The 247,102-nt window shown below is 39.6% G+C and overlaps 4 protein-coding genes and 1 pseudogene across 8 annotated transcripts; 2 read left to right on the top strand and 3 right to left on the bottom strand.

Annotated features, from left to right (window-relative positions):
- The first annotated feature begins 12,387 nt into the window (after nucleotides 1-12,387).
- On the top strand, nucleotides 12,388-84,194 carry ALDH1L2 (aldehyde dehydrogenase 1 family member L2). Its single transcript, XM_045466164.1, has 23 exons — nucleotides 12,388-12,576; nucleotides 24,667-24,811; nucleotides 29,628-29,862; nucleotides 32,706-32,871; nucleotides 34,597-34,698; nucleotides 34,909-34,998; nucleotides 36,822-36,956; nucleotides 38,117-38,242; nucleotides 38,805-38,896; nucleotides 40,182-40,329; nucleotides 52,767-52,886; nucleotides 53,484-53,611; nucleotides 55,312-55,462; nucleotides 58,087-58,157; nucleotides 58,244-58,349; nucleotides 66,235-66,322; nucleotides 66,804-66,897; nucleotides 68,741-68,840; nucleotides 69,449-69,547; nucleotides 72,024-72,189; nucleotides 73,925-74,030; nucleotides 76,959-77,158; nucleotides 79,023-84,194. Exons 1-23 carry the CDS (start codon nucleotides 12,529-12,531, stop codon nucleotides 79,076-79,078), a joined length of 2,772 nt encoding a protein of 923 aa, XP_045322120.1. The 5' UTR covers nucleotides 12,388-12,528; the 3' UTR covers nucleotides 79,079-84,194.
- A 2,072-nt stretch (nucleotides 84,195-86,266) lies between these two features.
- Nucleotides 86,267-95,007, bottom strand: NOPCHAP1 (NOP protein chaperone 1). Its single transcript, XM_045466165.1, has 4 exons — nucleotides 94,833-95,007; nucleotides 92,921-93,007; nucleotides 90,557-90,693; nucleotides 86,267-88,344 (listed from the first exon to the last, which is right to left on the bottom strand). The coding sequence occupies exons 1-4, from the start codon at nucleotides 94,942-94,944 to the stop codon at nucleotides 88,126-88,128; spliced, it is 555 nt and encodes a 184-aa protein (XP_045322121.1). The 5' UTR covers nucleotides 94,945-95,007; the 3' UTR covers nucleotides 86,267-88,125.
- A 12,972-nt stretch (nucleotides 95,008-107,979) lies between these two features.
- LOC123590835 lies at nucleotides 107,980-109,081 on the bottom strand (annotated as a pseudogene).
- A 6,699-nt stretch (nucleotides 109,082-115,780) lies between these two features.
- SLC41A2 (solute carrier family 41 member 2) lies at nucleotides 115,781-241,237 on the top strand. Of its 5 annotated transcripts, none has more exons than XM_045467149.1 (13): nucleotides 121,715-121,783; nucleotides 124,936-124,997; nucleotides 127,304-127,478; nucleotides 142,564-143,289; nucleotides 162,732-162,839; nucleotides 174,473-174,544; nucleotides 176,727-176,871; nucleotides 180,740-180,886; nucleotides 190,413-190,560; nucleotides 195,742-195,821; nucleotides 199,507-199,638; nucleotides 201,411-201,559; nucleotides 202,477-202,527. In XM_045467149.1, exons 4-13 carry the CDS (start codon nucleotides 142,735-142,737, stop codon nucleotides 202,510-202,512), a joined length of 1,572 nt encoding a protein of 523 aa, XP_045323105.1. In that variant the 5' UTR covers nucleotides 121,715-121,783; nucleotides 124,936-124,997; nucleotides 127,304-127,478; nucleotides 142,564-142,734; the 3' UTR covers nucleotides 202,513-202,527. The 5 variants fall into 5 exon arrangements, with proteins under 5 accessions (XP_045323104.1, XP_045323105.1, XP_045323101.1 ...); XM_045467145.1 differs by lacking the exon at nucleotides 202,477-202,527 and adding an exon at nucleotides 237,764-241,237 and having other exon boundaries at nucleotides 121,720-121,783; XM_045467146.1 differs by lacking the exons at nucleotides 121,715-121,783; nucleotides 124,936-124,997; nucleotides 202,477-202,527 and adding exons at nucleotides 125,715-125,826; nucleotides 237,764-241,237.
- On the bottom strand, nucleotides 210,182-211,825 carry LOC123592161 (40S ribosomal protein S11-like). Its single transcript, XM_045467151.1, has one exon. The coding sequence runs from the start codon at nucleotides 210,683-210,685 to the stop codon at nucleotides 210,251-210,253; it is 435 nt and encodes a 144-aa protein (XP_045323107.1). The 5' UTR covers nucleotides 210,686-211,825; the 3' UTR covers nucleotides 210,182-210,250.
- Nucleotides 241,238-247,102: the final 5,865 nt, after the last annotated feature.

Here is a 247,102-nt window from a genome sequence, read left to right as displayed (position 1 = left end):
GTTGCTCCATCAGTCTAGCCTAAGAAGGGCAAAATTGACGCACTAGTGGCTTAACAGGAGGGCGTGGTCCTCGAGGACGTCGCTGTCCAGGTGCTTCTCACAAGAAGCACAAATTGCCAATGCCCTCCCTGTCCACCGCCACCCCCCCATCAGAGTTCTTGCCGCTCTCCTCTTCCAAGTCCTATGCTGATTGATCTTGAGAAGAAAAAACGGTGTGTGAGAGGAGTTACTTCGCGAACACCCCAGCGAGGCATTTTACTACTCTGCTTACCTTGCGCTAACCTATCCCGCGTCCCCTCTTCTTAAAAAGGCGGGGCGGGGGGGGGGGGGGGGGGGGAGGGGGTGGCGGCGGAGAAGAAGCACTATTTAAATGTGTTCCAAAATGCTGACTAACTGGGCTTTCCGCAAATAGAGATCTGTGTTACCCTGTAATTCCACAGGTATACAGATATTTACACAGCAGTGTTCATTGCTGCATGGTTTTTACTACATGCTAACAGGAAATGCCCATCAATAGAGGATAATTACATACAGTTTAATATATACATATTATGAAATACTAGATAGCTGTTTTTAAAACTGAAATACATTTTTTTTAACGTTTATTTATTTTTGAGACAGAGAGAGACAGAGCATGAACAGGGGAGGGGCAGAGAGAGAGGAAAACACAGAATCTGAAACAGGCTCCAGGCTCTGAGCGGTCAGCACAGAGCCCGACGGGGCTGGAACTCATGGACAGTGAGATCATAACCTGAGCCGAAGTCGGACGCTTAACCGACCAAGCCACCCAGGCGCCCCAAAACTGAATTACATTTATGGAGACATGAGAAACTGACAGAAGGCAGTTGCCGAATAATGTCGACTTGTGGTTACCTTTATACTTTTATGTAAACGCGTTTGTGCATGTGTGCATGTAAATGCATAGAAAGAGAACTCAAATGACGTTAAACAAGACAGAGGCCAACTGGAAAAGAGAATGTGTTGGTGATTTGAAAAGTGGATTTTCAAGCTTTGTTATTATCTCTTTATGTATTTTTTTTTAATTTTTAACAATGAAAGCTTAGTAAAGTCTTCTGTAATCTTAAAAAGGACCAAAAATAACTAAATTAATCAAAGCAGGTAAAAGGTATCTGGAAGAGCATTCCCTGAGACCGGTAGATCTGCAGTAGGTCAAGTATTTGAATGTCCACTCAGTACCAGGCACCATGCTATATACAGAGATTATTATGGAAAAAAAAAAAAAAAAAAAGACAAGAAAGGTGGAACCCACCCAGATGATGCTTGTAGTCTTAGTGGGCATTTTAGAAAAGAAAAGAAACAAACTTGAAAATAACAGTAACATCAGTGCCTATTGGCTGGCAATTTTTTTTTCCTTTAAAAAATGTTTATTTATTTATTTTGAGAGAGAGAAAGAGAGAGTGAGACAGCGGGTAGGGGCAGAGAGAGATGGAGAGTGAGAATTCTATGAAGGCTCTGCGCTGCTAACCCTGGGGTTGAACTCACCGGAAACTCAGCTGACTGAACCACCCAGATGCCCCCATCCTTTTTCCTTTTACTTTCTGCATGATCATGACTTCAACTTGCTATACTCTTCACATTTGTATTAATCACTGTAATTAATCTCCCCATAGCTGATTGTGATACATTGAAATTACAGGTCAGAACAATTTGAATATGCAAATTCACTAATCTATTAAAGTTAATAAATCAGAGGCAAGAGGCAGTGTCATGCTATAATGAACACAGTTTCTACAGCCAAATTGTGTAGGTCCAAATCTCTGTCACTTACTAGTCATGTGATTTGGGGTCAAGTAATTTAACCTCTGCCTCAATGTCCTCATTTTTAAAATGGGAATGATATGAACAGACACTTTTCCAAAGAGGACATCCAGATGGCTAACAGACACATGAAAAGATGCTCAACATCACTCATCATCAACGACATACAAACCAAAACCCCCCAAAATTAAAATACAGCTACCCTATGACCCAGCAATTGCACTACTAGGTATTTATCCAAAGGATACAAAAAAATGCTGCTTTGAAGGGGCACGTGTACCCCAATGTTTATAGCAGTGCTATTGACAATAGGCAAATTATGGAAAGAGTCCATATATCCATCGGCTGATGAATGAATAAAGATGTGCTATGTATCTACAATGGAATATTACTCAGTAATCAAACAGAATGAATTCTTGCCATTTGCAACAATGTGGATAGAACTAGAATGTATTTTTGCTAAGTGAAATAAGAGAAAGAAATATCATATTATTTCACTCTTATGTAGAATTTAAGAAACCAAACAGGTGAACATAGGGGAAGGAAAGCAAAAATAGGATAAAAACAGAGGGAGGCAAACCATAAGAGACTGTTAAATACAGAGAACAAACTGAGGGTTGTTGGAGGGGTGTGGGGCGGTGGGGGGGGGTTTGGCTAAATGCGTGATGGGCATTAAGGAGGGCACTTGTTGAGATGAGCACTGGATGTTATATGTAAGTGAGGAACCACTAAATTCTACTCCTGAAACCATTACTACACTGTATGTTAAATAGGATTTAACTTACTTGGATTTTTCTTTTTTACAAAAAAAAAAGTTCTCTCATTTATTTTGAGAAAGAGAGGGAGTGAAGGTCTCTCTTTTATTTTTTAAATAAAATTTTTAAAAATTTAAAAAATAAAATGGGAATGATAATAGTAAATACATCTTAGGATTGTTATCAGGACTAATTTAGTTTATACATGAAAGAAACATAGAACAATGCCAACTGCATACAGTAAACGTGTTTGCTATTTTGAATCATTATGACTTTATTTTTTTTTTAATTTTTTTTTCAACATTTATTTATTTTTGGGACAGAGAGAGACAGAGCATGAACGGGGGAGGGGCAGAGAGAGAGGGAGACACAGAATCGGAAACAGGCTCTAGGCTCTGAGCCATCAGCCCAGAGCCTGACGCGGGGCTTGAACTCACGGGCCGCGAGATCATGACCTGGCTGAAGTCGGACGCTTAACCGACTGCGCCACCCAGGCGCCCCATGACCTTATTTTTTAAAGAAATCTTACTGCCTCTCTTGATCTGACACATATTTAAACAAAATTCCAGGGCCTAGAATTGTATTAGTTAGATATGAAATATAAAGCACATTCCCTATAAACTGAAATGTACTGTTGAAAGTTATTTATTACAGCAGATGTCTTATATTTTTCAGGCCTCGTCTACAGAAGGCAAATAATCATCTTGAGGAATTAAATGTCCTTGTTTCTACTTTTCTTTGTTCTTAACAGTACTGCCTGAAAGGCAAGCTTGGAAACAGAAGGGAAAAATTTTTTATAGAGACAGCATGGTACTATTTTAAGAGCTTCAAAGAACTTTAGAACAGATGCCCACAGAAGGTGCTTGCAGGAGTTCCTGCCTTGAACACTTATACCCACAACTTAAGTACCAGTTTATTCCATACCAAAACACTTTTTACATATTATAGAGCTATGGTCTTGGTGAGCTTGTTTCCTAGTATACATTTAAAGCATGTTTCCAACAACAGAAAGTCGATGGTAATGATTCACTAGAGACATTTCACATAATAATGTGTCACAGAGACCTATGTGTACCTGTCAAAAAGATTCCTAGTGTGTTAATTCATATATTTCTTCCCAAAAGAATGATTCACCTGGACAATTATTGTAGACCTGTGACAGATCTTCTCTTTCCATCGTCCATACTGTTCTCCAAGTGAAGTTTCTCAAAACCTATCTGATCAGGTGATGTGCCACTTTAAATCCTTCAGTAGATTCCCATGGCCCTCGGTTCGAAATTATCACTTCATAGTATGGAACGCAAGACTTCTTCAAATCTGCCCTTTGATTATTCTCTAAATTTTCTGCCTCAACTGCTCCCTAATTTACACCCATTCTGCTCTGCTGAGATGCCAAACCATGTGCAGTTTCTCAAACAGGTCCTGCTACTTACAGTATATGTAAAGGACTCAAAATGCTTCTTGGCACATTGTAAATGCAAACTAAGTGCTGCGATTATCTTTACTACCACTCCTGATCCCTGCTTTACTCTTTTTTCCCCCTAATTGTTACAAATATCTTCCTCTTCTCATTGAAGGAATACTCAGCAAGGTAGGCCATATGCTAGGCCATAAAACAAGTCTCAACGCAATTAAATGGACTGAAATTTTATGGTTATATTCTCTGACTGCAATGGAATTATATTAGAAATCAATAACAAAAAAAAAAAAATCTCAACGTATCTGGAAAATCCCTAATGAGCACAAATCTCTAGGGCATTGTGCTGAATGAAGAAAATCTACAAAGTTGTGTAGTATGTGATTCCATTTATTTGACAGTCTTGAAAAGATAAAACTCCAGTGATTGAGAACAGAGCAGAGATTATCAGTGTTAAGGGGTGGTTGGTAGCCAAGACTACAAAGGAACAGGGCAGTTTTAGGGTGAGGAATGGAACTCTTCTGTATCCTGATTGCAATGTTACTTATATGAATCTTCACATAGGTTAAAACTCATAGAACTGTACAGCAAAAGTGAAATCAATTTTACTGTATGTTAATTTTAAAACATGTAGTGGTGGAATTAGCCATCATGTGCATTAGGCTTCAGGATTCAAATGATGTCAGGTCTTAGATTCTCACTATTTCTTTTCTGTCTCTTCCACAATGTTTGCTACCGTCTTTAGGTTCTGTACGGTAGCCTGTTTTGCTTGTTTGTTTTGTTTTTCAGATTCCATATATAAGCGAAATCATCTGGTATTTGTCTTTCTCTGTCTGACTTAGTTCACATAGCATAATACCCTCCAGGTCCATCCATGTTGTCACAAGTAGCAAGATCTTATTCTTTTTTATGGCCAAGTAATACTCCTCTGTATGTGTGTGTATACCACTTCTTTATCCATTAATCTATTAATAGATACTTGAATTGTTCCCATGTCTTATCTCTTATAAATAATGCTGCATAAGAGTGCATACAGGGACGCCTGGGTGGCGCAGTCAGTTAAGCATCCGACTTCAGCCAGGTCACGATCTCGCGGTCCGTGAGTTCGAGCCCCGCGTCGGGCTCTGGGCTGATGGCTCAGAGCCTGGAGCCTGTTTCCGATTCTGTGTCTCCCTCTCTCTCTGCCCCTCCCCTGTTCATGCTCAGTCTCTCTCTGTCCCAAAAATAAATAAACGTTGAAAAAAAAATTAAAAAAAAAAAAAGAGTGCATACATCTTTCTGAATGGTGTTTTTGTTTTCTTTGGGCAAATACCCAGTGGTATAATTACTAGATCATATGATATTTGTATCTTTAATTTCTTGAGGAATCTCCATATTGTTTTCCACAGTAGTTGCACCAATTTATATTCCCACCAACAGTGCACAAGGGTTTCCTTTTCTCCACTTGGTATGTCTTGTCTTTTCGATACCAGCCATTCTGACACATGTGAGGTGATATCTCATTGTGGTTTTGATTTGCACTCCCCTGCTGATGAATGCTGTTGAGCATCTTTTCATGTGTCTGTTGGCCATCCATATGTCATCTTTGGAGAAATGTCTGTTCATGTACTCTGCCCATTTTTTAATTGGATTATTTGGGGTTTCTTTTGGTGTTGAGTTGTATAAGCTCTTTGTATACTTTGGATACTAACCCTTTATCAGATATGTCATTTGCAAATATCTTCTCCCATTCAGTAGGTTGTCTTTTTGTTTTGTTGATTGTTTCCTTTGCTGTGCAGAAGCTCCTTATTTTGATGTATTTCAAATAGTTTATTTTTGTTCATTTCCCTTGCCTCTGAAGACATATCTAGAAACACGTTGCTGCAGTTGATATCAGAGACATTATTGCTGTGCTCTCTTTTAGGATTTTTATGGTTAAAAGTCTCATATTAAGGTCTTTAATCTACTTTGAGTTTATTTTTGTATATGGTATATGAAAGTCATCCAGTTTCATTCTTTTGCACCAGTTAATAAAAAGGCAGTCTTTTCATCCAGATGGCCAACTGACATATGAAAAAATGCTCAACATCACTCATCATCAGGGAAATACAAATCAAAACCACAATGAGATACAACCTCACACCTGTCAGAATGACTAACATTAACAACTCAGGCAACAACAGATGTTGGCAAGGATGTGGAGAAAGAGGATCTCTTTTGCATTGTTGGTGGCAATGCAAGCTGGTGCAGACACTCTGGAAAACAGTATGGAGGTTCCTCAAAAAATTAAAAATAGAACTACCCTACAACCCAGCAATTGCACTATTAGATGTTTAGCCAAGGGATACAGGTATGCTGTTTAGAAGGGACACATGCACCCCAGTGTTTATAGCAGCATTATCAACAAGAGCCAAAGTATGGAAAGAGCCCAAATGTCCATTGATGGATGAATGGATAAAGAAGATGTAGTGTGTACATATGTGTGTGTGTGTGTCCGTGTGTTATATGTGATATATATATATATATATATACACACACACACACACACACACACACACTGGAGTATTACTCAGCAATCAAAAAGAATGAAATCTTGCCATTTGCAGCTATGTGACGGAACTAGAGGGTATTATGCTAAGCCAAATTAGTCAGAGAAAGACAAATATCATATGACTTCACTCATATGAGGACTTTAAGACACAGAACAGATGAACACAAGGGAAGGGAAGCAAAAATAATATAAAAACAGGGAAGGGGACAAAATGTAAGAGACTCTTAAATATGGAGAACAAACAGAGGGTTACTGGAGGAGTTGTTGGAGGGGGGAAGAGCTAAATGGGTAAGGGGCATTAAGCAATCTACCCTGAAATCATTGTTGCACTATGCGCTAACTAACTTGGAAGTAAATTTAAAAAAAAAAAAAAAAAGGCAGTCTTTTTTCTACAATGGCTTTGTCATTGTATATTAATTGACCATACTGGTGTGGGTTTATTTCTGGGCTTTTAATCCTATTTTGTTAATCTGTGTGTCTGTTTTTGTGCCAGTACCATACTGTTTTGATTACTATAGCTTTGTAGTATATCTTGAAATCTGGGATTGTGACACCTCCAATTTTGCTCCTCTTTCTCAAGATTGCTTTGGTTATTTGGGTCTTCTGTCATTCCATACACATTTTAGGATTATTTGTTCTTATTCTGTGAAAAATACTACTGGTATTTTGATAGGGATTGCATTAAATCTGTAGATTGCTTTAGGTAGTGTGGACATTTTAACAATATTAATTCTTCCAATCCATTAATATTATATATCTTTCCATTTGTTTGTGTTGTTTTCAATTCCTTTCATCAATATCTTACAGTTTTTAGAGTATAGAGCTTTCACCTCCTTGGTGAAATTTATCCCTAGTTACTTTATTCTTTTTGGTGCAATTATAAATGGGATTGGTTTCATAATTTATCTTTCTGCAACTTTGTTATTGGTGTATTGAAATGCAACAGATTTCTGTATATTAATTTTGCATGCTGAAACTTTACTGAATTCATTTATCAGTTCTAATAGTTTTTTGATGGAGTCATTAGTGTTTTCTACATATAGTATCATGTCATCTGCAAATAGTGACAGTTTTACTTCTTCCTTACCAATTTGGATGACTTTTATTTCTTTTTCTTGTCTGATTACTACACCTAGGACTCCCAATAGTATGTTGAATGAAAGTGGATGAATAATGGTGAAAGTAGACATCCTTGTATTATCCCTGATCTTAGAGGAAAAGCTTAGAGTTTTTCACCATTGACTATAATGTTAGCTGTGGGTTTTTCATAATGACCTTTTTTGTATTGAGGTATATTCCCTCTAAACTCACTTTATTGAAAGTTTATCATGAATGGATGGTGTATTTTGTCAAATGCTTTTCCTGCATCTATTGAGATGATTGTATGGTTTTTATCCTTCCTCTTGTTAATGTGATATATCACATTGATTGACTTCCAAATATTGAACCACTCTTGCATCCCTCAAATAAATCCTACTTGATCATAATGAATGATTTCTCAAATGTGTTGTTGGATTTGTTTTGCCAACCTTTTGTTGAGGATTTTAGCATCTGTGGTCATCAGAGATATTGGTCTGTAGTTTTCTTTTTTTTGTAGTGTCTTTGTCTGGTTTTGGTATTGGGGTAATGCTGGCCTCATAGAACGAATTTGGAAGCTTTCCTTCCTCAAATTCTCTCAAGTTTTTGTTTGAGAGACATAAAAATGAGTTTATTTCATCTTCATTTTTGCTGTGTATAAGAGTCTAGATTAGTAGCACTTTTCTGTTTGTCAAACTCTAATTACCTCTGATGTAACCATGAGTTATCCAGGGAACTTTATCTTTTATTCTTACAGAAGAAAATATTAGACATCATTAATATTTCATAATATGTGTGTAGACATAAACTCTACACTTCCTAAAGTTGGGAATTAGAGAATACAACTATGGAACCCCTGCTCAGAAAAAGACACACTCCTTGCCCACCCTTCTCAGTACACATAGATCAGAATAAATAAAATAATTATCAGTATTTGGAAGTTTAAAGAAGCAAGAAGTCTTCTGATTGGAGCATTTAGTCCACTTACATTCAATGTTATCATTGAAAGATATGGGTTTAGAGTCATTGTGGTATCTGTAGGTTTCATGCTTGCAGTGATGTCTCTGGTACTTTGTGGTCCTTGCAACATTTCACTCACAGAGTCCCCCTTAGGATCTCTTGTAGGTTCGTTTAGTGGTAATGAATTCTTTCAGTTTTTGTTTGTTTGGAAAAACCTTTATCTCTCCTTCTATTCTGAATGACAGGCTTGCTGCATAAAGGACTCTTGACTGCGTATGTTTCCTGTTCATCACATTGAAGATTTCCTCATTCCTTTCTGGCCTGCCAAGTTTCAGTAGATAGGTCTGCTACTACCCTTATGCTTCTACCTTTGTATGCTAAGGCCCGTTTATCACTAGCTGCTTTCAGAATTCTCTCTTTATCCTTATATTTTGCCAGTTTCACTATGATATGTCGTGCAGAAGATTGATTCAAGTTATGTCTGAAGGGAGTTCTCTGTGCCTCTTGGATTTCAATGTCTGTTTCCTTCCCTAGATTGGGGAAGTTCTCAGCTATGATTTGTTCAAGTATACCTTCAGCCCCTTTCTCTCTCTTCTTCTTCCAGAATTCCTATGATACAGATATTGTGCCATTTGATTGCATCACTTAGTTCTCTAATTCTCCCTTCTTGATCCTGGATTTTTTTTATCTCTCTTTTTCTCAGCTTCCTCTTTTTCCATAATTTTATCTTCTAATTCACCTATTCTCCCCTCTGCCTCTTCAATCCACATTGTGGCTGCCTCCATTTTATCTTACACCTCACTTATAACATTTTTTAATTCATCATGACTATTCTGTAGCTTCTTGATCTCTGCAGTCTCTTTAATAAAAGGTGCTGGGAGAACTGGACAGCAACATGCAGAATAATGAAACTAGACCTTTCTTACACCATACACAAAAATAAACTCAAAATGGATGAAGGACCTGAATATGAAACAGGAAACCATAAAAACCCTAGAGGAGAAAGCAGGAAAAAGCCTCTTTGACCTCAGCCGCAGCAATTTCTTACTCTACAAATCTCCAAAGGCAAGGGAATTAAAAGCAAAAATGAACCATTGGGACCTCATCAAGATAAAAAGCTTCTGCACTGCAAAGGAAACAATCAACAAAACTAAAAGGCAACCAACAGAATGGGAAAAGATACTTGCAAATGACATATCAGATAAAGGGCTAGTATCTAAAATCTATAAAGAACTCACCTAACTCCACACCCGAAAAACAAATAATCCAGTGAAGAAATGGGCAAAAGACACGAATAGACGTTTTTCCAAAGACATCCAGATGGCCAACAGACACATGAAAAGATGCCCAATGTCACTCCTCATCAGGGAAATACAAATCAAAACCACACTGAGATACCACCTCAGGTCACTCAGAGTGGCTAAAATGAACAATTCAGGAGACTATAGGTGCTGGCAAGGATGTGGAGAAACGGGAACCCTCTTGCACTATTGGTGGGAATGCAAACTGGTGCAGCCACTCTGGAAAACAGTGTGGAGGTTCCTCAAAAAATTAAAAATAGAACTACCCTATGACCTAGGAATCTACCCAAAGGATATAGGAGTACTGATGCATAGGGATCCTTGTATCCCAATGTTTATAGCAGCACTTTCAACAATAGCCAAACTATGGAAAGAGCCTAAATGTCCATCAACTGATGAATGGATAATGAAGATGTGTGGGAATGCAAGCTGGTGCAGCCACTCTAGAAAATAGTATGGAGGTTCCTCAAAAAGTTAAAAATAGAACTACCCTACAATCCAGCAATTGCACTATTAGGCATATATGCATGGGATACAGGTGTGCTGTTTTGAAGGGACACATGCACCCCCATGTTTACAGCAGCACTATCAACAATAGCCAAAGTATGGAAAGAGCCCAAATGTCCACCAATGGATTAATGGATAAAGAAGATGTGGTATATATATACAATGGAGTATTACTTGGCAATCGAAAAGAATGAAATCTTGCCATTTGCAACTACGTGGATGGAACTGGAGGGCATTATGCTAAGTGAAATTAGTCAGCCAGAGAAAGACAAAAATCATATGACTTCACTCATATGAGGACTTTAAGAGACAAAACAGATGAACATAAGGGAAGGGAAACAAAAATAATATGAAAACAGGGAGGGGGACAAAACAGAGGAGACTCATAAATATGGATAACAAACTGAGGGTTACTGGAGTGGGTGGGGAAGGGGGTGTGGGCTTAATGGGTAGGGGCACTAAGGAATCTACTCCTGAAATCACTGTTGCACTATATGCTAACTAATTTGGATGTAAATTTTAAAAAATAAAAAATAAAAATTTTTAAGAAAGAAGATGTGGTTTATATATACAATGGAATACTCCTTGGCAATGAGAAAGAATGAAATCCTGCCATTTGAAGCAATGTGGATGGAACTGGAGGGTATTATGCTGAATGAAATAAGCCAGGCAGAGAAAGACAGATATCATATGTTTTCACTCATATGTGCATCTTGAGAAACTTAACAGAAGACCATGGGGGAGGGGAGGGGGGGGAAGTTATGGAGAGGGAGGGAGGCAAACCATAAGAGACTCTTAAGGACTGAGAACAAACTAAGGGTAGATGGGGGGATGGGGGAGAGGGGAAAGTGGGTGATGGGCAGGGAGGAGGGCACTTGTTGGGATGAGCACTGGGTGTTGTATGGAAACCAATTTGAAAATAAATATATTTAAAAAAGAAAAGAAAAGAAGCAAGAAGTCACAATGTGCAGTCAGGGAAGTGGGTTGAATTGGAAATGGGCAATTCCCAGAGCAAAACTCTAGATGTTTGCTGCCGTTCTCCAAGCTTTAAAGATGGTTTTTTTCTCTCCCTCCTTCTTAAACACATTCATTCATCCTCTCTTTTAACAAGTACTTTTTGAACTCTGCTTAGTGCTAGATATTGTAAATCTTGATAAATCAGACGTCGACTCAGCTTGCAAGGAGCTTCCAGTAGAGAAGATGACAGGCACACAAATAGCAGTGACAGACTGAGATGTCAGAAGAGATGCACAAACAAAAATCTTCCCCAGTTCAGAGGAGTTAAAGATTACTTCGGGGGAATAAGAGGGTTAAGGGAGGAAAGAATCAGGAAAAATGCCTCCCAGAGGCAGAATTTGAGCTGTGCCTTTAAGAAAAGAAGGAATTTGGTCGTGCTGAGATGGTGACAAGCGACAGGTGACAAGCTTTTCTGGGAAGCATTGTCCAGGAAAAAAAGAATCAGCAAGCACCAGAGTTAGGCTAAATTATGTATGCAAAGGAGCAGCAAGAAATAAAAATGCCAAATTGCAGATGGCCTTGAATGCCAGGCTAAGGTGTTCCGTTTGAGACAAATGCTTAGCTAAATGAGCATTCCTTCTAGGGAGACGAGGGAAAACGGTGTGTATCTATCTATATCTATCACCTGTTGGGGACCAGCTGTGTGCCAGGCCCTTTGCCAAGTGTTTTATACACAGTCTCTCATTAAATCCTCTCATCAGCTTACAAGACAGGTATCAGGATCCTATGTAGCTAGGTGTCCCCACACCTTATCTTTTCCTATGTTTGCCTTCTCAGGACTGTTGTGGGCCTGACTTGCGGTGTCAGGTTGACCATTAATAAGGCAAATCCCTGTGTACCTCGCAGGGTTTGAGTAACTGGAAGGCGATCTCCCAGCTGGTAAGTACCTGGGCCACAACTGGAAGCCATCCCTCCCTCTGGGTACCAGCGTGGCACCGGGATTGCGGCCCAGCGCCTCCCAGCGGCCGGCGCAGGCCCCGCCCAGTCGCAGGGGATTGGCCACCCGAGCCCGGCCAGCTGAGGAGGCGAGGCCGTGCCAGCCGAAGGGGCGGGCCATTGGGCTGGTCCCAGGACTGGCGGACCCGGCGAGCAGCTATTGAGGCCCTCGGGCGCTCGGAGGCTGCAGGCCGCGCGGCCAGGCTGAGCCCCAGCCGTCGCGCCGCCGCCCGGGCGCTCCCTTCCATCATGCTGTGGCGGGGCAGCCAGGCGCTCCGGCGCTTCTCCACCGGCCGGGTGAGTCTGGTCCCGGGCTAGCGTCCTGGCTCTCTCTCACCGGGGCTGCTTTCCAGACCCCCGGGAGGGGCGGGCGGGTCGGGAGGGTAGGGAGGGCCGGGCAGCGGGGCTGGGGGTGGGCAGCGATGTTCAGGCTTTGCTAAAAGCCAAGACAGCGTTTTAAAACTAGGAGACTGCCGAGAAGGATCCGGAGAGGGTCTTGAGTATGGCTTGCCAGGCGAGCCATTGTCTTCTCCGGGGAAGGGGCTGAGGATGCGGCTTTTGAACATCTACGGTCTGGCTGGGATTGACAGGGTGGGGACAGTCACTTGGCAAGGGGGACAGGGTCAGCTTCCTTTCCTTTTTTCATTTCAATGATGGCATCCCTGGTTATGAGATGGAGCTGAAGTACAGGACCGAAACCGTTTCTGGAGGACAGTAGTATTCAAGTCAGCCGCGTGGTCCTGGGCGGCCTGGGAGTGGGGAGCCCTGGCATTGAGGATCCATTCAGATTTGGGCCCTCGGAGCTGGTGGCTGCAGGCTCATTTTTCGCGAGTTACAGGCGGCAAGATTGCTATGATTACCAGACGCTGCAGAAGCAGCCACTCTGGAACATTATTAAACTGTAGTTAAGAAACGAGCCGTGGCCCAGCCCCGCGCCTTAGAATTGCATCAGCTCCTCCAGAAATGGAAAGAGAGCAGACACGTTGCATGTGACCCCTGGGAGAGATGCCTCCCTGCATTTAGGCAGACTCTAAACTGTTTAGGGAAGGAAAAAAAAGCATGTCATGTACATCATCTCTTCTATAGGAAGTGCATGCTTCCTGGTCTGTGAAAGAATTTGCTTTTCAATTCCTCTTCTTTGCCAAAGCCATATGTGCATGTATACAAATCCAGACGTAAGAAACTTGAAGGCGGAGAGAAGTCTTGAATAGCACCAAGAACCGGCAGAACGATGCATACATGGAAAATCTTTTGTCTCCCAGACGACCCCAAATAATGAGGATTCGTCGCTTTACCCCATCCAGTCCTAGTTATTGGGGAGTATTCGCCCTTTTAAAGAATAAGAAAAAAGAAACCTGCTCTTGGAGAGCCTTTGCTTGCTCTGAACTCCTCCTTAGCGTTCTCCCGCCACGTGGCACCTGGGGATGTGGATTGGATGGCACCGAGAGCAGGGGCTTGTGCCTGCCTATTTTATTGGCCTCCTCTGTCGACACCTTTCATTGAATTCCCTTTTTTGGAGTGCAGAAGGGAGTCTCAAAGAACGAAAAGATTGCAATAGTGGGGTTTACATAAGATTTCAGTAATAAAGTTGAACATCCCAGGTGGCAAATGACATGAACAGAAACATGCATGTGGGGAAGCACCAGGCACCGTCAGGGGTCTGGGGTCTGACTGTACATGTGAAAGAGCAGCGACATTCGTTTGGGAAGAAGACAGGTTCTTCCATGGCCAAAAGGAAGACATGGAACAAGTGAAGTGTTTGGGATATTTTACTCCATAGAAAATGGGGATCCATCCTTTGGACGGTATTCTAGTAAGAATTGTCCAAAATCAAGCATGGCTAGTGGGAGCGTAAAAAGGTGCAGCCACTTTGGAAAGCTGGCGATTTTTTATAAAGTTAAACATACACCTATAATATGGCCCAGCAATTGCACTCCTAGGTATTTACCCAAGAGAAGTGAAAACTCATGTTCACACAAATACCTATTTATGAATGTTTACAGAGGCTTTGTTCATTATCACCAAAAACTGGAAACAACTTAAATGTCCTTCATCTGGTGACAGAATAAACAGTGGATAAATCCATCCCTACATGGGAATCCTACTCAGAAAAAGAAAGAGGAAGGAACTCCTGGTGTGTACAAAAGCATGGATGAAACTCAGATGTGGGTGCTGAGTGTCAGAAGACGGACTCAGAGGGCTATGTATTATATGATTCTGCTTATGTGACATTCTGGAAAGAGTAGAACTATACAGTGATAGAAAAAAGATCAGTGGTTATTAGGGGCTGGACATGGAGGAAGCATGGACTATGAGAGACTGTCAGAGGACAAGAAGGAATATTTTGGCGGGGGGTGGGGGGTGATGGAACTATTCTTTTTTTTTTATTTTTATTTTTTAAATTTATTTTTGCGACAGAGAGAGACAGAGCATGAGCAGGGGAGGGGCAGAGAGAGAGGGAGACACAGAATCCGAAGCAGGCTCCAGGCTCTGAGCTGTCAGCACAGAGCCCGATGCGGGGCTCAAACCCATAGACTGTGAGATCATGACCTGAGCCGAAGTCGGACGCTTAACCGACTGAGCCACCCAGGCGGATGGAACTATTCTTTATCTTGATTATAGCAGTGATTAGGTGACTGTGTGTCTATCCAAACTCCCAGAACTATCCACTGAAAAGGGTGTATTTTACTGCGGGTAAAGCATACCTTCATCTTTAAAAGTGAAAAAAATCACACGGTTTTTTTTTTTGTTTGTTTGGTGTTAAAGCAGAATGAAAAAAAAAAAAAAAAGAATGACAAATTTCTTAGAACCTAGCAAAATCCAATGGGAAAACTAGTTTATAACACTTCCTGCTAGAGTCGATTTTTTCCATCCTCGGTCTTAAAGAAGTGGACTCAGAAATATTTAATGATTTTGGCTTAATGATGTGGCTGGATCTTTTTAACTACGGCCACTATCGATAGCAATAAACCCTTTGTCTATAGTTAGTGTCGTGCACTTCCATTATCTTGCCTGGTTCACTGCTCCTTAATTTCTCCCCATGGGGGGGGGGGGTATTATTTAGCCTTCATACTATTTGGCACTTTGTAATTTAGCTTCCTCTGCCAGTGTCTGGGATAAGTCTGGCTGGTGGTTCTGGGTTCATAGCCTGGTTCTGGAACTTGAGGTTACTCTATGATCCAATTTAAGAGGTTGGACCCCTCCCTACTTCTTGGAACCAAGTACTGGTTTATACCCTAATTCTAGCAACCTGGTCCTTGTTTCTGAATTACCTGACCCCCTGCTTTCATGTCAAGTTTGTTTTGAGGACCTTCAAATTCAACTTCAAACCATATTTGGTTGTGTACTGAGCACTTGTTCTAAATCCTGAGGATATAATTATTTAATAAATAATAATAATAATAATATAATATTAATAATAATAATAATAGGTAGCATTGACATAGCACTTAATATGCACCAGACACTGTTATAAATGCTTTACATTTATGCACACTTAATTTGCTTACTATCTCAGTGAGGTAGGTACTATTATTACCCATTTTACAGATAAAGAAACTAAAACTCAGAGAAGTTAAATAACCTTTTTAGAGTCTCACAGCCAAAAAGGATAAAATAATAAACAAGAAATAAACTATCCCTGCTTTCAAAGAGTCCATAGATTAGTGGAACAAATGATTAAACTTGTGGTTAAAGAATAATAATAGACAATATACCAAAAAGGAAATACAAATGGATAGTGCAATATTAAAAGGCACTCAACCAAACCAGTAATCAAGGGAATGCAAATTAGAACAAGATATAAGATTTCACTCATCACATTGGGAAAAATCATAGAAGTTGACAATATTGTGTGTTGACAGGAGTGAGAAAATAGTTCCTCAAATATTCTAGAAGCCAATTTGATGGTATCCATTAACATTTAAGGTTTAAAAATGATCCTACAATTTCATTTGTAGATATCTGAGAAAAGCACTCCTGCATGGGCACAGGAAGCATGTACCAGGATACCCATTGCCATAGTATTTGTAATAATGACAGACTGGAAGCCAAGCTGTTCCTCAATAGGGAAATGAACAAATAAACTGAGACATAGCTACGCTCTGAAATGCTGTGCACCAATTTTAAAGAATCAATTATATGTACTAACAAAGTTATGGGACATGACACGTAATATGACTCAATTTGTGTTATTTTTAAAACACAAAATAATATTTTATGTATACACTTCGATATATGTAAATGTCCAGAAAAGGTCTGTAGGATGCACAGCAAACCATGAAATGTTTTTTTCTGGGGTGGAGGGGGAGAGGGAACTGGGACTGGGAGACTCCAGTCTTATCTGTGATTGTTTCATTTAAAAAAAATTTTTTTTTACATTTATTTTTGAGAGACAGAGTGAGAGACAAAGCACAAGCAGGGGAGAGGCACAGAGAGGGAGACACAGAATCCAAAGCCTCCTCCAGGCTCCAAGCTGTCAGCACAGAGCCCGACGTGGGGCTTGAACTCATGAACCGTGAGATAGTGACCTCAGCTGAAGTTGGATGCTTAACCGACTGAGCCACCCAGGTGCCCCCCCAAATTTTTTAATGTGTATTTATTTTTGAGAGAGAGCAAGCACATGCGAGTAGGGGAGGAGCAGAGAGAGAGAGGGAGGGGGACAGAAAATCTGAAGTGGGATATGTGCTGGCAGCAGGGAGCCCAATGCAGGGCTCGAACTCAAGAACTGTGAGCTCTTGACCTGAGCCGAAGTCGAACGCTTAACCGACTGAGCCACCCAGGTGCCCCTGTGATTGTTGCATTTTTAACAAGGAGATTGTGTGTATATGTTATATATGTAATTAAAAATTAATTTTAAAAATTCTATGCAATGAGAATATTATAGATAAATGCAATGCACTGAAGTCCTCCCCTTCTAGCAGGGACTGGAGTCCATCCCTGGATCTAGTCCTTTGGACTCTTTCCCTACTTTTACCCAATCTTTGACATGTTCTTTGGTCACCAGCTGCACCCAATCTTTAGGTGCAAGGCATCCCCAGCTGGCCTCACATGCTAATAGATCCTGTGTTGACATCTCTGTTTTAAAAACCTCTTACCAGGGTACCTGGGTGCCTCACTCAATTGAGCATCCAACTCTTGATTTCAGCTCAGGTCATGATCTCATGGTTTGTCAGTTCGAGCCCCGAGCCAGGCTCTATGCTGACAGCGTGGAGCCTGCTTGGGATTCTCTCTCTGCCCCTCCCCTGCTTATACACACACTCTCTTTGTGTGCAACTAACAAAGTTATGGAACTTCCTCTCTCAAAATAAATAAACATTTAAAAATAAAACTCTTTTATCCTTTTTATGATAAAAAAAATGTTGGCCAAGGGGTGCCTAGGTGGCTTAGTCGGTTAAGCATCTGACTTCTGCTCAGGTCATGATCTGACAGTGAGTTTGAGCCCCGCGTCAGGCTCTGTGCTGACAGCTTGGAGCCTGGAGCCTGCTTCGGATTCTGTGTCTCCCTCTCTCTCTGCCCCTCCCCCACTCATGCTCTGTCTCTGTCTCTCAAAAGTGAATAAATGTTTAAAAAAATTAGAAAAAAAAATGGCCAGATATCCAAGAAAGTCCTCATTAATACGTACTTTATATGATTACACAATGGGGAAAAAATCAAGTTGCACAAGTTTGTCATTTATGGTGGTGTCTTGAATCTTGTTTGAATCTTACACAGATTTACATCTATGCAATGTAGAAGTTGTTGTTTCTGATGATTAGTATGAGGGTTTGTTACAATAAGTACCATGGGCTTTTACGCTATTCCAAGCTACCTCCTGTGAATGTATTGAAGGTGGCTTATTAAGTCAGCTTTTATTTTCACTGTGTATCTGCTCAACTCTCAAACTCAAGAGGGGTGCCCACCCGAAGTTAATTCATGCCTCGCCTGAATTTGTGTTAATAGAGAAATAATATAGCATCACTCTTGTGCTTAAAATCATTCATTCGGTGGATCTCACTGTCTTCACAATAAGGTCCAAATTATTTGCTGTAGACAAGGCTGTCCCTAATAGGTCTTCTGACTCTCCCTAGAGAGTCACTTGTCATCACTCCCCAACTTCCAGTATCGGACCCACTTTACCCACTCCTTCACTTCTTTGTAAATGCCACCGCCTCTGCCTGAAACTTCCCAAGGACCTCCGATAATCCCCGCCCTTCTCTTGGCCAACTCTTAGGATGAGCGCTCTAAGATTCAGTCAAGGAATTCTTGGAAAGTCTTCCCCTTTCCACACCCACACTGTGCTTTCCTGTCCAGCTCTATGATACTGATATGTCTTTACTGATTCCCTGCTAACTGGCAAACTCCTGAGGGCAGAGACCATCTATGATACTGATATGTCTTTACTGATTCCCTGCTAACTGGCAAACTCCTGAGGGCAGAGACCAGTCTTCTTTGTGCTTTTACTGTAGGGATTCCCCCCCCCCCCCAAAAACGCCCATGGAAGCTAAACAGGCGAGCAAATGAAGGATTTGAGCCTGAGGGATCAAAAGGCCATATCCAACCAGAGGAACGGGGGCAGCCGCTGCTCAGCTCTAGCTGACTGTTGCTACGTCGAAGTGTAGACCATGGTTGACAAACCTCCTGAGTTCTAAAAAGAAGTCAGAAATTCAGCCTGCTAATGTGAAAGCTCCTAAAAATCTTATCACAGTTCTTTTACAAATGCTCTGTGGGCCGAATAAAATACTCTTGTGGGACAACTGATTTGCAGTGCCTACCAGGCCCTGGGCCCGGAGCATGGTAAATGCTCAGAACATGTTCGTTGAGCACGTCTTGCACACTGTCAGGCATGATTTGGGGCACCGTGAGCCGCATGTTCCACAAGGTGCTAGGCATCTGGATGTCTCTGAAAAATTGACTTGGTCTTATTCTTCGGTAAAACTGTCAGTTCTCACAATTCCTGACGTGGAGAGCTTTGGCCTTGTTTTACACCCCACTCAAATGGTTCTGTAACGGTATCGTCTGCTTCGCAAAAGCGTTTCGGATCAGGGCTGACTTGTAGTGCTGTGCCATTAGGCTTTCTATAGAGGATTGTGTTTTGGTTTTTGGTTTTAATCCTTGGAGCATAATCAGAATTCTCATTAATTTGCTTCCTGAAGGAGTCCACCAGGATGTGGATAGCCTGGGAATGCAACATTGAATAGTTTAAATAGCAGAACTCTGGGGGTGCCTGGCTGGCTCGGTCAGTAGAGCGTGTGACTCTTGATCTCAGGGTTTTGAGTTCAAGCCCCATGTTGGGTGTAGAGATTACTTAAAAATAAAATCTTAAAAAAAAAAAAAAAAGAAGGCAAAAGTTCTGTTCCCTGCCCAAGGCTCTTCTAGGCAGAATGCCATCATTAGAGAAATCTAAGATAATGGCACTTACCGCCAAGATTTATAAATGCTGTGGGTGGTTTTATGCCTCCCTGTCTTTCTCACCAATATAACAGGCACTTATAAGTGCCTCAAAGAATGTTCTCTGGTCACCAGATCCAGCCTACAAATGAATGGTGCTTTCTCCCCTGTCAGGACCACCATGGTATTTCCTTAGAAAGTCTTATGGAACTATTTCCCACAATTAACCTGTCAAACTGTTACCATATTTTTCTTTTTAAAAAAAGGGGGTTGGGGAGGGAGGACAGGAGTGCCTGGGTGGCTCAGTTGGTTGAGCATCTGACTCTTGATTTCAGCTCAGGCCGTGATCCCAGGGTCACGGGATCAAAACCCAAGTCGGGCTCTGTGCTGAGTGTGGATACTGCTTAAGATTCTCCCTCTCTCTCTCTCTCTCTCCCTCCCTCCCTCCCTCTCTCCCTCTCCCCCTCTGCCCTTCATCCCTGCTCTCAGGCTCTCTCTCAAATAAAAAATAAAATAATATAAAATATTTTAAAATGGGGGGCAGACCTTCAATATAGGAAAACAATAGAAGCTTATCTGCTGAAGTGTGATAGATCTGAGTTTTGCCTTCTGCCCGTGGTTAGCCCCGTCTGCAGGCAGTTTACTTGACTTCCCTAAGCCCTGTGTGTTCTCATTTGTAAAATGGGTTACTGTGAGGTCTAAAGGCATAAGTAGTTGATAAAATGTTTTAAATTGATTAACAGAGCTCAACGTGGTGTTGGGCTCATGGTACATTTCCAGTAGGAAAGTTCCATCATCAACATTTTTTATTTACCTAAGTATTACTTGTGGCATAATAATAATAATAATAATTAACATTTGTTGAGCATCCACTATTGCCACACATTGCACTAATGCATTAGGTGATAAATTAGATGATAAACTAATGCATTAGATGATAAATCCTTTTAACAACCTTATGAAATAGGTACTATTATTTTTTTATTTTTAAAGAGTTTTTTAAGTTTTTTTTAATGTTTACTTATTTTTGACAGAAAGAGCGCGCGCGCATGAGTGGGGGAGGGGCAGAGAGAGGGAGACAAGATCTGAAGACAAAATCTGGATCATGACCTGAGCTGAGATCAAGGGTCGATGCTTAACTGACTGGGCCACCCAGGTGCCACTAGATACTATTATTATTCAGATTTTAATTGATGAGACCCAGTTCAAAATCCTATGGCCTGGGGCGCCTGGGTGGCGCAGTGGGTTAAGCGTCCGACTTCAGCCAGGTCACGATCTCGCGGTCCGTGAGTTCGAGCCCCGCGTCCGGCTCTGGGCTGATGGCTCAGAGCCTGGAGCCTGTTTCCGATTCTGTGTCTCCCTCTCTCTCTGCCCCTCCCCCGTTCATGCTCTGTCTCTCTCTGTCCCAAAAATAAATAAACGTTGAAAAAAAAAATTAAAAAAAAAAAAATCCTATGGCCTGTGTTATGGAAAAACAAAGGAAACTAATAACCAGAGTTAGAAGCTGAGAGCTGCCACTTAGTAGCTGTTTGACTCCAGGCTATATCTTAACTTCCAGGTGTTTTAATATCTTCATCTATAAAGTGGCTTAGGGATGCCTGTCTCCAGGAGTCGTCAGCGATCAAAATGAGGTAATATATATGAAATACCTGGCACTTACAAGGGTCTCGTTAAAATGTTGACTAAGGGGCGCCTGGGTGGTTCACTCAGGTCATGATCTCACAGGTTCATGAGTTTCAGCCCCACATCGGGCTCTGTGCAGACAGCTCGGAGCCTGGAGCCTGCTTCGGGTTGTGTGTCCCACCCCGCCCTCTGCTCCTCTCCTGCTCACGCTCTGTCTCTGTCTTTCTCTCAAAAATGAATAAATGTTTAAAAAAAAAAAAAAAGTTTGCTATTATTTCCACCCCTTCTTCCTGATCCAAGCTTCCCAGGGTAGAACCTTTTTGCGAAGCAGGTAGGCACAAGCTCTCCATACAGCACAGATTCTCTGACTTTAGTGTGCCTCTCAGTCGATGGGGAGCTTGTTAAAATGCAGCTTCCTAGTGCCCCGCGTCTGACTCAGGAGATCTGGAGTGGGGCCCAGGAACCCACACTTTTAGCACATCCTCCCCACTGATTCTAACACAGCCATCACAGCGTACGTCAGTCCTCAGATCACACTTGGAGAAATAAGAATACCCCAGTCTGGTGTTTGGGAATTATGCCAACTCATTATAAACGCACTTACCATCCTAAAATCCGAACATGTCTCGGTGTTGGAAACTCACTTTTGTAGCTTCAGCTTTAGCATGAAGCTCAGAAACTGTTTCAGTGAATGTAGCATTTCTAGAGATACTGACATTTCTTTAAATGCTGACTTTCTACGGGAGCGTGGAATCTGGAATTGAACTCCAAATACCCAGGTGACAGCTGAGCACAGCTTTACATTTGAACCATCTCAGCCTCTTAGCTCTTTTGTGTGCCAAGGGTAGCATTTTAGAAGGCTTAAACTATTTGGTGTTGGTAGCGGTGTGAGGCAAAGCCGGATTTTTAAGATATGCCATCATGTCTGTTCTAGTTCAAGCCACAGCATAAATGATAGGATTTGGAGATGGAATGCTTACAGAACATTTTGATTTTTCTGATAAGAGTAAATGAAATAATCACGTATTATCTGTAGGCAAACTATGCTGTTGTTGCAGAGTTAATCTGTTTGCTTGAAAATATTTGTTAGATGTTGAAGCTGTAGGCTCTTTGGGGATACAATCTTTGGCTGGCCCTGGAAAAGATTTTTTCAAGTAAAACCTTCATTGTTTTCATTATCAGCTCAATTACAGGGAACACGTGAACCCATATGCTTTTAAGTTCATGCCTAAAAAGGGATGCTGTCTATGCCCTCAGTAAATTGGGAAATAAGGGAAAATTGTTTCCTCATAATCAAATTTTCACAGTGAGGCTTGACTAATTTAGAATGACTTTCTAGTACATTAAAGAATCCCATTTAGAGTGAAGGGGAAAAATATCTAAATCCAAGTCCTGTGGAGCTGTGTTCTTTTTTTTTTTTTTTTTTTGTAACATTTATTTATTTTTGAGGGAGACAGAGACAGAGTGTGAATGGGGAAAGGGCAGAGAGAGAGGGAGACACAGAATGTGAAGTAGGCTCCAGGCTCTGAGCTGTCAGCACAGAGCCTGATGCAGGGCTTGAGCTCACAAGCAGTGAGATATGACCTGAGCTGAAGTTGAGCACTTAACCGACTGAGCCACTCAGGTGCCCCATTATTACCTTAGCTTTGCAAAAGATTCCATTTGGGGAGAATTTACAGGAGATATAATTGCTTAAAGAGAATTCTTTAAAACTACAACCCCTTAGCACTATTCTTGTCTAAATGGTGTCTGTACTTCTTGATAATCAATGTACTTTTGTACATCAGTGTTAATCTTCTAAAAGGAAGAGAAAAGAGATGAGTGGTGGGAGCTCATTTTTATTATTTTATTTTTAAGTGCATACATAGGCTTTGAAGTCAGACAGAGCTGGATTCAAGTCTCACCTCTCCTCCTTTTTGCCAACATGACCTTGAGGATATAATTGACATTTCTGAGCTGTGGTTTCTTCATTCATAAAATAGTGTAAAATGGGAGATAATCAAACATGATAGTTGCAATGATCAAATGAAATGAAATGATGTACAGGTCTTAATTCTTTACCTGAAACCTGAAGGACACGGGCACCTGGGTGGCTCAGTTGGTTGAGCGTCCTACTTTGGCTCAGGTCATGATTCACTGGTTCATGGGTTCAAGCCCTGGGTTCGGCATTGTGCTGACAACTCGGTACCTGGAGCCTGCTTCAGATTCTGTCTCTCTCTGTCTCTCCTCCACTCACATTCTCTTTCTGTCTCTCAAGATAAATAAATTAACATCAAAAAAATTTTTTTAAACCCGAGGAACAAAATATATTTAGAGATTCAGAATTACATTTTAGAAAGTCAATGTGGTACATAGATAGTACATTACATATAATTCACAGCAGGGTCTGGGACAGTATCTGTAACCAAACACATTGATTTTTCTGCAGCAAAACATACAAATGTTCATACAGTCCTTACGAATACTATAATTAAGATTATAAATAGCAGTATGTCAGCCCAGGTCAAATTTGAGACAAAATGAATGTGCACAAACTTACAAGAAAGCTGTAAGGACTAAAAAGAATATTCCACTGGAGCAATCCAGGTTTTGAGGCCTAAGGAATTTGGGCCACTTGCCAAAGATTTTGGAATTTTGGACTATATAAAGAAACATGGAACTGTATCTAGGATGTAGCAAAACCTCTAAGACATGATTGAAGCTTTTACCGCAACAATCCTTTGTGTCAGATACTGCATTGAGCCTCTTACGTGTTAATATTAAGTCATCTGCTTCAATCAAACTTGTGTGAGGTTGGTGTTATTATTCCCATTTTACAGGTGAGGAAAAAAGGCAACAGAAGTTCGTCGCTTGCTTAAGGACACCACGACTAAACAGGAGTGACACTTGATTTTGATTTCGGGTAGTCTAGCACTGGGGTCTGCCTGTGACCCCTGTGTCATACCACATGTTAGCTCTTGGCCTCTTCTGGAAGTTAAGAGATGAGTCCGGCTCTTCTTTCTATATTGCAGGGCCACAAAAGCCATTGTCCTATTGAAACAGATCTTGCTCAGAATTAAACTCCTTTTAACTATGAAACTTACCCTTACTTGTTAACATCCGGCTTCATTTCACCGAGGGGTTGGAATGGCTTGTAAAATATATGCGATCCCAATGATTATGATGAATAATCAGGGGGATTAGAGCAAAGGGGAAAAAAGGAATACGTCGGCGTCACATTATTTTCACTACTGTTTATGTGTAATGTAGCCTAGGTTCAGCGTGTGTCAATAAAAATTTTATTTTGTAGATCTGTGTTGTTTCCTCAAGTCATTTTGCATGATTGGAAAAAGAGTGTTGGTGACCCATATGTCTTCTAACCATGCCGACGTCTGTCATCATTGAATTGCTTCACAGGCCTATTTCAAAAACAAGCTGAAGCTGGCACTTATTGGTCAGAGCCTTTTCGGACAGGAAGTGTACAGTCACCTCCGCAAAGAGGGCCACCGAGTTGTGGGCGTGTTCACGGTTCCAGACAAGGATGGCAAAACTGACCCTCTGGGTGAGTGTATCTTGGAACAGCTGAATCAAGGACTCTGCACTGACCCAGCTGGCTCAGGCCCCAGCTCAGACCTCTTATGCCTTGTTGGCATTTCTAAAGCTCTATTTCTTTGCCACAGCTCCCAAAGACCCAGACTACCTGCCTCCCCCCTGGATTCTGCTTCACGCACTCTGCCTCTTGAAAGCCTTCTCAAGCTAAGTCTGTTTGCAGACTCAAAAATGCTCCCTTGTCTGTGGGCCCCAAGACAAAGATGCAGGCCCCCACTGTGTTAAGAATTTCTCCACTTACCTCCAAGGTCCCTCAGAGGAATTTTCAGGTTTATGTTTTTTTCTGAACTACACTTGTGACTTTCCAAAGGTATTATGAAGCATCTAGAATAATGTCTGATTCAGAGGTGCCGATGGAATTGAAGAGAGGACCGCATCCAATAATAGAAATTGATGTGGGGTCATAAAGAATATATTTATGTCAGAACAATTATAGCGTGGCTGCTTGGCTCTTAAGGTAAGGTAAAGAAGATAGCCATTCTCAAAGCAAACCTACAATGAGATTCTGATTTACAAGTATGCAGTTGACCCTGAACAACACAGGGGTTTGAGGTGCTGACCCCCTACCTAGTCAACACTCCACATATTACTTTTGACTCCCCCAAAACTTAACAAAAAATAGCCTACTGTTGACTAGAAGGAAGTCTTAACTGTTAACATAAGCAGTTTATTACCACATATTTTGTATGTTATATGTATCGTATACTGTAGTCTTATGATAAAGTAAGCTAGAGAAAAGAAAATGTTATTTAAAAACTCATAAGGAAGAGAAAATACATTGACGGTACTATATTTATTTAAAAAATTCACATATAAGTGGACCCACACGGTTCAAACCTGATTGTTCAAGAGTCAACTATAGTTATGTTGAGGACGGGTGCAAGACACGGAGATAGAAATGGTGTACAAATTGTACAGATAGGGCATAAGAATGAGCAACTAGCTATCCTGGCTTATAAATCAGATCTTCAGAAATCACTGGAACAATGCGACATATTGGCTGATAAACACTGATCAGTGATAACCCTAAAATTGTACCCTTTTTTCTTGGAAGAAATAGTTCTGGGGCTTATCCTATCTTGTTCTACTTTTAAAAATATTATATTTTAACATTTTTTTCAAGCGTCATGCTAAAAAAAAAAGTTGGGTCAAAGAGCACATATGCATATATGAATTTAATCACTTGATTTAGAAATTATCCTTGGGGGGGGCACCTGGGTGGCTCATTCAGTTGAGTGTCCATCTGACCCTTGGTTTCAGTTCAGGTCATGATCCCAGGGTCGTGGAATAGAGCCCTATGTTGGGCTCTATGCTGAGTGCGGAGCCTGCTTAAGATTCTCTCCCTCTGCCCCTCTCCCCCACCCCTGTGCGTGTGCACGCTCTCTCTCTCTTTCCCCAAAAGGAAAGAAAGAAAGAAAGAAAGAAAGAAAGAAAGAAAGAAAGAAAGAAAGAAATTATCCTTGTTTCAGAAAAAAGCTATCTATCCCAACCTGGGGAATTCTGAGGGAATCTGCCTCATGAATTTGGACCTGGTTCCAAAGACAGAAAGGGACAGATGCCTATTACTGGGACTATCTGTCCTATTATTAGCTATTTGCAGCAGCTTTGTGGCAGGGGGGGATATTTGGGAGGACTCATATTTGGGATATCAGATTGGCTGTTGAATCAGGGAAGCCCCAAATAATATTAGCTTAAGTAACATGGAAGTCCATTTCTCAAGTCTGAGTTGGCCATTGGAGCTGTTGTGGCAGCTCTATATTTATCACGACGCAGACTCTTGCTGTTTGTTGTTTTCTTATTGTCAACACTGGGCTTCCAACTCATGGTCCAAGATAGCTGCTTTTTAAAAAAAATTTTGTTTAATGTTTATTTATTTTTTTAGAGAGAAAGAGACAGAGTGTGAGCCGGGGAGGGGTAGAGAGAGAGAGGGAGACAAAGAATCTGAAGCAGGCTCCGGGCTCCGAGCCGTCAGCACAGAGCCCGATGCAGGGCTCGAATTCACAAGCTATGAGATCATTACCTGAGCCGAAGTCAGACACTTAACTGACTGAGCCACCCAGGCTCCCCCAAGATAGCTGCTTTAGCCCCAACTGTCCAGTCTGCATTCTAGCAAGCGGGAAGGGAAAGATGGGAAGCAGAAGGCAAGCCTTTATCCCGAAGTTGCACATATTATTCCCATTTGTATCCCACTCGCTAAAACGTAGTCACAGCCCAAATCTATTTGTAGGATAGACAGAGAAACATAGATTTTATTCAGGGTGGCTATGTGCTCAGCTAAAGTAGAAGAATCTTTGCTAGAGATTGAAGGGGGACAGCTAGCAGTCTCTGCCATGTACATGAACTTCAGAAGAATTATAAGCATGTGACTCTTAAAATTCCTTTAAAAGTATGGCCTGGGAAACTTACTTTCCCTAGTGTCTGGTCCCGGGGCCGGGACCTCCTTTCCATTCGTCGTGGCCATTTGGGCTGCTAGCAAAACATAGAAAAGAAAAACTACCAATTTGACTTGTAGAGTAGCCTGGGATGTAGTACAGCATATAGTTAACTGTATATGTGCTGGAGTCATGCAGTTAATCTGACTCTGCCACTTACTAGCTGCATGAGGTTGGGCAAGTTGTTAAAACCCACTAAGCTTAGTTCAACAGCACCCATCTTACATGGGTTAGATGACATAATGTATATAATGTGCTCATCCCTGTGCCTAGTTCATGAAAAGGGATCAAAATGACAGTGGCAAACTATTCTTGTTATCAGAATAGCCAACTAGAGCAGTGGAAAATAGCCCTGGGGCAGCCACAAATCACTATGGAAGGATCATAGCCTATCTCAATGTAGTAGATTTTTAAAATGAAGACTTCTAGGTGTGCCTGGGTGGCTCAGTTAGTTAAACATCCAACTCTTAATTTCAGCTCAGGTCATGATCCTATAGTCATGGGATTGAGCCTTGCATTGGGCTCTGTGCTGACGGCATGGAGCCTGCTTGGGATTCTTTCTTTCTCTGCCCCTCCCCCACTTGTGCTTGTGCACACACTCTCTCTCTCTCTCTTTCTCTCTCTCTCTCTCTGTATCTCAAACTAAATAAACTTAAAAAAAAAATGAAGACTTCTAAGTTTTTCATTTGATTTTTCTTTCCCAGTTTAACGTCGCACAGTTTCCTCCCAATTTCACATTTTTTTACCACCATTTATTCATTTTCTTATTATCTGAAAATGATTTATTTACCATTTTTTGAACATTTTATGAACATTATTATACTGGTCTCTCACATCCTTCCAAGTGTATTGATCAAGGCATCAGCGTGATGGCTAGATTTCTTCAGGACTCACTTAAGATTTGTAACTATGCTTTCTGGTGGAGGCATTATCCCCTCCAAAGTCAACGAAGGTTGATTAAATGGGGGAGAAAGGAAAAGGAGCCCAAAAATACAGATAAAAAGCCTTTCTTAAAGCTTTAAAAAATTGCCTAAAATGTAGTTGCTTTGTATTGTTGGTGGAAAATAAATATATATACTTAATATATGTAAGGTATGTAGTTAGTAAAAATGATATTTTATTATGGAAAAAAAATGAGCTGGTGCTACCGGCACTTTGGAGGGCCATTCCTTTTCCACACAGAGGTAGATGGAGCTGTTCTTTGGGGAAGAGAGAACATTTTCCACAGGAATGAGCCTCAAATCTTCTCCAGTATGGCAGAACCCTCACGAGGAGCATGTATTCTCCATTCTTGGCCTCTCTCCTCCACTAATTTATCTGACTGGTGAATTTGGGAGAAGGAACTAGATAATAGACAAGCCCAGCTCAGATCAAAAACGTCCTCTCTTCGTCTTTTGGGATCTGCCTGTTTGGTGGAGAAAATGTGTTCTCATTATAGTTTGCTCTGTAATAAAAATGACTTCCCTCCAGGAAACAGGCATGGGATGGGACTCATGGTTTTCCATCTGTGCCAGAGGCTGAGTACGTCTAATCTGAGTGGTGATATAGCAGCACTTGGCTCCAAATCTAAAAAACAAACAAACAAATATTCTTTAAGTGGCTATATCAGTAATAAAAGTATAATTTTTTATCTGTAAAAGAGAAAAGCTTTAGTTAAAATTTTAAAATGTTGGGGCACCTGAGTGGCTCAGTTGGTTAAGCATCTGACTCTTGATTTCAGCTCAGGTCATGACCTCACAGTTTTGTGAGTTCAAGCCCTGCATCCGACAATAAGTGTGGAGCTTGGTTGGGATTCTCTTTGTGTCCCTCCCACCTCTTGCATGCACCTGTTCTCTCTCTCTCAAAATAAATAAACTTAGAATTTTTTTAAATGTTATGTAGCCACAAACTTTTTTTTTAAGTTTTATTTATTTATTTTTGGGAAGTGGGGGCAGAGAGAGAGAAAGAGAGAGAGAATCCCAAGCAGACCCCGTATTATCAGCTCAGAGCCTGATGTGGGACTTGATCCCGTGAACCGTGAGATCATGACCTGAGCTGAAATCAAGGGTCTGATGCTTAACTGACTAAACCACCCAGGCACCCCTAGTCACAAACTTTTGAGTTTAAATATATTATGCCTCAAATATATAGGTAAAAAATCGCATTAGAAAAATGGATGGATCATGATAAAATTGTAACAGGTCAAATTCTGGTGACCATCTAAATTGTTCTTCAACATGTTTTATTTGTCAATGTTTCATGAAGCTGGAAAACTGCAATGTGTGAATCCACACATTGCACATATAAACTTATGGCCAAATTTTTTTTAATGAAAATCGTTTTCTCTTTCTTGCTCAGCTTTAGCTGCAGAGAAAGATGGGACCCCCGTGTTCAAGTTCCCCAGATGGAGAGTCAAGGGCAAGACCATAAAGGAGGTGGCAGAGGCCTACAAATCTGTGGGTGCTGAGCTAAACGTGCTTCCCTTCTGCACACAGTTTATCCCCATGGATGTAATTGACAGCCCAAAGTACGGCTCCATCATATATCACCCCTCCATCCTTCCCAGGCATAGAGGAGCCTCTGCTATCAACTGGTGAGCATTTTTTTAAATTACAGAGAAGATGGGCCTATTTCCATTGCCTATAATCTTCTATTTTTTTTACCTAGGGGATCAAGGAACTAGGTGTGCTTGAGGAGGTGTGAGGCCCTGATTGATTGCTACTATTGCATGAACTCCCCTGAGACATAGAGGTGCAGCATGGGCTAGATAGCATTTCCCAAGAATAGTCTATGGAGTACTGGCTTCATTAGGTTTAACTAAGTGACTGAGCAAACAAAGGTTCTATAGTCAGACAAGTTTGGTTTATGATGGATTTCTTGATCACAGGACTTCTTAGAACCTATTATATGTGTTGAGTGAGAGAGCATTATAATCTCTAGGAGGGAATCTGAGTATACAATGTTCCCAAACTTATTCGACCATAGAACTGTTTTTGCACAGAGAATCTCAAGTACATGTCAGGAAATGCTGAATTACCTGAAATTATCTTCTTTGTTATCTGTCTTCTGTTCAACTTTAAGCTCCTTGAGGGAAGTGGCTCTGATCTAACATTTTTATTGCTGTAGGTACACTTTTCTGCCTTCTCTCCTTTACCTGTGCATCTCCTTGATATCTCTCAGTGTCAAGTTATTAATTAGGCAGAAAACTACACTTAGTTTCAATGTGGTGAATAACACTTCATTGTATTTGCATGAATTGTTTTTTTTTTTTTTTTTTTGCTCTTTTAAATGGTACTGTGTGGTTATCTTTGCATTTAAACTTGTATTTTTTCTCATTTCACATTTCTTCTACATGCAGAATCACTGGGTCAAAGTATATGAATGTTTGCAAGTCTCTTGATAACATAATGCCAATTAATTCCTCAATATTTCTGAAAAGAGTGATTGATTGATTGATTCATTGACTTAGATCTTGCTCAATTGGTAGCTCTGAGATTTAAAATTATTTAGGTCATATTGCAAATGACATATCAGATAAAGGGTTGGTATCCAAAATCTACAAAGAACTTAACAAACTCAACACCCCAAAAATGAATAATCCAGTGAAGAAATGGGCAAAAGACATGAATAGACACTTCTCCAAAGAAGACATCCAGATGGCCAACTGACACATGAAAAAATGCTCAACATCACTCATCATCAGGGAAATACAAGTCAAAACCACAATGAGATACCACCTTACACCTGTCAGAATGGCTAACATTAACAACTCAGGCAACAACAGATGTTGGCGAGGATGCAGAGAAAGAGGATCTCTTTTGCATCGTTGGTGGGAATGCAAGCTGGTGTAGCCACTCTGGAAAACAGTATGGAGGTTCCTCAAAAAACTAAAAATAGAACTACCCTATGACCCAGCATTTGCACTACTAGGTATTTATCCAAGGGACACAGGTGTGCTGTTTCGAAGGGACACATGCACCCCCATGTTTATAGCAGCACTATGAACAATAGCCAAAGTATGGAAAGAGCCCAAATGCCCATCAATGGATGAATAGATAAAGAAGATGTGGTGTATATATATACAATGGAGTATTACTCAGCAATCAAAAAGAATGAAATCTTGCCATTTGCAACCATGTGGATGGAACTGGAGGGTATTATGCTAAATGAAATTAGTCAGTCAGAGAAAGACAAAAATCGTATGACTTCACTCATATGAGGACTTTAAGAGACAAAACAGATGGACATAAGGGAAGGGAAACAAAAATAATATGAAAACAGGGAGGGGGACAAAACAGAAGAGACTCATAAATATGGAGAACAAACTGAGGGTTGCTAGAGGGGTTGTGGGAGGGGGATGGGCTAAATGGGTAAGGGACATTAAGGAATCTACTGAAATCATTGTTTCACTATATACTAACTAATTTGGATGTAAATTTTAAAAAATAATAAATAAAGTTAAATCAAAATAAAAAAAAGAAATTATTCCACAAAAAAAAATTTAGGTCATAAACATGGATGATGTCGATATTAGCCTGTTCTGTGATATACTTTTATATGTATTTGTTCACATATTCAGCTTATTGGTTGTATTATATGCTCTTAAGGGCCAACATTTTCTTTTTCTTTTTTTGTTTTTTAAGTTTATTTATTTATTTTGGGAGAAAGAGAGTGTGTGCGTGAGTGTATACATGAGTGGGGGAGGGGCAGAGAGAGAGGTAGAGAGAATCCCAAGTAGGCTCTGTGCTACCAGTGCAGAGCCCCACATGGTGCTCAGTCCCATGAACTGTGAGATCATGACCTGAGCCAAAATCAAGAGTCAGATGCCCAACCAAGTGAGCCACCCAGAAGCCCCCAGGGCCAACATTTTCTCTTAGGCTAAGCTTCCTAGAGCATAAAATACAAAGAGTTGGATTAACCAACCATCTTTTACTATAATTTACATGGACAATCTAGAGCTAATTCTAGCTCTGACACTTATATCCAAATTATATCATCTCAATTAATAATCAGTTCTCCTTTACTGAGTATCTTCCGCTTTGTTTTCCTTTATCTTATTCTGCCTAATACAGGGTCAACTATGATGTAGGAATTGGACCCAGGTGGGCAAAATTGCTTGATGCCACAGTAGAAAGCTGGCAACTGGCAGTTAATGAGTGGTAGTAATGATGGGCTCCAGTGCCCTTTTGAATAGACTAGCAGTCATTAGTGTGTATTAACAAGAAAGACTATAGATATGGGAATGTACAAAATAGTGGTACCATTAAGTAGTGATTTTATGAATGCTGACATCTCCTGGCTTTGCTGTTAATTTCTCATGGTAGCTTCCCTCACTGTCTACTTTCCACTATAACTATCTTGTACTTTAATATCACTAACGCATCACTTTGTCATACATTATACCAACATTTTAAGTTGAAGCTCTTCTTTTCACAGGACTCTAATTATGGGAGATAAGAAAGCTGGGTTTTCTGTTTTCTGGGCTGATGATGGTTTAGACACAGGACCCATCCTTCTTCAGAAGTCATGTGATGTTGAACCCAATGATACAGTGGATTCACTTTATAATCGGTTTCTCTTTCCTGAAGGAATCAAAGCCATGGTTAGTATATTTATGCCATCGAGAAGAATTTAGTAAACCTTTAAGATTTTAGAAATATTTTTCTTTTTTTGAGAATTTTCCTATATTAATTGTTATACACAGTATAAAGCTGAAAAACAAAATTAGATTTTATATTTGCCAGTAGGATGGTATATTTAGGGTGGAAATCTGAATGTTAAAATTTCTTAGTTTGTGAAGCTATCCTGTTCTTCTGAGAGCACTGATAAAATGGATGAAGTAGCAATGAAATGGCTTCATTTATTTTGCCAAATACTTGAATCTCCAACCCTGTTTATAATGACTAATTGTATAGAAGTGTACAGACTCTTAAGAAATTTTGCTATGGAAGTTGGACTTCCTTCAAAAGTATTTGAAATCAGTCTATGTAACAGGGCGAAATTTGGCATTGCTTCATTTTTTCAGATGTGCTCTGGGTAAAAAGCTCAAAGCACATGCACCACAACATAAAAATATATTAGCTTGTAGAAATACTGAAAGATAATTTCAGTGTCATTTAATTTTTTCCGAGTTCGATATATATAGTAGAAGCAGCCACATAGAGATGGACATTAGGAAAAAGCAGCAGCTATGGATTTAGGAGGAAAGACAGAAGTGATTTGTTTGTATCATTTAATGATTAAGAGAGTAGGGCACTGGTGTCAGAAAGACACCAAAGTTCTCATTCTACTGCTTACCTGTTGTGACAGTAGGCAAGTCACTTAGCTTCGCCAGCCTTGGTTTCCTTATCTGTAAAGTGTAGATAACTGCCTGACTTACAGGCATGCTATGAAAATTAGGTAGCATTTGTGTAACGTGCCTGGCACACAGTAGGTGCTAAAAAATGATCATTACAATCAAAATAGTGTTGGGTGTGTTCAGTGGCATTTGCTCAAGCCCAGATCATGTATCCAATGATATTATAGCTACAAGTGGGCAAGTGAATGAGTTATGAACTGGCCCTGTTCTCGGGTCTCTCCATCCACATACTTTTGGGGGGTGGGTGTTGGTCAGCAGCTGTGTATGCTGAGAGCGAGGTCTGGGAACTGAAGCTCAGGTAGGCCTCCCCATGAAGGAGAGAGACTCTCAAGGCAAACGAGAATCTGGCACAGAAGAGAATTCAGGACACATCCCAAAGGCAATCAAACTCATGGGTAGATTTTAATTATTTTTAAATTTCAGGTGTCCTACACTAGAAAGTAAGTTGAATTTCTTAAATATAACAACGTACCACTTTCTAGAATCATCATGATAAATAGAAATCACTCACAGTGACTTATTTTACAATTATATTACTGAAATTCCCACTGGGTCATCAAGGGATGTTGAAATTTGTTGAAACAAGGGAGTCATTTTTAAGAGTACAGGCTTGATATTGGCAATAGGTAGACTTGGATGGAGATCTTGCTTCTGATGCCTATTGGCTACCTCTGCTCTTGAGCTAGTTGCTTCACTTGTCTAGGCCTCGTTTTTCTCATCTGTAAAACCAGAATAATAATATCTACCTGGCAGGATTGGTGTGATGTCTGCAAAGGATATTTTCTATGAAGTAGCTATCACATTGCCTGGCACATAGATGGACCTGAAGAAATGGTAGTTGTCTATTATTATAGTCTGACTCTCTGGACAGATTTCTATGTAGCAATTCTGTTTTGCAGAGCTTCAATTAAACAGATGATGCCATTGCTGACCATTGGGCTATAACCCAGATAATGTTTTTGGCTTTAGGTGGAAGCTGTTCAACTCATAGCCGATGGAAAAGCTCCTCGCATTCCCCAACCAGAAGAAGGAGCAACATATGAAGGCATCCAGAAAAAGGAAAATGCTGAGGTATTTATATCCACTCAATAATACACCCCAAAGTTCTTGGCCATTTACCTTTAAGTAGTTCCCAATGTACAATTTCCTGGCCAAAGGGTAGATCTCCAATCCAGCCTATTCTATGCTTACCCAACCCCACTTCCACCACTGATGGAGAGAGATGTTTCTATTGCTTTTGACACTCGTAGCATTAGGAGATTCAGCTTTGTGCTTTCCTAGATTTCTTGGGATCAGTCTGCCGAAGTTTTGCATAACTGGATCCGAGGTCATGATAAAGTCCCTGGAGCTTGGACAGAGATAAATGGACAGGTATGTGCCAGGGACCAATTTTGTGTGTGTGTGTGTGTGTTACCTTTGTAAAAGGTATTACACATAAGTCCTCTGGTTCTTTCCTTGGTCATGAAGAGGGTCTGTGATTCTAGGTGTATGTGACCAGCTGGATGAAAACACCCTCATCTTTACTCGTACTGAGCATTTGCTGTGAAGCAGATGCTAGGCACAGCCTCTGCTCTCAAGGAGCCTTCAGTTTTATAGAGAAAGCAGAGAAGTGAATAAGCACTCACAAGGCAATAAGACAAATGCTATCCTTGAGGCCCAGACTCAGGTGCAGTAGGAAAGGCTTCCTAGAAAAGCTGGTCCATTTGTTTGCCCTTCAAGAGGTCAGCAGGTAGAGAAGGAAACAAAGAAGCAAAGACCCAGAGATAGGAGAGTGTTACCCAGTCTAGGAGTCCCAAAGAGCCTCAGGTGTGAGAAGCAGGTGGGAGAGGTGGCGGGGGGTGGGGGGGCGGGGAGAAGCAGGGGAGGAGCAGGAAGGGCCTTATAATCCCTGGGAAATCTCAACCCAACTTGGCTCTCAGGTTTCAGCTCTCCTTGGGAGTTCCCTGACTTCACAGGCCCGTGCTGGCCAGGTTGGGGGACCATCCTCCTGATCCAACAACCCCCTACCTGCCTCTGACACAGCGTATTATATATTGTCAGGGTCTCTTTATTTATCAATCCCCCCACCCCTACTAGGCTTTGTACTCCATGGGGCAAGGACTTCATGTTATTGTCTTGATAATATCCTCACTTAAGCAGGATTCTTAGTATGTATTAGGTGCCAACAAAAATATGTGGGATCAGGAAGGACCAAGAGAGGGAGTTTAGTGCAGTAGTTAAGTGAGTGGCAACTGAAGCCAGAATGTTTCTGTTAAAATTCTGGCTCTGCCACTGTTTGCTGAGTAATCTCAGGCAGGTTACTTAAACAGTGGGGCTTTGGGTTCCTTATTGCAAATGGGACTAATAATAGCACCTGGGTGGCTCAGTTGGTTAAGCATCTGACTCTTGATTTTGGCTTGGGTCATGATCTCACGGTTCAGGGATCAAGCCCTGCATCGGGCTCCACTAACAGCATAGAATCTGCTTGGGGTTCTCTCTCTCCCTCCCCCCCCCACCCCGCCCCTCTCCTGCGCATGCACACACACACTCTCTCTCAAAATAAATACACTTAAAAAATAATAATAGTGTCTCTTTTATTGGCTACAGGTCATTGTGAAAATTAAGTGAGTTAATACATGTTAATTCATTTACATACTGAGTTCTGGGCATGTGTATTCAATAAATGTTAACTATTATAATCTTCAATAGATGATAGCTAATAGTCATAGAATTACAATCACAAATCAATTACCATCACGTTTTCTTAGTTACAGTCTGGATCCAGTCCTGTTTCCATGAACTGACCCACAAAGCACCCTGTACTTCCCATCAGTAATCGCACTGGACTGTAATCATCTGGTTGCTACCTGCACCTGCCCTCACTGACTCTCTGCCATCACCACCTCCCCTCCCCTTTGAAAATCGAAGTCTGCAAGACCTTTTTGTCTCGTTTACCTTCGTATCTATGTGAAGAAATGATAAATGTCATCTGGTTGTGAGGCATTCTTGAAACTCTTCAGTCGTACATTCATAAACTATCTCTTGCTCGGTGTCGTTTCCACAGATGCTTGATATAGTCTCCCACATTGGGGTGTTCCGATTTTATCAGAGATGATGATTCCAACTGGAGCTTTTTTGCAGGGAGTGCTGTTTGCACACACCCCTGTTTGTAGGTGTAACGCCCTCATTTCACATGGGTTTGATCTCTTTATTAGATGGTCACGTTTTATGGCTCGTCATTGCTGAAAAGCTCCGTGCCTTCTGGAGAACCACTGGAAATCAAAGGTGCCATGAAGCCTGGTCTTGTTACCAAAAATGGACTTGTTCTTTTTGGTAATGATGGAAAAGCAGTGAGTGTTCAATATGGTCACCTATAAAGTAACGTTTTTGGTTTCCTTCTATAACCCAAGCTACTAAGGAAATACCTTTTACAAGGTAATCCAGCTTTGCAGTGGGACATGGGAGGCTCGAGATACCCATGCCCTATTTCTGTCGGGGGATGAGCTGGCTCTGTGTGCCTAGTTGAGAACAAGTCTCCCTAGGATGAGCCTCAAGGACCTGTGCAGTCACCTTGGTGGCACAGTAGAAAGAGTTTGGAATTTAGTCAGGAAACAGGATGTGAATCCCTGCTCTGCCACTTACTGGTCTTGTGGAGGACGCTTCTCCCCTCTGAGTCTCTGTTTCCTCATCTATAAAACAGACAGTAGTCCCATCTGTCTGCCTTCCCACTGCTGGAGCCCAGGAGGCTAAATGCAATGGATGTGGCCCTCTTCAGATGCTCCTTGCCTTTGCCTTCCATGCAGGCAGCCACCCTCACTGCTGTGCTTGGAAGCATGGGCCCTTGGCCCCAGTGCACTCTTTGAAGAAAGCAAAGGGGAATTTGCAGCTTACAGATATATTCTGGTAGCTGGCAGGGTAGATCAGTTATTAAGATTGTAGGCTTCAGGGTCCAGCTGCTTCTCGGTTGTAACCCCAGCTGTGCGGCATTGGGCAAATCACTTACCCTCACTGAGTCTCCATTTCCTCATCAGTAAAATGGGGATAATAATGGCACCTGCTTCCATTGGGATTTATGAGACTAAAATGAGATACGTGCATCCATACATGAATACATAGCACTGTGCCTGCTACAGAGTAAGTGTTCAGATGATGGGAGGAGGAGGAAGTGGAGGAGGAGGGAGAGGAGGAGTGGGAGGAGGGGGGAGGAGGAAGAGGAGTTACAGTAGGTTTTAGTCTACATATATCCAAATGCCATTTTTTTGGGAGCTTATTACCCATTTTGAGATGTATCTACCCCTAGACTTAACTTTCTCCTTTCTGCTGCCTTTATTAAAATACCATTTCAGTCCTTTCACAAATAATGGTGAGAGCTTTCTATCCATATTTTTGTATTTGCCAAATAAGCTGCCCCTTGTATTTGTGTAATCTATGACACGTCTTCCCCTACCAACCTCACTTTTGAATTGTCCTAATCTTCAATCCTTCTGTTTGTCTTGTTGCTGCACTGTAGCTGATGGTGAGGAATTTGCAGTTTGAAGATGGAAGAATGATTCCAGCCTCTCAGTACTTTTCAGCGGGTGAGACCTCAGTGCTAGAACTTACAGCCGAAGAGGTGAAGGTGGCAGGGACCATCAAGGTGAACATGTGATGTCCTTAATGTTACCCTTACCTTGCAAAACTGAAGCATTTTTGCAACTGTACCATCAGTCTTCAGAGTAGTGAGGATGGAACTTTATTTCTCCTCTTTTTTGTATTAGCCATAGTAGGAATCAACTCCAAAATGTATATGCAAAGTTATTTCTCACTCACAAAATAATCCCAGGCAGTTCTAGGTTGGCAGGGGGATTAGAGGTGAAGCTGGAATGTGAGGATTAGGGGTGGAATCATTCAGGGACCCAGGCTATGCTATCTTCAAAGTCACCTACAGTCCAGGCAGCCAAAAAGGGCAAAAGCGCACAGAGAATTGTGTGAAGGAGGTTCTTCATGGGTCAAGACTGGGTGTCAAGTTCACCTCCGCTCATACTCATTGGCTAGAAGTCAGTCATACGGCTACATCTAACTTGAAGAGTTGCTAAAAAATATAGTCAGACCATGTATCCAAGATGAAAAAAAAAAGTAGGTTTGGTGAGGCACTGGTCAGTCTCTGCCACTGTGTTTTTCATGGCACGCCCTTCATAAAAATTATCCTTGCCGTCTAGGTCATCTGGGCTGGAATTTTAAGCAACGTCCCTGTTATTGAAGACTCGACAGACTTCTTTAAATCTGGAGCAAGCTCAATGGATGTTGTCAGGTAAAACTATCACCCTGTTGACTCACACCCCTCCACTGGGGATTTTGACTTTGACTTTGAAGATCCAATCCAATCCTTTGTTCTGGATGTTATCACTCTACCATTATTCTATTTCTCTTTTCTTCATCTTTTTTGGATTGTTTGTTTCCACGGCCAAACACATATCTTTGTTCCTTTCTCTGTCACTAGCCAGGAGTTGTTTTCATATCTCCTGTATACCTAGAAAATCAGTGCTTCTAATTGTTTGTTTCTTTTTAAAATTCGTCCTCACATTTGTTAGCTAATTTTCCTCCAATATGACACTGGAGTTGGGAAGCTCTAAATGAGAATTTTTTTTTTTGATGTTTATTTATTTTTGAGAGAGGAGAAACATAGTGCAAGCAGGGGAGGAGCAGAAGAAGAGGAAGACACAGAGGATCCAGGTTCTGAGCTGTCAGCACAGAGCCCAATGCGGGGCTTGAACCCATGAACCATATAAGATCATGACCTGAGCTAAAGTCGGACGCTTAACCGACTGAGCCACCCAGGTTCCCCTCAAAAATAATTTTGATTCTGCTTAGTACCAACACTAAACACGTAATAAAACAAATGTTTGCTCCATTCTTATATATGATCTACAGAAAATATTATACAATGTCTTTTGTTTCATAATCTTTATTTACATTAGGGACTTTTCTTTATTCCTTATTCCTTGAGCACCTTTGAAAGGATAGGAACTGATTTTATGTGCCCCTTAATTATCTTGCTTGCAAGTAAGTAAAATGTTTTTGCCTTGGTTTCTTTTATCATAGCCATGCACAAAGTTAAAGACAAAAGAATATCCACTGTCCTTCCAGACACCTTTTTAGGGGCACCTGGGTGGCTCAGTTGGTGAAGCCTCCAACTCTAGGTTTCAGCTCAGGTCATGATCTCGCGGCTTGTGAGATTGAGCCCTGCATTGGGCTCTGTGCTGATAACATGGAGTCTGCTCAAGATTCTCTCTCTCTCTCTCTCTCTCTCTCTCTCTCTCTGTCCCTCTCTGCCACTCCCCCTCTCATGCACACACATGTGCACGTGCATTTTCTGTCTCTCTCAAAATAAATAAACAGAAAAAATTTTTTAGAATGCAGCTTTTTGATTTTGTTCTCCCGGTCTTATCCATTTCTTCAATTATCATAGAAGATCTCATAGGTGGTAAATAGGCATGTGACATGTCTTATCTCAAAGCAACTTGACAAATGTAATGACACAGTGCCCCTAAACTCTTTTAAAAATGTAAGTAACGTGAACTGGTTCTTACCTGAAGGCTGGTTGAAGAGATCAGACAGAAGTGCGGTGGGCTTCAACTACAGAATGAAGATGTGTATCTGGCCACCAAGTTTGAAGACTTCATTCAGAAAGTTGTGAGGAAACTGAGAGGAGAAGAATCGGAAGAGGAGCTGGTGGTGGATTATGTAAGCTTTTCTGTGCTTCAGGAAATCTAAATCATTAGGACCCATACACTATAAAGGAATGTGGTTCCTTTTGTCCATTTGTTTTTACATTTATGACCTTTTATTTATTTATTTATTTATTTATTTATTTATTTATTTATTTATTTTTAATGTTTATTTATTTATTTTTTGAGAGAGAGACAGACAGAGTGTGAGTAGGGGAGGGGCAGAGAGAGAGACGGGGGGGAGGGGAGGACACAGAATCTGAAGCAGGCTCCAGGCTCTGAGCTGTCAGCACAGAGCCTGATGCGGGACTTGAACTCACAAACTGTGAGATCATGACCTGAGCCAAAGTCAGACACTTAACCGACTGAGCCACCCAGGCGCCCCACATTTAAAATACCTTTTAAAACAGGTATTTTAGTGACTTATAATTCAGACACCATTACATTCACCCTTTTAAAATGTACAGTTAAGGGACACCTGGGTGGCTTACTCAGTTAAGTGTCTGACTCTTGATCGTGATCTCCCATGATGATCTCGTGGTCATGGGATGGAGACCCATATCAAGCCCTGAGTCGGGCTCCAAATTGCACATGGAGGCTGCGTGGGATTCTCTCTCCCTCTGCCTCTGCCCCTCCCCCACTTGCGTGCCCTCCTTCTCTCTTAAAATAAATAAACACTTAAAGAAATTAAAATGTACAGTTCAGTAGTTGTTTTGCTTTTTAGAGAGAGAGAGAGAGGGTGCATGTGCAGGGGAGAGGGGCAGAGGGAGAGAGAAAGAATCTTCTCTCCCCAATATGAGGTTCAATCCCATAACTCTGGGATCATGACTTGAGCCAAAGTCAAGACCCCACTGCTCAACCCACTGAGCCACCCAGACACCCCCAGTTCAGTGGTTTTAAGTATATTCACAGAGTTGTGCAACCATCACCACTATCTGATTGTGGAACTTTTTTTTTATTATTATGCCCAAGTTTATTTATTTTTTTATTTTAGCATGCTACAAAATATCAATATGCACTGAATGAAAACACAGTACATATCTTAGTTCCAAAGAGTTTTCATCTATGTAAGGCTAGGCCTTTAGAGAAAACCACGTGTTAACTGAAATGGTTGTAGTGCCCCTATTCTCTACCAGTTCTCTTTTCTGAGTCTTTTTTTTTTTTAATTTAAATCCAAGTTAGTTAACATATAGTGTGACAACGATTTTAGGAATAGAAATTAGTGATTCATCACTTACATATAACACCCAGTGCTCATCCCAACAAGTGTCCTCCTTCATGCCCCACACCCATTTAGCCCATCCCCCATCCAACACTCCTCCAGCAACCCTCGGTTTGTTCTCTTTATTTAAGAGTCTCTTACGGTTCGTCTCTTACGTTTTATCTTATTTTTGCTTCCCTTCCCCTATGTTCATCTGTTTTGTTTCTTAAAGTCCACATATGAGTGATGTCATATGATATTTGTCTTTCTCTGACTGACTGATTTCACTTAGCATGATACACTCTAGTTCCATCCATGTTGTTGCAAACGGCAAGAGTTTATTCTTTTTGACCACCAAGTAATATTCCATTGTATATATATATGCCACATCTTCTTTATCCATTCATCCATTGATGGACAGCTGGGCTTTTTCCATTCTTTGGCTATTGTCAACACTACTGCTATAAACATTGAGGTGCATGTGCCCCTTCTAAACAGCACACCTGTGTCCCTTGGATAAATACCTAATAGTGCAATTGCTGCGTTGTAGGGTAGCTCAATTTTTAATTTTTTGAGAAACCACCATGCTGTTTTCCAGAGTGGCTGCACCAGTTTGCATTTCCACCAGCAGTGCAAAAGGATTCCTCTTTCTCTACATCCTCGCCAACATCTGTGTTTGCCTGAGTTGTTAATTTAATTTTAGCCATTCTGACAGGTGTGAGGTGGTATCTTTTTTTTTTTTTTTTAATTTTTTTTTTTTCAACGTTTATTTATTTTTGGGACAGAGAGAGACAGAGCATGAATGGGGGAGGGGCAGAGAGAGAGGGAGACACAGAATCAGAAACAGGCTCCAGGCTCTGAGCCATCAGCCCAGAGCCTGACGCGGGGCTCGAACTCCTGGACCACGAGATCGAGACCTGGCTGAAGTCAGACGCTTAACCGACTGCACCACCCAGGCGCCCCTAAGGTGGTATCTTATTGTGATTTTGATTTGTATTTCCCTGATGATGAGTGATGTTGAGCATTTTTTCATGTGTCTGTTAGTCATCTGGATGTCTTCTTTGGAGAAGTGTCTATTCATGTCTTTTGCCCATTTCTTCACTGGATTAGTTGTTTTTTGGGTGTTGAGTTTGATAAGCTCTTTATAGATTTTGGATACTAACCCTTTATCTGATATGTCATTTGCAAATATCTTCTCCCATTCCATCAGTTGCCTTTTAGTTTTGCTGATTGTTTCCTTCTCTGTGCAGAAGTTTTTTATTTTGATGAGGTCCCAATACTTCATTTTTGCTTTTGTTTCCCATGCTTCCAGAGACATGCCAAGAAGTTGGCTGCAGTCGAGGTCAAAGAGGTTGTTGCCTGTTTTCTCCTCTAGGATTTTGATGGCTTCCTGACTTATGTTTAGGTCTTTCATCTACTTTGAATTTATTTTTGTGTATGGTGTAAGTAATTGGTCCAGGTTCATTCTTCTGCATGTCGCTGTCCAATTTTCCCAGCACCACTTGCTGAAGAGACTGTCTTTTTTCCATTGGATATGATTTCCTGTTTTGTCAAAGATTAGTTGGCCATACGTTTGTGGGTCCATTTCTGGGTTCTCTATTCTGTTCCATTGATCTATGTGTTTGTTTTCGTGCCAGTACCATACTGTCTTGATGATTACAGCTTTGTAATACAGCTTGAAGTCCGGGATTGTGGTACCTCCAGCTTTGGTTTTCTTTTTCAGGATTGCTTTGGCTATTCAGGGTCTTTTCTGGTTCCATATTAGGATTGTTTGTTCTAGCTCTATGAAGAATGCTGGTGTTATTTTGATACGGATTGCATTGAATACATAGACTGCTTTGGGTAGTATCAACATTTTAACAATATTTGTTCTTCCAATCCATAAGCACGGAATGTTTTTCCATTTTTTTGTGTGTGTCTTCAGTTTCTTTCATAAACTTTCTATAGTTTTCAGTGTATAGATTTTCTACCTCTTTGGTTAGATTTATTCCTAGGTATTTTATAGTTTTTGGTGCAATTGTAAATGGGATCGATTCCTTGATTTCTCTTTCTGCTGTTTCATTATTATATAGAAATGCAACTTATTTCTGTACACTGATTTTATATCCTGTGACTTTGTTGAATTCATGAATCAGTTCTAGCCATTTTTTGGTGGAATATTTTGGGTTTTCCACATAGAATATCATGTTGTCTGCAAAGAGTGAAAGTTTGGCTGCCTCCTTGCATATTTGGATGCCTTTTATTTCTTTGTGTTGTCTGATTGCTAAGGCTAGGACTTCCAACACTATGTTGAATAACAGTGGCAAGAGGAGGCATCCTTGTCGTGTTCCTGACCTTAGGGGAAAGCTGTCAGTTTTTCCCCATTGAGGATGATCTTACCGGTGGGTCTTTTGCATATGGCTCTTATGATCTTGAGGTATGATCCTTCTATTCCTAATTTCTTGAGGGTTTTTATCAAGAAAGGATGCTGTATTTTGTCAAATGCTTTCTCTGCATCTATTGAGAAGATCATGTGGTTCTTATCCTTTCTTTTATTAATGTGATGTATCATATTGATTCATTTGTGGATATTGAACCAGCCCTGCATCCCAGGAATAAATCCCACTTGATCGTGGTGAATAATTCTTTTAATGTATTGTTGGATCTGGTTTGCTAGTATCTTCTTGAGAATTTTTGCATCTATGTTCATCAGGGAAATTGGTCTATAGTTCTCCTTTTTAGTGGGGTCTCTGGTTTTGGAATCAAGGTAATGCTGGCCTTGTAGAATGAGTTTGGCAGTTTTCCTTCCATTTCTATTTTTTGGAAAAACTTCAAAATAACAGGTGTTAACTCTTCTTTAAATGTTTGGTAGAATTCCCCTGGAAAGCCATCACCCTGGACTCTTGTTTGTTGGGAGATTTTTGATTACTGATTCAATTTCTTTAATGATTATGGGTCTGTTCAAAGTTTCTATTTCTTCCTGTTTCGGTTTAGTAGTTTGTATATTTCTAGAAATTTATCCATTTCTTCCAGATTGCCCAATTTGTTGGCATATAATTGCTCATATTCTTTTATTATTACTTGTATTTCTACGGTGTTAGTTGTGATCTCTCCTCTTTCATTCATGATTTTATTTATTTGGGTCCTTTCCTTTTTCTTTTTGATCAGTCTGGCTAGGGGGTTATCGATTTTGTTAATTCTTTCAAACTACCAGCTTCTAGTTTCATTCTATTGTTTTTTGTTTTTTTTTTTTTAATCTTGATACCATTGATTTCTGCTCTAATCTTATTTCCTATCTTCTGCTGGTTTTGGACTTTATTTGCTATTCTTTCTCCAGCTCTTTTAGGTGTAGGGTTAGGTTGTGTATTTGAGACCTTTCTTCCTTCTACAGGAAGGCCTGGATTGCTATATATTTCCTTCTTATGACCACCTTTGCTGCATCCCAGAGGTTTTGGGCTATTGTTTTCATTATCATTGGCTTTCATGTACTTTCTAATTTCCTCTTTAATTTCTTGGCTAACCCATTCATTCTTTAGGAGGATGTTCTTTAATCTCCAAGTATTCATGGTCTTTCCAATTTTTTTCTTGTAGTTGATTTCATGTTTCATAGCGTTGTGGTCTGATAATGTGCAAAGTATGATCTCTATATTTTTGTGCTTGTTAAGGGCTGATTTGTGTCCCAGTATCTATTCTGGAGAATAGTCCATGTGCCCTTGAGAAGAACGTGTATTCTGCTGCTTTAGGATGAAATGTGCTGAATATATGTTTTGTCCATCCAGACCAGTGTGTCATTCAAATCATTGTTTCCTTGGTGATTTTCTGCTTACATGATCTGTCCATTGCTGTAAGTGGGGTGTTGAAATCCTCTACTATTGTGGTACTATTATCAACGAGTTTCTTTATGTTTGTGATTGATTTATATATTTGGGTGTTTCATGTTGGGAGCATGAATGTTTACAATTGTTAGGTCTTCTTGGTGGATAGGCCCCTTAATTATGGTATATTACCCTTCTTCATGTCTTGTTACAGTTTTTATTTTAAAATCTAGTTTGTCTGATATACATATGGCTACTTCAGCTTTCTTTTGGTGACCATTAGCATGATAGATGGTTCTCCATCCCCTTTCTATCTGTAGGTGTCTTAGGTCTCAAATGGGTCTCTTGTAAGCAGCATATAGATGGGTCTTGTTTTCTTATCCATTCTGATACCCTATGTCTTTTGATTCGAGCTTTTAGTCCATTGACTAAAAGAGTCAGTACTGAAAGATAATTTAGTGCTATTGTGTTGCCTGTAGAGTTGGTGTTTCTGGTGATGTTCTCTGGTCCTTTCTCGTCTTTGTTGCTTTTGGTCTTTTTTTGTTTTGTTTCATCTTTTCTCCACTCAGAGTCCCCCTTAAAATTTTCTGCAGGCTGGTGTAGTGGTCATGAACTCCTTTAGTTTTTGTTTGTCTGGGAAACTCTTTATCTCTCCTTCTATTTTGAATGATACCCTTGCTGGATAAAGAATTCTTGGCTGCATATTTTTCCAATTCAGTATGTTGAATATATCTTGCCACTCCTTTCTGGCCTGCCAAGTTTTGTGGATAGGTCTGCTGTGAACCTGATCTTTCTTCCCTTATAGGTTAAGGACATTTTTCCCTTGCTGCTTTCATAAGTCTTTCTGTGTGTCTTGTGAATTCAACTATGATATGCCTTATTGATGGTCATTTTTGTTGAATCTAATGGGAGTTCTCTGTGTCTCTTGGATTTTGATGTCTGTATCCTTTCCCAGATTAAGAACATGTTCCACTTTAATTTGCTCACATAAACATTTTGCCCCTTTTTCTCTCTCTTCATCTTCTGGAACTTCTATGATTTGGATATTATTCCTTTTTAATAGGTCACTGAGTTCTCTAAGTCTTGTATCATGCTCTCTTGACTTTGTTTCCCTCTCTTTCTGCTTCATTATTCTCCATAATTTTGTCTTCTGTATTGCTGATTCACTGCTCTGCTTCATCCATCCTTGCCACTGTGGTATGCATTCAAGATTGCATCTTGGTTATAGCATTTTTAATTTTGTCCTAACTAGATTTTACTTCTTTTATCTCCGTCTAAAGGGATTCTATGCCTTTTTCAACCCCAGCTAGTATTCTTATTATGCAGTTCTAAATTCTAGTTCAGTTATCTTGCTTATGTCCGTGTTGATTAAACCTCTGCCATCATTTCTTCCTATTCTTTCTTTTGGGGAGAATTCTTTCATTTTGTCTTGTTAGAGGAAGAAAAAAAATAATAAAAATTAAAAACTAAAAAATTAAAAACAAAACAAAAAATCAAATAAAGGAAGCTAGATCCTAGTTGTGTTTTGGTCTGCTTATTGAAAGAAGCTTGATATACCAGAGAAAAAGGGGAAAGAAAAAAAAAAAAAGGTAAGAAAAAAAAATTTTTAATGTATATAATAAAATAGAATAAATGAAATAAGGAAAGTGAAATAGAAAAAAAAATTTACAATGAAATAAAAAACATTCTAAAATAATTTAAAATTTTTTAAATACTAAAAATAACTAAAAAATTTTTTTTAATTAAGTAAAAAGAAAATAAAAATCAATTTTCCTCTTTCTGCTGAGTTCTGTGGCTCAAGTTATGCATATTGTTGTGTTAATCCTCAGATCAGTTTCCTAGGTATGCAAAATGGTTTGGTGCTGATCTGGCTGTGTTTCAGGGACAAGACAAGCTGAGAGCTTCCATGCTGCTCTACCATCTTGAACCCCCTCCTCTGATTATGGAAAAATTTTATCACCCCAAAAAGAAACACTATATCCATTGACAATGATTCTCTGCTTTCTTTCCCCTACCCCTGGCTCCCAGATACCATTAATCTCCTTTATGTCTCCATGGATTTGCCTACTTTAGATATTTCATATAAGTGGAATCACACAATTTGTGGCCTGTTAAGCATCTGGCTTCTTTCACTGAACCCATGTGTTCAAGGTCCATCTATGTTGTAGTAGATGTTATCCACTTCATTCCTTTTTGTGGCTGGATAATATTGTTGTATAGATATACCACATTTTGTTTATCCATTCCTCAGTTAATGCACATTTTGTTTTCACTTTTTAGTATTATAAATAATGCTGCAATGAAAATTCATGTGTAAGTTTTTGTGTGAATGTATGTTTTCAGTTCTCTGGGGTATATATCTAGGAGTGCAATTGATGAGTCATGCGGTAACTCTATGTTTAATTTTTTGAGGAACATCCAAGCTGTTTTCCAAAGTGGCTATACTATTTCACAATCCCACTAGCAATGTAGAAAGGTTCTGATTTCTCCATATCCTCACCAACATTTGCTTTGTCTGTCTTTTCTATTTTAGCTGTGGGTAAGAAATACTATCTCATTGTGGCTTTGGTTTACATTTCCCTGATGACTAATGATGAGTCTCTTTTCATGTCTTTATTAGTCATTTGTATCTCTTCTTTGGGAAAAATGTCCATTCAGATTCTTTACCCATTTTTTAATTGGGATATATGTCTTTTTAATGTTGAGTTGTAAGGAGCTTTTGTATATTTTGGGTACTAGACCTTAATTAGATACATGATTTGTAAATATTTTCTTCTATTCTGTGGGCTTTCTTTTCACTTTTTTGGCAGTGTCCTTTGACATGCAAAAGTTTTTAATTTGATTAAGTTTAATTTATCTATTCTTTTTCCATTTTGCTTCTGCAGGCATACCTCATTTTATTGCCTTCTTTGCTTTACTGTGTGCTTCACAGGTATTATGTTTTTCACAAATTAAAGGTTTGTGGCAACTCTGCATCAAGCAAGTCTATTGTTACCATCTTTCCAACAGCATCTTCTCATTTCATGTCTCTGTGTCACATTCTGGGAATTCTCACAATATTTCAAACTTTTTCATTTGTTATGGTCTGTGATCATTGTTAATCTGTGATCAGTGATTATGACCCACTGAGAGCTCAGGTGGTGGTTACCAATGTTTTGCAATAAAGTATTTATTTATTTGTGTGTTTGAGGGAAAGAAAAAAACATCCAAAATTTATTTGCTAAAACGATTGACAGCATCAGCACGTTAAACTACAGGGGTTTCTCTGTAGATCATACATTCACAAGGCATTATTTGCTTAACAGTGAGAAAGCCTCCAGTGTGTTTTCTGTAATAATACCCACTTCACAGTGTAAACAGGTACTATTATTGTGTTCAGCTTACAATTCCAGGAGGAAAGGCACAATGTGGCAAAAAAAAAAAAAAAAAACCCACAAAAAACAAAAAACAAAAACAAAAAACCTCCAACTTTTTGGATCCTAAAGTCAGGTGCAGTAACACAGAAAAACTTTTGACAATGGTCCTAATTGACTTATCCACATAGAAGGATACATCTCCACTCAGAAATTAAGGTCTTTCTTTCTCCTTCCCTGTTAAACCATTAGAACGATGTTTCCTCATTTGCTTCATATCACATACACAAAAGGGGGGGTGGAGATTAAAACAAAGAATCACAAAAATATCTTAAACATCCAGTTGTTCCCACCATACATCAACTCAGGTTTAAGACAGAATGTTGGAACATAAAGTATTTTTTTTTAATTGAAGGATATTGATAAAGTATCTTTAATGAAATATACACATTGATATTTTAGACATAATGTAGTTGCACACTTAATAAACTTCAGTATAGCATAAACATAGCTTTTATATGCATTGGGAAACCAATATGTTCATCTAGCTTGCTTATTTCTTCATGTAGATTCAAGTTACTGTCAAGTGTCCCTTCATTGCAGCCTGAAAGGTATCTTTTAGTAAACTTTTTAAAGGGCAGTGTGCTAGCAATGAACTCTCTCAGTGTTTATTCATTTGGGAATGACTTAGTTCTCCTTTGTTTTTAAAGGGTGTTTTACTGTATATGGAATTTTTGGTTGATAGTCTTTTTCTTTCAGCACTTTAAATATGTCATCCTATTGCCATCTGGCCTCCATGGTTTCTGAGGATGAGTCATCTGTTCATTTTATCGAGGATCCATTTGACGTGATGGGATTCTTCTCTCTTGCTGCTTTCAAGATTCCCTCATTACCTTTGGCTTTTAACCATTGTATTATGATGTATCTAAAATGGATCTGTTTGAGTTTATCTTACCTGGAGTTTGTTGAGCTTTTTGGATGGGTGGTTTAATGTTTTTCATCAAATTTGGGACACTTTCATTCATTATTTCTTCACATATTCTTTCTGCCTCTTTTCCCCTTTCTTCTCCTTCTGGGACTCTCATTATGCATGCTTTGATACATTTGATGGTATCCCACAGGCCTTCTTTTTCCTTCCTGTTTTCAGACTGGGTAATCTCTATTGACATATTGTCTAGTTTGTTCATTCTTTGTTATGCTTTCTTGAATCTACTGTTGAGCCCCTATGATAACTTTTTAAAATTTCAGTTATTACACTTTTCAACTCCAGAATTTGTATTTAGTTCCTTTTTTATAATACTTTTTTTTTAAGTTTATTTATTTATTTTGAGAGACACACAGAGAGTGTGAGCAGGGGAGGGACAGAGAAAGAGGGAAAATATCAAGCAGGCTCTGTACTGTGAGCGCAGGGCCCATGTGGGGCTTGAACTCATGAAACTGTGAGATCATGACCTGAGCCAAAATCAAGAGTTGGCCACTTAACTGACTGAGCCACCCAGGCACCACTGGTTCTTTTTTTATAATTCTTCTCTCTTTCTTAATATTCTCTATTTGGTGAGACATTGTTCATTTACTTTTCTTTCATTTTTTTAGACATAGTTTCCTTTCCTTCCTTATTTGGAAATTTTTTTTTTAATTTTTTTTTTTCAACGTTTATTTATTTTTGGGACAGAGAGAGACAGAGCATGAACGGGGGAGGGGCAGAGACAGAGGGAGACACAGAATCGGAAACAGGCTCCAGGCTCTGAGCCATCAGCCCAGAGCCCGACGCGGGGCTCGAACTCACGGACCGCGAGATCGTGACCTGGCTGAAGTCGGACGCTTAACCGACTGCGCCACCCAGGTGCCCCTGGAAATATTTTTTTTATTTAAAAATTTTTAAATGTTTTTTTGAGAGAGAGAGAAAAAAAGAGAGACAGAGTGTGAGTGGGGGAGGGGCAGAGAGAGAGGGAGACAGAATCTGAAGCAGGCTCCAGGCTTTGAGCTGTCAGCACAGAGTCTGACATGGACCTTGACCTCACAAACCATGAGATCATGTCTTGAGCCAAAGTTGGATGCTTAACTAAGCCACCCAAGAACCTCTATTTGGATACATTTTTAAAAGCTTATTTAAAATCTTTGTCTATGGGGTGCCTGGGTGGCTCAGTAAGTTAAGCGTCCAGCTTTTGATCTCAGCTCAGGTCATGATCTCCCAGTTCATGAGATCGAGTCCTGCATCAGGCTCTGTGCTGATAGCGAAGAGCCTGCTTGGGATCTCTCTCTCTCTCTCTCTCTCTCTCTCTCTGCCCCTACCCTGTGAGTGTGGACACACTCTCTGTCTCTCTCAAAATAAATCAATAATCTTAGAAAAAAATCTTTGTCTAATGTCTAGGTTTCTTCAAGGAAGGTTTCTATTGACTGGTTATTTTCCAATGTATTGGCCACTCTTTATGCTTTCATGCTTCTTCATGTATCTTGGAATCTTTTGTTGAAAACTAGCCATTTTAAATAACAGAATGTGGCAACTCTGGAAATAAGACCCCCACCCTTCATAGGGAGTGTTATTGTTGCTTTTCTTTGTTTGGTGACTTTCTTGGACTAATCCCACAAAACCTATATTCTTTGTCGTTTGCCACCACTGAAGTCTCTACTTGGCTAGCTTAGTCATCAGCTAATGAGCGGATGTAGATTTCCTTACATTTCTTGAACGAATAAGGTCTCTCAGCCTTTATGGAAGGCCGAGGGCAGTTTGGGCAGAGCAAGCTCTCAAGCCAAATAAAGACAAACACGAAGAATAGAGCCAATTGGGGAGTTCTATGGGGATGAGGCCTGTGGGGAGCTTCTGGGGAGTCATTTCCCCTTCTGGTGGCTAATAGATTGCTGGTTTTCACAGTCACTATGGTTCTAAGGATGTAGGATTTCAAGTTACTGGAGAGCTCTTAAGGGAGAGATGGGATCCTAGGCATGCTTCTCATTCCATTTGTTTTTAATAAACTTCAGGGAAATTTGAAAGCAATTTAGTTATCTAGTTAAGAACATGAATCTTGGTGTTAGACCCACCTAAAGTTGAACCCACGTAGCATTGCTTACCAGCTGTGTGAGCTTTGGCACGTTGCTTAACTTCTCTAAGTCTCGGTTTCCTCATATGTTAAGTGGGGAAATAATAATATATACGTTATAGGATAGTTGGGGGAATCAAGTTAGATAATACATATTTATACATAATTAGCATATTTTCAGAATGATGAGTTAAGGAAAGTGAACTATGTGCAGAGACACATCAATTCAGATGAAGATTCCTTCATTATATCCTACATAAACACAATGGAAATATTTTATAGAAAAATTTCTTATCTGTGGGATAAGACAAGATACCCTCTTGATACTTTTTTGGTTTTTTTAAAGCATTATCAATTTCTCTATATGAAATTATTTTTTAAATTATTATATTTACTTTTTATGCCTTGATATATGCATTGATATAAAATTATATGCATTGATATAAAATTTTATTCTAGTAATGTTCTTTCTCATACATTTTCTCAGTTATTCCTCATAATAACTGTATGAAGCAGGGAGACTTGTTCCCTTTTTATTGTTGAAAGAATACATTCATAGTAGTTAATGGACTAACCTAAATTCACTTTCTAGGTAATGGTAGAGAACAATTTAGGTAATACATTTGTAAGAAAGAAAGTAAAAACGAGGAGGAACTTAAGGAAAGAAAACTTAAAATGGCACCCATGTAAAAGGCAATTTCAGGAACTCAAAGCAAAGCAATGACTGTGCTCCATAGATGTTGCCACTAGATGGTGATGTTTCCATGATCTGCAGGTCTTTTGCTTCTTTTTCATTTGTATGAAGAAGAAAATCTGAGATATTTATAAGGCCCAGCCAGGAGTACTTTGGTCATCAGAGATGCTAACCTCCTGGCTGAGTGGCCAATCTGAGCATCATGAGGCCCAAATCTAACATATGCTTGTCTCTTCTGGAGACTAGGAACTGGAATTCTATTGACCTAACTTCTCTCTGCTGCATTAGTGAATAAACTCCTTTATTGCTATTTGGTATCAAATGGATAAGCAGAGAAATCCACTGACTCTATTAACATAATTTTCTATCTTAGGTTTCAAAGGAGGTCAATGAAATGACAGTGAAAATGCCATATCAGTGTTTCATAAATGGACAGTTCACAGATGCTGATGATGGAAAGACCTATGATACTATCAACCCAACAGACGGATCCGTGAGTAATTGCTTAGTGTGTGCAGTGACCGCTGGTCATGAAATTTTAATAGTTGTAAACCTGGGAGTCTTAAGAAGTTACTTTATTCTATCACTTTGCCTCTGAGCACTTACTAGAAATAAATGTTCTCCATGTATTTCTTTCAACTATTCAGTTCTGATACTGGCTGCTGACCATAGTAATCTATTTTATGGAATAAATATTTATAATTGTTTTAGACAGATAGCTATACCTATCCGTATCAGAGGCATAGCTTCACATAATGCTCTATGCAGAAAAGAACTTTCACACTCGGCAAGCTCATGGCAAGAAATTCAGCTTCCCCAAGGCACTAGAAGAAGCAGATATATTCTTCCTAAATGTGTCTTTCAATCGTGTCATGTGATGTGAGAAGTCCCAAATTTCAGGCTTCCAATTTCCATGTTTAAATTTGTCTTTACTTTATTACTCAACATATTGATTTTCCATCATAAATTCTCTGGGTTTTATAAGTAATACTCTATTTTTTCTATTAATATAATATTAATTTCAAGAGAAGCATATTTATATATCTCTGTATAAATAACCTATAACCTAGTTTTCCTTATCTTGAAATAGATAATATGCAAAGTATCCTATGCTTCTTTGGTGGATGTTGATAAAGCAGTAGCAGCAGCAAAAGATGCCTTTGAAAACGGTGAATGGGGAAGAATGAATGCAAGAGAAAGAGGAAGGTTGATGTACAGGTGTGGGTTTTTTAATTTTCTTTTTAATGTTTATTTAGTTTTGAGACAGAGAGAGACAGAGCATGAACGGGGGAGGGGCAGAGAGAGAGGGAAACACAGAATCCGAAGCAGGCTCCAGGCTCCGGGCTGTCAGCACAGAACCCGAGGCGGGGCTTGAACTCACGGACTGTGAGATCGTGACCTGAGCTGAAGTCAGACGCTCAACCGACTGAGCCAGCCAGGAGCCCCAACAGGTGTGTTTTTTTAAAAACACAGATCTGCTGTCTCTGGGTATTGGTTAACATTGCCAAGTTTTTAAAAATTTCCCCAAGATAGTCTAGCATGCACCCATTATGTAATATGTCTTCTGTTATTTACATCCTGTAAAGTTACATAGATGTGAGTTCCTGATTTTTGTATTAGTGCTTGGAGCAGTCAGGGTTCCAGAGGAAAAAAAGTTTAATAAAAAACGATTTACAAAGATGTAGGCAAGGTCAAGGGATAATGAAGTACCCAGGTAGGGACAGCAACAGGGAAAGTTGTGACTATTCCAAGATCTAGGACAGAGGAAGGGGCTATTGCTGGAATGTGGCAAGATCTGTGGCTGTAGAAGACCACACTGCAGTGGTTTGTCGGGGAGGGACACAGCAGCTGCTGAACCATCTGTGGGGGAGCTGGGGAGTGCAATGCCCGATTGCTTTCTCTCCTGGGGGTGCTGTTCATTGGTCTCTCATTAGTCAAGCCCAGTAACGGAGCAGGGGAGCCAAGTGATGTGGTCTATAAATAAAGGTCATCGTCCCAGGTCACAGAACAGTGTGGAGAAGGGATACAGAACAGCAAATGGGGACTACGCAGCACTTTGTTGTTTTCAATGACAGATTTTAAATCTGCCTGACCCATAGGGAGTAGGAATGAGGAGGAAAAATAGTAAGGCCTAGAAAGAATTATAAATTGGTAACCGAGTATGTAGATTCAAGTATGTAATTAGATTCAAGCATAAATTCACTTTTCTGCTTCCCTAAGGCCAAATAGCTGACCTTGGTCAAAATATCTCTTACAGCAGGATCTGGAAGAAACATTGAGGGAAAGGGGATTTCGAGCCCAACTTTAGAATGGTCCAAAAGGAACAATGCAAAAACCACTGAAGGGTGGAGGAAAATGGTGGAGGGGAACACAGGATGAATTTTGACTATTTTATACTCATGAGACAATCCTGTACTTATCTTCCCATAGAAACTAGGCCCCTACCAGAAACCTGTTGTAGTGTCTGTAATTCACCCCAGGTATTTCTATCTTGTCTCTTCAGTTAGTGTTGGAAGCATTTCTATACCAACAAGAGATCCTCGCGTTCATGGATTCTCATGGGTTGTGCTCTCTAACATCTCCTTGCATATTCATGAACTAGCCACATTCCCACTGTCTTCTGTCATTGATCTCCTCTGATTATTGTGGCTCAGTCACTCTTCTGTTTTTTATACACTGATGAGGCAAATGGTACAGGCTTCCCACACCCTCTGCTTCTTTTTTTTGTAACTCCTGAAACAAATTATGTATGAAATGATTTGTTTAATGTCTTCCCTGCTGGACCGTATTCTCCATCAGGACAAAGACCTGGTCCATGTGTGTTCACCTCTGAATTCTCAGCCCTTAGGATGGTGCCTTATACATAATAGGAGCTCAATCCATATTTGTTGAGTGAATTCCTTTCACTGACCATACAGACTTGCAGACCTACTGGAAGAGAACCAGGAGGAGCTGGCAACCATTGAAGCCCTTGATTCAGGGGCTGTCTACACCCTGGCTCTGAAGACTCACATCGGAATGTCTGTGCAAACATTCAGATATTTTGCTGGCTGGTGTGACAAAATTCAGGTGAGCACAAATGTCATTTGACTCCACGGAGATCATTCCAAAAGGAAAAGGGCCGAGCATTTAGTAGTTTGTAAAGACAATGTTTTATGGGCACCTCTTAGATTTTCTTCTCTTATCCTTATAACAGTCATCTGTGGTGGGTCGATAGCTATTATCCCTTGTTGCAGGCAAGGAAACAGAGGCCTGAGGACAACAGATGACTTGCATACACTCACATCGTTAGTAAGTAAACCACAGAGCTAGGATTTGAACTCAAGATTTTCTGAACTAAAGTCTCATGATGTTTTTTGTACTTTACTATATCTCCTAAGGGCACTTGGTAGTCTTCTGGACATCTAGGGTGTCATGGAGAGATCGAGAACTCAAATGCCTACAGAAGCCAGAGAGCTAACATACATTGTCTAAGTAAGCTGGGTATAAGAAAAATAACTTTCTAAGACATGGGCACAATAAATATTTCATTTCCTTTTTTACTATAAGAAAGTAAATAGCACATGTGTGAGGAGAAGCAGGCTATTGCTCTTGACCTCAGCACCCGGGGTATGAAAGGTAAAGGTAAGGCTCATAACAAAGAGCCACATGCATACTGCTCATAGGCTCACGATAACCACTGCAGCACTGGCCAGGCAGCAAGAAGGAGGAAGTGGGCAAGGGAGAGAAATATAAGAGAGCTTTCAAAAGCATTCCCCACCTCCCTTGTGCTTATATCTCCCACTGGCCTTCTCTATCGGCTGAGAAGACTGGGAAACAGTATTTTATTTGGGCAAGTTGCTGTGACCATTATTAACATAGAGTCAGAGAGACCAGTCCAAGAGTCAGATTTGGCACTTACCAGCTGATGTTGTTAAAGTTATTTTCTCTCTCTAAGCCTTCCTTTCCTCATCTGTAATATGGTCACAATAATACATACCCTGCAAGTTATGTAGTGAGGCTTAGGAGCAAGTTTGCGGTAGACTAGGGTTTGTGCATAAACGTAGTTTTAGTCACAAAGTCATACAGATGTAAGTATTTAGTAGTGGTGGTTCACGCCCACACTTTAGCCTCAATTATGAAAACCAGAGAGCTTCAAAACCTGAAAATCAATTGGTTTCAGTGGTTCGAACTCATTTGTTGCCAAAAGCTGACCTGAACCAACATGAGTCTATTTATAATTTGTATTTATATCACTTAGAGGAAAGATTCATGTTTCACTAAATAAATATTTCAATACTCATGTATTTATTTGATTATGGGGGGCTACTTCAGACCCTACTGGGAGTCATAGATAATATGACATAAGGTATGTGCATTATGTTATATCTCTATAGTTCAAATAATTCTGAATCCCAAAACACACTGGCCCCAAGGATTTCAGATAAGAGATGGACACGTGTAATTAGTAATAGCAATACAATTGTGTGCAGCAGACAAATGAATAGCTTTAGTTGAAAACGACTGTTGTGAATTAGATGGGATTAAGTCTGGCTGCATGTAACGGATACTCAAGTATGAACTTCACTTTTGCCTCATTTTCAAGGAACACCCAGGCAAGTAGTCAGGGCTAGTATATGACATGTGGGCTCCTTCTCTCTCTCTACCAGAGCTACTAAGGTACCATGTGACCTGCACCCTCAAGACGGTCTCATGGTCTCACAATAACCATTGAGGTATCAGCCATTTCAGTGACACTCTGAGCAAGGAGAAGAAATGAGTGGGGGGTAGGGTAAAGGAGCCCGTGTCGGAGCTGAGTCAGCCTACTGTAAAGAACATTCCCCTTCCAATGCCTTGTGCTTACGTCTTCTATTGACCATCCCTGTCTGCCCTGGAAACTGGAAAACAGTATTTTATATGGGCACATGACTATCGCCATTATTTTATTTTATTTTTTAAAAACTTTTTAAAATGTTTATTTATTTTTGAGAAAAAGAGAGAGACAGAGTGTGAGCAGAGTAGGGGCGGGGGGGGGGGGGGAGCAGGGGAGACACATCCAAAGCAGGCTCCAGGCTCTGAGCTGTCAGCACAGAGCCTGACGCAGGGCTCGAACTTAACGAATTGCGAGATCATGACCTGAGCCGAAGTTAGACCCTTAACCGAGCCACCTAGGTGCCCCTCACCATTATTTTTTTAAAATAAAGTTTATTAATTTTTGAGAAAGAAAGAGAGGGCACAACTGGGGTAGGAGAAGAAAGAGAGAGAGAGAGAGAGAGAGAGAGAGAGAGAGAGAATCCCAAGCAGGCTCTGCACTGTCAGTGTGGAGCCCAATGCAGGCTTGAACTCACAAACCAAATCACCATTATTAATATAAGGACAGAGGGAAGAATGCCTATTGGTTACACAATTAATATTCTCTGCCATGCCAAGAAGTTGGGAATGGAGGTAACTAAATTAGAACTATGTTTTATAGATAGATAGATAGATAGATAGATAGATAGAATTATGTTTATTCTCCTGTGTCTTACTTCTTTCCAGAAAGAAATAGCAGTTTCTTTTTTTTTGGTGTGAATGTATTTCTTATATATCATATATTCTTACAAATTGGACACTGCCTTTTCATACCAGCTAAGAAAATGGATTCCTTGAGATTAGACTTACTCATTTCAATTAGTGAAATGAGGATCACCTTTTTTTTTTTTTTTACTCTTTAGGGTTCTACTATTCCAATCAACCAGGCCCGTCCAAATCGCAATCTGACCTTCACCAAGAAGGAGCCGCTTGGGTGAGACAAGGAGAGCGCCGTGGGTGACTTGGGTGAGTTGTGTTGGTTGGAGACAACTAAGGATGGTCGTCCTTCTACCTCTGCAGGGTCTGTGCCATTATCATCCCCTGGAATTACCCACTGATGATGCTGGCGTGGAAAAGCGCCGCGTGTCTGGCGGCGGGTAACACCCTAGTGCTCAAGCCAGCGCAGGTAAGATGCAAGGAGCCAGGGCACAACCTCCTACTCTCTACTTACTTGAAAACAGAGACACCCATTTATAAACATTATGTCTTTAGACAAAAATGAGATTGTGTATTATGACATCTTCAAAGGCATCATGGCTGGGCATCTTTTCCTATTAGTTAAATCTGCATTTTTGTTTGAAGTTTATTTATTTACTTTGAGAGAGACAGAGACAGCGTGAGTGGCGGAGGGACAGAGAGGGAGAGAGAGAGAATCCCAAGCAGGCTCTGCACTCTCAGTGCAGAGCCGGATGCAGGGCTCGAACCCACAAAACCGCGAGATCATGACCTGACCCAAAACCAAGAGTCGGACACTTAACCGACTGAGCCTCCCACACGCCCCAAATCTTCATGTTTAATGGCTGCCTAATGTAACGCATGGATATCCCACAATTTAAAATTTCCATGGCAAGGGAAGCAGGCATAGGCTTACTCTGTGCAATCCACTGAATTTCTACCAGCCACTCCAATTCTTGCCAAATGCCAAATGCCTAATGATTAGGGAATTATTTAGAGTAACTATAAGACATCCAAAGAAAAGTATTACATAGGCATTTGAATTTTAATTACTAAAAATATTATAAAGATATGGAAGATGAAGGAAAAGGAGGCAAAAGAATGTACATAATCGTGGCAACTGTAAGTATATGCACATTGAATAACAAATAATAAAAAATAATAATTCAAATGATAGAAGTTCTCAGAAAAAATCTTTTAATGCTAGAGTAGCTTTTCAGGGAAAAGAATATGGTAGTGAACTTAATACCTGGCTGAGCATGGCCTGTGTAAAAGTGACCAGTAGGAGACGTTCTGAGGGACACAAGTCACGGAGAAAACTTGGTCACTATTCTAGAAGGATTTACAGTTCATTACCTATTACCTCTCCTTTTATTTCTTCTTTTAGGACTTAAGAAATTACGGTTTCATTTGGCATTACTACTTAGTCATAGTGACCACAGTCATCCTGGTTTTGCTTGTTAGAAACAATTTCATTTCATTTTTATTTTTTTAAATTTTTTTTTAATGTTTATTTATTTTTGAGAGAGAGAGAGACAGCACAAGCAAGGGAGGGGCAGAGAGGGAGACACAGAATCTGAAGCAGGCTCCAGGCTCTGAGCTGTCAGCACAGAGCCCGATGCGGGGCTCGAACCCACAAACCGTGAGGTCATGACCTGAGCCGAAGTCAGATGCTCAACCAACTGAGCCACCCAGGTGCTCCTAATTTCATTTTTAAAAAATGTTTATTTATTGAGGCTCCTGGGTGGCTCAGTCCGTTAAGCCTCCGGCTCACATCATGATCTGGTGGTTTGTGGGTTCGAGCCCTGCATTGGGCTCTGTCAATCTGCTTCAGATTCTGTGTCTCCCCCTCTCTCTGCGCCTCCCCTGTTCACACTCTGTCTTTCTCTGTCTCTCTCTCTCAAAAATGGATAATAAGACATTAAAAATCTTTTTAATTAAAAATATTTTAAAATGTTTATTTTTTAATGTTTATTTATTTTTGAGATCCAAAGCAGGCTCTGTGCCAACAGCAGAGAGCCCAGTATGGGGCTTGAACTCACAAACTGTGAGATTATGACCCAAGCCAAAGTTAGATGCTGAACTGACTGAGCCACTCAGGCACCCATGTTTATTTATTTTTGAAAGAGAGAGAGAGCGAGGGACAGAGAGAGAGGAGAGAAAGAATCCCAAGCAGACTATTAGTGCAGTGTCTATGGCAGGGCTCTAACTCACAATCTTGTGAGATCATGACCTGAGCCAGAATCAAGAGTCAGATGCTTAACTGTCTGAGCCACCCAGGCACCCCAGTTTCATTTAAAAAAATAGGTATACATTTTAAAAAATTTCAAACTAGAAACATACAGAGGTAGGTAATGAAAAGTCTCCCTCCTATTCTTAATCCCCCAGCCAATTTACCTCCTTAGGGGCAACCAATGTCATTAATTGTTATTAGTTTCTTAGGTATTCCATTAGTTTCTTAGGTATTCCCTTAGGAAGGGAATATGGGAAATTGCTAATCAACAGGCACAAAGTTTCAGTTATGCAAGATGAATAAGTCCTAGAGATCTGCTGTGTATCATTTTGTCTACAGTGAACAATAGTGCATGATACACTTAAAATTTGTTAAGAGTGGAGGGGCACCTGAGTGGCTCAGTCGGTTGGGCGGCTGACTTTGGCTCAGGTCATGGTCTCGCAGCTCGTGAGTTCAAGCCCTGTGTCAGGCTCTGTGCTGACAGCTCTGAGGCTGGAGCCTGCTTCCAATTCTGTGTCTCCCTCTCTCTCTGCCCCTCCCCTGCTCGCTCTGTCTCAAAGCTAAATAAACATTAAAAAAAAATTTTTTTTTAATTGTTCAGAGGGTAGATGTTGTATTAAGTGTTCTGACCACAATGCAATACAATAGTAGCATTCTATACATATTTAGCAAAAGAAAAAATCTTCCTTTTTTTGGTACAATTTCCAATGTATAAATAAACCATCTCCCATAATATTCCATTGTATAGTTAAACTATATTTTATTTAACCAATCTGAGTTAATGGATATTTAGATTGTTCTGCCCTTTTGGTATTTTTTTTAATTTTTTTTTAAAGTTTTATTTATTTATTTTGAGAAAGAGACAGCATGAGCAGGGGAGGGGCCGAGAGAGAGAATCCCAAGCAGGTTCTGAGCCATCAGTGTGGAGCCCAAAGCAGGGCTTGATCTCACAAACCATGAGTGAGATCATGACCTGAGCTGAAATCAAGAGTCAGATCCTTAACAGACTGAGCCACTGAGGCGCCCCTGCTCTTTTGGTATTATAAAATGTGATACAGTTATTACCCTTGTAAACACGGCATTATACACGTGTGGAAGCATATTTAAAGGATATGTTTCTGAGAGCCGAATCACTCACAGATACATGTATTTGTGTGGTAGATATGGAAAATGCTTCCATGGAAACGGGACCAATTCCCCAGCTGCTATAGGAGTGCCATTTCCCCCTGCAGCACTACTCATTAAGGAGCAGGAAGCTAGTAGAGTGAAGAGGGACAGATAACCTAGCCTGGGAGCGCTTAATCCTGGCTGCACATAGAATCACCCGGAGTTCTCATTTTATTTATTTATTTTTTTTTTTTTTTTTAATTTTTTTTTTCAATGTTTATTTATTTTTGGGACAGAGAGAGACAGAGCATGAACGGGGGAGGGGCAGAGAGAGAGGGAGACACAGAATCGGAAACAGGCTCCAGGCTCTGGGCCATCAGCCCAGAGCCTGACGCGGGGCTCGAACTCCCGGACCGCGAGATCGTGACCTGGCTGAAGTCGGACGCTTAACCCACTGCGCCACCCAGGCGCCCCAGGAGTTCTCATTTTAAAATACTGATATCTGGGCCGCCTTGGCAGAGTTGCTGATTTAATTGGACTAGTTTGGAGCTGAGGAACTAGTATTGCTTGAAAGCTTCACATTTGTTTCTAAGATGCAGTCAGGGTTGAGAATCACTAAATGGTATCCTATGAGAGTGCTAAATAGTGAAGAATTCCAATGATTATATATAATGTTCAAAAATTATGAACATTCATTGAGGGTATACTAATTGCCAGGCATCTATAAGACAAAGATGCACAAAGTTTCTGTTCCCATGGAGATTACAGTCTGACTCCAACGCAACTTAAAACTTGTGACTGAGTTTACGGGTGCCTGAGTGGCTCAGTCGGTTAAGCGTCCAACTCCTCTGATTTCTGCTCAGGTCATGATCTCACGGTTTGTGGGATTGAGCCCCGCGCTGGGCTCCGTGCTCTCAGTGCAGAGGCTGCTTGGGATCCTCTCTCCCCCTGTCTCTCTGCCTCTCTCTCTCTCAAAAATAAATAATTTTTTTTTAAAAACTTAAAAAAAACCCTGACAGTTAAGTGATTGATGATAATTTTAATCTTGTAAATGAAAGACCCAAAGTTGTTGTTCTGTTATAGATATCTTTTTATTTTTATTTTTTAAGTTTATTTATTTATTCTGAGAGAAAGAGAGAGAGAGACAGGGAGGGGCAGAGAGAGAGAGAGAGAGAGAGAGAGAATCCCAAGCAGGTTCTACACTATCAGCTCAGAGCCTGGTGTGGGGCTCGAATTCATGAACTACAAGATCACCACCCAAGCTGAAGCCAGAGTCAGACACTTAACTGACTGAGCCACCCAAGTGCCCTGATATCTTTTTATTTTATTGTATAATATTACATAATGATAGTATGAAACCATTTCCAGTATTAAGGCCCCTGTGTGAATGTCAGGAGGACTGAATTAGAGGTCTCTCTTTTCCTTTAACCTGAGAGGAAGGTACAGATTCCTGTGGCCTGCTCTGGCCACAGGTCTGACAGATTCCAACCACTTTATTAATGTAATAAGAGCATTAGCAATGACCTACTCTTGCCCAGAACACTGCTAGATGCTTTCCTATACATCATTTAAACCGATAGTCCTGCTGGGAGAACTGAGCAGCCAAATGGAAGAAAGCCAATAGAAATGAAAAGGAAAGAGATAAAGATTAAACCATTTGTTTTATTTTATTTATTAATGATATAAAATCTCTTTGCTCTTACTTAAAAAGAAATACCATTAATCCAGGGTACTTAGTTTTTAAATGTCTTTCTAGTTGTGGTTTCATACAAAGTTATAATAATATACCCTTTGGGCTAGGACCATCTTTAACTGGAGTAGATGTAAATCTACTGTTTCAGATATCTTCTTGATGATTTCAAATGTTTAAGACCAATTTCTCATTGAGTTTAACTAGATGGCCATTTTTTAAACCTCACCAGGTTACTGCAGTGGATATGTTACTAGAAGGAAAGTGTTAGCCCTGCCTTTTGCTTGTTTGCTTGTTGCCTTGGTAGTATTATTATTTATTATGCAGTTTCTTTTTCAGCCACTTGTCCGTTTTATGAAGGCTGGGTTAGTTAAAGTAATAATATATAACAATATATAGTCTGTGAATCCATGTAACCAGGCCAATAAACTTCAACATGTGGCAATATTCTGAAAGCAAATGAGCAAGTGGGGAAATCACTGTCATTCCCTTGCCCTTGTGAACTCCTGATCTTTCCTAGGACAGACCTTTGTGACCCATGACCTTCTGGCCTTCATTCAGACTGAGCGAGAGTATCATGATCCCGCCATATAATAAATGTTAGTTATGTATGACTTACTGCATATCTTTGTCCATTAAATAGAAGCTCTACTATTCTCTTTTCACACCTCCATGGATCTTCTTGCACATTCCATTCATTGGGACTACACTAACAAAGACATAATCAGCACTGGTTTTTAAGTGTGGAAATTATGACTTTCATTTTGCTTCTGAGTTATGTACTGCTGTAATCGATGTTAAAAATGAGATTCTATTATGCCATCTTTGTGTAAAAAAGGAGGGAAAATAAGAAGATACGTATCTGTTCACTTGAACAAAAGAAACATAGGAAGGATACACGGTAGACAAATGAAGTTGATTAGCTACAGGCTATGAGGAGACCGGATGGAAGAGATAGAGGGAAGGGGAGCAGGGAATAACATTTCTCTGACTGTACCTTTTGTATATTCCTCACTTTTGGAACCATATTTCCCATACTCAACAATGACAACAAACAAACCACAAAAGAAAAGAAATATGATCAACCCAGATGGGGCAAAACCCCTAAAATTGAATACAAATAAAAACAAATGCACTAAGCCACATTTCAGAAGAGTAACATGATCCCGTTGAGGGAAGTGAGGAAACATTAATCCAAGTAATTTTTGAGAGACATTGGGACTATGTGCCCTGAGTCTAAAGGCAAAATCACTGTAAATAAGTATTGAACTCTAGTTAGTAGGCTTCTTTTTCATAGGGACATAGCTTAATAATTCTCAAATTGTCCTCTATACATTTAAGGATTGAGCAAATCAGTAAATGTTTTGTAACTATTGGAAGCCATGTTTCTCAGTGTTGGAGAAGAGAGTTACACACGCAAAAAGGGAAAAAGATTGAATGAACCCTGAATATCGGATGGAGGTATTCACAAATTCATATGTTTTATATATTTAGATAGCATGGTAAAGAAATGAATCTGGTATATATGGGGATAGATGATAGATAGGAAGATAGATACAGACACACAGATAGATAGACTTATGTGTGTATGGGCAAACATATAGCTATCCCCCAGCTCTGTCTCCTGAGAAGGCCTAGAAGCAACAACAGTGTCCAGATCTTGGTTTCTAAAATTCTGAATTTTTTTTACTCACAGCCCTTTTGACACCAAATGTGTGGGGTTTTTTCTTCCCCCCCATACCAACCTATTCTTTAACTCCCTAAACACCAGCTAGGTGCTCTACAATTTAAGCCAATTCTGACACTAATTACCTTGAGCTTTAGCACAGACCCCAGAGGTGAAGGGCTCGGTCAGTCTCACAAGACTGCCTCCATTTCAGATGCCAATGTGAGCCCTGGGCCTCCTGTACTTCCGACCAACTGGCTATAATTCAGAGGTTTCCATGACCTCCTCCTCGGGTGTGATTTGCTACAATAGCTGACAGAATTCAGGAAAACACTTTATTTACTATGACTCTATTATAAAGGATCAAAACCAACAGTCAGATGAAAAGGTACATAGGTTGAGGTCTGGAAGGATCATGAGCACAGGAGCTCAGGTTGTGGAGTTCAGGTGCACCACCCTCCCATCACATAGATGCGTTTGCCAACCCAGAAGCTCTCTTGGTGATTGAACTCAACATCCAACCCCACTTACCTTCCCAACGTCAGGGTGAAAGTTCCAATTGTTTAATCATGGCTTTAAATAGTCTTGAAATCTCTTCCTACAATATATTTATTAATTACAAAATATAAATGAGTAACTTACAGTGGTGAAACATAGCAGACCCCCTTTACCAAATCATCAAAGTTAACATTTCCAATATTGGGGCTATTTGATAGCATGTGTCTCCTGAGATGGTGCTCTGAGGACTCAGCATCAGTCCTGTGGTGGTCTTGCCAAAGTTCTTGCACTTGAACAAGTGCACAACCTGAATCGAATCATGAGGAAACAGCAGACAAATCGAGATGAAGGGGCGTTGTCCAAAAATAACTAGGCTGTGCTTATCAAAAATGTTAGGGAAATGAAATATAAAAGAAAACTCAGAAACTCTCCTGGATTAAAGGAGACTACAAACATGGAAAGGCCACGTATGATCTTGGATTTCCTTTTTCTACAATGCGCATTACTGGGACAATTGGTGAAAACAGAATAAGGTCTGTAAATAAGGTTTTCTAATGAGTTGTTAATTTTCTGATTTTGATCATTGTACTGTGGTTATGTAAAAGAACTCTTTGTTTTTAGGAAATGCACACAAAAGTATTTACAGGTGAAGGGCGCCTGGGTGGCTCAGTTGGTTGAGTGTCCGACTTTGGCTCAGGTCATGATCTCCAGGTCTGTGAGTTCAAGCCCTGCGTTGGGCTCTTTGCTGATGGCTTGGAGCCTGCTTCAGATTCTGTGTCTCCTTCTCTCTCTGTCCTTCCCTGATTTGTGCTCTGTCTCTCAAAAATAAATAAATGTAAAAAAAAATAAAAAATAAAAAGTATTTACAGGTGAAGCGGCACGTCTATGTCTTACTCTTACACAGTTCAGAGAAAAATAAAGAGAAAAAGAGGATAAAGCAAATGTAGTAAAATGTTAACATTTGAGAAACCTGGGTGATGGATATATAGGAATTCTTTGTACTGTTTTTGCAACTTTGCTGTAAGTCTGAAGTTATGTCAAAATAAAAGAAAAAATAAAACGACCAGAAAGGAAAAGCAGGATAGTAGTCTAAAGGACAAGACAGGGTCTGAAGAAGGTAATTGTGGTCTGCTTCTGCTCAGGTCACGCCCTTGACTGCTTTGAAGTTTGCTGAGCTCTCCGTGAAAGCAGGCTTTCCCAAGGGGGTAATCAACATCATCCCAGGCTCAGGTAAACCATCAAAGGACTCACTTGGCTGTAAGTAATGAACGGTACAGGAGTAGCTGAGTGACTATTTTCCCTCTAGAGTCTTGTCTTGTAACTACCATATATTAAAGCTAAATACAATTTACCAAATAATTAACTTAAGGATAAATATATTTACCATGTGCTAAAAATCTTAGAGTAGAAATATAATGGTGGGTGAGTAGGGTGGGAGGAGCAGAAATTGAACAACGTTGTAAAACTACCATAAGGTGGCCTGTTTCAATTTTTAAAAATTACCTTGGAAGATGAAAAACCAAGGCTTACCCGTCTTCTGGGGGGCTGATAATTGCATGGAGGACATTATTTAGACTTTTTCAATTTGTAATTAATATAGAAAATGTGAAACTAAGAAAGCTTAGAAATCTACTTCAATGAATTCAAAGTCACTCTCACCGTAAGAACTTGAATAATGTTTTAATTCATGTTTTCCTCCCTGATTCTACAGGTGGCATAGCTGGGCAACGCCTTTCTGAACATCCTGATATCCGTAAACTTGGTTTCACTGGGTCCACTGCTATTGGCAAACAGATCATGAAGAGGTATTGGTTTTAGCGTGTTGATTTACTGCAGATCCTAGTAAACCAGGTTTTTGTTTTTGCTTTTTTTGCTTTTTTTATATAGAATGTGTTTGGAGGGGGTAACCTGGGTGGCACAGTTGGTTAAGCATCTGACTCGATCTCAGCTCAGGTCATGATCTCACGGTTTGTGCGTTCAAGCCCCACATAGGGCTCTGCGCTGATGGTGCAGAGCCTGCTTGGGACTCCGTTTCTCCTTCTCTGCCCCCCTCCCACTTGTGTGCTCTCTCTCTCTCTCTTTTTCTCTCAAAAGTAAATAAATAAGCTTAAAAAAAAAAAAAAAGAATGTGTTTGCAAGGAGAAAATCCACATCAGATTTAGAAGAGAAATCTACTTATCACTGCAGGGTATTGAGATATTTTCATATAATAAAATACTCTCCAAAGCATAAAGCCCATAGTCCATAAAACTAGAGCCATATTGGAATTCTACACCCTACTGGTAGCTATGACAATCCAGAACAAAAAATTTTTGCATACTAAAGCTGTGGCCCAAATTGGTCTTAGAGCATAAGTAAGAAACTGAAGAGACATATAAATGGCAAATATGGATTATTTATAAAATGAATTCCTAAAATGCAGTAACGTTTGTTTTTTAAAAAAATTGCAGGCAATCTAAATGTCCAAAATAAGGCATGGTTAAGGTATGTCAGCGTAGGGATGCCTGGGTGGTTCAGTCGGTTAAGCATGGACTCTTGGTTTCAGCTCAGGTCATGATCCCTGAGTTGTGTTATCAAGCTCCGTGTTGGGCTCTAAGCTGAAGGTGGAGCCTGCTTGGGATTCTTTCTCTCCCCCTCTGCCCCCCTCTCCTCCACTTGCACACACTCTCTCTCTCTCTCTCTCTCTCAAAAAAAAAAAAAAGGATGTCAGTGTAATGGAGGTCCGCACAATCATGTTCATGGAGAATTTTTAATAATATTGAAAAATATTGTTAAAAGGTAAGTAGAAAGAAAAAAGGGAAACTAAGGCATAAAATTGTACATATGGGGTGATCACAACCATTTTAAATAAGGCAAAGGCTGTGGTTGGACACAGACCAAAAATAAGTATGTCAAAATGGTGAAAACATGGATATGAAGCCATGGAATGGAATTTTGTGATTTTTTTTTCTTCTTTCTGAGTTTTTGGGGTATTTTTAAATGTTTTAAATAACAATATTTTTGCAAATGGGGGAAATAAATAATGTACTTCTAAAAATTGATATTTTGTTTCTGTAATGCTTCAGGAATCTGGCTAGAGGTTAAATTCCTTGCCAGGGCTTTATGTAACCAAATTTCTTAAGAATCTAAATTTATCCATGAGGATCTGTAGTTATTGAATCACAGAATTATAAAAGCTTTTTATTATGGAAACTTTCTAATATTTACAAAGCACACAGAATCATGGAATGAACTCCCATGTGCTCATCACTGGGCTTCAACGGCTACCACCCTTCAACCATTTGTGTTTTGTCTTTGAATAAGTTTCTTAATATTTCTGAGGCTCAATTATATTTTCCATGCTAAGTGGTAACTTAGAGTTAGGGGGCGCCTGGGTGGCACAGTCGGTTAAGCGTCCGACTTCAGCCAGGTCACGATCTCGCGGTCCGTGAGTTCGAGCCCCGCGTCAGGCTCTGGGCTGATGGCTCGGAGCCTGGAGCCTGTTTCCGATTCTGTGTCTCCCTCTCTCTCTGTCCCTCCCCCGTTCATGCTCTGTCTCTCTCTGTCCCAAAAATAAATAAACGTTGAAAAAAAAAAAATTAAAAAAAAAAAAAAGAGTTAAAAAGGCCCATGCGAGAGAATGCTCATTTCCCATTTATTTTCCTCTAGCTGTGCTGTGAGCAACCTGAAGAAAGTTTCCCTTGAACTTGGTGGCAAATCCCCACTTATAATATTCAATGACTGTGAACTTGACAAGGCCGTGAGAATGGTAAGAGGGGGACAAATCTCCCTAAATAGGTGCCTACTTCTAAAACATGTCTCATATCCTTTTTTATCAGAAATCTCAAAATGAGATTGGGTTTTGTCTGGTCATCAGTAGAGGCCACTCTCTTAATGCTTAGATTTAGGACTATTTAAATCACTTAATTAAAAAAAATAGTACCTTTACACTTGTATCATTAAGCTGTATTTAAAACTTGGGGGATAAGAGAGTCTTTTCTAAGCATTCATGATTTATACAAACTGATGTCAAGATTTTAAAAGCAAACTCTGGTATACCAGTAGTACATTTAAATGTATCAAATAATATAGATTTTCTTACAACACAAAATTTGTTCTTAGTGGTGTATCCTTACTGTTACACACACTTTTTTTTTTAAGCGCTCCTGGACCAAAAGGGGGAAAGGAGAAACAAAATCCCTAAAATCGTGCTAGATCAAAACTGAGTATCTCTAGACAATTCCCATCATTAGCTAGGCCAAGGCATTGGCTCTGACTTTTGTTTTTTTGCTGTCTTCCAACAACATCGAATTCTCAATGTGTGTGATCTTATGACAATCTGAAGTACTGTTAATATTTTCTCTTCTGTTGCTGAAGGGCATGGGAGCAGTATTTTTCAACAAAGGAGAGAACTGTATTGCAGCCGGGCGCTTGTTTGTGGAAGAAGCCATCCACGATGAATTTGTGACAAGAGTGGTAAGACATCTTCCAATTTGCTTTATAGAAACTGCTTTTTACCTGAAAAGTACTTCTGGCGATATTGATGAATTTTTAGGTGGGATACTGGTACTGTGCCATATTTTAAATGACAGAGTCCTTACCTTTTAGAGCTACTTTCTGACGTATTTACAGAGGAAATTGCATGATGTGTAGACTTTGCTTCAAAGTAACCCAGGAGGATAGGGGTACCTGGCTGGCTCAGTCTGTTAAGCGTCTGACTTTGGCTCGGGTCATGATCTTGTGGTTCATGGGTTTGAGCCCCACGTCGGGCTCTGTGCTGACAGCTGGAGGCTGAAGCCTGCTTTGGATTCTGTGTCTCCCTCTCTCTCTGCCCCTCTCCCACTCCCACTCTCTCTCTCAAAAAGAAATAAACATTAAAAAAGAATTAAAAAAAAAAAAACCCAGGAGGGGAAGAGGTGAGTAAGGGAACAAATTGGCCAAGAGTTGGTAATTGTTGAAGCTGGATGATGGGTAAATGGGGTGTCATGTTATTGTCTACTTTTTTATATATTTGCAGTTTCTCATAGTAAAAAGGTATAGGTCTCTATAAAAAAAAAAAAAAACCTTAAAAGTTTTTATTATCTATACCTTGCTCTACATTTATAGTAAATTATATCCTTGAGACTAATGGGAAATATACTCCTAGATTTTTGTAAATTCCTAAGTTGACTAAAGAGATATACTACTGGATCCTTGCAAATCGTCAGTGCACTGTTAATCAGACAGCCAATCATTTCCTCCACTAAAATGTATAGATAAATACATACATGCATACATACATATATACATACACACCTCTTATAGATTGGTCATGATTTTATAAACATAAGACCAAAAGAAGCCATTTGTAGAACTATTAACACGAATTGTGTGGCTAAAATAAACTAAACTATAATACAGTATGCCATTATTATGGTAACAGTAATCATGAATTTGTTTGTATTTGAAAAACCAGCACCCAGCTTCTTTTTTTGTAGGGTCAATTCCCTCTCCCCATTCCCAAGAAGAAAAGACATTCTTTCTTCATGAGAATAGAAAACAAGAAGACCAGGAGTGCATGAGTGGTTCAGCCAGTCAAGCATCTGACTCTTGATTTCGGCTCAGGTCATGACCCGAGGGTCATGGAATCGAGCCCCATGTCAGGCTCTGCGCTGACATCATTGTGCCTGCTTGGGGTTCTCTCTCACTCTCTCCCTCTCTCTGTCCCTCCCCTGCTTGTGCTCTCTGTTTCTCTCACTCACAAAATAAATAAATAAACATAAAAATAGTTAAAAAAAAAAAAAAAAAGAAAAGAAAATAAGAAGACCTATGGAGGGCAGTGGCTACCCTCCTGAGCACCCCTGTAATTCAGTTTTGCGCCACGGTAAAATAAAAGTTACAGAACTTTGGCAATTAGTTGACATTTCAAATGCTGAGACCAGAAATGTCAAGAGTCTACCTTATCAGCCCATCAATAAACATGTTTTGTACACATGAATCTGTATTCATTCACTCATTCAGCAACTATTTCTTGAGCACTTACTGAGAGATTCTTGCCAGGCCTAAATTCAAATTCAGGGCCCTATTGGGTCATGGTAACTCTCATTCTTTCTTCTTACTGGAAATGGACTTAACATTAGAAAATGCAGGGGCCCCTGGGTGGCTCAGTTGGTAAAGCATCTGACTTTGGCTCAGGTTATGATCTCACAGTTCATGAGTACGAGCCCCACATGGGGCTCTCTGATGTCAGCATGGAGCCTGCTTTGTATCCTCTGCCCCCTTCTCTCTCTGCCCCTCCCCCACTCTCTCTCTCTTAAAAATAAATAAACATTAAAAATAAATAAATAAATAAGAAAATGCAAAAGTAGGTTAAGGTAAGTGAGGTGCATGGGAAACGATTACAAAGACATGCCTCTGATGAACATTGCACAACAAAGATAGCTTTTTATCAGAACATTCTAGCAATTCCTCTGCCATGGCTATACCATGAAAATGTCTCAAGGGCAGTCTGCCACATTTGGTGGGGAGAAAAAAAGATAGCAACGTGGCCATTGCTATGGCCAGAAATTCTTCTGTCCTGAAGAGTAAAAGTGTGCTGTGTTAACAAAAATTCCAGAACATCAGGTCTGCTATTCTAATGGATTAACACTCAGGATAATTTGAATATAACATACATACATAGCTTATAGTCTGTTAGAACTTAGTGGTTAACAGCTTGGGCTTTCAAGTCAGGAAAACTCTACTATATTTAGTGGTTGTGTGTCTTAAATCACTTACCCTGTCTAAGCCTCAGTTTCTTCATCTGTAAGATGGAAATAATGAATACCCACCTCCAGTGCTTCCGTGAAGACTAAAAGACAACACATCTTTTGACAGCTTAGTACAACAGCCACCGCACGGTAGAAGCTGAGCTGAGGGTATCCATTATTATTATTAACAGTCAATTGTGTTTTGTGAACTGGGTGACAAACAGGTGGAAGAAATTAAAAAGATGAAAATTGGTGATCCACTTGACAGATCTACCGATCACGGGCCCCAAAATCATAAGGCCCATCTGGAAAAGCTTCTGCAATACTGTGAAGCTGGAGTGAAAGAGGGGGCCACCTTGGTGTACGGGGGAAGACAAGTTCAAAGGCCAGGTAAGACCACCTCCGCAGGAGGCATACTGGGATTGTGCTCCAACACCTTACTCTGCAAATTGATCATTAGCAGGGGAAAAGGTAACATTTGTCTATGTTTCCTGTATGAACCAAAGGTCTTGGTACACTGAGTAGCTGATAAGGGAGACTTTTTTTTTTTTTTTAACAGAAGAGTGCCTGCTAATTAACATAGAAAAAAAATGATAGAAAAATCACCACTTTGTACCCCTAATTGAGTGAAATGGTTGATGAGGCAGTTATCATCAAGGGAGGCTAAAGTTATCAGGAGAGAGGTTGATGGGGGGAGCTGAGTACATACAAGGTCTCAGTTTCTCACCCAGGATGGCTTGCCAGTCTCAAGGAGAAAAATACAATTTTATGATGGAGAGGTCAAGCTGTCACCAGCTGGGAGCCCCTGGTCATTCTTAGCAACAGTGAAAGCAGAACATCCAGGTCTGATGTGTCTCCTATGGGATACAACAGGTACCACACAGCATCACCTCTGCAGTGTTCTTGCCGAAAATGTTTAACCTGAATCTAATTGTGAATTTAGGTCACACTTTCCATTTACGAGAAATAAAGGGGATCGAGGAACAATTAATTGCTTTTAAATTTTTTTTTAGCATCTATTTATTTTTGAGAGACAGAGACAGAGCATGTGTAGGGGAGGGGCAGAGAGAGAGATAGAATCTGAAGCAGGCTCCAGGCTCTGAGCTGTCAGCACAGAGCCCAACACAGGGCTCCAACCTACACACCATGAGATCATGACCTGAGCCAAAGTCGGCCACTTAACTGACTGAGCCACCCAAGCGCCTGGATCAAGGAACAAATTAAATATCATCCCAAGGAAACAAAGGCAAATCTAAATGCAACATATCCTGCAGGACAACTGACTCCATCTGTTTAACAAGTCAATGGCATGAAAAATAAGGGGTGAAAGGTTCTAGATGAAAGGACACTTAAGAGATCTAACAAGTGAATGCAATGTGTAGAACTTATTTGAAGCCTGAATCAAACAAATCAACTGTAAGAAAGATACTTTTGAGAAAAAAACATTTGAAATAGAAATCATGAAGAAGGAATTAGCACTAATTTTGTTAGATGTGATAATGTATTGTGGGAAGTTAAAAAAAATACTTAATTTTTTCGGGGCATCTGGGTGGCTCAGTTGGTTAAGCATTGACTTTGACTCAGGTCATGATCTCACGGTTTGTGAGTTAGAGCCCCGCGTTGGGCTCTGTGCTGTCAGCTCGGAACCTGGAGCCTGCTTCAGATTCTGTCTCTCTCTCTGCCCTTCCCCTGCTCGCACTCTCTCTCTCTCTCTCTCTCTCTCTCAAAAATAAATAAAACATTAAAAAAAAATTTTTTTTAATCCTTATTTTTTTACAGATTTGTACTGAAATTCTTGGAGGTGAAAGTTGTGATCTCTGGAATTTGCTTTCAATTATTCCAGCAAGGAAATGAAATGAATCAAAGATAACAAAATAGGAGAAAATATTTATTTTACAATTCACTATACTACTTTCTCTACTTTGACATATGTTTGAAATTTTTGCTAAGAAACAGATTAAAAAATAAGAATCTAGGAATGCTAATGCCAAGTAGGAAAATGAAAGTTGTCTTGGTTTTATTGACCCCGAAGGGAAGAAAAAAATTATAATGTAATTAAATGGGCAAACTGTTAATTAAAAATTAATTACCGTATAATTGATGATCTTTTCTATTTTTCAAATAGGCTTTTTTATGGAACCAACTGTGTTCACAGATGTGGAAGACCACATGTATCTTGCCAAAGAGGAATCATTTGGGCCCATAATGGTCATTTCTAAGTTCCAAAATGGGTATGTTTTTCAGGCACGATCTAACAGGTTTTGAGTAGATAAGTGTTTTTTAATCCACCATTGTGCTGTATACAGGCCATAAAGTCAGTGAACATGTAATTCTCAATTATATGGCAATAACTGACTTAACTAATTAGAAGAGAAGGGTAACCGATGTAGGTCGTTATATATTTTTGCTTCCTAGCTTAAATTAATGGCTGACGGTATGGAACTTTAGCTGACTAAATCTTAGTTTGTGTTCAACCAATATTCACAACGTCTCTGGAACAAGAGGAATAACTGAGAATAACAAAACTAGTTTTCACATTCACATTCCTAGGGAAGGCAGCCTGTGATTTTCCCAAGGAAAGAGCGCTGCCTTCATAAGGGTGATGCACCTGAAAGCAGACACTCAACTTTTTATAGCAATGTCCACAATCCCTATGTAATCAACTATAAATGATATCCTGGTTTGTTACAGTACAGGAAGCTTTCCAAAGTGTTTAGCATATCAAAGAGGGTCCTATGGTAACTGAGTGCATACAAGAATATTTAATACAGTAGGTTCTCATGGTATGCTGTGCAAAATTCTTCAGAATTCTGGCTTGAATTTTCCTTCAACCAATGAGAAAGTAGGAAAAAAAAAAAACCCAGAACACCAAGTTCAAAGGATTCTTTGCTCTTTTATTTATTTTATTTATTATTATTATTAGAGAGAGCAATCGGGGGAGGGGCAGAGAGAGGAGGAAAGAGAGAGAAACTTAAGTAGGCTCTTCACTCAGGGCAGAGCCCGATTGCAGGGCTCAGCCCCACCTCCCTGAGATCATGACCTGAGCCAAAATCAAGAGCCAGGCTCTTAACTGACGGAGCCACCCAGCCGCCGCTCTTGATCTTCGATATTCATATTATAAGACATAGTTGGGGACGCTAAGCTATAGTGAGCAACCTTTTGACACAGGGAGCCAAGAATGCCCTATTAACCTTCTTTTCCTCATAAGTTCCTCCCATAGGATAGTCTTTGTGTTAAACATGCAGATTTTAGAAGCCAGATTTGCAGGATATAAACCGGATAGGTTACAGTTCCTTGAGATGCTTACCAGCTGATGAGGGAGACAGACAAGGACGTGGGCAATCAACCACAGAGGGCCAAAGGCAGCCACAGTGGGTGGAGTCTGCAGCCTGCCTCTGCACCTGACCTCGTCTATGGGCTTGGGCCAGTTACTTACTCTGAGCCTTGGTTTCTTTGTGATGTTATTAATAGCATCTATCCTTTTGTGTCATTCTAAAAATTAAATAAGATATGTTTGTTATTGTGCTGTTGCCACTGGTATGCTTGTTATTATCCTAGAAATAGGCCAAGGTGTCTTATGAAGCTGTGTCATCTCGATAGTCCTCAACAAATAATGGCATAAAGCCATCTTTCTGCCTTAGGCTGGTCAATAAATATTTGGGTCCCTACCATGTGCAATGCATCAAGAAGTCTGAGAGTTTTAGCAGAGCCTCAGTTCACTCTAAGTTCAGCTCCAAATTTCTTGTGCGAGTTTAAAATTGTATGTAGCCGAGATTACCTTTGAAAATCTCTTCAGAAGCCACCACACTGAAGCACGTGCTGTCTCTTAATCTTGAGCACGATTAATTTTTCCTCCAGTCTGGGGACAGATCCTCTTTCTTTGCCAGAGCGCCAGATGAAATCCTTGGGTTGCACTTACTGGCTGTGCTGTAGAAAATCATGCAGTTTTAGGGGCGCCTGGGTGGCGCAGTCGGTTAAGCGTCCGACTTCAGCCAGGTCACGATCTCGCGGTCCGTGAGTTCGAGCCCCGCGTCAGGCTCTGGGCTGATGGCTCGGAGCCTGGAGCCTGTTTCCGATTCTGTGTCTCCCTCTCTCTCTGCCCCTCCCCCGTTCATGCTCTGTCTCTCTCTGTCCCCCCAAAAAAAAAAAAAAAAAAATGTTGAAAAAAAAAAATTAAAAAAAAAAAAGAAAATCATGCAGTTTTAAACATTAGGATGGGACACTCATACTGTGACAGACACGTTGGAACTGGACCCAACTGAGAGATGAGCAGGGTCAGGCTCCACTCTCTTGGGAGTGCACACACACTGAGTCCAAAGGCAGGGGAATCATGATTTAAGGAGTAATTTTGCTCTCCTTTAATGGAATTTTATTAATTGAATTCACTCTCATTTGATGATCTAACACCATGGCATAAAGAAGAATAAAATGTCATTCCTGCCCTCAGGGAGCCACCAAGTGTAGCCGGGAGGTGAACCAGAGATACAGAAAGAGTTAAATCAAAATATTGAGTTTGGAGGAATACATGTTCCCTGAGTATGGCTGGCTTTTATTGAGCATGTACTGTGTTCCAGGCACTATTAGCTCATTTAATCCTTGAGACAACAAGAAATGTCCTTTTATTATTCTTGCAGTGTTTTGCAATTAACAAAGGCATGCAGAGATGAAGTCATTTGCCCAAGGTCAAGAGGCCACTCGCTGAGCCACTACACCCTACTGCCTCCACAGTGGCACTGGTGGGAGCCGGGAAGGCTTCAGGGCGAGGCACAGAATGAGCCTTGAGCTGTATGCAAAATCTGGAGAGATGGAGGGAAACAGCGGGGGTGCTCTGAGAATATATCCAGAAGTAGGACTCCAGGGACAGGGGAGGAAGTGAGAGGTCATGAAGGAGAACCAAGAAGAAAATGGAAAAGATGACCAGATTAGATTTTAAAAGGTGTTGCATGATATATACATGAAATATATAATGCTAGAGTTCTAATATCTTGTTGGGAGTTTCTTTTGGTGTAAGCCTGAACTATTTCATTTATAAAAATTCAAGCAAGTTGGCAGTAACGTTTTTCCGTTTCTAGCATGGCAGGGGGGAGGAGTAGAACATGACATGAGAGTGTTTTGCTTTGCATTCAGTGATATGTTGTCTTCCTGAAAACATCTTGCAGGGACATCGATGGAGTGTTGCAGCGAGCAAATAACACAGAGTACGGTTTGGCCTCAGGGGTTTTTACAAGAGACATAAATAAAGCCATGTACGTGAGCGAGAAACTAGAAGCGGGAACTGTTTTTGTTAACACCTACAACAAGACGGACGTGGCCGCCCCTTTCGGTGGGGTTAAACAATCTGGCTTTGGGAAAGACTTAGGTATGCTCTGCTTTTTTACTGCATGTTCTACTGTCGCAGAGAAGTCTGCTTTATGTTTCGTGCAACCCTTGTGTATTGCTTTGAAGGACATTTCCTATATGGCAGCTGTCCCTGGGTTTTTATGGGCACTATTTGTTTTTTAATGCGAAACGTTTTTATTTAACATACCTACACAAAAGCACACAAACCGCATGTGTGGAAAGGTGTTTTTAAAAGAAGATTAATGTTGAAAAGAAACTATCTTTTAGCTAAAATATGTTTGGCTTTTGACCTGACATTCATCATGAACTTGGTCTAGCTTTTGTGGGACGAAGTGGAATCAAGACAGAAAAATGAGTGGAGGGCAGTAATCAGCTAGCTCCAAGAATAAATCTTGTCTGTAAGCTGCTTGGCGGTCTTTCAGAATCAATACTGCAATTGGCAGGGTTTTCTGGGAGTCTGGGAAGTTATGTTTAGAGTTGCAAAAAGTCCGAAAGATCATTTTTTGTGGGCAATGACACTATCACATTTCAAGTAATAGCTTACTTTGAACACTACCTACGTATGGACCATCTCGTGCTAACTACTTTGCCTGTAGTAGCACAAGCGAGCCTCACAATAGCCCTGGGAGGTAAGTGCTATTATTATCTTTATTCTATAAATGGAGAAACTGGGGCTCAGAGAGGTTGGGGAACTTGCCCAGAGTTATGTGGCCAGCCACTGCTGGAAAGAGAATTCCAAGCCAGGCAGTCTGGCTGCGGAGCCCATGTTCTTACTCCCCACAGCCAGTCTGGCATGTTGTTTCAAAAACTGAAATGTTCATGGCTTACTGAAATTATAGTCCCCTAACATAAATTTGGTTAATTTGAGGGGTATTTTTACATCTTCTCTTTCCTGGCGACTTTTGATAATGTATTTGCAGCAGAAAAGGGGTCTCTCCTTCTAAATCCCATTGAATTGAAGATAAAGAGTGTTTATTATAAAACAATAGAATTTGCCTAAATAGTTTCTTTCTCTCCCAGTTTTAAACTCGCTAAGCTCAGGGGTTCCCAGCCCTAGCTGTACATTGGATTAGAGTCACCTGGGAGCTTTAAAAAATACAAAGATGCTGATTTAATTGGTCTGGGGTGGGACCTGTGATCAGGAGTTTTAAAACCTCGCCAAGGTAATTCTACAGTAAGGTTAAGAAACCTTGTTTTAGCTCAGCTTCCAGGATCATATACTCATTAGTTGCACTGCGGTATTCATGCCCTTTCACTGCCATAGAAATCGACAACTGTACTAGCTCAAAATGGGATAGAAACAGAAAGCAAACTTATTTGTTTGTTTGTTTTTTTGCCTGGATATGCTCTTCTCTGTACAATGTAAACCAGGAAAACTGTATCATCCTTATCTTTAAAATAAGATTACACCAAAGGGTCTCAAACTTCCTTTCTTCCACTCAGTTCTGCTTCGTTTAATATAATCCGAAGGACGTATGTTGGCCGCTTCTGCTCAGCCTAAATGGGCAAAGGATGGAGATGAAGAGTTTGTCATCAGGCAGGGAAATAAGGGAGAAAGGTCTGTGGTGGAGACCGACCAAGCCAACACTGTTCCTCAGTAGACCTGATAGGTGGGCTAAGCCCCTACTCCTCAAGGTGTGGTCCGTGGACACGAGCATCTGCACCATCAGGTGATGGTTAGGAATGCATAATCTCAGGGCTTGCACTGCCGTTTCACAAGGTCTCCAGGTGACTCACATGCACTTTACAGTTTGATAAGACCTGGCTTCGGCCACATTCTAGCTGCTCGGTGATCGATATACACTTACACCTGTGTCCAAAATTCTGATGACATCACATCCACTTACGAACAATGCTCCAGGAACTGCTTGTCTCTTCCCTAGGTGAGGAAGCTCTAAACGAATACCTCAAAACCAAGACTGTGACGCTGGAATACTAGAGAGAGCTGTCGTCGGGAACCCCCTGCAGACAGCCTCACTCCTCAACTCTCTCGACACACTTGAGGAGCCTGGATGTGCTGGAGGAGGAGCCGCGAGTTGAAAACCCACGCGTGGACCACCAAGGGGGTCAGACCACACGTCTAAGCATTTACACCCGTGCCTGAGTGTTTTCTACTGCACCTTTTATACTTTCAAATGATTTGCAGTTGTTGGGTTTTGACTATGTTGTATCTCACATGTATTTATAGACCGCCAAGCTGCTTTTTCTCCCCAACTAATCTAGCCGTTGTTCATCTTGAAAAAAGCCAGTATCAGCCGGTTGTACTACACGAGGTGCATTTTGGGGGAAACTTTGCATAATAATGTGCAGATTTTAACCTCCAAACTATACCTATGGGGCTGTTAAAAAGGTTTTCTATAATTTTGCTCTCATGGAACAGTATATCCTATAAGGAATGTGAAATGAATTTTTTTTTCATATTTGGAAATAAGATACATCTTTGTGCCTTTTGATGTTCTAATTTTCAACCCACTGTGATGGGTAATGAACCCACAAACAGTTCTTCTAGGAATGGGGTACTATGTAATGTTCTGAGCAGTAGACAGAATTTAATGACATTATCTCTGGCTCCAAATAGCTTAAATTCTAATAAATAGCTTTTAAAAAGTGAATTTTACAGCATGACATAGACTATAGTAGCCTTTGGAGGCTGATCTTGGTCCATATAATACCATCCTGCCATGTGACTTGAGGAAACCTACACAACTTCTCTGAGCCTCAGTTTCCTTATCTGTCAAACGGGGATAGATAGTAATGCTAGTAATGCCTTCCTCAGGAGCCTTATTTTGAGGAGTCCACGCAATAATATAAGTACCTTGCACTGTGCTTTGTTCATCGTTCTCAAGAGAAGTTAACTTTGTCCCCCCATCACTATTTTAAAAATATATTGAGATAAACTAACCAGATGAATTAATTTTCCTACCACCCCTTTCAGGAGTCACTGATTCCTGTACGCCACTGTTCTGACCCAGTGCTTGATGTAGCAGCACCGGAAAAACGCCCTATAATGAAAACTGGCAATGGTCCGAGGAAAAGGACTGTCTTTCTTTCTGCAGCTCATTCGTTCTTCCTAGGACATCTCGTTTTCCGTTTCTCTACCTACCGGATCTTCTGTGTGATCGCTGACTGTGTGATCTCGGGCAAGTTCGTAACCTAATATCTCAGAGCCTTGGTGTCTATAAAATGGGGATAAGGTCTCTATCTCATTAGGTGCTGGAAGGAGCCAATAGAATGATAAGATGCAGAACGCACCCGACAAGGTGTTTGGACCATAGTCGGTGCCTGAGAAATGGGAATTATTATAATCCATGTAGGACTCACTAGATTGACCGTTGTCAGACAAAAATATTCGGTAAGCAAATTATCACCATCCACATGTGACTGGAAGGTGAGTTCCTGAATCACAGTGTCGCTGGAAGATGGTTGGAGAAATTAACTTCTATTACTCCTCCTTTTATAAAATTTCAGTGAACATTCCTGTCTCTGGATTCGAAGGAGCCCTTAGTTAATACTTGGTACTTTGGAGTCAGCAGCTTAACATAAAGGGAATGCAGGGAACCAATCAACAAACCAAATCCAAGACAGAAAACATCCAAAGGGAAGAATACCAGGAGTGATCCTGCCATGATCAATAGAGCATATTTTGCCTATAAGCGTGTTTTATTATACAATAGCTCATTTACCATCAGAGCTTGGCACAGGTGAAATTCTAAATCAGTAGGAATATTCTGAGTCTAAACTGACAGCTCATGTTTGAATAAAATGACAAAAGCCTTATTAGAAAGGAACCACTTTTTAAAAAAGTATTATTTAAATTCAAGTTAGTTAACATACAGTGTAGTCTTGGTTTCAGGAGTAGAACCCGGTGATTCATCTCTTACATATGACACCCAGTGCTCATCCCAAAAGTGCCCTCCTTAATGCCCATCACCCATTTAGCCCCCCCCCCCACCCACGTCCCCTCCAGGAGCCCTCAGATTCTTCTCTGTATTTAAGAGTCTCTCATGGTTTGCCTCCCTCTCTGTTTTTATCTTATTTTTCCTTCCCTTATGTTCATCTGTTGTGTTTTTTAAATTTCACATATGAGTGAAATCATATATTTGTCTTTCTCTGACTGACTTATTTCACTTAACATAATACCCTATTAGAAAGGAACCACTTAAAAAATTTTTTTAAGGTTTATTTTTAGAGAGAGAGAGAGAGAGTCGGGGAGGGGCAGAAAGAGACAGGGAGATATAGATACAGAATCTGAAGCAGGCTCCAGGCTCTGAGCTGTCAGCCCAGAGCCCACCGTGGGACTCAAACCCACGAACTGTCAGATCATGACCTGAGCCGAAGTCAGACACTTAACCGGCTGAGCCACGCAGGTGCCCACAGAGGAACTACCTTTAAATGCAGTGTTTTAACTGACTTCACGTGAACTAAAATATCACTTTATCAAATATTTTAATAACAGAAAAAATGGCAAACAAAATCCTGGACTTTTGGACTGTTTCTTCTGGACTGATGTTTCTCCCTATTAATCTCAGTAGCAGTGTTTTTAATCTTCTTTGGGCCACACACCTCTTTGAGAATCTGATAAAAGCTGTGGACCCCCTCTGTCCTACTTCTACCGCCCAAATTCCCAGGCACACCCCTGCAAATATCTTCAAGGGATGCGCAGATCTCCTCCAGCCCCTGCTTGGAGAGATGCACAAAGCCTTCTGCCACAGCGAGTGCTAAAGTTCCTACCGGCTTATTTTGATATCTGACTGCTGATCAGAATCAAAGCCTGCATGGAATTCCAGTGAATTCGAACTGGAACAGAATGACCCACAGCCTACCAGGCGATTTAATTAACACAGGGAATAATTAGATTATCACTCTTCTGGACCCCTGGCTGGCTCTGTAGGTAGAGGGTGTGGCTCTTGATCTCAGGGTCTTGTGAGCTCGAGCCCTATGTTGGGCATAGAGATTACTTAAAAAAAAAACTTAAAAAAATTTTTTAACGTTGATTTATTTTTGACAGAGAGAGAGAGAGAGACAGAGCATGAGCGGGGGAGGGGCAGAGAGGGAGACACAGAATCCGAAGCAGGCTCCAGGCTCCGAGCTGTCAGCACAGAGCCTGACGCAGGACTCAAAGTCACAGACTGCGAGATCATGACCTGAGCCGAAGTCGGACGCTCAACCGACTGAGCCACCCAGGCGCCCCCCAAAAAACCTTTTTAAGAAGATTATCACTATTCTTTCAGATCATGATTTGGCTAAACTGAAGGATAAAGCTGTGATCTGTCACCTGCGTGGGGAGGTGTGGACACTCTAGGCCCTTCTAATCCTCTTCCACACGCCTTTGCTAAAGCAGTCCACTTTGCTCACGCACCCTCTGCGCCTTCCTACCCCCAGCTCGGTTTAAGGGTCTCTCCGCTGTGCTCTCCCTTGTGAGGAACACAGTGCTTACCCTTGGTGCTGAAACCATCTGCCACCCTAGCTAGGTATGAGCACCCCTTCCCCACCCTCAGGATTGGCCTTTACTTTCGGCCACGGAAACTGCAGCTGTCATTATGGAGGGCCTCCCGTGGGCCACACGCGGCGCTAAGCACTTTGTAAATGCTATCTGATTTAATCTTCACGTCTGAGAAAAATGAGTCCGTCGAGGTTCTCTTCTTATTGGCTCCACGGCTACCGAGCCGTCCTCTTCGCGGATGCTGGTGACTTCTCAGGTCCCGCAGCTGGTCTTCCTCATGCCTCCTTGTCTAAAGGAGCCTCCTCTGCTCAAAGTCTAAATCAGATGCTGTCACTCCTCTGCCCAAACCTTGCGATTCGAATAGAATCAAGTCCAGTGAACTCACTGGGGCCTGCAAAGTCCTATCGATCTTGCTCCTTGCCACCTCTGACTTCATCTCCTATGAATTTTCCTCCTGTTCTGTCTAGTCACCCCAGCTGCCTTGACGTTCGTTCCTGAAGCGAATCAAACTCTTGCCCCAGGGCCCTTGCACTTACCGTTCCTCTTCCCGGTGGTGTGCTGGCACATATTTACCCAATGGTCCTCCGGGGAAATTCTTGAAGCATTGGCTAACTTCTGTGTATAAATGCTCTCATCAAAGCTGATTTCAAGCTACAGAGATGCGTGCAATCAGAGCAAGCGGAAGCCAGTGCCGGCCCACGACTGCCTTTTCCTGCAAGTCTCTTTGCCGACGTACAACCTCCTGGCTGACTGCCTCACCTCATGTCTCACCTCCAATCCCATCTCACTAGAGATGGATCTTCTAGCACATGTGTCCGTCCTCACACTCATACCTCATCTGCCCTGTCACTATTCTTCTTATCCTGCCTTCTTTTCATAGCACTTATCACAGCCTGGCATGCATTTATTTATCATCAATCTCTCCCCCTTAGAATGTGAGCTTCACAAACAGGTGCTTCTTTTGTTCCATGCTGCATCTGCAATGCCGAATACATAGAAGGAAGGAGCTCAGCAAATATTTGCCTTCAAGTGAAAGAGGTTAAGTAACCTGCCCAAATCACACAGCTATTCACTGGTAGAACAGGTACTCGAAGCAATGAAGTTCCTGGTCTTAACCAAGCCGGATGGCTCTTCATGCCAAAGCCGGAATCAGGGCCTGCCTAGGGAACGGCAGCAAACGCCAAACATTGGTTGCCGTCCGCAAGAGCTGTTGTGGAAGTGGCTAGAAACAGGCTGCAAAACCAGACTGGATCCCTTATGCCTGCCCTCCAGGGAAGTGAAAGCTGTCGAGGGCGACCTGGACTAAAGGAGACCATTAGGAGACTAAATGAGACGTGGTGGATGGGGGTGATTATCATCACTGTTAATGCAAATGATACCCAAGTGGATTTTTAAAATGATTAAATAATACCTATGTAAAATTACATCAAACAGGAAGGGAAGATTCAACCATAAACTTCCCACACAGAAATAACCACGGATAATTGAGACTGTGTCAGACTTTTTCCATGAAAATATATTTTACAGAATTAGTATAATACGGCACATAACTTTGTTACCTGCTTTTTTTTTTTTTTTCATCTTTCTGTGTCAATAAACATGCTTCTTCACATGTTGAGTGGCTTTAATTCATTTGTTCTCCATTGGTGGACATTTAGACACATGTTGGACATGGTTGGTTTTTGCTATTTTAAAATTTGCAATAAATCTCACGCAGAAATTTATGAACAAATCTGTTGGTTAGGATAAGTTCCTAACAGTTTCCCCCACATTCTTGCCACCACTGTGCATTATTCCTATAGCATCATAATACCTCACATTTTCTGAGCACTGTTCTAAACACGTGCTGTGTATCAACGCATTCATTTCTTAGCAAAACCCCATAAGGGGACAGTTACCCCCATGTTGCAGATGGGGAAAGTGAGGGAAGTGGCCGGGCTGAGGTCTGGTCCGGATAGCTGTGGAGTCTGTGCTTGTGGCAGATGACTACGGGGCCCACAGTGGCCAGGTGTGACAGGCTGAACTAAACCTGCTCTAACGGTTACCTACTACGAGGCCTTAGGAAATTTACGTAAGCAGCTCCGGGTCACTTTCCTCATCTGTGAAGTGGACGTAAGCAGAATGAGCTCCTAAGGTGGTGGTGGTGTTTTTTTTTTCTTCACAATTAGGAAACTGTGTCACAAAACAAAACCTAGCGATAGTTCCATCTGCAGTTATTTAATGCAGTGAGTCCGTGACGTCCTTTGTTTCTCTTTGCAGTGCTTGATGTACAGGCTCAAGAGTTTGTGGACACCAGACAGGACTCTCAGGAATCCTATCCAGTAGTAAAATACCCAATCCTCTCACTTCTTTATGTGCCTCCTTGTTCGGAAGGAGAAATACTTTCTTTTCCAAAAGTTTACTAACACGGCTTTGCTCATTGGGCAGGTCCGTGTCACGTGCTCATTCCCAAACCAGTCGCAGGCAACGGTTTCCCACGACCGGGCAGTGGGGCGCCAACCACAAAAATTCCAGCATTAAACTCTTTGGAAAATCCACCAGTCCTGTTTACCCTGTGTTGTTTCTTCTGGATCGAGAACCACGATGCTATTCATCTTAAGCATAGATGAATCACTTTACTTACAGAAAGAGAAAAAGGGTAGTTTAATGAACATTTACTGTACATTTCAATCAAGTGAAAGGCCCTATGCTAGGCACTGAGGGAAATACAAGTGAAAATAAGACCCAACTTCTCCAGTCTTTCCCTACCAGAGTAGTGGATACGGGAACCATAAATACACGAGCTACTTTGTAAGGCAGGCATTCCTTAGAAGTACCATATTTCATGGACAATTCAAATACTGTGAGAGTAGGTGGGAGATCCGTTCAGAATGAAATTTCTGCTTCAAAGGCCATCACAGCTGATTTTCACATTTGTAACTGTCCAGAGTCACAGAGGGATGGTATTCCAAGCACGGGGAGACCATCTCACCAGCCTTAGCAGCAATGGAAACTGCCCGAACGGCTGCCACATCTCACACGAGCCTCTGGCAGACAGAGCACAGGTCGGACCAACCAAAGCCCAACAGTGATTTACTTTCCAATAGACTGAAAGGCAAACTGCTGACAAACAAAACGGCTTTTTAATTAAGGGATAACATGCATACGGCAAAGTGCACGGATGTTAAACGTGCAACTCAATTACGTTTTTGTATATACTCGAGTGGTGGTGACTGGAGTATGAAACACGCTAGTGGGTGACACAGAAAGGGCTCAGGAAGTATTATTACCTATTATTGTCCCATCTGCTGATTTGGAAAGTGAAGAATACAATCTTGGTTTCTCTGTGTTTTTTTTTGTTTTTTGATATGTGGCTTGAAACATTCTTTTTTTCTGTGAATTCTTTATGTACTTTGGCCTTTTTGTTATTATTAGTCCTTTTTCTATTTTGTAAGAGCCCTTTATAGATTGATGCTCACTCTTTCTTATATTGCAAATATTTTCCCCAATTTGCCCCTTGCCTTTAAAATTTCTTTACTACCTCCTGGTTTTTAGTATTTATGTGGATGAGTTTTCTCTTTTCCTTTGTGATTTCAGACTTTCACGTTCTGCTTAAGAAAAAACAAAACAGAAACAAAAAGGTTTTGACTCCTGCTTCCTGAAAAAAGAAATAAAAACTATTTCACTATTAAATAATCACCCATATTTTAGTATGGAACCCTTATAATTTTATTTCTATTCAAATCTTTAATCCACATATAATTTATCTTAGCACACAGTGTGAGGCTAAGATCTAACCTTTTTTGAAACAGCTGGTTCTGACATTGTACACTAAATAATTCACCCAGTTTACACTCACTTAAAATGCCATCTTTATCATAAATTAAATTTTCATGGTTTTCTTTTTTCTACTATGTCATGAGAATGTCCAGAATCTGAGTTTAGTTGACTTCCCTTACTGTATAGGGAGGCTCGCTGTAATACACGAGACAGCCATGGCAGGAGGGAATATTCACATTCTACACACTAGCATGTATTTCTAGACTGACTGGTCTCTCACTGATCACTCGGCATATTTCTGTTGTGAAGCTGTATTTCCTGTGAAGTTACACCTTCATATCCCCCTGCCAGGAGCAGCCTTCCATGGCTTATAATTTCCCATATGCCCTCATCCATCCACTGATTTGGTAACATTATTCATGCCTACTCTGTACCATGCACCATGCTAAGTAGTGAACCAGACAAATGCAATTCTTTCCACAATGTAGCATAATATATTAGCCGGCAGGAGACAATCTTTAAATATTTACACCAGTAATCCGTCACTGTTGTGTTTGGTGCTACAGAATATAGCACAATAACCTTTCTAGCTGAGGAGTCTCATTTCCAGATCCGTTCGTTTCTTCGTACATTTAGTGAGACACAGCCCAGAAGAGCTGGTTCCAATTTCCAATGGGAAATACCAGGAAGAACCTTGAGAATTATCTTCAGTGTATTTACAAGACAATGATGTGAGGAGTAGGAACAAATAGTTAAAAGTTAAAAGAGAGACCTAAAACTCTAGGGCACAAATGCCATCAGCTTAGCCCACTTGGAGACAGTCCTTTAAATTCTCAGGCCTATATCCTGAGCAAAGCCAGTCCCATGAGATCTGAAATGGAATAAGGTCAAGGATGAGGTAGAAAGGCGATGCCAGCATAGGATCATTTTGACCTTTCAAAGGGGAAAAACTAGTTGTATATATAGCTTATAGCTCTTTGTGACCCATACCCTGTTTTTTCTGTGATGCCCCTATTTTCTACATCTGACAGGTTTTAAACTGTGGGCAACTGTGTAGAATAGTTTTCATAGCTCAAACAAAAAAATTTGCCTATGGAAAAAAAGGAAAAACAAAAAATCATGAATTTTTCCAACCAGTAAATTCTACCTGCACTGAGTTCAGGCTGCAGAGTCACCAACAATGATGAAACCACACAGCACCAGATTCCCAGCTCAAACTGCAAAGGACTTTTGTGGTTTTTGTTGTTTGTTTTTAATGAAAGTAGATATGCCTGAGGGCAGCTGAATATAAATAATTCTTATCTTTATAAAAAATTTCTTTCTCTTAAAAAAAAAAAAAATTCTCCCCTATTGAACCCACACTGTGATGGTAACAAATAAATCTGATTTTATAATATCCCAAAAAACCTATATTGGGTTATTCAAGAGAATAAATTTCAAACAAAAACAAAGGATTTGTATTTTTACTTTAAAATAAGTTTGATATTTCCAAAGTCTGCTGAAGAAAGAAAATGCCAGCAAATTCACTTGTCACCATACATAAAGCTAAGCTTTCTAAAGGGAATCTCTTTAGCATGAGATCAAATGCAGTCTGCTCTTAGAAGATTCCCCAAATGCTACTATTCCAGCCTTTAAAAGATAGTTTCTGTTTCTCTGAGAAACAAAAAATATCTAATATCACATACAAGCACCACAGATACCTGAAATGCAAAATAACCAGCAAGTCACATTCTTTTTCCACAGAATTAGCAGGCATATGTCACCTGCTCCCAAGGTCATTTATTTTACTCTTTCCTTTTTTTACTGGCAGGGCTGTCCAAAACCTCGATCTTGCCTTTTCCGTCTTCTGAATGAGGAAGTTTAAAGTTGTCTGTGGTGACTTCAGAAGAGGCGGTGTCGTCTTCCTCAGAGTCTGAGCTGTCCTCTGAGCTGTCTTGCGAACTCTCTTCTGAACCGTCCTCTTCTTTTGAATCGGACTGATTCATCTCAAACAAGGCCACATCCTGCCAAAAGCACCACGTGAGAAATTTATTCCAGGGCAGTTGCCTAAAGTTGTGATAACAACCCTGGGAAGAACCAACTTTTGGCCCAAATACTGAAACACAAAGGACAAGAAATATTTTTAGTGCAATATGGCACTTTTTTTCTTTCCGTTGCCACAGTCCACCATAATGATTTACATTTACTACAAGTCTAAAAAATCCTCCCACAACCCGATTCTATATACCCTGAACACATTCAACGATAGGCGTTCAACAAATATTAATAGAGGTGCCTGGGTGGCTCAGTCAGTTAAGTGCCTGCCTCACTCTTGATTTTGGCTCGGGTCATGACCTCACAGTCATAGGCTCGAGTCCTGTCTTGGGCTCTGCACTGGGCATGGAGCCTACTTAAGAGTCTCTCTCTCTCCTTCTGACCTTCCCCAGCTCATGCACACACGCATGAGTCCCCTCTAGAAAACAACAACATAGGGGCGCCTGGGTGGCGCAGTCGGTTAAGCGTCCGACTTCAGCCAGGTCACGATCTCGCGGTCCGTGAGTTCGAGCCCCGCGTCAGACTCTGGGCTGATGGCTCAGAGCCTGGAGCCTGTTTCCGATTCTGTGTCTCCCTCTCTCTCTGCCCCTCCCCCGTTCATGCTCTGTCTCTCTCTGTCCCAAAAATAAATAAACGTTGAAAAAAAAAAATTAAAAAAAAAAAAAAAAAAAGAAAACAACATAAACCCCCAACAAAACAAAAAAAAACGCAAATATTAACAAATACTAACATGAGCCAGGCACCTCACTAGGTCCTAGAGACTCCACAAGAGCAGCAACAAAATCCTTGCCTTTGTGCAACTTAATGTTTTTGAGCAGGGATTGGCAAGTTATAGCCTGTTGGCCAAACGCAGCCCACTAACTGTTTTTGTTTAGTTCATGGGCTAAGAATGGTTTTTTTTCCCCCAGTGGTAGGGAAAAAAAAATTAAAAAATAATATTTCATAAAACATAAAAATTATACGATATTCAAATTTCAGTGTCCGTAAGTAACATTGATAAAATTTGCCTATTTGTGACACAATCGTCTACAGCTGCTTTCATGCTAAAGCGGCAGAAAAGAGCAGTCACAAAGAGACAGTACGGTCCACAAAGCAAAAGTATTTACTAGCTGGTCCCTTACACAAAATATCTGCTGACCTCTGGTCTAGTTGGGAAAGAAAGACAACGAACACCTACACGTAAAGCACAGGGTGGAGCAGTGAAAATGAACAAAAGTAAAGTAGGATACGATAAGGTACTCATGGGCCATCGGGAAAAGCCTCTTGTTGAGGGGACAACTGATGAGAGGTAGAGGGAGTTAAGCTGCAGAAATGTGGGCAAGAGCCTTCCACACAGAGGGAACAGGCCTGGAGCAAGGAGCGTGAACGGGAGCGCAGGCAAGAGGGGGCCAGGAGGGAGGGAAGTCAGATGGAGAGCTGGAGGCCGCTCACACGGGCCCTGGAAGGACTCTGAATTCATCAGAAACGTGATGGGAAAGTGAGCCACAGACTGTGTGAAGAACAGATTCTAGGGAAGAAAGGGCAGAAGCAGGGGAGCCTGTTGAGAAGTCACTGCAATAGTCCAGGGTGGAGACCACGATTCCGTGGACCGAGGGTGGCAGCAGCAGACGTCACACAGAGTGGCTGGCTCTGGGAAATATTCTGGAACCAGCGCTGAGCAGAGCTGCTGCCGAATGGGATATTATCATCAACAACGGTGTCGGCTCTGTCCAGACACAAGTGTTATAAAGGGAACTCCGGGGCAGAAATAAGATGTGAATCTAAATGGAGAGGATTTTGCATGTGGCTTAGGTAATCAGTTATTGCATTAAACACATTCATTTTTGCATTTCTATCAATCAGGCTATGATTACTTCTTTCAGGCCTTGGATGGGAAAAAAAATCCACTTAGGACACTTAGTAAATTAATGCTTCAAGATAACAAATGTAATATTTGACCTTAAAAGGCCTCCTATGATTCTCTATTACTAAATTTCTAAGCTCCACCCCGGGAAGCTTACTGGTCTGTAAGATCCCTAATCATAAAATGACTGCGTTCCCACGCAGTGCTGGAAGCATGAGCTGACTTTGCAAGAAGGAAAATAACACTTGGAGTTAAAATGGAAAAGTCCTCTCTTTTGTAGATGACGGGGCATACCGGTAAATTTCATACTTGATGAAATGAAAACAAAGCATAGCTACCATTTGTATAACTTTTCCAAGACTCCCATCAATATCTTCAATATTGAAATGCCCAGGGGGTGCGGCTGCCATTTCTTTTCTTAGCTTTTCATTTGCCTGAGCCATCTGTGGGAGAAAGGTCTGTACTTGGTCCAATACTAAGGAGAGAAAATAGAGTGTATCAATATTTATGTTAGTCTTTGGCCACGCTTCAAATTTTAAAATCCAGAATTTCCTATAAAACACTTCTGACTTGAAAAGTAATCAGGGGCACCTGGGTGGCTCAGCTGGCTCTGTTGGGCGTCCGACTTCGGCTCAGGTTATGATCTCCTGGTCTGTGGGTTCGAGCCCCGCATCAGGCTCTGTAGTGACAGCTCGGAGCCTGGAGCATTCATTGGATTCTGGGATTCCCCCCTCTCTCTGCCCCTCCCCTGCTCAAGCTCTGTCTCACTCTGTCTCTCAAAAATAAAATGTTAAAAAAAAAATTTATTTTTAAAGTAATCACAGCGACAATAGTTATAATTTTAAAAAAACTCAAATTTCTTCCATTTTAAAAACCTCTAACCTTTTTCTGAATCCTTAAAGCAGTAGGACTACACAAGTTAGCGAATATTTCTCAATGTTTATTAGTGTTTTCATATATCCCCAGAACCGCACATTTCTAGAACGCTGGCATTCAACCAATAGTCACTGAATAAGGAGAAAGTATGACTTAACAGTTAAACGAGCCAGGCTCCGAGGCTTTGCATTCAGGCTGACGAGGTTATTCACAGCGTCCCAGTTCCGCCTTCTACCTGAACTACCTTCAGCATGTTAACTAAGTAGTGGTTGTCTCCACCTACCCAACATGTTCCCCTTGTGTCTGGTAACATAATCCTGACCTTCCTTTTAAGCTCTGTCATTCCTTGCCACTCTTGTGCCTTACCCTATACATGCCTAGATGTTCCACAACATTGGTCACCATGCTTTGGTGCAATACCATAGACGGTGACACTGTGACCTAGCCAGGCCAATAAGAGATCACCCTGGGACTTCAGCCTGAACTGTGGAGAAAGAGAGCCCTTCTTTCTGAGTCAGTAAATGAGTGGTTGAGCTGCTGATAAACTGGGCAACTTGCCACATGGTGAGGAAGGGCCTGTTCTAGAGTTAGCCAACACCTAGGAAAGCAGAGCTAAGAGTTAGAGCAGCAGACCCCGGATGGCAGCGAGCACCTGGGTGCAGAGGTACCTGAAATCCCTGCTCCCTGTCCCACAATAAAATTGGTCAACATAACTTATTTTTTGGCTTAAGGCAATCAGGAGTTGGAGTTTAGTCATCTGCAGCCACAAGTGTCCTAAAAAATTTTAATTTAACCATTCAATACCTCAATTTAGGAGTGCCTGGGTGGCTCAACTGGTTAAATGTTCAACTCTTGATTTCATTTCAGGTCATGATCTCACAGTTCATGGGATGGAGGCCCGAGTCAGCCTCTGTTCCGACAGCGTGGAGCCTGCTTAGGATATTCTGTCCCTCTCTCTCTCTTTGCCCCTTCCCCACGCATGCACGCGAGCATTCTCTCTCTCTCAAAATAAATAAATAAACAAAACCTCAATTTACTCATCTGTAAAACAGGGGTAATAACTGTATTATCCTAAGTATAGGGGAATCAATAAGCAAGGTATGCCTAATGTCGTTAGCTTTCAAAAGAAGCCCAGCACGAACTGTGCATATAATGAGTTCTCAAAACCTGTTAAGTCACTGATACAGCTACACAATACATGACTGAAACGTCTGGAGTACAGAAGATGAAAAGAAAAAGGTGGTAAAGGTCAAGAAATGGCCTTGAATTGAAGTGCCTGGCTGGCTCAGCCGGTTGAGTGTCCGCCTTCAGCTCAGGTCATGATCTCACAGCTTGTGGGTTCGAGCCCACAGTGGGCTCTGTGCTGACAGCTCAGAGCCTGGAGCCTGATTTGGATTCTGTGTCTCCCTCTCTCTCTCTCTACTCCTCCCCCGCTCATGCTCTCTCTCCCTCTGTCTCTCAAAAATAAATATTTAAAAAATTGTTTTTTTAGAAAGGGGAAAAAAGAAATGGCCTTTAATTGTAAAATAGGGCTTCCAGAGGGTGAAATCAGGCCATATACATACAAAGCCCCACAATTAATCACAAGGAAAGAAATGAGAAACATAAAAAAGACTCAAATGCAAGTCTACAGATGGAATGAATACACCGTGAGCAACTCGTTTAGACACCAAACCCCCTGAGCAGTCCCAGGGCGACGACAAAGAGCTTGGGTCCAATAGCTGGGGTTCCCTGTGGACCTCTACTGCTTACGTGGGCAAAATTTAACAACACAGAGAGTTTTGGAGAGAGAAAGGGGTAAAAGAAAGAGAGGGAAAGATACTTACAGGGACTCCTCTCTATCCGAACTGTTTGAAGAGTGGAAGTTTTTCTGCAATTAGGCTTGGGGTTGATGAGTAACCTGTCCCATATACCTGAAAGCACACCAACACTGAATTTACTAGAGCATAAGGAAATAGAAGCCCGTCAGCGAACTTGTCATGACCACTCTCAAGTCTTAAACATTCCACATTCTCCAAGACATTTTTAGAAAAAGAGGCCCTCCAAGTTCCATTGCAACATTTTACCTCTTTACAAACACCCAGCTGCCCTTCCTTAGGCCTGTCTCATACATCTGTATGTGTCACCGATGCTAAGCATTAAGTGCAAACTAACCTGCACCTGTGCGGATCAGAACTCCATCAGTGACAAATGAGTTTCTGCAACAAAGGGACAGAGGAAGCAGTACAGACACAATAATAGTTAAGTGGAGCCAGAAGTGGTTATATTGGGCAAATTATTTAACCTCTTGGAGCATTCCTTTCTTTATAAAGCACACCTGCCTTGTTAGTGGATCTTCATTAAACATGTCCAACCTAGGGGCGCCTGAGTGGTTCAATCGGTTAAACATCTGACTTCAGCTCAGGTCATGACCTCACGGTTCGTGCGTTTGAGCCCTGAGGTGGGCTCTGTGCTGACAGCTCACAGCCTGGAGCCTCCTTCGGATTCTGTCTCCCTCTCTCTGGCCCTCCCCAACTCACGTGCTGTCTGTCTCTCTCTCAAAAGTAAATAAACATTAAAAGAAAATTTTAAAAAAATATCCAACCTAGACAAATGAGCCCTCTGAAAACCTTTTGTTGTCCCCCCACCACCCCCATACACCTTTTCGGCCCCCTCACTACTACTTGCCAAATGAAACAACTCTTCAGCCCATCAGAGTTCAGAGGACAGGGCCTGAGTTTTTCAAAACTCAAGGCTTTGATCCCCCTGTTTCCAGCAACTGGAAAACCTCTTCACTTAAGTACAAAACTCCTGTTCACCCCCAAAGCAGAGCTTAACAAATATTCTTTGATTACTACTTTAGGTCTAACAATGGGATTAGCATAAAGAATCCCATCAGTCTGGAATTAGACTGACTGCATTCAAATCCTAATTTTGCCACTTTCCAGCCACGAGATCTCCAGCAAGTTACTTATCTGTATGATACACGGTGACTCAGTTTCTCACGTTTATAAAATAGAGATAACAGAACCTTCTGCACAAGGCTTTTGTGAGGATTAAATAAGTTAATTAATTCCTGGGTCACAGTAAGCACTACAATAAACGTTGGCTCTTATCATAACTTTGGGATGCTCTGGGTTCTCACCGACTGTCTTCAAGCTAATATTCACTGAGAATACCTCCATTTCCCAAATGTGAAAACTGGGGCGTTCAGAACGTAAACTTTCCTATAGTTCCACAGCTAATCACACGTGGAGTTGGGATTCGAATCCATGCTTTTAAACTCCACTACGATGTCTGCAATCCTATGTAGCTTTCCTGGAACCAAGTGTCCCTCTACGAGACAGAGGCAAGGCACTAAGGGGTGGTTCTGAGAACACAGAGGGGTGGGGGTGCGGGGGTTAATCCATAATAGTCACCTGCTCCCCCCACCAGCCAGCTGCTGGGACCCGGGACAGCCGACCTAAGGCCCTCCTCAAGCCCTCCCCCTTAGGGGACGTGTCCTGCTGCGCCGCTCCGCAGGGTGGGGGCCCACTACTCCGCAGAACCTAAGACCCTCGCTGGGCCCATGGCCGCGTGGCCGCCCCGAGGCCTCCGAACCCCAGCCGCGCCGTGGCGGTCACGCAGAAGCCCTGTGGCCACCCCTGGGCGTCCCTTCGGGGGTGCCGGCCTCGGGCAGGGGGCCGTCAGCCTGTCCCCCCGGCTCACACGCCCCCCGCCGCACGTGAGCACTGCATGCCAACGCCACCCGCCCGTCACCTGCGCGGCCGCCGCTTCCCGCCGTCAGCAGTTCCTTAGACACCGAGATCCCCGAACTGTCCCGGGGTGAAGAGGGAGAAGCTCCAGACTGGGATTCCTCGCGTACCTCCATGCCCCTCGCTAGATTTGAGAGTCAGCCCACCCAGACCCGGATGCAGGAAAGAAGCTCGGGCAGGGGGCGGGGCCAAGGCCGCGATTGGACGAAACTAGGAAGTGGGCGGGGTTATGGCAGCCGGCGGCCAGGGCGACACCTGGCGGATCCCTGAGGCCACTTCTGTGGTGGGAAAAGGAAGGTTGGGGCTTCTGAGGTCCCATCCCTGGATGAAACAGCTGGCAAAAGTTGATTTTAGTCAAACAATCCGGACCACAGCGCACCATGGGGCTGTTCTTCTCCTCGTTCTTTTATTTTTATATTGTGGTTAAAAAAAAAACATACGCAACATAAAATTTAGCATCTTAACCATTTTTAAGTGGACAGTTCAGAAGTGTTACCTGTATTTACATGTTTATGCACAAGATCTCTAGAATTTTTCATCTTGCAAAGCTGAAACTGTTCGTTGAGCAACTCCCCCTTATTGTTATCATAATAACAACTTAACATTATATTACAACCAAATTCTAAAATGTAGGGCACAAAAAATTATGGGAGAAATGACAGCAGGCACTGAAAACACTGATTGATGTAGTTTAAAAGCTGACTTCACTCTCTTTCTATTTAAAATCTACTCTGGAGATCATTCAGGGAAGGACAGCACCTTTCTTTCTTTATATTTCCAGTGCCTCACTTGGAGTCAGGCACATAGTTAATGATTAATCCATGTTTAGTGAATGAACGGAGAGAAGTCGAACAAATGAATAATTGTGAATTGTTTCACTGATTGATGGTTCACCCCTGTAAAACCGTATTCTAGCCCTTAGAAATGTCTTCAAATCTCTGTTGTGAATTGTTGACTGAGATCAGAAGCAGCCCATAGGTACAATGCTGTATAAAACTAATGGAGCTCTTTGTAACAATAACTTGGAAATAAAGACATTCAGGGGCTCCTGGGTGGCTCAGTCCCTTAAGCATCAGACTTTGACTCAGGTCGTGATCTCACTGCCTGTGAGTTCGAGCCCCGTGTCAGGTTCTGTGCTGGCAGCTCAGAGCCTGGAGCTTGCTTTGAATTCTGTGTCTCCCTTTCTCTGTCTCTTCCCCAGCTCACACTCTGTCTGTCTCTCTCTCTCTCAAGAATAAATAAACATTAAAAAAATTAAAAAAAAAAAAAAAAAGAAACAGAAGACATTCATATTTAGCCAAGATAGAGTAGAAGATGCACTGGCAGAATTTAGTCTCCCTCCTAGAAATGATGTTGTTAACCAGAAAAGCCGTTTTGTAAAATATGACAATAAATATAAAACATATTTTTTTCACCTTTAATAGCTCTAAAAGATCATTGTTTAGATTTTTAAAAAATATTATAGGGTTTATAACAAATGTAGAACTAAAATACGTATGACAAGAATGGCACAGAAAGTGGAGGTAGTAAATCTGTTGTAAGGATCTTCTATTTCAGGGGCACCTGGCTGGCTCAGTCGGTAGAACATGTGACTCTTGATCGTGGAGTCATGAGTTCAAGAGCCACCTTGGGGGTAGAGTTTACTTAAAAAAAATAATAATGATGAATAAATAAATAATAAACATTAAAATTAAGGATCTTATACTTTATGTGAAGTACTTTAATAGGATTTAAATATCGATAGTGATAAGTTAAAGATTTATATTGTAAAGACTAGAGCAACTCCTAAAAAAAGTGAAAAGTAGAATAGCTAATCAGCCAATAGTGGAGATAAAAACTGAGCTGTAAGATATAATCAATTAGTCCAAAACAAAAAAACAAAAAAACAAAGCAGGATAAAAGAAAAGAGGAGCAAAGAACAGATGAGACAAATAGAAAACCAATAAGAAGATGATAAACTTAAGTTATACCTATTTCAGTAATTAGATTAGATGTAAATTAGTCTAAGATTTAAAAGGCAAACATTGTTGGACTGGATTAAACGAGACCCTACTGCATGCTGTCAGCAAGAAATTCCCTTTAACTAAAGACACATAGGTTAAAGGTCAAGTGATGGAAAAGATAAACCATGCAAATATGAAACAAAAATCAAGTCAGAGTAGCCACATTACTATCAGACAAAGTGGATTTCAAGACAAAGTGCTGTAGACTGAATGTTTGTGTCCTCCCCAAATCTTAGGTTGAAGCCCTAACCCCCCAGTGTAGCTATATTTGGAAATGGGGACTGTGAGGAAGTAATCATGATTAGATGAGGTTGTAAGTGTGGGGCCCTGATCCAATAGGATTAGTGCCCTTATAAGAAACACCAGAGTGCTACTCTTTCTCTCTCCACATGTACACACACATTGTGAACGCATGGTAAGAAGGCAGACTTATGCAACCCAAGGGAAGAGCTCTCATCAACTACCAACCCTGGTAGAACCTAGATCTTGGATTTTCCGGCCTTCAGAACTGTGAGAAAAGTAATTTCTCTTGTTTAATTGTGGTATTTTGTCATAGCAACCTGAGCAGACTAATGCGCAAAGGATAAAGAGGGACATTTCATAATGATGAGGGGATAGGGGCGCCTGGGTGGCTCAGTCAGTTGAGCGGTCGACTTCGGCTCAGGTCATGATCTCGCGGTCCGTGAGTTCGAGCCCCGCGTCGGGCTCTGTGCTGACAGCTCAGAGCCTGGAGCCTGTTTCAGATTCTGTGTCTCCCTCTCTCTGACCCTCCCCTGTTCATGCTCTGTCTCTCCCTCTCTCAAAAATAAATAAAACGTTAAAAAAATTTTTTTTAAAAATAATGATGAGGGGATAAATTCATCATGATTCACAATAATTGTGAATGCATCTTATAACCGAGCTTTGAAGTATAAGAAGGAAAATCTAATAGAACTAAAAGGAGAAATAGACAATATTATTATTATTGTTGGAGATTTTGACCTTCCTCTGTCAATAGTTGGTAGAATAAAGTATACACAAAACCAGTAAGTATAAAGAAGTCTTGAGCAAAACTATCATCCAGCTTAACCTAACTGACATGCAGAACACAGGACCTTGCAACAGCAGAATACACATTGTTTCAATGGCATCAGAATAATCAATAAGATCGATCATATGCAAGACCATAAAACAAGTCACAAAACATTTAAAAGATTGAAGTCATACAGGGGTGCCTGGGTGGCTCAGTCAGTTAAGCATCCTAATTCGGCTCAGGTCATGACCTCCCAGTTCATGGGTTCAAGCCCCGTGTCGGGCTCTGTGCTGACAGCTGGGAGCCTGGAGCCTGCTTCAGATTCTGTATCTCCTTCTCTCTCTGCCACTCCCCTGCCATGCTCTGTCTCTCTGTCTCACAAAAAATAAATAAAATGTTTTAAAAATTTTTTAAAATAAAGATTGAAATCATACAAAGTTTGTTCTCTGATGTCAACAAAACTAAAAATCTTATCTAGATTATCAAAAGCAAACTAGATCACAATAACAAAAACATATCTGGAAAATCTCCAAATATTTGCAAATTAAACAATTCAGTTTTAAATAACCCATGAGTTAAATAAAAAACAGAAAAGAAATTATAAAATATTTTGAGCTGAATTAAAATAAACACAGAAAATATCAAAATGTATGCAGTGTAGGGACACCTGAGTGGCTCAGTCGGTTAAGCATCCGACTTCAGCTCAGGTCATGATCTCCATCCAGTTCATGAGTTCCAGCCCACGTCCTGGTGCCTGCTCCAGACTCTGTGTCTCCCTCTTTCTCTGCCCTCCCCACTCATGCTCAGTCTCTCTCTCTCAAAAATAAATAAACATTCAAAAAAATGTATGCAGTGTAGCTGGACCAGTACAAGGGGGGAAATTTATAGCATTAAGTGCTGATATTTGAAAAGATATAAAGTCTCATTTATCTAAGCTTCCACATTAACTAGAAAAAAAGGAACAAATTAAACCCAAAGCAAGGAGAATAAAGAAAATTATAAAGTGTGGAAATCAATAAAATAAAAAAATAAACACAATATAAAAAATCAATAATTTGATTATTTACCAAAGTCTGATTATTTACAAAAGTCAATAAAGTTATTGACTGATTATTTACAAAAGTCAATAAAGTTAATAACCCTCTATCCAAGCTAATCAGAAAATAAATGGAGAAGACAAGTAATATTAATATCAGAAATGAAAAAGGAGTATTACCACAGATTCTACAGACATCAAATGGATAAAGGAAACATCCTAAACAATTATGCCAATAAATTTTCTAATTTAGATTAAATGGACAGATTCCATGAAAAACACCAACTATCACAATACTGGTTCTTGTTTTTGACAAATGTACCATGGTATGTACAATAATAACAAAAGATGGAAACTCGGTAATAGACATATGAAAACTCTCTGTGCTATCTTCCAGAATTTTCCATAAAATTAAAATTATTGCGAAATAAAGAATTTACTTTAAAAGTAATTCAAGAAAATTGTCCTAAAATGTGTAGAAATTTGAGCATACGTATCAAAGGACCGTATCATTTTTCCAGAAAAATCAGCCCAGAATAGTCCCTACCAGAACATACTCTGGTAAAACTCTTGGACTTTAAATATAAGAAAAACACTGTCAGAGTATTTTGGCAAAAAGACCCAGTAAGTCATGAGGAAAGAAAATAAGACTGGCACTGAATATTTTGACAGAAAGATTTTTGCCAGAATGCAATTGAATAACTTATTTAAGGTACTCAAAGAAGGAAAATTTAAGCTAAGGATGTAGTTTAACTGCCTTTCAAGTATAAAAGTTTTAAAGACACAGACACTTATGAACATGATAAGAACAGGAAATATTGCTCCCAGAGCCTTCTTGAGGAATCTCCTAGAGAATAAGCTTCAGAAAATGATAGGAGAAATTCAGCCTCAGTTTTGGTGGTGAGCATTTTACAGTAGAATTGGGGATAATCCAAGTTCAACCGGTGATAATAAGGTTAAAAGAATATTATGTATTTTTATAGGCTTGAAAATATGGATATAAAACAAATATCAAAAATGGGGAGAAAGCAGAGATAATAAATGAAGAGAAAAGCTTGTTTTTTTACAAACTGGGAATGAAAAGGTAATACTTTAGGGGTGTGTGCCTGGATGGTTCAGTTGGTAAAATGTCCAACTTTTGATTTTGGCTCAGGTCACGATCTCACTGTGGGATCGAGGCCCACGTTGGGCTCTGTGCTGACAGCATGGAGCCTGTTTGGGATTCTCTCTCTCCCTCTCTCTCTGCCCCTCCTCAACTTGTATGCATGCACACGTGCACACGTGCTCCGTCTCTCTCAAAATACATAAATAAACTTAAAAAAGATAATACTTTAGACTGATATTTGGGATAAAGGAGGAAAGAGAAAGAGGAGATGACTAGCTAATTACAATATTGTTCGTAGTAGAAAGCCAATATCAAAATAAGAGGGGACCGAATCCTCCTAACACTCAACCTTTTTCTAAGTCACATGGAAGTTTCACAACATTGACATATCATAGTCTGCAAAGAAAATTTCAAGCATTCCCAGCATAATAAATGATATAGATGGCCTTCTGTGATCATACACAATTTATGGTTTTGACTTTGGAATCATGTAAATACCTTGCTTACTTAAAAATAAAAATAAATACAAAAGGAAAGAGAATCCCCCTCCCAACCGAAAACAAACTGAAATAACTGAATTTAACTATATGTCAAATTTCTGGCATAACAATACAGAAAGAAACTATTTTAGGAGACTTTAAAACACAGTGTTGGGACAGTGCATCATTAGTAAGATACAGCTTAAGGGCAGTGACAATACACACCCACATAGAAATTTTAAAATGTATCCAATCATCTTAATTTCTAGTAGCACTATTAGTATGGTTATTATGAAACTGCTCTAGGAATATTCTTGGATAAAGCAAATAAGTAATTATATTAATATCATTTGCAGCTCAGACTTTTTGTTCAAGAGAAAAGAAATAAAAGTAAAATCCTCCATAGGTGCCTGGGTGGCACAGTTGGTTAAGCGTCTGACTCTTGGTTTCAGCTCAAGTCATGGTCTCACAACTCATGGGTTGGAGCCCCACTTCAGGCTCTGCGTTGGCAGCCCAGAGCGTGCTTGGGATTCTCTGTCTCCCTTTCTCTCAGCCTCTCTCTCGCTTGTGCTCTCTCTCTGTCCCTCTCTCTCTCAAAAAGAAACAAAAAACCTTGAAAAAAACCTTTAAAAAAATCCTCCCATAATTTCAAATTTGAACTGGTAATATCTGTATAAATTCATGATTTCTTTCACTCTTTCTGAAAAACCACTCATTCCTGAGCTTGGTTCCCTGGAAAGTCTGGACACAAGGACAAGGCACCATAGCAAGCAACCCCGAGAGTGTGCCTGCTAAAATCCTTTCCTCACTGAAAGGAAAAGAGCTTCTTGTACAAATGATGTCAAGTCTGGGTCAGGGAGTATAAACCTGGGACATCAGTGGTGCCAGAAAGCAAGGAAACTTTCAAAGACCACTGGGACCATATCGAAAGGAATCTGGAACTAACTCTGAGATGCCCACTAGGTAAAGCTGACAAAACATGGCTCTACCAGTCACTCTGACATCTCTAAAAGCACGGCCAACTGGATTTTGTGCTCCTTTGATTCAATGCATTAGAAAGTGCACAGTGCCACCTAATAAGTTTTCTTGCAAACAAAACAAGGGTGGCGGGGAGGGGGGGGGGCAGGCGGAGAAAGGAAGAAAAAAAGAGAAAAGAAAAAGAAACAAACCTTTTCCTGTATCAAGCCCCGGGTTCTAACTATCTCTTTCCAGGAAATACAGGAAATAGAAGGATAAGTGAAACAACTCAAGGAAGCAATCAGCCGAATCTAGAGTGTGGGAAATCTTACAGCATAAATATCTGTTTTATTCAACAGGAAAATGTTATGAAAAGAAGGTGAACTGTTTTATTTATTTATTTATTTATTTTAATTTTTTAATTTTTTTTTTTTATCTATCTAGAGAGAAAAGGGACAGAGTGAGCATGAGCAGGGGAGGGACTCAGAGAGAGGGAGAGAGAGAATCCCAAGCAGGCTCTGCAGTGTCAGCACAGAGCCCAACGTGGGACTCAATCCACCAATTGTGAGATCATGGCCTGAGCCGAAATCAAGAGTCAGACACTCAACCAACTGAGCCACTCAGGCACCCCAAACTGTTCTAAATTTGAAGATACTTAGAAGGCATATAAATATAAGAAACTGTGGTTGACCTCCATATATGTTGCAGTTGTTATACTGAGCAAGCTCTAATGATGACAGATTCCAAGAAGCACCATATTGCTGATTGGGTGTTACCATGTAACTTTCCCGAGAAATTTGGAAATAAGATTGTCATCCAAAAGTTAAAATGTAAATAAAACTAACCAACTTGGGTCGTGGGCCCACTTTCGGACTGGCTGAAACAAGGGGAGTGGGACTATCCTGACTGGCTTAGGCCAAGCAGGGCCACTCCTCTAGCTGGGGTGGGTGTATGAATATCATCCAGATGGCAGAGCTTCTGTGGTAGGGAAAGGAGGCCAAGGAAATTAGGGGCGCACACACAATGTCTACTGCAGTCTATAATAGTTGGGGTATGTTATCTTGAGGTTTTTCTTTTTCTTTTTTTTAATGTTTATTTATTTATTTTGAGAGAGGGAGAGAGAGAGAGAGCAGGGAAGGGAGCAGAGAGAGGGGGAGACAGAGAATTCTAAGTAGGCTCTGTGCTCTCAGTACCAGAGCCTGACTTGGGGCTCGAACTCATGAACTGTGAGATCATGACCTAAGCAGAAATCAAAAGTTGGAAGCTCAACCGACCGAGCCACCCAGGCGCCCCTTGAGGTTTTTCTAAAAGGTAATTTTTATCCTTTCAGGCTTACATTTTATCTTTAGCAGACTAATCAAACTGATCATTTATTCTGGTAAATTTTCAAATTGCTATTACCTGGCTCCCAGGCTCTTCAGAACAATTATCTGGTTAACTTAATTACCCAATTTGGTGAATCAAAACTATTTTATCTCTAGAGACATAAACACTTAATGCTGAAAATTATGGTGTAATTATACTGCACATAATTTATTTCGGTTAGCCTCTTAATCTATTTTAATCCTATGGATACAATTAAATGTGTAAAAGAAATGCTTTATTTTCTAGCAGGGTAAAATTTTTCCTTGGGGGTTGGGGGTAAGAGGGGAGCAGAAACTTATTCCTAGTAGACTAGTATTCTGAAGAGTGGCCACCTTAAACTGGAGTTAACTTGATTCTCTGCCTCATCTGCTGAAAATTTTATTTTTATTTTATTTTAGAGAGAGAGAGTATGCAAGTGGGAAAGAGGGGCAGTGGGAGAGAAAATCTTAAGCAGGTTCCACTCTTGACACGGAGCTCGATGCAGGGCTCTATCCCAGGACCCTGGGTTCATGACCTGAGCCAAAATCAAGAGTTGGATGCTCAACCAACTGAGCCACCCCTGGAATTTTTAAATTATTTTCTTTTAAGGGTTGAAGTTTTGTATATAGTGCAAGGCATCGTTTGTCCTTCAAAGCTCCATCCACAGCATGGCATAAATAAGACCTGTGCTAAATTCTGCTACATATCAACGAATCAGAAGTAATATCATATTATTTTAATAAAGGGTGAAAATTGCATACAGGTGGAGCAGGGAGCCTTTTAATCTTATAGAATTCATTGGTTTTTGATGAAAGGTATTTTTTCATTTTAGTCAATTTTAATTATTCCCATAACTAAATGCTTTTAAGTCTTTGATTCTTTTAATTCTTCTCCTGGGTCATGTTTCTAGGATCTTGGAAACATGGATCTTGTTCTAAGAAGAGCTGGATCTTGCTACAGCAAAACAGAGCGTCTAGGACTAGGTTGCTGGCATCTCCTCAAAAGCACTTAAGGGGCGCCTGGGTGGCTCCGTCAGTTAAGCATCCGACTTCGGCTCAGGTCATGATTTCATGGTTCGTGGGTTCGAGCTTCCTGTCGGGCTCTCTGCTGTCAGTGTGGAGCCTGCTTCGGATCCTCTGTCTCCCTCCCTCCCTCTCCCTCTCTCCCTCCCTCCCCCCCTCCCCAGCTTTCACTCTCTCAAAAATAAACATTTAAAAAAAGCATTTAAAAGATCTATACATAATGAGGTCAATAATGAAGCATTCTAATAATACTATTTCACACAACGATAGGCATGCAACCTGATAGATATAATCAGAAGAGGGAACACATACAAACAAGAGTGAAATCATGGGAGAGGACTTGAAGGAAAACCTTTTGTTTTTACATGGGTAAATTGCGCAGTTTGTACTGTTCCCATTTTCTCATCCTACACTACCCCTTTTACCTATATCATGTTAAGAACATTTTGCACATTTACACATTCTGATTACAAACTGTTACAGGGCCCCACACTGCTATTCAGAACAGAGAAGTCTCTATTATTTTCAAATGAATGCTTTCAAGTTCATAATACTTTGAAGCTGCCAAATGGACCACCTACACACTGGCTATTAAGTTCCTGATTTATTTAGCAGGGAATACAGAAGGGATCGGAAGAGAGGTGGCTACAGACAAGTGAAGCAGAACCAGCATATTTTTGTATGGCTTTTCCCTCTGCATGGGCGGGATGCTGCTAAAGCAGCTTCCTATGTCCCTACTCGCCCAGCTCCATTTTTTGTCACTATTTATTTATTAAAAAAATTTTTAATGTTTATTTTTGAGAGAGAGAGAGAGAGAGAGCGTGAGCAGGGGAGGGGCAGAGAGAGAGGGAGACACAACTCACCCCAGGATTTCTGGGACTTTTCAGGTGTTAGTACTGCAAGTCCCATGTCTCACAAAACCCCTCAATCCCTGGTAATCAGTGATAGTTGGTCACCTAAGTGGGTACTTCACACCCATTTAATGGCTTTAATTTGCATTTCCCTAATGACTAATAATGCTGAATGGGTATTCTTTTTTTTTTTTTTTTAATGTTTATTTATTTTTGAGAGAGAGAGTGTGTGAGCAGAGGAGAGGGGCAGAGAGAAAGGGATACACAGAATCCGAAGCAGGCTCCGAGCTGTCAGCACAGAGCCCAACACGGGGCTCAAACCAACGAGCCTCGAGATCGTGACCTAAGCTGAAGTTGGACACTTAACCGACCAAGCCACCCAGGTGCCCCTGTCACTTTTTTAAAAAACAATTTTATTTTTAGGAAATCTCTACACCCAACGTGTGGCTCAAACTCACAACCCCAAGATCAAGAGTCGCATGCTCTACTGACTGAGCCAGCCAGTCTCCCCTGTCACTTTTTCTTTTGATATACTTTTGGATTTATGGACAAATTGCATCAGTAGGATAACCCAGATTCAAAAATGGATACATTTTGCTCCATGTGTATTTTGCTTCATTGTATTTTTTTCCCTCTCTCCCCCCACCACATACCCACACAATCTTTTTCTAAATAATCCGAAAGAAAGCAAATTGTAGACTTCGTCTGTTTATCCCTACGTACTTCAGTGTATGAATCTTAAGTACAACAATATTTTTTTTTTTACGGAACCAGAGTGTAATGAACAAAGTCAGAAAATTTGACATGAATATAGGACTATTATGTAATCCACTGTTTGTATTCAAATTTTAATTGTCTCCATAATGTCCTTTACAATTTTTCCTTCCAGCCTAGGACCTAACACAGGATCATGTACTGTATTCAGTCTTCTCAACCCAATCTGCGACAGTACCTTCTGTTTCCTCATGATTATATTCAGATCGTATGTTTTTTGCAAATACACTACAGAAGTGATATTAGTTCTTTTCTCAGTGAATCGTATCTGGAGGCACGTAATTGTAGATTTGTCTTATTACGGGTAATGTTAACTTTGATCTGGTAATGTTAACTGGTAATGTTACTGGTAAGGTTAACTTTATAAAATTATTAGTTATGTCTTTTCAGTTAACTAGTATTTGTGGGGAGATATGAAAACATAATTGTCTCATTAAACTTTCACTCCTTAATTTTTACATCTATTGATGATTTTCTAATTCTTTCATTCACATCCTTTTTTTTATTTAAATTTTTTTAATGTTTATTTATTTTTGAGAGGGAGAGACAGAGCATGAGCGGGGGAGAGGCAGAGAGAGGGAGACACAGAATGTGAAGCAGCCTCCAGGCTTGGAGCTCTGAGCTGTCAGCACAGAGCCTGGCGCTAGGCTCAAACTCACGAACCATGAAATCATGATCTGAGCCGAAGTCGGTCACTTAACCGACTGAGCCACTCAGGCGCTCCTCTTTCATTCATATTCTATGTCTTAGTTGGTATTGTACTGTGAGAAAGAGCTTTCTCTTCTCCTATTCATTTATTTATTTATGTCAGTTTTGACTCATGGATTTTTATTCTGTTTAATGGGTTTTTAATTCACTACTTTATAATTTATTTTGATATTAAAATTGTCCCAGAGGGAGCCCTTTCAATCTGCAAACCTCTCCTTTTTATATGTTGCCATCATTCTTTGAGCACTTCCTTAATTTCTGGTACAGCTATTTCGGGCTCATTTTGTATTTTTCCTGGCCCAGCCCTGGTATTAGCCTTTTCTCCAAGGAACACTATGTTGAGAATGGTATCTATTTACTTATTCATTTATTTATTTATGTTGTTGTTGTTGTTGGGAGTGGTATTTAGAGAGCGAGATCTGGATGGCAGGTGTACTCATTGCTATTGATGTGACCTAACCTTTAGGCTCTCTCATTGTAGAGGGCAAGGAAACACACACATACACATTCATATCCTCATATATTAATGTTTGTTTCCTTATCTGTCTATTTAAAACTTCAAGAATGAGAAACTTGGGGTGCCTGGGTGCCTCAGTCAGTTAAGCATCCAATTCTTGAATTCAGCTCAGGTCATGATCTCACAGTTCCTGAGATGGAGCTCTGAGTCCGGCTTTGCACTGACAGCGGGGAGCTCACTTGAGATGCTCTCTCTTCCTCTCTCTCCCTCTCTCTCTCAAAAATAAATGAACCTTTTTTTAAAAAAGTAAGAATGAGAAACTTGCAGCAGTGTGCTGGAACCAGCTTGAACCGGCTTACTAAATAATTGCAATTTGGTGAGCTGGTTGTAGGTTGAAATCAGCCATCCGAGCATTTATAATATAACAATTGGCAAATGCTACAGATCAAGTGTTTACCCCGCCTCACCCCAAGTCAGTTTCGCATGAGCCCCTGGAAATCTGACTTCCGTTACCCTCAATATACCCAGAGTTATTCAGAACACTTAGGTTACATGGCAAAAGGGAATTCAGGTTACTAATCTACTGACTTTAAAATAGGGAGATGATCCTGGATCATCTGAGTGGGCACAAGGTGCTCACAAGGGTCCTTAAAAGTGGAAGAGGGAGGCAGAGAAGAGAGTCAAAGAGCTATGAGGATGGAAGGGGGGTCAAAGATGTTACTTTGCTGTCTTTGGAGACAGAGGAAGGGGACCACAAGCCAAGGAATGTGGTTGGCTTCTAGAAGCTCAAAAAGCATTCTCTTCTAGGGCCCCCAGAAGGAATGTTGACACCTTAAGCTCAGTTCGACGTGTATTGGACTTCTAACCTACAGAACCGTAAGATAACAAATGTTTTGTTTAATCACTAAGTTGATGGTAATTTGCTATAAAAGCAATGGAGAATGAATAGGCACAGTGTGTTTCTTCTGTCAGGGCATTTTCTCTCAGTCAGTGAGATTCATCCCTTTTGTTGAGTCCATGATTTGTTTCTTTTTATTGCACAGTGGTATTCTATTATATGAAACACCAAAGTTAGTTTTGCCATTCTCATAGTGATGAACTTTTGATTATTTCCAGTTATTAGACTACTATGATAAAGCTACTATGAACAGGTTTCTTTTTTATTGGGGGGGGGGCTCAAAATGTGACATTCATTCGAAGGAAAAGAAAAGAAAAGACCAGATATCCATCCCTTAGCTCCCTTCCCTCCCCCATCCTGTTTCTCTTTAGTCCCACAAGGACTGGACCCCGGCTAGGGGGATGTAGCAGGACAACCCCTCTCAGATGAGGTCAGCAACACCGAGGGGCATCTCCTCAATGGAGGTGTTGTAGAAGGTCTCGATGTCTCAGAGAGTCCTCTCGTTTTCTTCTGTCACCATGTTAAAAGCCACATCCTTATGGTCAAATCATCTACCAGGGATGATTCTGCAGATACAGTTTTCCCTGTTGGTGGGAAGGTCATAGTTGATGACTAAGGAGACCTGCTGCACATCAGTGCCTCTGGCCAGCAGGTCAGTGGTAATCAATACTCTGCTACAGCCAGAGTGGACCCCCGTCATGATCACATCTCACTCCCTTTGGTCCACATCTCCATGCGTGGCAGACTCCACGACGTGTCGGGCATGCATCTTCTCAGCGGGCCAACCAACCTTCCGGTGTCGATTATGACTGCCTGTGTGACGGTCAGGGTCTCATACAAAGTCACACAGAATGTCTAGCATGATACCCTCCAGGGTCACCTTTTCCTTCTTGGCCAGGATCTGAATGGGGCCCCTCATGGATTTCTCGGTCACCTCAAGCACATCGGAAGGCACTGCAGCTGACAGCAAACCCCTCTGGGTGTTGTTGTCGAGCTTTTGAAATATGTCATAGATCTGGCGCTCGAATCCACAGCTTAACATTTCATCAGCTTTGTCCAGTACACACATCTTGATGTATTTGGGAGACGGGATCTCTAGTTAAGCATATCAAACACATGACTAGGGGTACCCATAATCATATGGGGAGCTTCCATCTGTAGCTTTTGTACCTCAGCATGCACATGGGTCACATGGGTCCCACCAATGCAAGTGTGGCAGGAGGTACCCACATAATCTCCAAATGCTATGACTACCTTCTGTATCTGCTGAGTCAATTCTCTAGTGGGTGTCAGGACCAAGTCCTTTGGAGCCTTTAGATCCAATTCAATCTGTTGCAGGATCCACATGGCAAAAGCGACTGTTTTCCCAGTCCCAGATTGGGCTGGAGCGATCATGTAATAACCCTTGATACAAGGAAGAATGTCTTGCTGCTGGATGGCCAAAGGCCTCTCAAAACCAGAGGTGTAGATGTCACAGAGAAGGGACTCAGAGAGGTTCGTGTCATCAAAGCTGCCAACAATTTCATTCTAGTTACTGTCGAAGACGCCTTGGGCTCCATCCCGTCACAGTCACTGTCTCTGGATTGGGATTCCTGACTCACAGACATGATCCTTAGAAACTAGGCTATGAACGGTTTTCCATGCTCTTTCTTTGGATATACGAGCATCCATTCAAGAGAACTGTTACACATTTTGGCTTTTGCCTGGTTCTTAAGCCAGACATTATCAGCAAGCCACGTCATCATCCCCAGAAGAGTAGTCAATGAGCAGATGTCCCTGAAAAATAGCTCAGCCATCAGCATCCCAGTGTTGCACAAAGCCTGTCTGCCAGCAAAAATCCAACAAAGTCAGCTTAAAGACGCTAGAACAATGCAGTCTATAATTAAAGTTTTTAAGTAAATTAATAATTCTGCTGGGAGTGGAACCAGAACAGAAAATCAAAAAGCCAGTAGCAGCACCACTAAAAGTAAAGGATGGTAAATTAAAACGTATGTATCCATGCATTTCAGGAGGAAAAGAATTGAGTATCCACTCAGGATTGACAACATTGTGTTAGCCTGACTTATAAAGACTCTGCTGACAACCTTAGTAGGGACATGGTCAGATAAGTAAATAGTATCTGTCCATAACTTATCTTCTAAGTTCTCTGATCATGCTTTTCATTGGGTGTCATGGAAGGAGAGAGACCCTATAGTCCACCTGGTGGGTGTGGACCCAGGAAGGGGTACAGGAAACTGGAGTGTCCTTGTTAATGAGAACAGGAAGTCCAAAGCCCAGAGGCAGGAACTCGTGGGCACAGTTGAGGAACCACAGGAACCTGATGAGTATTCAAGGACAGCAAACCTCTGCTCCTTCAGAGGTACATTATAAAGACACCAGGGATAGGGAACCCTTGAAACATTACCGTGTTTATGGAGAAACTCTCAGTAGGGACCAACCAATAACAATATTTCCAAAAGAGATATAAACATCATACTGAAATTCTTTTAATTCCTCAAAATCCCCTTCTCCTCCCCACCCCTGCTTTTTTTTTTTTTTTTTTTTTTTTTTTTGGTAAAAGTTCCTGGGAATAAACTTTACCTGAAATACTCTCTTTCTTTTCCTATCCCCCCTCCTAAAACTTCTATTAGCATGGCTATTGATCCTTTACATTTCAGCTTAATATCACTTCCTCTTCTAAGTCTTCCCCACTCCCTCATGTCTCCCTGATCCCCAAACTTTGGAAGATGCTTCTGCTTTGTACAGCTACAGCCTTCTCAGATTTGCCTTACCATTAGCTCTAGCTTTTGTTGTCACTGTTTATTTAGTCATCTGTCTTCCCTGAAAGACAATGAAGTGGTACCCTTGGGAGTATTATTATCACCATTTAAGCTGTGGAATCTGAAGTACATTGTAGAGCGATACCTTGATTCCTCATCTATAAAACAGGCATAACAACAGGCCCTACCTTAGAGCATTGTGGTGAGCACTGAATGAGTTCATACAGACCAGGCGCTTAGAACAGTAGACCCTCACAGATGATCTCATACCAGCTCCTGGATCTTCCCATCCTCTGCCATTTTGGCAAATGGCAATTCCAGTATTCCGACTGCTTGAGCCAAAAGCTTTGGACGCATCCTTAACCACCTTTCTCTTTCTCTCTTACCCCTCATTCAATCCATTAGCAAATCCTGCCTGTCAGCTCTACTCCCAAATGATCTACTGCTCAAATGATGCAGCACTTCCTCTACGACTACCCTGGTCTGAGCCATCATCCCTCTCACCTGGATTACTGAAACAGCATCCTTACGGGTCCTCCTCCTGCTTCCACCATTGCCCCTCACTCAGCTCTCCACATCATCCCATTGAACCACAAGTCAGAGTGGGCTATTTCTCTGCCCAGACCCTTTCGGTGGCTCCTGTCTCACTCAGAGTCAAAGCCCAAGACCCGATGATGGCCCACAAGTCTCATGACTGGCCTCCAGCTAAGTCTCATTCCAGCCACACGGGACTCCTTGCTGTTTCTTGAACAGAACATACACACTTCTGCCTCAGGACCTTTGTGCTTATTGTACTTCCTCCAGAGAGCATAGTTGCTCCCTCACTCCTTTCTGCTCAAACCAGTAAGAACTCCGTGGGCCACCTTATATAAAACCATCTCCCTCCTCTCTATACTCTTCCACTCCAGACTCTCCAACTCTTTAACCTATTTTATTTATATTCCTAGTAGTTATTACTATGTGGGATATCTATCTATGTATCTATATACATGTATACAGAAAGCTGTGTGTATATATATATATATATATGTTTATTGTCTTTCCCCACTTGAATGTAAACTCTGTAAGGCAGGTATCTGTTTATTTGTTCACTATTACACTCCCAGAGCATGAAACAACATGGCATAAATGCCATAACTGCTCAATAAATATTTGTAAATAAATGAATGACTATTGTTATTTGGTACACAGTTGTAGGTCCACCATAACTACTTCCTGCATAAAAAACAAATGAATAGTCCATAGTTTCCCCAGAAGAGCATTGATAATGGGGGGCTCAGGTGAAAGAAACGGGGACATGTATGCACAAACATTTGCTGCATGGGCTGCATGTTCTTGGAATCATGGTTTCTTCTAATCCTTTTTAAAAATGAGTGTTTCAGAGGTGCCTGGGTGGCTCAGTCAGTTAAGGGTCTGACTTCTGCTCAGGTTGTGACCTCACAGTTCATGAGTTCAAGCCTCACACTGGGCTCTGTGCTGGCAGCTCAGAGCCTGGAGCCTGCTTCAGATTCTGTGTCTCCCTCTTGCTCTGCCCCTTGCTTGCTCTCTCTCTCTCTCTCTCAAAAATAAATAAAAAACATTTAAAAATAAATAAATAAAATGAGGGTTTTATACGGTTTGTATGTCCACTTTTAAGTAGTCTGCACTTTTAAGTATCTAAGTATCTAAACCTCAGTTATCATCAGAATTACCCACAGGGATTCTTATTCAATCGGTCTTATTTAATTGGGAATTCAAGTAAGTTTGAACAAGAATTTAACCTTTAGTTTCCTTATATGAAGAATAGGATTATAATACCATCCACTAGGGTGGTAAGGATTACATAAAATATTCTCTGTGGGGTGTCTTACACATAGTATTAGGTACTAATGCTTCTGCTCATTTTCTTTAAAGTTTAGAGGTAAAATTCTTACAAACAAATCATATTCCTTGCTCTCTAAAATTTTAGGTTTGGGGGCACCTGGATGGCTCAGTCGGTTAAGCGTCTAACTTCAGGTCATGATCTCGGGGTTTGTGAGTTTGAGCTGGGCGTCGGGCTCTGTGCTGACAGCTCAGAGCCTGGAGCCTCATTCGAATTCTGTGTCTCCTCCTCTCTCTGCCCCTCACATGCTCATGCTCTGGCTCTCTGTCTCTCAATAATAAATAAACGTTAAAATTTTTTTTTTTTTTAATTTTAGGTTTGATTTCATCTTTAGTCCGGATCTCTACTTTGAGTTCCAGATTTATTTTGCAAATACGTACTCAGCATCATCACTTGGATGTCTCACTGAGATGTCGAATCCAACACATCTAAAGCAACTCAAACTTGTCCGCTCGAGGCCTCCTCCTCCAAGTCCCCCTTCTCCAGCAATGAGATAAGCTCACACCAGACATCTAGGAGTCCTTTCCTCTCTCTCACCTTTTACGTGCAGTTAACGATCAGGTGCTTACGGTTCCAACTCCGATCAATTTTCTCAGTCCCCCATCTTCTACTCTCCATTGCCTGCACACTGGTCTTCACACACCCTCTGCAGCTCCCTTCTTACTCATTCTCCACACTGCAGCCAGAAAGGTCGTTTACAAATACATATCGGGTCGTGTCCCCATGGATCCTCTCCAACTCTTTAGTGGATTCCTTTTGTCTTTAGGATTAAGTCTAAAGTTTTCAGCGTGGCCCCCAAACCTTCTACCCACCTCTCCTTCAGCACAGGCACCTCCCTGTAGCCACAGGTGAAGCCTGTTCCTACCCAAGAGCCTTCAAACCTGTAGTTTCCATAGCAACAAGTGCACTCCCCACCCCACCCCCTTCCCTTTGTTGCCCGACTTAACTCTTCCTTATTCTTGAAGGTTCAGCTTAAATGTCACTTCCTCAAAGAGATCTTTTTTACCGCTAGAGCAGACAGGTCCCTTGGTTACACAGTCTCCTAAGTCCCAGGCCTTCGTCTAGCAATCATCACAACCGTGATTAATACCGATCCTCAATTCTAAGCCACTTGCTTCACATTTTAAGTTGCCAGCTGTCAGGCAGAAGAAGAAGATAGCATTACCATCACTGTTGCCAACACACATTAGGACCTAATTTTTTTTTTTTTTAATTTTTTTTTTCAACGTTTATTTATTTTGGGGACAGAGAGAGACAGAGCATGAACGGGGGAGGGGCAGAGAGGGAGGGAGACACAGAATCGGAAACAGGCTCCAGGCTCTGAGCCATCAGCCCAGAGCCTGACGCGGGGCTCGAACTCACGGACCGCGAGATCGTGACCTGGCTGAAGTCGGACGCTTAACCGACTGCGCCACCCAGGCGCCCCAGGACCTAATTTTTTAAAAGGGGGTGTCTCTGGACCCAATTCACCTTGCGCTATTTTCAGAGTTGAAATTTAATTTAAAGTTGGATTTCAGGGGCACCTGGGTGGCTCAGTCGGTTAAACATCTGACTCTTGATTTTGGCTCAGGTCATGATCTCATGGTTCCTAAGATGGGGCCCCGAGTGGAGCTCTGTGCTATCAGTGCAGAGCCTGCTTGAGATTCTCTCTCTCTCTCTCTCTCTCTCTCCCCTTTTCTCTCTGCCCTTCTCCCACTCTCTCTTTCTCAAAATAAATAATAAACTTAAGAAAGTAATCAATTTGGATGCCAACTTAAAGCTTAAAATATCTAAAACAAAACAAAACAAAACAAACACTCTATAGGGATACTTGGGTGGCTTAGTTGGTTAAGCATCCCACTCTTGATTTTTTTTTTTTTTCAACGTTTTATTTATTTTTGGGACAGAGAGAGAAACAGAGCATGAACGGGGGAGGGGCAGAGAGAGAGGGAGACACAGAATCGGAAACAGGCTCCAGGCTCTGAGCCATCAGCCCAGAGCCCGACGCGGGGCTCGAACTCACGGACCGCGAGATCGTGACCTGGCTGAAGTCGGACGCTTAACCGACTGCGCCACCCAGGCGCCCCCCACTCTTGATTTTGACTCAGGTCATGATCTCAGGTTTGTGAGTTCATGCCCCCAGTCAGGCTCTGTGCTGACAGCCAGAAGCCTGCTTGGGATTCTCTCTCTCTCTGCCCCTCCTCCGCTCTCTCTCTCTCTCTCTGAAACAAATACATAAAACATTTAAAAAATACACACTACATTGTGGCATACAGAATGTGGAGCACTGCCTAAGTAGAAGATTGCCCACCACGGCCAACGAGTGAAATTTAGGGCAGTTGAAACCATCAGCTCAGAATCAATCAGAAGAAAATGGTGGTAAAATTTTCAAAACTGGGAGAGGGTGGCTTCTCTGACACCAACTTTGCGCAGAAGTCCTGAAGGACTACTTGACCCAGGGGAGGAACACTTATCTGGTTGGAATTTGACTTCTGGCAAACTTTTAAGAGCAGCTATTTATCTCCTAGTGATATGTAATTGAGAACAGTAAGAACAAAAGCCACTTGGAAATACAGACAAAGCACTGTTTTCCCATATGCTTTGCAATCATCCTTTCATACCCCTAATGGTGTTCAGGGCGTGAAGAACCCTGCATACACCATTATAAAAAACATTGATGCACAGGATCAAGCCTGACACGGAGGCACACTTCACCCTGAATGTGAAGGTCAAAACTCAGTTTGATTGTAAAGGAGAAAAACAGAAATTAAAAAACAAAAAACAAAAAACAAAACTGGATAAACGTATGCTCTGCTGTCCCTTAGCACCTGAAAAGCTGCTACTAAATCACGGGCGTGACTGACAGTTGGAAACTTTGCTCTGAGAAAATGAGTGCCACCAGCTGTGTCATTTTTAAAATGACAGTCTTTCAGAATAAGTGCCTGAGGACCGACACTTATGTTTTGTTCACTGGAATGTCCCCCGAGCGTAGGCCAATACCTGAGTCCTATACAAAAGGTGCTCAATAGTTGTTAGATAAGAGTTCTCGGTTTACACTGCAAACTTTGGTCACTTTCACCTAGGTTGTGGCGAACTTGAAAAGGCTTGGGATCCCGGCCACCTCCCCCGTGCCCGTGCCCTTTGCTTCTCCACCTCTCTCCCACGGGGAGGGTGCTGGGAGCCGCCCTAAATCCAATCCCCTTACGGGGCCACCCCCTTCTCTCTCTGGCCTTGGCTCCGGCTCGGCCCCTGCTGCGCTGCTCCGCGGAAAGGCCAGCGGAGAGTTGCAAACGCTTTGGTTTTCATTCCAGTCTACGAGAAGGAAACACGAACCCAGCCACCAGGAGGCCCCTGGTCTGAGAACCGAAATCATGAGTCATAGATTCGGGGGTTCGGACCTAGGAGCAGCTGGCGATGTGGATGGGCGTGGGTCTGCGGGGATGGAGGGGGTTCCCGAAAGGCCACAGCCCTTCCCTCCCGGGTAGGGCTCCCCGAAGATTCCCCCCCCCCCCACCCCTGCCCCATGCCCCCGACCCCGTGCTCTCCTCGCTCTCGCCCCGGGCCCGCGGCTTTCAGGGGGCGGCCAGGGGTCCGGGAGGGGGCGGCGCTCGCGCTCCAGGTCGCCGCCCCCGCGGCCACATCACCAGGCGCTCGCTTCCCCTGGGGCGGCGGCGCGGCTGCGCGTGCGCGGGGCGGCCGCGCGGGGGCGGGGAGCGAGCGGGCCGCGGGCGCCGGCTCCCGGGCTGTCAGCGCCGGGCCGGCGAGGGCGCGAGGAGGCGCGCGAGCAGGAAGGAGCCGCGGCCCGGGGCAATCGCCAGCCGCCGCCGCCGCGGGGGACCAGGTGAATGCTCCTTCCGTCTCCCGCCCCGGGTGCCCCGGTCGCGTCTGAGGAGGCGGGGTCCCCTCTCCCTACACCGGCCGCCGCGGCCGCGCTCCGGGGCAGGTGATAATGGAGGGGAAGTCTGGGCTTTGGCCGCGGCGCCGGGTTCGGGCGCATCCCAGGTACGGGAGGGAGGAGGGGCGGGACCGGGCTCGGGACCCAGCGGCCGGGGCGACGGGGAGCGGCGGCGCGCCCCTCCCGAGCCGCCGTGTCTCCCCACCCCCTCGGGCCCCCGCGCCTGCCCCACCTCGGGCGGGACCGCAGGCTGGCCCTGGGCGCCAGCTGCCGGCAGCCGCGGGTGGACGGGCGGCGGCCCCGAGCCCCGCTGGGCCCGGCAGCGGGTGGTGGCCGAGTGATGGGTGGAAGGTGAGCTGGGCTGGAGACGCCGCCAGGCGGGCTCGGGGCACACCCCGGCTTCGCTGCTTCAGGGCTCCGCAGTTGCTCTGTGTCCCCGCCCTCTTTGATTCTTTTCTTTATGTAAGTGAAATACACGCATCTCAGTTAAATCCCCCCCCCCCAAACGTGCATCTACATGGAGAGATCATATGTTCGTATGTAATTATGTATTTACCATTTACATGCATATTACGTGTCGTCTGTCTGTAAATGAGCACTTGGGTTTTTTTTTTTTTTTTAATTGAGATATACTGCACACACCGTAAAATTCGCCCTTTCAAAAGTGCGGCCTTCACATAGTCACAAAGTTTTGCAACTATCACCACTATCCTGAACATTAGCATCACGTCAAAATGAAACCCTTTGACCCATTAGCAGCCATTTCTCATTTCTCCCTTAGCCTACCCTCTGGCAACCATTAATCTACTTCCTTTCCCTAAGGATTTGCCTGTTCTCGAAATTTCATATGAATGGAATCGTACAGTAGGTGACTTTTTGTGTCTGGCTTCTTTCGCATAGCAAGATGTTTTCAGGGTTCATCCGTTTTGTAGCGTGTATCCGTATTCTTTTTCATGGCTGGGTACTATTCCGTTGTATTGGTGTAGCATAGTTTCAGATATTGTCTATCCATTCATCACTTGATGGACATTAAGGATGTTTCCACTTTTGGTCATTGTGAATAATGCTGCTATGAATATTTGTGTGCAAGTTTTTATGTGGGCATATGCTGTCATTTTTCTTGGGTGTATATATGATTAGCTTGTTGAGGAACAGCCAAACTTTTCCATAGTAGCTGCAACCTTTTACATTCCTGCCAAACAGTGTATGAGAGTTCCGAATTCTCCACCTGTTGGCCAACACTTGTTACTGTCTATTGGGTAGTTTTTATTATAGCTATGCTAGTGGTAGGAAGTGGTATTGATTTGCATTTACCTGATGATCAATCATGTTGAGCATCTTTTCGTGTTCTTATTTGCTGTTTGTACGGCTTCTTTGGAGAAATGTCTCCTCGTATCCTTTGTCTATATTTTAATTGGGTTGTCTTTTTTCTTACATGTCGGGTGTTTCTCTTTTTACTGTTGTATTGTTCATTTGTGGACAAAATTTTAGGTTTGGGGGCTAGCAAACTTTAAAAAAGCCAACCAGCCTGATAGCAAGTGACATGGTGCTTCTACTTGGGGGAAACTAAGTGCCATTTATGCTTTTTTCAGAATACCCGACCTGTCAATTCGTGGGTGTCTTACTGCCTGTTTCCCTTTCTGGTATCTTGAGAAAAACCACAAGAGAGGCCACACACAGTTGGTGTTTTCATATATTCTTTGCTTGGTTTGAAAAAAGTCCCAGTTATCACTGTAATTACAAATAACTCAGATTGATGGCTAGCTAAACAAACTAATAAAAAATGGCAAACACCAGTGATTCAATTAAAATTTCATATACGTACCTGCTCAAGCAAAGTGGAAGGTCTTATTTTACTAAGTTCGTGTAGTTTTATTACAGTTGTATTCATCTGTGGGGGGGGGGCAAATTTTTCTGATGGCGCTGAAGTTAAGAGCCACTTAGAGCTGAATGAACACAACTATGCTTATTTCGTGGTTAATTTCTGAGTACACACAAATTCAGCGTTAGCCTCAGCTCTTTTATAGCAAAAACCACTGGAAAAGACACGGCACCTGTCTGTCAGGAGTTCAGGCTCACTTTCCTATTATCCTAATGTGACTGTTCAAAAATATACTTCCAAATTTCAGAAATGTTATAGAAAATAAAATTAAAGATTTCCAAGTGGAATTAATGGATAAGCAGCTGAATAAAAGTGTGAAGAAAAGCCCAATCCTGCTTTTCAACTACTAAATTATATAACAATGGAAACATTTAACCCTTTTATGCCTCATTGACTTCCTTCATAGAATGCATAATTTCACTGTATAAGCTGAGTGTATGTTTTTCTTTTAGCTAATGGAATGATTATCAAACATGTTGAAAATATCACCCATCCAAACTAATAGTTTGTTACTGACTCACCCAAAGGATACGTAAATGTCCCAAGGCTTCAAATGTTTTCCAAGGTGGCCTTCTCTGCACTTTGGAGTTTTTAGTGTCACTTATTAAGGACTGAGAGTCGAGGACAATGAAAAGTAGGAACAATTTGGGGACATGATCCCTGGGAAATGGTGGTCAGAGCAGACCCTGCCTCCTGTATGGTGGACTTCTAGGCACCTCTCATCTTTTCTCTGAGATTATTGTAGTTAGATTTCTGTAACTTAAAAATACTGCATGTGTTTTAATATATATAAGGCATATATATCTCCAGTAGGGTTCAAAGGCTAGGACTGTCAATCAGTTATTCTATCTTAATGTGAATGGATTTATTCAGATTGCTTTCCCCTTGATCAGCTACACTGAGGAAATGGGAATTTTGACTTGAAGAAGGATAAGAGAGGTAAGTAGTATGAGATCATGGAACATTTTGCGGGTTTGGCAAAACTTGCTGTATTTCTAGAAGTGTGGGTGTTGAAAATGGAGATCTTTGGACAGCATAAAAGGTCTGGAAGAAGAGTCAAGAAAAGCAAGAACGAGAATTTGGAAGGGAAGGTTGTAGGATATGAAGATAGATTCAATATATCGAGATATTTTTGCCCAAGAGAAATTCTAAATAGCACAAGTGGAGGAACCTTTTTCTCCTTCATTCCATTCCTCTTCCCCTTTTCCCCACCTTGCTTCTCCATGCTACTCTCCTCCTAGGACCCTGAAGTCAGATTGCGATGACTGTTGTGCAAGCTTTTCAGTGTGCCAATTACACCCCTTCTGTCTCCAGATTCTGGTTTCTTGAGATCAGAGTAAAGAAACCAGATGAAGATGAAAATACTGTTAAAATAGTTTGTTATTTCTGGTAAAGCTGGGTTGGAAAACTTAGTTTAGATCCCTGCTTTCTCTATTCCTTCTTAATTTGCCTACCTAGAGGCAACTGTAGCACCTAAGGTACAGGTCTCACCTGCAGGGAGGGAAAGTCCTGAATCAGGAAGTTTACCTTCTAGGAGTTGGAATGGGAAAGGAAACTTTCTTTGAAGGCGTCCAAGTTCCAGACAGCCAGTGAGAGCTTGGGGGCGGGGCCTGTCTGGAATATTGACCTTTATTCTTATCTTAGCCCTTAGGTAAATCACTTTCTCAGAGGAATTGCTGCTGGGGTAAGAGAAAAGTGTCCCTTCTATGGCCCTCTTCAATCCCGTTTTCTCCTACTCAGAGGAGTGAAGGTTCTGCTGTCATTAGAAAAATAAGCAGCCATCCTCTTGCGTTTCGTAGACTAGCCTAGGAAATTAATCATTTATAAAATTGGAGCTGAGGTCATGTTTTCCTTGGAAGAGTTTTTTTAAGTGGGTGATCATTTCATTGTATGGTTAAATGTATAGATTATTAAGTCTTTTTCCTAACTTGTTTTACTCCTCCAATATTTATTTACTGAGTGTCTAATAGGCACTGGGCTGGGCCCTTGGGATTCAGCAGTGAACAAGAATGGGTCCTTGCTCTCATGGAGTTTACAGCCTAGAGAGACAGCTAGTGCAGAAACAATTACAATAAAGCGTAATAAATGTTAGAAAGCTTAGAGTACTTTGGGACCAGAAGAGGGGGACCCAATCTGAGAGGGTCAGGGGAAGTGATGGCTGAGCCCCAAGGTCACAAAGTGGAATAGGAAGTAGCCAGGTGAAAGGGAAGAGTGAGGATGAACAAGAGTTTCAGGAAAAAGGAACATACAGAAAGGCCAAGAAGGGAGAGAGAGGGTGGTTTACTAAAGCAGTATTTTTCAAACTGCAGGCTCCTGGGCAGCTACCAGTAGATTGTAAATTCAGTTTAGTGGATTGTGATCTGCATCTTTGATTTATTTATTTAGTAAAAAAAATTTTTTTTTATGTGTTTATTTTATTTTTGAGAGGGGGGGGGGGACAGAGAGAGAGAGACATACACAGAATCCAAAGCAGGCTCCAGGGTCTGAGCTGTCAGCACAGAGCCTGATGTGGGGCTCGAACTCACGGACCATGAGATCATGACCTGAGCTGAAGTTGGATACTTAACCAACTGAGCCACCCAGGTGCCCCTGTGATCTGCATCTTTTAAAAAAGAAAATGTGTCACACATAGTTACTAGATTGTAATATGTAAAGTTTGAAAATGTCTGCAATAGAGGAAATAGACAAAAAGCCTGTTTGACCACAGGCAAAGGTGGATGGGAATGATTATACAGGATTTAGTTAACCTTGTTAAAGAATTTGGATTTATTTTAGAGGAAATGAGAAGCCACTGAAAAGGGTCTGATTAGATTAATTATTTTCCAGAGATACTTCTGAGTGCCTGGTCTTTCTCTACTCAAATACAAACCGCAAATTCCTTGGCCCAGTGTTACAGGTATTCCAAATTTTGTTCTAATCTATTTTTTCTAAAGAATCTTTCTTCTATGAAATGGAACCTCCCATTTCATAAAGACTTATTGTCTGCCTAAGTGCCTTTGCACTGACGGAAAGATCTGTCTCATGTTGAACCTCTGGCATTTAGCTTAGTGCTTGGTACCCAGTAGGGATTAAGTAAATCTTTGTTGATAGAGTCTAAATATCCTATGTATTAGAACTGTTACATGGTAGTAGAAATGACCTTGATGTTTCTAATAATACTTGCTTTTGGAAAAAGAAAAAGGTTTTATTAGAAATTCTTTTTTGGGGGGTGCCTGGGGTGGCTCCGTTGGTTGGGCGTCTGACTCTTGATTTCAGCTCAGGTCATGATCCCAGGGTTGTGGGATCAAGCCCCATGCTTATGATTCTCTCTCTCCCTCTGTCCCTCTCCCTCTCTCTTTCTCTCCCCATCCCCCTCCTCCCCCCCCCCCCCATCAATTCTTGTTTTCTCATTTGGAATCATGTTAGTGATAGAATCATATTGATTTATTTAAAAGATAATATTTAACAAAAAGTACTCTAATGTTATTCTAAAGCAGTAGCAGAGAGAAGAAAAAGAAGAGACTTTCTGATCTGGGAGTTTTTCTTCCCAAGGACTACAGAGCAATGACAGATTGTTCATACGAGGAGGCAATCTAGCAGTCATTTATATTTTGTTTGGATGGGCATTTTCGGAGCACTCACCAGAAGACAGTTTTATAAAGATGGTTAGGAACAAAGAGAATAAATTAGATTAAAATGTATCAATCGTATGAGCTTAGTGGAGAGGCAACAGAGAATAAATTTTGGTTTTAGAAGTAAAAATAGAACATCCATACACCCAAAGAACTTACAAATAAGAATTTAATGATGTCAGTTTGTTGCCAGAGAATGATTGTACTGTCACAGTACTGTGACTTCACAGAATTAGATTGTGAAACCCAACTGTGAAGGAAAAATTCTTTAAGTGTATGGTTTCGATAAGTGGCAAGAGAAGTTATGAAAAATTCATGAAAGGTAGAGAGATTTCAAGTTCTGATTCAAATCTTTAATATACTTTTGAGATGTGGAAACTTGGCTAATTAGTTTTGTAAATTAGATTTTATGTAGCTTAAACATGAGTGCTAGAATCTAATTTTGCTAATATGGGATGGCTTTTTTAAAAATACTTACTGAGTCTTGTATTTTTATGTTCTACAGAGTCCTATTTTAAGCAGTGCATTGTAGAACCTAAATTGAAGCTGCTAACTTGTATAAATTTATCCTCAGGAAATCATTCTAAATATGGGAAATTATTATGCACCAAGATGTTCATTTTCGGTGCAATGTAGTTTAGTCAAGAAAATGCCCTGCTATAGGGAAATGATTCATTACAATGTGGCAGTGCACTTGAAATTTAACCATTGAAAGTGCCGTTTTAGAGCAATGGTTTCTTATTTATTACTTTTTAAATTAAAAAATAAAAAGTGCTCAATAAAGGCCCCTGGGTAGCTCAGTCACTTAACAGTCCACCTCTTGATTTCGGCTTAGGTCATGATCCTGTGGTTTGTGAGATTAAGCCCCTAGTCGGGCTCTGTACTGATAGTGCAGAGCCTACTTGGGATTGTCTCTCTCCTTCTCTCTGCCCCACCACTGCTCACACTCGTGCCTGCTCTCTCTCTCAAAATAAATAAATAAATAAACTTAAAAAAAAAAAGTGCTCAATATAAGCAAAAGTACAGATAATATAAAAATATACAGGATTTAAAAAGCGAAAGTGGTGTTTCAAGTCCTTCTTACCCTACCCCAAACCGAGGCCAACCTGGTTCTTTAGAAGTAGATACTCTGAGCACTTTGGTATCTGCCCTTCCAGACCTTTCTTTAACCCAGTGTTTTTCAAATTGTGCTCTCATGAAGGGCTTCTGGGTCTTCTCAAGTTAGGTAGGTAGAGACCTAGTGGATGGGAAGCAGGGTGCTTCACTCTGTACTGCTTTGTCTGTTCCTGTTTTATATATAGGGATTTCACATAGGGTTTAATTTAAACAAATAATTGCTCTGCATTAAAAGTAAATGTTTAGGGGCACCTAAGTGGCCCAGTGGGTTGAGCATTTGACTCTTGGTTTCAGCTCAGGTCATGATCCCAGGGTCATGGGATCAAGCCCCACGTTGGGCTCTGCACTGGGCATGGAGGTGGAGCCTTTTTGGGATTCTCTCTCTCTCTCTCTCTCTCTCTCTCTCTCTCTCTCTCTCTGCCCCTCTCTCCTGCTTGCTATAAATAGATAGATAGATAGATAGATAGATAGATAGATAGATAAGAAAAGGAAGTCCTGGGGCGCCTGGGTGGCGCAGTCGGTTAAGCGTCCGACTTCAGCCAGGTCACGATCTTGCGGTCCGGGAGTTCGAGCCCCGCGTCAGGCTCTGGGCTGATGGCTCGGAGCCTGGAGCCTGTTTCCGATTCTGTGTCTCCCTCTCTCTCTGCCCCTCCCCCATTCATGCTCTGTCTGTCTCTCTCTGTCCCAAAAATAAATAAACGTTGAAAAAAAATTTTTTTTAAAAAGAAAAGGAAGTCCTAAACACCCTACTAAGGAATTCCAGATCTTACCCAGTTCACCATTTTGCTACATAGTGACATGAATGTTCCACATAGACCTGTCTATTTTCCCCAGCAGTTTTATGGATGGTAACCAGTCACCTTGTTGGAATCCACTCTCCCCCAACCCCTACCTTTTTTCCCATCTCTCTAAATCTTACCTGTTCTTTAAATTTTTTTATTACTATGTTTATTTATTTTGAGAGAGAGAGAGAGAGAGAGAGAGAGAAAGACAGTATGAGCAAGGAAGGGGCAGAGAGAGAAGGAGATACACTCCGAAGCAGGCTCCAGACTCTTAGCTGTCAGTGCAGAGCCCGAGGTGGGGCTCAAACACACAAGCTATGAGATCATGACATGAGCTGAAGTTGGACGCTCAACCGACTGAGCCACGCAGGCGCACCTAAATCTTACCTGTTCTTTAAGGTTTTGTTCACCATTGTTTTGTTCATTCCTTCCTTCAACAGGTATTTAGTGAACACCTACATTTTGACTAATGTTGAATAGGAAATACGCAGAATTTTGTATCAAAAGCTCATAAACTAGTAAAGGATGACCTTCGTGTAAATAAGGGCAATAATGGTTTGCAAAGAAAGAGCATTTGCCGGGGGAGGGGGGGGTGCAGGTACTACTAAGATAGAAGTGGTCTCTTCTTTTTCTGCAGTTTTATATGTGACTTATAAAAGGGCAATTTATGATACCGCTACATTTCTGGGTCTTCAGGAAATGCTTGTTAACTTATTAACTGAATAATAGAAGAAAATGCAGAGAATTCACCTGTGAGTTAGGGATGAGACTTCAGAAGGAGCTGTTTTCATTCTTGAACCATCAGCTGTGTTAAAAAATAACTTGAATCCAATTTACTGGATTCCAGTGTTGGGCATGAGCAGAGTTGAGAACGAGTACTGGAAGGATCTTGGTTCTGTAATCCTTGTCCCCCATGGCCTGCTCTGGGACAGAAGGATCATAACACAGAGAACACCTGTAGCATCTTCTTTATCATGAGCTGGTTAGTCAGCAAGTCATGAATTCAAGTCCTGTATCTTTATCTTACTAACTTTACAACTTGGGCATATTACTTAACCTCTTCAAGACTCAGTTTCTCAAACTGCAGGGTATGAACATGTCTGTCTCCCAGGTTTTCGAAAAAGACTATGTGAGAGTCCAGAGTGCTGTCTGCTATTTTCTTCACACTCTGCCACTTTCCTCTATGTTTTTAGATAAATAATTAACAAAGAATTTTTAATAACATTTGAATTTTCTTTTCTTTTCTTTTCTTTCTTTCTTTCTTTTTTTTTTTTAAAGCAGAAAACTCTTGTACTCTAGCATTCACAGATGATAAGGTTTCAAAATAACCCCGGGCAAACTCATGATGGATTCTGTCTTTCTAGTGCTTCATGTTCTGGTTGAGTAGACTTAGTTTTCAGTCTAGAATAAACCTTACGGTGTGGTTTAAGGTAGTCTGTGTTCCTTGTAAACTGTAAAAATGTTATTTAGATATCGTTTTAAAAATGAAAGATACACCAGGTATGGTGTGTAAACTTAACAACAATATTAGAGCTACTTCCTATTTCAGCTTTCATTTTCTTTTTTTCTTTTAAAGTACTGGTTTCCTGAAGTCCCATATTGTTCAGTACGTGTACTGTTTAGTGTATGTACAAACTGGTCAATATATATATATATATATACGTATATAAATATATATGTACACACACGCACATACCACTTTATAGCATACTGGCAGTGTAATTAAAAGCAAGATTGGGTAAGTTGTATAAAAGATAAATATTTAACCTCAGTTTATTTTTTTTAGAGAAAAAAATATCAGTTGATCTGAAAGTTATAAGCCAGGGGTTCAACCTAGCAATATATAGTATTTTTGTGATTGTATGGTATAGTATATTCCCTAGTATGGGGAGAAAGAGGTGGAATATTAGGTTTTGAACCTTTTATAAAGTATAAAACTAATGATGCATAATGATAATTAGCTAAACATTTTGAAGACTCAGTACACTGATGTAAGCATTTTACGTGTATTAAGTCATTTAATCTTTATGAAAACCCAGTTAGGGAGGTTTTTTTTTTTTTTTTTTTTTTTTTCCATGAGGAAACGGAGATATAGAGGCATAGATCCCACAGCTAGTAAAAGTCAGGATTTAAGACACAGCAGTTTGACTTAACTACTGTCAATATCATTGGCGTGTGGACACTTCTTGACATTTAAGTTTTTGTAAGAAGCTCATCTCTCGTAATTGAAGTGTGGAGATGTGCTAAATGAGTCACTTGAAATTTCCCCGTAAAATCACTCAGTGCAAGCCCTGTTATTGATTAACCCGTTTAATGAAAGCATAGTAAATATCTCGGTAAGCTTTGTACAGTTTCAAACACAGCATAACGCATTTGCCAGTGATTCCACATCGGGTCTACAACTTTGAACAGACAGTTAATATTCTCTCCTTTTCAAAACATACTTGACTGAAATCTGAATACTCAGGTATGGGATTTTGTGAATAGATTTTGTAATCTGAATTCTAAATGCTATTACTCTTTAGAACAAAACCTATCCCTTTCTCAACCCTGGGGGCAGTGCTTACTAGGCAATCCAAGCATGTGTTTGAGCATTAGCAAGGAAGTACCAAAAGAGAGAGAAAAAAATTAATGTTTTTTAAAGAAACAGTGAGGTAGTCTTGGGAAAAATAATACCTTTTTGTGACTCTTACTTTGGGGGTATTATTATTATTATTATTATTATTATTATTATTATTACTGTAGTCTTCACACCCAGTGTGGAGCCCAGTGCAGGACTTGAACTCCCAGCCCTGAGAAAAAGACCTGAACTGAGATCAAGAGTCGGGACACTTAACCAACTAAGCCACCTAGGAGTCCCTGGAGTTAACTTTGAATTATATGAGTCATTTTGAATTATGTGTGATGGATTATGAGGGAGACCCACCATAGACTTGGTGGTAATCTGGCCCTGCTTTGGAGCTTGGCGGGCACATGTAGTTATTCATCTGCAATTATGTAACAAGTATAAAGTATAAACGAAATCATGGCTATGGAAAATGAATGCAACCGTATGTCAGCTATCTGGCAGTGTTTAGGTTGTGTTCTTTAAATGAAGGCTGTTGCTTTTTGGTTGTGCTGTTCTTATTGAGAGATGAGTGCAGAGGGAGAAGTAGGAAGGAAGAGGCAATTTTAGAGCTCTGAGGAATTTTAGAAAGAGGAAATTGTAAGTAACCATTAATAGTAACTCAGTAGAATAATATTGATAAGGAAATTTGGGGGGATATTTTATGAAATGCAAAAGGCAGGATGTAAAATAATATGTACAATATAAGCCTATTTTTGTTTTGAATATATATATATATATATATATATATATATATATATATAGTAAAGTTATATACCACTATGTCATCAGTGATTATCTTGGAATGATGGGTTTCCAGAATAAACAATTTTTGTGTATCTTTGCCTCTTCTTCTTCTTCTTCTTCTTTTTTTTTGCACTGAAGACCAAAAAAGAAAAATAATTTAAAAAAACCTCCCTCTATGCTAGTGGGAATTAGAAGAACAGTTTCAAATGAGCAGGGAAAGAAGGAAGGGTAGTCAGGATATTTTTATGAGCAAAGACCATCATGACAACTAGGCTGGTTTTTAGGTGGCTTTGAGTATAGTTAGCTTGAACTTCAAGTTGGACCCAGAGCCTCCCCCAACCTTTTTCCCCATTCCCCCCCCCCCCCGCCCCCGCCCCCGCATCCGCGCAACTGGTATTTGAGTAAAAAGGTACACAGCCCTGACCAAAGGGTAGAGAAGAGACTTGATTGCAGGGAGTAAAGATACTGAGTTAGGCCATTGTTTCACTTTGTTGCCAAGATAATCAAGTAACATAACACTGTGTACCTGTAGTTTACCTCATCTGTGTATCATCTCTTGTACTGAGTCTGTGCACTTGAACCGACTTCACAGCGCTATGTATCAGGGAGCACCCTTGAGGGAAAGCACAGCCTGGGAAGGTAGAAGATCAACTTCATCTTTCTGGGCGGTGCCATTGTGCAGGTGTCCCAGCGAGGGAAGGTGGTGTTAGGCTGCCGCCTGAGGAACACCTCTGCGAGGGAGCTGTGCTGTTTTATCACTTTGGAAGGTAATGTAATATGGTCTGCCCATCAGTTCACTGCTTCACCTCTGAGATCTGGGGCCGGGGGAGCGGGGAGCTGTGGGTGAGTAGAAGTGCTTTAAGTAAATAGTTGCAATGAGATACTGTGAAAATTATGGGACACTCCTGGTCTTAAAATGTAGAAAAAAATGCTGACTTCATCTGTGGCAAATCATTTTTTCCTTTCTCTTTTCTTAAAAAGAAAGTTTCGTTTTTCATTTAAATTTTGACACATCAGCTTTTTTCTTCCTTTCTCTGTTCTTAAAAATAGGATTTTTTTTTCTTTTAAACTTTGGAACATTGGCATCCTTTCTGTACCTTAAAATTCTAAAGAGTTCATTTTCAATTTTTAGTTCAATTATATGCAGAGCTGATGGTATATTTTATGTTGGTCTAGAAGTGGGTTTACCTTTTCAGAGTTGAATTCTCTGTAAGAATATAAGGATGTGTCATGGGGGAAAAGTATGAAAGTATACTTTTGTAGGAGTTCGGAAAAATGTTTACTAATTTGAAATGCTGATGAAGTCATTACTTACTTTCTAAATTTAGGTATTTTAGACTTACAAGTGCCAGAGAACACTGGTAAGGAAATGCATTATTTATGTTTTATTCTTATGTACACTATCTTTTACACAGAGGTGTTGAGTCAGTTTATAAAAAAATAACACCTACAAGAAATGTTGACTTTTTAAAAAAAGAATTACAAGACTAGTACTAGAGAAAGTAAAACGAGGAGTATAACATTAAGATGAATACATTAATCATAGATTTGAATTTTAACTATAGCTATAAGTTTCCTTGCTGCTGAAGTAAAAAAAAAAAAAGGGGGGGGCCTCAATATTTATTAAAGAAAAGAAAAATACCAGTTTTCAGTAGCAACGCTGTCTGTAGCTATTATTTCTAAAGTTTCTTATGACTTTATACATGAATGATTGATGAGAAGGTGATGTTCTCAGCAGGAGTTTGCAGGAAATTAATGAAGGTCAATAGCTTGTCAATTGAAGGAGAGAGTGTTAAGTGGTAATTTTTGAATAAGATACGTGTAAGAAATGTTGAAGACAGAGTAGGAGAAATAAACTGTTTTGTTGTTGAAAAGCGCTTTCTCAACTTCAAAACAGAGTTCTGTGATTAAACTTGTTTGTCACCCAACTATTCCTCAAGTTTTTTCAAACAGTAGCACTAACTGATGTTTTTGGTAATAGTTGGCTTCCTGTGTTATTAAAACTATTTGTGTATTGCTCTGAATTTAATCAGAATATCTAGTTTTGTTTTTTTTTTTTAATTTTTTTTTTAACGTTTATTTATTTATTTTTTTGAGATAGAGAGAGACAGAGCATGAATGCGGGAGGGTCAGAGAGAGAGGGAGACACAGAATCTGAAACAGGTTCCAGGCTCTGAGCTGTCAACACAGAGCCCGACACGGGGCTCGAACTCATGGACTGAGAGATCATGACCTGAGCCGAAGTCGGACGCTTAACCGACTGAGCCACCCAGGCGCCCCTCAGAATATCTAGTTAAATGGTTGAATTTTTTCCTCATTTTTCAGTTGGTTGGTTTGATAGGGACTAGATGTAATCTAACTGATGGCACTTGGTAGAATAAACTGTACTTTGTTTATGCAATACACATAGTTCTTTGGACACACATATTTATTCTGTCAACATTTTCTCGATAAGTAGAAATGGCTTAACTCTGGGATATGTTTTAGTTGAATCATTAGCTTGATTTTGACGTATCCTTCTAAAAAAACCATTCTTAAATTTTATTTATTATTTTTTTTTTGAGAGAGAGAGAAAAAGAGTGAGGCAGGGGCAGAGGGGGAGAGAGAGAATATTTTTTTATTTTTTTAATTTTATTAAAAAAAATTTTTTTAATGTTTATTTATTTTTTGAGGGAGGGAGAGAGAGAGCATGAGCAGCAGAAGGGCAAAGAGAGAGGGAAACACACAGTCCAAAGCAGGCTTCAGGCTTTGAGCTGTCAGCACAGAGCCCAACGTGGGGCTTGCACTCATGAACCACGAGTTTGTAACCTGAGCCGAAGTTGGATGCTCAACTGACTGAGCTACCCAGGCCCCCCCCCCACCCCCCCCCACCCCCCCCCCCCCCCCCCCCCCCCCCCCCCCCCCCGCTGCCGAGACAGAGTGAGAATCTTAAGCCCGCTCTATGCTCAGGCCTGACATGGGGCTTGATCTCACAATTATGAAATCATGACCTGAACCAAAATCAAAAGTCCAACGCTTAACCAACTGAGCCACCCAGGGGCCCCTCCAACTACCTTTAAATGAGCTCAACAATGATAAAAATTATGAGATATGTAAATTACTATAGCTCATCTGTTGTTTGGACCAATTTGAGACTTAACCCCTTATAAAGCCTGTGGGATAGTTATTAAGTGGGCTCACCTTCATTCTTTAGAATTGTTACTGTGGGATGGTTCCTTTTCCTTGTTTAGCTACGGGACATGAGCAGAAGACATTTATATGCTTTTTTCCCCCTAGTTCTACATTCTTAACTGGATACCATGAAATATATACCTCTGCCAAGCCAAGAAGGTGCATTTGGAATTCTGGAGATTTCTTTTATATTACAAATTGATTTTTTACCTTTTGAGGGCCAAGTGATACATTCAAATATCATAAGAAACACAACATGTCATCTGTGCCATGTGGGAGTTGGCATTGGGAAACCAATGGATATCTTTCATTTAAAAGAAAAATTCCCGGGGCGCTTGGGTGGCTCAGTCAGTTAAGCGTCCCACTTTTGATTTCAGCTCAGGTCATGATCTCAAGGTCCGTGGGATTGAGCCCTGCTTGGGATTCTCTCCCTCTCTCTCTCTCTCTCTCTGTCTCTCGCTCTCACTCTCTCTCGCTCTCTCTGGCTCTCTCTTGCTCTGTCTCTTGCTATGCACCCCCCTCCCCACCGCTCTCCCCCCCACTAGCCCCCGTCACGTGCATGCTGTCTCAAAGAATAACATAAAAGCTTAAAAATTTTTTTAAATTCTCTCTTTAAAACTGTGATAGGAAAATTGCTAATTATTGTTGGCAATAAATTTTGACTATTCTTTCCTCTCTGTACCCTTAATCCTACATTAATTTTGGTAGTTTTTTTTTTAAGTGTTTATTTTGATAGAGAGCACATGCATGTGGGGGAGGGGTAGAGAGAGAGAGAGGGAGAGACAGAATCTCAGGCAGCCTTCACGCTGTCAGCACAGAGCCCCACATTCGGGCTTGAATTCATAAACTATGAGATCATGACCTGAGCCAAAATCAACACTTGATCTTAGCCAAAAGGCCGAGAAGCAATAACCTTAGCCAAAATCAAGAGTTGGTCGCTTAACCAGCTGAGCCACCCAGGTGCCCCGGGGTAGATTTCTTTGAGGTGGTATACTTTTTTCATCACCTTTTGAATGAGATGAATTGTTCCTGGCTGTTGGGAACAATTTGGTAGGAAGTATAGAAGTGGAAAAGCTGAATAAAGGAGATTGGATTGAATGAAGGAAGTTTAGAGGTGAGCGAATAATTTACCTGGGTTTGGTAATCTAGTAGAAGGCAGTGAGTTATTGTGAAACATTAGGAACCCAAAATAAGCGATATAGGGAGCCCAGTGGATGAGGCTAATGAAATCAAGGGCTAAAAATGAGAAATGATTTCAGTAAAAGTGGTAGGGCTAGCTCAAATGAGAAGAGACTTCTTCAGTACAAATCAGTAGTCAAGGTCTATGATCCCCATAGATGGGACTAGAGTGTCCTCCCAGGTTCTGATAAGCGTTCAAGGAAGGAGGAGTTGGCATGAGGTCACAGCAAAATGGCAGAGAGTGGTGTCGGGGTGAACATGAGAAAAGCAGAGGGATGATTGTTTAAGAGCTTATTGGGATGAGCTCTGAGAAAGGTGATTTGATGGAAAATCCTTAGGAAAAGGGAATTGTGGATAAGAAATGGGGAACCTGAAGTGTTCAGGTCATGAAACTGATATCTAAAAGACTTTTAAACATAATTTTTGCTTAAGTGAAAGGAGTTGATCATTGAGAGAAATTGGTGAGGATTTAAGTTTACACAGGTTTAGATCTTAAAATGAAAATACTTAAAGTCAACTTGTTGCCTAGGTGCTGCAAAAAGCAAATTAACTAGACATGATCTTTCTTTATGAACTGATTATACAATTAAACAATTAAGTACTTACTGAATATTATTCAAAAGAATGAACCAAAATTTTTTATGAAACTAGAAAATAATTTTGTATGTCAGCTGAGGTCTGCCCTAACCTCTCTGAAAACTAACTGACCACATAATACATGCTCTGTGGTAACTACCTACATTTGAATAACTAACCAGAAAACATAGTCAAAGAGAAAACAGAAGGGAGCAGAATACACACTATACGAATACATACAATTTATACAAATATATTTACATAAATATACCCACCTGATGGACAAGTTTTGAGATTTTTTTGACTAACTGTGAGAATGCTGGTAACAGATTAACTCAAAACAGTTTTGTTGTGGGAAGATAACAAAGTATTAAGCTCTCATTTAGTGCCTTTCTTAGTAATTAGGCAGGACAGGCCTGGTAACTCACAGCTCTGTTGGATTTTTCAAGTGTATTATTTAGCCTTTGCAATCAAACAATGCCTCCTCCAGCACCAGGAACAGATTTTCTCCAAGATAATGATGTAGTAAATCAACACACATACAATATGCTGCTTTTCCTAACTTTTTTTTTTTAATTTTTTTTTAACGTTTATTTATTTTTGAGACAGATAGAGACAGAGCATGAACGGGGGAGGGTCAGAGAGAGGGAGACACAGAATCTGAAACAGGCTCCAGGTTCTGAGCTGTTAGCACAGAGCCCGATGCAGGGCTCGAACTCACGGACCGCGAGATCATGACCTGAGCCACCCTAGGCGCCCCACCTAACTTTTTTTTTTTTTTTTTTTTTAACGTTTATTTATTTTTGGGACAGAGAGAGACAGAGCATGAACGGGGGAGGGGCAGAGAGAGAGGGAGACACAGAATCGGAAACAGGCTCCAGGCTCTGAGCCACCAGCCCAGAGCCTGACGCGGGGCTCGAACTCACGGACCGCGAGATCGTGACCTGACTGAAGTCGGACGCTTAACCGACTGCGCCACCCAGGCGCCCCCCCACCTAACTTTTAAAAACAAGCAATTTGAACTAGTGTTTTTCATTTTTGTGACCAAAGTTGAATTCATAAGGAGTATCTGGTATTATTAGTTTATATTTCTTTAAGTCAGTGGTTCTCTGATGTGACTCTGTAGACCAGTGCTATCCCATGACAGTACTTTTATAGGGAACATGGAGTGAGTTCTTCATTAATCTAAATGTGTTTAATGGAAAGACTGTCTTTTGGTCTAAGATTTTGTCTCTTCTGCATTCTTTTTTTTTTTTAATTATTGTATTTATTTTTTTAGATGTTTGTTTTTGAGAGAGAGAGAATATGAGTAGGGGCGCGGGCAGAGAGAGGGGGACAGAGGATCCGAATAGGACTCTGTGCTGACAGCAGAGAGCCCGATGTGGGACTCAAACTCATGAACTGCGAGATCATGACCTGAGCTGAAGTCAGATGCTCAACCAACTGTGCCACCCAGGCACCCCATATAATATTTTTTCTAAGTTTTAATTTATTTATTCCTTTTAAGTAACCTCTATACCCAACATGGGGCTCAAACTCACAACTCCAAGATCAAGTTCTTCCAGCTGAGCCAGCCAGGCACCGCTCCCTTCTTCATTCTTGGTGTTAAAAAGTTAACTAATTAATTTTTTAATTTACATCCAAGTTAGCGTATAGTGCAACAGTGATTTCAGGAGTAGATTCCTTAATGTCCCTCACCCATTTAGCTCATCCCCTCTCCCACAACCCCTCCAGCAGCCCTCTGTTTGTTCTCTATATTTAAGAGTCTTTTATGTTTTGTCCCCCTCCCTGTTTTTTTTATTATTTTTGCTTCCCTTCCCTTATGTTTATCTGTTTTGTATGTTCAGCTTCTCATATGAGTGAAGTCCTATGATATTTGTCTTTCTCTGACTCATTTCGCTTAGCATAATACCCTCTAGTTCCATCCACATAGTTGCAAATGGCAAAATTTCATTCTTTTTGGTTGCTGAGTATATACACATATACATATACATACCACATCTTTTTTATCCATTCATCTATTGAAGGACATTTGGGCTCTGTCCATACTTTGGTTATTGTTGATAGTACTGCCATAAACATTGGGGTGCATGTGGCCCTTCAAAACAGCACAACTGTATTCCTTGGATAAATACCTAGTAGTGCAGTTGCTGGGACATAGGGTAGTTCTATTTTTAATTTTTTTAGAAACCTTCATACTGTTTTCCAGAGTTTGTATTCCCACCAGCAGTGCAAAAGAGATCCTCTTTCTCTGCATCCTCAGCAACATCTGTTGTTGACTGAGTTGTGAGTTTTAGCCATTCTGACAGGTGTGAGGTGATCTCATTGTGGTTTTGATTTGTGTTTTCCTGATGGTGAGTGATGTTGAGCATTTTTTTCATGTGTTGGTTGGCCATCTGGATGTCTTCTTTGGAGAAGTGTCTATTCATGTCTTTTGCCCATTTCTTCACTGGATTATTTGTTCTTTGGGTGTTGAGCTTGATAAGTTCTTTATAGATTTTGGATGCTATCCCTTTATCTGTTATATCATTTGCAAATATCTTCTCCCATTATGTTGGTTGCCTTTTAGTTTTGCTGATTGTTTCCTTTGCTGTGCAGAAGCTTTTTATTTTGATGAGGTCCAATAGTTCATTTTTGCTTTTGTTTCCCTTGCCTCCGGAGATGTGTTGAGTAAGAAGTAGCTGCGGCCAAGGTCAAAGAGGTTTTTGCCTGCTTTCTCCTTGAGGATTTTGAGGCTTTCTGTCTTACGTTTAGGTCGTTCATCCATTTTGAGTTTATTTTTGTGTATGGTGTAAGGAAGTGGTCCAGGTTCATTTTTCTGCATGCTGCTGTCCAGTTTTCCCAGCACCATTTGCTGAAGAGATTGTCTTTATTTCACTGGCCATTCTTTCTTGCTTTGTCAAAGATTAGTTGGCCATACGTTTGTGGGTCCATTTCTGGATTCTCTATTCTGTTCCATTGATCTGAGTGTCTGTTTTTGTGCCACTACCGTACTGTCTTGATGATTACAGGTTTGTAATACAGCTTGAAGTCAGGGATTGTGATGGCTCCAGCTTTGGTTTTCTTTTTCAAGATCCCTTTGGCTATTTGGGGTCTTTTCTGATTCCATACAAATTTTAGGATTGTTTGTTCTAGCTCTGTGAAGAATACTGGTGTTATTTTGATAGAGATTATTATGTATGCTTATTTTTTAGAAAAGATCATTAAATTTTTAAAAAATTTTATATATATATTTATTTAACTTTTTTCCAGTTTTATTGAGATATAAGTGACATATGTCACTGTGTGAGTTTCAGGTTTACAGCATAAAGTTTAGACTGTGAAGTAATTACTATAGTAAGTTAACATCCATCAAGCCATATAGAGAGAATTAAAAGAAATGAGGGAAAAAACCCTTCCTTCCTGTGGTAAGAATTGTTAAGATTTACTCTCTTAACAACTTTTATATGTCATAGAGCAGAGGAAACTATAGTCATCATGTTGCACTTATATCCCTAGTACTTGTGTATCTTATAACAGGAAGTTTGTACTCTTTAACCTTTTTTGTTCCAATTCACCCTTCTCTTCCCCTGGCCCCATCTCTGGTTATCCCAAATCTGATCCTTTTTCTGAGTTTGTGTCCTTTTCTTTCTTCTCTTTTCATTTCTTTTCTTTTCTTTTTCTTATGATTCTACATATAAATGAGATCATGTGGTATTTGTGTTTCTCTTTTTGCCTTATTTCACTTAGCATAATGCCCTCAGGATTTATCCATGTTGTTGCAAATGGCAAGGTTTCCTTATTTTTTTATGGCTGAATAATATTCCACTATGTACACACACGCACACACACACACACACACACACACACACACACACACCACAACTTCTTTATCCACTTACCTTTCAGTGGACTCTTAGGTTGTTTCATGTTTTGGCTATTGTAAATAATGCTGCTCTGAACACAGGGCTACAGATATCTTTTCAATGATCTAAAGATCATTCCTTTGGATATGTTCCCAGAAGTGTAATTGCTAGATCATATGGTAGTTCTATTTTTAATTCTTTGAGGATCCTCCATATTTTTTCCATAATAGCTCTACCAATTTACAATCCTGCCAGCAGTGGACAAAGGTTACCTTTTCTTCAAATCCTAGTCAGCATTTGTTATCTTTTGTCCTGTTGATGGCCATTCTAACAGCCGTCAAGTGGGAAAGATTGTTTTTGGTAAAATTTGGGGAGAAATTTGACTGTTTAATGAGATCTAAATGTTTGCAAACCATTGTTACAAAATTCTTTAACTGTAGATGGAACCCTTAAGTGCTCAGAGACTCAACTAAAATAGGTAGGAATCTATGGGTCAGGGTCCTTTTCTACATACTTAGTTTTAGGTAGCTTTTGTTGGATCATGCTGTGGTAATAATTCCAAACTCTCAATGGCTTTCAACCACAATGCTTTATTTCTCTCTCGCTTTACATGTTGCCTGTGGGTTACCGCATATTGGCCGCAGTTGCTGGGGCTCTGCATGGGTCTTTGTCCCAGGACCCAGTCTGAAGAAGTAGCACTAACCTAGGACATGCCATTCTCATGACAGATGGAAGAGGAGACATAGCTGAACTGTTTCTGCTTGTGGGTGTTGCTGCTGCTCTTATTCCATTGGCCAATTCAAGTCACATGGCCAAATCTGTCAGTGGAGATGAGGAAGTAGAATTCTCTCATAGTCCCTTCAAGTAACATGGCAACAGGTGGAGATAATTCTCTTATAGGAGGGCAGCAATAATGGGAGTAAAATAAAATCTACAATATCATTCTTACTGAAGCACTCATGTAGTCTATATGAATAAAGAACAGTAAGAAACAGATATCCACTATCAAGCTGAAAAAATATAACCAATACCTTTGAAGCTCTCTGTGTGCTTTTATACCACATACTCAAATATACCCATTCTCTTGAAGTTTGTGATTATATCCTACCCTTCTTCATATATTCCATTGTATTAATATCCAACAATTTATGTTTTCTCTTGAGTTAATTCCAATTTTTTACTAGTATGAAGATGCTGCTAAGGATATTATTTTATGTGTCTTCTAGTATACTGTGCATGAGTCTCTCCAGGATATGAACTTAGGGTGGCATTTGCTGAAATGGGCATAGAATCTTTAATTTTAGCATACAACAATTGTTTTCTAAGGCAGTATAATGTTTATAGTTGCACTAGTAGTGTTTTATGTATTACCAGTGCTCACATCCTTGTTCACATTTGAAAGTTTCACAACATCTAATTTTTAGTGTAATGAATGTAAATCAGATTCTTTTTTGAATGTACTGGGAGACACTTCTCAAACTTTCATGTGTACACAAATCACTTGGGAATGCTATTAGAAGTGTAGGTTTTGATTCACAGGTTGGGCTAGGGATGAGAGCGGAGATCCTGCATTTCTAACAAGCTCCCAGGTGATGACAGTGCTGCTGGACCATAAACCATACTTGGAGTAACAAGGATCTAAGGCACTAAAATAGAATTGTTCCTGTGTTGGTTGTGCTCAGCACCTAAAGAGTCTTTGGAACAAAACTGCTAAATAACAGTATTTGATGCAGCCACTTAATCTAGGATTTTTGAATTATGCCTGATATCTTCACTGGCGTTAGATGAGTAGCATAGATAAATATATATTTTTTATCTACCAATTTTGGAAAAAAAAAAAAAAAAGTCCCAGGCCACAATTTTAATCATTCTACTCTACTGCTGATTTTTTTTTTTTTTAATTTGAAACTTCTGTTTTGTGGAAATACTGGCCATTAGTGAATAAAATAGTGGATTATTTTTTCTTAGAGTTTGTCGCTTTATAACTGACAGCAAGAATTCAGAATTTAAGCCTCGGCCATTCCACTAAAGTTCTAAAGACACTATTTCTTCTCATCTAGGTTGATACTAGATTAATATAATCTACTAAGAAGTTGAAGAATGAGCCATAAATATATCCACTGGCATTCTTTAACTTAAGCACCTTAAAGCTACGGGAAACTTTGCCCAATTCCTTTTATTTATTTTTTAAATAAATAAATAAATAAAATAAAATTTTACTTGTTTTTACTCATTCATGGGTAAACAACAACATAGAGTAACCAATTTTTATTTGGGGGCATATATGTACATCACTCATTTTAAATCTACCACAAAGTATTTCGATTGTAATCCATTATTCCATGAGTTCTTTATTTTATTTATTTATTCGGAGAGAGAGGGAGAGAGAGAGAATCCCAAGTAGGCTCTGTGTGGTCAGCATGGAGCCTGATGCAGGGCTTCACCCATGAGCCGCAAGATTATGACCTGAGCTGAAATCAAGAGTCTGATGCTCAACCAACTGAGCCACTTGGGTGCCCCTAGGTGATTTCTTTAAAAGAAAAAAGTTTAAGGCGTCTTTAAGAGTGGTAATGGAACTTGTCAGTAAGCAAGCATTAGACTAACTGGTGCTCAGTCACTAACTTGATAAAATGAAGGAGAAAATAAAAATAAACACGTATTCCTCAGCACAAAATAGTGATATGTGGTCCACGGCATGTGCCTGTAACAAGGTAATCCCTACTGTTTCCAAATTGCATTCTTAAACAACAACAAAAAAAGATGTTAGGACAAAAAACACCACTCAGACTAGCTTATGCAACGAAGAGTTATTGGCCCATATAATTGGTAACAACACCGCTGGAATGAGCTTAAAATAAATGAAATAGACATTCTAATTATGTTGTCAGGACCCTTTCATCTCCTGGCTTTGATTCGCTCTGTGGATCCTCTTCTAATGTAGATGGGCTTTCCTTCAAGTGGTACTAATAGTGGTGGTGGTAGAGGGGACTTTTTGAGGTGGAAGATGGAGTGACAGCTTCAGAATTATGTTGTTCCAAAGGGAAGTGAGTAAACTCTCCCAGAGACCTTCCACATTAAGGTAGTCCTATAACTTACTCACTCTTCGTTAAATCAGCTCTCTCTTTTATAGCCTTTATCATAAATTATCTCATTTGTTTGCTTACCTGGTTGCTTTTCCTCCCCACTACAAGGTAAAATCTGTTAGAAGCAAGAATGGTGCCTATTTTGTTAATTATGTTAGTCTCAGCATTCAGTTGGCACTCAGGACATAGTAAGAAAAAAAATACAGGGGCGCTTGGGTGGCTCAGTCGGTTCAGCGTCCGACTTCGGCTCAGGTCATGATCTCGCGGTTCATGAGTTCAAGCCCCATGTCAGGCTCTGTGCTGATGGCTCAGAGCCTGGAGCCTGTTTCAGATTCTGTGTCTCCCTCTCTCTCTGACCCTCCCCCGTTCATGCTCTGTCTCTCTCTGTCTCAAAAATAAATAAACGTTAAAAACAAATTAAAAAAAAAATACAGTAAAACCTTGGTTTGTGAGCATAATTCGTTCTGGGAACATGCTTGTAATCCAAAGCACTGGTATATCAAAGCGAATTTCAGAACCATTGGCTCAGTTGTGATCATGTGATATTTGGTGTCTTGTATTACTTGTATTGCAAGACATCACTCATTTATTAAATTAAAACTTACTAGACATGTTTGCTTGTCTTGTGGAACACTTGCGGAACAAGTTATTCACAATCCAGAGTTTTACTTGCATGTGAAATTCCGGGAGAGGAAGTAGGTTCTGCTCAAACCACTTGTCATCATGTAGTCTGGAGGGTAGGATACTGTTGATTGATAGACCTACCAGAACTGCATGGAATAGAGGAAGAATGTGTTCACGCAGGAAATGGAAATTTGTATAAATTTTTATTTTAAAGTGATCTCCGCACCCATTGTGGGGCTTGAACTCACGACCCCGAGATCAAGAGTCTCAAGCTCTACTGGCTGAGTGAGCCAGGTGCCCCTGAAATTTGTACAGTGCTTCACAGAAAAAGGTAGCCCTGAGAATGGAGGCTTGGGCTGGATTTTAGCCCTATTCCGTGGTCTCTGTCAACAGAGACCCTGATGAGTATCTATCTCTCCATCTCAGTTTCTGAATAGCTTATGCAGAAATGAGAATATTAGGAACAAAAGTATGAGCTGGACATGTCTTTGCATCTGGATCGCTCTTGGCCAACACCGTGTAGACTATGCTTAGCCGTAAGAATATTCTAACAGAGATGTCTTGAGAAATTCCTCTCTTCCCCGCCCCTACCCTCTCCTTTATTTTTCTGTCTAGGGTTAATTGGTCAAGTTTCCCAAGGACACATTTTGAGTTTTCTGAACTTTAGGGTGACTGGATGGTGGTACAGATGCTACCATCCTTCTTTCTGGTTTATTTACATTTCTCCACATTTCTGTTTTGATCAACCTGATAATTCTACTTCAAAAGGAAGAAACTCCCTGTATACATCACAGGCCCTTCAGTAGAATAGATTTGTCTTAAAACTCAATCCCTTTGGGGTTTGTTTTATATTTTACTTAGCTGAGGATCTCTTTGAGGCAGTGAAATGCCCACTCTTTAAAAAGGGGCAATGGCCCCTGGGTGGCTCAATCAATCAGTCAAGTGTCCCACTCTTGATTTTGGCTCAGGTCCTGGTCTCATGGTTTGTGAGATCCAGCCTTGTATTGGGCTCTGTGCCAATAGCACGAAGCAGCATGGGATTCTCTCTCTCTCTCTCTCTCTCTCTCTCTCTGTCTCTCTCTGATTCTACCTCACTTGTGTGTGCTGTCTCTCTCTCTCTCAAGATAAATAAATATTTAAAAAAATAAAAAGGGGCAAATAGGTTGAAGGAACAGAAACCCGCTCAATCTTCTCATATAAGGCTGCTGGGAATCTCGTAAGTTCCAGAGGTACAGCTCAGCATCTCGACATGAAGGGTTTTCAGGCTGCTGTTCTGCCTGTCTTTCTCTTTCTGGGACTACTTGTTTTCTCCTCTGCTGTAGTCTCGACATTGGTTTTACTCTGGACACTGATTCTCTTTAAACACTGACTTTTCTCTATATGCAGATCAACCTGCGAGTGGCAAAAAAAAAAAAAAAAAAAAAAAAAAAAAAAAAAAAGCAACTAGTACTTAATCTACTCATTGGATTCTCAGGACAAGTCAACAAGAAGTCCGCACTGTAATCCCTTGGGGAGCTTAAAAAGAAAGATATACAGGCCTCAAATAACAGATATTCCGAGTCAGGAGGTCCGGAGTCCTAGAATCTATTTGAAAATGTTCCCCAGTAGGAATTCCAAGAGCCCCCACAGTCACAATAGGGAAGGAAGAAAAGTGAGTGAATGATGAGTAGATGAGACAGGCTCTCGCACCTGCTTGTCCCCTCCGTAGCTCCTTCTCTTTTTCTGCGTGCCATTTCTTGCTGTTGATTTTCCTATGCCAGGAGAGGAGATCGACATTCTAAGGAATTGAAAACAAATATTGAAAGATGTAATAGTTTTCACTAAAAGCAGCAGTACGGGCAGCAATCATTCTTACTCTCACCTGGTGGGCGGGCAGTGGGTCATCTGTCCCTTATCAAATAAGTGCCGATTTCTTGATCGCGGATGCTCTTGCAAGTATAAGGCAGGCCTGAGTGTTCTGACCTGAAGCCTTTAGACCCATTGCAGTAGATTGTTCTGAAAGCCTCTGCAGCTACGGCAGCAGCGGTTCCCCTAGGCTCTCTGCGTTGGCGGGGGGGGGGGGGGGGGGGGGGGGGGGGGCGATGAACTTGCAGCTCAGTTCCCGTCACTCTCAAACCAGCTACAGCTGTGTCTGTGTCTCTTCGTTCAGTCTTTAGAGAGAATTTGGTCACTGGCCAGCCTATGAGGGCTGGCTCTACTCCGGGCAGTCTACAAAGAGCAGACTTTGTGAGAAGAGCATTCAGTTATAAGTGCATTACAAGCTTTCTTTTGGTTGGCTTGCAAAGTAGATCTTTCAGTAAGTATTTGTAAAATAAATGCCCTGAACAGTATTTAGGATATTTACCAAATGTTTTTATGGCAAAATTATCATTGTCTCCTCATATTTAATAAAAATAACATTTTGATAAAATATATATTATTCAAGTTGTAAATAAAGTTACACGGTTTATTATTTAACACATTTAAAACATGATGCCATATACTTTACCTTTTATTACGTATTGACGTATGTAAAGAGTTGTAATGATTTGATTTTGAGACCTCCCTTTAAGTAATAGAAGCCATCACTTTATTTAATAAATTTGTCCACTGTAGGACTGCAGAGACATTTGATGACTTTACATAGGTATCAGCTACATTAAGTATGCAAAGATGAGAAACTTTTGACAAAGATTGGGCACAATAGCCCTGTACTGTTTTCTGTGTACAAAGTAGTTGTATGGCTCAAAACGGGTATGTGTTAAGGCCACAAAGTATAGTGTCCCTATACCTTAGGGTTGGTTTAAGAGCGTATGTGTTTTCGGGGCGCCTGGGTGGCTCCGTCGGTTAAGCGTCCGACTTCGGCTCAGGTCATGATCTCACAGTTTGTGAGTTCTAGCCCTGCGTCAGGCTCTGTGCTGACAGCTCGGAGCCTGGAGCCTGCTTCCGGTTCTGTGTCTCCCTCTCTCTCTTCCCCTCCCCAACTTGTGCTCTCTCTATGTCTCTCAAAAAATAAATACATGTAGGGGCGCCTGGGTGGCGCAGTCGGTTAAGCGTCCGACTTCAGCCAGGTCACGATCTCGCGGTCCGTGAGTTCGAGCCCCGCGTCGGGCTCTGGGCTGATGGCTCAGAGCCTGGAGCCTGTTTCCGATTCTGTGTCTCCCTCTCTCTCTGCCCCTCCCCCGTTCATGCTCTGTCTCTCTCTGTCCCAAAAATGAATGAACGTTGAAAAAAAAAAAAAAATTAATAAAAAAAAAAAATAAAAAAAAAAAATAAATAAATAAATACATGTAAAAAAAAATTAAAAAAAAAAGAACATGTGTTTTCTATGAGAATCTTAAGTATGAAGATAGTTAATCTGATTTTTAAAAATGATTTTGTTTTCTTCTTTTCAGATCCAATCCCTCTGTGGACCTTCTAAACATCTTTTACTAGTAGAAACATTATTTCCTACAAAATGAAGTCAGCGTCTTAATTTAAACCAGCATTTGTGTGGTTCTGACTTTACCTGCTATGGTTTGTGAAGCTTGAGATCTAAGGAGTACAGGGTCTTTTGTGATGACAATATGACTAATAGTAAAGGAAGATCTGTCACCAGTAACACGAGTAGTGGTCCAAGTAGTGGAGGAGGTTTTGTAGACTGGACTTTAAGCTTAAATACAATTCAATCTGATAAGTTTTTAAACTTATTGTTGAGTATGGTTCCAGTAATTTACCAGAAAAACCAGGAAGATAGGCACAAAAAAACCAATGGCATTTGGCAAGAGGGATTATCAGCTGCAGCCCAGACTTTTAGTAATCGATCTGAGCAGCACATGGACTATCATGGTTTCTCAGAGCTGCCTTTTCATGGCAACAGTGGGCACGCACCGTCAGGCTGCAGCCCAAAGTATGATGACTATGCCAGCTACAATTACTGTGATGCAAGGGACGCTGCGGAAACAGCTGCCATGTTACAGAATGAAGCTGCATCTAGTGATGGCGACGAAGATGCCACTGTGGAAGTAAGCCAGAAGTCACCAAAGGAATCCAGTGGCATCATGGCGCTGCAAATACTTGTGCCGTTTTTGCTAGCTGGTTTTGGAACGGTTTCAGCCGGCATGGTTTTGGATATAGTCCAGGTGGGTTTATCATTTTATCTTCACCGTCTTTGTTGCTTTAGGTGCTTTAGGTGGGTTACTCATCTCACACATTTACTTTAGATCTAACTTATCCCTTAGTGAAATGAACCCATGCTGGCTCGGGCAGCGAATCTGCTACTTCTAGGTGTGTGTTTGTTTTCCTTTACAAGTTCTGAGAGAATGGTCTCGTTCTGATTGTAAAGTAACCCTTCATAAAGTATTACAATAATAAAGCAACCCCAAAATGGATAAATCAATTAAATGCAAAACCCAGTAAATGTTATATTTAAATGCTTCTTTACTTTTTGAATGAAATCATATACTCGTTAAAATGCATGAAAACCGTGCAGAGTATTAAATACAAGATAAAAAGTCTTCCCTGTTCTTCCTCTTCAGACCAAACTCCCTTCCCCTCCAGAGGTTACCGTTGTTCAGAATTGGTTGTGTTTACTTGCGTATGTTTTTCTATGTTTTCATATATACACAAGCACAGTTTCTTTTTCAGAAATAAAAATGAAGTGCCATATATATCTGCAAATTATTTTCATTGCTTAATAATACATCTTACATATTTTTCCAAACTAGTAACAAAGATATTCTGCATTTTAAAATGAGAACTTGATATTCCATTGTATGTACATACCAAAGTTTATTCACTCTCCCATGCTCGTGCTATAATGAATGCACTTAGCAATAGATTTACACTATTTTCATAGGCTAGATTTTAAAAATGGGATTGCTGGGAATTAGGGTAGGTGTATATGTTTAAAATTTTATTAGACACTGTCCTATTCACTTTCAAAAAGTTTGTGCCAGTTTATAATCCTCTCAATATATAAGTACTTTCATTTTTCTATGTCCTTATCAATCCACATTGAACATTCTTGATCCTTTTCATTTTTGGCAACTGATAGGAAAATGTTTTCATATTTTAATTAGCAGCCTTTTAAAAAAAGTAACTTCTTTATTATTAATGTTTAGTGTGTTTTCATATGTCTGTTGACCATTCTTAGTTGTTATATGGATATTTCTTATGTGAATTACTTTTATGTATGTTATCCATTTTAAAAATGTATATGCTACTTACTGTTTTTAGGAGTTCTTAATGTAGTGTGGTTACAGAATTATCTATTCTATAATTATCTTTCTAAAGTAGTAAGTTGTTAAAATGTGACATTCTATTACTGTCAGTTTTCATTCATCAGTCAGAGAAAGAGTAACATGCCCTTGTCTTTCATTGCTTGCTCCCTAAAAGAAATCTCAGGTCGTTTGTGACACTAAAAAGCTTTCAACAGATAATATTTTTATCTAAATGGAAAACATACATAAATAGGAACATAATTTCCACCATCAGTTGGAGAAAGGATATAAAAAGAATCATGTTAAGAAGTATATTAAAGGGCGCCTGGGTGGCTCAGTCGGTTAAGCGGCCGACTTCGGCTCAGGTCATGATCTCGAGGTCTGTGAGTTCGAGCCCCGCGTCGCGCTCTGTGCTGACAGCTCAGAGGCTGGAGCCTGTTTCAGATTCTGTGTCTCCCTCTCTCTAACCCTTCCCTGTTCTTGCTCTCTCTCTCCTGTCTCAAAAATAAATAAAAACATTAAAAAAATTTTTTTTAAAAACTATATTAAATTTTTAAGGAATCTGACAAGAGAAAGAAATAAAAGACATCCAAATTGGTAAGGAAGAAGTAAAACATTCGCTATTTGAAGACGACATGATACCATATATAGAAAACCCTTGAGGGGTGCCTGGGTGGCTCAGTCGGTTGGGCATCCAACTTTGGCTCAGGTCATGATCTCAGGGTCTGTGTGTTTGAGCCCCACGTCAGGCTCTGTGCTGACAGCTCAGAGCCTAGAGCCTGCTTCTGATTCTGTGTCTCCCTCTCTCTCTGCCCCTCCCCCGCTCATGCTCTCTCTCTCTCTCTCTCTCTCTCTCTCTCTCTCTGTCAAAAATAAATAAACATTAAAAACAAAACCATTAAAAAGAAAACCCTTGCGACTCCACCAAAATTTCTAGTACTGATAAATGAATTCAGTAAAGTCACAGGATACAACATTCATATACAGAAATCTATTGCATTTCTATAAATTCATAATGAAATAGCAGAAAGAGAAATTAAGAGAAACAATCCCATTTACAGTTGTACCAAAAGTAATAAAATACCTATTATTAGACAACCAAGGAAGTGAAAGCCCTGTACTCTGAAAACTGTAAGTCGCTGATGAAAGAAATTGAAGATGACACAAACAAACGGAAAGATAGTCCATGCTCATGGATTGGAAGAACCAATATTGTTAAAGTGTCCATACTGCCTAAAGCAACCTACAAATCTTATGCAATCCCTACCAAAATAACAACAGCATTTTTCAGAGAACTAGAACAAGTAGTACTCAAATTTTTGTGGAAACACAAAGACTCTGAATAGCCAAAGCAATCTTGAAAAAGAAGAACAAAGCTGGAAGGTATCACAATCCCAAATTTTAAGATATACTACAAGCTGTTTTGATTAAAACAGGGCACCTGGCTGGCTCAGTTAGTTGGTGGAGCATGCAACTCTTGATCTTGGGGTTGTGAGGTCAAGCTCCACATTGGGCATAGAGTTTACTTTAAAAAAAAAAAAAGAGGGGCGCCTGGGTGGCGCAGTCGGTTGGGCGTCCGACTTCAGCCAGGTCACGATCTCGCGGTTCGTGAGTTCGAGCCCCGCGTCGGGCTCTGGGCTGATGGCTCAGAGCCTGGAGCCTGTTTCTGATTCTGTGTCTCCCTCTCTCTCTGCCCCTCCCCCATTCATGCTCTGTCTCTCTCTGTCCCAAAAATAAATAAACGTTGAAAAAAAAAATTAAAAAAAAAAAAAAAAAGAAAGAAAGAAAAAAACAGAATGGTACTGGCACAAAAATAGACACTTACATCAATGGAACAGAGAGCCCAGAAACAAACCCATGCTTATATGGTCTATTAATCTATGACAAAGGAGGCAAGCACGTACAATGGGGAAAAGACAGTCTCTTCAACAAATGGTGTTGGGAAAACTGAACGGCTACGTGCAAAAGAGTGAAACTGGACCACTTTCTTACACCATACACAAAAATGAACTCAAATGGAATAAAGACCTAAATGTGAGCCCTGAAACCATAAAACTCCTAGAAGAAAGCACAGGCAGTAATTTCTTTGACATCAGCCATAGAAACATTTTTCTAGATATGTCTCCTCAAACAAGGGAAATAAAAGCAAAATTTAACTATTGGGACTACACCAAAATAAAGAGCCTTTGCACAGTGAAGGAAACCATCAACAAAACAAAAGGCAACTGACTGGGAGAAGATAGTTGTAAATGATATATCCAATAAGGAGTTAATATCCAAAATATATAACGAACTTCTACAACTCAATACCAAAAAATAGGCAGTGTACCTGAATAGACATTTTTCTGAAGAAGCTGTACAGATTGCCAGCAGACACATGAAAAAATGTCAACATCAGTAATCATCAAGGAAATGCAAATGAAAACCACAATGAGATATCACCTCAGACCTGTCAGAATGGCTAACATCAAAACACAAGAAATAACAAGTATTGGTGAGCATGTGGAGAAAAAGGAACTCTCATGAACTATTAGTGGGAATGCAAATTGGTGTAGGCATTGTGGGAAACAGTATGGAGGTTCCTTAAAAAATTGAAAAGTAGAAACACCATATGATTCAGTAATTCCATTATTGATGATATTTACCAAAAGAAAATTAAAACACTAATTCAGAAAGTTATGTGCACCCCCGTGTTTATTGCAGCATTATTTATAATAGCCAAGACATGGAAGCAACCCAAGTGTTCATCAATAGATGAATTGATAAAGAAAAAGTGGTATATATACAATGGAATCTTACTCAGCCATGAAAAAGAATGAGATCTTGCCATTTGGAACAACATGGATGGACCCAGAGGATATGATGCTAAGTGAAATAAGTCAGAGAAAGACAAAAACAATATGATTTCACTCATACATGGAATTTAAGAAACAAAATGTGCAAAGAAAAAAAAAGATAAAAAAACACTCTTGAATATAGAGAACAACTGATGATTACCAGGGGGAAGGTGGGTGAGGGAATGGGTGAAATGGGTGATAGGGATTTTAGAGTACGCTTATCAGGATGAGCACTAAGTAATGTATAGAATTGTGGAATCATATTGTACACCTGAAACTAATATAATGTTGTATGTTAATTATATATCAGTAAAAATGTTGGGGGGAAAAACGAAACTTTGCAGGTATAATTAATTTAAAGATATTGAGATGGGGAGATTTTGTGGATTTTCCAGGTAGGTCTTTTGTTTTAAAAAAAAATTTTTTTTATTAGTTTTGTTTACTTTTGAGAGGCAGAGAGAGACAGAGCGTGTGTGGGGGAGGGGCGGAGAGAGATGGAGACACAGAATCTGAAGCAGGCTCCAGGCTCTGAGCTGTCAGCACAGAGCCCGATGCAGGGCTCAAACTCACAAACCATGAGATCATGACCTGAGCCGAAATCAAGAGTTGGACACTTAACCCACTGAACCACCCAGGTGCCCTGATATTTTTTTCTTGATATACCAATTATTCTGAAGAAACACTCAATATTTAGCTCTAAAATGATAACATCTATACATCTATAAGAATGATGTGTTGGAGTATAGTTTATTGGAATATTTATATAGGTGATATGTACATTCCTGTGGTGTAATGTTCATTTCTTGATACTATTCGAGATAACAGCACATGTATAATTAGTTTGTAATATTAAACTTTAGTGTTAAAAATTATAAAAACAAATGTTTTGAAAGGTTTAATTTAAATATGCTTTTTAAAACTTTTTAATTGTGAAATTTAACATACAGAGTATACAAACCAAAAATGTACAACTCAGTGAATTTTTGTGACACAACCATATAACTATCAGGTCAAGGAACAGAATCTTATCAGTACTTCATTTGTTTTCTTTGTGCTCCCTTCTGATTGCTGCCCTTTATTCCTCATCACCAAAGGTAATCAGTGCTTCCTTGTCTTTATAAAAGTGCATCATTAAACACCATTGTTTGGTTTTACTTCATTCTTCTAAAACCTTATATAATGAAGTATAGAGTATCTAGTCCTCTGTGTCTGGTTTTTTTGTTCAACATTATGTAAGTTTTATGAAATTGTATTTCATTTATTTTTGTCATATCTAATCCAGTTATGAATATATCACAGTTTATTCATTCTGCTATTGATGCTCTTTGGTGTTTCCAGATTCTGGGTGCACATGTGCGTGCATTTCTATTGTGTGTGTGTGTGTGTGTGTGTGTGTGTGTGTGTGTGTGTATATATATATATATATATATATATATATATATATGTAGAAATGGAATTTCTGTGTCTTGGGATATCCAGGCATTTAAATTTAAATATGTCAAATGATTGTACCAATTTACAGATTAATTAGCTGTGTATGAGAAGTCTCATTGCTCTGTATTCCTGTTTACACAAGGTATCAGCAGTCTTTTTAATTTTAGAAATTCTGGTATTGGAAATCTTGGAGGTTTCCCTCATGACTGATGTTGTTTATTGATCATTTATTTGGACATTAGTGATAAAGGGTTTTTGCCCATTTTATTATTTGTCTTTTTCTTACTGATTTATTAAGAATTATTTGTGTATTCTGGATACAAGCCCTTTAGTTATATGTATTAAAAATATCTTTCCTTCCTCTGCAGCTTACCGTTTTACTTTCTCAATGGTGTGTTTTGATGAGCAGAAATTCTTAATTTTGATATAGTGCCTTTTCCCTTACTTTTCCATGGCTTGTACTTTTCGTTTCTTGCTTGAGAAATCTTTCCATATTCTGTGGTAATTAAGGTATTCTCTTTAATTGCCTTCTTAAAGCTTTGCTGTTTTGCCTTTTACATTTAATTTTTTTAATGTTTATTCATTTTTTGGTAGAGAGAGACAGAGCATGAGTGAGGGAGGGAGAGTGGGAGACAGAATCCAAAGCAAGCTCCAGGCTCCGAACTGACAGCACAGAGCCTGACGCGGGGCTGGAACTCACGGACTGTGAGATCATGACCTGAGCTGAAGTTGGACGCTTAACCAACTGAGCCACCCAGGCGCCCATTGCCTTTTACATTTAGATCATTCTCTCCCTGGAATAATTTTTTATAGAGAGTGTGAGGTAGGGATTGTTTTGTTTTGTTTTTTTTTTTCTTTCCACATGGACTTCCAGTTGTGTCTGCACTATTACATAACCAAAATCTTTGCTGTCAATGAAGTACCCATTTATGTGCAGATGTGTTTCTGGGCTCTCTATTCTGCTTCTTTGGTGTATTTATGTTGCTTGGCATTAATATCACACTATCTTGATATCTAGTAGAGAATGTTCTCTCCATATTTTTCCTCAAAGTGCTTTGGTTATTCTTTTCCCTTTGCATTAAATGTACATTTTAGTATAAAAACTTGTCGGTTTCCACACAAAACAAAGGGGTGTTGCAGTTGTGATTCAGATTGCATTGAATCTACAGATAATTAGGGGGAGAATTGATTCTTGATAATGCTGACTCTTCTGATACATGTACATGAAATAGCCCTCTCCATTTATTTAGGTCATCTTTAATTTCCCTCTCTGATGTTTTATAGTTTCTGAGCACAAGTCTTTTATATTTTTTTGCTGGACTCATTCCTAATTATTTGATACTTTTTATGCTGTTATAAATGGTATAGTTCTTTAAAAAAATTCATTTTATGTTTGTGTGTATCTATTGACCCTGTATCTAGCAATTTTGCTAAAATCACTAATATTAATAATTTATCTGGGACACCTGGGTGGCTCAGTCGGTTAAGCATGCACCTTCAGCTCAGATCATGATATCACTGTTTGTGAGTTTGAGCCCCGCGTGGGGCTCTGTACTGACAGCTCAGAGCCTGGAACTTGCTTTGGATTCTGTGTCTCCTTCTCTCTCAGCCCCTTCCCCACTCAAGTTCTGTCTCTCTCTGTCTCAAAAATAAACATTAAAAAAATTAAAAAAATAATATATCTGTAATTCTTTTGGAATTACTTCATCATACCACCATATTATCTGTGAATAAGAGTATTATTTCTTTCTAAACCTTATATATTTTATATTTTATTTACTTATTTATTTTTGTGCTATTCTGTACTGACTAGGACCTTCAAAGCACTATAAAATAGAAGTGCTGAAAGCAGGCTTATCTTGTTCCAGATCTCAGAGAGAAAGCTTTCAGTAGTTCAGCATGAAGTATGGTGTTTGTTGTTGATTTTTGTAATATTCTTTATCATATTAAGGAAGTTTCTTTTTTAGTTTGCTAAGGCTTGTTTTAAAAATTATGAATGAATGTTGAGTTTCATCGATATACTTTCTCTGTATTTATTGATAACATTATATGATTTTTTCCTTTATTTATTGCTGTGTTGAATCATATTGGTTATTATTATTATTTTAAGTTTATTTATTTATTTTGAGAGAGAGAGAGCGAGAGAGAAAATCCCAAGCAGGCTCACCCTGTCACATGGAGCCCAATGTGGGGCTTGATCTCACAACCGTAAGATCATGACCTGAGCCTAAATCAAGAGTTGGAGGCTTAACTGACTGAGCCACCCAGCCGCCCCTTGAATTATATTGATTAAACCAACCTTACATTTCTGGAATAAGTATAACCTGGTCATGATTTATTGTTCTTTAATTTTGATTAGAATTCTGATTAATTTTGCTAAGATTTTGATTGTAATTGGAATTGGGATTTTTGCATCAAAATTCATATGTAAGATGAGCCCATAATTGTCCTTCTCATAATGTCATTGGCAGTTTTCATTAAGGTAGTACTAGTGTCGTGAGTGAATTTGAAAATGTTCTCATTTTTCCTCCTTTGTTAAGGTTGATGTCACTTTGTCATTGTTTCTTTCCTAAGTATGTGGTATAATTCCCTGATGAAGGCATCTGGGCCTCCCATTTTCTGTGTGGGAATGTCTTTATTTACAACTTGAGTTTCTTTAGAAGTCACAGGGCTAATCAAAATTTTCTGTTTCATTTTGTGTGTGGTAAGTTTTTGTTTTTTTATTTTTAACCATTACATTCCTAGCAGGTTGAGTAGATTCTCAATAAATACTTGTTGAATAAAAGTTTAACAGTCACCATTTATTGAAGGTTTGCTATAGGCTAGGCACTACCATAAGCCCTTTACATACATCATCTTATTTTAATCCTTACAACTATAAGGAAAGTGTTATTGTCTCTGTTTTGTAAAATAAAATACTTCGTGATTAAGTGATAGAGCTGAGGTTGGATCTTGGTCCAGATTCAGTATCTGTCCTCCTAACCACTATACATTATATAAATTTATGCATGTGGAAACTTTTGTAATCCTTTAAGGGCTACATACCTCTGAAGTAATAGAGTTTAGGGACAGTTTTATGCAACTAAAATAGTAGAGTTTGTCTTTGGTGCTGTCTTAGTCTATTTGGACTGCTATAATGAAATGCTACAGACTGGGTGGCTTTAACATGAGACATTTAGTTCTCCAGTTCTGGAGGCTGGGAAGTCCAGAGTCAAGGTCCCAGGCTATTCACTTTCTGGTAAGAGCTCTCTTTCTGGTTTGCAGAGGGCTGCCTTCTCTGTGCCCTCACATGCTGGAGAGAGCAGGCTCCGGTGCCTCTTACTCTTCTCATTAAAGGCACCAGCCCTGCCAGATTAGGGCCCTGCTCTTAGGACTTCGTGTAACCTTCGTCACCTCCTCATAAGCCCTATCTCCAAATACAGTCACATTGGGGGTTGGGGTTTCAACATAGGATTTATGAGGGCGACGCAACTCAGTCCATAGCAGGAGCTGATGCATGTGCTGCCTCAGCTGGATTATCAAATTCAAGATAAGGAGTTAAAGAGCCATTAGTGTCTTAAGGCAGTATTCTTACATTCTAACATGTGACAGATGGCCAGTTAAGATAGACTGCTTGGCCATTATCTGCCTTCTCTTTAGTAGGACATCTACTCCCTGTTTTATTTAAGACCTGCTCTAGCCCTGCCTCTCTACTTTTTCCTTTTATTCTTTAATTATCAGTCAGCTTGGAGTTGTCAATTGATGTTTGCTGAGAAAATTTGCCAACATCACCTCTTTTGAGTTGAAGCAGTAATTCAAAGATTGAGTTGTATAGATATTTCCTCACTTTACAACTGAAGAATTTGAGTGAGGCTCAGAGAATTCACTCAGCTAGCAATTCCAATTTGGAATTTCTGCCCCAAAGTTTATGCCTTTCTGTAGTAGTGGGGAATACAAATACATAGATTATAGCTATAGCGTATGACGGAATATTTAAGTATCTTTAGAGGTAAAGAGAGTGCTGCTATAGGAATTCTACTGAAGTACCAAAAAGACCCGTAGGGATACAGAATCCTCTTTTTACATATTCAAGCTTACCCCAAGGAGTAAGACTTTGTCTCAGCCTAAACTACCTTTGTGTGCTTGTGATTTACAATATCACTTTATTAATCCTGGGCCCCAAATTAACTTGTAAAAGAGCATGGGAAGCACAATTATAGTGCCTGGGAGATCAATGTTCAGTAAATGGTGTAATATTAACAAATAACATTCATTGAATGTTCTTTGTCAGTATATCGTATTAGTTATCTGATGTTCAGGAGGACTCTGAGGTAGGTGTTGTTATTTCCATTTTACGTACCAGGCTTAGATATTAAGTTATTTGCCTGGGGTCACACAACTGGTAAGTGGCTGAATTAAACCCAAGTTGGCTGACTGCAAAACTCATGTTTTTAATTATTATACTATCTCCTCACTGATGGGGGACATATCTTAATTTTGGATCACGTCTGTGAGTCAGAACTTTTTTGTTATGAGAAATTGAAACCTATATATCCAGTTAATTTAAGTGATTAAAAAAAAAAAAGAATGCATTGTCTTTGGTAACTGGGAACAATACGTATACAGCCTACCTGAGATATAACTAGATTGGGGGCTTAATTTTTTTTTTTTTTTAATTTTTTTTTTTCAACGTTTATTTATTTTTGGGACAGAGAGAGACAGAGCATGAACGGGGGAGGGGCAGAGAGAGAGGGAGACACAGAATCGGAAACAGGCTCCAGGCTCTGAGCCACCATCCCAGAGCCTGATGCGGGGCTCGAACTCACGGACCGCGAGATCGTGACCTGGCTGAAGTCGGACGCTTAACCGACTGCGCCACCCAGGCACCCCAATTGGGGGCTTAATTTTATGATTACCTTCTCTCTGTCTATCTCTCATTTCAATTTCCGGTTTGTTTGTTGCCCACATTCTCTCCTGTTGCATATACCTCCTGATAGTTGTGGGGTCATATACTTTTAGTTTGTTTTACAAAAGGAAAGAATGAGCTGTTGTCTGTCTTCAGTTTGGAAAATTCTAAGGAATAATTGCCCCTGGAACCAGTCAGTGTGACTAGGGAGATAAAATAATATGATCAGCCCTGTTTGAGTTACACTTCTGTCTCAGGGGACAGATGGCCACTCAGATTGGCAATTTCACTAAAATCACAAAGAATAGGAATTGAACTGCTTCTTAAGTAGGAGGGAGTGGATGTTGTTTCAAGGAAAATGGAGATGGAAAAGTGTGCAGAAGAGGCAGGAACAAAACCTTGCGTGTAGTGACTCCTCACATATAGGACTTGGCCCCTCCTTGGTCTTTCTGTTTATCTGAGTCAGTGGTTCGCAAAGTGTGCTCCCTGAACCACAGCATCAACATCATCTGGGAATTTAGATACACAAATTCTTAGGCTCTATCCCAGCCCTGAATCAGAAATCTAGGGTGGGACCTAGCAAACAGTTTTTGCAAGCATTTCTGGTGATTTTGATGTGGGCTCGAGTTTGAGAACCACAAGTCTAAAGTGATGTAAGTTCCCTTACTACTAGTAAATGGAGTTGGGCGGGATAGGTAGGCCACATAGTCTTTGGTCCCACTTAAGTAGTGCCCAGTCCAGAAGACCAGACTAATGCCTTACATAGAGTAGACGTTCATTAATTCCTTGTGGAATGAATGAATGCACGAATGAAATAAAACAAACTCTACTTTGTCATACAGATTCCTGAATTTTGATAATCAAATTTAGAGTTTTAAATTATAGGATTCAGAACTGGAAATATCCCTAGATATTAGAAAGCACCCAGTCTAAGCTTTTCTTCCCTTGCTAAAAATAAGCAAATAGTTTTAAGTGATTTGCCCAAGAATATACAGGTAGTAGACAGCAGAGCCCTGTCTTGTGGATGAATCCTGTTCTCTGTATAACATGCTGTATGTGTATCTTGGATTGTCCATAGACTTAATCTCTGGATTATGTAAAGATTCTATAAAATGCGGTTAATGTTAGCTACCCGTCCATCTAAAAGAAATTTAAGCAAACTGAGCTAATACCTTTGTAACTACCAGTAATTCCTAGGTACATTTATACTTCTCATTAGAATATTATTGAAAGCTAATATCTGCCAAACCCGGAGATCCTATTATGTTTTATGAAGACAGTATTGTTGCAATGCTGAAAATATTCTTTTGAAATAGAGGGTAATATAGCTCTCAAGTAGTCCTTAATTTATTAGTACACTGCCAATACAGTGTGTGTTTTTTGGAATTCAGAGAGAATGATGCAATACCTAAGTTGTGTTTCTAACTTGGGACTCTGAGTTAGGGTTATTTTCCTGATATGGAAAGTAGAGCGGTCAGAGAGAAAAGGGATGCTTCGGTGAAGTTTTGTGGACACAATACCAGTGTTTTAAATGGGCAAAGAGAAGGTAAGGGGGCAGGATCAAGGCAGGATCACAAAGCTAAGAAGGCATCACCATGTTTGTCTCTCCTTATAAAGCATAGCTATAATTTTAGAGTTTGTACTAAAGATAAAATACCTCTTTTAACATAGCTGTGATCCCAGAAAGGCACTAGCACTCTCTGCTGTAATGGTTCTGGTTGTTATTTAAAAAATAATACATGGCCTTTCACTTCCGGGAAGCTATAGTAAATGTACTTTTACCTATCCTGCCCATTAAGTCCGATAAAATAAAACACACACACACACACACACACACACACACACACACACACACACATCCTGGAAACTTGATATAAAACAGACCTAAGAAGATTCTGTAAAAGATGGAAAGAAGAAAGCAGCCTGGCTAGTCCCCTTTAGCTTCATATATCCCAGATTTGTAGCTAAAGAGGCCAACAACCTGGGAATGCCAACAGATGCAGACAACAAGAAAGGCCTGCTCTCTAAAGGACTAGGAAACGGGCAGCCTAGCAAGATTGAAACCTGGTAGGTAAGAATTGTCCTACTCTAGCCAACCATGACAGAAAGAACTGTGGTCTCACCCATACACCCAGGGCAGCAAAGGTTCAGTTCAGGGCTTAGACTTCAACCTCAAGAGGCTTTAATGAACAACATGTATGTATATGGAGGGTGTTATGCTAAGTAAAATATGCCAGATAGAGAAAGACGGATATGCATGGTATCACTTATATGTGGAGTAAAAAAAAAAAAAAAAAAAAAAAAAAAAAGTCAAACTCAGAAACAGAATAATCCTTGCTGGGGGATGGAGGAAATGGAGAGAGATTGGTTAAAAGGTACAAACTTTCACTTGTAAGATGAATAAGTTCTGAGGATTTCATGTATAGCATGGTGACTATCGTTGATAATACTGTACTGTATAATAATTTCTAAATAAGAGAGTAGGTCTTAAGCATTTTCACCAAAGAAAAGGTAACAGTTTGGGTTGGTGGATGTGTGAATTAACTCGATGGAGGGACTTTTCACAGAGCGTATGTGTATCAAATCATCGTGTTGTACATTTTAAATATATTACAGTTTTTTTCAATTATACCTCAATCAGCCTGGGCGGGAAAGAGGCAGCAGTGAGATACCCCAACATTTCAGCCAGGGTGATATCAGAGAAGGGCACGTAGAGTGCCAGGACTTTCATTTAGGTAGCTAGTAATGACAGCCCGTGATAGAACTGAAAGGAGAAATAGAAAAATCCACAGTCTTCCACACCCTTCTCTCAATAATTGATAGAACAACTTGGTAGAAAATCAGCAAGGATATAGAAAGGACTCAGCAACGCCACCAGCCAGTGAGATCTAATTGACATTTGCAGACTACTCCACCTGAAAACAGCAACACACATTCTGTTCAAACTGTTACAGATCGTATACCAAGAGAGACCATATCCCGGGCCATAAACCAAACCTCAACGAGTTTAAAATATTGAAGTCATTCAGACTGTGTTCTCTGATTACAATGTAATCAAACTAGAAATCAGTAACAGAAAGAAAAAAGAAAAAATTCCAAATACTTGGAAACTAAACAGCATACGTTTAGATAATCCATGGTAACACTTGGAAACTAAACAGCATACGTTTAGATAATCCATGGTCAAAGGGGAAGTCTCAAAAAAAAAAAAAATCAAAAACAAAACATTGAACTGAGTGAAAATGAAAATGTAACATCAAAATTTGTGAGTCACAGGTAAAGCAATACAGAGATGGACATTTATAGAACTAAATGCATACATTGGAATAAGGAAGAAATCTTAATAATTGAAGCGCTCATCTCCAACGTAGAAAAAGATGAGCAAAATAAACCCAAATCAAGCAGAAGGAAGATAATAAAGATAACAGCAAAAATCAATGAAATTGAAAGCAGGAAAGCAATAGAGAAAAATCTTTGAAACAATGGTTTCAAACGAATGGTTCTTTGAAAAGATCACTAAAACTGACGATCTGTGGCAAGACTGACAAAAAAAAAAAAGACAAATTACCACTATCAGGATGAAATGGGAGATATCACTATAGATCCTGTAGATGTCAGAAGGATAATGAGGGAATACCACAAACAGCTCTGCACTCGTATGTTTTACAACTTATGCAAAGTGGACTGCTTCCTTGAAAAACAGAACTACCACAATGAACTCAAAATGAAACAGATAATTTGAACAGCTCTGGTCATGGCTCAGGTCATGATATCACGGTCTGTGAGTTCGAGCCCCGCATCTGTGCTCTGTGCTGTCAGTTCAGAGCCTGGCGCCTGGTTCGGATTCTGTGTCTCCCTCTCTCACTGCCCCTCCCCTGCTCATGCTCTGTCTCTCTCTGGTTCAAAAATAAGTAAAAACATTAAAGAAAATTTTAAATATCTTAAGCAGAATTGACACTAATCCTTCAGGATCTAGGGCTAGGTAAAGATTTCTTAGACTCAATACCCAAAGCAGGATCCAAAAAAGGAAAAATGGATAAAATTTTTGCTCTGTGACTGACATTTTTTATACATATATTAGAGAGGGAGGGAGGGAGGGAGGGAGAGCAGAACGGGCAGAGTGAATGGGAGAGAGAGAATCCCAAGCATAGCACAGAGCCTGATGCAGGGCTCAACCTCATGAACCATGAGATTATGACCGTAGCCAAAATCAAGAGTCAGGTGCTTAACTAACTGAGCCACCTGGGCGCCCCTAAATGACCTTGTTAAAAGGATCAAAAGCAGCTTTCCAGAGTGGAAGAAAATATGTGCAAATACGTATCTGACAAAATACGACTATATAAAGAACTCTCAAAGCTAAACAGTTAAAAAAAATGTAGAAAACTGGCAAAAGACATAGAGACATTTCACCAAAGAGTGTGTACAGATGGCAAATAAACATGAGATGTTTGACGTCTTTAGCCATTAGGGAAATGCAAGTGAGGATCTCTATGAGATATCACTACACACCTGTCAGAGTGGCTATAATAAAAAAAGCAAAAATATGAAGTGCTGTTGAGCATGTAGAGAAATGGTATCACTCATGCATTGCTGATGGGAATTTAAAATAGAGCAGCTACTCTGGAAAACACCTTGACAGTTTCTTAAACACACACACACACACACACACACACACACACACACACACACTAACTAAAACTAAATGCTAACCATCATATAACCTAGCAATTGCATTCCTGAACATTTATCTCAGAGAATGAAGACTTCTATTCACACAATTCCTGTACATGACTGTTTGTAGCTGTCTTATTCATAGCAGCCAAGAAGTGGATACAGCCCCAACAGTTGAATGGTTAAATAAACTTGGGTAAATCCATGTGATGAAATACTACTCCTCAACAAAAAGGAACAAAGTATTGCGTGCAACATGCAACATCCTAGATGAATCTTCGGAGCATTATGCTGAGTGAAAAAAGCCAACCCCCAAAGGTTATACTTACTTCATTTGTGTAACATTCTAGAATTGACCAAATTATGGAATGAAGAAAGATTAGTGGTTGCCAGGGATTAAGAAGGTGTTGGGAGTGGGGAGAAATGGATGTGGCTATAAACGGGCAGCAGGAGGGATCCTTGTGGTGGTATCTTGACCGTATCAGTGTTAATATCCTGGTTGTGATATGGTTCACTATTGTTTTGCAAAATGTTACCATTGGGGGAAACTGGGTAATGGGTACATGGGATCTCTCTGAATTTTTTTTTTATAACTGCATGTGAATATATAATTATTTCAAAATGAAAAGCTTAATGAAATTGTATATTTGATAAAGCATATTTAAACTGCATGAAAGAATATATAATGGAGAAAGTAGTCTCTCTCTGCCTGTATGTGCCTTTCTCCTATTCCCTTCCGTAGCACCATTACTTTTCTGTGCCTCCTTCAATAGACATCAAGTGTGGTGTGTGTGTGTGTGTGTGTGTGTGTGTGTGTGTGTGTGTGTATTTGCCAGAGACACAAACAATGCTTCTGTTCACCTTGCTTTTCTTAGTTTATCCTTATATAGGTTCACAAAGATTTACCAAATTCTTCTCCAGCTATGTCATGCTCTATTGCAAGGATGTATCATTTTATATTATTTTTCTACTGAGTTACCTAATGAGGGGGATTTCAGTTGCCTCAAATCTTTTGTTATTATGAGCAATGATGCAATAAATTCATCATATGTATGTATTTAAACTCATGTTCACGTTTATTTGTAGGATAAATTCCTTGAGGTAGAGGTTTGAGTTGAAAATTATGTTCATTTTATATTTATATATTTATATTTATATTTAAGTTGCCCAATTCCCCCAAAGAAGTTAAACCTTAACATTCTCCCCAGTAGTGTCATAGAGTGCCTATTTCCTTATACTCTTCCCAATGGAATGTTATCCAAGTTTTTGATCTTTACCAATCTCACAGATGAAAATTTATCACCTTCTATTTCACATTTATCTGATTATGTATGAGATTGGTCATTTTGTCATATGTCTGAAAGTGAATGGGTTTAAATTTTTTTATGTTTTGGTTTATTTTTTGAGAGGGGGGAGGGGCAGAGAGAGAGGGGGACAGAGGATCTGAAGCAGGCTCTACACTGATAGCAGTGAGCCCGATGTGGGGCTTGAACTCACTAACCATGAGATCATGACCCGAACTGAAGTTGGACACTCAACTGACTGAGCCACCTAGTTGCCCCTGAATAGGTTTAGTTTTAACTAAATCAAAATAAGAACCAAACTTCTCCAGATTTGGAGTATGTATGTTTCTTAAAATTGCATCAACTTCTTTTACCAATTAGACTTTTTAAAACTTTTGCTGTTTATTTGGTTTATTTATGTATTTTAATGTTTATTTATGGGGGGAGGGGCAGAGAGAGAGGGAGACAGAGAATCCAAAGCAGGCTCTGCACTGACAGCAGAGAGCCTGATGCAGGGCTCAAACTCAGGAATGGTGAGATCATAACCTGAGCTGAAGTCAGACACTTAACTGACTGAACCACCCAGGAACCCCTAAAATTTTGCTGTTTATATTAAAGTTAGGACTCTGTGGATCGTTCCTCAACTTATTTAATTATTATTATTTTGTAAGTTTCAATTTTGTTTTTCCTTCTTGGCCATTAAAAGATTTTTAGGTTTTGAGTCTAATGCATATGTACGAGCACTCTGACATTACATTTGATTGTGTGAGTACTTCGCTGAGGTTCTGCATGTTGACAGAAGTCCAAAATTAGGTAAGATTAGACATTGATTTCCTTTAGGGCAAGTTCTTGTGGAGAAGTTTAGGGATTCATAAATATATATAGCCTCAGAGGTCATGTCTTTATTATGGCAAAAATTTTTAAGTATATGAATTTTTTTTTCCGCATTACCTCCTGCCAGGAAATTAACTGGTAATATATCTTGGTGTTATATAGCTAATAAACTTTAAATATTGCTATCCATTACTATGTATAGGTACAGTCCTAAGCACAACCATATGAGGTAGGTTCAATTATGTCCCTATTTTATTTATTTTCTTAAATGCTTATTTAGTTTTGAGAGAGAGACAAACAGACAGACTGTGAGCTGGGGAGGAGCAGAGAGAGAGGGAGGCACAGAATCCGAAGCAGGCTCCAGGCTCCGAGCTGTCAGCCCAGAGCCCGACGTGGGTGTTGAACTCATGAACCATGAGATCATGACCTGAGCTGAAGTCAGATGCTTAACTGACTGAGCCACCCAGGTGCCCCTCAATAATGTCCCTATTTTAGATGAAGAAAGTAAAGCATAATTTTGCCCAAGTGACATAGTACAAGTCGTAGACTCAGAATTTCAACCCAGGTATCTGAAGCCTTCCCTTTGACTAAAGTTCTGCACAACTTCTCACTAACCTCATCATATATCCTAAGTGCTGTCTCTGGACACTCCAGGGTTGCTGTGGGATTTTTAAAACAAATTTAAAGGAAACACAGTGACATCTCTTGGACACTTTACAGACTCAAGGTGGTTTAATACTTCAACATTACATCACACAACATTTCTCTTGATGACTAGATTTTCAGTGGTGCTGTGAAAAAAAGCAAGCGTCACACAAAAACCAATACAGAACAAGAAATGAAGGTGGTAGTTTCCAATTCCAAGGTTTGAGAAGTCATGCAGTGACCCACAGGTACACACACCCAATTAATAAGTAATTATGATGGTATAACATAAAATATTATTTTTTCAATATAATTGTATTATTTCTACACATGGCTAGTAAATTGTTAGGAGGTAAATATTCACTAAGTGTTTTGGACCAACTACTTCATAAATAGGACTGTTGGGTATTTCTTTTGGCCTAGGGGTACCATGAAAACTGAGAAAGTTTGGGAACTTCTAGACACATGCCTCTGCAGGTGTAGGGAAAAGAATGTAGAATTTATTTGGCATAGGATAGGAAATCAATCATTGCTCGTTCTTATTATATCAATGCTAAGGTGTTAGTGACTTCATAGGGTTTCTCGTGGGAGTATTTGATTTGAATTGAACTTGGAAAGGGTGGGAGTAACCAAAAGAAGTATATCCCAGTAGATACAATCTGTGATGACATGAAGGAACTAGACTGATAGAGATATTCGGATAGTATTCTGGTGTTTCCAAAATTAAGTCATATAGGTAGGTATCTTAAAATTACGACCTAGGTAAAATGTGCTCCTGAATTATGTCTGATTTTTTAAGAATGGTACCTATCGTAGGTTTGTTGTAGCTTAAATGAGTAAGCCTAAGGAACAGCGTCTGGGCACATAACAAGCCATCAGTGAATGTCAAATATTGTTTTTGTTTTTTCAGTCCGTAAAGTCTCTGAGTGCTACAGTCACCTCTTAATAGCATTAGTAAAATAGCAGATTGTGCTATTAAGGGATTTGTGTGGGTTTTTTTTTCCCACTTTATAAAGTACTTTAATATGTACTTTCATTAACATGGTATTTTGCAAGGGCTAGACAGGGCAGAGTAGAAATTGAAATCCAAAAGACACATGACTCATCCAAGATTATGTGGCTAGATTATGACAGATCCATGCCTAGAACCACAAATTTTCTAATTTCCAACTTAGTGCTTTTTAAATGATCCTATGCTCTCTTGCCTCACACCCTAAAATGGGTACCACAACATGGGATGACTCAGAACTCCTGACGTCCAATCTAGGTCTTGTCTTCTGGCCTTGGGAAAATCATTGAACTTCTCTGAATCTTTATTTCTTCAACTGTGAAATTAGATAATAATATTGCTGTAATTTTCCTGTGGAGTTGTTGTAGTTAGCGTTGGAACCAAGATTCAAATCCAGATGTTCTGGTTCTTGAGTCTGTTCTCTTAACCACTGGTCACACTGACTCTTGTCCTCATTAAGGGATAAAGCAAAATGTAAGGGCATCAGACTTGTGTGGCAAGCTAGAGTTATTTGGGGATGTAGTGACTGCATCGACTATCATTCCCAATTTAACTAAATCTTCTAAAGCGACTCAAGGCTCCAGAGCTCTGGAGAATAGGGTTAAGCTAAATGTTCACTCATTAAATGACTTGTGTTGTCATTCAATATGTGGATGCAACATTGGGAAAGATGGCGGAGATTTTTAGAAATGTCCTTTATCTCAAGTGTTTTTGACAGGGTGTCAGAAAATTCTGTTCATTTTGTTTTTGTTTTTTTCTTGCAGCACTGGGAGGTGTTCAAAAAGGTAACAGAAGTTTTCATTTTAGTTCCTGCACTTCTTGGTCTCAAAGGAAACTTGGAAATGACATTGGCATCCAGATTATCCACTGCAGTAAGTTTTTTCCTACTTCTAAGTATATATATTACCTATGCTGTTTCTTTCTGTGAAGGAGAACTTGTACCAGGAATTTTTTTTTCCTCTATCTGATAAATTTCTGGACCTCAGGGATACGATAAGTGGTAATGCCTGGTATGATACCCTGAAAGTTCTCTGGGTTGGCTAATTTGCAAATTCTGGACCTCCATTTATCCTGAGGTAGTATACTTGCCTCGTTTTACTCCAGGGCATTCTGGTAATTATCATCAGTGCTTCAAACATGGGACAAATCAGATATTGAGATTCTTTATGGTTCAAAGGTTGGTTGATTGGTATTTATGACTTTTGTGATTATAAAAGTAATACAAACTTATTGCAAAAACTGAAGAAAAGGGAAAGATTATAAAGAAGAAAATTTAAAACCACCTAGACATAGTCATGTATTAATGTTTTGGTATAGATCCATCTATACCTATACATCGTTAGGTATATCAGAGTAGATACATACTGTATATTCTAAAAAAGAACAGTAATCATATATTTTGTCTCTTAAAATCTATGACATCCGTTTTAAGATATATGCTGACCATCTTTCCACCTCAATGAATATACACCTATGTCATTTTTATTGGCTATGTACTTTTCTGCTATATAGCTCTCCTATAGTTTAGTCTAGCATCTATTTTTGGATATATAGGCTCTTTCTGATGTTTTGCTATTATAAACAATGCTATAATGAATAATTTTATACAGGCAGTTTTGCATTCTTTTATTTCTTTGGGGCAATTTTAGGATTGTAATTAAACTGTTCAGAAAAAAAAAAAAGGCATTCTTTCAAGGCCTTAGCTACATATGCTAAATTGTCATCCAGAAAGGTTAAACATTTAAAAAAACACTGCCACTAACAGGGTTCCGGTTTAATTTTAGAAGCCTAAAAGGGCATTACTTTCTCACTGTAACATTTGTTGGAGTTTCACCATCGTGCAACCAAATTATGTTGATTAAAATCACATAACTAGTGAGGTTCATTTCAGTAAACCATCTACCTGTTTAATGTTAGTCAAAAATTAAGCCTTCAAAAGGTGTTGCTAATTGCATTGCCTTTAGTATATGAAGTTGGGTTTGTTTGTTTGTTTGTTTGTTTGTTTGTTTGTTTGTTTAAAGATGCTACAGCAGGGGCGCCTGGGTGGCTCAGTCGGTTAAGCGTCCGACTTCGGCTCAGGTCATGATCTCGCGGTCCGTGATTTCGAGCCCCGCGTCGGGCTCTGTGCTGACAGCTCAGAGCCTGGAGCCTGTTTCAGATTCTGTGTCTCCCTCTCTCTCTGCCCCTCCCCTGTTCATGCTCTGTCTCTCCCTGTCTCAAAAAATAAGTAAACGTTAAAAAAAAAAATTAAAAAAAGAAAAAAAAGCTACAGCAAATGAACCCATCTATGAACTAGGGGGAAAATTTTGCATGTCTAAAGCCTGAACAACTGTGTTGGTGATGGGAGTACTCTCTCCTGTTCCTTCCCTCCCCCCATTTTTCCCCCAGGCAACTGTAAGTTCCCTAAGGTTTCCTGAGTAAAAAAGATGCTTGGAAAGGAGATAAATGCATGGCATTAAATAATGTTTTATTAACATTATTGGCTTGCTCAGTTAAGAGAGTGCTGCATATGCCCTATGGAACCTTCTAAGCTCCCTGTTATATATGAAAGGTCATATAGCTAAACTCTGCCCAGGACCATAATGAAATATTGGGTATTAGTGTGCTCTCATAATGTGCCAGGACTGTACTAACTGCCTATAAGGGTATCTTATAGCAACCCTATGAGATAAACACTATTATTCCTGTTTATAGAGGAGGAACTGAGGCTTAGAACAGTTGAGTAACTTTCCTGAAGACACAGAGCTAGAATATAATGGAATACCTCACATTCCAGAACATTCCCTTTTACTTGCACAGGATAACTGAGTCAAGAGTTTTAAAACCAATAAATAACCTCAGTAACAAACACCTGATAGTCTCCTCTGCATTGTAAGGATGCTCTCCTGAGGGCTTGGTCTTAGCACCAATATACCATATTTTTTGTTACTTAATATTTTAAAACTTTGATATTTATTATTTCTCTTAATGTTTTAATTTTAGAGAGAGAGAGAAAACATGCGTGCACAAGTTGGGGATGTGCAGAGAGAGAGAATCTTAAGCCATGCTGAGCATGGAGCCCAATGCAGGGCTCGTTCCCATGACTCTGAGATCATGACCTGAGCTGAATTTAAGAGTTGGATGCTTAACCGACTGAACCACCCAGGCACCCATGTTATTTTTTTAAAGTATTAAAGATACAGTCCTGTTACTTATTTCCGTAATTAGTTGGTGAGCTAGAAACGTCTAGGGGTATCAGCCAGTCAGATACTAGCCAGACCTTGGTAGATTTGTTTGGGCAAATTCACTTTAGTCTATAATTTTTCATATCATGATTATAATGATTGAATATTAAAGGAACTGGAGAATAATAGAAATGAAGCCTCTTTGGACTGGAACATAAAAGTATAAAGTGACCTTGGAATATCTTGTGGTGGCAGAAGGTAAAATGCTAACCAAAAATAATTGGGGGGAGTGCCTTGGTGTTAGCTGAATATTGATTTTCACACTTGGAATGTGTGTCCAATATACCTCTAGCTTTTGTCTTAAAAAAAAAACTTTTACGTAGTTTTACCAATGTTTTAAGAGTTAGTGAAATTATATACATGTGGTCCGTCTGCCAGCTTTTCCCAGTGATCTACATTTGCATTATGTTTTAAGAACCGGTTGGTCAGCAAGGTAGAACTCAATCCAAGAGGCTTCTTGGCAAGACAGGGGAATAAAGAAGAGGTCTTGAAAAACAGAACTGGCAACAGTTAAAGGAAAAGAAAATCGTTACAATGAGAGTTAAAAGGTAGCTCTAGTTTCATTTTGTTGGAAAATGAACTTTGTTCTGATAAATATAGTTAGGCACCCAGACTTTTAAGCAACTTGATAACTTAGCCCGGAAAACTGAAATTTTGGCTAGCTTATCTCAAAGAAAATATTTCTAAAAGCAACATTCTTGAGCACTCTCCAGTATTTGTTTAGATTCAGATAATAGCTTAAATGTCACTCCATTTTGAAATAGGCCATGCTGTGGAGAATCTGCTTAAAAAGGAATTTGCTGCAAATTAATTTCTGTGTAATTTGGTCACATATTACCATTAATACTGCCTAAAGGTGAATTTAATCTTAATCTTTTAATTTGAACTTTAGTTTTTTTTTGTTGTGGCATTTATATTTTATGGTAGATACTTCCATCAAAAGTCTGGTTACATTTATTTGTTCATATTTAAGAGAGTGGAACTCCAAAGCTGATTAGAAGCAGAGCCCATGGGAGGAGAGTATCAACCAATGTCTTCACTGAGTGAGCTAGCTGCACCTTTCTTTTGGGGGGTAGGGCTGCAGTTGATGTCTTCCACAGATCAGGAATTTTGTCACTGATTATAAGATATTTGAGTTGCAAAATGAAGAGATTACCTAGTTCTCTAAGTAATGAAAATACCATAAACTAGATGAGTATACCATGTTATCATAGCTTGAAGCCATGAGTTACTACTTTTCCATCTACTAATGTGTTTTACTTTTATTTTTTATTTTTATTTTTTTGGTCAAAAAATGTTAATAGCAACTTTATTCATAATGGCTCTAAACTGGAAGCAACACAGATGTACTTTTATTTTTTGAGGCTAAGAATTTGAGATAGGCATGGCCTAGTCAGTGTTATAGGCCAGAGGCAGGACTGTCGGTATGTTAGATCAGTGGTTCTCAAAGTTAGCAACTTTGGTTAGCAACTTGTTGGAAATGCAGAATCTTGGCTCCATCCAGAAGCTGCTGAATCAGAAACTCTGGGGGTTGGTTCAGCAATCTGTATTTTAACCAGCGATTCTGATATACATCAAAGTTTGAGAACAACACTGCGTTAATGAAGAGCATAGAGGCCAATGGGCCTGGAATCAAGTGGGAGAAAGGAAAAATAACAGGGTGTGAGATCACCTTGTGGGCCTTTGTAAGGACTTTGCCGACTGTGGGAAATGGGAAGCCATTGGAAGGTTTTAAACAGAGGAGTGCTATGATATGATAGATATTTCAACAGATTATTTTGACTGCTGTGTTGAGACAGAGCTATAAAGGGCCAAGGACTAAAACAGAGACAAGTTAAAAGTCTGTTGCAATAATACAGGCTGGAGGCGATGCTGGCTTGGATCAGGGTGGTAGCAATGGATATAGTGAGACATAGTTGGAGTCCAGAACTAATTTTCAGAGAGAAATGACAGAATTGGCTGATGGATTAGCTGAAATTAAGTACTGGGAGTAGTCACTTGAAAATTTCTCAGGATTTGAGAGATGGAAAATTCGTAGATGGAAAAGTAGTAACTCATGGCATCAAACTATGATAACATGGTATATTTACCTAGTTTATGGTGTTTTCATTGCTCAGAGAATTTGATCTCAAGTGGTAGGGGGAGTGTGTTACCATTCTTACAGAATGCTAGAGAATCATTGCCAGCTATATTCCAATCCTGATACTCCATCAACTGTTAAAGCCACTCTAGGTTAAAGCCTTCTTGAAAGCAGAGTACCCAAAGCCTCACCTTCGATAGACTCTTCACTGACTATTCTCTACTTAAAATTTTTATTACTCTTGACTTTGAGACCCCACACTGCGGTGTGGACTCTTTCCACTTCTTTCATGGCATCTTCTTAGTCTATTTTTTTTGTTTCTTTTTCTTTGCTCATCTTCTTGATTTGAGGTTTTCCTGAAGTATTAGTACCTTGTTTTTGTGTTCTCTGTCAATAATTTCATGTATGCCACCCCTGCCCGTACATTGCTAACTCTCAGATCTGTACCTCCAGCCTCTTTCCTGATCACTACAGCTGAATTTTCAATTGTCTGTACCCTCACTACATTCAAAAGTAAACTCATTACCTTCTCTTGCTCCAACCGTGCTTTCTGTATTTCTTATCAGTTTATTAACATTACCAATCACTATCCCTCTTCTATCCAGGTAATGTCTAGGCTGTCCATTCAACCTATGAAATCCCTCTCCCCTTCCCTTTATGCCCCACCTGCCACTACCTTAATTCAGTTGTCAATTGTCTCTGAATGGGACTGTTGTGGCAGATTCCTACCTGAACTCCCTGGTTCCAGGGTAAAAAGTCAATGATTTTTGTTTGTTTGTTTATTTGTTTGTTTGTTTAACTTAAAACAAGTACTATTTGAAAGTCAGCCTTTTCATCTATGGTCAAAAAATAATTCTTTTAAAAATTTTACAATTTTCTTGTGTAGTATTTATTTTCAGTTATAAAAGTAGGAGTAAGGGGCACCTGGGTGGCTCAGTCCTTGGAGTGTCCAACTTCAGCTCAGGTCATGATCCCACAGTTCGTGAGTTTGAGCCCCGCATCAGGCTCTGTGCTGACAGCTCAGATCCTGGAACCTGCTTCGGATCTGTGTCTCCCTCTCTCTGCCCCTAAGCCACTCACATTCTGTCTTTGTCTCTCTCAAAAAAAGTAAACATAAAAAAAAATAATAAAAAATAAATAAAAGTAGGAGTAAAAATCATTATAGCTATGGCAGGCAAGTCTGTGATTACTTTAATCTTTTTGCTCCATTAAAGAGTCTTTTCTCATTTTTATCATTGTCTGCCGGAGAATCAGGATAAATGAACTTATAGGATTATAAGGAAAGCTTTGTGTAACTATAAAGATAGAGAACCTAAAACATAAGATATCATATAGAGCCTACTCACTCAATTGTTGAAGGGCAGTTGTCTTTAAAACTTGTTATTATGGGGCGCCTGGGTGGCGCAGTCGGTTAAGCGTCCGACTTCAGCTGGGTCATGATCTCGCGGTCTGTGAGTTCGAGCCCCGCATTGGGCTCTGGGCTGATGGCTCGGAGCCTGGAGCCTGTTTCCGATTCTGTGTCTCCCTCTCTCTCTGCCCCTCCCCCGTTCATGCTCTGTCTCTCTCTGTCCCAAAAATAAATAAACGTTGAAAAAAAAAAAATTAAAAAAAAAAACTTGTTATTATTGGGGCGCCCGGGTGGCTCAGTCAGTTGAGTGTCTGACTTCGGCTCAGGTCACGATCTCACAGTTAGTGAGTTCGAGCCCCACGTCGGGCTCTGTGCTGACAGCTCAGAGCCTGGAGCCTGCTTTGGATTCTGTGTCTCCCTCTCTCTCTGCCTCATCCCCACTCATGCTGTGTCTCTCTCTGTCTTAAAAATAAATAAAACATTAAAAAAATTAAAAAAAAAAAACTTGTTATTCTATAAAGGTAAAGGTTAAATGTTACCAGATCAAAAGATATTTCAATAAAAAGGTTTTCTATTTTAACAAGGGAGATATAATAATGATGAATTCAAATCAACTTTATCATGCCCTCTTACCTGAGTCAAAATTTGTCTCTAAATTATAATGATTAACTTGAATAATTTTTCCTGGATTTTTATCTTTTCAACAGTAGATATATATTATAGTAGATAATTGTTGTGGATATATAACAGTAGTATATAATTAGAAAACAATCCCAAGCACAGTGGTTCTATAAATTGTTTAAATTCTGTTACCTGGTCTAAAATTTTCTGCTTCTGGATGCTAGATATAAGAGTCAAAAATGGTATCCACTGTCTTAAAGACAATGTATATGTTTTTAAAGCTTATAAATCTATTTTCCAGGAGCAAATTGCCAAGAACCGTTTGATTAGTATTTTCCCACTCTAGACAAAACTGATTTCTGTTGCCTTAAACCTCTCAGAGAACTCCTTTGATTTTCTGAAATTATTTTGTAACATTTTAGCTTTTTAATTCATTAATTCAAAAAATATTTCTGAGCCTTTACGGTATGCCAAGTGCTAGTGTGTGCTAGGGAATCACCAATAAATAAAACAGAAAATATTCCTGCTCTCACTGAGCTTACATCCCAGTGTAAAAGGATATGAAGAAGCTGGCAAAACCTTTCCCTGATAAGTATAAGTTAGATTTCCAATTCAAATTGTAAAACTTCTAAAATAAAGAAAAATTAAATCCCAAATAATGATATTAATAACTCTGGCATAACTTTGATATAGTTACAGTCTCAGTATTCTTTCCTAAATTTGACATAATTCTAAATTTTACAGGTTCTTGTCAGAAAACCGGATTGTTAGATACAAACAAAACTTGCATATTCCTACTGGTTCTCAATTTTAGAGTATGTTTCTTTACATTATTTTTTAAAGTGTTTATTTCTTTATTTTGAGAGAGAGAAAGAGAATGAGCAGAGGACGGGCAGAGAGAGAGGGAAAGAGAGAGAATCCCAAGCAGGCTCTGTGCTCTCAGCACAGAGCCCAACATGGGACTCGAACTCATGAACCGTGAGATCACGACGTGAGCTGAAATCAAGAGCTAGATGCTTAATCGACTGAGCCACGTAGGCACCCCTAGAGTATGTTTCTTAAGTTATAAATACCAATCCATAGCCATAGGTTTGTGGAGTGTACTACTTATGTATAACTTAAACCGTTTCAGTCGAGATTTTTAACTCCCCCCTTTCTTTGAAGCTTTATTGAGGTATAATTGACACAAATTGACTACACAAATTCAAACTTTACAATTTGATGAGCTTCAATACGTAGTGTGTACATGTGAAACCATTACTGCATTCAAGATTATGAGCATAGGCATCACCCCTGCACATTCAGGAAGATATTATTAGGGTGTGTGTGTACATATGTGTGTTTTACCATATTATGTTTTATGAAATATTTCAAGCATGTAAAAGTATGTAATATGGTTTCTAATTCCATATAATGGCAGAATGAAATAGTGAGTGACCCTTCCCAGAGAATAACAATTAGAAAACCTAGACAAATTATATGAAGGCAATAGAAAGTAATTAAAAGCAGGTAGAAACGAGAGGCCATCCTTAAAGGACCATGTCTGCAATGAGTAAGCATTGCAAAGTTTGTAGCTTTTTTTTTTTTTGCCTGAGGGAGTTTCCCCAGTCCCTGGATCTCATGTGGCAGAAACCCCGCAGTCTTACCAGTTTGAGGTGACAGAGGTCAGGAAGTCTAACAAAAAACGAAAAACAAAACACACAACTAAATAGAAGCATGAGAGGGGCCTGTTCTTGAAAGACAAATACACTGGTTAAGATTTGTGAGTTTTTTTGCTTTTATTGGTCAAATGCCTTTTGTGACTTGTGCGTAGATATAGTGGCAGAAAGCTGAAGTTTTATTGTCTTGAGTTATTAGATAACAGAGCTTGGAGCTGACAGAGCAGGTAGAAATTTATGGGGAAATCCCAGCAGCAATAGAACTGTAGAAAGGATGAGCCCCAAAATCTGGGCATAAGTTCTGCTTAAATCTTTGGCTGACAATTAAACTACACAGGTGCAGGGGAGAGAGAGTGTGTGTGCACACGTGCACAAGCATGAGCAGGGGAGGGGCAGGGAGAGAGGGGACAGAGAATCCCAAGCAGGCTTTGTGCTGTCAGCACAGAGTCTGATGTGGGGCTCGAACTCATGAACTGTGAGATCATGACCTGAGCCAAAGTCAAAGAATTAGTCACTTAACTGACTGAGCAAGCCAGGTGCCCCTGGAGCACGTATTTAATATATATATATTTAAGACTAATACTTCAGTGGAGACTTTCGGTACCCTTGTTTCATCTATTTACATATTAAATATATTCCAATACCAAGTATAGTAACTATATTTGTAAATCTGTACTTTCAAGGTCATTCCAACCTACTTTTATCTTTGGTCCCAGTAAATTTTAAAGCCTATCTGTAATTCATGTGCTTCAGGGTCAGAAAAGTAACATATACATCTATGGAGAAAAAGGTGTAGGGATTATAAAAAGTAGGGATTGCAGGCTCAAGCTAAGGCATTTAGATTAAAAACATTAATGGGGCGCTTGGGGGCTCAGTCGGTTAAAGCATCAGACTTCGGCTCAGGTCATGATCTCATGGTTCGTGAGTTAGAGCCCCGCATCGGGCTCTGTGCTGACAGCTCAGAGCCTGGAGCCTGCTTCGGCTTCTGTGTCACCCTCTCTCTCTCTGCACCTCCCCCGCTTGCACTCTGTCTCTCTCTCTCTCAAAAATAAACATTAAAAAAAAAAATTAACTAGTGTCTTTGCAAAAATGTTGGCCAGGTTGTATATAAATATTAAAATATTTAAAACACATAAAATATATATATTTAAAATATATAAAATACATGTCAATTTAAAAATATTAACCCAGGTCATATAGAAGTCTTTATCAGATCATATTCCACTATATCACATTCTTAGTTCTCAGATTTTCTAGCCAAGATATTCAGGTCAGCTAATTGAATAAAAGTAGGTCTAGCAAAAGCCTTTAAACAGAACACTTTGTGATTCTTCCTCTCTACTCTGGAAAAATTTAGATGATTCATGCTGATCCTAGGCCACTGGCCAGTATCTTAGGTCAGCCCAATTCTTGGACAGCACAGGTCAATTTTCAGTTTCCTGCCAAACTCCCACTTCCATTCCAATGCACGCCCGTACCATAAGTATTTTCCCTACATGGTTAAATTTGGATCAACATTTCTCTCTCTCGTCTTTTTTTTATCCTTCTAAAATTCTTTGCTTTATAATTAAAAACAAAAAAAGGTGATTTTTATTTGTGAATATATTCTGCTTTATTTCACATAACACATTGTGATTTCTCATTATAAATTATATTTCATAAAATGTGAAATATATTTTATTTCATATCATACATTAACTTGTTATTTATGTTAGACTAAAAGAACTATAGATTTAGAGACTTATAGATCTGGAAGGGACTTAGAAATTGTGATCTTCATCATTTACAAAACAGAGCAATTGAATAGCGTGACATTGTTCTTTCAATATGGGTTTGCTCACTAGAACCGCCCTGGTATATATTGGAATTTATAGAGAGCAATAAGGAATTTAATAGAGCAATTTGGGCTTACACAAATGGGGGAGAAGGAGAGATCTGTGATGGAAGGGTCGGAGAAATAACCTGAAGCACTGGAGAAGAGGAAGAAAGCTATGGGTGTATTGCAGTGTAGACATCTGGATGCCTACCATGTCTGATTACCAAAACCTTACAGAAATAATGGCTCTCTTTCACTTCTGCCTTCCAAATCTTAGGCAAACTCCTGCCACTGGCAGACTGTAACCTGCAGCTCTAGGGGAGAGGATTTTGAGGAAGGTAGCTTCAGGCTTTAGCAGGAACTGTGGCAATGGTACAAGTGAATCTGGCACAGTGGCATAGCTAATCCATAGCACTCATTCATTCTGTGACTCCCCTTTCTTGACCTTTTCCTAGACCTTAGTATATGTGTGTCTCTACCTCTCCTGACTATCAAGTAATCCTGGAGTCTTCACATCTTCTACTTTTTCATGGAATCATTTTAGATTGCTTCTTATACCTATAGACTTTTTTTCTAAAAGTTACTAAAACTAACACTAATTTCTGTCATGCCTATTTCCTGAATATTAAACCCTAAGTGGATTTCACTCTTTAAACATTACCTCTGCCTCACTGGAGGAAAGACTCAGGTTGTTAGAGCTACAAACACAAATTTCATGAATAATGTAGATTTCCAGGCTTAGGAAAGAAATCTGCAAATAAAGACAGCATGAATAGTTATACTGAAAAACTGAGAAATCTTAATATTTGCATTGCTGGATACTTTGGGACTAGATCCCAGAAGGAGGGTCGAGAATAGAATCTGTTTTCCAAATTCATAGTGGAAATGTTGATGTAGCACTTAATCTTCTGGTCTAAAGCCAGTGAGCTAAACTCTACTGGTAAATAACAATCCTTATGTATCTCCTACCTTACCCGTTCACTTAACCTTCCATGACCAAGCAGATGATGAATAATTGAAACCCAACTTGGTATGTTTTTTTTTTTTTTTTTAATAAACATTGTTCACTGCTTTCCAAATGATTGCATTAGAAAAACTCGACAGATTTGGATATACGTGTTTTGAGTCCTAAATGGTTGAGAAGTAATGATTTAGCATATAGAGCAATTGAATAATATTTTTTTAGAGGGTATTCTTCCATTTAGCAGAAAGATACATAAATTTTAATAGTGAAATACACAATGAAAATTTATATGTGAACTGAATGAATTTTTTATTGCTAAGTGTTTTAGTCATGGCTCAAATATAAATTATGTACATATAAATGACTTATTTAATCCTGGGTTTTCTGGTCACTAATTCTTCAAATTAGACTAGTTTCATGATGTGGAATAAAATGCTAGCAGCTCAGAATTATGTGATTATTCCTATTGGGCTTCAGTACATAAAATTTGGCATGTTAGGATGACATTTGATGATGTTGTAAACAGTGGGCAAATGGATAGTATTAACTGGCCCGCTAGTTCTTGTGGGCTAGTAGTTAAATTTAAAAAAAGTGTTTTTTTTTTCCCTAAACGTATTGGGCAAGCTAAATGTGAGATTCAAGGCTGGTAGTGAAATCAGATTTATATTAAGCAAAAATGTGAGTTCATCAGATTTACTAAAGAATTATCTTTGGCTTAAGATTTCATACGCTGCTAAAACAGAGTTGAAAGCATATGATTAGTCAGTGATATGTGAAAGTATCTATCTTAACAGGTAAATATCGGGAAGATGGATTCACCCATTGAAAAGTGGAACCTAATAATTGGCAACTTGGCTTTAAAGCAGGTAAGTGATGCAGATATTTGCCTATGGATCTTGGGTTTATACATCTTGGGTATTACCTGTAAGAATGGAATAAATATTAGTGCTATAAAAACTACCATTTAATTGTTTCAGGGGGCTTGGGGCACCTGGGTGACTCAGTCGGGTTGAGCGTCCGACTTTGGCTCAGGTCATGATCTCACGGTCCGTGAGTTCGAGCCCCGTGTCAGCTGTGCTGACAGCTCAGAGCCTGAAGCCTGCTTCGGATTCTATGTCTCCTCTCTCTCTGCCCCTCCCCCTGTTCATGCTCTGTCTCTCTCTGTCTCAAAAGTAAATAAACATTAAAAAAATTTTTTTTAATTGTTTCAGGGGGTTCAAAACAATTTAGTACAATGAAAAAGTGATAGAGTAAATGGATACCCATGACTGCTGAAAAGTTTTCTTTCTCTAGAAATTGATCAGGTTCTTCCAAATTTGAAAAACATGTAATTAATATATATATATTAATTAATATATATATATATATTAATATATATATATAAATTTTTAATCATAAGTGTGTAAGAGAGCCAGAATTTGAGTACTTGAGTTAATAACTGTACAAATAAATATTTAGCACGTCATTGTTTAGGTACTTTTTTTTCTACTTTTTTTAAAGTAAATCTTTTTAAATTAAACTTAACCTTTTATGTATTATGGTTATGTATTTATTTAAACTGAGTTTTTCTTAATCTGTTAATGTTACTCGAGCTCATCTAAATGAACACATTAAATTGTCAGTTACATATACACTAAATCATGGATTATATATGGATTATTTACAGCTCCTTCTGATCTCAGGTGAATGTCTCTTCATCTTCCACTACTTCCTACTATGCCCAAGACACAGGACTGCAGCCTCTAGTAACTCTCCAGCAAGTGGGCTTAGGGAACACTCACTATTTTAATGTTAGCTCAATTAGGACATCACGTTGAGAGGCATGGTTGCAGAAAAGTAATTTCATGTAATGTATTTCAAAGACATAGAAATAAAATGATTTTTGGAATGTGGGCTTAAAAGAAATATTTGTCTAGCTGCTTCTAAGATCACAGGATTTGAAATAAGAAAATCTGTGATTTAATCTGAACTCTAACGTTAACCAGATGCGTAAACTTTGTTAATTTACTTAACTTTTCTGGGCTTCCTGGCCCCCTTCTTTTAAACCATGGTATTGCATTAGAGATGTCTGTGATCTTTTCTAGCTTGAACTTGTAGGAACCTAGGCAGGGTTAATAATCAAAGTATTTAACAACAAGTAAGGTACTATAAATTAAAAGTTGAAAGTATATTGCATTTTAGTCTTTTAATGTTCTGAACTCTTACTAAGTAAGAGTGGTAGTATAAATTATTCGTCGCATCATTCTAATAACTTCTATCTCAGCTTAATTTTTCCTTCTGTTCTTTGTACCCTTCCCTTGTCATCCTCCTTCCCTGCAGCTGTTGGTCAGGATGGGAGCCAGAGATGGCTCTGGATTCCAGTACATGGACTGGCTTCAGAGAGTCTGTGAGCACCTAGAAATTCTTCTCAAATATTTAGCACAACTGTGTTTTCATAAAGAAGAGAATCTTTACAAAGATTCTTTAAATGTCTCATTAAAAAATAGATAAGAGCTGGGGGAGAACAAGGAATAAATCTATTTTGAGTACTGTGTATCCCAAGACCTAGGATAGTGCGCCTCCTACGTGGTAGATTCTAAATAAGTACTTGCTGGGTGAATGAATTTAAATAACTTGCCACAAGATTAGGTGATATAGCCAAGAGTCAGATTCTTATCATTTGATCACAAAATCCAGTCTCTTACCAGCACTGCCTCTGAAGTCAGACTTCAGTCGTGTGGATTGGGTACACGTTTCAGTTTCAGTCTTAAGGTTGGTATCTTCGTAGATGATCTGTGGATTAGACCGTCAGAGTCACTTTAGGTGCTTCATAAAAACAGATGCCTGGACCCCATTCCATACCCACTGGCACCAGATCGTGGCAGTTCGAGAACTCACTGCCTTAGGGAATATTAAAACCAAAATAGAGTGGCTTCTTCAAAAGGTAATGCGGCTCAGTGACCAGATGCAATCCTTTCTTCTGACTTTTGGTATGCATATTTACATAATGAAGTAAAAACTGGTTTTGAAATGAATAATTCAGTTGGACTTTCTAAAAAATTTTTTTAGGTTCAGGCAACAGTGGTTGGTTTTCTAGCAGCTGTGGCAGCAATTATACTGGGCTGGATTCCAGAGGGGAAATACTATCTTGACCATTCCATACTCTTGTGCTCTAGCAGTGTGGCAACTGCTTTCATTGCATCTCTTCTGCAGGGTAAGTGGATTTAGAAATGGCTACTGTACCGTCCTTCGCTTTCAAATAATTTATTTTCCATGTCGACTATTTTTATTGAGATGATACCTGTTCATTGTAAGAACCGCAGATAAAAAAATTTTAAATTTTATTTAAATCCCAGTTAACATACAGTGTCATATGAGTTTCAGGCATACAATACAGTGATTCAACACTTCTGTACGTTACTCAGTGCTCACCGTGATAAGTGTACTCTTAATGCCCTTCATCTGTTTCCCCCATCCTTCCGCCCAACTCCATTCTGGTAACTACCACCTTGTTCCCTGTAGTTAAGAGTCTGTTTCTTGGTTTGTCTTTCTCTCTCTCTTTTCCCTATGCTCTTTTGTTTTATCTCTTAAATTCCACATGTGAGTGAAATCATACTTTGTCTTTCTCTGACTGACCCATTTAGCTTAGCATTAATACTCTTTAGCTCCATCCACGTTGCTGTGAATGGCAAGATGTCATTCTTTTTTATGGCTGAGTAATATTCCATTGTGTGTGTGCGTGTGTGTGTGTGTGTGTGTGTGTGTATAAAGCATATATATGTATATATGTAAATATATATATTTATATATATAAATACATATATTTATATATAAATACATATTTATATATTTATATATTTATATATTTTATATATTTATATATATAAATACATATATTTATATGTATAAATATATGTATTTATATATATATATAAAACATATATATGGTGTATATATATATGTATACCATAATCTTCTTTCTTTATTCCTTAGTTGATTGACACTTTGGTTGTTTCCATAGTTTTGCTATTGTAGATAATGCTTCTAAAACATCAGGGTGCATGTATCCCTTTGAAGGAGGACTTTTGTATTCTTTGGGTAAATACCTAGTAGTGCAGTTGCTGGATCATAGGGTAGTTTTATTTTTAACTTTCTGAGGAACCTCCATACTGTTTTGTAGAGTGGCCACACCAGCCTGCATTCCCACCAAGAGTGCAAGAAGGAGAGAAAATTTATCTACAAACTTCTAAAATATCTTATTTCACAAATACCTATATTTGTTGTATGTAAACCTTAATGTAGAACAGGCTTTCTGAGGTTGTCTCCTGGCCTTAGGTACTCTGGTAGAGTTCCCGAATGAGATCAAGAAAATAGATAATTCATTAGTTTCTATAAATTAAATTAATTGAGAAACTCCTTTCTGGAAATCATGCAGAGGATTTACTGGCTTGTCATTTGAGTAGCAAGGATTCCAGGAATTCTGAATTTCAAAAGCAGTCCCTCTGTTAAAATTTTTTAAAGTTTCAGATTTCAAAATTTTTTTTTTTTTACTAATTCTGTGGCAATACAAATATAACCGTATGCTCAGCACAGTATATTACTGGCTTTAGACTTTTAAAAAGCCAGAAAGTTTTAAAAATTAACTACATTTGGAGCACCTGGGTACCTCAGTTGGTTGAACATCCACCTGTTGATTTCAGCTCAGGTCATGATCTCAAGTTTGTGGGATCAAGTCCTGCATCAGGCTCTGAGCTGACAACATGGAGCCTGCTTGGGCTCTCCCTCTCTCTCCCCCTCTCTCTGCCCCTCCCCCCCCCAAAATAAATAAACTTAAAAAAAGTTAACTACCTTAAAACTTTTCAGTTGCGGTATCATTCTTTGTATTTATTAAGAACTTAACACTAGAGAACTAGCTTATTATGAAATTACAATCATTTTTATTTTACAATTGTCATCTTCTTACCCTTATATTACCAGCAAGGTGAAAAATAGAAAATTCTCACGTCAGGTGATTATAAAACTGTTAAGCTAACTTTTTTGGTTAGGTTCTGGGAATTTAGAGAATCTTACTAAGATTAAGACTTGACTTCCAAAATATTTTCAAGCATTTTGTTTTGGTACTTTTATTAAGGGTAGTTTCTTGTCTATATATAGAATTACCAGAATTCAGTGGTGTTAACACTGGCCAAAGTGGGATGAAGTTAAGCTATTGGGAAATTAATTTCTGGTTAAAAGAAATTTGGGGCACCTGGGTGGCTCAGTTGGTTAAGCGTTGGACTTCGGCTCAGGTCGTGATCTCACAGTTTGTGAGTTCGAGCCCCGCAATGAGTTCTCTGCTGTCAGCACACAGCCGGCTTCTGATCCTCTGTCCCCATCGCTCTCTGCCCCTTCCCCCCCTCAAAAATAAAGAAACACTTAAAAAAAAGTCAAAGCATTAGCTTCTTTTACCTTAAGTTCGTTTCTGTTTTCTAATCTTGCTTCATTTAGAAATAATTGTTTAAAAGCTTTCAGTAAAAACTATTGGTATTGCCTAGGATTTTCAAAATCATAAGAATTCAGACTTTTAAAATACATGTGCTTAAAGCTTGTTACTTTGAACAATGTGTGTTCTAATTTTATGATAGTTGGACATTTATATGTAGAGAGAGCAGATACTATTAACCACCTTTTGTAGGTGAGAAAACTGACTCAGGTAAGGTGACTTATCTAATTTCATCAGCTTGTTTGCAGAAAATCAGAATTAAAACCTGTTTCCTGACTCCCAGCTCTTTCCGCTGGCCCATGATGGCAAAATATTTGTTTTCAGCTGAAAAGATATGGATGGCATCCTGTCCTGGGAGAACTTTCCATGTTGATCTTTAAATGTGCTGACTTTGAAAAAAAGATTCTATGTGAGCACATCTTGATTATTACATAATACATTTTAAAAACTTTTCTATTGCTTTTTTTTTTCTTTTTACAATGATATTATGGGAAAGGTAAGTCTATAGATTGAAAATATCTCCAGAATATAAGAGGTGAGAAATTATTTGAAGCAAGACAGAGATTCTACTTTTAATAATTGTGGCTTTATTGGGGTAGTAGAAAACATGGAACTAGAGTTACTTACAAGCTCTGTGACCTTCAACAAGAATTTAAGCTCTACTCCCAAGACCTCAGTTTTATTATCTATAAAATGAGTAATGCTAGAATAAAATCATTTTGAGTCATTTTCAGTCTAAAAATGCAGTGAGATTCTGTTGGGTTTTTTTTTTTTTCCCCCTATAGCCATTTTTAGGCTTCCATACTGGTTTATGGTTAGCATATAAGTGAACTAATCTTAAATATTCTCTGCACTGCATCCTCTAAATGTTGGCATGAGAAAATCTATACAATTGAGTATGGATGTAAATGTTATCAATCCCCCTCCCCATTTCTATGATTCAAGAAAACAGATATTTAGGAGTATAAGTACACAGTCGTATTTTCATCTTCTGTTCTCTAGTTGGAAGTTCATAGACAGAAACTTTGGTTTTAAAGAATATCCTTTATAAAGACTGCTTTTTGTGTTCTGGTCTCCAGTGTTCAAATTTTAATTACTTCCCTCTTAATACTTCAACGATTTTAAATAATAAAATGAAGCAAGCATTCTGGCTACCACCATGTAGACAAAGCTGTTTTTGTTGGTCTTCTTCCCAATTGCTGTGCATATAAATACGAATCACCTTTTCTTTGATATTTTCATTCCTTATTTGAGGGTTAACATAAAATCTTTGGGTTTGGTACAAATATACATTACATCTAAGACATACATGTTATTAAATTTGAAACTTCAGCTTGAATGTTATTTTACAGTAGCTTTTCAGTTCTCTAAATGTAACACTGAACTTCTCAAATCTTCTATGATCCCTACTTGGAATTTGTTGAAAGGCATTTTGCCAGAGCATTAGAGTAAAATGTTTTGTTTGCTTTAGTCAGCTTATCTAAGCAGTCTAACTGGAAATGATGTACTCACTGTTTGTCTAGCTTTTATATTTCAGTATTTAGGGGATTGATTTTCTCTAAATCATAGCATAAAAAGTAATGAGTTTTCTTTCTTCCAGGAATAATAATGGTTGGGGTTATTGTTGGTTCAAAGAAGACTGGCATAAATCCTGATAACGTTGCTACCCCCATTGCTGCTAGTTTTGGTGACCTCATAACTCTTGCCATATTAGCTTGGATAAGTCAGGGTTTGTACTCCTGTCTGGGTAAGTTGCCTTGATATTAAATATAATGTGCTATTCAGAGTCTCTTTAAATAAGTAATTGTTGCAACAATGCTGTGAACCCCTGGTGGCCTTCACCTGCAGTAGAACTCTGGTTGAGACTGATTAGAACAATAACTGCCATTTGTTGTATACCTACTATGTGTTGTGGTTCACATATATTTTTTTTCTCACATTTTTTTCCCTCTTTTTATGGAGTTTAAAACTCTATAAGATAAGGATTATCATCTCTAATTTCAGATGAGAAAATTGTGGATCGTAGAGGCTATTCACGTTACTCCCTACTGGTAGGAAAGTTGACCACGGGCCTAGTATTCTATGAATTCTGCCCTTTCACTAAGTGTGTAGCCAGTGAGGAGTCAACCCTCAGTATTCTGATATATGCATTGTACTAGTGTCCCAGGGCATAAGGTTAGAACAGTGCTAGAAATTTCGTGATTGTCCCCACCCCCCCCCCATCAGAAACCAACATGGCAATTACTAACAACTAAAAAGTCACCATGAAAATGAGCCTGAATGCTGTGTGAAGTTGGAGACATCTTATATAAGATTCCTGATAATAGTAATAGATTACATATGGAATCTAATGAATCCTTTTAATGCAAATTTGTACTTTGGGATTATTGTTAATGTAAATGAATATGATTTGTGAGCATTGGTTTAGTGCTAAAAGTTGTTTATGGTTTTATTTTTAGATGCCAAATTGAAAAAAGTAAAAGAGAATAGAAACCCACAGAATTCTACAAGAAAAAAAAAAGATAGTTTATAAGCTGAACCAGAAGCAAACATTTATTCATATATCCTCATATGATCCATGAATTCTATACAGTTTATGGTATAAGTCTAAAGTACCTTTGGTTTGAAGAAGTAAGGATCTCATATATGTGTTTGGACTAAAGAAAAGACTTTATTTAACCTAACCAAGGCAGGCGTTTTACTACTTTTGGAGATATTAAGGGAAGCTTTGTTTAGTATATAAAATTACCTTAAGTTATTTAATGAGTGGCATGAAATTAGTCAATAAAACATGATGTATGTGTTCAAGGAAGAGTCTTCTCACTTAGAAGATGACGTGTGTCCACTTGATGTAAGGTAGAAGACAATAAATGATCAATGACCTCCATGTAAGATCTTGTTCCCATAGGTCTTGGGTTTTCATTATTGTGAAATATGCAAGGAATGACGTGTGTGCAAGTATGCTCAGGGTAATTAATGTTCAATCCTTCTTTCTCCCAGTCAAGTAAAGTACAGAAAATGAGTAATGTTATTAAAAGGATAATCTTCTTTAGTTCATATTGTTGGAGTGATAACTGGTCATATTTTTCTCTATTATACAGTTTAGAAATTCATACTGAAGTCAAGGATTGAAATACTAGCTTTGGCTAGTTTTAGAGAACATGACTTAATGTTCTTCACTTACCTACTCTATTAGACTCCTTCACCCGTTCACAGGCAGGTAGCTGGACGACTTGGAGGCCTCACCTCCCCAAAGGAACAGATTAACTGCATTGGGGAAGGAGGCGGTCATCAATAGCCTGGATCCCAAAAGAAAAAGGAGATGAATTAGGCATGGCTAGTGCCCCTTTCCCTAGTCTTACCAATTAGACCAGTCTCTCCCACTGTGAGGAGGAGGTAAGAGAAAGGAAAGGGGAAGCACAAGGGGGTAAAGGGTTTCTTAGTATTATTCCATCGGTCTTGCCAAGACCCTTGAGGGTGGGGTGGGGATGGGGCTGGAAGGTTGGTAGTGGTTCTTGGATGGGTTCCCTTATATACACAAAAAGAAAGGTACATTATTTTCAGACTTGGAAACCTAAATTAACATGAAGTCAGTTGTAACACATTTCCCAGCTGCTGGTATCTCCTCAATCAAAGTCCCAGTAGTAAGAAAATAAGCAAGAGAATGCTATTGAAGAATGTCATAACAAATATTACAATTGTTACAGTGATACAGACTTAACATTATGATATTGCAGAAGATAAATCAACTTTTGGGGAAAGTAATGTGTACTGACTTAAAATAAAGTGTGTGTGTGTTTTTTTAAATCACTCGAGTGATGAACTTCTTACAAAAGACTTAATCATGTGTTACTATCTAAAGCTTTCACTATTTTGAGGGTTGTATGTGATACATTAGTAGTTTAGCTAGATGAGTAAAAAAAAGCAAAATAGAATGATTTCTATTTTGAGAAATAATTTTATTGTTAAACATTGCTTAGGCTTTTCTGGGCCTTTACTTGTCTTGTGAAAGTTAGCTCAAAGTAATTCAAGATGAATTAATCAAAATAGGTTCTTTACATTTTACCTGTCACTTATTTCCCTAAAGTGCTATATATATATATACTATTATTATTATTATTATTTTTGATGGGCTGCTGATTGATTCCATAGTTGATGTAACAGTGAAGGGTTTTTCTGGGGTCAGTGTTGGATTATAACATGTCTACATTGTGAGCACTAGGGGGCCTCATAAGATCATTATAGTATTTGTGGTATTCAGGATATAAAGATTAGGAACAGTCTCGTTTAAATTCTGAGGCCCCATTCATCCTGCTGAGATACCTGATTCTTGGAAACAAAGTTTAATTCTTGAGCTACATTGGAAACACTTAGCAGTCTTTAGAGATAAGAGGATTTCATGGCAGCCCTGGGCTTCTGTTACGAATAGAGGCCATGGGTTCCATAGGTCCCAAAGAACTGACTGGGCTGTGAAAAAAGCCTGAGTTAGTTCCCCACCTCTAATTTTGGATACTTAGAAATGACTTTGAACAGCTCCCCTCTTGTCTTGCTTGTTTTGATGCATGTACTGAAGCTCACTCTATGTTAATTCAATGTGTTACTTTTCCTTTGGTCCTGATAAAATTTGCTGATTTTTGATGTTCGAAGTAAAGACGGGATTTTCCCTCTTTTTACCGCTCCAGTTCTCCCCTAAAAGGACAAAATGAGCCCAGAGCTTTGTTTGTTCCTATTGACTTTATTTTGTGTAGTCACCTAAGTTTTTGCTGCTCATTTAACAAAGTTGAAATTTTATGTTAGCCTGGTGTTTAGGCCTCTGGGAGTCAGCAGAAACTTTCCTGTGATTGTTACTCCTGCCAGACTCAGCCAGTACCAATTCTCATACACTGTCCATGATTTTTCTCTTTTCTTTCTTACATTGTTCCCTTTCCCTCCGTTAAGGCCAGTCAGTTTTCATTTTTCAATGCTAAATTCATACGTGTCCCTAATGTTAACTGATCTTTTCCTCCTCTGGATTCCTGTAGCATTACACTGATACTTCTGACATTCTTTGCATTTTATGGATCATTATAGCTTTTTGTGCATATGGTATTAAGGAAATATTGGAAGAATATCTTGCCTTAGCAGAAAGTATCAGGGGGATTAATATCCCTAAGGAAAAAATTTAAATGGCAGAAAATGGCTAGGAAAGGTCTCGAAATAGAAGAGAAAATAGAAAGTTAGTTTAGAAAGTAATCTAAGCTCTGGACTATGATATGCTTTAGTATGACTTACTGAGAAAATATAAAGGTATTTATTCATTCACACAGTAATGTTTGAATAATAGTAACTTTTGAAAGCTATTAAAAGAATAATGTTAGGCCAGTAACCGAAACATCTATACACAGTGATTGTTGCCCTCTCTTTCTTGTTTGCATACTTTTAAGAGGATTTTAAAAATGTTTATCAGTTGTTTATAACTGCATGGCTCTCTAATTCTTGTATGTACGTGATTTTACTGATTTGAGAAACTGTCAACTTTTCTTCTTTAGACAAGATTTGAGCACAATGTTGACTGATTTCTCATTCTTCGAGGTTAACTTTTAAAAGATGGCTTAGTTGGAGCCATAAGGACAATAACAGTCAGCCTCAGGTTGCTTCAGTCTGGAAGCTAACAGGGATGCCAGCTAGTTATTTACAAGACATTCTAGAATATCATGGCCTTGCTATGAGTGGTGATATGAGTAGAATCTAAATCTGTCTTGCCTGTCACTCTTCTTCAGGTATTTTCAGCACCGTCTTGGTTTAGAATGATTACTGGAAGGTCAAGTTAGTGAGAAAATTCTGATAGTTATAACAGAGGGCATTTAAAAAATCGGCAGCTTACAGAGCCCATTGCTTTGTTGCTCACACAGAAACAGGTGCCATATAAAAATGTCACTCAGAGCAGTTACATATTTCAAAAAAATTTAGGGTAAGAATAATGGATGTTATTAATGAAGTTACGTGACAGTAGTTGCAAAATGCCACCAACAGTCTAATAAAAGGTGAAAGCCATGAGTCCAAAAGGTGGCTGTTATGGTTGGTAGTTCAGTGTTACAGCAATTTGAACCACTTGAGCTGTGTTCATCCCTACTTTTCCCTGGTCAACTTATATCACAGGGTCAATACTAATGCACACAGACATTTATTGGGCTTCAAATTCTGCAGAGCTTTATCTGAACACCTGTGTTCATTTCCTATTGCTTCTGGAACAAATTACCGCCAACTCTGTGGCTTAAAATAACAGAAATCAATTTTCTCACAGTTCTGGAGTCCAACAGTCTAACGTGACTCACACAGGGCCAAAATCAAGGTGTCCGCAGGGCTGGTTTCTTCTGGAGATTTTGGGGGCAAATTCCTTTGCTTGTCTCTGATCTTCTGGCATTTTGGGTTCACCCTAATAATCCAGAGTAACTTCTCCATTTCAAAACACTTGACTTAATCACATCTGCAAAGCCTCTTTTGCCCCATAAGGTAATATCCATAGGTTCTAGGTTTAGGATGTGGATTTCAGCCTACTAAAACACCCATTGTGATCTACCCAGAAATTAATACAAAATATCATTTTGACTAGGATTATTTAAATGTATTTCCTATAGAAGGAAGACATTATTTTAGATTTTGGTATTAATGCAGAAGTTCACAGTTGGCTTTTAATTGACCATTTTTTCTCACCAATTGTGTCACTCATGGTTTTCTGAAAATAATTCCTTAATTTTATGACATCTTTAAAACACCAATATATCCCACAAAGAGAAGTGTTTTAGAGACTTCTCTTTTCTTATATTTAGCCATCAGAATTGGGTTAGATGTTAGCCAGGGAAAAGATAGGAAGGTCCTATATAATCATAATTTGGTGGGAATGGGCATGTTAGGTTTCTCAGGAAATTGAGATAGTAATGATTTATAGTAAATCAGTTTTAGTAATTTTTATTTTATCATGGCTTTCCCACTTTTTTAATGTTTACATTTTCTTCGTACTTGGAGATATTTTTTAAGCTTATAAAATAGTTGCAAAAATTAAAATAGTATTAAAAATCTTGTATACCCTGGACTCAGATTCACTTAATGTTAACATTTTACCCCATTTACTTTGTTTTTTATTCTTTGTCTCTATTTCTCTATATGTTTTTATATATATGTATGTATATATTTTTTCTTTGTCTTTAGGACAGAGACTTTTTTTTTTTTTTTGAGAGATAGCACATACATTTGCAAGCTGAGGAGGAGCAGAGTGAAAGGGAGAGAGAATCCCAAACAGGCTTGATCCACACCCAGTGGTGACGCAGGGCTTGATCCCATGACCCTGAGATCATGACCTAGCCTGAAATCAAGAGTCAAGTGCTCAACCGACTGAGCTACCTAGACACCCCAGGACATTGACATTTTTGAAGACTGTAGTTGCCTCTCCTTTTTTTTCATTATTAGAATTTTTGAAAATTGAGATACAATTTATATTCCACACTGAATTAATTCACCTTTTAAAAGTGTGCAGTTCAGTGGTTTTTAGTACATTCATAAGATTGTGCAACCTATTATTAATAGAACCTATGTTCTATTCCAGAAGATTTTCATCACCTCATAAAGAAACCGTTAGCTGTCACTCCCCAGCCCCTGTGACCAGTAATCTATCTACTTACGGGTTTGCTTGCTTGTCTGTTCTGGACGTTTCCCTAAAATGGATGACCTTTTATATCCAGCTTCTTTCAATGAGTATGCTTCGCTTGTGTTGTAGCATGAATCAGTACTGAATAATATTCCATGTGTAAATATACCACATTTTGTTTATCCATTTACCATTCCATGGACATTTGGGTTCCTTACACTTTTTGGCTATTATGAAAAGTGAACATTCTTGTACAAGTTTTTGTGTGAACATATGTCTTCAGTTCTTTTGGTAGTTACCTAGCAGTGGAATTGCTGGGTCATATGATAACTGTTTAACTTTCTGAGGAACTGTCCACTCATTATTTTTAGTTTGTTTACTGAGAAGTTTCTGCCCACTTTGAAAGTTCAAGCAATGACCCTGGGGTTGAGTTGGTAGGTGCCTCTTTCAACGGCAGATGTCCTTCCAAAGATTTAATGTTGAGAAGAACTTAAAAGCTGAGCATAGTGCTCCTTTTTTGACCTAAAAATGAAGTACTAAGATGATCTGACCTAGCAGAATAGTTCTTTTCATTTGTGTTTAGCGGATTTTGCCTTTAGTTTTCTGCTTGATCCTGTAAAGAGATTGTTGGCAACCTTAGTTGTTTTAAGAGGTAAGAATGCCTCCTAATTGGGATGTTATTTAACATAACATTAATGTTTAACATTAACATTGTTAATGTTTTAACAAGGAGAACTGGGAATCCGTTCAGTAAAGGTTTTTTTTTTTTTCAACCTTTTATAAAAATTCATGGAGAAGATGACACTGTGTAGCATTAGTCATATCCCTGTAAATGGGAGAAAATATTTAATGGATTTTGTTAGCATAATTATTTTGAAGCTGTGATCTAGATAAAGCCATGAGAAAATTTGGTTGGATGTTAGTTTAATATTTATGGTAATTGTTTGTTCCTATCTGCTAGGAAAAAAAAATTGAGTTTCTATCTAGTTCAGACATCTTTAGTCATAGGCAAGAAGATCTTTAAATATTTTAAGATGAGGAAATACAAAGTTCAATTAAAGATAAGAGTCTGGATAAGGATTGAAGAATTTTGTGAGATGCCAGAAAAATTTAGTAACATATAACTAAAATCTAGGACTATAAGCTACAAGGACTGTGAGTTCAAGGCTGTCTTTAAGGTATAAGGTGAGGCCTCTACTATACACAATAAGTATTCGAATCATTGAGAAGAATCCAGGAACGTCCTGGCTGAAATCTCCGATAATAGTAAAACCTTGGTCAGCTAAAATGATATTACCAAAAATGTTTTGGGGTGTCACTGTTTTAAGAAGGAGTAGGCAACTTGTATTCCTGGGGATATTTAGAATTGACTATAAAAATATTTGAGAATCAGACTCATGGTATTAACAGTTTTATGCTGAAGAGGCAAAACATGGATTTTTTAATATACTTGTAACTTAACCCATTAGAGAAACACATCAGTCTTCTAATTCTGTCTTAAATTTGTAATTAAGTAATTGACTTATTCTTGTGATTTTAAATATAAATGTTCCCAAATTTGTATGCATTATATAAAAATTTATGAAAACTTAAAGACTTTCTGTATCTGTACATTTAATTTGCTAGATTTATAAAGATTGTCATAAGTACTTGGGAACTTTTGAGAGACACGAGAAATGTCTAAGTACAACAGAGTATCTCAGAGTATTTAAGTTTGTAAATGTGACTAAATATTATTCCAAACACTTAAAAATAATTTTTGGTTGGGTGCTACACATTGTGATGTAATACCATTAAGTGCTCAATTGTTTTGGTTTTCTTTACAGAGTGTTTAATTTTATTCTTGTAGGCAGTTAATTGTGGATTAGCTTGAGCCTTACAAGGCATGGTTTCAAGCTTTATTGGAGTGAATCTTGAGTAGACTTTACGCTAGGGCTGGCCCTACTACTAAGATGTGACCCTTCTCAGGTCTTTACTAAATCTTCTCAGTATTCAAAGAGGCCTCTCTTCTCTACAAGATTAGCTCTTGAATGACTTCCAGCCCTTTGTAAACTCTGGGAATTTTTCAGTTTACGACTCCCCAATTATTCTTGGCCTGGCCTTGTGGAGTTCACCCTATGCATGCTTGACTTAGTATTCAGTTCACAAGCTCTTTCTCTGAGAGCTTCCTCTTCTCTAGTATTTTGTCCTATAAATTCCTGCTGCCCTATCATCACTCTGCTTGAGTTTTCCCTTCCTGAGCTGTGGTCTGGAATGTGCCTTAAGTCAAAGAGCTGAGGCTGTTATAGGGCTTATCTCATTTCTTTCCCTTCTCTCAGGGATGACAGTTTTGCAATGCCTGTTGTCTAGTGTCTAGTGTCTGAAAACAGTTCATATTTACCCATATCTATCTATCAATCTACCTCTTTCATTTCTGAAAGCACTTAAAATTTTGTTCAGAGGTGATATATAGCATGTCCACAAAGCAAGACAAATAGCTAAGCTCAAAGTCAATGAGACAGAGAAGGATATTCACTTTATAGGAAAATATAACAAGGATGGAGAGACAGTGAATAGTTGCGATCAAGTAAAACAGTTTACGACAAAGGGGTTGTAACAAAGTCCTGGCAATCTGGTATCTCAGTGTGTTCCAAATAGCAAGATGTTAATGATAATGGCCATGATAATTATGACAATAGTAAGTGTTCAATAAATATTAGCTAGGTGCCTGGGCACCATTGTACTTACATGTACTAATTCTCTTAAGACTCACAATAACCCCATGAAATAGGTACTATTATTGTTGCCATTTTATAGATAAGGAATTTGAAGTTTATTGAAATTACATTTCTTGTCCGAGGTAAGTTGTCACACTTAGATGTGAAACTAGGTGGTCTGGCCAACCTATGGTTAACATGGTGTACTATATTCTGTCTTAGAATATTAAGGGTTCTGAGAAGTGCAGCAGTGAAAAAATGTGTTTAACTTTATTAAACTTAGTTTTTCTATTTTATTTTGGAGCTTGGAACCCTATTCAATATGGGGATATCTGTTATCAATTGATCGGCCAATACTCCTTGGAATGCTTGCACTATAAGATCTTTGTGGGTCAAAACAATATCCCATTTGACTCGAGAGTTAAGAGTACCAACTTTGGTGTCAGATTCCATTTCCCCCCAACTCTTGCCGTCTCTTAGCCATGTTCTTAAGGTCCAAAGCTTCAGTTTTCTTCATTAAATAGAAATGACAGTGTCTACCTCATATTTGTGAGGACTGTCACATGAGTTGATGTGTTGAGTTGAAAGTGTTTAGCACAGTACTTGGTAAATAATAGAAGCCAAATAAATGTTAGCTTTTTTACTCTTGTTCTTACTGTTTATTATTATTATTATTATTATTATCATTATTATTATCATTATTATTGCAATTCTCATCTAGCACAGATAGCTAATTCCATAAATGTTTGTTGAATTAATGTATTAGTTTTTGGTTACATTATTTAATATTTTTACCTTATCTACTGTTTTAAATTTGTTTGAAGTTTATAGAAAATATAGCATGTGAATATGTTGGATAACATCCTATCTTCTGGGAAACTTCTACTTTTAATATCTACATTTGCTCCATGGTTAGAAGAGAGATTGAAATGTTGTCTCTTTTTTAATTTTAGAGAGGTATTACTACATTTCTCCATTAGTTGGTGTCTTTTTCTTGGCTCTAACTCCTATCTGGATTATAATAGCTGCCAAACATCCAGCCACAAGGACAGTTCTCCACTCAGGCTGGGAGCCTGTCATAACAGCTATGGTTATAAGTAGGTTAGTATTAAAATGTATGTGTGTGTGTGTATCTATCTGTGTGTTCTATATGCCTGCATCTGTGTATACATTAAAACATCATTTCTTGGTTCAGTCATTTTATATACTCACATCTTTATTATCACATGTAATAGAGCTATTAGTCACAGGAGTTCTTGGAATGAGTAGACATACCTCATTTCGCTACCAGTTTCAAACTTTTCTCCAATCAAATCCTTACCAGACTGACGAGTAAGGTTTAGTGGTGTGTGTGTGTGTGTGTGTGTGTGTGTGTGTGTGTGTGTGTGTGTTAGCCTGACATTATTTATTTTTAATAGTAAGTTGCTCACATAAGTATCAGACAGCCTTAGAAATGGACGTACCATTTGACTACTTCTCCTTCTAGGACTTTGGCAGAACATAGGGATGTAATTAAGGATATTTGCAAATGATTAAGTTGTACGGGTCCTCATCACAGAGGAACTTTTAATAACAAAAGAAGAGAGAGACCACCGTAGAGGTCTCAGCAACCAGGTAGTGATCAAATAAATTATGGTATAGTCACGAAATGGATTATTCGCTGCTAAAAATAACACTGCAACGTTTCTGTTAACATGGAAAGATGTTCATTATGCCTTTGGTGAAAAGAGCCAGCTAGAAAAGGGTATGAATTTCCTGTTAAGCATGGTATATTGACACGCATTTACTGTCTTCCTTCCTGAAACTACTAAAATGACAGTAATAGAACAGAAAAGCTGTAAAACCACAAAAGCAGAAGGGGAGCAGAGAGGACAGCAGGTGAGAGATTCAACAAAATTAGTAAAATAGGAATCAGATGGATGACTTTTAGCTGAACCGCCAGAATAGAAAAGGATAAAGCCTAACCTCCAGCAGGGTGAAGGGACACCCATAGGAAGCGAGCTGATCTAAGCCTCAGAAACCCAGAAACGTGGAGAAATTGGAGGCACTAAGTACTTCTCAAAGCTGAAATGGAGAAGATTGGGTGAAAATTTATGTGAGAAACAATTAGACCCTCAAAGCCCTTCTCCAGCTTGACCACCCAAGTGACTGCCCCCTCCCACCTTGGCAAAAGACAAGAATTAACTCTGGAGAGACTAAATCAGAGAAGCTGTGGATTAAGAAACACCTGCACAAGTGAGGGTGTGGATTAAGCACTGTATGGAAAGTAGGATTAAGTGAAAATCTAGATGCCCAGCAGTGAAAACCCTATCCCACTTCTTTTTCTTTGCTCATGGAATGCTGGTAGTCAAGCCTATACCCCCAGGCAAAAAAATTAGAATAATTCCCTCTTGGGGTAACTCATCAGCACCAGAGAGCCAGAGAAAAACTCGGTGGTTACTGACCCTTGTGGGTCCTTGAGTGAAAGAGCTGCCTGACCATTCTTCAGGAGGCTCACCTGCTGACAAGTGTGCTCTGCAATGCCCTTTACAGAGGAGCAGACAGGAAAAGGATCACCAGACATTTGATTAAGGCTTCTAACATGAAAGACAGAGACCAGAAAAATGGTACTCAAAGAAAGTGCAGGGATAGTTGAAAGACCTCAAAAACTCTCATCAGTGCCCTTAAAGCAATAAGAGAATCTATGGCATCCATAATGTAAGAACAGAATGTTCTAATAAGGAGGATTTGGAAAAGCAGGAAGAGCTCTTGGGAACGAAGAATATATATAAAGAGCAGAAACAAATAAGCAAACAAAAAACTGAGTAGAAAAGTTAGAAGACAGAGCTGAAGAAGTGTTCTGGAAAATAGAACAGAAAACAAAGAGGCGGGCAACTGGAGGTAAACAATAAGAAGAGATTCTCGAAGAAATATTGCCAAGAAAATTCCCCAGGACTGAAGACCACGGGCCTCCAGATTGAAATGGCCCACTGAGTACCAAGCACAGTGAATACGAGGAGGGCCCCAAATCATAAATTTACCATAAATCCCAAAATCTCCTGGAGAGAAAAGACAAGTTACATATAAAGCATTGGGAATCTGAATGATGTCCAGTAGCAACACCGGAAGTGATTCCTTCAAGAAAATTCTGAAGGGAGATTATTTTGAACACAGAGTATGGTTGCAGTATCAGCCAAATGGAAGAGTGGCATCCAACAATTTTCAGTCATGTAGGATCTCAGAAACTTTGCTTCCTATGTACCCTTTCATATGAAAGCTGGTAGAAGATACAGTCTATCAAAATGAGGAAATAAATCAAGGAAGATGACATGGGCATGAGGAAACCCATTCCATGAGACCTTGTGGTTCATTTTTCTCTGATGTAGATTGCTTTTTTCCTGGAAGATTCAGGCAATAGGGTCCTATGAAATGTTGGGACTTTTTCAAAGACCCAGCGTGGGAGATTGAAGTTCAGGTTGACAGCTGTGTATCAGGCCTAGAGGCAACCGTCCAGGTTGGCAGGAGGACAGTGGGCTCAAGGAGGAATGTCTCTAAGAAAAAAAAAGCAGAATTGATTGGTTGCCAGGTGACTTTGACTTATTCAGAGGCACTTCATTAACTTTGTTAGAAATTTGAGGCTGAATTAGTAGTAAGTACCTTAAAAATTAGGAAGAATATGGGACAGAGCAACAAGTAACAGTGGGGAAATCCAATGACACTTGGTGGTCCTGCTGTGAATTCCATTGTCACAATAAAGTAAACCCTAAATACTCCACCCAGAACTACAGAACCAAGTTGGCAGGATACGGGGAGGAAGGGGTTGATGAATGGTCTTAGGTGGAGAGAGAAGGGCAAGTGAGACTAAATCCTCATCCGTCATAGTGGAGGTCATTAGGTAAGTGTCTAAAATTAAATCAAGAAATCACAGTATAAACATGCTATCCGGAAATACAGAACTAAATGCCAGAGGAAACAGCTACAGAAGTTGAAAAAAAATTTACTGGGGCAGGACAGGTTCTGGGGGCAGGGGCCAGGGGCTATGTAATAGGCTTTGCGGCACTCTCACTTTTTAAATAATGTACATGTGTTTATTGGATAAAATCAAAATTTGATAAAAGTGAAGAGAGAACTACTTTTGCAATGTGGGTTTTCATTTTTAAAAATCTAAGTGTTTAAAAATATCTGGGAGTCTAGCTACCAACATACTAACAGTATAACTCTGAATGATGTCATGATAGTTGATTTTTATTTTCTTCTTTTTGTTTGTATTTTCTAATTTTTCTATATTTTGTTATCTGGGTCATAAAAACATTTTAAAATGTGTTTTAGCAAATATTCATGTTACAGCCACAGCATGAACCTATGTGTTTTGGCACAGAGATTTATTCTTTAATACATAACTAGTTCTATGAAATATATATATATTTTAAATTAGAGCTTAAAATATGAAAATACTGCTAAGGATGACTATTTTTGGACTTTACAGTGTAACTTTAATTTTTAAAAAAATTTTTTAGTTTATTTATTTATTTTGAGAGAGACAGAGATAGCACAAGTGGGGGAGGGGCAGAGAGAGAGGGAAAGAGAATCCCAAGCAGGCTCAGTGCTTCCAGCAAAGAGCCCAACGTGTTGATGTGGGGCTCAAACCCACAAAACCGTGAGATCATGACCTGAGCTGAAAACAAGAGTCAGACGCCTAACCAGTTGAGCCACCCAGGTTCCCCTCTGATGTAACTTTTAATGGGAAATTCTAGTAATTTAGGCATATTAAGTCACAATTCATTTATTTTACTAAAAAATTAATAAAGATTTAATAAATTCCTAATGTTAGCTGTCAAGTAGTGGTAAGAATATTTTGATCTGATATTTTGACAATCAATTCCATTCTCTGATAACATGTAGTTTATTTTTGTGTAATGTAGATTGCATTTTCCTAGAAAATTTAGGCAGTACGACCCCATGGAGTATTGGGACTGTTAATGTTTTATAGGGCTTAGACCAAGAAACTGAAGTTAACCAATTAGTAATGGTCTTGAAACTTAAAAAAAAAACCCTCGGAGCTCCATTGAGACATTGAAGTTGAAGGCCTGCTTCTATGTAGCTATATGTTATTTTTCCAGACCTCCATTCTGAAAATCAGCTCTTTCTATGCTACAGCTCATTATTTCAATTTACCAGTGATAAGATTATTTATATGTATATATATATAGTTTTAACACAATAAAAATGATCCATTTAATGCTTTGTTAATTTCATAAATGAAGAAATATTCTTTTAAAAACTAGATTTTAGGGGCGCCTGACTGGCTCAGTTGGTAGAGCATGCAACTTTTTTTTTTAATCTATTTTTTTTAATGTTTATTTATTTTTGATAGAGAGAGAGAGAGACAGAGCACAAGCAGGGGAGGAACAGAGAGAGAGGGAGATATAGAATCCGGATGCAGGGCTCAAACCCACAAACCGCCAGATCATGACCTGACCCAAAGTCGGATGCCTAACCGACTGAGCCACCAGGCGCCCCTAGTGCATGCAACTCTTGATCGTGGGTTCAGAGTCATGAGTTAAAGCCCTGTGTTTGGTTTAGAGCTTACTTAAAAAAAACAAAACAAAACAAAACCAAAAAACAAAAACAAAAAACCCTATTTTTTAAATTATAAGAGCAATAAATACACATGGTTTTAAAAAATTAACAAATACAGAAGGATATTAAATAATCATCAGTCTTTTGTCTGCCCCTCCACCCAGAGATGGACATTGTTAATAATTTCTTATATATCCTTCCAGACATTTTAAAGCACTTAAAGCATATTCTTTTCCTTTTTATTTATGTTTTTTATTTTTTCATGTTTTTATTTATTTTTGAGAGAGAGACAGAGACAGTGTGTGAGCAGGAGAGGGTCACAGAGAGAACGGGGGAGACACAATCTGAAGAGGGCTCCAGGCTCTACCAGCACAGAGCCAGATGCAGGGCTCGAACTCACCAACAGTGAGATTAGACCTGAGCTGAAGTCGGACGCTTAACCGACTGAACCACCCAGGTGCCCCTACGTTCTTTTCCTTTTTACGAGGAACACATCTTGGAGATCAGAATGAGAACGGAAACAGAGGGCTACTGCTCATGCTATGTTTTATTTTCAACATTTCACTGTTGACATTGATTTTTACTTTGAATATTTTTCCTTTTTATTGTTTTTTAAATGTCTGAAATGTTTACTTTTAAAAGTAGAGGTGTTTGTATGTAAAGAGCAGCTTTAAATTAGTGTGTTTTCTTTTCTCTTCCCTAAACTGTGTGATTTTCTTCCAGCATTGGGGGCCTTATTCTGGACACAACTGTATCTGATCCAAACTTGGTGGGGATTGTTGTTTACACACCGGTTATTAATGGTAAGAATGAGATACACTGTTTCACGATGGCAACAAATCATTACATACTCCTAGGCACTAACGAGAATCGTAGGGTTCAGATTTTAAGAGGTGTATCTTCCCTTCCATTCTCTCTCCAAGCCCAGGGTGGTATCTGGGGTAGAAATGATGTTCCCTGTTCTCAGTATGCACAACACATTTTTGAAAAAAGCTGTTTTTTTACTCTTAACCACTTGATCTTAGCTTGAGAATCAGGCATACCTGATCTTTGAGGTTAATGTAGCAAAATATGACATTTCAGTTCTGGATTATCACTGGCTTTGGGTTATGTGCTCTGTCCTGTTTTGTTGCTGCCTCTGTCAATTTTTATGGATAAATTAGAGTTAGCTAGGTGTAAGCATTGCTTAAGTCAATGCAGTCCATTAACATCTATCACTCCTCTGCGGATCCCTTTAAAATCTGCCTTATGTTTTTTTTTTTTTTTTTTTCTTACCTATAAAGTGGGAACTGTAATACTTAGGTTCACAGGGTTTCTTGTATCTATTCCATTTAATAAAATAATTTTAATCCAGTTATACTGACTTTTGGGCTGGCTCATTAAATTGGATTTTAGTATAACCTACACCAATATAACTTAAAAAGTAATTTTACCTGAGAGAAAACCTGTCATAGGATATGCTACACATTTAATATAAACTGCTTTTTATATTTATGTGTAAGAAAATATGTTCTATGAAGGCAAGTTCTCCAAAATCTAACTTCATATCTAAAATTTCAACTGAACATTTACATTTCTGTGTAGCTATAAAATGTCTGTAAAGAAATTTCCCCTTGGGGTGCCTGGGTGGCTCAGTCGGTTGAGCGTCTGACTTCGGCTCAGGTCATGATCTCACAGCTTGTGAGTTCGAGCCCCAAGTCGGGCTCTGTGCTGACAGCTCAGAGCCTGGAGCCTGTTTCAGATTCTGTATCTCCCTCTCTCTCTGCCCCTTCCCCACTCATGCTCTGTCTCTCTCTGTCTCTCAAAAATGAATAAACATTAAAAAACAAAAAAGAAAAATTTCCCCTCTAGATCCCCTTCCCAATTTTCCTAGTGCCACATTCCTCCCCATCATCCACCCTTACAATCATGGCACCATCAACCTGGCCCTTCATCCTCTTTGAGTAGACATGACCAAACCTTGTCTATTCACCCATTAACGTAATTCACTTCTTCACTTACTTATACAACAACAGTCTCAGCATTGTAGTCTGCTAATATCTCACTTCAGCCATCATTGAAGTAACAAAGTAGCTTTCCTGACCCACTCCCTATTCAGTGCCAATTAAATGTCACTAACAGACTAGTCATCCTTAAACATTGTTTTTTATTACATCAGACTTAAGATGATGAACTTATCAGTGGTTTCCTCCTACCTGTCAAATCAAGTTTGAATTTTTCTGCTTCGCTTTTCAAGGCCCTCTATATGCTCTTGACTGCGTACAACTTTTTCCTTTATCTTTCTAACCGGATTCCTATTTGGGGGCCCCACAAAGATCTAATTGCCACTGCTTGGAATGATTACTGCTTTTCTTCCACCTGTTCCAATCCTATTCAGTGAATATTAGTTGATGAGGTCACTAGCATAAGTTTTACCCACTCATGCCATTAGAGCTGTATTGTCCAACATTTCAGTGAAAAATGTAAATTACAACAATACCGTCATGAGTAAGGTTTTAATCAGTATTTCTGTTATTTCACTTTAATCAGTATTTCTGTTATTTCACTTTACAAAAGAAATAATTTTAGAGCTTCATTGAAGTGCTCTTCTTGGAAGCCATCATATTACACGGCAGTACAATCTTTTTTTTTTTTTTTTTTTGTATCCCAGTAAGTAAATCTCTTAGCTGCGTATCACAAGGAGCTCACCTTATGTTAAATTCCACTGTTTAAAGACATTGATAGAGAAGATTAATTCCATGGTCCTCAAAAAAGTGGAACTTTTGAGAATTGAATTTCATTTTAAATGTGTTAGAGGAGGTGCTATTTCAAGGACCCCTGTGTATCATGACCATCATCATGACCATCATCATTTACTAACTAGTGAGTACCTACTGTGTACCAGGTAACTTGCAGGTCTTTTATGCACGTTCATATCATTTAATCCTCCCAATAAGAAAGTAATTTGTCCAGCATCTCATATCTAGTAAATGGTAACTCAGCATTTAGACCCAGATCTGCTTGATTCCAAAGCCTGTGATTTTCTCCCCCTCAAAATAATCGCTAATTTATCTGTTTTATTAAATACAAGAATACACACTTTGTTTAAAGTAAGGCATATCAGTGTTGATATTTTGCTTAGGACATCTTTTAACACATCTCCCAGCGTTTAGTAGCATTTTGTAAACTATATTTCAGGGGCGCCTGGGTGGCTCGGTCGGTTAAGCTTCCGACTTCAGCTCAGGTCATGATCTCACAGTTCGTGGGTTCGAGCTCTGCATTGGGCTCCATGCTGACCATGTTGAGCCTGCTTGGGATTCTCTCTCTCTCCCTCTCTGCACCTCCCTGACTCGTGCTTTCTCTCTGTCTCTCAAAATAAATGAATAAACTTTAGAGTATGTGTGTATGTGTGTGTGTATACGTATCACAAGAATACTAGTTCTAGGAGATATTAATAAGTATAACTTGAAAAGTGAGTTTTTGTTGTCCATTCAGTTTGGGAAGCATTAGGTCAAATAGATTTCTTCACTACAGGATTTCTTAAAGATCTTTATCATGCTAATGTGTACTGTGAATCTTTCCCTCTGGGACTTGTGCTAGCAAGGGGTTAGAATTTCTAGAATTAACCTTCCTTCAGACCCCAGACCATATTTTGCAAACTACTGCTCTAGGTATTATAATGTATATCTTTATCACAGTGCACTGTCAAATAATAATTTAGTCCATTTACATAAGGATAAGAACTTTGCATCAGTATACTTGGATTTTCACTCTTTCTTATGTGTTCTTTTTGTCATACATTGTACTTCGTTATAAACCTTGTATGTACATTGTTATTATTTTTGCTTTAAATGGTCAGATGTTTTTTGAAGAGATTAAAAATGAGAAAATATCTTTTCTATTTTCTGATATATTTTACATTTCTAGCATCCTTCTTTCCTTTGTGTAGTTCCAGATTTCCATCTGGATTTATGTTCCTTTTGCCAAGAGAAATCCCTTTAATGTTTCCTGTAGGGCATGTCTGTAAAGTATTTGAGAGAATAATCTAGGTTAAAAGATTACTTTCTGGAGTATTTTTTTCAGTCTCCCCTACCAATTTCTTTAGGAACCTGAGCAGAAAAGTACCAAGCCTTGTCTATTTGAAAAAAAAAAACAAAAAACAAAAAAAAACCAAGCTTATTTTTCCTTTCATTAAGGAGGTAAGCATTAAATATCTTGCTACCTAGCTTTATACGTTGGCCGTGGTAGTAATTTAAAACAATTATTTAGTCTGGTGTGCTTTCAGTCGGTGAGTCAGATTTGAAAAAGTAATGCAAGAGTCTTTCCTAATAATGACTTTACGCCTTTGGAATATCTACTTCAACATTAAATAAATCAACATTTCAGAAGAAATTCTTTTTGCTTGTTTTATTGCCCAGCACATAACACAAAGAAGGCCTGCCTTTGGTTGAACTTATGCAAGTTGCTTAAAATAGAAAGATAACTGCTTTGTTTTTCCTTATGTTTCAGGTATTGGTGGTAATTTGGTGGCCATTCAGGCTAGCAGGATTTCTACCTACCTCCACTTACATAGCATTCCTGGAGAATTGCCTGAGGAACCCAAAGGTTGTTACTACCCATTTAGAACTTTTTTTGGTCCAGGTATGTGCTTTGGAGTTTTGCATCTTATATCAGGAATAATTCTGCTCTGAGCACATAGGCAGGCAACAGTTGCTGAATACCTATTTTGTCAGAGTTTTGAATGACTTTTTTTTTTTTTTTCTGAGACCTGAATAGATTGGAAGTAGAATAGATTGTGTTCATTAAATCTCAGTGAACAAAAAGTTATTTGTATCAAGTCTGCAACTGCTGAGGAACTTTGTATACTTTTTGTCTTTCATTCTTTTCTCTGGGATACCTTGTTCATGAGTCAAGAAAGAGGAACGTTATCTAGATCTAGGTGATCTAGAGAGACGGATGTACTGTCTTTACTGTATTAATCCTTTTGGCTTTTCTTTTTTTTTTTTTTTTTTAATTTTTTTTTTTTTCAACGTTTATTTATTTTTGGGACAGAGAGAGACAGAGCATGAACGGGGGAGGGGCAGAGAGAGAGGGAAACACAGAATCGGAAACAGGCTCCAGGCTCTGAGCCATCAGCCCAGAGCCTGACGCGGGGCTCGAACTCACGGACCGCAAGATCGTGACCTGGCTGAAGTCGGACGCTTAACCGACTGCGCCACCCAGGCGCCCCCCTTTTGGCTTTTCTAAATGTAAGCATTTGATCCCAAAGAGAAGGAGAGGGATAACTTCTGTCACAAGGAACAGTGTCCTGTTTATGTCACCCGGGCAGTGAGTACCAAAAAACTAAGACCACTATATTAAATCTCACAATTCCTGTCACTTCTTTTTTGATCAAAATAAAGGTCATTCTTGACTTTTGAATGGGGATGAGAAATGCTCAGTAAAATATCAGTGAAAGAACTCTAAAGGAAAAGTAAAATTAAAACATTCCTGGGGCCCCTGAGTGGCTGTCGTCAGTGAAGCATCTGACTCTTGCCTTCGGCCCAGATCATGATCTCACGGTTGTGGGTTTCAGCCCTGCTTCGCGCTCTGTGGTTTAAGTGCAGAGCCTGCTTGGGAGTCTGTCTCTCTCTCTCTCTCTCTCTCTCTCTCTCCCTCTCTCCCTCTCTCTGCACCTCCCCTGCTTGCTGGCTCACTCTCTCTCAAAATGAATAAACGTTAAAAAAAAAACAAAACAAAACAGTACATTCCTATGCTTTAGGAACTTTATGTGTTTTCTTTTGTCTTCCCTCTATTAGTATGATAGACATGAAAGTCTGGCCAGTGTTCTTCATAGCAAGCTTTTATCAATTTCCTGTCATTTAATTAGCCTATAACATACAGTAAGAATTTCAAAGAATTAAGCGAATTGTGAAAATTTGAAATGTTTTGCTAGCAACAGAATTTTTTATTTTATGTATATATATATTTTGTTATTTTTTTTTTATTTAAAATTTACATCCAAATTAGTTAGCATATAGTGAAACAATGATTTCAGGAGTAGATTTATTTGTTATATTTTGAGAAAGAGCATGCCTGCATGTGCATATGGGTGCTTATAGGCAGGGAAGGGGCAGTGGGACAGGGAGAAAGAGAATCTCAAAGAGGCTCCATGCCCAGTGGCGGAGGGAGGGTTGGGAGGGCAAGGAGATGCCGACGTGGGGCTTGATCTCACGACCCACTATGAGATCATGACCTGAGCCAAAATCGAGAGCTGGGCACTTAACTGGCTGAGCCAACCAGGTGCCCCAGCAACAGAATTTTATGCAGTGCTATTCAGTATAGTAAGTAGAAAGTAGTCCTTAAATGTTAATAACTGACCTGTTATTAACCAAAATATGATTTTGTTTTAACTCTTATATTTTCTATTATAGGAGTGAATAATAAGTCTGCTCAAGTTTTACTGCTTTTAGTGATTCCTGGACATTTAATTTTCCTCTACACTATTCATTTGATGAAAAGTGGTCACACGTCCTTAACTGTCATCTTCATAGTAGTGTACTTATTTGCTGCTGTGCTACAGGTAAGAGTTGAAACCTCTTGTAATCTCTTTTTCATCTAAAAGCACATGAAATATGTTAACATTCCAAAAAGCAACTGAAAGCCTTCATATGGATTTCATCTTCCTAAAACCAGTAAGCTCATGATCGCTTTTAATATGACTTGATAAATAGAACCTTCGGATTTCCTGTTTCCTGAATTCCACCGGCTTTCCCTTTTTTTTAGATTCTCTAATGTTGTATGAACACATCTTCTGATAGATGCCTGAGAGTGCCTAAGAACCTTTGCAATTTGTAAAATGCTTTTACATGAATAGGTTGAGTGACTATAAAATTATTTCTTTTAGAATTTGGAAGGCTTTGCTTCAGTGCCTTTTAACTTCTGTTACCATGAGAAGAACAACAGGTGCTTTTCTCACTGCTGATCTCATTATACATAACTTCTTTTCATCTCCCTAGAAGCTTGCGAGATCTTCTCTTTTTTCCGATTGCTTTTCAATCTCACGTTGATGTGCCCTGGTTTGGAAGTCCTTTGTCCGTTTTGTTGGATGTTATTTGACCCTTTCAGTCTAAAACTTCATGTTCTTCAGTTCTAGGAAAAATTTATGAATTATTTACTTGATTTCTTTTCATCATTTTCTCCATTCTCTTTTCCTGGAGTCTTATGATTTGATTCCTGCAACGCTTGCGTTAAATTTCTGATCTTATTCTCTATTTCTTTATCTTTTTCTCTCTCCTTTCTGGACTATCTCTGTGCCTTTCTGCATCTTTTCTCTGTTGTGTCACTGAGGTATCTGGAGAGGGTAGAGTTGAACATATGTACTCAACTTGCCATCTTTCTGTGGGAGGTTATTTTAAAATTTAAGAAAATTGACTTCATTTCCAAGATCTGTGATCGATATAATACATGCACAAAATTTAAAAATTAAATAGTACTAAGGTGTTCTACCTTTCCAATCACATTCCTCAGAGCTAATCACTGAAACATTTTAGCTGTTTCTTCTGATAGATATCTGCAAGTTTTAAAGTAACATGCCTGAACTTTAGACTTGCGCTAATAAAAACTGAGGATTTCAGGGGCTGTGTTAACACCCCGTCTTTTCCGTATAGTTATATCACAGGTTTTTTTTTGTTAAATTTGCCGTCCGTGTTTGTCTGATTAGGCCTATGGAAATATGTACTATAGAGCAAGATAGTGTAGTATGATTATATTTGCTTTTTGTGTACTTTATTTTTCTTGAGGTTAATAATTACCTCTTTTTTCCTTTGCATCATTTTCCATAAACCCAATCTTTCCAACGTTTCTACTTTATTTTGGCTTCTTAGGCTCAGCTCTTTGCCAAACTCTGTAGGGTTAGTGCCTTCTACAGTGAGAAATCCTAACCTCATAAGAAGTGCATTCAAATAATTCTTTGAAGAGATAACATTTACATTGGGCCTTCATGACCAGTATTGTTCTAAGTAAGTGTATTACATGTACTGATTCACTTAATTCTCAAAAAACCTCTATGAGATTAGTTCTTTTCATATAAATCAGTGACTTTGAAAGTGAAGTACATCTAAAACAATCTGTTGTGTCCAGGACGAAAAAGTTAAAACTTCTATTTATATATCTTTCCTTATTTGCTTAAAATGTCTATTTTCATGTGTTTCTATAAGTGTTTTATTATAAACATAATATATCAGCACAGTATTAAATAAGTATGCCGGGGTATTTTATACTAGGGCTAAATAATCTAACACTTTTGGAGATTACTGAGTTAAAGTGTAGAGATGAGAAAGCAGAGAGCTCGTGTCAGAAAGAGAAAGTAATTCTTGGGGCGCCCGGGTGGCTCAGTTGGTTAAGTGTCCAACTCTTGGTTCCAGCTTAGGTCATGATCTTGTTGTTCATGAGTTCGAGTCCCACGTCGGGCTCTGTGCTGGCAGCCCACAGCCTGCTTGGAATTCTGTCTCCTTCTCTCTCTGTACCTCCCCTGCTCACTCTCTATCTCTGTCTCTCAAAAATAAATAAACACTAAAAAAAGAGAGACAAAGTAATTTATGCCCAGGATATAACTAGGAAGAGAGTAGATGAGATAAGGTTAAGAAAGTAGATTAGGGCTCATGTAGAAAGGCCTTAAATGCCAGGCACGGGAGGCTGGAATCTATTTTTAAAATCACAAACACCCTTATGACTTAATTGATATTTTAAACTTTTCTATAATGCTGTGTAGTGCCTGAGAGTTTATCAAACGTCACCTCTTGAATCATTCATTCATTTATTCACCCAATAAACCTTTATTCTACTAGATGCAGAGATGGGTTTTAAATCCCAGGATGAATAAATTCACACCCTATCCTCCAGGACTAGAAGTCTGGAGGGAAGACTGCTACATGAACACATAATTATATTGTAATATGATATACAAATGCTGGGGATAGCTACCTATAAAGTGCTTTCAGAGTTTGGAAGAAAAAGCTCTACCTGGGGAGTAATATTTTTCTACTGCTCAGTAGGGACAAAAGTTATTTCAAATGCTTTTTTACCATTGGCTACCTTTATCACTGTAAATGATACGGTCATTTATCTCTGTGTAAGTATTGTGAAAAAGATGCATTCTTCAATCCGGTGGGAAATATTCAGAGATTGTTCTTTGGTCTGTTGATAAACATGGCATTTTTAGAGCATGTTTCTATTTGCAACTCTACCTCTCAGCCTCATGGATTGATTTTACATTTATGTTTATGGCTCTGTGCCAACATACTATCACACATCATTTCACCTGGGTCAATGAAGGATAGAAGTAATTTTTCTGAACTTAAAAAAAGTACTAGATTTCAGTCTGTACTCAGAGAAATCCTACATGTCTTTTTTTAAGCTCTACTTAAATTCTTACAGGTGAGGGTTGAAAAACTGGAGGAAAGATTGATACTCATTTCTCTGAATCTTGGTTACCTCTTCTATAACATGGGAGGAATAGGAGTATCTACAACAAAACTCATTTTGAAGATTCAATGAGTGAATTATATGAAGCTTGTAACATAGCAGATGCTGTTTGAGTGTTAGCTGGTGCTCTTGTTATTAAAAATAGAATTATAAGTGGTGAGGCATTGACCTCTGACGACAATCGGAAAACGTTTTTTATAATCTTACAGCGCTGATTGGCTTTTCTTATATATCTTTTACAGCTTTTATTTTTATGGGTTTCTCCCCAAGAATCAGATATCTGCCAGAGTAGATTTTTTTAAGTTGATTTATTTTGAGAGACAGAGGGAGACAGAACAAGTGGAGGAGGGGCAGAGAAGGAGAGAGTGTGAGCAGGAGAGGGGCAGAGAGGGAGACAGAGGATCTGAGGCGGGCTCCAAGCTGATAGCAGAGAGCCCGGTGCACGGCTTGAACTCACGAACCGTGAGATCGTGTCCTCAGCTGAAGTCAGATGCTTAACTGACTGAACCACCCAGGCGCCCCCAAGAGTAGATCTTTGTATGCATCTGACATTGTGTGTTATTCCAGTGGAATAGCTTAGAGCCAGATTGTAAATGCTCAAATCAAATCTTCATGTTCTGATGCCGACATACGTGACACACATGTAAATACATATATGCACACACCTCTTTGGAAACTGAGGTTCAGATACAAGCCCTTCCCCTGCTTCCTTCAATCAATTCAGAGATGGACCGAAGGAAGAAATACTTTATTTTTTTTTATTTAAAAATTTTTTTAAATGTTTGTTTCTGAGAGAGAGAGAAAGAGACTAGCAGAGGAGGGGCAGAGAGAGAGGGAGACGCAGAATTTGAAGCTGGTTCCAGGCTCTGAGCTGTCAGCACAGAGCCCAACGCAGGGCTCGAACTTGTGAACTGCGAGATCATGACCTGAGCCGAAGTCAGACGTCCAACTGACTGAACTGCCCAGTCACCCCCAGAAATACTTTTTTTTTTTTTTTACTTTTTTTTTTAACGTTTATTTATTTTTGAGACAGAGAGAGACAGAACATGGACAGGGGAGGGGCAGAGAGAGAGGTAGACACAGAATCGGAAGCAGGCTCCAGGCTCCGAGCCATCAGCCCAGAGCCCGACGCAGGGCTCGAATTCACAAGCTATGAGATTGTGACCTGAGTCGAAGTCGGACGCTTAACCGACTGAGCCACCCAGGCGCTCCCATAAATACTTTTTAAAGACAAAACCTCCTTGACTACTTAAGGCTTACCTTTTACTCTTCTTTACTTGATTGGCTTCCCTTTTTTGATATGGGTTAAATTTATATTCAGAACCTTGGTTTAGGTCCCAGCTCTTACTCAAATATTTTAGTCCACTTTTCCCATCCCTAGACTATATATTTTGATTGAATATTCTATAGTAAGATTTTCTGATGCATGTTTAATTTCTCCCCATCTATATCCCTACCTCCTTGAGGCTAGAGACCAGCCTTTCCCTATGGTATTCCCCGTGAGACATTATATAGTGGTTGTTTTTGAATTCCTGGTGTTTTGGTTTTTTTCCTGATATTCTTTGATGAACTTTCCCCTCTATCCCTCCCCACCCAATTCCCCAACCAATTAAATGAAGGAAATCTGTTTGAAGGAAACCTCGTGCTGGTCTTATTATAATGATATAGTAACAATCATTTGCAGTATATTTGCATTTACTCAGATATCATCTTCCTGGAAGCCTTGCTTGAATCCCTAATCTGGCCTGAGTGCCCTTATTCTGTTCCCATAGTACCCCGTGAATATCATTATTCTAGTTCTGACACATTATATTGACATTATCTGTTTATGCGTGTCTCACCCCTTATAGAGAAGGGATCTTTGGCTTATTCATTTTTATTCCTTTTACCTAGCCCCATCCCTGGTGTTTAGTTAATGTTTGTTAAACAAAATGACTGTATCTTGCCAGCTCTGCCTCCTCCTTCACTGGAGGGAGGAGAAAAGTTTACAACTGTATTTAAGTCCTGGAAATGCCAGAAAAACTGAAACATCTAAATTTTCTTCTCCTTGCTGTCAATAAACACCAGCTTTCTCTCTTTGAATGACATGAGGATTGAAAATAAGAGGCAGTAAAAAGTAAAACACAAAACCCCCCAAATTTCCATCAGTGTTCAGCCAGAATTATAAAGTTTTACCGAAACGTTTAGAGATGCAATGACTTGGTATCGAGAGAAAACAAAAGGTAGGGGGAGATAGATACAGCAGAATTGGTCATGCATTGATCACTGATAAAGCCAAGTGATGGTCCATGGGAGTGGTGTGGATTAATTTATACTGTTCTCTTCTATGTATTTGAACTTTTACATAATAAAGAGTTCTAAAAAGTTAAGGTTTAGTTTCAGATGTTAACACAAGAGTTTTTTCAGAGCATATTAGCTTTCTAATTTTGGTCCTGTAGCTGACTATTTCTCATATCAAGTGAAAAGTGAAACGTCAACTTGAATTTGAAATCGTTTGGGACTTGGAATGATTAAGTGTCTTTTATCTTATTTTGCCTCTGGCACACTCTAACTACATTTTTTGAAATTATTCTTTACTTTTTTTTTTTAAGTTTATTTATTTATTTTGAGAGAGAGAGAGAGAGAGCACATGAGCAGGGGAGGGGCAGAGAGAGAAGGGGACAGAGAGAGAAGCCCCAGCAGGCTCTACACTGTCAGCATGGAGCCTGATGTGGGGCTTGAACTCACAAACCACGAGATCATGACCTAAACCGAAAGCAAGAGTCAGATGCTTAACTGACTGAGCCACCCAGGCGCCCCAAAACTATTCTTTAAATTTAAAAATCTACTTACACAAATTACATTATTTAGGTATTTATTATGTGTCTTGCAATTAAAAGGAACCTAACAAATGTGTTTTCGTTGTGTGCAGTAAGGCCACTGAACCAGTCAGTAGCTGTGATGGATTATAGGCTTACTCATGTTCTTGCCCAGGGCCCGAGAGCAATCAGGGTTAGTTGGACTGTGTCGAGGCCAGAGTAATGTGTGAAAGGCATTTTATTTGGTACACCAGTGACCATATTGCATTTTGAGTTTTCTTCAGCAGTAAGGATGGGTTGGTACCAAGCTAACCATCCTGTACTACTTGTTACAACTTTTGTGATATCGGCCAACATTTATAAGACTGCCAGCTGTGGCTAAGGATGTAGTTTTGGGCTTTACAGTGTACTTTTTCATCTGTGTCACATTAGCCCATTGAACCCACAACTCTGATTTTATAGAACCAAAATATACTTTCTTCTACAAACTTAGAGATGACTGGGTCCTTTCTCCCTAAGCAGTGATTTCCTCGGCTTCACATCTTATTTATTCAGATGCTCCATTAACTGTTCAAAGCTTGTGAATTTGTGAAATGAAAAGCATAATATGGAATTCCGGGCTGTGATGAACCTTTTCGGCGTTTCAAGATACATCAAAGGGAATCCTGATGCCTTCTTCAGGATTTTCTGTCTGTTAATTCATTTGTTTGCCTTATTCTCTACACACAGTCTCTTTCAAGGATGTGGTATTTTGACAACATAATAAACCCAAGAAGGTACAAAAGTAACTATCAATCAAATAAGCAGACTGGCAATTTCTTGAGCAAAGAAGGAACAGAGTACATTGTGGCTTGTTTCCCTATTTAAAGTCTCTACCAGTTTCCCTTTGTGTTTGAAATCCTAACTGTGCCTCCTTTGTAAAAAGACAAAAGCATAAAGCTTGGATGACATACCCTCCAAGAGTCAAAAAGATAAGCACATAAGAGTATATTAACATTTTTTTTTTGCTATAAAATATTTTAATGGGAAAAAAAGACTTTTTTTATTTTCTAGATGCCTATTGAATTCCAACAAAGTGCTTGCTAATATAATTGGTAAATTAAGAAGCAAAACCATTTAAAAAATTTTTTTAAATGTTTATTTATTTTGAGAGAGAAAAAAAGAGTGTGAGCAGGGGAGGGGCAGAGAGAGAGAATCGCAAGCAGGCTCTACGCCGTTAGCACAGAGCCTGATGTGGGGTTTGACCTCACAAACCATGGGATCGTGATCTGAGCTGAAATCAAAGTCGGATGCTTTAACTGACTGAGCCTCCCAGGTGCACCAAATCAAAACCATTTCTAAATGAAATTTTTAATTCCCTATTGTAGGCAGTGATTGTTTTGTGCAGAAAATTAGGTTATTAAGAACTCGACTAAAAATTTCAGCAGCACTAAATTCCATGAGAAATTCATTGTGAAAGTTGATTGTAGAAAACCTTTGCTCCTGGCTGTATCTGTCTTTGCATATGGGGAAGACAAAATATTTCCATTAAATGGTGTAATGACAACAAGCTCCCAATATGTAAAATTTAGAATGATACGTATCAGGATTATACCAAATCCATAACACATGTAGTCTTCTAAGCACTGTGCTTGTTGCTGTACAAAAGAAATAGAAGACATTGACCCTGGCCTTTACCATCTTTTCTGTTGTGGGAGATTGGACTTAAATGCATGAAACAGAGAAAAGCCTGACTTTCTTCCCTATGATAGTAGAGTCTTCCTCTGTAACTTCAGAATCAAGCTTTTTGCCAATGCCTGGATTTCATTCTTTAAAAGTGCCTCAGTAGATTTTTCTTTTTATGAGTTTATTTTTGAGTAATCTCTACACCTAAGGTGGGGCTTGAACCCACAGTCCTAAAATCAAAAGTCACATGCTCCACTGACTGAGCCAGCTAGGTGCCCCTTAGATTTTTCTTTTTCTTTCCTTTTTTTTTTTTTTTTTGAAGAGGAGAATCAGAGTATATATTGTAGCTGATGAGAAACTTCAATTAATATCAATAAATATGAAATTATTCTTAGCAAAATAATGATTCTTACACTTTTTATTAGTATGATTTAAAAAAAATGGAGTCCCCTTAGTTTTTTTTTTTCTTTGAAGTTTATCTATTTTTTATTTTTTATTTTTTTATTTGTTTTTAGTAATCTCCACATCCAGTGTGGAGCTCGAACTCACAACCCTGAGATCAAGAGTCACATGCTCCTCTGACTGGGCCAGCCAGGCGCCTCTTCTTAGTTTTGTTTGTTTGTTTGTTTGTTTGTTTGTTTATTTATTTTACATTTATTTATTTTTGAGACAGAGAGAGACAGAGCATGAACAGGGGAGGGGCAGAGAGGGGGCGGGGGGGGCGCACAGAATCAGAAGCAGGCTCCAGGCTCTGAGCCATCAGCCCAGAGCCTGACGCGGGGCGCGAACTCACGGTCGGCGAGATCGTGACCTGAGCCAAAGTCGGACACTTAACCGACTGAGCCAGCCAGGCACCCCTCCCTTCTTAGTTTTTATTACTACCTTTTGGTAGACAGTATTTGATTTTGAATTTTACACTTATGTGCAAATTGCATGGGTTCATATTCTCAAGAAAATTGTTCCCAGCAAATCCCAAGCCCACCTTAAATGAACAAATGTATGCCCCCATAATAAAATTTGTCATTAGGATCTTGATTAATGAATTTCCTAATAAGTGTTTCTGTCTTATAAATAATAGTTCATGGTCATTTGGGGGCTTTTTGTTTGTTTTTTTGTTTCTGTTTTTGTTTTTTTAGCTCATGGTCATTTTGGGGGTTTTTTTGGTTTTTTTTTTTTTTTTTTTTTTGACTGGGAAAATAACTTTATTTTCTTCAGGGGTGTGGACAGACGTCTAGTCTCAGAACTTCTGGAATTGCTTTTTGGTGCTAGCGGCCTTTGTGACTTTGAGCGCGTTGAAGTGCACAGTCTTGCTCAAGGGCCGGCACTCAGCCCGCTGTGACAATGTCGCCGATCTGGACATCCCTGAAGCAGGGGGACAGGTGCACAGACATGTTCTTGTGGCGTTTCTCAAAGCGGTTGTATATAATGGAGGTTCGGATATAATGGAGGTAGTCTCGGCGGATGACAGTGGTCCTTTCCATCTTCATCTTGGTCACCACACCAGACAGAATCTGCCCTCGGATGGAGGCGTTACCAGTAAAGGGGCATTTCTTGTCAATATAGGTGCCCTCAGTGGCCTCCTTGGGCATCTTGAAGCGCAAACCGCTGTTTTTGTAGTATCGCGGGAGTTTCTCCTTGCCAGTTTCTCCAAGCAGAATCCTCTTCTTATTTTGAAAGATGGTTGGCTGCTTTTGGTAGGCATGCTCAGTCTGAATGTCCGCCATCTTCCCGGCCGCCTGGAAAAAGGCGCTCATGGTCATTTTGAAACATATGTTTGTAATATGAGTGTGGCCGCGACACAAATAGTATAAATTAAAAACAAATATCTTCCATTTCTTATCTAGTAGAGTATGCTTGGGACAGAAACATGGTCTAGATACTTACTAAAAGAAGCACTGGCCACATCTTAGTTCTGAAGTCACATTCACGTGATTTAGTGTCATCTTAACTTTGAAGACATAAAATTAATGTTTTCACAGAAGGATATTTAGGCAGGCTGTCTGTAATCACATACATCACATACAAAGGATAAAGGAAAGAAGAGGGAAGATAAGATCCCAATATGAGGAATACTGTAGAGAGATTGGAGCTGTTCACAGTCAGTCATGAATCAGAGTTTCTGGTCTGCTACTTATTTTGTGACTTTAATCAAGTTTTGTAACCTTTCTGGCCTTATTTTTTTCCCCTAACTCAGAGGGTAGTGATGAGAGCTAAGCTAATGTATATAAATTACTTGGTGGAATTTCTGGGACATAGTAAGTTTCCAATAATGGTAGTAAATGCAGTGTATCGTATTATTGTCAGAGACATCACTTTTCCTTCCTCTCATTATTGGAGACACCTTCATTTTGACGCCCGTTCTTTACCACACAATTCCCTTCTTGCCCTTCTGATGAGTGGCCTAAGCTTTAGATAGCATCCTTGCATTGCTTGCTCTCATATTGACGTCTCTAGTCTGGACTCCTTTTCTACATCTCCAGTTATATGTTTAAAGATCTCTCAAACGTGAAATGTCCAAAACTAAATTCCTTGTTCCCCCATAATCTCTCCCATCTCAGTAGCAGGGGTTGGGAGATGAGAAGCCACAAGGGGTACAGTGAAAAGGGCAAGAAGCCAAGCTTAGGGCACACAAGCAAAGATCTCTAAACCTCTCCGTCCTCAGCCCCTGATGCTGTAAAGTCCCTCTGGGATGGGGAGAGCCTCATTCACGTAGGCTTATGGCATGTGCGCTGTTGGCACCCCAAATCCTGCCCGTCACAGTCATCACCATTATCCTGCTACTGATAAGTGTGTGCGTTGTGACAGGAAGACTCCTGGACTGGGAATAAGTATTTCTTTCTTTTTTTCTAAGTTTGTTTATTTTATGTTGAGGGGGGAGAGGGTCAGAGAGAGGGAGAGAATCCCAAGCCGGCTCCATACTGTCAGCACAGAGCCCAGTGCAGGGCTTGAACTCAAGAACTGTGAGACCACGACCTGAGCCAAAACCAAGAGTCGGATGGGACACTTAGCCAACTGAGACCCCCGGGCTCCCTGGAGTAAGTATTTCTGGCCCCTTCCTGTATTGTGACTTTAGCTAAGTCACAGCACTGCTGTGTGGCTTAGTTTTTTCACTTGTAACATTACAGTGACACTCCGTTGTGCTCTTAGTGAACTAACACTAAGGTAACCATTTAATTTTAGTCCAAACTAGGACACTTTGGAGAGTGAAAGGGAGCTATTGATAATTAGAATGACCATCACTTCTGGGCAAATGAGGAAGCATAGTGACCCTAGCTATCACTCAGACGCCCTCCTGCATTCATGATGTTTGATTTTGTGAATTCCCACTTCTACAGGAAAGATGATTTGTTACAAAGCATTGTTGTATATATTTAGTAATGTATATGCTAATATTAAAATAATCTGCTAACTACAACAGTCTATTAATATGGAAATCAATAATTGCTGCTAAAGTAATATTAAGTTGAATTGGCTTTTATGGGTTAGCCAGAAAACCAAAGCAATACAAAAAATGTTGTTTTCTTGAAAAATTGTATTCCAAGTCTGCTAACTTTTTTTTCAAAAAATAGCTTATTTTTAATGGGTCTTTTTTTTTTTTTTTTTAACCCGGAAGTCTGGCACTTCTTTCTGCCATAATTTGACTTATATTATAGTGTTCAGTTATATTTCTTCTGGATTTTTTGAGAGGAAGAGCGTAATGGTGTGTGTGTGTGTGTGTGTGTGTGTGTGTGTGTGTGTATGTGTATATATATATGTGTGTGTGTGTGTGTGTGTGTGTGTGTGTGTATATAGGCCAGTTCATCACCTCATCACCTAAATTATATATTCTGAAAGTTTCCCATCTCTGACAGTTCCTTTCTTGGGATTTGGTAATCTCAGCCACTTTTTCAATATATATGAGTTGCAAAAGTGGTGATAGCAAACAGTGTATGGCATTTATTATGAGCCATTCACTGTTAGGCACCTTACATATATGAACTTGCTGAGTACTCTCTACAACTCCGTGACCTACGTTATGCTGTTCCCATTCACAGATGAGGCAGATGACATAGAGAGAAGTTGACTGACTTCTCCGAGGCCACACAGCAAGATGGAGTCTATAGGCTGTACTCCTAACCACTATGTTTTACAAGAATAAGTTTGACACTTTGTTGTGCTCTTAGAGGTACATGATTCTTAGGTTGGCAGTTTCTGAAGACTTAAAGCTGCCTTTTGTCTCTATTTTGTTCCATCCTCATATTCCTTCCAGCCTGGGATTTTGCCTCAGAAGGGTATTCATTGCACAGAGTTTACATAGAATCTTTGTCTACTGAAGTCAGGTAGGAATCCAGTCAAGAAAACAAATGTCCTGAGAGAAGCACAAAGCACTATGGGAGTTCAGTACTGGGAGTTTTTCCCTCCATGGGGAGGAAGATTTATAATGGATAAAATTTTGTTTTGTGGAATCCATAGAAAATGCCATTTCAGCAAAAGGAAATAGCATTAGGTAAATGAGAAAAGTCAGGGCATTTACAGAAAATAGGAAGAAAATTTATGGAGCATAGGGGCTTATGTAAAGAAGTGATGGAAAATAAGGTTGAAAATTAACAGATTGTGGCGAGATCATGAAGGATCTTGAAGACCGGACTGACGAGTTTATTTTATTTTACAAAATGATGATTTTCAAAATTTGTTCCCCTTGCAACAAACTTGTGAGATCTGATAACATTTCATTCATCCGATGCAGGGAGCATAGTATGTAAGGGCTTGGGCTCTGGTATTCACCACTTGTACCTGTGTCAGCTTAAGCACAGTAACCTCTCAGGGACTGTGTTTTCTCATCTATAAAAAGTGGCTAAGAATAGACCCACCTTGTTGGCTGTTGTTATAAGGATGAAATGAGATAATCTATGAAAGGTGCTATTACGGTTTTACTATTTTATTACCATCATCACTAGTAGCTGTGGATTACTGGAGTAATGAGTCTCTTAGGGGATCAGTGATAGGATCAAGACCTATGGAATCTATCATCAAGAGTCCCTACCATGATTCTGATACCCCAGTAATTGCTTGGAGTCATTCTTCTCAGTAAGGAAGAATGTAGCCATGTGGTGGCAACCTGCCCATAACTGGAATCCCAGGATAACTACCCAATAACTGAGAGAGTTAATTGGCTCAGCCCTAGGCAAGTTGCTTAATTCCTTAGGGGTCTCATTGTTCTTGCCTGCAAGATGAGGATAATGACTCCTCATTGTATAGTAGTAATAATGTTTAAATGTGTGGCACATAGTAGGCCTTATTAAATGGTGTGGTTATATATATATATCTATATATATATATATATCTATATATATATATATATATATATTATTACAACACTAACTCAAATCCTATTCCCAGATGGCATCACAAAGGAAGGATCTAAGCAATTAGGGGATTGTAACAGGTTGCCTGACCTCATTCCCATTCTTTTCTCACTCCTCAAGATTGAAATCCACCAGATTTCAAATGGGAAGTAAGGATCTCTTTATTCTTTCTGCATTCTGTCTCTGTTTCTTCATTGGTTTCTGTTTGGGTTGAAGGAAAAGTATGAAGAGAATGGTAAGGAAATGTGAGGAGAGGGTCAACAGCTGCAGGAATTTTCTTCTCTTGTTCTAAAAACACCTACTTTAGCTTTGCGAGTTGATGAATATGTTACCTTAAGGTAGGCAGTTGAAACAGGTGAATTTTTTGAGATTCTCTTTTCACCTTGTTTTGATTGTATTTTTAGTGATACGATAGTGTGGTGACACTATTGTAGCTTAGGTTGTAGGGTCTTAAGATGGAGACGATTTCCCAAATCCCTTTTTAGGATTAATTCTCTAGACAAGTATGCTCGGGCTCCAGGCCAGACAGCCACAGAAGATGAAACGATAGCCTGCCTCATTGGAGACATAGCATGCTGGATCCCTTGGGTAGTGAGGCATTGAGAAGGGGAGTTCTCTTCAGGCTTGTCGACCCTGATGAAGACGAAGGTAGGGCCAGAGACGCTGAGCTGTCTTTTTCTAGTGTTCTGGTGAGGACGTAACCACCCGTGCTCTGAATCCTGCTGAGACTGCAGACGTGACTTAGAGCACTCATCCATCACCGACAAAAAAAAAATCTTATAACACAGCTATGGGAAAGCACTTAATTGAAAAATATAAAAACCATTACTCAAATTTGCCAGAATGAAGTCCTGGTTAATTGTGATTCCAGAATAGTCACTGTAAAAATTCTGACCTGACCTGATTTTATCATTTAAAATGTTTAGCTTATTTAAAAAAAAATGCTTAGTGCCATGCCACTTTTAAAAAAAATTTTAAAGCTAAATGTCTATGTCAGCTCTAGTTGTACTTATTGAAAGGAATGTTTAAACAATGTCAAAGGAGGATGAGACCATCATTCCGTATCTAAAATTAAGAGACAGTTGAATTTACTGCTCCCTGTTGTGAAGTAGTTACACTGGGATCAGGCAAAATCTCTCTAGGCCAGCAAACTGCCATTCTTACATAGGGTTTAGGGTTTGGGAGTTGAGGGTTCAAAAGCACAAGTGGGCTGATGCCAGGTGGAGAAGTGCGGTTACTGGGGTGTGAGTAGTGTTGTTTGGTTGGCCCCAAGCCGTATACTTATTGGACTGAATTTGTTCCTAATTGGCTACTTCAGAAGCAAGGACTGTCATTGATTGGCTGGCTTTTAAAGTGTGTTCAAGAATGTAAGTTGTTTATTGATTGAATGAATTCAAAACCACTTCTGTCGGCTTTTTGTTACATGGTGAAAGAATCATCAGTGTTTTCCTGGGAATGTGGGAATTTTCGAAATTCTCAGTCCCCATTGTTCTGAACTCAGTCAAAGCTCCAGGAGATCATTAAGGATTGTCCAGATCTTCCCCTCTGTTGTTGATTCTTCTTGAAGATGGGGTTTCATTTGTGAAGATCTGATTTTCAGTTTGTATCAATCAGCATGATTTCATTTATTTCTTTGAAGCATTTATTGAAACATCTGCCAGGACAGTAACTGTAGAAGAATTTGAGGCACTAGACAATAAACATCAAATGACTCTGAGGCAAACAAGAATAATTAGAAGTATTGGGAGGGACTAGTATATATTTCACTCGAATAACCTAAGATTTTTGAGGTATGACCAAGAAAACAAGTCTTAGGCATTCCTTAGGTGGCCAGACTGCCTTTTCTTTCAGCTTAGATATAGATTGCCGTATTCTACCTGTAATGTTGGTCAGGTATAAATAACATGAGTGTTAATAATGGTTTCAGTTGGCCAAAAGAAAGTCCAAAGCCATTCTATTATCTATAACTGGAACTATTATTTTGATAGTCTTGTGTGGAAGCTGTCTACTTGTATGATCATCTCTGTTCTGAGAATCTTGGGTTAATAGTCAAGTTCTATGAATCATCTGTTCCTGGGGGTGCTCTGGAGAACCTGTTTTTGTTTTTTTTTTAAGTTTTTTTATTTTGTGAAAGAGAGAGAGCATGCATGAGTGAGGGAGGGCCAGAGAGAGAGAATCCCAAGCAGATTCTGCACTGCCAGCACAGAGCCCAACACGGGGCTCTGTCTCACAAACCATGAGATCATTATCTGAGCTGAGATCCAGAGCTGGGTGCTTAACCGACTGAGCCACTCAGGTGCTCCTTGGAGTTTTAGGTTCTCGACTGGTATTACCTTCTGGCTCCTCTAAGGTCTCTTCCATTTTTTCCCCCAGAGGGTGTCCATCGTTGAGTCTTATCCAGGGATCATGTTTTGTTTTGTTTTGTTTTTAGCTGAATAATTGACATTCCTTTCAAACCGGGTTGTACCTGTACATAGACAAAAAGATCAGGGATTATTTTATTCATCATCATAGACTCAGCACCAGCCCCTAATGCAGTAAATAATTATCAAATACATTCAGCTTTATATAATTCTTAGATTATTTTAGGCATTTCGGTCATGTTTCTTTTTGATTCTGATCTCACTGAAAGCAATAACTATGTCATATTCTTTTCTGAGTAACCCAGAAAGCTTATCACAGTGTTTTCTGTGTTAGGTACCAATAAATATTCGTTAAATTGGATTCAAGATGCATTGAGCATACTTTGGATATTTGGGAAAATACTTGACATGGTTGCTAACCGCTTGAGCAGAAGACGCCAGACACAAAAAGAATACATAATATATTATTACATTTATATTAAGTATAGATAAAGGCATATACAACTAAAAAAGAAAGTAAATGAAGTTTGATAACTAACTTGTGCCAGAATAAGAACTGAGGCAAAGGAAGAAACAATAGCTTGTGGCTTCTAATTCAAAAACTGTTTGGTGAGTGATCAGGATCATTCTTTTTCTCCTTGCCTCTGTTTCTACTCGCTACTGTTCTTAGATACCCTATTTATAAGAAGAATATGAACTAATATTTATTAAGTGCCTATTAATTGCCAGATGACTTTTTTTTTTTTTTTTAAGTAGCCTTCACGTCCTGTTTGGAGCCCAATGTGGGGCTTGAACTCACAACTCTGAGATCAGGATCTGAGCTGAGATCAAGAGTCAGATGCTTAACCAAGTGAGCCTCCCAGGTGCCCTAGCCAGATACCATTTTTTTCTTAATGTTTCTTTATTTATTTTAAGAGGGAGAGAGGGTGTGAGCCCATGAGTGGGGGGGGGGGGGGGGGGCGGGGCAGAGAGGGAGAATACCAAGCAGGCTCCACACTGTCAGCACAGAGCCCAACATGGGGCCCAATCCCACGAACTATGAGATCATGACCTGAGCTGAAACCAAGAGCTGACTGCTCAACCGACTGGAGGCACCCAGGTGCCCCAGACAACACTTTTTATTGAAATTATTTCACATAATACTTTTAGCAGCCCTCTGAGATATGCAGTCTTCTCTACTTTCCAAGTGACAAATCTGAGAGACTGAAAGTTTAAAAAACTTATGCAGAGTCAGGGAGCCTGGGTAGCTCAGTTGGCTAAGCGTCCAACTTCGGTTCAGGTCATGATCTCACGGTCCATGGGTTCCAGCCCAACATAGTAGGGCTCTGTGCTGACAGCTCAGAGCCTGGAGCCTGTTTTGGATTCTGTGTCTCGCCCTCTCTCTGTTCCTCCCCTGCTCATGCTCTGTCTCCCTCTCTCTCAAAAATAGATAAACATTAAAAAAAATTATGCAGAGTAACACAAGTAGTTAAGTAGTAGATAAAATTTGAATTTAGATCTGTGTTACTTCAAAGTCTTTGTTCTGTCTATTCTATCACAAAGTAAAAGGACCAAGAATTTAACCTGGTAATTTCATTATTTATTAGCAGAGGATAACAGAAAGAGGTCCTACACTCGAGGGCAGGGGTCAGCAAACTTTTTCTGAAAAAGGCTAGAGAGTCAACATTTTAGGACTTGGAGGCCATGCGGTCTCTGTCACAAGTACTCAACTCTGCTAGAACAGCACAACAGCAGCCACAGACAATATGTAAATAAATGAGTGTGGCTGGTGTCCCAGCAAAACTTTGCCTATGGACACTGGAAATGAAATTTCCTAAAATGTTTATGTGTCACAAAATACTGTTTTTTCTTTGGTTATTTTCAACCATTTAGAAATATCAACTTCTTAGCTTATGGGCCATACAGGTAGGTGCTGGGCCAGACAAGCTATAGTTTGCTGACCCCTGCTGTAGGCTGTTCCTAGAAGAAACCCCTATCAGAGTCCTTACATATTTTTAGGAATTTCCTTTCCTTTATAGACAGATTTAAAAAGTTCAACAGATACTTATCAAACCTCTCCCTATGTACTGCATGCACACTGCTACTTGTTTTAAAGAGATGAATTCTCCAACAAAAGCAATTTGAAAGAAATGACATTAAGGTGTAATTTATATGCAGTAAACCATACCTGTGTAAAGTGTAGTTTGATGAGTTTGCATACATAGTTTGCATAGTTTGTAGTTTGCTTAGTTTGTTTAGTTTGCATAGTTTGACGTATGCATACATCCATGTAACAACCACCACAATCAACATATAGAACATTGCCTTCGCCCTCAAAAAGTTCCCTCATGCCCCTTTGCAGTCAGTGCTCCTCCATCCCTGGCTCTAGACAACCACTGATCTATCCTTTATCATTATAAATTGTATTTTCCTTTTCTGAGTTTTCATATAAATGAATATAAATTTATATTCTTTGACTCCTTCTTTTACTCCACGTGTGTTTTGAAATTTATCCATATTGTTACATATGTTAGTAATTTGTTCCATTTTTGCTGCTTAGTATTCTACCGTATGACTATACCCAACTGGTTTATCCATTCACCTGCTGATGAGCATTTGGTTTGTATCCAGTTTGGGTCTATTATGAATGAAGTTGCTATTAACATTTATGTAAAAGTTTTGTGTAGACATATGTTTCTGTTTCCCTTGGGTAAATACCCAGGAGTATAGTTGCTGGATCTTCTGGAAAAGGCATATTTAACTTTAGAAGAAACTGCCAGTCTTTTTTCCAACGTGGTTATACTGTTCTGCATTCCCATTAGGGTGAGAGTTCCCATTGTTCCACATCCTCACCATTACTTAGGATTGTCAGTCTTTATGCCTTTAGCCATTCCAGTGGGTATAAAAGTGGTAGCTCATGACCATCGTAATTTCCATGTGCCTCCTGATTAACAGTATTGAGCATCTTTTCATGGGTTTACTGGCCGTTCATGTTTTCTTTTGTGAAGTCCAAATCTTATGTCCATTTTTTAAAATGGGTTGACTTATGGAGTTGTTAAGAGTTCTTTGTATATTCTGGGAATAAGTCCTTTGTCATATACATGTATTGAAAATATTTTCTCCCAGTCTGTACATTGCTTCTTCATTTTCTTAACCATATATTTTAATAGTGGGAATTTCAATTTTAATGAAGTTCAGTTTATCAGTTTTTTTCATTACGGTTAGTGCTTTTTTGTTTTAGAAATTTTCTGGATTTTTTAGCTTTTCTTTGGGGCTCTGATCCATTTTGAGTTAATTTTTATGAGCTACAGATTAAGGTTCATATTTTTTCTTGTGAATACTTGGTTGTTTCAGCCCCATTTATTGAGAAAACTAGCCTTACCCTCCTTGAATGACTTTAGTGCCTTTATCAGAAATCAATTTACTATGTATATGTGGGTCTCTTTCTAAATTTTATTCTGTTCCACTGATGTATATATCTATTCTTATGCAACTGTTTTCTTTTGAGCCTTCACATGGTGGTTTTTTTTTTTTTTTAATTTTAGCCTCAAGAGAAATCATTTGCTTTTTTTTTTTTTTTTTGGCCATTCTTTTTAATTGCAAGCTCTCTTTATGTGGGTCTCAGTTCATTTATGGGAGTATTTGTATTTTTACAGCTACCGATATGCCAAATAACCAAAACTAATGTAGATGTTTTTTCTGTGATTCCTGCCAAATCAACATCCTTTTATTCTCTACTCTTAACAAAGAGTTCTCAGTGTGCTAGCATTTCAACAGCAGCAGTAATTATATTTATGAATTCTTGTGTGATACTGTATCTCAAACCTTATGGAAGTCCAAGTGGATTATGTCTGGGCTTTCACACTTGTCACTTCTCATGGCTGCTTTTTTCTAAGATGTGAATTCGATTAACTACGCATGTTCCTTCTTTTTGTACATCCGACTCTGTTCCCTGCTTCTCTCCATATTCTGTCTCTAAGCATAACTTTAGATCCTTCTATATCAAGAAAAGATCTATTTTCAAATCTCTCAATTGTTTCTTTGCCCCTTTCTCCCATTAAAATGAGTTGTCTTCCTTTCAGGGTTTACCTTTCTAAGGTCAAAGAAGTTCAGAACTGTACTCCTGACACCTTTCGTTTTACCTGCAATCATAGTGGTTTCCAGGTAGTTCCGTGTTCTAGCACTATTTATTACTCAGTTCCTGTAGATTTCAAAGTTATCCTTTTAAATCTGTTTTCAGAGACAATATGTCACCTAATAAAGGGAAAAAACAGATTTCTGTACTGAGCTTAGGCAAGGAAGGGGTTTTGGGTCATCATTTCATGGGGGATTTTTGTGTATTTTAGTTTGAATTTTGTTTCGTATTGTCAAGCAACATGTATTCATGACGGTAAAATTGCCCCAATCCAAAGACCACCACCACAAATATTTCGGTGTGCTATTAAAAAAAAAAAAAACATTTTTTAAAGATTATTTCTCAAATTTGAGTAATACATATATTGGAAAGGCATACAATAAGTGGTTTTAAATGAATAAATATTCCTTTTTTTTTTTTTTTTTCTCAGTTAAGTGTTTTGCTAGGCAACCCACAGAAAGGCCTCCTACTTGTAAGACAAGCAGGGCCATCTTTGGGCTAAGGGCAGAGGGTGAAGGAGGAGCCCCTAAGTGGCTCAGGGCCTGGTCTCTGCTGATTGCGTCTTTCCCTATTATTCTGTGGGTACTAACAGCATTCGAGTAATTTAGCTTGGTAGTTGAAAATCAATAAAGGTTCATTTTCTATAGCTATGTACATATGTTTTATTTCTATCCTTTTTCCTCTTATTAGAAACTAAGAAACATCTTATTTTGCCTGACTTTTTTTTTTCTTTTAATTTTCCAGGCTGTCATTTCCTAATGTTAAGTGACCTTAGTTATCACTGGCTCTTTGCATGACTGGAACAGAATGACATGGTCAGATGAGGGAGTGATCAGTGGCAGGATTAACTGGGCCAGGGTTAATGAGCACCCAGCCAAAAATTATGCTTTTTTAAAGTATTAATTATATATTAAATATTGACTAAACAGTGACCTGCACAAGGTATGAAGAATAATAATACAGTGAACACCAGGACCCTCAGCGGTCAGCTTAAGAAATAGAACACTACATGGGGCACCTGGGTGGCTCAGTCGGTTGAGTGTCCGACTTCAGCTCAGGTCATGATCTCACAGTCTGTGAGTTCAAGCCCCGCGTCAGGCTCTGTGCCGACAGCTCAGAGCCTGGAGCCTGTTTCAGATTTTGTGTTTCCCTCTCTGACCCTCCCCTGTTCATGCTCTGTCTCTCTCTGTCTCAAAAAAATAAACGTTAAAAAAAAAAAAAAAATAGAACACTACCAGAACCTTAGTATCTGTACCTTGTAAAGCTCCACATTCTAAAAGTTACAAAATAACTTTTAGAAAGCTGATATTCCCTTAGTGAAAAATAAATAAATAAATAAATAAAAATAAATAAAAGTTTCTTTTGGACAGAAGGTCTTAACCATTTTTGTGCCATGGACTCCTTGAGAATATTATGGGCTCCTTCTCAAAACAAGGTTTATTCTTTTCCCACCTTCGTCCACCTGCCACCTCCCAAGAATAGTGTAGACCAAAGAAAAGATGCTTTTATTTAAATATCAGAATTAGATTGAATTCCTGTTGACTGATAATCCTAAATTCTTCTGAGCAAACATTTGTATATTAGATTTTAATGAGTAGGGTTTCTAGTCTGGAGACTGGATTAGGGAAGCACATTTTTATAGGGGAAGTAAATTCAGCCTTTGTAAGTTAGGGGTTTGGAAGAACTGTACTAATTTGCTACTCCTGGCATTTATTTGTACCATATTTCTAAGCCTTCCTTCCCTGAAGAATCATCTTTCTTTACACAGTACACAAGGCTGTTACTGGCATTTGGGGCATTGAGGGGATGCTAGTACCCAGGAATGTTGATTCTAGCTCAAAGAAGGAGCTGGCCAAGAGAATCAATATCGTCCAAAGCAAACATATATTCTTGTATTTGGGATATTTATTTAAATTCCAAGCAATACATCTAGAACATGCAGAACAGGCTACAAAGTTGCCTTTTCAGAAGGTATATTTACCTAAAGAATGTATGCATATTTCATAAAAAACAAACAGACAATGTAAAAACACAGTCTACCCTTGGTTTGATTTCAGTGTGTTTTTGCAGTGAAAAGCATGCAGTTCTTAAATAATCACTTAGTTTTAAAATAAAACATGTTGCATTAAGAAGTATCTGATATTCATTGTGACTTTAATAATGCATTGTACACTGTTCCAAGGAAACACTGATATCCTTTGTTAACTTGCAAAAAAATAATTTAATAAATTGAAACCTGCATGAACTGTAAGTCATCCCAATACCTTTAAAAAGAAATTGCATGGGAAGGGAATTTAAATCCTATTTAAAAGAGTAAGAATGTGTGGCAGGGCAGGAGAAGAAATGCAAAGGTGAGGCAAACAATCACTATGTAATTTAGGACAACAGACTTCTTACCTTTGTACTCCAGAGCTAGAACAGATGGTGAAGACATAAATTCATCTATTTTCAAGAAGCCTAAACTAAGGCTCAGGGAGAAAGATCATGTTAGTAAGTGTTAGAAACCAGTGTTTACACTTCCAGTCCAATAACCTTTTATTTTTATTATTTTTATTATTTTTAAAATTTAAATTCAAGTTAGTTGGATTATACATAGTGTATAATAATTATTTCAGAAATAGAATTTAGTGATTCATCACTTACATGTAGCACCCAGTGCTCATCCCAACAAGTGCCCTCCTTAATGCCCATCACTCATTGAGCCCATACCCCCCACCCAACACCCCACCAGCAACCCTCAGTTTGTTCTCTGTATTTGAGAAGCTCTCGTGGTCTGTCTCCCTCTCTGTTTTTATCTTATTTTTGTTTCCCTTCCCCTATGTTCATCTGTTTGTTTCTTAAAGTCCACCTGAGTGAAATCATATATTTGTCTTTCTCTGACTGACTTATTTCACTTAGCATAATACACTCTAGTTGCATCCATGTTGTTGCAAATGTCAAGAGTTAATTCTTTTTGATCACCGAGTATTATTCCATTGTATGTGTATACCACATCTTCTTTATCCATTTATCAGTCGATGGACATTTGGGCTCTTTCCATACTTTGGCTATTGTCAGTAGTGCTGCTATAAACATTGGGGTGCATGTGCCCCTTCGAATCAGACTTTTTGTATCCTTTGGATAAATACCTAGTAGTGCAATTGCTGGGTTGTAGAGTGGCTCAATCTTTAATTTTTTGAGGAACCTCCACATTTTTCCAGGGTGGGTGCACCAGTTTTCATTCCCACCAGAAATGCAAAAGGGTTTCTCTTTCTCCACATCCTCGCCAACATCTGTTGTTACCTGAGTTGTTAATGTTAGCCATTCTGACAGGTGTGAGGTAGTATCTCATTATGGTTTGATTTGTATTTCCCTGATGATGAGTGATGTTGAGCATCTTCTCATGTGTCTGTTAGCAATCTGGATGTCTTCTTTGGAAAAGTGTCTATTCACATCTTCTGCCCATTTCTTCACTGGATTGTTTTTTGGGAGTTGAGTTTGATAAGATCTTTATAGATTTTGGATACTAACCCTTTATCTGATATTTCATTTGAAAATATCTTTTCCCATTCCATCAGTTGCCTTTTAGTTTTGCTGATTGTTTCCTTCACTGTGCAAAGCTTTTTATCTTGAGATGATGAGGTCCCAATAGTTCATTTTTGCTTTTGTTTCCCTTGCCTCTGGAGACATGTCAAGAAGTTGCTGCAGTCGAGGTCAAAGAGGTTGTTGCCTGTTCTCTCCTCTAGGATTTTGATGGTTTCCTGTCTTACATTTAGGTCTTTCATCCACTTTGAGTTTATTTTTGTGTATGGTGTAGGAAAGTGGTCCAAGTTCATCCTTCTGCATGTTGCTGTCCAGTTATCCCAATACCATTTGCTGAAGAAACTGTCTTTTTTGTATTGGATATTCTGTCTGCTTTGTGAAAGATTAGTTGGCCATACGTTTGTGGGTCCATTTCTGTGTTCTCTATTCTGTTCCATTGATCTATGTGTCTGTTTTTGTGCCAGTACCATACTGTCTTGATGATTACCACTTCATAACATAGCTTGAAGTCTGGAATTGTGATGCTTTCAGCTTTGGTGTTCTTTTCCAACATTACTTTGGCTATTTGGGGTCTTTTCTGATTCCATACAAGTTTTGGAATTGTTTGCTCTAGCTCTGTGAAGAATGCTGGTATTATTTTGATAGGGACTGTATTGAATATGTAGATTGCTTTGGGCAGTGTCAACATTTTAACAATGTTTGTTCTTCTAACCCATGAACACGGAATGTTTTTCCATTTTTGTGTGTCTTCAATTTCTTTCATAAGCTTTCTGTAGTTTTCAGTGTATAGATCTTTCACCTCTTTGGTTAAGTTTATTCCTATGTATTTTATGGGTCTTGGTGCAATTGTAAAAGGGATCAATTCCTTGATTTCTCTTTCTGCTGCTTCATTATTGGTATACAGAAATGCAACTGGTTTCTGTACATTGATTTTATATCCTGCGACTTTGCTGAATTCATCGATCATTTCTAGCAGTTTTTTGGTGAATCTTTTGGGTTTTCCATATAGAGTATCATGTCATCTGTGAAGAGTGAAAGTTTGACTTTCTCCTTGCCAATTTGGATGCCTTTTATTTCTTTGTGTTGTCTGATTGCTAAGGCTAGGGCTTCCAACACTATATTGAGTAACAGTGGTGAGAGTGGACTTCCCTGCCATGTTCCTGACCTTAGGGGGGAAGCTCTCAGTTTTTCCCCATTGAGGATGACATTAGTTGTGGGTCTTTTATATATGGCCTTTATGATCTTGAGGTATGTTCTTTCTATCCCTACTTTCCTGAGGGTTTTTACCCAGAAAGGATGATGTATTTTGTCAAATGCTTTTTCTGCATCTATTGAGAGGATCATGTGGTTCTCATCCTTTCTTTTATTAATGTGATGTATCACATTGATTGATTTGCAGATATTAAACCAGCCCTGCATCCCAGGAATAAATCCTACCTGATCATAGTGAATAATTCTTTTAATGTATTGTTGGATCTGGTTGGCTAGTAATCTTGTTGAGAATTTTTGCATCTATTTTCCTTAGGGAAATTTCCTGTAGTTCTCCCTTTTAGTTGGGTCTTTGTCTGGTTTTGGAATCAAGGTAATGCTGCTTCATAGAATGAGTTTGGCAGTTTTCCTTCCAGTTATATTTTTTGGAAGCGCTTCAAAAGAATAGATGTTAACTCTTCTTTAAATTTTTTTAATGTTTTTATTTTAATTTTGAGGGGCAGGGGAGCGGCAGAGAGAGAGAGAGAGGGAGATACAGAATCCGAAGCAGGCTCCAGACTCCGAACTGTCAACACAGAGCCTGGCACGGGGCTCGAACTCACAAACTGTGAGATCATGACCTGAGCTGAAGTCAGACGCTTAACCAACTGAGCCACCCAGGCACCCCTACTCTTCTTTAAATGTTTGTTATAATTCTCCTGGAAAACCATCTGGCTGTGGACTCTTATCTGTTGGGAAATTTTTGATTAGTGATTCAGTTTCTTAGTTGGTTATGGTCTGTTCAAATTTTCTATTTCTTCCTGTTTCAGTTTTGGTAGTTTACTTATTTTTTTATTTTTTATTTTTTTAATGTTTATTTTTTTCTGAGACAGAGACAGAGCATGAGTAGAGGAGGGGCAGAGAGAGAGGGAGACACAGAATCTGAAGCAGGCTCCAGGCTCTTGAGCTGTTAGCACAGAGCCCGACGTGGGGCTCGAACTCTCAAACCAGTGAGATCATGACCTGAGCCGAAGTCAGTTGCTCAACCGACTGAGCCACCCAGGCGCCCCAAGTTTTGGTAGTTTATATGTTTCTAGGAATTTGTCTGTTTCTTCCAGACGGCCCAATTTTTTGGCATATAACTGCTCATATTCTCCTGTTATTGTTTGTATTTCTGTGGTATTGGTTGACATCTCTCCTCTTTCATTTGTGATTTTATCTATTTGCATCCTTTCCTTTTTCTTTTTGATCAATCTGGCTAAGGGTTTGTCAGTTTTGTTATTTCTTTCAAAGAACCAGCTCCTGGTTTCATTAATCTGTTCTACAGCTATGTATATATAAAATTGATTTCTGCTCTAATCTTTATTATTTACCTTCTTCTGTTCCTGGTTTTAGTCTTTATTTGCTGTTATTTTCCAGCTCTTTTAGGTATAAGGGTAGGTTGTATATTTGAGACCTTTCTTCCTTCTTTAGGAAGGCCTGGATTGCTATATACTTCCCTCTTATGACCACCTTTGCTGCATCCCAGAGGTTTTGGACTGTCGGGTTTTCATTTTCATTAGCTTCCACATACTTCCTAATATGGTCTTTAATTTTTTGGTTAACCCATTCATTCTTTAGTGGGATGTTCTTTTTTTTTTTTTTTTTTTTTTTTAAAGTTTATTTTTGAGACAGAGAGACAGAGCATGAACGGGGGAGGGGCAGAGAGAGAGGGAGACACAGAATTGGAAGCAGGCTCCAGGCTCTGAGCCTTCAGCCCAGAGCCGGACGTGGGGCTCGAACTCACGGACCGTGAGATCGTGACCTGAGCCGAAGTCGGACGCTTAACCAACTGAGCCACCCAGGCGCCCCTAGTGGGATGTTCTTTAATCTCCAAGTATTCATGGTCTTTCCAAATTTTTTCTTGTGGTTGAGTTCAAATTTCATAGCGTTGTGGTCTGAAAATAGGCAAGGTGTGGTCTCTGTCTTTTTGTACTTGTTGACGGCTGATTTGTGCCCCAGTATGTGATCTGTTCTGAAGAATGTTCCATGTGCAATCAAGAAGAATGTGTATTCTGCTGCTTTAGGATGAAATGTTCTGAATATATCTGTTAAGTCCATCTGGTCCAGTGTGCCATTCAAAGCCATTGTTTCCTTGCTGATTTTCTAGTTAGACAATCTGTCCATTGATGTAAGTATTGAAGTCCCTTACTGTTATGGTATTATTGTCAATCAGTTTCTTTATGTTTGTGATTAATTGATTTGTATATTTGGACGTTCCATGTTTGCAGCATAAATGTTTACAATTGTTAGATCTTCTTGGTGGATAGACCCCTTAATTATGACAGAATGCCCTTCTTCGTCTCTTGTTCCAGTATTTATTTTAAAATTGAGTTTGTCTGATATAAGTATGTCTACTCCAGCTTTCTTTTGACAACCATTAGCATGATAGATGGTTCTCCATCCTCTTACTTTGATCTGTAGGTGGTCTCAGGTCTAAAATAAGTCTCTGGTATGAATTTAGTGCTATTGTGTTGCCTGTAGAGTTGGTGTTTCTGGTGATGTTCTCTGGTCCTTTCTAGTCATTGTTGCTTTGATCTTTTTTGTTTTGTCTTTTCTCCACTTCAAGAGTCCCCCTTAAAATTTCTTGCAGGGCTGATTTAGTGGTCACAAACTCCTTTAGTTTTTGTTTGTCTGGGAAACTCTTTATCTCTCCTTCTTTTTTGAATGACAGCCTTGCTGGATAAAGAATTCTTGGCTCCATATTTTTCTGATTCAGCAGGTTGAATATATTCTGCCACTCCTTTCTGGCCTGTCAAGTTTCTGTGGATAGGTCTGCTGCAAAGCTGATCTGTCTTCCCTTAAAGGTTAAGGACTTTTTTCCCCCTTGCTGCTTCATAATTCTTTTCTTGCCTGTGTATTTTGTGAATTTGACTATGATATGCCTTGGTAATGGTCGGTTTTTGTTGAATCTATTGGGAGTTCTTTGTGCTTATTGGATTTAATGTCTGTGTCCTTCCCCAGATTGGGAATGTTTTCTGGTATAATTTGTTCCCCCTTTTCTATCTTCTGGAATTCCTATGATTTGGGTGTTATTCCTATTTAATGAGTCACTGAGTTCTCTAAGTTTTGTATCATGATCTTTTGCTTTTGTTTCCCTCTTTGTTCCGCTTCATTATTCTCCGTAATTTTATCTTCTATATTGCTGATTTACTGCTCTGTTTCATCCATCTGTGCCATCGTGGCATCCATTCGAGATTGCATCTCATTTATAGCATTTTTAATTTCAGCCTAACTAGATTTTATTTCTTTTATCTCCACAGAAAGCGATTCTCTGGTGTCTTCTGTGCTTTTTTTCAACCCCAGCTAGTATTCTTATACTGTGGTTCTAAATTCTAGTTCAGACATCTTACTTATTATCTGTGTTGATTAAGTCCCTGGCTGTCATTTCTTCCTGTTTTTTCTTTTGGGGTGAATTCTGTCATTTTGGGGGAAGAAAAATGTTAATAAAATAAAAAATTAAAATTGAAAAATTAAAAACAAAACAAAAAATCAAATAAACAAAGCTAGATCCCAGGTGTGTTTTTGTCTCCTTGTTGAAAGAAACAGTAGAATATAGAAAAAAAAAGGGGGGGGGGGGAAGGTAAGAAAAAATTTAAAAATTAAAAAAATATGTAATAATAGATTTAAAAATTTAAAAACATAAAATAATTTTTTTCTCTTTCTGTATCCAAGAAAGAGAAAGAAAAGAAAGAAAAAAGAAAGCAATGTAAGCAAAAACAAGCAAAGAAAACAAATAAATGACCCACCAAACAGAGTGAAACCCAAATGAATTTACATCCAGTTTCTCCTAGAACTGAAACTATGAAGCACTCTATAGTCCATACACTAAGCAGGTGGAGTGACTTGTGCTGGTCTTCTGGGGGATGTCCTTGGAGGGCACAGTTGGGTGGGGTTTGGTGTAATGGCTCCATTCTCCACTAGATGGCGCTGCTTAGCTTCCTGGGGTGGATCCATGTGCATGCGAGTATGCAGGGGAGGTGGAAATGGTTTCACCCAGCTCCCTAGTCTCTGGTGCAGGAACTTTGAGCACTCACCAACCCATAATCAAACACCCCTCCTTGGTGCCTCAAAAAACTAAAAATAGAACTACCCTACAACCCAGCAATTACACTACTAGGCATTTATCCAAGGGATACAAGTGTGCTGTTTCGAAGGAACACATGCACCCCAATGTTTATGGCAGCACTATCAACAATAGCCAAAGTATGGAAAGAGTCCCAAATGTCCATCGATGGATGAATGAATAAAGAAGATGTGGTATATATATACACTGGAGTATTACTTGGCAATCAAAAAGAATGAAATCTTGCCATTTGCAACTACATGGATGGAACTGGAGGGTATTATGCTAAGTGAAATTAGTCGGAGAAAGACAAAAATTATATGACTTCACTCATACGAGGACTTTAAGGTACAATACAGATGAACGTAAGGGAAGGGAAACAAAAATAATATAAAAACAGGGAGGGGGACAAAACAAAAGAGACTCATAAATGTGGAAAACAAACTGAAGGTTACTGGAAGGGTTGTGGGAGGAGGGATGGGCTAAATGGGTAAGGGGCTTAAGGAATCTACTCCTGAAATCATTGGTGCACTATATGCTAAGTAATTTGGATGTAAATTTAAAAAAAATAAAAAATAAGATTAAGAAAAGCCCCACCCCTCCTTTGTCTCAGCCCTCTCTGTCTGCTACCCACCTCTATCCTGTCTGTGCCCAAGCTGTCTACCTGCCAGGCAGCACCTCTCTGTAGAGTTTTATCTCAAATGAGGTTGTGTTTCAAAACCCCTGTGGCTGGGACCCACACCAACTCTCTCGGGGAGGGTCTTGCTGAGCAATGGCCCAGTGCCGGCTTGCCCTAGAAAACGTTTGTGTGGTCACTCAGTGACAGAGGTTCAGAGACTATGGCAAATCGCAACACACAGTCAGTGCCAGGTTTGGCCACACTCTAGCATCTTCGTTCTAATACCAGCAAATGTGGCTGCTCTCTGGGGTCCACTGAGACTTTTGCCAGCAGGGAGGCCGAATGGCCTCTACCAAATGCTCTTCAAGCAGGGGAACCACTTTCTCCCCGTGTGGCACACAGACCCTTCAGACCTGCTGCCTGCTCTTGGGGATTTCTTGCCCTGTTTCCTCACCAGAGCACCACCAGGCACTGAGCTCTGAAACTTCAGACTCTGCACTCTAGTGTTTATAGAATTCTGGTGGTATTGAAACCCTCTCCTTTCTCCCCATCAGTACTTACTGTGTACAGGCATTTGCTTAACCCTTAACACATATTAGTTAATTTCTGCAATGTACCAATGAGATAGTTAATGGATATCTCATTGAAAAGATGAGGAAACTAACATTTGAGGGTTTTATTCACTCGTTGACAGTAACACAGTCATTCAGTGGTAGAGCCCCTTCAGCAACACCCATTTGTTTCAGGCTTATCATGTAAAAGTGTTTTGCTGGAAACCAAGAGGTCAAATAGAAAGATGGCATGGTTTTCCCCTTCCAGAGATTCACATGTGAGATCCCTGGAACCTAACATGTGAAAAGTACATGTTAGATCAGTAGCTTTCAAATGTTTTCGACCACAACACTCAGTAAGAAATATGTTTATACTGAAACTAATGCGTATATATTTCTATATTTTATTTATATTTAAATATATGTAATTTTGTAGCCGAAACAAAAGTTTTATGAAATGTCCTTAGTAGCATGCTAATACTTTCTACTCTAACCAGTTGTATTCTATTTTATTCTATTTCATTACGTTAAATTGATTTCATAATTCATTCATGGGTCACATATTGGAAAAGGATATGTTCTATATACAATTATGCTTTAAAAAGTTCTTTTGTGTGTGTGTGTGTGTGTGTGTGTGTGTGTATAAAACTAGTTCCTACTAGCCCTCCAGAGCAACTTTAGGTACTACTTCTGTTATTTCTATAGCAATCTGTTGGATTGCTAATTTTGCTTTCTTAATTTAAGAAATTATCTATGGACTTTTAGTTATGGTAGATGAGGATATAGCCATCTTGCTCAATGCCTTATTTCCCCAACTTTCATCCTCCTAATATAGGAAGGCTCAAATTTATTTAACGAATAGTATTGTTTATATTCTATGACCGTAAATATCATTTATCACAGAGCCGAGTCATGCAGTATAATGATATTTTCTTTCTTTTCCTTTTATATTTTCTTCCCCTTAACCTCTCTTTGATTTTTTTTCCAGAGATAATTGCCCTATTTTTTCACTGGCATAGTTTCCTATAGACCTATCCTTAATTTTTTCCTAAGTGCTCCATCACAGTCGCTGCATACCTAGACTTAGTTTTTTGCCCCCAAACTCTATTATGTCAGATAATTTGCCATTTGCCTTGATCACAGAGACCTCCTTTCCAGACACCATCCTCCTTCTGTGTCTGGACTCTGGGTCCCCAGCCCACTGCATGGCTCTCATCCCAGAGCTTTCTTCCCTCCTTGCTCTTTTCGGTTCACTCTTCTATTTCCCGATCCCCGTTCTTTCTCTTTCTTGGTTCTCCCCTCATTTTGCATCAACAGATTTTCAAGAAAGTTCCCAAGAAAGAGAACATGGGAGAAAACTTCCTGAGCGCATGCATGTCTTAAAATGCTTCCGTTTACCCTCCACACTTAGTAGATAAATTGACCGGGTATAGGATTCTAGTTTGGAAATGCCTTTCTCTCAGAATGTCGAAGGCGTTTGCTTCCTCGTCTCCCAGTGTTGCTATTGGAAAAGTCAGGTTCTTGTTCCTTCATGTATGACCTGTTGTTTTTTTAAATCGTAGTCCGTGTTTGTTATGCTCTTTCTATGTATCGGGCGCTGTTCTAAGTATTCTGCCCAATTTCATCTTCACATCATTGTCTCGCTGAGGTAGGCATCATTTCTTCTATCTTACAGGGAGGAGACTGCGGCACGGCAAACTTAGGTAGCTTGGCAGTGGAGAAGGCTGCTGACTGGGCGCTCCACCAGCAGAGGATGGAGGGGTGGGGGGGCTTAACTGGGAGCCCTCCAAATGTGAACATCTAATGTCCTCTCTGGGAGGGTATACTCCCACCTGCCACTGTTCTTGGAACAAAACCAGGGGCTAAAGGAATCCCATTGTTAACTACCAATTAATCCTCATTCTCAACCAGTGCTTGATGCTTCCTCGCGTTTTTGCGTCCTGAGACTTTCCCATTCAGTTTCTCCACAAAACGTCCCCTTATTTCCCAGCTGGAGAGGACAGTTGCAAGAATGATCAAAGAACCAGCCAGTTTCTCACTCCACACACAGACACTTAAAGACCCCTTTGGTGTTAGCCTCAGAGCCATTTGGTACTAACAAGTCCAAACCTTTTGTGGCCTCTTCAGGGCACACTTGACTTCCTCTCTCAGGTATCCCCCTGGGCAGGCGTTCTAAGATGTAGCTTGGATCGCCCTGGTCAGTGAGTTACCACTGCCCCAGCAGCTCACTTTTTTTTTTTTTTTAATTATAAAATACAAATGAACAGGAACTATAGGAAATAGGAAATAAGATGATCTTGTATTTAGCACCAGCTTTACCAACTCTTAAGTTATTTAAACAACTACTTCAAAATAATCAAAAATACATCATGTATAGGGCTGGTGCCTCCTGTACCCGGTCTCATTTGATTCCCCTCCCGAGCAGTTAGCAAAATTGGTATGTGTCACTACCAAGCATGTTTCTGTATTCTTGCTACGGAATGAATCTATAAATAACATATTGTATTTTTTTGTCATATTTATAAGCCTCATTGGAATCTTTACGTAGTCTCCTACTGCCTTTTCATTCAATCCTTAGGCTTTTGAGACATGCTCCTATTGAGTCGCGTAGCTCTTTTTCATTCATTTTAGCTTCTCTGCAGTGTTCAGTCATGTGACCTCGGAGTTCATTTAGTCATCCCTCTGCCTGGAGACTTTCTAGGTTATTTCCAACTTTGGACTTTTATGACAACGGTGCAACGAGCATGCATGTAGGAGTTCCCCGGCGGCGCTCTTGCAAACACACCAAGGTATTGGTCTTCTCAGTCCTTGAGGTAGCCACATGGGACTGGGGCTCAGTGAAGCCCCTGGGGCAGTCTCCTTCAGCCATGAACAATTTTACCCTTTTACCTATGCTGCAAAAGAAACGGAGGGGAAAAATCATGTTTCCATGTGGAATTACCGAATTGAGGAAACGCACACATGTTGCCGAGTTGGTCCCCAAAGCAGTGCGCCAATTTATACTCCTGTTGGCAGTGCAGAGTTCTTTTGACCAAAAACAGTGAGCTGCACTGACGGGTGATAATTTTGGGCCTTAGCGTTAGACTATAATATGGGTTTGAGCCTGTCTCCACCCATGAGCTGTGTGATCTCGGGCCGGCTTCCTACACTTCACATATGCCTTAGTATCCTCTTGTGTCAAAAAGGGATAGTAATAGTCCATAGCATATAATAGAGGTATTTTGAGAATTAAATCCGTTCACATGAAGCTCTTTGAACATTGCATGTACCCATTACAGCTGTTTCGCAAAACAAAATTGCTATTACTGTTGCTTAAAAATTGATTTTTGCCAGTCAGTTGGGTATGAAATAGAGTTTAATGCGGTTTAATTTGCATTCACGTATTATTAGTGAGGTTGAGCATCTTTTCATATGTTTATTAACACTTTAGATTTCCTTTTCTATTCTATTGGGTTGTTTCTTTTTCTTATGAACTGTAGGAGTTCTCTGTATATTCTCTTTAAATATTCTGAATACTAATTCTTTGTCAGTTATAAACAGTGCAGAGATTTTTTCCCCCCCAAGCCTGGAGCGTGATTTTTAACTTTATTTATCGTATTTATTGAACCACAAAAATCTTTAATTAATTAATTTATTTTTATAAATCTTTAATTTAAAATTGTTTATAAACTAAAATATTTTATGCATTTTTACGCATTTTACTTATGAGATCATTCCCTGCATCAAGGGCACAAGACATTCTCTTACAGAACTTCTCAGGTATTGCTTTTTGTACTTGAGTCTTAGCTAGAATTTATTTTAGTGTATGAGGTAAGGATGCTATTTTATTTCTTTCTGTATGAATAAGTATTTGTCTCCTGAGTAGAGGTCAGCACACATTTTTCTGTAAAAGGCCAGAGAGTAAATGTCTTGCGTTCTGTGGACCATATGGTTTCTGTCACAACTACATAGTTCTGTCATTGTAGTGTAACCTGTAAAACAGGTTATTTAACCTCTCCGACCTGATTGCCCCAAATGAACATCAAGGGTAATAATAGTGCCTATTTCATGAGAATCTTGTGAGGATTGAATAATAGACTAAATAGAAAGTAAGTAAATAAATGGGTGGGGTTGTGTTGCAATAAAATTTTATTTATAACAACAGTTGGCAGGTTGAATTTAGTCCATGGACTATAGTTTGCCCACTCCTGTTCTAGACAAATCTAATCTGTTCAATGCAGATGTGCAACAAGGAATTAGTAAATTGTGTATATATCACATATGTATGATGTTATATATTGAATAAATTTATGTATATAACTATATATTAAATATCTCCTACATGGATGTATAATATGATGCATATATGATAAAAGAGATTTATTTATTTACATTTCTTGCCAGTCTCATGGAAATCAGCTACCTTTTCCTCTTTAAAACTGTTGTTTCGGGGCGCCTGGGTGGCTCAGTCGGTTAGGCGGCCGACTTCGGCTCAGGTCACGATCTCGCGGTCCGTGAGTTCGAGCCCCGCGTCAGGCTCTGTGCTGACAGCTCATAGCCTGGAGCCTGTTTCAGACTCTGTGTCTCCCTCTCTCTGACCCTCCCCCGTTCATGCTCTGTCTCTCTCTGTCTCAAAAATAAATAAACGTTAAAAAAAAAAATTAAAAAAATAAATAAATAAAACTGTTGTTTCCTCTTGTACACATTACTCATTCATCAGCACATTCCTTTATTGAACTTCCATATAGTCCAGTATTATACAGCTTACTACCTAACTTATTCTATTTATAGACAACCCCAATTGTTTTCTTAAAAAAAGTTCTGTCTTTTGGTACCTTTTATCCTTTAGCCTAAAACTACCCTCTGAAGCTGTGTATTATAATCTAGCATCTCCTGATACTATAACCTTCTTACGTTCACATCTGCCACCCTCCCTGCCTGGGACAGACTGTTGTATGACATTGTCTCACACTGATTCCCCAGCATTCAGTCGGATACCAAGTATCTGCTTTGTGAGCTACTCAGTTTGCTAGACCCTGAATCTAGCAAACTTGGGGTGACCTAGTTTCTATAGAAATACGGCATCCGGAACAGAATGCACTGCCCAGATGTGGCCTGGCCCATTCAGGGTCCAGTGGATGACTCTTTCTCGCTCTGTGCATTATGCTTTTATTGATGTACCCTGAGATCATGCTTTCTTACCTTTCTCTTCATGCCCCCAGACCAAGGCTCTTATTACTTACTTCAAAGTCAGTGTGGCAGATATTAGGCCCTTTTGGGTTTTCTTCAAATGGGAAAATTTGGGGCACCTGGGTGGCTCAGTTGGTTAAGCATCCAACTTCAGCTCAGGTCATGATCTCATGGTTCGTGGTTTCAAGTCTCCTGTCGGGCTCTGTGCTGACAGTTCAGAGCCTGGAGCCTGCTTCGGATTCTGTGTCTCCTCTCTCTCTGCCCCTCCCTCACTTGCTCTCTGTCTCTTTCTTTCAAAAAATGAATAACCATTAAAAATTTTTTCTTAAAAATGAGAAAATTTAAACTCAGCATGGTAAGAAGCTTGCCCACAGTCATACAGCTGATAAATGGAAATCAAATCCGCATCTTATCATTTTCAAGTCCAGAATTATTTCTAATATTCCATGCTTCCTCCACACGCAAAACAGATTGTTCTGATGGAACTTTCTGTGATTCTAAAACAGTCTTTGCCAGGGAAACACTAAAGAACAAATAACTTCATACAAAATAAAATGGGTTAAGACACAGCCTCCCTCTCTGACAGATGTCCAAAGATATTTAAAGTTCACTCCTTTGGAATGGGTACACATCTGTCTCTCTGTGTAGACAAGCCAGTCTCCTCTGAAGGTGTCCGAGCTAAACCTCAGCACACACAAGTGTAGAACCCAAGGCAGCTCGCCCAAAGTGAGCCTCCATATCCACATGTCAGTGAAAGGTAACAGACCCTTGGCGTAGACCCTGGGCCTAGGATGCGCTTCCTCCTGCACATAGAAATAGGAATGAGATGGCCACAAATGGTCCTAGCAATGACACCATTAAAATCTACTAGTAGCAGACATCTGATGAAAGCTTATTGTGTGCCAAGGACCGAACTATTCAGTCTGTTTAATCCTCACAGCGTTCTCGTGAAGGTAGGTGCCATTATTATCTCTAACGTTCACTTGCGAGAAATAGAGAGGTTAAGCTACTTGCCTTCATTTGGTTAGTAGGTGACAGAGAAGTGCTCATAGCCACTAAACTCTACTTGACGAGTTGTCCACAACCAGGGAACACTGACCTCTCTAGTCCCAAGTCCCTTCATACTAAAGGAATTTGAAAATTAGACAATCCTTCTACTCTAAATATTCAAAGAGAAAAATATCTCGTCCCAAAATTCAAAGCATTACAAACGTCTTCATATTCCTGATATCCTAGAAAGTGCTTACATATATCACCTTCGCATTTGAATAACCCTTTAATATATTTTGACTCTATGTCTAGATCTATAATACATCCATGTAGATGAGCCATTCCTCACTACACCTCCCTTCTAGTTACTGTCCTTACCATTGGCTGAAATTTCCCTTGAGAAGCCACCCATGGCCTTACAATTAGTGAGTGCGTGGTCAGTTCCCCATCTTTATTTCATTTGATATACCTTCAATAGGAGAAATGTTATTCCTTATTTTAGTTTTTATTTCCTTCTTTATATGTTCTCCTCAGGTTTATCATACAGAAAGAAGTTGAAACATTACAGTGATTTGGCAACTGTAGAATACTATTCAATATAAGGATTATTGGGATTTGGGGAAGCTTGAAGAAAATGAGAAGGTATATGAAAAGTTGAAGAAAAATGTTATTAATGACAGATACACACGCTATTTTTTCTTGTGAAAAGATGTTCTTGTCAGTTAAAGATTTCTTCTCTTCAAGCAGGGTTCTTGACTTGACTCATGCTCTTCCTTTCAGAAAGCAGTGGTGTAGGATTATGGCCCAGTGGGCGTTATGTCTACGGGGGTACGAATATCCAGGCAATAGAAGTAATCTCTGGTGTTTTCTAGGTGTTTACCTTGCTGTGGATTGCTGACTGGATGGTCCATCACTTCTGGAGGAAAGGAAAGGACCCGGATAGTTTCTCCATCCCCTATCTGACGGCATTGGGTGATCTGCTTGGAACAGCTTTGTTAGCCTTAAGTTTTCATTTTCTTTGGCTTATTGGCGATCGAGATGGAGACGTTGGAGACTAATAAGTCCTCAAACTGTTCTCAAGTTCCACGGAGGAAAACACAAGACAACCACTTATGACTCTTTTTCAAAAAATCTTAAATCACTAGTTTGACTTCTACCAGGGTAATCTTCAGTTGGCCCTGATTCAATTAAATGGCCTTAACATTTTTTTAAGGAATTTGTGTTAAAACCAGAATCAACAGTATTTGTGCTGCTTTTCATAGAATAAATGATAATTTGACATAGATGTAGACACAAGCTCAAGCTCTGAAATTAACAAAATAGGAAAGTATATAGGATGTTTACCATGAAGAAGTTAAAAACCGCTGATGTAGCGGAAATATGTGTTATTGTTTAACTTACAATGCCAGGTTCAAGGAAACAGAGCTCTACTTTAGCCTTTCTTGTCTCACAGATGTGTTGGACTGCAAATCCTACTACAAAATGAAAGAGACCCAACCCAGCCTTTAATAGTTTTAACTATGCCCACCTCTCTGCTAGCTGAGAATAAATGATCAATTACTAGCTCCCAACCTGACCTAAATACGTTCTGCTGAGCATAAGATAAACTCACTTTTCCCTGTGCCAATGCTAATTTCAGCTCTGTAAAGTCTTCACAGGCTACTGTTTAAACACAGAATGACCTTGACGGATCTTTAAAGAAAGCAATGGGTCATTTTTGATCATTGATTTATTAAAAGAATTTTGATCTTTTTAAGAAAACTTAATAGTCAATAACAAGAGAAAATGAGCTGCACTTATAGGGACGAGATGGTGTGAGAAATCCTGTGTGTGTGGAGTGGCGGGGGGGAGAGACAGAAGACAGACAGAGAAATGTTTGATGGAGTACTGAATCTTGGATTGTTGATAGCAAAGATCATAGTACTATTGGAATATTAGCATTATGTAGTTCTTTTTTTTTTAATGTTTATTTATTTTTGAGATAATGCAAGAGACAGAGTGCAGGCAGCAGAGGGGCAGACAGAGGGAGACACAGAATCCGAAGCAGGCTCCAGGCTCCGAGCTGTCAGCCCAGAGTCCGACGTGGGGCTCAAACTCACGAACCATGAGATCATGACCTGAGCCGAAGTCAGATGCTTAACCGACTGAGCCACTCAGGTGCCCTAGCATTATGTAGTTCTTAAACACATTTTATCGATATGCTTTTGTCATTTGGTCCCAAAATTTTGCTACTGCCCAGAATTTACTATTTATTACCTATATTAAAATGAATAGTTTTTTCTTATTAAAAAAAACCCTGCAATTTAATATAACCTTGATATTATGAGACTTAGAATGAGCAAGTGATTCACTTGCTCTTCCAAAGAAGTCTATTGGTACTCTTAGGCTTACCATTTTAAAAGAGAAGTTGGTGGGTTACTTCAGTTATTGGTCATGCCTGTACATATCATCTCTTTGCACAAGCTTATTTCTACATGGGAACTCTATCATATACACTGCTATGTTTCCTATATATTTTTCTAAAACCTGATCTATATTCCAAAACTTTACCAACTCTTTAGTTATTCAATAGGTAAGTGTTTTTATATCACATATGGTTCATTAAAAAAATTCAGTGGAATCTCTCCAGCCCATCAGATATCTAATAATTTAACTGATAAGGGGGGAAATGTACATTAATTTTGATCATTGTGGTTTAAATTGTGAGTTAGTGTTAATATTATATAAATAGTATATTGCTCATAAACGTTGGGGTAAGTATTCCTATTAAACTCTTTAAGGGGACTGTGGTGTAGAGTTATATATTTTTGCTTATTTTAAAACTTTAATTATTCCACTCTTCTGCCTTATAATGAATCTTCCAAGGCAGAGAACTGAACTAATTATAGAATTTCTCCTTTGGAGAGTTATAATGTCAAACAGTGAACATTCTTTTAAAAGAAAGAATGATTAAGTCAATGAATATTTAGCTGCAAAGATTTTTTTTATTTAAAAAATCCATAAATAATTTCCTTGATTTTATTGTAAAGCTTTTGTAAATTACTTATTTACATCTGGACTATATGATTCATAAGCATTTGTATTTCCTGATAGATTTCTATTTTGATTTGTAACATGAAAAAGTGCCCAGCAAACCATACTTTTAAAGCATTTACCGTCATCTTTAGTGCATTAGATATTCTGAAGCGCATTCGAATACACTATGTTAGATAGTACTCACAACAGTACCTGTGAAATAGGTCAGGTGGATACTTTTATCTGTATTTTGCAGCAGAAGAAACTGAAGTGCAGAGAAGTTACACTTCTAAAGTTGCCTGGGTGCAGGGTGCCCGAATCATGACTAAAATCTGGGTCTCTGGCCCCCTGAGCCAGTACTCTTTCTATGACCCCTGGGTGTATCAAGAGTACCTAACTAATTAACTGACTGGAAATAGTCCGAAGCATCAGGATTTTCTAAAATAGGATAGAGTGTTGCTACATCTTTCAGGTTTCAGACAGGGAAACCTCCATTTACTAGATCGTAATGGTAAGGATAGCCAACTCTAAATTATTCATGCTCCTAAGACCAAGGAAAACACCAATAAGTGAAGACTTCAGAATAAAGAACAATGCCTTATTTCATTGAACATTTAGTTGCCACCCCCTTCCCAGATTTAACCATTTTCCATAGATGCTAATAAATAACCAGCATGACTGATTGGAGTTCTGTCTCCTTTCTCTTTAGCTATCCAATCTTGGTTACAGCAACAAAATGTCTAAAAAGGCATGTCAAAGGGGAAAAATAATAATAAAGACATGGAAAAATCAGTTACCAATTAGATCACTTAATTTATAAGATGGATGTAGATTCCTTTAAAAAAATTTTTTACTGGTTTTCTATAAGCCTTTACATGAGTATGCAACCAATAAGCTGACTTATTTACCCACAAAATAATTTATTTTCAGTCTTATGTAAATTGACAGTATTTATTTTTATACAACATAAAAGCTTCTGCTCTCCAAACTTCTTCCTTTCACTAATTTATCACATGCTTTATTTATACAGAAATCATCTTTTTTAAGACATATTTTTATTCTTGCTCACTATTTTTTTTTTCTTTAAAAAATAATGTTTAGAACCTGATAAAATGGAAACTTGTGATAATGTATCCTCTGGGAGACATCAAGAGTTTCGCATCATAGACTATCAGTGACGTAGCCAAAAGAAGTACATTTTCAAACTCTTTCAGTAACTGGGCTTCCTTGCCTTATAAAGTATGTATGGTCTAGTATACCCATTTATAATGGGCATCTGCCATCTTTGAATTGTTGTAAACTCAAATAAGAATAAAATTTAAGAAATATTACCCAGTCTTGTTGTACTTCTTGATAACCTAGATGGACATCAAGCCTGTGTGGAACTCACCCAGAAGAGACTAGGGTGATGTACGTATATTTGTTGTATTTGTGAGTATAATACATTAGGCTCTGACCGTACCTAGACCTCCAAACCATTGCTTTACCACCTTTTCACTATAGAATACTCTTCTCATTTTTCAGCTCAGATCCCTGGGTCCGTCAATCCATACATCCTCAACTGCCTCCTTCAGACACCCGGGGCAGCCCTGGTTAAATACAGCTCTCTGCCTCCGCTTTGCCTGCACTTGAGCAGTTCGATACGGTTCGTGAAAAACACACGACGGCTCGGACAGATCTTTACATTTATAACCTCAGACGTCGAGTTAACTCCCACTGCCCAGCAGCCTACTGTATTTCTCTAATTACTTCACTCTCTGGAGATCAGGCTTTTGTCTCCAACACTGAAAGTAGACCTGTCAAGGTCACCAACAGTCTCCATGCTGCCAAATCCAGCTATCAGTTGTCAGCAAGAATTCTTACCTTATTCAGTCCCTACAGGTATTTGACAGTCTCCTTCCTCCTTGAAATCCTTTCTTCATTTAGCTTCCCAGAAAAAACTCTGCCTCTTTCTTTCCCACGTCACCGAAAGCCTCTTCTGTGTCTTGCTGGTTGGTCCTCCTAAATCTCTACTTTCTGGAATGCCCTACAGCTCAGTTTTGATGACCTCTTCTATCTACCCTTTCTAGGGGACTGCACTCATCTCATTGTTTCAAATGCCATCTGTACCGATTATTCTCAAATATATTCCTCCAGCCCAGGCCTCTCACCTGAGTTCCGGACCTGTATTTTTTTTTTTTTTAACGTTTATTTATTTTTGAGACAGAGAGAGACAGAGCATGAACAGGGGACAGGCAGAGAGAGAGGGAGACACAGAATCTGAAACAGGCTCCAGGCTCTGAGCGGTCAGCACAGAGCCCGACGCGGGGCTCGAACTCACGGACCATGAGATCATGACCTGAGCCGAAGTCGGACGCTTAACCGACCAAGCCACCCAGGCGCCCCCGGACCTGTATTTTTACACGCCTGCTGGACAACGCCACTCGAACAACTACAAGGTATCTCAGACATTGGAACAACACCATCAACCACTTAGCCTGACTGACCCAAAGAGACCACTATATCAACAACTACAGAATAGGGCTCATCTCCTTAATATATAAAGAAATCTAGAAACCAGAAAGGAGGAGACCAACTACCCAATAGTTTTGGGTATTTACTCTCTGACCCTTTCTACACAAAAAAGGTGACCTACCCTGTTTTAGAGTGAATTCCTCAAATTTTCTTTCTTTTTTTTTTTTTTTTCCTTAATTTTTTTGTTTATTTTTGAGAGACAGACGGTATGAGCAGGGGAGGGGCAAAGAGAGAGGGAGACACAGAAGCAGGCTCTAGGCTCTGAGCTGTCAGCATAAAGTCCACCATGGGGTCAAACCCACAAACTGTGAGATCATGACCTGAGCCGAAGGCAGATGCTTAACCGAATGAGCCCACCCAGGCGCTCCTCAAATTTTATTGCTAAGTCTCCCTCACATACCTGGGACTAGCTGGGATCAGCAGTGTGACCCAGGCGGAGCACCCCAAGCTGAAACTAGTCCTATTTGGGCTCCAGTTGCCAGAAGCACCTCACAGATTCGTAAGTCACTGCCCAATGCCCGAGACCAGCCTGGGCTGACAGTGGGCCCGGTTCCTGCTGCTTCTGTTCAGGGAAAGCCCCTTGTAAGGGGTTGACTAGATGCCTCTAGGAAGTCAGAGACTCCGCCTATGGGGTAGCCCCAGGGCTTGAGGGGTGGCCCTGGTTCCAAGAAGGCAACATGGTAGACCAGTCACTCTCACTGGCCAGAATGACAATGAGTCGCTGGAATGATGCTGACATTGATTTGGAGCGACTCTCACATCACACACAGGACAAGTGCAGAGCTCTGGGCCGCTGACAGTCACCTCACAGCTAACCCTTGGACTTGACCCTTAGATCTCTTTTGTTAGCTTTCGGACTATGGGATCACCTCTGGTCTGCAGCATTGAAGCGTGACGGTGGTGGCAGGCACCCTTTACCCATGTGCCCTCGCTGCTTGCATCCAGGAAGGTCTCCCCAACCTCTTGCAGGCTCTATGCCACATGTCAGGCAGTCCACTGGAGGTGACTGCTCCTTTCTCCTCAGATGGCTTTCAAGCCCCACAATTGGCCCTCCCAGTTGACATCCTGTCTTGCCTTCCGTTGGTGAGATGATGCCGAGCTCTTCCCGGTCAGTCTTAAATTGTACTGGACAAGGAACAGCCATTCATTGTGTGGATGGTACCATTCTTCTCAATCTGCTGGCCCTTGCCTCGCCTCCCTGCTGGTGACAGTGTGTGGAAGGCAGGAGCTGTTAAAGAAATATTCAATGACACTTATTGACAATGGTAAGGGAGACCTTATTCAGGGCCATCGTGATAGGTATAGGGACCACTGCAGTGGGACGTCACAGTGGGGGACAGAGATGGGGCTCAACTCCGAATACAGCATGGGCAAGTGGGAATTTGTAACCAAGGAGGAGGGTGGGGGTCAGTGGATGAAAAATTACTGAGAGGAAACATCAGGGGTGAGGGGGATTTGGCCTCAATGGATCTAACAGGATTCTTGCTGCAGGCAGGCTGAGGTGATCAGACATCACCTGCCGGGGGGCGGGGGTGGGGGGGGGGTTAGGGGCCCCATCAGATATTGAGGTCTGATCAGATATCAAAGGTGGGGGGTTCTGGTTAAACTGACTTAGCAGGGTTCTTGCTAGAACTGGATTTTACAAGGAAGTACACACACGGACCTAGAAGTTTCAGGGGCCTGACTAGAGTTTGACTCTTTGTCAGGGTGCAGTCGACACTGAAAGAAATCACATCTAAAATTGACCTACATCTACAGTCTGAAAGTTCAACAGAAGACATGGTTGAAAGGTGTGCCGTTCTACATTTATGCTATAAGATTCCAAATGGTAAATTTGACATGAGAAAACATCACCATTCACATTTTCCTGCACACTTGAAATAAGACTAGTTTCCAGCAGCAAAGGACAGTAAACAACCTTTGAGAAAGTCACTGGAAGCCAGTATTCACGGGGGAGTGAGGTGGGGAAGACGGATGCTGTAGCCACATGGCAAGTGTTGGAAACAGGGTTAAACAAATGATATCAGGGGACTGAAAACTATACAGGCACACCTCGGAGACACTGCAGGTTCCAGACCACCACAATAAAGCAAATACTGCTGTTGGGAAAATAAAGTTATGCACCATCAGATGGCGGAAGGGACTAACGTAAGCTCTAGTTCTAGCTTAGACGCTCCTCTTCCGGGTTCTTCCTGCCCTGCTTGCCGTGTGCACCAAATTACTACCAATGCGGAAGCAACAGGCTATAAATTGTCCCCTGCGCTTGTGCTCGGGACTCCGATCTCTGGAGAAGGATCTCCTCTGAGCCTGCTGGTGTAAAATAAACCTCCCGCCTTCCAAGATCTCCCAGCGCCGCTTGCGTTTTCCACCAGTGATCCAGCATGGCTCCATAACACTGCAATAAAGCGAGTCAAATGAGTTTTAGTTTCCCAGTGCATATAGAAATGATGTTTACACTGTTTAATCTGTAGTCTGTTACATCTGCAATAGTATTATGTCTTTGAAAAACAGTGTGTATACCTTAATTAAAAAATACTTTACTGGGGCGCCTGGGTGGCTCAGTTGGTTAAGCATCTGACTCTTGGTTTCAGCTCGGGTCATGACCTCGTGGCTCAGGAGTTTGAGCTCCTCATCGGGCTCCATGCTGATGGTATGGAGCCTGCTTTGGATTCTCTCTCTCCCTCTCTCCCTGCCCGCTAGTGCTTTCTCTCTCTCAAAAGAAATAAACTTTAAAAGAAAGTACTTTCTTGCCAAAACTGCTAACCCACATCTGAGCTTTCAGCAAATCTTCATCTTTTTGCTGGTAGAGGGTCTTGCCTTGATGTTGATGGCTGCTGACCGACTGGGGCGCTGGCTGCGGAAGGTTGGGGTGGCTGTGGTAGTTTCTTAAGACAACAGGGAAGTTTGTCACATCGGTTGATTCATCCATTCGTAAATGATTTCTCTGTCACATGCGATGCTGTCTGATAGCATTTTACTCACAGTAGAACTTCTTTCAAAATTGGAGTCAATCCTTTCAAACACTGCCACTGCTTCATCAATTAAGCTTATGTAATATTCTAAATCCTTCGTTGGAATGTCGACAATCTTCACAGCATCTTCACCAGGAATAGATTCCAGTTCAAGCCACCACTTTCTTTGCTCACCCATAAGAAGCAACTCCTCATCTCTTCAAACATTATCATGAGATGGCAGCAATTGAATAGTAATCATTTAAAAGTTTGAAACACGGGCGCCTGGGTGGCGCAGTCGGTTAAGCGTCCGACTTCAGCCAGGTCACGATCTCGCGGTCCGTGAGTTTGAGCCCCGCGTCGGGCTCTGGGCTGATGGCTCAGAGCCTGGAGCCTGTTTCCAATTCTGTGTCTCCCTCTCTCTCTGCCCCTCCCCCGTTCATGCTCTGTCTCTCTCTGTCCCAAAAATAAATAAACGTTGAAAAAAAAATTTTTTTTTAAATAATAATAAAAAATAAATAAAAGTTTGAAACACTGCAGGAGTTGCGAAAATGTGACACAGACAGGAAGTAAGTGACTGCTGTTGGGAAAATGGCGCCGGTAGCCTTGCTCGAAGCAAGTCTGCAAACCTTCAATTTGTAAAAAACAAAACAAAACAAAACCACCACCAACAAAAAAGCACAGTATCTGTGAAGCACAACAAAGCCAAGCGCAATAAAGGTATGCCTGTAAAATGACTCAATCTGCATTTTGGTCAAGTTAACTTGTATTCCATGAACGACCCTGAGCCTAAAGTCCCACGTGGATTGAACCTGCTTCATTGTGATGGTAAAACCAAAAGCTTTAATGGTGATTTCCAGAAGGTTTTGTCCTCCCAAAGGCACAAGTCAGGTAGCTTTGGTATGTAAGTCCCCTCTGTCTTGGTTCTTCTCTTGGTGAATCAACAGTTGATTCTCATAGTAGCTGTTAGGACATTACCATCATTACATACACAGTGTGAGTGTGTGCACACGCGCATGCGTGTGCCTGCGTGCGCGTGCATGTGCGTGCAGTTTGTACCCGATCATCATGTTGGGACTTGACGCTGTGATTGCATACAGTGGTGTACCTCATCACCAGGAGCACCAGGAACAGAGCTGACACCTACTACTGCCTAGGATTTGTTAGGTGGTTCCTCTAGAAAGGACATCATTTGAATAGGGGACTTTGTTGCTGTTGCTATGAATAAGTGCTCAGGATACATTCATTGCGACGTGTTTTTAAAAAAACGATTACTTGGGTTTTGATTCGCTAGTGCCTGAATGGTTTCTGCTAATAGCATGTCAGAAGTTGAATATAACAAAATGCGAGATGCCTGTTTATAGAGCAAAGAGCTTACGATAGATGCTAATCAGGGTTGGCACAATCTTGTGATTTCATATAGCTTAATATTAAAGAGACAGGTTTTCTGGGCCCCAATGAAAGCTGATCTAAACCATGAGTGAAGTTAACAAGCTTGTATTGAGGGCCACATGTGAAGCCACTCCTGCCCTCAGCATTGAGGAGTATCCAAAGGATGAAATGAGACACTTGTGGTTCATGGCAAATGATCTGTGAAAGGGCCAAGGATTTCCATGTGAGAAAACTCATAGCAGTTCTTGCTAAGAGTAAAAGCTGCAAATAAATTAGATGTCCAACAGTAGAGGGATGGTTTAAAAAAATTATGGCACACAATTTGCAAAATATATGTAA

The sequence above is a fragment of the Leopardus geoffroyi genome, chromosome B4 (assembly GCF_018350155.1).
Source record: "Leopardus geoffroyi isolate Oge1 chromosome B4, O.geoffroyi_Oge1_pat1.0, whole genome shotgun sequence".
Classification (NCBI taxonomy): Eukaryota; Metazoa; Chordata; class Mammalia; order Carnivora; family Felidae; genus Leopardus; species Leopardus geoffroyi.
Note: the sequence above shows the minus strand (reverse complement) of the source record. Positions and strands in the feature narration are given on the sequence as shown.

Excerpts from the sequence above, each read along its gene's own strand:
- ALDH1L2 (XM_045466164.1), top strand. The coding sequence starts at position 12,529 with ATGCTGTGGCGGGGCAGCCAGGCGCTCCGGCGCTTCTCCACCGGCCGG. Across the intron at positions 29,863-32,705 it reads GGAGCCTCTGCTATCAACTG|GACTCTAATTATGGGAGATA; the intron begins GTGAGCATTTTT and ends TTCTTTTCACAG. Across the intron at positions 68,841-69,448 it reads TTGACAAGGCCGTGAGAATG|GGCATGGGAGCAGTATTTTT; the intron begins GTAAGAGGGGGA and ends CTGTTGCTGAAG.
- SLC41A2 (XM_045467148.1), top strand. The coding sequence starts at position 142,735 with ATGACTAATAGTAAAGGAAGATCTGTCACCAGTAACACGAGTAGTGGT. Across the intron at positions 162,840-174,472 it reads CATCCAGATTATCCACTGCA|GTAAATATCGGGAAGATGGA; the intron begins GTAAGTTTTTTC and ends CTATCTTAACAG. Across the intron at positions 195,822-199,506 it reads TTACACACCGGTTATTAATG|GTATTGGTGGTAATTTGGTG; the intron begins GTAAGAATGAGA and ends CTTATGTTTCAG.
- LOC123592161 (XM_045467151.1), bottom strand. The coding sequence starts at position 210,685 with ATGACCATGAGCGCCTTTTTCCAGGCGGCCGGGAAGATGGCGGACATT.
- NOPCHAP1 (XM_045466165.1), bottom strand. The coding sequence starts at position 94,944 with ATGGAGGTACGCGAGGAATCCCAGTCTGGAGCTTCTCCCTCTTCACCC. Across the intron at positions 90,694-92,920 it reads TCGGATAGAGAGGAGTCCCT|TATTGGACCAAGTACAGACC; the intron begins GTAAGTATCTTT and ends TTCTCTCCTTAG. Across the intron at positions 88,345-90,556 it reads TTGGAAAAGTTATACAAATG|GATGTGGCCTTGTTTGAGAT; the intron begins GTAGCTATGCTT and ends TGCTTTTGGCAG.